Here is a 283,156-nt window from a genome sequence, read left to right on the forward strand (position 1 = left end):
TGGAATTTTCAGGCCTGGGAGAGGAGTTGGTGATCTTCTAAGGCAACCAAGAAGTCGATCCAGTGGATGCCTAGCTCGCTTCCTCTCAAGTTGCTCAAGGCAAACATCTCACTACAAAAGCATCAGTTTTCTTCCAAAAAAAAAAAAAAGCAAAAATAAATAAATAAATAAAAACACAGTTTAACCTCCTGTGAGGAAGCCACCTCTGTTTATAGCTTGGCTTTGACTGACCCACATGTGAACCAATAATCCAGGACTTCGACAGGAAGCATGAGACTGTTTCCTGTTGCTGTTTAAATATAAAAGCCAGAACTTTAGTTCTTAACGGCCTAGGTGGAGAAAGACCCCACACCTTTCTGATAGGTGAAAATAGGGTCTTAATTCCTATACTTGAAGCTTTAAGGAGGAGAAAAGAATGAAAACTGTTGTTTTTAAACATGAAAAAGACTCTACCATAGTTTTGCTTTGGGATGAATCTCAGAAAAAATGACAGGATAATCTAAAATGATGATGATGATAGATAATAGTAATAATAATAATAATAAAGGGGAAGAACCAATCAGAAAATGATCTTTCGCCCACTACATCTTAAAATCCAAGATCTTACTCAAAATGACCTCAGCTGAATAAGAGATTGCCAAAGCCGTGATCAAGGAGGGAGGGGCCTTAAACGGGATGGTGTCCCCTTAATGGGTATAAGGAATCAAATCAGTGTGCTGGGGTGGGGTGGGGATCATTGAACAAACAAGTTGTTCCAGAATCACTGGCACACGTCGGTCCACAGGTTGTAACACCAAGATGTTTGTTACTGTGCTAACAGAAGATGGGCAAAGTTCCTCAAAGTTAGACATCTCAATACTCTCTAAAGAGTATGTGCAGATCAAGTAATTTGCATGTTGTTTGCATATTGTTTATAAATATTCTAAAGGGGGCCTTTCTTTCTGTTGTAATTTTAAAAAGGCAGCTTGAGAGAGAAAGATTACAGGGTTCAAGTGGAGGGACTTTTTATTAAGGGGAAAGGATTGTAAAAAGGGAAAGGGGATGGGGAGACCAGCCTCCAGGAACAGAGGATAGAGAGGCAGAGAGAGAGAGGGGGAACAGACAGACAGAAAGAGGGAGAGAAAGAAAGAGAGACGGGAGGTGGGCAGGGCCCTTTTGAAAAGGAACTTAGTGAATAGGCACAGGTGGTGCTCTTAGTGGCTGCAGCTGAGGGCTTATCCTGTCAGAACCCCACAGGCAGGCCAGTACAAATGCCTAAATGCTAACACATTCATCCAGCATTTACTGAGTACAGAACTCAAGAAAGACAAATACTAGACTTGGTAGATATCACTTAAATTTGGCTCACACTTTCCATCTTGAGCCCCACATCTCTAAGGCTGGTTCTGTCCTTTGAAGTGGCAATAATAAACCCACTTTCAAGGTGTTGCAATAATCAAAAACTGTAATGCGTTTAAAAGCCCTAGAGCCATACCAACATTAAACATATTTTATAATATTAACTAACATTATTGTTATTAAATTAATATAAATTGATATAATATAATTTAATTAATATAATTAAATATAATATAATTAATATAATAAATTAATATAATGTTATTAAATTAATACTATTATTTAAATATTCAATAGAAGTAAATCATTACTGACACATTCCAGGTGCCATCACAAATGTGTAAAACACAGACTAACTAAAAATGACAAATATACCTATCCCCAAGTGGCTCACAATATTATGGAAAAATACATATTAAAATCAGGTAAAGTTGGATCAAATATTTACAAACTTAAAAATTCCACAATAGAACATTTTACGTATTTTTTGTTCTGAAATATACAAACTTCCTAAGGTTGGAATTGGTCTAGCATTCACACACACACACACACACACACACACACACACACACACACACACCTTCAACAAAAGTTGCAACTTTCAGCAAACATTCCCAGGAAGGACTTTTCAGTTAAAACCCTGCTAAAGAATGATGTTTTCTTATGTTGTGAAAAAAGAGAGGAATTGCTTGTGAAGTGTAAGTCAGGCTAGCTGGCACATGTGCCAGAATCCAAGGATTCTTCTGTCTTCACTACCATCTCACTGCAGGAGAGCTGGGATTACACATCACACTCCCACCTCCAGCTTCATGGGGCTCTAGGGATTGAACTCAAGCCCATCTGTCTGTGCAGCATCTCCCGAGCTTCCCTGTAAGTCAATTCGTCTGTGAAATCCCAGCCACTGATGAGGTCATCTATGGTTGATATTTGATACATACCTAACATACATATGTGTGTATATACATTCAAACATTTTTGTGTATTTAAGCATAGCTCAAAGTTTACTACTTATGAAAACACTTCTTCAGTCTTTATGTTTCAAACTAAACTGGACATTTACAACAAAAGGTAACATGGATAATAAAGGCATATTTATAACTATTCCATTCTCACTTTGGCTCCATGAGAATGGTCTAACAATCCTCCATCTTTTACAGCTAGGGAAACTAAATCAAAGTGTTCAGTGACTTACCTGAAGCCATGCAACTGGTAGTAGGTAAAATTCAGCTTCAAGCCCAGAGAATCTGTAGTGCCAGAAGTCTTAACTATTTTGCTTTTACTGCCTGAACTTCTAAGAAATGCCCAGTAAGTGGGGTTGAAGAGATGGCTTAGTGGTGAAAAGCACTGACTGCTCTTGCAGAGGATCCAAATTCAGTTCCTAGCACCCACAGGGTGGCTCACAAGCATCTGTAACTCCAGTTCCAGAGGATATGATGCCTTCTTCTGGCCTCTGCAGGTACTGCACACATGTGCCTCACACATATTTAGGGAAAACAATCATACACCTAAAATAAAAAGTCTCAGGCTAGATTTCATTGCTGCCACTGATGCAGTCTGATCTCTGATCACAGTAGTTAACTCCCAAGAGCATCAAAAAGAATGTGGAAATCTCTGATAAAGACATGGTCCCACAAAGCAGGCCAGGATAACTCTTGTTTACTGGGAATGCTTCACTCCAAAGCCAGTGCTTAGACAAGTCAGCTTTTTTATTGCTCCTAGTTTCCCTTAGTAAGTAAGCCACAGTCTTTGGAGATGGTGAAGTAATGAATTTGTTCTTTAGTTGGAAGATGTTACTGTTTGTGGATAAATTGGGAGTATTTCTATATTCCCAAACTCCTCTTTGATACTGAAAGAAGCAGAACTCTCAACTCTTGATTGAATCAATTTATAACAAATACAGCTGCATCTGTGGTCGCCATGCTCCACAAAATACAGATGAGATTGTGTGAGTACTAGTCACACTTCAGGCTGTCCAGTGCCCTCCTCCATGGTTGCTCAACAGGCTAAGTGATGCCTTCTGGCTTCTACTGAACAAGAAGAATTACCATGTGGATCCTCACATCACTCTGCCCAACACATAAGCTCATACAGGTATTTCAGTGCTCTTTTATAATGGTCATATAACTCATTGTGTGCCTATTTTCTTTTCTGCCAAGTAAAACTTATACGACGAGATGGAAATGAGCCAAATGTCCTTACAGTAGAGGTCAGGGCATGGTCTAGTAGACTTCTGGGAAAGGGCTGGTTTCAGAATGTGAGTGTGTACCTTTGGCTATTTTTCTATCATCTAGGTTGCTTTACATCTCTTTAGAGTGTAGAAAACAGATTGTAGATGGAAGTTTCTGTCCCACAGCCATTCGGTACCAAATAAACACACAGAGGCTTATATTAATTACAAACTGTTTGACCTATTGCTCAGTCTTATTACTAACTAGCTCTTACAATCAAAATTAACCCATAATTCTTATCTATGTTTAGTCACTTGGCTAGGTACCCTTTCTCAGTAAGGCATTCTTGGTCTTTTTTTTTCCATTTTTTTATTTGAATTAGAAACAAGATTGTTTTACATGTCAATCCCAGTTCCCTCTCCCTCCCCTTCTTCCCTATCACCCCCCCCAACTAAAACCCTACCTATCACATATCCTTTCTGCTCCCCAGGGAGGGTGAGGCCTTACATATGGGATCTTCAGAGTCTGTTGTAACCTTTGGGATAGAACCTAGGCCCATCCTCTGTGTGTCTTGGCTCAGGGTATAGGGGATACTCATAGAGTATCCCTCTATGTGATATGGGCTCCCAAAGTCCACACCTATGCTAGGGATTAGTTCAGTAAGGCATTCTCATCTTGCTTCTTCTGCATCTGTCTGGTGACTGTGTTTCTGCTTTTTTCTCTTCCCAGAATTCTCCTAATCTGGTTGTCCGGCCAATACTTCCTGCCTGGCTACTGACCAATCAGCGTTTTATTAAACCAATATGACTGAGAAATCTTTCAGTGTGCAAGAGCATTATCCCACAGCAATAGATAGTAATATAGAGTCTTGTCCAATGCAACACAAAGGAATTTTGCCAGTAAAAACAAACTTCATTTTTTACCCTGTGAAAACACTGATAGTAAACATAAAATGCTACCAAATCACATCAGTTAGCAAATTAATTCATTTAAGTATTCTTGATTTAGTGGCTGTTTTTCAAATTCTCATTTGAACTGCTCTGAATACCATACAAATTCCTATATTCATTATTAAGTTACATAAAATATTTGACATGAGTTTATTTTATGTTTGCAAAAAGAGACATTGTTAACTTTAAAAATACTGTAATGTTCTGAACATTTGTAAGCTGGAGGATATTTATATTAAAGAACCACAGAAGTTTTTCTTTTCAAGGAAGGTTCTCACTATGTAGCCAAAATTGGCCTTCAACTTGTGACCCTCCTGCTGCAGTCTCCTACCACACATGCTTGCACACGTGTGCACGCACACACACGAACACACACATGCACAAACACACACACACACACACAAACACACACACACACACACACACACACACACATACACATGCACACAGACGCACAACACACACACAATTTTAATTATGTGTATGAGTCTCTTTGTGGGAGTAAGTGGACATGGGTGTAGGTGTTTACAGAGGTCAGAAGTGTCAGATAGCCTAGAACTGGAGTTGCAAGCAGTTGAACTGCCTGACATGAGTGTTAAGAACCAAACTTGGATCTTCTGGAAAATCACTGGGCCATTTATTCAGCCCCAAGATTTTTAAATGGGTATTAAACAGTCTCCTTAGATAACCATTTGTGTATTCTTACCATCTCAGACTTAACCTTAAGACTTAACCATGTTGTTGGGTTCTGTTGCCTCTTGTTGCTTTGCTCTCCCCTAGCCCTATGCAAAGTGCAGATAGATAGATGATACATACATACATAGAAACATAGGTATATAGATAATAAATAAATGATAAATAGATTACAGCTGGATGAATGGATGGATGGATAGACAGATGATAGATACACACATACATAGTACATACATACATACATACATACATACATACATACATATGTACATACATAGAAAGATAGATAGAAGATATATGAGAGATGATAGATAGATAGATAGATAGATAGATAGATAGATAGATAGATGGATGGATGGATAGATAGATAGATAGATAGATAGATAGATAGATAGACAGACAGACAGATGTTTGTATTTATGTATGTATCTTGCCTGATTGTCCATGGAAACTTATAAAATTATCTTCTAAATATTTTCCAAAATGAAGCTCATTTCCAAAATTAGTGGCTTAGGCCTCTAATCCTACAATCCTAGGTACTTGAGAAGTTTAGACAGATAATCATGAGTTCAAGACCAGCCTAGACTACAGAGTGAGACCCTGTCTCAATGAGAAACAGAGACAGAAAGAGAGGAAGTTTCCTCCCTAAAATGAATGAAAGAATTTAATGTCATCTTTGTTTCTCTTTGGTCTTGGTAAGGAAAACTATAGAAGATGAGAAAAGAAAACAAACCAGTGTATCAGCATGTTTTTTATTGATAAACTAAGACTTGGAAATAAGCTGTTTATACCCAACTACTTAGGTAATTCAATACATTATTAGAGATAATGTGCTTTTGTTTGTCATCCATGAGATTTAGGCTTTAACTAGAAAATTCAAATTAAGCATTAAAATTAAGTTGTTTCAGTCTCATTAAACCTTTTGTAATAAAATAATGAGAAAACTTTCATCAAATTAGGCACAAATTAAATATTGTGTCTATAATATTACTTGTATCAGTTATAAATTGGTTCTTTGGTAGTGGGAAACTGGTGGGATGTGCCTGGCACAAGAACATCTCAAGTTGAATGTCTACCTTGGCTGTGTACTGAGTTCTAGGCCAGGCTAGGCTACATAGTAGGAGTCTGTCTCCAAAGCAACCAAGCATCAAATAAAAGGAAGCTCTGAGGAAGTGTTTTCCTTGGAAAGAAGATGCTCATAAATGTGGTTAGTAAAAAATGTGTAACTTCAACTCCGAATTTACCATAAATAGTTAATGAAAACAATAATGCTAGAATACTATTGGGGGGGCTGTCTAAATGAGGATAAACTTTCAAAATTTGTCTGAAATATGTTCTCTTTTGAAAAGCAAAACGTGTTTTCGGGTTACTGAGGAAAATATGAACAGCGGCAAAGCTTTTAAAGGGACTTCTAGAAATTTCCAAAGGCTTTCAGAAATATGTGGAAGGGTAACATGGGTGTATTCAGGGTGCTATGGCCACAAATAACACAGAAGGAATATTGGGAATGCACAGCTAACTAAAATAAACACAATGATGGCAAAGCATGGAAATGACAATTGTCCATGCAATGCACGACTCTACCTGGCTTGTCCTCTTCCTTTTGACTTCAGTGAAGCCAGCTTAGACCATGAACATCCAAGCGGGTCTCAAATACATCTTGCTTCTTCTCTTTTATTTTTGCTGCTTACCCTCATATATCTGATATGGTCTCCTTTTTATTTTGTATTATCATATCTCTTATATTCCTCCAGAAGCAGATTATTTTTTTTCTTTTGGATCTGAGGATTGAACCCCAACCTTATACAGGCTAAGCACACACTCTATCACTAAGCTGCACTATATCCAAGGGACTTCTGTCTCTGTTTTCTGATATGCCCACATCACCTACATGACACAAAGCATATCTTCAAGAAATTATCTCAACACAATGAGCTTTGCATCCAAGAATGACAAAATAGGATTTTTTAGTTTAGTTCTGTTATTGTTTCTGTTGTTTGCTTGCTTTGTATTTCAGACACAGTCTTAGCCAGGTTGGCCCCCAACTCACAGTCCTCTTGTCCAGCCCCACCACATGCTAAGATTATAGAGGCATGCCATCACATTTGGCCAGAATGCAGTTTTTAAGCAGACATAATAATTATATAAAATGGATCATAAGCTAGGCCTCAAAAGATTTAAGTACCTCAAGTGTAATATTGAACACAGTAGAATTAAGTTTAAGATGGCTAATCAAAAGTTATGAGAGGAAGCACAGAGAGACAGAGACAGAGAGAGAGAGAGAGCTTGACTTTCTTCCTATGGACACAACTGTCTGAAGAAGAGGTGCATAGTGAAAGAGGGAGAAAAATAAAGACCTCAGACTGTACCTCTTCTTCCTCTCTAAGGCCTCCTCCCTTTCCTGACAGAATCCTCACTGGCTAAGCACAGTATGAGCCAATGGAGTCTAAGAGAAGCCACTTGTGTGGTAGTCACCATGCTGGGAGAAAAGGAGACTCCAGAGACTTGGACGTTTTCTAGCACAAACAGTGTCTTCAAACAAAGCAAAAGTCACACAAGAACACACAATACTTGGTGATAAATCATTGAAAGCTTTCCCTCTAAATCAGGAGTGAAACAAGAACCGAACTGTCATCATGTTTATTGGAAATTCTGTTTGAGATCTTTGCCAAGATAATACAATAAGGAAATGAAAAAGTAGTATAAAAGTCAAACATGAAGAACAATATTATTATTTATGGATGATATGCTATTTTGTCTCTGTAAAACTCAAATGAGTTACTGATTGACTATCAAAACTGAAAGAAACTACAGAGAAGTTGTACACATAAAAACAAACATTTTAAAATATATTGCATTTTTACATAACAAATCAACAGCAATATATTGAATCATAAATAAATTCAACAAGATGGAAAGATCTCTAAGAAAAATTATGGAACACATTAAGACATGTTGAAGTTCAGCCTAAATCAAATGGAAGGGGAGACCATTTCTCGGGGTAGGAAACTTTCTGTACTAAATAAATCATTTTTCACAAATTGATCAAGGACTTTGATGAAATTTTTATTAAAATTTCCAAAGGTTATTTTGAGGAAATAATTGAACTCATTCTAAAACTTTATATAGAAGTACTAAAAGGACCAAGACCAAAATATTACTGAGGCTCAGGGATCAATGTGAAAGAGGAGGCAGGAAGGTGACAAGAGCCAGAAGTGGTGGATGACTCAACTGAATTGACTATGTAAATAATTACACCCATAATATTGAAAACCCAGATAAGACCTGGTAAGAGAACTCAGCAAGTAAAGGTAGTCATTCACAAGACTAATGACTTAAGATTGATTTCCAGAACCCACATGGTATGAGAAAACCAACTTTTTCAAGTTGTTCTCTGACCTCCACATGCATCACACACACACACACACACACACACACACACACACACAGAGAGAGAGAGAGAGAGAGAGAGAGAGAGAGAGAGAGACAGACAGACAGACAGACAGACAGACAGACAGACAGACAGACAGAGTTCTGATGATGATGATGATATTTTAAAAAAGAAAACCCTGCAATCACCAAAAGGAACTAGGTAACGTATGTGACCATGAAATGATGTCTTCAGTGTTTTGTTAAAGTTTGACCAGTTTCATGTGTCGTTATACCATTTTTTAGCTTCCTTATTTTTAGCAACATAAATAGGCAAATATATAAAAAAATCCATACTGGATAACAAATATTAGATAAAACAGAGGCTCCTGTTTTCTACTTTATACATTTCCAAATTGTTTGAATTTTTGTTTTTAATGAACCTGTCCATTTTATAATTATATATTATGTACAAATTATAATTAACCTGTGCTTAATGTATTAGATGAGCTGGCAATATGAATTAATATAGTTCTTAATTTTAAATAGTCAGAAAATTAAATGGTAGCAGAAATCTTTAGTAATAACCATAACTATAATCACATTGGTAATGATTTTCCTAACATCCAAGAGCCAAGGCTAGTAGATAGAGGGTAAAGACACATGCCACCAAAGTTGAAGACCTGAGTTCTATTCCCAGGACCCACATGATGAAAGGAAAGAACTAATTCCCTCAAGTTGTCTTCTGACTGCCCACCTCCACACACACACACACACACACACACACACACACACACACACACACACTTGCACACATCAATCAATAGATGCAATGAAATGTTTTTAATGAGCCAGTCCTAGCCTATGAAGAAAGGGCTGTTCATCTTGCCAACTTTGTAAGCACTGACCTAAATATTTTCAAAATCAGAATGAAGGACACTACTTGCCATCTCAGCATTTTTTATTGGTGGATAATACCTAGTCCTGTCCTCTCACCCACACAGTGGCTCTTTTTACAGTATGTTGACTCATGAATGAACTCTAACTTGATTGGCTTGCTGCTTGTGCCTCTGGGTGAACTTAGATGCCTAGATAAAAAACAGTGTGATCTATTTCTATTTTTACCTTCAATTTATCCCATCTTCTACTACAACCTATTTGAATATAAAATGCAGCAAAACAGAAAATTTAAGGTATGACTTTTACCTTTATAAATAGGGCTATGGGAGTTAAAAGTTTCAAGTAAAACTGACTCTGTGAATATGCATGCTGTAGAGTTGAAACACGATGGGAGGGGTGGGGAAGGAAATAGAAAATTCCTGCAAGTAAAATATTTGACATCTGGCCCAGAAAACCAACTCAGTCAGGAGCGTGTTTAGAATTAGAAGTCTGACTTTCTCTCAAGCTCAGATTTCCCAAATTTAGTCTTGTGTTTTGTCTGTCCAAGACATCATCATGCCTCTTCTCTACTCTTTTGTGATTGAGGATTGAAAATTTAGATATTAGCTTGGAAGTCTGATGTTATGTTTCTAAATCTATGTAAGGACACATGCAAAGGATAGTCCATGTGTGTATGTGTGTGTGTGTGGTGGGAGGCAAGGGAGGTGATACCTAAAACAGCACTGTCCCTAACTCTAGGGAAGGCAAGGAAGACAGAAGACTGACATCAACTACAGTTGGATTAAAAACACCATTATAGATCCCTGCTAGAATTTTTCCACATTATGCAATAGCATTTCTTCTCTATGCAGTTTAGACAAACACAGTTCAGGAAACTGTGTAGTGTTTCCAACCTACTGAAAACTGTTCCTGGACTGTTGGTGTTCCTGGAGCTATAAGTAACAACCTCCTGGTTAAGAAGGTCACCATGTCTCCATCTATGCTTTGCTGGATAAGCACACTCTACCTGAGGTTGACCTGTGTCCTGCCCACACCTAAAAATCTATGCAAATTCATTCTCATAGATCATGCATGGCGTTAGAAAGACTAATAATTTAGTCTGCATAGTACCCATAGTCCTATTTACACATATCCTGTGACTATTGGGCTAGGATGTGATTTCAAAGAGCAGGAAGAAACTGGAGCAGAATGTTGATTTATCAAGACTGCAAGGAAGGTAAAACAGTGGCTTGGGGGTGTTACCACTTTATATTCTCATCTTCTCTAAGGAGCAGTAACCTAATCACACCCAAATCTTAGTAACAATGGCTGGAAACCGATGTACTAAGCTTCTGGGATAACATCAGCAAAGACTCTTAATCTCATGTGCTAGCCTAGGAAAGTGGCATAAAATAAATACACTCTAGAAATATTAATCAATATTCATTTCTGCTTGCAAATCAAATGGTGAGATATCTTTTATTCCAATGCAATGCTTAGAAGAAACTGCATCGCCATGACCTGTAACAAGATATACTTAGAAGATCTCAAATTTCTCCAGTTCTGTGTTCCCTGCTTAATTTTAACAGTTGCATTCATTTTTGATCAGCATTTTTTCTGGTTATAAAAGAGCAGGACAGACTTGTTTGATTGACAGCCATCCTTGGTGCAAGATTTCGTCTTGGCTGTTAAATATGCACCACACTACTTACAATGCATGGTTTTTCAAGTTTTCCGGGACACAGTGGTCAGAAAGCCAGAGATGACTTTCATCATTCGTCAATTGGAAGATTCAGCAGGATGTTAGAGAAGTTGATACTGCACTCAACTTTTTGAGAAAGTTTGAAGCATCACATAGTTGCTACACAGCTTGCATTAGAGTGTGTGGCACAAAGAATGCAATGTAGAGTGGACTCTAGTTCAACATCTGTAAGTTAAACCATAATTAAGCAACTTCTTTTGAATGTGTTATTAATGAAAATAAGACATGACTAAGTGTTTTTTCGTAAGGACAAATGCAAAATGATAAAAGCATTTTGTTGGTTATAGTGGATGGGGGAGTGGGAGGCAGAGATCAACGTCAGGTATCTTCCTATACTTCTCTCCACTTTATTTTTCAGTCAGGGTCTCTCAGTGAACCAGGTAATTACCATTTCACCTAGAATAGCTGGTCTTCAAGCTCAGGGATCTTCCTGTCTCTGCCAGAAGTCCCAGTGCAGGCATTGTAGAGGATCAGCTTGCCTGGCTTTTGTGTGGGTGGTTTCTCAGTCTTTGAAGCATTTTTATTGTATTGTTGTATATTTCTAAGATGTTGTGGCTTTGTCTAAACTCGGCTCTTCATGCTTATGCAGCAGGCACATGACTGACTAAGCCGTCTCCCTAATCCCTAAGAAACAACTTTTTAAAAATTTGCCAATAGACTTGCTTGACTACTATACAACTATTTCTTTTCTAATTAAGTGGAGGATTCATTAAACTTTTCAACAGAGTAAATCTCCCTTTTCTACACTGAAAAGACTCTGCCCAATTGTATCTGTTGAAATGTTCAACAATAGTACAAAGTGGTGTCTAATATGCATACCAAAAATTGGTTTTTTTATTTTCTAACCTCGATTCTCATATAGAACAGGTGTTGCATTTATCTTTATTTGGTTATGAAGGGACCAGCTCCCCATTTTGGCAGCCATAACAGCTGAACACATGTTTGTCTGACCTTGTCTTAGTCACTAAGAGGTCAGAAGCCTGCCTCGTGGCAAGGAACCAATCAGAAGTTAGCTGGTGGTGCTATGCTTTACGGCTCTGGGTGTGCTTTACGGACAAGTGCACAGCAATGACGTGCAGAGCATAACAACCACCCTGGGAGGGCCTATGGGCCATAACAACCAGTTGGCCAATCAACACAGGGAAAGCCCCCCAAGGCTGGAGGCACACCAATCCTGAGCTTGTGCATACCCCTAGACACTCCCCTTTAGCTGCCCTATAAGATCTCTATGCAGACTCTTCGAGCAGTCTTTTCTAGCCATCCGCCATGGTGGATGGATGAAAGACCCGAGCTAACATGGGGTTAGCTCGTAAAACAACAATAAAGCCTCGTGCAGTTTGCATCAAGCTTTTGACTCTGCATGGTGATTGGGGTGGCCTCGGTCCTGGGCGGAGATCCTGGAAGCCTGAGCTTTCCGGGGGTCTTACAGTTAAAATTAGGAAATGTTGAAGGGATTAGGTCAATGACATTGTCCATAATGTAGTTCACTATCTCTCTTAGTTGGCTGTAAGCATTGTTTAATCATTTCAATAGTATATATGTATGCTCATACAGGTATATAATATATATATATTCATTTATTTTTTCTTATATAAGTAACCTTTGTTGTATTTTCTTAAGTAGTTTTGAATTTAAGTTCAAACTACAAAGATTTCAAGATATTTATTTGTTGATGCAAGTAAGTACTTAAATTCATCATAGCCATGTGTTTGAATCCCACTGAAAGGCAATGGCATGCTTTAGAAAACAGTGAGACAGCTTCCTTTATGTAGGTTTCCCAACTGAAAAAAAATTCTTTTCCTTTTATTTTCTATTTTAATTAGAAAGAAGATTATTTTACATGTCAATCCCAGGTCCCTCTGCCTCCCATCCTCCCCTCCCCCAACTAACACCCTACCTATCCCATACCCTTTCTGCTCCCCAGGGAGGGTGAGGCCTTCCATAGGGGGGTCTTCAAAGTCTGTCATATCCTTTGGGATAGGGCCTAGGCCAACCCCCTTGTGTCTAGGCTCAGGGAGTATCCCTCTATGTGGGATGAGCTCCCAAAGTCCATTCCTATGCTAGGGATAAGTACTGATCCACTACAAGGGGCCCCATAGATTTCCAAGGTCTCCTCACTGACACCCACATTCAGGTGGTCTGGATCAGTCCCATGCTGGTTTCCCAGCTATCAGTCTGGGGACCAAGAGCTCTCCCTTGTTCAGGTCAGCTGTTTCTATGGGTTTCACCAGCCTGGTATGGACCCCTTTACTCATCAGTCCTCCTCTGCATCTGGATTTTAGTTCAGTTCAAGGTTTAGCTGTGGGTGTCTGCTTCTACTTCCACCAGCTGCTGGATGAAGGCTATACAACGGCATATGAATTAGTCTCATTATGAGGAGAGGGCATTTAAGGTAGCCTCTCCTCTGTTGCTTAGACTTTTCATTGGTGTCATCTTTGTAGTGCTCCAGACATTTCCCTAGTGCCTGATTTCTCTTTAAACCTATAATGTCTCCCTCTATTATAGTATCTCTTATCTTGCTCTCTTCTGTTCTTCCCCCCACTCAACCTCCCTGCCCCATCATGTCTTCCTCACCCCTCCTCTTCTCTCCTTCTCATTCTCCTAGCTCCCTCTCTCCTCCCGCCATGCTCCCAATTTGCTCAGGAGATCTTGTCCCTTTCCCCTTCTCCAGGGGACCATGTATGTCTCTCTTAGGGTTCTGCTTGTTTCCTAGCTTCTATGGCCGTGTGGATTGTAGGCTGGTAATCCTTTACTCTCCAACTGAAAATTCTTCAGAGCTTATTTATTTTTATAATTGATTTATTCTTTAAAATTTCATTTACATTCCACGACTGTTCTCCCTCCCACCACCACCCCTTGCCTCCCCCTAGCCCAGCCCCAGTCCACTCGTCCTCACGGGTAAGGGATCCCATAAGGAGTCAACAAAGTCTGGTTGGGGCCAGGCCAAGCACCTCTCCCATGCATTAAGGCTGAGCACAGCGTCCCACAATAAGGCTTGTTTCTATTACCCACATCAACTATGCCTGCCTAAGGGATTAGGGAGATACATTCATCCTCAATATAAAAATGAATAATAGTGGCTTGTAAGTTGACTCAGTAGGCAAAAGCATTTACTTCCAAGCCTGAAGACCTGAGTTGGATGCCAAGGTCCGACAGGGTGGAAGGTGAAAACTTGAAGAACTAGGCTGCCTCTATTTTAGGCTTAAAAGTCATCTCAGAGTAAAGACAAAGTAGATTCATTCCTGTGTATGATTAAACCTCTGTTTCTCAAGGCTTGGGCTGTGTCCCACCTGTAACCTTAACTATGAAAGGTTCTATCCTGCCTATTCCAGGAATGGCATTCATGTCTTTGTTTCAAAAAGTTAATAACCTCCAGGTGTTGGTGGCTTATGCCTTTAATCCCAGAACTAGGGAGGTAGAGGAAGGCAGATCTCTGTGAGTTCAAAGCTAGCCTGGTCTACAGAGAGAATTCCAGGACAACCTCCAAAGTGATACAGAGAAACCCTGTCTTGAAAAACCAAAAAAAAAAAGTTAATAACCATCTTTCAACCCTACCTTTGTTGTTTCAAAATGGTTATTATGGCTACCTTACTATGACTACCTGTTGTTATGACCACCTTCCAATTAGTTCTTGTTTCATGAGGTCATTATAACTAACTTGATATGATATGCTTGTGTTCTGCTTCTGTAACCCTGCCAATTCTGCCCACTAAATCCCCAATTTGGAAACCCCCTGAACTACAGAAACTCTGTCTTCCCCACATACAAAGCTGACCTCTCAAACTCCATCTTAGGGAGAGGTATCCTGTTTGCATGAATGAAAACAGCTTGCTTTTATTAACTGACTGCTTTAATTAATTTAGCCATGATATTGTGAGTCGGTGGTCTTTCTCCTCCCATCTTTGGGGGTTAACAAACTAGCACTCAAAAGTCATTCTCTGACCTCCACAAGAGCACTGTCATACACACATGCCCCCTGATACACACATATGCACACTAAAAGGTAACAAAAAAAACTTCAAATGATTAAAAATAAACAAACTGCTTCCTTATTACTTCTATTGCTGTTTGATTGGCACTGCTATTAAGCCTCTCTTACTTTTCTTTTTTTCCTCTCAATAGAGTTAAATCAATTTTGTCTTCAAGAACTTTGTTATTGCCCCAAAATAGTGTTTTGTATTAAAGTGATAGTGAGAATGGACAGCAGTCATCATTTTCTCACATCTTCTTTGGATATAAATCGAATTCAAGGTCTAGGAAACATGGTGAGGTCACCTTTCTCGTTCTTTGAAGTGTTTATTGTATTGTTGCCTGTTTCTAAGATCCTGTGGCTTTGTCTAAGCCTCCATATTGAAGCACACACAATCACCTTCACCTTCATGTTCCCTGCGATGTCTGGCATTGGAGCCCAACATCACAGATTCACCTCCATGCATGCTAATTGACTCTGGTCAACTCCTGGTGTAATACCACTGTGATAATTTCTAACATAAGAGGAAAACTCAACAATTCTAGCTTGCAGATGGAAGGTCACAAGTGACGTCTTTACTGATTCGCTTTTTAACCTCAAAAATTAAATTTCAAATTACATCACTGGCCATAGAGAAGTGCTGTTGCTAAGATCTAGAGCCATTCTGTCCACGACTTATAGGATACATCTCCTTAGGGATAAAGTAATGCATGGTATACAGCTCTGACAGTTCATGAATGTTTGTTAATTTCAAAAAAATTGATTGACAGAAAAACTGAAATAAAAAATGAGTAGCTTAGCTTCTGTGAGGTTTGCTTTGCCTGTGTGTATGAATTTACATGTTGGGGTGTGTGTGTGTGTGTGTGTGTGTGTGTGTGTGTGTGTGTGTGTGCACGAGCACACGCATTATATGTATGTGTCTTACTTTCCCTGAATCAATTGAAAGTAAATTGCAGCTTTATAACCCATCATCCCCAAATACTTCATCCTCTTGAGAACAGTCTATTGTCTTACATAATCAGAGGAGAAATAAGGATTCAGGAAACCTCGACATCATTCTAAGACAATTATCTAATGCATAGCTCGTATCCAAATCTAATCAGTTTTCTCAGTAATATCTTTTATAGAATTTTTCCCTTATGGATTCATGATACAGCTCAGTATCACATATCACATGGAGTCACCTGTTTGTTTAGTATGCTGTAATCTGAAACAGTGTTCAGCCTTCCTTTTTCTTTCATAACCCGAACTTTCATTTTGTTTTTAAAGAACAGCCCAATTAAATTGACTATTTACTCATAACTAAGTCCAGATTATCCACAGTTGGTAGAAATTCAATATAAACCATGTTGCATCCTTACAATTTATCTCATTCAGGGACACACATGGTATTTGTTCATCCTGTTACTAAAGACACTAACTTGCATCACTTGGTCAAGACAGCATCTCCTGAGTCCTGGTACTTACCTTTTGAAATTTGTAAACAGGCCTTCAGACCAAGACTCCAATCCCCTACTTAGAGATTAGTCTGTGAAATCTAGTCTGCTCTTTTATAGAACAAAGTCTTCACTCTGTAACAATCCTGACAGGAGCAGAGATATGTAAAAAGGAAACAATGGACCAGACCTGAAGGAATGAGAATTCTCCAGGAATCTCATACAGACAGAAAGAAAAGGCTAGGGCACTGATGCCATCCAGATGAGGTGATTATCTCCCTGAAAGAGACTTTTACAGGGTGGTGACAACTTGCAGGACATAATGGGAGATAGAGCCTGGGCAAAAAAGGTATGTCACTCATGCTCAGAACCACACATTGGCTATGCATGTCTCTTACCTCTATTTAGAACTAAGCCTTATACGAGGACCTCTAAGATGAGTTTGGGGGCAGGAGGGGTCCCCTCTTTCTTTTTATTTGTTCCTCTTCCCAATGTAACCATATTGAGTTGCTTTTCCTCTGCTTTTCACTATTACTTTTTTCTTCAATTGCAGTATTGAGGAAAGGTGGCCCATCCTACATTGTTAGTGATTTCCTGGGCTCAGGCTCTGACCCTAAACACTCTGGTAAAACCTCCAAGATGTCAATCCATTGATCCCTATAATATCAAGAAACAGAAACTGCTATCCACACTAGCAGGGGTCCTTCTAATTCTACTACTGATCTTTACTTGTGTGTGAGTGTGTGTGTGTGTGTGTGTGTGTGTGTGTGTGTGTGTGTGTGTGTGTGTGTTTGGTTGGTCAGTTGGTTTTGGTTTGGGGTTTTTTTTTGTTGGTGGTGGTTTTGTTTTTTTGTTTTGTTTTGTTTTGTTTTTTGTTTTGCCAGCTTGGAACAGCTTTCAACACTATTCATCATTCATTTATTCTAGAAAAAAATCTCTTTTGATGGCATCCTCCTTTTCCAACTAATCATTACTTATCTATAGAGGGTGTTAATGCTACTTGGTCACTGAATGTTGAAAGTCCCAAGTACCAATTGTAAAGTTTGCTTTTTCAAGTGTGTTTCAATCTGATTTTTCTTTGCTGGGATTGGAATAGTGTATGCTAAACACGCACATACTGATAATCAAACTTAGGGCATGCTACACCAAAAATATAGACACATTTTTATTTTTATGTGATGTCAGAAGTTATTGAACTGAAATCCAGATGCAGAGAAGGAAGACTGATGAGCAAAGGGGTCCAGACCAGGCTGGTGAAACCCAGAGAAACACCTGACCTGAACAAGGGGAAACTCTTGGTCCCCAGACTGATAGCTGGGAAACCAGCATGGGACTGATATAGACCCCCCTGAATGTGGGTGTCAGTTAGGAGACCTTGGAAATCTATGGGGCCTCTTGTAGTGGACCAGTATTTATTGCTACCATAGGAATGGACTTTAGGAGCCCATCCCACATGGAGGGATGCTCCCTGAGCCTAGACACAAGGGGGTTGGCCTAGGCCCTATCCCAAAGAATATGACGGACTTTGAACCCCCCCTATGGAAGGTCTCACCCTTCCTGGGGAGCAGAAAGGGTATAGGATGAGTAGGGTGTTAGTTGGGGGGCGCGACAGGGGGAAAAGGGGAGGGAGAGGGACCTGGGATGGACATGCAAAATAATTTTCTTTCTAAAAAAAAAAAAACAAAAAATAAAAAATGTTTTAAAAATTTACAAAAGAAGTTATTGAATAACAATAAACTCGTGTTGATTTCCTTGACTACAATTTACCCCGTAGCAATGATTTCACTTGATATCTGGCATTGACAGTTACATGTCCTTTTATTCCAATTTTTATTTGGAATAATATTAGCATATTAACTCTCAGATAATATGTTATACTTCACATGATACAGATAGGCTTCATGCAGCTCCACTTGTTAATTGCTGGAGCAGTGTCCTGTGCTACTGAGAGTTTGTCCTGTGCTACTTTGCAGAGAGTTCTTTCCTAACTTATTTTCTTGAAGTGTCTTTCTAAAGCAGAAGCCATCATCTTAAGTTTCATATCTGCAACCATGAATGGTGAATATCTCCTTTTGTTTATATTTTTAAATTTTCTTTTCCAGCCAGGCGGTGGTGGCACATGCCTTTAATCCCAGCACTTGGGAGGCAGAAGCAGGTGGATCTCTGTGAGTTTGAGGTCAGCCTGGTCTATAGACCGAGTTCCAGGACAGGCTCCAAAACAATACAGAGAAACTCTGTCTCAAAAAACAAAATAATAATAATAATTGATAATAATAATAATAATAATAATAATAATAATTTCTTTTCCAAAGTTTTTAGCATATATCCATAGGTGTAAGATCTTGGAATAAAGTGATTCCCCTGGGCCTTACTTGACCATCAGCCACCATGGAACAGAGACTTTGGCCCAGTAGACAAGGAAACTCATGATCTTGAGAGGTATTGCAGTCTCTGAGAGCCAGAAGGTTGACTAAAAGTGAGACTCCAGGATGTAGTTTCCTTTCAGTCATCACTCATGTTGAGTGGAACTTTTCTTTTGATGTTTGCCATGTTCCTTAAGTAAGTTTGCATCTATGCCCCTCTATAAGCAAGCCCTTACCCAAGCTCCAGTAAGCAAGCCCTATGGGGAGATGGTGAAGTCTTGGTTAAAGGTGTGTTATTGACATGAGTGTGGTCATGTCAAGGACCCCAACTCTTTAGGCCCATGAGAATGGTAAGGCCTTCCCCTGGTCAATAAGGATGTTGACATTGTGTGCAGAAATCATCAACCACAAGCTTTCTTCTCAGGATGACTGCAGCCTAAGACTACTTTCCTATGGAGGCCTCCTAGTGAGATTAGCTCACCTGCCTCCTCCTCTAGCTGTATATAATATACCATCTCTTCATTCAGCGTATGTAATAAATGTGCTGACCTTCTAGGGTGCTAGTGAGTCTCCATCAGAGCCCGTCACCCAGCCAACCCCAGCTTCTTTGTGCATGTGTCTTTCATCACAGCCCATGACCTACACAACCACAGCTTTTCTATACACTTCTGTCCTTTCTTCAATACCCAAGACAAGTCAATCCCAAAACTGTACAGGTCATAGCAAAAGCCCTCAGCCATGTTCCTGTAAGCAAGTCCCACCACACCTTTAAACTCATAAACTTACTGGTTCACCAAGATAAATTTTGGTGGAAATCATAGTCTGGTTTGTTCCCATTTCCCAATCTTGGGTGAACAGACACATGTTCATGTCACAAGAAAAGCAACCCAACATAGGACTATTCAACCTTTCTATTTCTTCTCAGGTCCATTTTGGAAATGACCATTCTTTTTAAAGGAACATTCTTATGTTGAAGATAATTTGATCCTATAAAAATCTTCCAGATATCAAGATGTATAATGATAAATATACTTTGATAACACTTTGTTATAATAGTACAAACTGACAGGGATATAATAAATATCTGTTAGGTACTCGCTACTTTATTTGCTGTAATTTACAGGGAAACTAGCATATAAATCTCAGAGACCAGAGTGACATGAGGTACTTAACCGTTTACCAAGTCGACATTTTAAGCCACCATTTCTTCAAGTTTTAGAGTGGAAGTCTATTCAACTGTCAGTAACAAGCAGGAATGACTTTCATATCTATTCTTGTCCAGCTTTTAAAAACTAAATAGAATCATATTCGTTTCCTACAAAGGCGTTATCTCAGCGTGGAAAGAAAGTGACAGGCTGTGACTGAAAATGTTTTATTTATTTAAGTAAATGTTGCCCTGTTGTTAGCTATTTTAGATGACTTCAGCAGAAGTGACTTTAAGAGAGGCAATATCCACAGGCTGATATCCATACAACTAAGCAATGCAAAGTATTAAGTCAAAGATCAATGTGTGATTAGTAGAGAAGTCTGATCCTAAAAGAAATCATCTATTTTTCTCTTTCAGAAAGGCATATGTCTGCATCATCGTTAATTTATTGGAGTATTATTCTGATTTTAACTCTTTCCTGAGGGAGGAGTTAATTCAATTGTTATTAAAGCATATTATTAAAGCATAAAGTCATTAAGTTTGTGAATTGATTGCTGATACCGTTAAAACCATGACTGGCCTCAGTATAAACTTGAAATCTGAAGAAATGATTTTCTTAAATACATTACCTTTAACAAGAATAAGCAAGGCTGAGCCTGTTGACATGGCCTGTAATGCCAGCTATTCCTATTGAGGTGAAAAGATCTCAAGTTCTAAGCCAGCCTGGGGAAAGTGTGAGTTCAGGCAGGCTTGACATTGGTGAAACTCTGTCAAAACAAATGTTTTGAAAGGATGGGTGCCGAGTTCAGTGTTAAAGCAAAGGTCCCGAGTTCAATCTCCAGCACTGCAGAAACACACAGCAAACACAGTTGTTTCCCTGCTAGTAACTGTTTTTCTTTCATATCCCTCTCTGTTATTCTTGACATATACTAATGCTATGGCAAAGGCATGGAGGGAAGTACAGTATTGTATTTGAGCCATATTTACATTGGAGGAAGTACAAAGAAATTGCTAAAGGACAGAGTGTTGCTCTCTTACCTTAAACACAAAAGTAAGGCATTCCCGTGGGGGAATGAGAGCTAGCGATGAGGTAATGTGCGAGGTCTTGGCATAGTAAATAGGGCATGAACAGTTGTGCAATGGCCAGCATAAACTCCAGAGATTTAATTTACTTTATTGAAATTTTCAACTGTAATTGCAGATGGATAACAGAAGTTAGGGCTGGGGCGGTGGCTCAGTCAGTAAACTGGTTGTCTTGGAATCAATCCCAAGGACCTGAGTTCAGTCTCCAGAATCCACATAAAAGAAGGGTTGGGTGTAGTGGCTCACATCCATAATTCCAGCGGAGATGGTGGACCCCTGAAACTCACTGGCCAGTCAGTCTAGCTTATGTGGCAGATTCCAGCAAGAGACTTTGTCTCAAAAGAAAGGTAAACAGTGCCCCCAAGGAATGACATCTGAGGTTGTCGTCTGGGTTACACACACACACACACACACACACACACACACACACACACACACATTTATGAAATTAGATTTAAGTGGATGGAGTAGGAAGTGGGGAGTTTAAATTATCTCTGAAGAAATGAGATGTAAATGTACAACAGAATATTTAAAAACAAACACTAAGAAAAATGCTTATGATACAAGATAAGACCAATGAGCAGAGAACTTCCCATGCCTGCTTCTCTTGGGATACTCATCAGTCCTATTTTGGTATCACTTGTTTACAGGTTAGTTTTCCAAGGTGACTTTGAACTTCTTAAGGTCATGAAACTTGCATTCATTTTTGTTTTTCTAGTCATTGACAGAAGGTAAAGGGCTTTTAAAGAATGCTTTCAAACAAATAAAAAGTTATGCAGACACGGATTTTTTATTATAACTATTATATTATATATTATTATTATTATAAAAACAATCAGGATATGAAAATATGATGAATGTGACTATTGTTGTTTGAGAAATGCAAATCAAAACCACAGTACAGTATCATCTCATGGTGACAGCTTTAAAAAAACAAGCAAGGTCTGGGGAGATAGCTCAGTTGTATGAGAAGCTGAGCTTGGGACCCAGCACCCATATATAAAGCCAGGCCCATTGTGCTCCAGTACTAAAGACTTCTCCCTAAAACACATGGGGCACTCAGCCTAGACATTTGATGAGAGATCCTATCTCAAAATATAATGTGGAGAACAATGGAGAAAGATGCTTGACATTGACCTCATGTGTGTACTCACATGTGTAGGGGCAGCTGTAGCCATGCCTACTTAGGGGCTGGGTACAGGTGTGCCTGACCACGCTTGTGAGGGCATGGTCGGGGTGACGTAGAGTGAGACTTGAAGGGGACTGCGTCTCTCTTTCAGTTTCATTTTGGTACTTGTTGGACAGACTGCTGCCACACCGTCTGGCTAGGTCACTCTGTAAGTAAGGCTTTTCCCTATTAAATACCCTTATATTTCTACCTGACTCCGTTTTGGTAATTTCCCACTATACACATGTGCACATGCCCCTGCACACACATGTACACATACCCTCATGAACATATGCATACCCAACACACACAAACACATGCACACATACACACACACACACACACACACACACACACACACACACACACACACATATACACAAAGAAAAGCAACAAAAATTAGTGAGTGGAGATGTGGAGACATTGGATGCACTGTTGGAATTGTAAAATGTAAAGCTGGTATGGTGACATATACATTCTGTAGTATTGCTGAGTCCTCAAAAATTAGAATTGATCGAGCAATTCTACTTCTATGTTTGCATCCAAAAAGAATCGAAAACATCGGCAAGATGGAACTTACCTGTAATCCCAGGACTTGGGAGACGAAGGCAAGAACAGGCTTTCTAGATAATTCCCAGCTATAGAGCAAGTGTGAAGCTAGCCTGGAATACATGGAACCGTGCCCTATAAAATGAATGACAAAAATGAAAGCAGGATCGTGAAAAAGCATCTGCAAACTCAGGCTCATAGTATCACTACCAGGCTGCAATATATTCAGTAAGCCCTAGGTGCCAAGCTCAGTAACACACACACACACACACACACACACACACACACACACACACACACACACACACACACACCACAATAGTCAAAAGCCGAAAGCAAAAAAAGAGGAGTGTTCATTAAAAGCAAAATGGATAGACAAAAATATAACCTATGCGTGAAGTAGAGTATTATTAAATTACAGAAAGAAAAGAGATTTTGACACAAGTTATTACATGGACGAACATTGTGCTAAGTGAAACGGGTCAGTCGCAGTTAGGCAAATGCCATATGTTCCACTCATCTAAAGAACATGAAGCAATTGATTCATGGAAACACACAGTAGAAAGATAGTGTCCACAGGCTAGTGAAATAGGAAACAGAGATTTATTGCATGTGATAGATTTTCAGTTTCGAAAGATGAGTAATCAATGGAGATTAGCTATACAGTAGTATAAATAGTTAACATTGCAGAACTGTATACTTAAAACAAGTATAAGAATAAATTCCATGTTATGCATTTCACATGTGATAACATAGTAAAATCTTTAATAAATGAGTAGCTAAATGAATACTGGGATAAATAAATTAATTAGCAAATAAGCAACATAAGGAAAATAGAACATTTGGTAAATTATGATATATCATGCTTTGAAAAGTAATTAAAATCTATAGTGCTGTCCTGTAAAATATTTGCAGGGAAGGGCATGCTGTGAGTACGTAGATGCCATGGGCACTTGGTATTTGTTAAGCTCTGCAGAATATAGTATTGTATTTGGACTTGACAGTTCTAAGAACTGTGAACAAAAGAGAAAAAAACTACTGAAAAGTAAGAAGACCAAACATAAAAGAAAGCATGTAAGGAATTAATTATTTCAAAGATGAGGAGGCCAAGTGTCTTTGAATAATAAGTTCCATATTCAGGAAGGGTTATTACAGCTCACAAATTCTAATTTCACAAGTGAGGTGAGTTTACATTGCAACAAAAGAGAGCTAAGGAAAAAAAACACAAAAGATACCAATGAATTTCTAGATGTTCTACAGATTGAAGAATAGAACCCAAAAGATTTAATGACATTTTAAGATAAACATAACTTTGAATTAATATGAAACATTGTTCAAAATTTGGAAGTGAGGCAAAGGATGCTTCATGGCCTTGAAATGTAACATGGACCAGTGAATAGCAGATCAAATATTATTCAAATCTGTAGGAAGCATGATTTGGTGGCATCTGCCTTTAATCTCAGGACTGGCGAGGCAGGCAGATCTCTGTGAGTTTGAGGCCAGCCTCTACATAATGATATAGGCCAACTAGAGCTACACAATGAGACCCTGTCTCAAAAACAAAATAATCTCTAGGAAATGTACATTTGTTTAATATCTTGTCTTCTAATAGAAAATAGCCAGTCTTGGAGAGTCTTTCTTATGTGGCCTTGGGCATACAGAAACAACTGGAATAGGCATACAAACCAAACATTTACTAATAATCAAGTATAAAGAAACTTATTTTAAAGCAATTATTTGCCATACAAAATAACTTTACCGCTACTACAAAATGAAAGCAAATCTGCATACTAGTGAGATGTATGTGTTCAGTTATTCATACATAAAGACTAACTTTTGGCTGAATATTTGATACTGTCAGGCATATAGCATCTTCAGCACTTTTCAGAGTTGACTTATATTTGACTTTATAATCCACAATACAGAAAACAAACACTGCTGTATAAATACAAAGGACAAAATAGCAGGACGACACTTCAGACCAGTTCAGGAAGTGTTGGAAAGCTGGTCCTAATCCTAGACCAAAATTAATTTAATGATTTCTTATGGAACTGATGTCCACACTCAAATGTCAATTTTAAAACCAAATATAATAACACAGCAAAGTCCAAAAGTATATACTAATTTGAATGCTGAGTAGTGAAGGTAGGAAAATATTACAGCGCTTAATTTTCCATAATTAAGACACTATAGCTCTATAAGAGCAGAAAATTTTGTATCTACAATAAAACAATGTAATTTATAACATACAGTCATCTCTAATATGAGCAAAAGTGTCTCCATTGTGTTGCTTGGTGCTATATGGTATGACTGAATGTACAAGGTAAAGCATGAATGCTGTGTGCTCAGAACCAAGGGTAAAGTTAAAGCAACACAGACAGATTCATTCATCATTTGTCCCTGAATTAATATTTAGCTGCTGCCCACTCAGAAGTTTTTGTTATTGTTGTTGTTTGATTGCTTTTTGGGTTTTTTTGGTTTTTTTATTTTGATTTTTGGTTTTTTGAGATGGGGTTTCTCTGTGCAGCTTTGGGGGCTGTCCTGGAGCTAACTCTTGGAGACCAGGCTGGCCTTAAACACGCAGAGATCCTCCTGCCTTTGCCTCCCAAGTGCTGGGATTAAAGATGTGCACCACCACTGCCTAGCATCAGAGCCATCTGGAAAGAAAATCTTAATGAGTAATGGTCTGGATCTGGTTGGCCTGATGTCATTAACTGATTGTTCATTGATGTGGAAAGACAAAGTCCACTGTGGGCAGCACCATTCCCTAGGTAAAGGTTCCTGCACAGTATAAGAAGGGAGAAAGCTAGTCCACAACAAGCAAGCAAGTCTGCAGGCATTTGTTTCTCTCTGCTCTTGACTGTGGATGAACTGTAAGTAGATGCTTGTGTCCCTACCTTGACTCCCCTACAACAATGGACTGTGAACAGGATAGTGAGCCAAATAAGCCTTTTCTCCCACAAGTTGCCTTTTGTGAGGATGTTTTATCACAGCAACATGAAGGAAACTAGAATATTAATTTTAAAAATCGTTCACTGTTGACAAATTTCGTGGACCCACCCCACAAAATTTACAGGATCCCATATGGGGCTTGTACCCCAATTTAGGAAGGGAACCCTCATTTGAAAGAAAGTAATAAAGTAAGGAAGGGACAATCTCAGGATAAAGAAGAATATTGCAAGATTTGGTTCATTGCTTTCTAAGTAGATTAGGGGAATGTTTATTTTGAGTGTGCACACTGGCAGGTCTGACAAGAATCCTAAGTTACGAAAGGAATTTGTAAATGTATTCACTGCATGATGAATTTTCTTTATAGCTCCAGAAGAAATGAGAAATTGCTCAGGGGCTTAAGAAAACACAAGTAATTGTATCTTTAAAGAGGTGATTGAGACAATTAGCATCAAATAAGTCACAAAAAAGCCCACATAATAAAGGCTAGGCATTGGTGGCACATGCTTTTAATCCCAACACTCGGGAGGCAGAGGCAGGTGGCTCTCTCTGTGAGTTCAAGGCCAACCTAATCTACAGAGCAAGTTCCAGGACAGGCTCCAAAGTAATACAGAAACACCCTGTCTCAATAAACAAAACAAAGCCAAAATCCTGCAAAATAATAATAAAAAAATTACAGAGTAGCACTGTACAAAGGAACAATATGGAGCATGTCTTTATCAAGGAAAGTTCATGAATTGTAAAATAAATTATACCATTAGCTTCTCCACTCGACTATGAGTTCCTTGTGGGGAAAGGAATGGTCTGTTGGAATTGAATAAAGCACAATATGTGCATATACAAAGAAGGAAGGGCAGCAGGACAATGAGCTAAGATGCAATACATTCTCTGACCACTGATACTCAATAATCTCACACATGCATAACATTCAGTATGATGCTTACTGGATGTCCACAGACTTTATCTAAAAACATCACAGCTAGGTATAGTGCCATACACCTGTAATCCCAGCACTTAGGAGGCTGAGGCATGAGGTTTATAGTCTGAGGCCAGTCTGGGCAACATTGAGAGTTTCAGGCCAACCTGGTCTATGTAGAAAGATGCTCTTAAGAAATAAGAGTAGAAATGAAGCATGAAGGTGAATAACATAAGATATTGTACTCAGCTCTTAAATGGTTAACTAACAACCAAGAAAATATGTTACTGTTTTATTGTTCTATTTCAAACAGAAACCTCAAACTACTGGTCAATATAATTGCCAGAAATCCAATAGTCTGGGAGCTGATATAGCCATGGGAGAGGTTGTTCAGTAGTTAAAAGTTGTATTGCGATTGCAGAGGACCTGAGTTTGGTTCCAGCACCTTCACTGAACAACTCATAGCTGCAACTCCAGCTCCAGGGAATCTGGCACTCTCTTCCAGCCTTTAGAGGCTCCTGCACGTATATGTATATAGCTTCACACAGACACATACACACATGCATATAATTAAAAATAAATTAAGATCTTTCTTTAATGGATTCAGGAAGGGTGGTACACACCTTTAATTGCAGCACTCAAGAGTTAGAAACAAGAAGAGCTCTCTTTGAGGCAAGCCTGGTCTACATCTCGAGTTCCATGATAGCTAGGACTACGTAGAGATATTCTCAATGTAAAATAAAATAAAATGGAAAATTAAATTAAATTAAAAGGACAATGGGGAGTATATGGATTCCCTTGTCTGATCGTTATGGGATGTGTACATTTTTATTTAGTATAAAATTTGAACTCTGGTCAAAAAATATTATGCAGCTGTATATAGTAATCTCAACAATAGATTGGTAGGTGAGAATATAAACAATTGACAGGTATGAGACATTAAACATGCATAAATGTAATACTCGATGTTGACTTCCTAAAACAAGTAAATTCTCTGTAAAAAAAAATTGTAAGGATGCAAATAATTTTCCTTTACACTTCTTGAGTGGTTAAAGAGATAAACTGTCTGGAAGGGTAATGAAAATATTTAGGATGTTTTCTCAAATCATCTTCAAATAGTATTGGTGAGGCCTCAACCCTGCTAATATGCATTATGAGACCCTCTCTGAGGAGTGCTGCCACAGACACTGCTGTGCTGTACACATGCTTTTCAAAACAAACAAACAATATGTCTTTTAGGTTATCTATGAATCATCAAGACCACTCAGGGGAAAATAATAACAATACAGCACAAAGTGACTCTTAAATCACAAGGATGAATAATAAAGACGAATGTCACAGACTTAAAAAAAAAAAAGTCCTGAAAATCTATTTGAAGAGAAGATACACAGGCCACCTCATTATGTCTATAGACACAAAATGCCAATCATGAAGACTAACCACAAGACTTGCATGCTTGAGCTACTGTTTTTTCATAGTAAAATATTTTTCTAAGTGCAACTGGTTTTGGAAACATTAAGGAAAAGAGTCTCTTAATGGCAACTTCAGCAAGGAAAAGCATTTTGATGGATGTACTCCTTTCACATAAGATTCTGGAATTTCCTTGCAGCTGACAGGTGACAATATCAGCTCAAGTTCTGAAGTGTATTGGCAAGTCCCTGCATCTTAAGTGGCTTCCATACTTGGAAACTGAGAGATGAAGAGCAGGAGACATCATAAGACTAGGAAACCTGAGACAAGAAGTAAGCACTTGTCCATCACAGTAGAAGCTCCCTCCCCAGATCTGAAACACTGTCCCCACCTGACAAGGATGAAGGACTTCAGCAGCAGAAGACTAGCTAGTACTTACACTTTCATTCGGGCTATGTGTGAAACTTATAAATTATTCAACATGGCCTGCTTGAAGCCTTGAAGCTCTCTCTCTTCTTCAACCCAAACTGACAAAAGCAACGACTTAAATCTATAGGCAGTCGATTCTTATAACAGAGAGTGAGCTTGATCGGAAATGAAAGGAAAATTTTGCTGAGATGCCAAAATGCAATACCTCTGGTCAATCCACTAATCAAACAAAAGTTACTCTCACCCATGAAGTTCCATCTTTTATCAAAGGGCATGTTCTTGTTTGAAAATACCATGTTCATTTGATTTTAAAATATAAACACAATGTACACTAATTCTAAGTAAAGAATTGCCTAATTATCAGATCTCTGTGAGTTCGAGACCAGCCTGGTCTACAAGAGCTAGTTCCAGGACAGCCTCCAAAGCCACAGAGAAACCCTGTCTTGAAAAACCAAAAAAAAAAAAAAAGGAATTGCCTCATTATGATATTGATTATTGATGTTTTCTTTGTCTAATTGGGTAGGTCAAGGCACTAATTTGATTCATAGCTGTAGCATGTTTTTATAGACTTTGGTGAAATTTAATTGCCTATAAATATTGGTTTATAAGACCTTGAGTCTTCGCTGGAATCCTGCTTGGTTCCATATGCTTTTAAACTTGACAATATATTGCCCATTTCCTGAGATTCTTTCATTCTCAATGGCCCTGGAGGTAAGAGAGAAAGAAATAATACAGATGGCTCCCTTAGCTAGAACCCATTAAAATTTTTGCTGTTGACAGCAACTAATGAGTTATTGTCAGGAAAAAATATTGTCGATGAGCCCTTTCATCCTTAATAGTAAAACTGAAATACAAAGACAGCACAACTTAATGCCCCCATAGTCTGATTGGAAACATTAGATTACACTTAAATGGTGATCTTGATTCTACAGCCAGCCCTACAATGAATGCAAATAGAATGATGAGAGGCAGTGTGGAGTAGAGAGGCAAGGGCTGGTGAAGTCTCCAGGATGTAATAACAGAAGACCAAATTGGCCTCAGGCAGAGCCTGGCCACAGCCTTGTAACTAGGCAACCACTCACAGAACCATGTTCTGCACTCCCAGTGTGTGCAAATGGAAGCTGTCACCTCCACTGCTTCTGCGTATCCCCCAGATGAGTGATGTTCACCCACAGTGGCTCAGGAGTAACAGAACCAGGCCTGTGTTGCTGAGATATTTTCTGGAAGCCATCATCACTCCTCACCCCAGTTCCATCAAATTCCCCAAAAGATAGGTTGCCCTGAAAGCAAAACAGATTCCCTCTCCCACTCTGGGTGGGGCAACCCACTGAGCCTTTCTCCGAATCTTTCAGGGCAACCTGTCTTTGGTTACTACATAGAAATGAATACAGGCCATTAAAATACTGACAGCATCGAGAAAACAGATGACCAAGACTGGGAGAAGACTGGCAATAGCAATGGGCAGAACAGTGCAATCCATAGTAGGGAATCACCTTTTTCCTTCCAAGCCAAATTTCACAACACAAGGCCATGACAGTTTTCTGCCTGGGAAAGAGCATGAAGGTCGTAGTGCTTTGCAATGGGAAACAGTGGGCAAATGAAGCATCTTTGACCTCTTCCCTGCTATTCCTTCCCCAGGATACTTGGCAGGTGAGTGTCCTGCTATCCCAGCTTGCCTTTCTTTGCTGATCTTTTCCTGGTGCCTCTGCTCAAGCCTGTCCTGGTCATACTGACTTGCTGAGACACAGGCAGCCAATGATGTCAGATCTCTCTCCTTTATCACTGAGAACTCCTGCCCAGCTTCTCTCCTGCATCCCCAACTCCCACATCACACTGATGACTTAGTTTCTTCACTGTAATCCCAAAGAACCCCTAAAGTCAATGCATTCAAACACAACTCCTGAATATGAACCATGGATGCAACACATTACTGTGCTGCCAGCCTGCCCCTCTTTGTCCTCACTGATGGCCACTCTGTCTAGCCCCAGACTGTGGGAGCTAATGCTTGCCTCCTCTCTACACAGAACATTGAATTCATCAAGAAATCAAGCTGAGTTGAAGCATGATAAAAATTCTTGCCTAGCATGTGTGAGCCTGAGTTTGATGCATTGTTTTGAAAAATAAGTAAGTAAATGCAGTGGGCTATATCAGGAAATCACACACACACACACACACACACACACACACACACACACACACACACACAAATAGATAGATAGACAGACAGATAGATAGATAGATAGATAGATAGATAGATAGATAGATAGATAGATAGATGGTCTTCTTTTGTGACAGAGTCTCATTGCTCATTGTGTAGCCCTGGTTGACTTAGACCTCACAATGTAGACCAGGCTGTCCTCAACTCACAGAGATCCGCCTGCCTCTGTCTCTCCCGAGTGCTAGAATTAAAGGTGTGCGCCACCACACTCAACCGTAAATAAATCTCTTAAAAAAATATTTTAAAGCAAATAACTAAAGCTTCAGAAGAAGAAAACATGAAACAAAATTAAGAAAGTTAATTAACCAATAGAGCGTCCTTTAAAGACTTCCTACTATGGTGGACAGCACCAAAAACAGGTTCTCTGCCCATTCCCTGAACTTTTGCCTCTGCTCCTGCTTACTGCCTCAAGGCAGGCCACGAAAAGTAGGACTTCACCTCCTCAAGGTGGGTCACAGAAACTAGAACCTCTTTAACTCCAAAGCAAGCAACAAAGCCTTGAAACATTAATGATATGCTGTGTTTCTCTCTTGGAGGAGATCACTTAAAAAAAAAAAATCCTCTGGTCTTTCTTGCTGCCACATACACGGAAAGAAGGAAGACCACACAAAGAGCAAACCGACTTGCAAAATTTCCTTCCTGATCTGTCTGTCACCAGTCAATCGAGTCTTTTTTGTCTGATCACATTCCTAAACGGTGGCCCTTGCTTTATCAGGCCTATAACTAAAAATGGGCAGTTTGTATCATATGAGCTAATCATACCATTCCTGGAATTCTACCCGAGGGACTCTAAGTCAACACACAACACAGATCTGTGCACACCTGTGTTTACTATTCACAACAGCCAAATTATGGGATCAGTTTAGGTGTTCACCAACAGATGTATAGATAAAGAGTACGTGGCCTGTGTACACCGTGGGAGACTGCTCAACCACTAAACAAAATCTGGTCATTTACAGGATATTGGATTGAGCCAGAGATCACAGATTGAGCCAGAGATCACCATATTAAGCAAAGCAACCCAGCTCAGAGAGACAAATAATACATATTTTCTCCCATATGTGAGTCCAGATTTCTTTTTAAGACATGAATGTAAAACAGTGACTGTTTGAGAAGAGCAAGAGACCCAGTGAGAGGGAGAGAGTGGGAAAGACAAGTCGATGGGGAGGGACACGAGAAGCAAAGCACATTACATACATGTGCAAGAATGTCAGAACCCCACTCTTTTGTACAATTAACATAAAGCATTCTCACACACTTAATTTGCTTTGGCTCTTCTGTCTTGGAAGGCTCCCCATGTTGGACCAAATTTACTCAAATTTCTTTTTTTTCCTCCTGTTCATCTATCTTGGTACAGAATGTCCACTATGACCCTTTGTTGTACGCAGGAAGGAGTTCACAGACTCCACAACATCAAAAAGAAATTTATTCAAAATGTGTAAAGGAAATAGTAGACAAGGGAGCATAAAAAGCCTCATATAATTATAATAATAATAATAATAATAATAATAATAATAATAATGAAGAAGAAGAAGAAGAAGAAGAAGAAGAAGAAGAAGAAGAAGAAGAAGAAGAAGAAGAAGAAGAAGAAGAAGTCAAAATCAGAAAACCCCAGAGAGGCCTCCAGTCTCCTTCTTACTAACACCATCCCCAGGGATAGGCAGTGTAAGGGCAGTCCAGTGTGTATGCTGCAGAATCACGGGCTTGCCAATACACGGCTAAGAAAAACTACATGTGAATTGTGTATATCCAGGGATTATTGTCAGGCTTCGAGGAAAATCGATTCTTCCTTCTTTAGTAGCCAGCCATAGACACAGGCAAGCAGGGGGATGATGGAAAAGGTCTTGTGAAGTACCTGCTTTCCGCTGGACGCTCAACTTTCCAGACACAAAAGATCTTCACTGATGTGGAATATGCCCGAAGAGTGAATGCAGACCACAGTTACTTAATCAACGACAGGGGGATTTCAGACTTAAATGAAACGTCGTCTATGTCAACTCCGAAATAAATTATTTTTATTAATAAAGGAATCAACTAACTGATACCTTAAAATTTCCATGACTAGAAAAGTAGCCAGAATCCAACAGCAGTGTGCCTCCTTAAATACCCCTTTCCGGATTGCTTTGCTTATGCTTGGTGAAATGGGTAGCATTAAAGCCTGAGCGTGAAAGTTTTGAAACATTAGAAGCTCCACGCAAGAATCCGTAAACAGAAATAAACAAATATGAGAAATAAACAAAGCGGTTCCTCCAACGTTGTAGAATATATATGTCTTCCAAAACAAAGCTGCCTTCTCGTGTTTTTAGTTGTGGTAGTGCCCTCTAGCGTTGAGAATCGTATCTACAGATTTACGATCATCAACCAATCTCCCTCCAATGAGAAACCCAACTAACTAAAGTATTGCAATTCTGAGTCCGACGAGAAGACCACACAGAAGGAGCTAGAGAATGAATCGTGAATTGTGATTAGAAAAGACGGTTTACTGATACTTTTCTCTTGGTAAAGCACCTTGGTGTGGGATTACCAGCTGTGACCTTTTATATGGGGGGGGGGGTAATAACCCTTTTTGTACCCCTACAACATTAAAAATAAATTCATTCAAAGCAAATAAAGAAAGCAACAGACACGTCCGCTCAAAAATGGAATTGGGGATTTGATAAAAACGCTACGGACCTTTTTTTCTGAATAAAAATGTGCACGCACCTGTAACTTCAGGGGTTCACATCTACAGAAAGGCTGAGTAGCCCAAGCGAAACCTTTATCTAGCAGCACCCCAGGTTGTACCTGCCTGGAATTCTGAATTTAAAGTTGAAGCTATGGAATGATATGGAGGTGTACAAAATGAGACTGGAGTTTCTACATAAGCATAGTGACATACGCAAATCACAGAATGAGGAACACTAAATTCATTTCCTCCAAGGGGAGGAGAGGAAGTAGATGGGATAGGGTGAAAACAGAGACAGCTTCCCTGACACGTCTATGCCATCGCCTGTTTCCTCAGCAACTGCTCATGTGTAGCTGGCATAACATCATTTTAATTCAGCTTAATAGTATATGCAAAAAGATCATTGATTTTCATGTTTTAAATTTTCCATTCTTGTCTATATGTTTGACATACTTATTTCCCCTTTTTAAAAAATCTATAAAACGCTAAATTTTTACATTTAAATGATACATGATATGCTTTCATTAGCATTGTAAAAGGTGTTACTTTTCCAAAACATGCAAGTATAGTTTCTGAATAGAATCTTTAATTCTATATTGTATAAACTCATCCAGCCAATAATTGGAATGAGTTTAAAATATTAATCTGGAACAGAGCATTGTTCTTGTCACAGAGTCCTTAAGGAGAAAACTTTTGTTTTTGCAGTTATAATTTGATTTCACGATAGAGAAAGAAGAAAAAAGGGAAATTCTTCTGAAACTAATGTTATCTTAGAACAAAATTTATTATTGATCCATAGTCATTGTACTATACAATATAATGAAAGTTTAGATATGGAATTATTCTCTTTGGGGATCTCATATATAACAAAGTCAGCGTGAAGCCAACTATGTCATTGCCTGAGAGCCTGAACCGAATAGCTGCTTAATTGATTCCCTCTTGTGGCGGCTGCTGCAGAGCCTCCCAGAGCATTCTGGGGCTGCCTCTCAGCCCAGCCCATCACAATGCAAAGCAGCAGGGATGAAATTGAACCCTAGGGAAATGGGGCAGCCCAGGTGCAGTGGAAGGAAGACTGAGAGGGAAAGAGAAGCTTCCAGCTCCCCTGGGGGAGGCGTGGGGGGGGGTTAGGGACCAGGACCAGGAAGTCCATAATGACCTCAGCATTACTCCACCGTGGAACCTGCTTCATTCTTGGTTCCCGAGGTCCCTGCCTGGGCTCTGCTCTCCAGGAGAGATGTTAACTTGTTTGTTTGTTTATGGAGTGTGTGTGTGTGTGTGTGTGTGTGTGTGTGTGTGTGTGTATGGTGGTACTTCTATTCTCTCCCACTACAAGGGGTTTCAGGGATGAGGGACCAAACTCATCATTCGACTTGGAGGCAAGAGCCTTTATGTGCTGAGCCACGTCCTCCACCTTAGTTAGAGAGGAAGATAGTTGCCTTTTCACCATCAGAGTAAGAAAATCTAAGGGCAATTTTCTTTGTTAGGCTGGTGACAAAGAAATACCTAGGAGGTGTTCTAACTCTGACAAGTGTCCAGGTCTAGAAGCCCCAACTCAAATCACAATAAGCAGGAGGCATAGGGTTGATCATCAGCACAGTGTGGGAACTGTGGGCAAGTTTATAGGTGAGGTTTGGCCCACACCAGTGACAAATTAATAATTGTGTGACCATGAGTCCTGGCCTGACATCAACTCTTAGAGCAGTGTAATAAAATGAATTTGGGCATGGTCTGCATGTAATTCCCATCCGACATGTATATAACAGTCAGGATACACCTGTTACCTGTTACAGCCGAATATTTCAATATTATGCCTTCCTTCTAAGCTACCTTCCTTTTTTTTTTTCCTTGTTGAACAATGTCTCATGTATCCCAGGCTGGCCTCAGACTGTGAGCATAACCGGCAATGACCTTGAACTCCTGCTGATTCCCCTCCCTCCACCCTCCATGCCCAAAGCGGTAATATTACAGGAGTGAGACACCATTCCTGTTTATTCTCAGGGCTTTGCACATGCTAAGAGACAAACCAAGCTACATCTCCAGCCCTGCAAAGCAAACAACCCTGATTTAAAACTGTCACAGTCTACTGTTGGGAGATGCCAGGGCAGGAAGTCCAGGCCAGGCTGGAATAGAAGTAACTGAAGCAGAAATCATGGACAAACAGTGTTTATTGGCTTACTCTCCCTCGATTGCTCAGCCTGCTCTCTTATACAACCTAGGCCCACCTGCCCAGGGGTAATACCACCCGCAATAGACTGGACTCTCCCATGTCAATCATTAATCAAGAAAGTGCTTCCACATACATGCCCACGAGCCAATCTGATGTAGGTAATTGGTGGTTAATAAAAACTACCAACACAAAAAGCAAATGAGTCTGTATTAATTAATCTATTTATTTTTGTGGTGATGGGGATTAAACCCAGGACCTAGTACATAGCCAGGCAAACACTCTCCCCCTGAGCAGCTTCCCAAACCCCATCTCACCTGTCCTAAGAATTCACCTTAGAGTTTCTTCTCAAGGGGCAAAGCTTGACATTTTAACAGTTCACGTGGTTTGTACTCAAAAGTAAAGGGATATACTATAATTGAAAGGTGATTTCTAGTTAGAAATGAATGTAGCAACACTGAAGCCAATAATTCCCTTCTTCATCTCTTTGGAACACAGCAGGTGGCTGTCAACTGGTAGATCATTAGTAGCCAAGTAAGGGCACAGGGACAGTGTGGCATCTGCCTGTCTTAATTACTTGTCTATTGTTCTAGAAGACACCATGGTCAAGACAACTTATAGAAGAAAGAGTTCATTTGGGGCTTACAGTTTCAGAGGGTCAGGGTCCACGGCCATAATGGCAGGAAGGCATTCACAGGAGCAGTAGCTGAAAGCTCACATCTTGAGACACAACCACAAGGCACGGGGAGCTAACTGGTCACCTATTCTAGAGGCTTTAGTTCCTAATGGAGTGGGGGGGGGGCGGGTACTCCTGCAAGGAGACACAACAAACATTCCATTTAACTGGAAACTGAGTCCCCACCCCCACCCTGCCCCTGGGCCACTTGGGCTTCTGGTTTGATCAAGCCAACAGACTAAGAAAAGAATAACCTTGTTAAGAAGGGGACTGATCCAGATTACCAAAGGGAAATTGGATTGCTTCCCTACAGCTAGGGAGGCTAGGGAAATTCTGTCTGGAGTACAGGAGATTGATCCTTTAAAACAACTCTTGCTACCATGTACTGTGATTAAAGTCAAGGGAAAACTACAACAACCAACACAAGACCCTAACCCGAATTAATGATTTCTAGAATTCTGCTTACAGAAACTCAATGTAGCACCAAACTTAGTGGAATGAAACATTATGGGAGCGGGGAGGGGATCTTAATGGGTTCCATTGCTCTAAATGCAGGCAAATTTGCATTGGAATCCCAACTTAATTAGAGCCCGCCTGGCACCTAGCAGTCATTCAACAAAAATCAGTTTCCTTTGAAACAACTCTAGATGAGGTTCCTGTTGTGGCTAAAAGAAATTACTTTAAGCTTTGTGACATAAAAACAAGCAAACTTGTTATCTTTGTAATTCTACTGGCCAGGTGTCCTGAAATCGGGATACCACAAGATTTGTGTTTCTCATGGATGCTCTAAAGGAGATGTAGCTTCTCTCAAAAGGCCATTGCTCCACTATTATGGTGTATTGGACACCAGGAAATACAAAGAAAATTACACTAAGGTTCTTGTGATCAAATCCTCAGCTCTGTGAACCTCCACAAAATGAACTTGACCATATAAACAGCATCAGAATGAATAAATGGAATGGCACCTGCACTCATGCCCCACCCCCAGAATGGCACCTGCACTCATGCCCCACCCCCAGAATGGCACCTGCACTTCATTTCCCACACCCAGAATGGCACCTGCACTCATGCCCCAACCCCAGAATGGCACCTGCACCTCATGTCCTACCCCCAGAATGGCACCTGCACTTCTTGCCCCACCTCCCAGGGGTAACAACTATCCTTATTTCCAGACATTGCACATTAGTTTCATCAGATATAGATTTCAGAGATGCTTCCAAGTTTCCTGGCGGGAATAGTAGCCAGGATATTTAGGGAATGTAAAAGATGCTGAGGAGTGACTTGGAATTGAAATTATGGCCACATTGTCCCCTCCCTTCCCTGTGAAGAGCAGCTGAAGTGGGTTGAGGTGGTGCCCCAAGGTTTTCAGGGGTGGTTACCATGTTCTGAAGTATCAGGGCCTGTACCTACAGAGCCTGGTGTGTTAGTGATGTATCTGAACTCCCTGTGCCTGGAGGTGTCAATACACCCTGGCCAGTTGAGACCTCAACTAGACTTCAGTGGTTCGCCAAACTCTGGGAGTGTCAGAATGAAATCTTTCACCATAAATGGTGGGGAGGGCTGTGTGTCAAACAGGTAGCATTGGGATCTGTTGAAGGCCACCTTTTAGTAGCCAGCTTCTTTTCAGGCCAACTGTACCACAAAAAGAGACAACCCTAGTTCAAGCCATCAATCTCACCTTGGTGCATCCCAGTTCACTGGTTCACAAAGGATAGCCCATAAGCAAAATATGGAAGTAAATCCATTTCATCTCAGCCCTGTTCTTTGCCCATTCCATGAAAACACAGCCCATGTTCATGCCCAGGTGATCTAGGAGGAACCCTCCCCCACCTTCCCAAATCCTCACCCAACATCTCATCCAGAGTTCACTCCCCTTTCCTTGGGTTTCCTAGAAGCTGCAGCCTTGTGAGAAGGGATCACTTACTTCCCAGCCTTTGTAAAGGGAGTGTTAATAGACAGGAAAAGAGGCAAGGGACAAGACTCAACCTACAAAGTTAGACGACCAGGAATTCAAGTTCCCAATGGCCGCTGGAATAAAGAGTAATTAACACTGAGACCCTCAACTGGTCAATCAATAAGCAGAAGATATGAGACCATGGCATCTTGGCCCTTAATAAGATGTACCTATTACACACATCTCCCTCCAAGGCTCTGAGAACTTGGCTGAAGAGGGAAGAGAAAGACTGTAAAGGCCCAAGGTGGTGGGTGATGTCAAGGAAGCAGTGTTTTCTGAACACAACGGGGCGCATATGAACTCACAGTAATTGTAACTGCATGCACAAGACCTCCTCAAGCTCAAACCAGACAAAATCCAAGCATGGAGTTGGAGAGATGGGCACAAACTTCCAACAGCAGCTGAAGAGCTATTGGTATTTGGTAGCTTAGAGAAGAGGGAGAATGTGTTTTCTTTAACAATGTGACCCCTGTTAACGTGGCCACACTCCAGGGCAGGGCCCACTCCCAATAGCAGTCGGGCAACACAAACTGGACTTGGTGGGAGGGAGAAGAAAACTGAGTTGGGTGAGTGGGGGAGTGAAAGTAAAGAGAGATAAAATGGAAGTGGTTAGAGGATAAATATGATCAAAACACTTAATATGAAATTCTCAAGTCATTAATAAAAATATTAATTTTTTAGAAGAGTAGGATTTAGCCGGAGATAAGAGCATTGCCCATTAGGAAACTCCCAGCAGGGGAGGGGAGGGAAAGGAAGAAGGGATTGCCATGTGAAACAAGCTTGTCCCTAATTTGAATTAATAAAAAAGAAAGAAAATAAAAAAAAACCTCAGGATAATTAAACTCACAGCTTTAATGTTGCAGGAGTAAATATTTAAGTTTAATTTACTATTGTATGTACTATGGGACAGATTACTTTCCCCCAACATGTTGGTCTTTGATATAATTTCCTTTTCTTGTGAGTTAAATTTACTTGATTATCAATGTTTTGCAAATGGAAGTTCCAAATAAGTTTGTGTGATTTTTTTTTGTCTAATATAAAGAACTTTCAACAACAACAACAAAAAAGAAACTCCCAGCAGCTCTCATGCTAAAGGGACAAACTGGAAACCCTAGCACACACGATAGGCTACGGCCTTCTAGGGGTATCTATCAGCTGGAAGATGAGGCTAGAGAAACAGCAACTGGAGAGATGGCAGCTATCTATCACCTGAAGCACCTCCCACACTGACTATGTCCAGTGCAGCCTGGCAGCTCGTGTTGCCCGCCACTGCTAGCAAAGACCCAGAAGTGAAACCCTATCCCTGTCCCAAATCCTGGCTGCAGACTGCGTCCATTCAGTCATTGGAATAAACCAGTGAGAAATAGTTTCCAGATGGAGTGGGAATAAATGTCACATGAATCCCAAATCTGAACTAACCTGAAGGAGTACTGTCTGAAGCTGTGAGAAATTAAAATGAATAAGATTAAGTTGTCCGCTCCAGCCATAAAAGTTATCCGATGTAACAGGGGCAGCTAAATCCTGAAAACTGTTTGAGACATTACTGTTGTGTCCATGAACACCTCACAGGGTGCCAGAGTGCCACTGCAAATGGTGCCACACTGTCTCATCCACAACCTCGAAAAACACATGAGCTTTTCCTCAACTGGGGATACTCTCTTCATGAGATTCCCCTGTCATTCATCCACTAGAGTAATCATGTAACACCAAGGCCAACTGAACTCTGGGGACACATGCTTCTGTGTTTTTAAACAGGGTGGTTGCGTCAGGAAACCACAGGCAGATCTTTCCTACACAGGTATAATTATACAGACCTCTCCAAGGTGTGGATGAGGTCAGTGAACTCAGTCTCATCCCACTCCATAATTAGATTGGATAATCAGGTCAAACAGCAGCAGAACCCAAAGGAAGAGGAATCCACACCAGCACTGTGCAAAGAGGGCCAACACATGGGCTTCGGTCTGAGAATGATTTATTAGTTGTTCAGGGAAAGAGAAACATTGGAATCTGAGCATGGTGATGGAGGTCTGTAATCCCAGATTAAGAGACTGAGGCAGGAGGATCACAAGTTCAAGACCTGCTTGAGACTGTGAGTGAGTTCAAGGCCAGTCTGAGAAACTCAATGCAACACCGTCTCAAAGCAAAATACCCAAAATGCCTGGGAACCCATATCTCAATGGTAGGGCACTTACCTCGCATTTGCAAGACCCTATATTCAATTCTTGGGGAAGGGGTACATGAAGCGACAAGATGTTAATAAGATTAATCTGCAGTGTTTACAAAACTTTGACAACAGTTATACATCTGTCAAAAGCAATATTTTTTAAAGTTTGTTTTCTAGGTCTTCTTTTCATTTGTCTTACCACTTTAGTGTAAGTTTTACTGTATTCCATAAAAATGTTGGACAGCAACAAATTGAGAAGCAAGTCCATCACCAAGATCCATTTGTAAAGAGTTGATCCAAATAGTTTACCATCTAGATGGCTCTTAGGTCTGCTGATTGAAATATGACAACTATTTTCTTTTAGATAAAAAATATCAATACTGAATCAATATCATCCTTAAGGAACTTTTCCTTTAATTTTATCTCTTTTAGTAAAGCTCTAGCATCCAAACAGAATGCCAACATTCAAATTTGACAACTTTGGGACCAACTAACCAGTTAGGCAGTCACTATATTCCTCACACGGAATGCTGTGCAGCAATATCTCCTTTTGCCTGGTTCATGGGTTTCTAGGCTTCTGGGAAGCAACATCTTTTAATCAAGTACTAACCACACAGGAGCTTCCTGCAATGCTGCATCCAACTGACAGTAATAAAAATCCTCCCAAAGGTCACAAAAGATAGAACTGGAGCCATGAAACAGCAGTTAAAAGAACTTGCTGCTCTTCCAGAGGACCAGAATTCTGTTCCCCGCACCCACATTAGATGACTCACAACTCCAGTTTCAGACAATCTGACCTTTTCTGCTCATTCTGAGCATCCACACACAAGAGCCATACACTCACACAGATATACACACAAGCACATAAATTTGTTTTTTTTTAATTAAATCTTTTTAAAGGGTCACAAAGGATTTTTGTGTACATATATGAAATAAAGTTTATTAAGAACACAAATAAGACATTTTTTAAATTATGTGTATTGGTGTTTTGACTGCAATTATGTCAGTGCTGCTTGCAAGCAAGACAGGGGTTTTATTTGGCGGTGGGGCATGTTTTTGTTTTTTAAGATAAGGTTTTTTGAGTAATTTTCCTTCATGTTTGTTGTATCCTTATGTAAAGTTCTAGGAAAAATTTTATCATCCAGTACAGATCTCATAGTATTATTATTGAAACTCAAAACTGCCTGTTTACAAGTGTTTATCTCGCCAGCAGATAAACATTAAGGTGCCCTATAATAGGTTTTTGTTTTGAGTTTATCCATTGATTTGCAAAATTCAGAGTGAGTAGATCCCCAGTGTTAGGCTCTTAAATCAGAAAGCACCAGAGTTCAATCAATTCCAATTGTTGGCGTGGGACCGACATCGTAGGTGAAAGAAAACATTGCTTGATAACACCTTTTATCTTCTTTAAGCTGAGAAAAGCAGTGGTCTCATTCAAATGCCAACCTCCCAATGAGAAACACACTTTCCACTTTATCTCCAACATACAGCAGATAAAGAAAGAGAATTCAGCAAGCAGGAGAATATGACTTTGTACATGAACATCTGATAGCCAGGCACCTCAGAAACAGATCACAAATGGAATTCTCTGCTCTGTGTTAATGGGTATAGCAATGATTAAATGGACTAATTCTTTTTATCACAAAAACCAAGTTTTCGTACTTTCTCTCTTATAAGTGTTAAAGATTTTTGTCACCTTTTTCCTGGGTACAAAAGCAATGCATATTAGTTAGAGAAATTATACCACAGGAAAGTGACAATTGATAGTCAAACCATATTTAGAATGAGAAGTACTCGTATTTGTCTATACTACTTCCATTTTTTTACTCTGAGTATTCTGATGGTTAATCTGAATTGTGAAATTTCTGAGATCTAGGACCACCTGTGAAAAAAGCATCTGGGCATGCCTGGAGAAGCTGATCTTGATTAAGCTAATTGTCAGTAGGAAAACCCAGACCACAATGGGTGGCACCATGCCACATGCTGCCTCAAACCCCTGCTGCCATGATTTCCCCACCATGATGGAATGTGGTCCGGAACCATGAGTCCAAACAAACCCGTTCTCACTTAAGTTGCTTTTGTCAAGGTATTTTGTCACAGAAGCAGGAAGAGTAAATAATACAGGCATTCATATATATTTGCTTATCTACATAGCTGAGGGTATGATATATGTACACTTGTATACACCTCACGCTTTTATTTCCTGTCAAAACAGAAATAAAGCTCCGCCCTCTGCCTGCCACCTGAGGTGAGTCTGGGTGATGCTCTGCCCCCAACTTCCCTATCACACCCTCCTCCCTTCTTCCTGAGCCTGTCCCTTGAGTAGAGTGGACCCGCCCAGACTGGAAGGCCCAATCTGAGGCTGGACATACCTCACTCTTGGTTCTCCCTCTGCCTCTGCTTGAGGAGACTAGAAGAGAGGGAGAGACCCCACCTGCACCCACTGGAAGACAGGATGGGAAGACGACAAAATAAAATACACTCAACAACAGAAAGACAAATATGATACCACCAGAATCTAGGGACTCCACACCAGCAAAAAATGAAAAGCACAATGAAGAGGATGAAGAAGAGATAGACATTAAAAATTATGAAGATGATAGAGACCATTAAAGAGGAAACAAGAAAATCCCTTAAAGAAATAGAAGAAAAAATGAGCAAAAAGTTACATGAAATGGAGGAAAAAACAAACCAAAAAATTCAAGAAATTAACAAATCTCTTAAAGAATCTAAAGATGGCCAAGAAAAAACAACCAAACAAGTGAAGGAAACAATTCAAAGAGTTCACAGTTTGAGAGCAGCATTAGAAACAATAAAGAGAACACAGAATGAGCGGATGCTGGAAATACAAAAGCTGGGTAAATGATCAGAAACCATTGATGTAGATATAATGAATGGAATACAAGAGATGAAAGAGAGAATCTCAGGTGTTGACGACTCATTAGAGGATATACAGTTATCGACCAAAGAAAATCGCAAGACCAACAAATCCCTAACACAAAATATCTAGGAAATATGGGACACTGTGAAAAGACCAAACCAAAGAATAATAGGTATAGAAGAAGGTGAAGAATACAGCTCAAAGGTACAGAAAACATATTCAACAAAATCATAGAAGAAAACTTCCCCAACCTAAAGAAGGATATGCCTATGAAAGTACAAGAAGCTTACAGAACACCAAATAGATTGGACCACAAAAAGAAGTCCCCTCGACACATAATAATCAAAACATCAAACTTACAGAATAAAGAAAAAATATTAAGAGCAGCAAAACAAAAGGACCAAGTAACATATAAAGGCAGACCTAACAGAATTACACCCAACTTCTCAATGGAAACTTTGAAAGCCGGAAGATCCTGGATAGATGTTCTACAAACACTAAGGGAACATGGATGCCAGCCCAGACTACTGTATCCAGGAGAGCTTTCAATCACTATAGATGGAGAAAACAAGATATTCCATGATAAAACCAGATTTAAGCAATACATACCCACAAATCCAGCCCTACAGAAATTACTGGGAGGAAAACTCCAATCCAACAAAGATAACTACGCTCAAAAAACCATAGGCAATACCCACTTAACCAAACACCAAAAGAAAAAAGGAGGGAAATCCACATATAACAACAACAACAAATCCAAAACAAACAAGAATCAACAATCAATGGTCATTAATATCCCTCAATGTCAGTGGTCCTAACTTGCCTATAAAAAGATACAGGCTAACAGAATGGATATGAAGACAGAATCCATCCTTCTGCTGCATAAAAGAAAAACATCTCAATGTCAAAGACAGACATTCCCTCACAACAAAGGGTTGGGAAAAGACTTTCCAATCAAATGGACCAAAGAAACCATTAGGTATAGCAATCCTAATATCTAACAAATTAGACTTCAAACTAAAATCAATCAAAAGAGATGAAGAAGGGCATTTCATACTCATCACAGGAAAAGTCCATCAAGATGAAGTTTCAATCCTGAACATCTATGCCCCAAACACAAAGGCACCCACATTCGTAAAAGAAACATTACTAAAGTTCAAATCACACATAAAACCTCACATACTTAGAGTAGGAGACTTCAACACCCTGCTTTCAGGACTAGCACCAGTAGCACAAACATTGAGATCAACAATTAATAAATGGGACCTCCTGAAACTAAGAAGCTTCTGCAAGGCAAAGAACACAGTCAGCAAGACAAAAATGCCAGCCCACAGAATGGGAAAAGATATTCACCAATCCCACATCTGACAGAGGGCTGATCACCAAAATATACAATGAACTCAAGAAGCTAGCCAACAAAGCAACTAAAAAGTAGAGTGCAGAACTAAATAGAGAATTCTCAGCAGAGGAATCTGAAATGGCTGAAAGACACTTAAGAAAGCGCTCAACATCCTTAGCCATCCGGGAAATGCAACTCAAAACCATTCTGAGATACCATCTTACTCCTGTAAGAATGGCTAAATTCAATAACACCAGTGACAGTCTATGCTGGAGAGGATGTGGAGAAAGAGGAACACTCTTCCATTGCTGGTGGGAATGCCAACTTGTACAACCACCTTGGAAATCATTATGGTGATTTCACAGGAATATGGGAATCAGTCTATCTCAAGATCCAGCAATTCCTCTCTCAGGCATATACCCAAAGAATGCACATTCATACAATAAGGACATATGTTCAACTATGTTCATAGCAGCATTATTTGTAATAGCCAGAACCTGGAAGCAACCTAGATGCCCCTCAACTGAAGAATGGACAGAGAAAATGTGGTACATTTACACAATGGAGTACTCCTCAGCAGAAAAAAAACAATGGAATCTTGAAACTTGCAGGCAAATGTATGGAACTAGAAAAAACCATCCTGAGTGAGGGTAACCCAGTCACAAAAAGACAAACATGAGCTTTTATCCAGTAGCTGTTTGAAGCAGAAACAGGCTCCCACAGCTAAGCACTGAACCATACTCCTGGAATCCAGTTGTGGAGAGGGAGGAGGGATGAGCAAAGGAGCCAAGACAGTGCTGGAGAAACCCACAGAAACAGTTGACCTGACCTACCTAGTCATAAAGCTGGGAAACAGCACTGGACTAAACCAAGTCCTATGAATGTGGGTGCCAGCTAGGAGGCCAAGACAGTCTATGAGACCTCTAACAGTGGAGCCAGTGTTTATCCCCAGAGCACAAATGGACTTTTGGAGCCCATTCCCTATGAAGGGATACTATTGCATCCCAGATACAGAAAGGAGGGCCTAGGCCATCCCCCAAATGATATGATGGACTTTGAAGGTCCCCCGTGGAGGACCTCACTGTGCCTGGGGAGGAGTTGGGGGATGTGTTTGGGGTTTGGGAGGGAACATGGGAGGGTGGGAGGGGATGGGAATGGGGGGGGGATGGATAGGTAAATATGAATAGTAATTAAAGAATTTTTAAAAACCAGAAATAAAATGTATCTGGGAACATAAGGGTTAATGGCTACGTAACACTGCATGGTATTGAAGTCACAATACATCTGTGCTTTCTCCTGCTGTCAAGTTGTTTCTTGGTGAAAAGGTAAAGATGTTCTTAATAATCTATCAGACTTGATTCACTTCCTAGATGGCTTGGTCACTATTAGCTATAGGACCTTAGACAAGTTACACAGTACTTCTGATCTGAAATTTTATGATTTAGAAAAAGTGGAATAAGAATACAAGTTTCTCCAAAAGGTTTGGACTGTAAACAAAATGATGGATACAAAACAGTGTATCAAGGTCTTTGGCTCTTCACGCTACAGGTTAATTCTTTTGATATAGTGATGTGTATTTCAGGTCATAAAGTCTTGATCCAATTTTGCTGTTATTATTAAACTTAGACAAATGCCAAGGGAAGATTATAAATGGGCACAGAAGACTATTTAAAAGAGTGCGTACCACCCAGACATAGTGGTGCAAACCTGTAATCTCAGAACTCAAAAGGTGGAGGCAGGAGGATCATGAGTCCAAAGCCAGACTGGACAAAGAAAGAGATCTTATTTCAAAAAACAAAAAACAAAACAAAAACAAAACCCAAATCAAGTTATCATTTCTAGCTTGAAGAACAACTAAGAGAAAAAAATTAAAGCACACTAGACTGTTACGTTGGAAAGAATCAAACTTATAAGACAACATAAAGTTAATTAGCCTGGCAGTGGTGGCACACACCTTTTATTCCAGCACCCAGGAGGCAGAGGCAGGTATATCTCTGGTCTACAGAGTGAATTCCAGGACAGCCAGGGATACACAGAGAAACACCATCTTTGAAAAAAATTAATGAACTTAAACCATGAAAAATAAGTGTTTTATGAATATGTACTTCATTTAGAATTGTTTATGAATTTCCCAGGCAAGTGCTAAAAGTAGGAATGTGACAATTATATCTGCTTTGCACAATAAAAACTTTGTGGATGAATAGAGTAATAGACTGGCAAAGACTTAGATGATTGATTGATGGATGAATAGAGAGATGGATGGGTAGATGGATGATAGATGGATGGATGGGTGGATAAATGATAGGTAAGATATATGGATGATAGATCGTGATAGGTAGATACGTAACACTCCCTGCGTATCTTCTGAGAAATGGGCCCTGCTGGGCGTTGGTGGCACACATCTTTAATCCCAGCACTTGGGAGCAGAGGCAGGAGAATCTCTGTGAGTTTGAGGCCAGCCTGGTCTCCAGAGTGAGTACCAGGATAGGCTCCAAAGCTATACAAAGAAACCCTGTCTCGAAAAACCAAAAAAAAAAAAAAAAAAAAAAAAAAAAAAAAAAAAAAAAAAAAAAAAAGAAAGAAAGAAAAGAAAAGAAATTGGCCCTTATAACACACAACACCCAGGCCAACCTGGCTTTCTATCCATTTTTCCTCCTTCCCTTTCATTCACCCCCACCCTAACTAACCTAGATAATAGTCACTGATCCCTGGACTTTATTCATGTACACAAAATCTGTTACCCCTCATATTATCAACTACGAGACACAGAAAGAAGAGAAGAAATAAAATAAAAGCCTAAGACACATTCATATGTACTGTACTGCATTGTCTTGTCCCCTTGAAATTCCTGTTTTAAAGTCCTAATCCCAATCTGTATTTAGAGAGTGAACTTTGGGAAAGTAATGAAGTTAAAGGGGAGGGATCCTCAGCCTCTCACATTGATGGCTTTACAAAAGGACACTATTACTCTCCTGTGTTCTGAAAGCCAGAGTGCTCTTCAGGACTGAGCCACGGGGAAGTTGCTGTCAGACCCCAGCCTTCAGAACCGTAGAAAATAAATTAGCTATTTATAACTCCCAATATTTCTATCTCTTTGCCATTTTATTATGGCAACCTAAGCAGACTTAAACAATGCACACCTCTTTATGGTCTTTGAATGTATGACTTCTACAGTTTTGATACAAATTCTCAAGTGTGTACACAAAAGGTATCCCCACACAGGAAGAACAAAAGAATAAAAATTTCCCATGTTCATTTACCCTCTGAAACACTGGTAATATGTGGAAGTTAGTTGCCCTAAAATCAACTCACTACTTTTGCCATAAGGATACTTAAATATTGGGCCAACGAGATGGTTTAGCAGGTAAAGGCACTTGCCACAAGCTTTGTGTCCTAGCTGGATTCTTAGAACCCAAGTACAGGTGAAAGAGAGAACTGACTCCACACAGTGTTCTGAGCTCCATATGTGTGTCATGGCATTCTGCTCACCACCAGCACAAACACATCTACCAGAATATCTAAAATAGAATGGAGGTGCTCATTAAGATGTAAAGCCTCCGGAGTACCTGTATACTGTGGAGGATGGTGTAGCATCAACTTATAAATGGTTTTACCATGCAATAAGTACTGCACTTGACATTACACATGCCATATAACCTAACTGTTCTTCTACTAATGAAACAGAGATGAGTGCTTACATAAAAATGATTATCCCCAAACAGGTCCAAGAAGATCTACAGCTCCACACAGACATCAAGTCACATGTTCAACAGACGTAGATAAACTTGGACATGGTCCATCAGGGAAGGGGGAAAATGCAGCATTGAGGCTGGAGAAATGGCCCAGTGCTTGTGAGAATTTGCTGTGGAACTGTGAAGATCTGAGTTTGGATCCTAGAATCCTGATAGCAAGCCAGGAGTGGCCTCACATGCACCTGAAACCCCAGCGCTGTGGAGGTGGAGATGGGAGGATCACTGAAGCTTGCCAGCTGCCTAGCAGAAAAGCATCAGCTCCAGGTCCAAAGAGAGACCCTGCTTGGAGAGGGATAGAGCAGGATAGACAGCATCCTCGCCTGGCCCCTGTTAGCACATTCACATCTGCACACAGAAGTGCACATATGCCATGCACACCTACATCACACACACACACACACACACACACACACACACACACACACACACACACACACACGCACGTTATACAACAAGAAAAATAAATAAATTACAATGATAATGGATCTCACATACATAATATTGAGTAAAAAAAAAAAATGCCAGGCTTTATTTCAAACACAAGAGTCCATACTACATAATTCTCTTTCAATAAAGTTCAAAAGCAGGCAAAAGCAATTTGGGGTGATAGAAGTCAAGGTAATAATTACCTCTGAGGAGGAGGAAGTGAGTGGGATGGGGTAAAGGGTGGGGCGCTCACAGTCACTGATAATGACCTATTTCCTGAACCATTGTTGGCTAAGAAGGTATGCCTACCTGGCAGAAATTCCTTAGGCAGTGCACTTACTATATTATGCATGCACTCTGTGTGTGTGTGTGTGTGTGTGTGTGTGTGTGTGTGTGTGTGTGTGTGTATTGTGTGTGTGTGTTATTCTCACAGAAAAAACTTACTAAAAAATACAATGGAATGGGGATTATACCTCAGTTGTAGACTACTTCAAGCAAATCATAAAACTATATCAACCCTAAATTCCCTTGATTCTATGGTCTGGGGGGAGCAGAAAATATAATGCATAAAATGTAACATACTTAAATACAATATGTAATATACATAGAATATATATACATATAAAGTAATGAAATATAATCTATACAAAACACAAAATTTTATAAAGTGAAATATATGTATATAAAATGTATTGAAATAAAGCCAATAATGAAAAATATGGTTCTAAAAATAAAAAAGTAAAAATTGGGGACTTTGGGTAATAGATGTGAGAGTTCATTATGATCCTCTTGTTTTGTTTTTTCAAGTCCTAGCGATTGTGCATACTAGACAAGTGCTCTACCATGGAGCTACATCCTCGGGTATCCTCATCATTTTTCTATAAAGTTGAGCCTATTCTGAAATAAAAGGTTAAACTTCTTTTTAAGTCTAACTATACTGATGTGGACAAAATGAGCAACTTCTCTGTTTCCCCAGGCTCTGCCCTTAGGTAGGGATATTAATACCTAGCATTTAAGGCAATTGTAAAGATTTGAGAAAATCGTAGACTTATAGGGTGGTAGTCTGGCAATGTGTCCTGGGTCACATGCCCTGAACTCTGGTCTAGATTTTACATCCAGGAATCTGTACTCTAGAATATATGTTCTAGTACGATGCACAAGTCAGTCAATCAAAAGAAACAACAAATGTCATAAGACAGATGTCATAAATAGTGCCTGAGAGGATAGTGGCAATGTTGTAACAAAATATTACCAATTGGGTGGCTTGAAACAACAGACTTTTATTTCTTCACAGTGCTGGAAGCTGGAAATCAAAAATCCAGGTGCTGGCAGATGTGTGCTTCCTCCCAGGCATCTGAGGGAGGATCAATCCTTCTTTGTCTCTTCTGCCTTTGTAGTCTCAGGTAGTCCTTGGCTTGACGGCAACTTAATTCCATTCTCTGCCTCCATGTTCAGAGGGCCACCTGTGTGTCACTCACATCCTAGCACCCACGCATGTATATACATCCTTGCAATTATGAGTGTAATTGTGTTTCTTCCCCTCTTCCTAAATAAGGACACCACTTACGTTGGAATGGAGTCCTCCCTAATTCAGTACCACTTCTTCATAAATTAATTACATTTACTTTGTATGTCCTTATAAAGTCATAGCGATAATACTGGGAATTGGGATCCCAGTACATCTTTGTGGTGTCCACAATTGAACTCACAGTTCTCTACCATTGTTTAGCCAAATTCTCACCAAACACAGTATGTTTAACTAGAAGAATTCCCTCCGTGATTTCTTGGAGAAAAGAACTGACACTTGAGAATAAAAAAAACAAAGTCTTCCGTGCGTCTTCCTTCTGTGTAAAACCCGTGAACTAGGATCCTTCCCATTTTCTCTCAGAAGTGTGATTATTTCAAAGTTTACTGAATTCCTTCAGCATCATAGGGGCTTGGAAAGGGGAAAATAGCTCAAGAGTATTTGAGAGAGGCATAATTTAGAATAACAGAAGGGAAACAATCACAGATCAAGTAATAAACATGCTACATACATGAGAGCAGAAACCCAGAAAATATTTTACATTTAGGTAAAAGTTTACCTTCTTCCATCCTTTAGAAAATACATTGCCTTTGACTGTTACAGGGATGCTGTTTGGTGGGGGGATTGTTATTTTAATAGATTAGGCATGAGATATGGAATTGTGAAGAAGTTTGTTTTAAGAGTTCAGTGTTCATGACATGGTGTCAAGTTGATGCACCCCAGAAAAAACAGACAAACATACATAACTCAGTTTCAGAAATGCCATGACAGGGATTATTGGACCTATAGACAGAACAATAGAAAATGATTTTGTATCCCCTATGAACAGGAAAGTGGTTTCCAGAGAAGGCATTTACCAGTTCTTCCAGGGTAGGTGTGAATGGGAGCAATGCTGAGAGGCATGGGAGTGAGGGCAGGAGATCAGAGAGGAAGCCGAGCTGTGTCCACAAAGGAAACCTTCACAAAGGGTCTACTCTTTGGGGCCTCTTCTTAGGAATGGGGGAGGGTGGATAATGTTACAAGCAACATATTCCTCAACATTCTCCTCTACATCAAAATTCTATCAACTTCCAAAATTATGTGTTGTTCAAATACATTTGCACAGTGAGCATGGCTAAAGGATAGAATTAAACAATGGAATAGCCAAGGGAAACCTAATCAGAATTCAGTCATGAGTGGTGCACTCAGATACACACACACACATACACACACACACACACACACACACACACACACACACAGAGAGAGAGAGAGAGACTGTGATGACACATATAAAAGCTTGTCTAAATAAACATAACCTTCTATCTCATATTACTAAATGCTCACATTTTATAACCCACATAAAGAAAACTATGAGAAAACGGAGAAGCAAAAGTGTGTGTGTGTGTGTGTGTGTGTGTGTGTGTGTGTGTGTGTGTCTGTGTCTGTGTCTGTGTCTGTGTGTGTGTCTGTGTCTGTGTCTGTGTCTGTGTATCTGTGTACATATTAAGGCATCTTGCTCTATCATTCTCCACCTTAAACTGTGAGATCAGGTCTCTCACTGAATCTGGAGCTTAGGTCACAGTTTCATCTAGGCAGGGCTGTCCAGTACACTCCCAGGAACAACACATGATAGCCCCACCAGAGCTAGGGCTACATATTCACACCAGCACACCCACCTTTCATGAAAGTGGGGATCCAAACAGACCCTCATAGTGTCTGATGAATAAGTCATCTCCTTGGCTTCAATTCTGCTATTTTTTTAAATATCTTGTAAACCAGTCTACTTCACATCCATCTGCAGTAGAACTTATGCACTGGTAACTGTCACTTAGGGCCTCTGAAGTTAGCTATTTAAATTGCACAGACTAGTGACTACAAATAATCTCTGACAGGAAGAGGAGCTAGCTCTGCAAGTCTGGAGTCTATTACCATGTAGAGGCACTTGCCAGATTTGCATATGATTTAGCAATCTAATTTCAGGTTTTATTTATTGTTTTACTGTCTTTATTTTTATTATTTATTGTTATTTATTGTATTTTATTATTTATTGTTTTACAGACTGTCATATATGTCAGTCTGATATTCTCATTTACATTGTCTCTGCTCACCTTCTGATTAAATAAAACGTGATCCATGTTATCAACTTGTAGGATATATATATATATATATATATATATATATACATATATATATACATACATATATATGTATTGAAACAATACATTCGTACCTGCTGCAATAACTTGTAGATAATCATATCAAAAGACGTAACATTTGCGATTTTGTGTCTGTTTGGCTAGAGATAGAAAAGGACAAAGGAATAGGAAAGGGGGGAAGCAAAATTAACATCATAGTTTAAAATGAGACTTCATAAATTTATCTCAGCATGTCCAAATATGCAGTTGATAGTAATAATTTTAAGTAAGTACATGTATAGAGAACAGTAAGCCACGCCTGTTAGAGGCTGGCTACAGGTGTGCCTGACCACGCCTGTCAGGGCGTGGTCAAGGTGAGGTCAGGATGACTCGTGATGGGTTCTTAAGGGGCAGCAAAGCACATGCGAACTCCTTCTCCCTGGCCTGGCTGCCTTGCTGCCCTGGCATGCTCTGGCTTGCGTTTGGCTGGTGTTTATCTGAATAAAGATATCTTAACCAAACAGACTACAGATTGGTTCTCAATATATACATGTACTGGCTAGTTTTATGTAAACTTGACACAAGCAAGAGTCATCTGAGAGGAGGGAGCCTCAATTGAGAAAATGCCTCCATAAGATTGGGCTGTAAGACATTTTTTTAAATAGTGATGAATGGAGGAGGGTCCAGTCCATGGTGGGTGGTGCCATCCCTGGACTGAAAGTCCTGGGTTCTACAAGAAATCAGGCTGAGCAAGCCAGTAAGCAGCATTCCTCCATGGACTCTGCATCAGCTCCAGCCTCCAGGATCCTGCCCTGTTTGAGTTCCTGTCCTGACTTCCTTTGGTGATGAACAGCAATGTGGAAGTTTAAGCCAAATAAACCCTTTACTCCCCAAGTTGCTTTTGTTCCTGGTGTTTCGTCACAGCAGTAGTAATCCTCCATGACAATTGTATGTTTATTTTAAAAGGCATGGCAGTTGCAAACAATTCCTCTCAGAAATTGTGTAGGATATAAACCTCACTCCTAAAAGTATGATGTGCCCTTTTGTTTACTTTTCTCGTTTTTTCTAAATCTCAGATAAACCAAAAATGTATATTTGCCAGAAATATACTGTAAACTTCTATCTTCGGGTGTTTCATAAATGGCTGCCATATTAATCATAAATTAATTCCGTTTGTGAGCTCCTGGGTAAGGTCAAGGCCTTGCCTCTGACTCCCACGGGATCAGTCTGGTCTTGCAGAATCATGCTGTGTTGTTAGTCAAAGGGAACTAATGGGAATCTAGATAAAGCAGCACGAACCCATCATCTTCATGACCCCAAGTGACCTGGAATGACCTTGATTGCACACTCCAAAGCCCAGGGGGTTGTTAGCTCCCATAATTGGATGAGACCTACAGAAGCAAGTCAAACCTAACACTAACTATAGGCAATGACTGGTCTTTTGCATTTTTTAAGCTAATGAAACAAGAATGTTCATCATGAAACGCCATTGAAAGCTTTAGTTTTAATAACCCATCCACCATACTATTAAAAGATAGCTTCTGCAGAAAGGATATATGATAGGTAGGGTTTTAGTTGGGGGGCGGTGGTAGGAGAGGACAGGAGGGACAGGGAACTAGGATTGTCATGTAAAACAATCTTGTTTCTAATTCAAATTAAAAATGTAAAAAAAAAAAGATAGCTTCTGGTACAAAAAAATGTTTTTCTCTATCCATCAGTTATTATAAATAGGAGCTTCATCTGAACCCAGCACATCCTCGGGCTTCTACTCATTCAGTATTACAGGGATTGTGGGGTCCCACAATGTAAACAGTCCTAAAGGGTGCTAAAACCACTGAAGATAGCCCTTATTACTTTTCTGTAGATTTTAGGGTCTGCAATTCAATTCTCCTCTGCTCTCCTCCCCTCTCCTCCTCTCCCTAAAGACCCAATCCCATCTTCCTTGGTATCTTTATGAGAAAGAATTGAGAGTTAAATCCTTTCTTAAATATACATTTTCTTTCTATCAATCATATTCATTTATTAATTTACAAAACTGTATCCAACAAAAGAACTCCATTCATAAAGCAGTAGGGTTTCTTACATTTACTTGACTTTTTGTTATTTAGAAGAACACTAAAGTAATGCTACTTCTAACATCACTCTGGCTTTTTATCAAAGTCTGTTCTCAGTGAGGTATGGGAGTTTTGTTGTGTTGGTATTGTTGGTGCTTTTTTGGTTGGATTTGGTTTGGGTAACACTAGGGATTGAACCCTGGACCTCATGCCTGCCAGGTAAGTGCTCTGCCACTGAACCACAGTCCCATCTGGAGATAGTTTCTTGGACAACCTCTTACACATTCAGACAAAAAAAAAAAAAAAAAAAAAAAGATTTGCCATGTATCAGGCAGTTTTCTCAATCATGGCCTGCACTTCTGTCTGGTACATGAAGCCAAACACTGTTATTCCTTTTGTTTATTTTTTTTCCTTTCGTAATACTCCAGCTTTTTTACTTCTGAGGTCATGTTACATATTTTTGTAGTTTGTTCTCCTCAAAAAGATTTTTCTTAGGTCTAAGATCTGTAATTTCTTCAGACAGAAAATAGGAATACTGACCTTTTAAAATATTTGTTAAATTTTCTGCTTCCCACACCCACAGTGATTATTATGGTCAACAACTTCCTGGGAGAACTGTGCTTGCTCCTCAGAAATTCAGTGATCTATGATGCAATGGAATCACACCAGGTGCAGGTTTCCCTGATTTCTACTGAACAGGGCACCTGTCCCAGCACTCTCTCCACAAGGCTATAAAGGACCCTGTGCAGCAGACCCGTGCAGCACACTGCCCATCCATCTCATTTCCAAATGCATGCCTTCTTTTTTTCAGTTAGAGCCAGGAAGCCCAAACCCTGACAGAAAAGACAAATGAGGGACCACTCAGCAGGAACAGCTTTGGTAGCTGTTGCCTATTGACCCCTAGAAACTATCCATTGATTGACTTAGATTTGGAAAGCAAGAGCTTCCACAGGAAGCATAGCATCTAGAGATAGGTCCTATCTTAGGTCTCTCACCAGCATGATTTTCCCGTTTAAGTTCATGTCTGAGCTTAATTCCAATCTTTTTACTTCTTCAAGAAATATCATGACTGTGAGAGCTGTAGTTGAGGCCACAGATCAAAAGCCATTGTCTGGTCTCTCCCTGATAATCTCAAACAGAAAGAGTGGAAGATGCATGGGAGAACTTGACCTGAGAACTAGTCTGTGCCCACACCACCACCACTAGAACTCAGCAACTTAACTATGCATGTCAAATATCACTCTTCACTTAGATGACTGGATTCTAGACTGGAAATTCTAGTCCAGTGGCGGGGGTGGAGGGAGGACTCTAAGTAAAAGCAAAAGAGCCCAGAGTTCTAGTGCAGTAGAATAACTATGGTTGACCATGAGTTGAGTAGTTCAAGATAGCTCTTTGAAAGAATGCTCAATTTTCACCACACAAAGAAATAATCAGTGTCTGCAATGATAGATGTGCTCATTGCCCTGATCTGGTCAACGTGTACTGTACACAAACTGCAGAGTTATACCCCACCCCCACAGTGTGCTTAAGTGTCCATTAGAAACAGGAATACTGGGGCTGGAAAGACGGCTCCATTGTTAAAAAGTAGTTGCTGAGGATCTAACTTCAGTTCCCCTTGGAACTCAGAGTAGAAGTGTATTCTGAGTACATCCAATTTTTAAAGGATAACTTCCTGGCTCCTCTGTAGAATGAAGGATGCAAGAACAGAGATAGAGAGTCCAGTGGGATAGGAATAAACAATCCAAGAGAAAGGACAAAGACTCAGGCATGGCTGATGGTAACACATTTTAAATTTAATATTTATTACTACTTTTTGTTTATTATTTTATTTTTATTGGCAGGATTTGTTGCCACATTAAGTATGAGATGTTATTAAGTTTGAAAGGAAGAAGATAAGGGAACTTCAAGGTGTTTGGGTGAATGTCGGGAAGCATTCGTGGGGGTTGGAAATAACATGTTGGGGATCAATAGTTGCCAAATTCTCTCTCTCTCTCTCTCTCTCTCTCTCTCTCTCTCTCTCTCTCTCTCTTCTCTCTCACACACACACACACACACACACACACACACACACACACACACACCACCACTACCACCACCAACTCTGTGAGCATTCTGCAAAGATTAGTATTAAATTTTAGACCCCATGTTAAGTCATCCTCTTGACTTTGTAACAGCTGTCTCTATAGATTTCTACATGTTTCCTTGTTCGCCAAGACTGGCACCATTAAATAGTCTCTACAGTAAATCATACTTAGAGCCTAAATGACTCCTTGTAAATCCTTCTAGCAAGATACCATGCAAAACTGGACTTCTATATACAATCACAGATATCCTTTAGCTGGGCATGGTGGAATTTCTGCAATCAGAGAGAATAGGGCAGAAGGTCTGCCCAGGCTACATAGAGAGACCCTGTTTCAATTTTTTTCTCTAATTTTTATTCAAATTAGAAACAAGATTGTTTTGCATGTCAATCCCAGTTCCCTCTCCCTCCCCTCCTTCCCTGCCCCCCCCCACTAACTCCCTATCCCATACCCTTTCTGTTCCCCAGGAAGGGTGAGGCCTTCCATGGGGGGGGGTCTCCAGAGTCTATCATATCATTTGGAGCAGGGCCTAGGCCCTCCCCCGTGTGTCTAGACTGAGAGAGTATCCCTCTATGTGGAATAGGCTCCCAAAGTCCATTCATATGCTAGGGACAAATACTGATTTACTACCAGAGGCCCCATAGATTTCCGAGGCCTCCTCCCTGACACCTACGTTCAGAGGGTCTGAATCAGTCCTAAGCTGGTTTCCCAGCTATCAGTCTGGGGACCATGGGCTCCCCCTTCTTCAGGTCAGCTGTTTCTGTGGGTTTCACCAGCCTGGTCTTGACCCCTTTGCTCTCTGCGACTGGATTCCTGTTCAATTCAGTGTTTAGCTCTGTTTCATTTGTTTTAAAAAAAGTCATTGGCTGTAATAAGCACTATTCCTTTTTATCAGTATTGAAAAGAAAATGTAGTCATTTGACATATGAATAATGCTTCTTATGCTTATCCATAAATTACTCAGACATAATTACACATGCATAAAAGGGGAAAGATAAATAAACAGTGAAGTATTCTTAAAATGATGTTCTTTTACTAAGTTATTACCTGTATAATTCATTGCTGTAAACCCTCACTTATGCAATTAAATAGGACATTATGCCCCTACTTACTATTTTCCTCAATAGTTTTTAAAATTATAGGAGAAAATTTAGGATTAGAGAAATTAGAAAATAGTCTAGTAGTTAAGAACAGAAAAGTAAAGGGCAGCTTCCCCTGCCCCACTACCAAGTTAGATGTATTCCCAACATCCATTGTGAATTAAATAAAACTGGTTAGACCACACCCAGCCTGTGTTGATTATAAATAAACCGTGCATAATTCTAAGAATGCCTGTGGGCCCTGAAACTTCTGTATGTTTCTAGCCTGATATCATTTCAAACTTGTAATAGCTGTGTGACGAGGAACTTCCAAATTTAGAAGTGTAAAACAACAAATGTTTATTACCTCAGTTTTTAGGAGTGTCAAGCCCAAAAGAAGTTTAACTATGGACCTGGTTCAAGGAATCTCCTGAGGTTGTAGTGAGAACTGTCCTCAGAGGCTTTGGTCACCTAAAGGACAGCTTAGTAGACAGTGGTTCCCATCCTGATACAGGTTGTATAACCCACTTGTGGAGGGATGTGAAAACTTTGGGCAATAGTGAGAGATTTCTGGCCATGCAACATCAGAAACTAGCTCAAGATCAAATGTGCAATGACTTTTGGGTGTTTCTGTCATTGCTGTCCTGTGTTGCATCACACAACTGCACTCCAGCCCCAATTTTGAATATTCCACATATGCACCTTGCACTGGGCATGCCTTCATGCCATGCAATGCTAATGGATGTGACCTGGGTACATGGGCTCAGACTCAAGCCTATTGTGTAGTGTGAGTGACAGTGCTCTTTTTGTACGCATTCAGTTTTCTAGTATTGTAGAAACATAGTGGTTTAATTATGGGAGGCAAGACTTGTAATAGTTTCCTACTGTCATTTCTCACCATGTGAGAATCAAATTAGTCTATCTTTGGGTTGGGTTGCGTTAAAATTGTCCATTTTTAAAACTGCTATTTGAGTTGATGACTTGAATTTCTCTCAAAATTTTGTGGAATTAAGTTTGGCTGGAGATTAAAGCAGAATTTCCCACCATTTCTCAAATGACCTAAGATGTACTTCTGACAGTTTGTGCTATGTTTTTATGTAAAATGAAATTTTCAGCATTGGCAACTATAAGATCACACTACTGACAAACCCAGAAAGACATTGAAGATGTTCTACATCCATTTTGTGTAATGTTGGACTGTCTTTATTTTATAAATATCCTTGGAAAGGATTTTCTTATTTTGCGTTATTCTTTGCACACCCTGTAATATCAAATATTCAGCCAATATGCAAAAACAAAAAAATGCATTCTTCTGATTGGTATTTTTTTTACCTTTAACAGATTACTCATATACCAACTAATTGTTTTAATTGGTTGGTTATTGGTAAATGTTTGCTATGTACAGTTATTTTCTATGCCTATATACCCAGGGTTACATAAGAATTTTTCAGGCAAAAAGAGATCACAAATGGAAAAAGTCTTAGATGCCCTTATCTAAGGGACTGAATAAGAGTGGAGTATGTTTTGGAGCTTGCCTTCATGGCTGTTGACCGGAAACCAGTTCCTTGTCACTTGGACCTCCTGTAGACCTGTTCACATAATGGTATACGGCACTTCTTGAACTACTGATCCAAAAGAGAGGGAAAGTAAGTGAGAGCCCAATACCAAAGCCACCTCATCATATTTGCAGTACATCACTAGTTGTCAATATAACTGTAACTTTGTTACAGTGTGAGACAGAACTACACAAATCTAGATACTACTGCACAGTGACCACCACTTGGAACTATTTGGGGTTGCTCACACACACACACACACACACACACACACACACACACACACACACACACAGGATTATTGATTTCCATGATTTTCTGAACAATAAATAGTTTCATATCTATCAAGTGAATAGGTAATGCAACATTTGTTTTTTTAAAAAAATGTCTTCCCATGGTATCCTTCTATAAGGAAGCCAGAAGAAAATGTTTTCTGGCAAGCACCTGATACCATTTGCATAATGTTGACTATGTCTTTAGGAAGGGTTTTCTTATTTTACTTAGCTTAGTTTTTTTCCTCAACTCTATCCCCTTATCTTAATATTTTCAGAAGCAATTTAACGTAAGATACATAGTAGATGTCCTATAAATGCTTGTTGAATGAATAAACCTCTTAGATCCAATCCATTTCCTTCATTATAATATTAGTTCATCATTTCTCAGCCCTTCAGAAATGCTGGTCACAGCAGTCATATTCCTCCTTGCCGGATACTGCGTGGTCATCATTGGCAGCTGGAAATAAACACAAGGCACGGAAGAGCAACTTCATTATGAGAGAAGAGCATGCATCCGCTCCACAGAATTACTGAGAAAAGATCCGATTACCACTATTATCTGACCGAAAATTGAACTTGGCCCTCCTTTTAAAAGAAAAGAATATTCTAACTCTTTTGAAGAAGAGAGGAGACTTCTGCGTGCTACTCTAGCTTTGCTAATGTATTGAAAACTTATGCGGTAACCTTCACTCTGAAATTTCAACTGAGTACTGACTGGCCTTGAGGAAACGAGCTAAGAGTAAATTTCAATATGGGGGAAGAAGGGGAATATTTAGAAATACACACAGTCAAGTGTGCACTCATGTAGACCCCCTGTCCACTCTGCTACCTTGTCTATGAGATTGTGCATGTCTGAACATGTACACACACACACACACACACACACACACACACACACACACAGCAAGACTATTTGAATTATTAATATACATTATCTTATTGAACTTTCAAAACACTCTTTTTGTACTTTAATTTTCTAAAGTTAGAAGCAACTTAAATTCATGTGTTTTATTGCACTTCTTCCCCACAAGAACAACAAAAATCATTTCTCAACAATAAAGAAACTAAAACCAAAAAAAAAGCCATAAAAATCAATGTTGCATACTACAGTTAAGGTGTCACTAGATATTTCTTCATGCTTGAAGGCTCTGAGCTGGTTTCTCATCCCCATGAGCTCTCTGCTCCTAATTACCCAACACAAACGTTAGCACCAGGAAGGACAGTGTCAGCTCTAGCCCCGCAGCATAGTTACCTGGAGCTTCATGGAGACTCTTTCTGCATCTGAACAGCAGGCTAGGAGCAGACTGCCTCTCCTGGGCTCATAATGAGAGAGTGAGAAGAGAGCTCTTCAGTAGGCGGGAAAGTGGGGTTGGCTCACCTTCAGCTGTGAAATCCTAACCCGCTGATGCCACAAGGAACAACCTTTGCTGCACCCTAGTGGCGGTGTGTTCTGAACTCACACCTCCAGCAACCAAGTCTTTTACTAACTAGCCTTCCAGAAGATGATTACGACTTTTGTAGAACAACTTCATGAGCTCATTCTGGGAAGAATGCGCAGAGTATAATCTGTGTGTGACTGGACCTTCTTAAACATCATCTCTCTATCCTAGAGAGAGGTTTAATGGCCCAGCAGTCGGCCTTTTATCCGTCCCCACTGTCTTCCCTTTCATAGCTTTGCAAGCATGAAATTTTGGTGAGGCAGAACCTGACCATAAATGAATTTGTATCATAGGCATTTGCCAACTCACACCTACACTCTGTCGACTGTAGGTTCTCTGTCCCCTTCCTAGCTTGTACAGTTAAAAAAAAGAATAAAATAAAATATTATTTAAATATAGCTCTTTCTGGGTTTCCATAGAGGTTCCCTACCCCTTAAGGGAGAAAGTATGCTAGTTGCTTATTACTTTAGGGCCCTAGTGCTTGTCCTAGTAGCAAACTGTTCATTTTCATGTTGAACCAATACAACCAGCAAATAAGACTATTTTAATTTAAAGACTCTCACTGTGTAGTTGAGGCCAGCTTTGAACTCATGATCTTTCTGTCTCAGTCTTCTGAATTCTGGGATCACAGACCATGACACCAAGATGCATTCTTACTTGCTGGTTGAAAATTTAGTATTCCAGCTGTTCATGGTAGCTCGTGCCAACAATTTCCTGTATTTGGAAGGTAGAGGATCAGGTCATTAGCAGCACAGACAGTTCAAAGTCAGCCAGAGCTACAGTGGACCATTTTCAGAAAACAAATAACAGCAAAACAAAAACAAAACACCTACCATTAAAGAGTCTAAGAAAAGTGTCATGCATGTGGCACATGCCTTTAATTCCAACATTCCGGAGGCTGGGGCAAGTGAATCTCTGTGAGTTCCAGGTCATCTACAGCTACACAGTGAGACTCTGTCTCAAAAAATAAAACAAAGAAACAAAAAAGAATCTAAGCAAATTATATTATATTTTAAATTTATATTTATATATGTTTCATGTCCTTCAACATTTTATAATGGAAAACATAGTAACAAACTATAATGATGCTATTCTAAAACTATAGTTTTACTTGAACCATCTTTTGGCATCCAAGTTCAATAATAAGTATATGCAGCGTATGATCTCCTGGATCTTATTACATTAATTTGAAGTGTCCTCCTCTCTCCAAAGGGTTCCCATATTGAAGGCATGGTCTCCAGCTGGTCTGAATATTGAGAGGTGATTGAATCATGAAAGTACTAACTTCATCACTGATCAATCACTTGGCCAGTTCATAGCTAAATGGACAATTAGTAGGTCAGGCCTAGTTGACTCTCTCTCCCCTCAGTCCCTTCCTTTCTCCCCTGTGTCCCCCCTCTCTTTCCTGGCTACGATAAAGGGAGCATTTCTGTTGACCCCATCCTCTACCATGATGCTCTATCTCACCACATGCCCAGACACAGTGGAGCTAAACGACAGTGAACTGAAACCCCTGAAAACATGAGCTGAAGTAAACTGTCTCTTGTATAAGTTTCAGGTATTCACTGGTGAGAAATTGCCTAGCCCAGGTCTGACAGTTAATCTTAACTCTCAAGTAGACTCTGTAGGGGGAAAGGAGACATGACAGATGACAACTGGCATTTCTTTGTAAATTGAGCATATGGAATTTTCTTTTTTCTGTTCCTGAGCATTGATGTGGTTTCTGATGCAAGAAAAACATCCAAGCATTTTATTATGCTCATATTGTTTCAAGTGGTCTGGAATATTTTTCTTTTGCTACTGATTTTTACCTGTAATTTTCCCAGATGTTAAATTGAAGATTTTAGTTTAACCTCACACACTAAACTTTCCTTTCCAAATACTTAAAAAGCTGGTTTCAAGTTTTTGGACCTGTGTTGTATATTAACTATCTGATTTTTATGAATTCTGAGAAAATGTATCAATTCAATGAGTAAAGTGTAGGAAGCATTTCGTGGCAGATGATAAGTGCAACATTCTTAGCCTTGTGTCTATAATGGTGCAAGAGCATTGCTATAACTATACATTTGTGACAAGCATCTCTACACCTCTCGATAACAGTACATCATTTTCTTGAATGAAGTTGTATGAAAGTAATTAAGTCTTCCTCACTCTGAATCAGCTCACTCCTAAATTTATAGCCAATGTAAGGTGGATGTAAACATGTTATGTTTTCCTTCCACCAAATAAGAAGTATAAAAATGCCCTTCTTCTGGTCTGGTGGTCTTATTTCACTCACTGAAATGTAACCTTGCCACTTGAAGCTGCAGGACAGCCCATAAACCCATCCGTGTCTTGCTAGTATTTGTAAGATTGATTGGTTGGTTGTTGGTTGGTTGTCTGGCTGGTTGGCTTGGGTTGGTTTGTTTCAGAGCGACTCCCTTCATCTCAAGAGTTATAGTTTAATAGCATCTACATTGAAAAACAACATGAGAACTATATGTTCTATCTTGGAACTAATTCATTGTGGTGAAAACATAGGAAACAGATTTCTGAGGTCTATGCAACAAATTCCAGCTACCGAAGATGATGGTGATCGTGGTGGTCAGCCCGGTGTGGGCTATGACACACGCTGGAACTGAGCAGTAGTCTCTAACTGCATCAGAACAGATGACTGACACACTGAACAAGATAAGCTCTAACAGTTGAGTGTGGCTGTAACAGTTGTGTGTGACTGTAACAGTTGAGTGTGGCTGGCTGAGAGAAGCAGACAATAGAAAATACTTGAAATCAGGCAGTCCATGCCTTAGACCAGTAGGATAGAGAGGATGGCAAAGAATAGTTGAATTCCCAATCCCAGCTGAGGACTTTCAGTGATGAATGGTGGATGGTTGAAAAAGAAGTTCAGATTAGAAACTCAAACTGAAGACATTAAAAAAAAAAAAAAAATCCTTGCCGGTAATGTCCATTCTCCAAAGGAGCACAGCTCGGCAGGTGACATCTCAGATACAAGAATCATGGTAAACCAGAGATAATTTGGTTTTGTTTTAAACTCTTTAAATACCTAAAGGAACCAAAGTGACAACCAAAAGGAAAAGGATACCCCAAAATCTTAAACATAATACCAGTACCCAGACAGAAACCATGGCAATTACCTTTGAGAAACTCCTAGTTTATATGTTACTAACATTGACATTTCATGTTATGTCGTATTATTCATGAAATTACTATCAACAGAAGTCCCATTTGAACTATACAGCTGTTGTTCAGTAGGGACTTTTGGAAAGTAGAAGTTGATCCTATTAGCAGAGCATAAGAAGCAAGCACTAACAGAGTCCTGGGCACACAGAGTCTCTACTCCCTCTCCTCAGCTTCCTAGGGCTGTACTCCCAATATCAACACTCCAAACTGCTCTGCCCCCAAACCTACTGTGTGCAACCATGCTCCTACAACCCACAATTGTCCTTATCCTCCCCGTTGATTGACAGCCTCCCTTTTGTCTTTGCTTTCTCCCTATCCTGCTTAGCTTCCATGGACCATCAAGGCCATACATCACACTTGCCAAAATCCTTGACTCCTTTTTTTTGCCCATACCCTTCTGGCAAAATCCCAGTCCTGGATGAATGGAGCCATCTGCCTTTTTTGTGTGTGCCTGTGCAAGGACTGTTGAGATACTAGAGTTAAATTACACATCTCCATGGTCTATAAATTCACAGTCATCAACTTCAAATGGATCTGAATACTGTCTGGCACTCTTCCTCCAGACTGGCTTCTGCTGACACCACTCTACCAAAACGTCTCAGCCAGTGTCACCGGTGATTTTGATGACATTGCTCATTCCAAGCCACTCTTTGGTTTTCAAATGATCTTCCCAAATTGTTAAAAAAAAAAAATGGTTGATTGTATTTTCAACACCCTTCAATTGGCTTTCACACTATCCAGGTACTTTCTCCTGGAATTTTGTCTTACAACTTTCTTCTCACCCTGAAGCTTCTCTTGCCTAATCATTATAACCGGGGAGATTTCACTGTCACAGATGTATTGAGGAGCTCACTCACACAACTCCAGTTAGATTTATTGACTCTTTTTAAAACAAAGTCTCATTCTGTAGCCTATTTAGATTGGCTTAAGTATCCCAAGTACCTGGATTGTAGGTGTGAGCCCCAAAGCCCAAATCCACAACGGCTTTTCTGAGTATGTACACTAATGAGTTTCACAGAGACCTCTGATACTGTGAGTCCCAAAGAGGAGTCTTTATCTCCCTCCATCACCTGCCCCTCCATGGTGTTTTCAAGTCAGGAGAGGAACTGCCTCCAAAAGAGAGAATCCAGCTTTCAAGCCTTCTTCATCGCCTATGCTCAGCACATCCTGTCACTCACTGATGGTGTTGAGTCTACTTTTAAATATTTACCTGACTCCTCACACTGTTTTTCACACCCCATTTTAATCTCTACTAGCGTCAGTTTCTCTAGCAATCATCTTCTACATTCCTCTCTGCTGCCTTCCAAATACAGAAAGTTTGGTGATTTGTTGATTTTCTTTTTGTTCTCTAGAACAAATCTGGACGGTCATTCCCGAAACTAAAACTTTATTGGTTTATCGTGTTCTTAGAATTGTGACTGAAATCCACAGTAGCCTATCTGAATAGACACATTTCAATACACTAGCTGAATGGATTCTCTTACTCTTTAGCAACATGCACAGCTGCTCCTATAGATCTTAGTTCTAGTCTTTTGGGCCTTGACACACACTGACTTCTCTTCCTCAATCTCTCCCTCCCACTTCTTATTCCAACAATTCTGTTGTTGTTGTTGTTGAGGTGTTATGATGCTGGAGATTAAACATAGGTCCTCAGACATGCTACCCCTAAGCTATACCCATGGCTTCTATTTATTTGTTTTTAAATTTTTCTCATGTAGTTTTGAAAGATACTGGGTTCAAAAATTGTTTCCCTCATGAAGGTTCTCTACCCTGTCCATGTTATTGAGGAGAAGCCCCAGTCTCAGCAAGCACTCGGAATCAACCCACATGTCACACAGTCTGTCAGAGCAGAGTCATGGTATTAGCAGCCATGGGACACAGGCCAGAGACACAGCTGCAGATGTCACCTGTGGCAGCCTGAGGACTTCTTTCAGAGACTTCTGCTTACATGAAGCCAGGATTCTTGACATCACCAGAGAAGAAACAGTTGACCTGACCTAATGAGGGCATGGAGACCCTAGTCATAAAACTGGGGAAACAGCATTAGACCGACCAAGCCCTCTGAATGTGGGTGCCAGCTAGGAGGTCAAGACAGTCTATGGGACCTCTAACAGTGGATCCAGTCTTTAACCCTAGAGCACAAATGGACTTTGGGAGCCCATTCCCTATGGAGGGATACTATTGCAGCCCAGATACAGCAAGGAGGGCCTAGGCCCTCCCCCAAGTGATATGACAGACTTTGAAGGTCCCTGTTGGAGGGCCTCACAATCTCTGGGGAGGAGTTGGGGGGGTGTTGGGGGGTGGTAGGAACATGGGAGGATGGGAGGGTAAGGGAGTGGGGGGATGGATATGTAAATATGAGTAGTAATTTAAGAATTTAAATAAAAAATAAAATAAAATTGGTGAGAAAGACATCTGGGGAAGAAGTATATGATAGATCTCTCAAAAGGGTGAAGGATGTGAAGATACTTGCCTCCCACAAAAATGCTCATTAAAGGGTAAATTCAGCAGAGGAAGAGTTCGATAATCAAGTCATCAAGTGTGTAGGATGACCTATCCTGTGGACAGTCAGCTTCTTTCCCTTTCCTGTCATTGCCAATGGACCCATGAACCAAGTGGCCATGCTGGTGGACATGGAGGTTATACATGGGCTTGACAACATCAACTTCCACTCACCAAGGCTGACCTGGTTATAGCTGCTGCTGAGTGCCAGATCTGCCAGCAGCAGAGACCAACACTGAGCCCCAGATATGGCTTCATTCCCCACATACTTCACGAGTGTGACAGTGGATGTATGAACATGGAATCTTTCCCACCATCCTGAAGCAGCTGGCCTGATAGGTAGAATGGCCTTTTGAAGAAACAATGCCAGTGCCAATTGGGTGTCAGAAGCTTGGAGAGCTGAATCAGGACTCCCCAGATGGTGGTATATGCTTTGAATCCAATATATGGTACAGTTTCTCCCTCAGCCAGATCCAGGAATCAAACGGGTAGAAAATGGAATGATTCCACTCACTATCACCCCAAGTGACCCATGAGGAAAAGTTTTTTGCTTCCTGATCCCACACCCTTAAGTTCTGCTGGCCTAGAAGTTTTGGTTCCAGAGTAAGGAGTGCTCCTGCCAGAAGATACAACAAATATTCCAATGAACTGGAAGCTCAGACTTCCCCTGGCCACTTTGGGCTTCTGATGCCCTTTAGTCAACAGACTAAGAGAAGAATAGCACTGGCAGGAGGGGTGATTGCTTCACATTACCAAGAGAAAATTGGATTGCTTCTCCTTGATGAAGAAAGATTATGTCTGGAGTGCCGGGAATCCTTTAGGGCATCTCTTGGTGCTACCATATCCTGTGATGCAAAGTCAATAGGAAATGACAACTAGCCAATCCAGGCAGATGACAAAGGGCACAGACCCTTCAAGAATGAAGGTTTGTGTCATTCCTCCAGTAAAAGAACCAAGACATGATGAAGTGCTTGCTCCTCTAGGTGGAGGATCCATAGAATGGGTCGTAGAGGAATGTGGTTATAAATACCAGCTAAGGCCATGTGACTAGTTGCAGAAACGAAGGCTATACTTGACATGAGTGTTTCCAATGTGTTTGAACAGATATTTGTGTTTTCGTCCCCCAATTTCTTTATCATGTAATGTAACACCAACTAAGAGAATATTAGTGGTTATCATATTTGTTTTGAAATACCAGAAGAATATCTCTCAGGGGGACATTGCCACCAATTCTAAATATATAGTGGGTTTGGAAATGTATATGGGATAGTTAAATCATGTCAGGCACATTTTTTTTGGGGGGGGGCTTGAGACAGGGTTTCTCTGTGGCTTTGGAGACTGTCCTGGAACTAGCTCTTGTAGACCAGGCTAATCTCAAACTCACAGAGATCTGCCTGCCTCTGCCTCCCGATTGCTGGGATTAAAAGTGTATGCCATCATGCCTGGCTCTGGTTATTGTTTTCATTTGGAAATTAAGCATGGCATACATTGATTGTGTGTCAAGATGACAAAGTGTGAACTTGGGATGTCTATTCTTGATTGTCAAATTTTTCTAAATTAACTCATTTGAAGTGGAAGACCCACTTTTAATCTGGGTCTCTCGAGGTGAGAAGATCCACCTTTCTCCTGGCCCCCACCTTCTGCTGGCAGCCTATATAAAGAACATAGAAGAAGAAAGCTTTTGCTCTGTGTCTGCTTGTTCTTGACGTTGCTGTTATGTCCATTCCATCACTGGCATTAGATCGTACTTCTTCGGATTGTGGCATGTACTGAAGACCAGCTGATACATCCAGCCTTGTAGACTGATCAGCTACAGGATTCTTGGACCTTCCATTGGTAGACAGCCATCGTTGGACTATCTTGACCACAGCCTATAAGCCATGCTAATAAATTTGGAAATTAAACATGACACAACGCTATATGTATGAGTGTAAAATGATATATAGATATAGGTTTAGATATAGATTGTTCTATCAGTTCTGTCTCTCCAGAGAAACCTGACCAATACATGTGTATATGTGTGTCTCTACAGTTGTGAAGTAGTTGGTGTAATTTCTGGGACCTCATGTCCTCTGGAAGAGCAGCAAGTGCTCTTAATCACTGAGCCATCCAGCCCAGAACTGGAGTTATTAAGAAGAGGTCATGAAGAAGATTCAAGCCTGGGGTTCATAGAAAGAAAAGTAGTTAAGGAAAGGATAGTACATACCTGAGCACCAGTGTAGGCTTCCTAAGAGAGATGCCCTTGAGTACCCACCTCTACAGTAACTATAGGCATCATTCTGGTGGCTTCTGCAGTTACATCTCAAATGGTTGCTAAGGAACTTAAATGTGGTTCTTTGGATGCATTGGACGATAAAATCCAAGTCACAAAGGTTGCACAAGGCAATCAAGATATGTTTTTACTATAAATGAAGTTGATAGTCTTGTTTGTGAGAGTCCCAGAAGACAGCAGGGTTATATCTGGGAAAGAAGGAAGATATTTGAACATCATGTACTCCTATGCCTTGAACATGGTGCATTGTTAAACTCTTGTTTAAAAGCTTTCTGTATAAAGAGAATATTATTTCTTTGTGCCAAATGTTGCTAATTGTTCAGGAATTTTTGACTATCAGCTGAAGCTATGTGTAGGCCAGACTCAGGGGGAGGAGCTCTTTCCCCCTTCTGTATCCCCACAGTTTTCCTTGTGTTTTTCACTTGTGTCACTAATTACTTTATAAAACATCTCTATCCCTTCATGTTACTGAGGGTTAAAAAAAAAGTCTAAGTATACCATCTAACTTCACTAGCTTTCAGGTGACTTAAACATGACTAAATCTGAAGGTTACACAGCTGGGGTGATGCAGTATTAGTTTCCCAGTGACTTTGCTGAAGATAATACCTCTATCACATGGGTTGTGGTAACAGCTGTCCAGTTAACCTTTCAGGGTCACAAAGGCCTCTTTTGATAGAAACACTGATTCTTCAGTGGGGCTTGCAGGTCCAGTGGGTGGCTGGAACAAGCTGAGGAGGCTTGCCATCTCTTTGCTACAAGGCTTCTAGCCCCTTTGTTACCTTGTTCTAGCGGGCAGATTCTTCTTCAGGCTCTGCATGTAGACTTGTAACTGTGTGAGAAGTATTTTGCCCAGAACCATACCGTGGGGATTAACTTGACCTACACTTGCCTTGTTTCGCTTTTCTCACCAACATGATCGGAAGCATCAGAACGTGAAAGGAGGGAAGGGGGAGCACATGGGTTGTGAAGGGTCCCTAGCTGTACCCAGAGCAGAGGTGCATATCCTCCTTCTCATTAGTCTACCCACTGCAGAAGCTCTGAGCCGCACCACGCTCTTCCCCTGGTGTACACTACAAGTCTCCTGGGATTCCCCTACCTCTTTCTCCTTTGCTCTCCACAAATAGAGTAACCCAGCCAAGATTACCCTTCACTCCTGCCCAAAGTTTCCTTCTCATTTAGAATAAAAGCCCAGTTCTTTACAATGGCTCATGGTGTCTTAGTCCACTTGTCACTCTGCCTCCTCTTTCTGGTCTCTGTGTTGCAACCATTCTTCCTTCAGGTTCTTCCCAAAACACTACCAGCACACTCCCTATGAAGGGCCTTTGTGTTTGCTGTTTTCTCTCAGGCTGGAACATTCTCCCTAAAGTTTCCTGTCGCTTGCTATCCCCCACTCAGTATTCAGCTCTTTTATTCAACTGTGATCAGGGACGTTTTCTCTGACAAGCCTGCTTAAAACTGTAGTTCCTTCATACCCTTTTCTGAAGGGAAATGGAGGTGGAGTAGATCTGGGGAAGAGGAGAAGAAGGGGAGTGACTGGGAGGAGAATACGGAAGGGGAAACTGCTGTCCAGGGTGTAATATATGAGAGAATTTAAAAAACATTGCAACTTTCTGTCTTGAACATGGTGAGGCAGACCTGTAAACCAAGGCAGCTCTCTTCTGGGCCCCACTATTGTCTTCTATAATGGTGACATGTCTTCATCTAACACCCTATAACAATTTATTAATTCCTTTTTTTAACTTTTTTCTTTTCTGAGACTGACAATTTCTTTTTTAATCCAAGATTCTTTTCATACAATATATTCTAATTACAGATTCCCCTCTCCCAACTCCTCCCAGACTTACCATCTACCCAAATCCAAACTTTTCTCTCTTTCTTTAGAAAACAAACAGGAAAGGAAACAAGCAGGCATGCGCACATGCATGCACATGCACGTGCACGCGCGCACACACACACGCGCGCGCACACACACACACACACACACACACACACACACACACTCTCGCATACACAGAAAATGCATAAAAACTAAATCAGAAACCATAGCGTATAAACAAAAGATCTGTAAGGTAAAGCAAAACAAAATAAAACAAGAAAAACAAAGCACTATGACACTAAAAATTCCATTGAGTTCCTTTTTTGTTGGTCATCTAACTGCTGGTCATGGGCACCTCCTTAAATGTGGTTTGTATACCCAATGAGACTCCATTGGAGAAACCTAACTTTTCCTTTGTGAACAGTTATCAACTGGAGATAGCTTCTGGGTTAGGGACGGGGACTCGAGTCCGCTTACCCTCTCAGTGCTGGAACCCCCTGTAGAGTAAACCTCAGCAGGTCCTGTACATGCTGCCACAGTCTCCGTGAATTTATATGTGCTTCAGTCCTTATTTCCTAGGTGTCTTCCATCCCTACTTGCTCTTACACTCTTTCTTCCTCCTCTTCTTCCAGAGTTCCCTGAACACTGAAGGCAAGATTTGATGGAGATATCTCATTTAGAACTGAATGTTCCAAGGTTTGTTGCTCTCCGCACATTGCATGGCTGTGGGTCTCTGTATTTGTTCCCATCTACTGCAGAAGAAAGCTTCTCTGATGATGACTGAGCAAGATATGTGTACGGCAGAATGCTGTAAGGAGTCATTTTATTGTTACATTCACTTAGAGGAACAGAATTTGATTTCCCCCTAAGGTCTATGTCCTATCTAATCTCACGTTTGTGGCCACCCAGGCATTGTCAGGCATGTGTTCCATGGAGTGGTCCTTAATTCCAATCAAATAGAGCTTTGTTACACCCAAAACTTTTGTGTCACTATTGCACCAGCGTATCTTGCAGGTAGGTAATTATTGTAGGTCAAGACTAACAACTCTTTGAGATCAGGAATTTCCCTCTTAACCATTGCCTTTCACCACCGCCATACCCTGGTGTTAACTACCTTTCTGTTTGCTGTGATAAAACAACATAACCAAGGCAACTTAGAAAAGAAAGAGTTTATTTGGGCTTATGGATCCAGAGGGATGAGTCCACAGTGGGAGGTGCAGGAAGCTAAGAGCTCACATCTTGAACTGTACGTAGAAGATAGAGAGAGAGTGAAATAGAAATGGCGCTAGTCCTTTACTCTCAAAGCCCACACCCTCAGGGCTTTACTTACTCCAACAAGACCACTCCCAAGCCTGCCCAAATAGTGCCACCAACTGAAGACCAAGCATTCAAATGCCAAAGACTACAGGTGGTATTTCTCATGCAGACAATAAACAGCTCTCAAAAAAAGATTATTTTTGTTTATTTGGTGCTTGGTTTTGTTTATTTATTTATTTATTGTCTCACTATATTACCCAGGCTGGCCTCAGGCTTCACAATCTTCCTCCCCCTCTCCCGCCAAGTGCTAGGATTACAAGTATGCGCCATGATACCTAACACTTTGTATATATGCATACAAGTAAATGTGCAGCATTGTCAATAAACACTTATAATAAGAAAAGCACTTGTTTTAATATCATCATGAACATATGGTATGAATTCTAAGGCTTGAACTCTACTGGTTATACCCACACGTGCTCCTAGAGTATTTAACAGTTGTTTGAATACATTACTGCTTTTGGACTGCCTTCTTGCTCAGTCTGTTTGCTAAACCTAATGAAGCACTCTTATCTTCTTCTAGGCTTATCAACTTCTAGGCCTTCAATGTCATTAACTTTCCAAATTTGTTTACCTTTAGTTTCTCTCTTCCATTGCTAATTTGCATTCATAATTTCAACACCCTCTGTGCTGACTAGATTTATGTCAACTTGATATAAACCATAGTCATCTGAGAGTAGGGAACCTTGACTGAGAAAATGTCTCCATAACACTAGACTGTGGATCAGCCTGTAGAGCACTTTCTAAATTAGTGGCCAATGGGGGAGGGCCCAGGCCATTGTAGGTGGTCCCACCCCTTGGTCCTGGATTCTAAAAGAAAGCAGGCTGAGTAAGCCATATGGAGCAAGCCAGTAAGCAGTACCCCTCCATGGCCTCTGCATCAGCTCTGCCCTCCAGGTTTCTGCTCTATTTGAATTCCTGTTTTGGCTTCCTTCAGTGATGATCTACAATGTGGGCCTGTAAACCAAATAAACCCTTTCCTTCCCAACTTGCTTTTTGATCATGGTGTTTTGTGGCAGCAGCAGAAACCCTAAAACACCCTCCCATATGATTTTAAACTGTGTCTGTCAGTTATCTGTACTTCAAAATCAGCATTTAGAAATTCAAATAATTTGCATAACTATTCACTGACTTCTCACAAAATATACATATACCCAAACTATACTTTCTTGTTTGCGTAGGTATATAATCATGTAAAGGTTGCCTGCCTCATTATATAGTCCTATAACCAAAGTAGAAATGATGGATTTCTCATACCCTGTAGATCTCTTTGTCCTCCTATTCTTTATCTCTGATTTGGTTTTTCATGGACCATGTTCTTTTTTCCTCACTCATTCATTCACTGTCTCATTTCTGCAGTGTTGTGGATTGAGCCCAATGCTTTGCACATGCTAAAAAGCACTCTCCCACTTAGCCACTTCCCCAGCCCTCATACAGATTCCTTCTTTTCCATGGCTTCAAATCTTTGGTTAAGAGTAGGTGTGGTAGTGAGATAAAATAATGACTCTGCCTTAAAGGAATAAGAAAGTGTTTATTCTAAACCAAACAAGAGTGATGCTGACTTGGAAGCTCAGATTCAAGACACCTTGAAAGACCTGCTGTTCTAAGGCAGAGAAACAAGGAAGGCCGTATTTTTTTGTGGGCATCGTGTAGGCTGGCTGCAGAAAAGGAGGATGGTTTCAGAGGTTATCTTGTTGTTTTGAACCTTAGGGCTAGTGAAGGCTGGAGGTCTATTAAAGAGATATTCCAAGAGGTAACAAGTAAGTTAGGTCAGATGGAAAGATTTAAAGAAATGGCCTTTAAAACAAAACAAAACAAAACAAAAAACAAACAAAAAAACCCTTTTTTATTTATTCTTTGTGTCTTTCAAAACATGCATCTTGATCCTATTCATTTCCCTCCCCTATCTATCCACACTCTGGCCTTGCAGCCCCCGCCCCCCCCACAACAAAATTTAAGAGAAAAAAGAAAAGGGGGGAAAATCTCATCCTGGAAACTATAGTGTGGCATAGTAAGTCACACAGTAAACCCTTTTGTCCATTTATCTTTACTTGCAAGTGTTCATTGCAAAGAGTCCATGGTCTGACTTGAGGCCTCTGGTTTCTGCTACACTATTGATCCTGGGCTCTTACTAGAACTCCTCATGGTTATCCTGCTGTTTCCCTGTGTTGTCGAAATCCTTCGACTTTGGGTCTGCAGGACTGGTTCCTTTACATACTCCAGCAGATCACAGGTGGGGTAGATATTGGGGTGGGCCAACCTGGGTAGTTGCAGGGTTGGTTAGCCTGCCAGCTCTCTCTTGTCCTCACCGCCAGGGTGTGGAGGTCACCCCTTGCAGTGATGACTGAGCAAGGGGCCGGGACAGTTCTGCTGCTTTCATGTCCTCAGGGTTGGATTTCCCACACCTATACCTTCAGGACCTGCTCTTCTGTGTTACTCAGGCCTAGGGTAGAGGTCACTCTCCTGAGTGCTGTAGCAGATGAGGGACACGGCTACAGGGATAGCTCTCCCCTCTCTTGTTTTTGTTTGTTTGTTTGTTTGTTTGTTTTTGTTCTTTGTTTTTCCGGACAAGGTTTCTCTGTGTAGCTTTGGAGCCTGTCCTGTAACTTGCTCTGTAACTAGGCGGGCCTCTAACTCAGAGATCTGCTTGCCTCTCTCTCCTGAGTGCTAGAATTAAAGGCGTGTGCCACCACCACTGGCTAGATCTCCCTCTCTTATGACCGCAGGACCAGCTTTCCCACCTGCCTCAGGCCTTGATGGGGTGATCTCTCTCCTGCCCATGCCACCACATGACAAATGAGTAATGGGAATAGCTCTTCCATGCTAAAAATCTTCAGGGCTGGCTCACCCACAACTCCACCAACAGGATTGGCTGTATTGTGTTGCTCAGGTGAGGGGCAGGGCCTGCTCTCCAGAGTGTTGCAGCTGGTGGCAGGTAGGGGCAGCTCTCCTGCCCTTATGACCTCAGGGCCAATTCTCCCACCACCTCAGGTGTTGATTGGGGGCGGGGCAGGGGGGCATCTCTGGCCTGCCCAGCAATGGCTATTTTTATAAAGAGTATCTAGTAACATTTCTCTCCATAATAGTGATGTTTGCAGAATCTTTAATGCCGATGCAGCTTCTTCTAGTTTACAGTGGTGTAGTTCTAGAATCTTTCAAACTGCTTTCTTGTTCTAACTCAATTGCCGACTTTCTGTTTCCAAATAGTTCCCAGACCTCAAGGAAAATCCTTGCATTTCTTAATAAGTATTAGTAGGCTAACCTTCTCAACTCACTTTTTCTACCAAAAGTGGTTTTGTGAAAAAAATACTTAGTGAATTACTTCTTATAACAGATGTTCCCACTGGGGTGCACAAACCCTTAATTGTAGTGAGCCCAACGTGAATCAGCTTCAGTAGTCTTTAGTAGCCATCAGAAAAGCCTAGATTTGGGATGGGACAGAAACCAATTATACATTCAAGATTGGAAAAACATATATAGGACACTTTCCAGATGTGTTAATGTAACTTTAGGATCCTCAAGCTTCCTTTGGGTGGGGTATGAAATAAAAATATATGAATGTATAATCATTATGGAATTTACCTATTTTTATTGTCAGTCTGGAATAGCAGCAGTAGTGATTGATTAGCTCTTCATGGGTGATGGATTTCTCACTTTCAAGATGCTAGCTTGCTTTCAGTTGGCAGCTCAGAAACATATCCAAGTGGTCACTATGTCAAGAGAATGAATGGAGGAGGTACACTTGTGCATTATTGTATCTGCCAGTCACTTCACAATTTGTTTGTTCAGCATTACAAGAAAGGCAAGGTAGATCCCCTCCCTGAAAGAAGTGACTTTGTCCAAGGTGATGAAACAACTAAGAACAAAACTCACCCTTTTTTTTTCCTGCTACTAACAAATGAAACAATCAGCAAGCCTGTATTCTAAAACTATGAGAGAATAAAATTAATCATAGTAAATAGCTTTAAATAAAAGGAATGTCTTACTCTGTTACCAGGGGTCTGAGTTAATCTAATTTAATACATTGTTTTCTTTTTTTCACTGCTCCAGGGTATGTGTCTGTGCTTTCTTCCCATCTTGAGCTCCTAGGCAGCCAATCATGTCATAGTTTTTTGTCTTCATGTCAGGCAGATAGGGCTCAATAAATATTTACCAAATTGTGTGTGTATGCGTGTGTGTGTGTGTGTGTGTGTGTGTGTGTGTGTGTGTGTGTGTGTATTGAGAAAAATGTCTAATTTCTAAGGATTATGTATTTCCTTTTATTGTTTACTGCTTTCTAACCTCTATAGAAATCTAATGTGATTGACCAGGGCAGTTTCCTGTACCACTGCCCTTGAACCTCAACATTTAAAGTTGTAAACACATCTTGAAGACACTGTGATGATTCTAACATATCTTTCTTAGAAATGTGAGAAGTGTTCAGAGGTCAGAAAAACAAAATTCTTGATTCTGGGAAATAGATGTTTGAAGGAGTTGTTGTGCCCAGATTCTGAACCCCGAAATCACCAAAATGTCTTTTATCTTTTAAGGAGTTAGCTTGGTTCCTTTGTCCAACACAGACAAAGGGGTGGGGCAAGAAGGACAGGGAAGGACCAAGAGGCAGGGAATTTATTGGGGTGAACAAGGGGAGTATCTGGGGGGGTTCCCAATAGTCTCAGGATTGGTGCAATTCTGGGCTTCAACGACCTGTCTTGTGTTGGTTGGTCAACTAGTTGCTATGGCCTATAGGCCCTCTCGGGGTGGTTGCTATAGTCATCCAGTGTTATCATAAAGCACATCCAAAACCTGCCAGCTAACTTCTGATTGGTTTCTTGTCATGGAGGGTATCTGACTTCCTAGTGACTAAGGGGCCAGGCAAAGGAGGGAACTCAGCACATGTTGCCGAGTCAGGGGCCTTTGTCTTGCTGGGTCTTTTCTGCAGGGGGCTAGGTGAGGGTCTGGTTCCTTCAGAGTAAAAAGAGATTGAACTTTTAGAGAGGGAAAGGTGAGAAACAGAAATAAATAGCATCCAGGTAACAGGAAACGGGACTTTGCACAGATGGGAAGCCTAGACTGGAAATAAAAAGCTAGTCTTTTAATAAATTGTAGCATTTGGGGTTCTTTTTATAGAATTGTAGGTTCTTTTGTTGAATTGTATTAAAGAAGATTAAAAATTAATAGTATTAAAGCATTAACATTAAAAAATAGGGCTGTGTACACAGCAAGATGCGTTTATTTTGTGCCAAAGGTGTCACTTAAAAAGAAGCTTATGTGTTCAACTTTGCTACTCCTGTTTTTAATAAATGAAGTCTTGCTGCAACCTTTTAATTATTACCACTCTTCTCACCCATGCTTGAAGGAAAAGATCATTTTACAGATTTGCAAGATGGTGATCTTCATGTAGACTTCAGGCCATTTTATGACATGGTATGAAAACCTCAAGTGATGGTCAATTTCACTTCTTTTGGCCTCTCAACGGTACTGTGGAGTCAATGACTTCATCTGTAGGTCTCACGCTTGTGCCTCCAAACCTGTAAAAGAGGGGGGCATGGTAGAAGGCTGCACAAATTCTGACTTCGCCTCCAACTGGGGACTGTTTATTTCTCTGCCTAGTTTCCCCGAATCGGTGCTCGGGCCTCGGCCACACCCACCCCTCCCCCCCAAAAAAACCCGCGAAGCACAGGCGTCCACGCCCAGATCTGAGTTCTGAGCCGGAAGCCGGCGGGTGCAAATTCCCGGCTCAGAATCAGCTGCAGCCCCGCCCAGCGGCGCCTCGGGCACCAGGCTTCAGCTTCGCGGGGCGGGGCAGGGTGGGGCGGGGCCTCGGGTTACGTGGGGTCAGCACGCCCCGCCTACCGCTTCCTGATCCCTGGTGTCCGGACTCCCTGCGTACGCACGTGGCCTGTCCGGCTTCCTTCTCCGAGACCCTGCACTGCAACCATGGCTCCCGGCCAGCTCGGTGAGGCCCTCGCGGAGCATGGCCGGCTCCTGCCTGCCCCAGCCCCGCCACCCCCTGTGCAGCACGCTCTGGCCGAGCTGGGAAGGCCCCCTGGCCGGGCCTGCAGACTGTGTGCACCAGTGCTGGGCCTGCAGTCGCATGCTCCTCCCCGGATCCGGGAGAACGCAGTGCAAAAGCCCGCGAATAATGAGAAATGTCTTCTGTTTCAGCTCTGTTCAGTGTGTCTGACAAAACTGGCCTAGTGGAATTTGCCAGAAACCTCGCATCTCTTGGTTTGAGTCTAGTCGCTTCCGGAGGCACGGCAAAAGCGCTCAGGGATGCTGGCCTGGCAGTCAGGTAAGGCAGTAGGTATAGTGTTAAAGGTAAGTCCATGGAGAAAAAATGTTGTGACCGCATTAAACCGGAAGAGATGTAATCCAGGCACTGTAAGAAAAGTAACTTTCTACTCCCAGTCTACCTACTCATTTGTGTAACAGAAAACTCCCAGGTAACAGCATAACAAAAGGGCTGGAAGTTGGGTCAGAACTTGAGAGACTTGACTTTTAGAACCCTAGCACTCAGCCACTGTTTTCAAACATTAATTTAGGAGGGCCATCTGTTATGCAGAACAAACACATTTCTCGGTTTCCAAGGCCTGGCTTTAACAACATGAAAATGTACATCTGCCTCTTCCATTAGCATCTCCTAACCCTGTGAAAGCACAAGTCATTGGCTCACTCACAAGCTGCTCATCACCCGAGCAGTGGGAAGGGACTGATTGACGAGACATGCCTATACTTATTAAATAGATGTTTTCATTAGAATCGTGTTGCCCTTGTGACTCTCATGAGAATCAGTATCAAGGACAGCAGACAGTTAGGCTCTGTGAGGTGCAGTTGAGGTCTGTGGGCCAACTTGGTTTCCACCATTGTTGCTGTTGCATTTCAAACGAAGTATAAGGAGTTCTTACATCGAGTATCACCTAGAAGTGTTTATCAGATGGCTGTTCATATTTCCATGCCACTGCCCACTCCCTGCCTGCCCCCATTATACTAGTAGCCTTTTGATTCTAATTTGAGGGTTGGCCCCAGTGTCTTGCCCAGTCAGCTACTGAGCCATATCCCTAGCCCATCTTTTAATTTTTTCCTGAGACAAGAGTTCCTCTGTAACTTTTTGGAGTCTATTTTGGAACTGCTCTGTAGACCAGGTTGTAGATAGAGTCTCTCCTCTGCCTGTGGCGTGCTGGGACTAAAGGTGTGCACCGCCACTGCCCAGCTTAATTTAAAAACTTTAGATTTAGAATCAGATTTAAATTTAGGGCCTTGAACTTGTGATTCTCCCGCTTCAGCCTCCTTGAGTGGGTGTTGGATTGTAGATATCTTTTAAAACTTGAGAACAAAAGTGTTGTTTCCTCCAAAGAGTGAGTGAGTCTGTATGGCCTAAGTGGTTTATTTAGAGCCTGGCTTAGTCAAGTTCACTGAGTGGAATGTGGACAAGTAAGAGGCTTGTTCCGTTATTAGTTCACACAGTTGTTTTAACAACTTTTTTTGATGGTCCGTGTTGGATAAGTGCATATTTGAAACAGAGACACCAAGAAGTGGCTTGTCCAAGGCCATGGTACAGTTACCTAAGAGGTCAAGATTTTCTCCAGGGAAGTTGACCATTGCCTTGTGCAGCAAACCAATGAGATCATCATTAGTGAGGTGCAAGAGTAAGCAAATTGCATATTCTACATACAGATTTCAAAGCAAGGTTTTGTATTTTATTCTATTTTTAGTGACTTACTACTGTTCATTCAGGCAGTCAGGGGAGAAGACAACTTGCAGAAGTTGGTTCTCTCCTACCTCATGGAGCCCAGGGATTGAATTTAGATTGTCAGGCTCTGAGGCAGGTGCATGTACCTTTTTCAGAGTCTCTTAATGAACTGGCTCACAGTGTAGCCCCGACTGACCTAGCAGTCCAGGTCCTGTGACTTCAGCCACCTGAGGGCTAGGATTTCTGTTGTGTGGCCAAGCAGGGTGAAGAAGATCTTCCATCCCATAGCCACTAAATTCCCCACCCCCTGTGCATAGTACTGAGAATTAAATAGAGGTCCCACATAGCCAAGACAAATGCTGCACAACCAAGTAATATTCCCAGCTCTTATAAATTGAGTTTTTCTTCTTTCTGGTTTCTGGTTGGTTTTGTTTATACAGTTCCTTGTGCATTCGAAGCAAACTCTACACTGAGCTATACTTCTAGTCCAAAGATAGATAGATAGATACATAGATACATAGATAGCTGCTGTTGTTAAATTCTCTATAAATGATTCTCAGTTGATTTTTTTTGTTGTTGTTCTCTTTTGTTTTTTTGAGGTGGGGTTTCTCTATGTTACAGCCCTGGAACTAGCTTAATGACTTACGTCTCTAGAAATTGTAAAGTCACTGCTTTAACACCTAATTGATTCTTTCAAACATTTCATTCAGAAAACAAAACACTTTTTTGTAAAATAAATTAAAATTTGCAAGTCCAGCATAGTGAAAAAAATGTAAAGGTTTGATCTACTTGGTGTAAGTTGGACTTGAAAAATAAATCTGTTGAACTGAATCTAGTAGGCTTGGTGGGAGATGATTGGAGTAGTGGAAACCAAGTAATGGCTTTATTACTCTGTTTTCAGAGATGTGTCTGAGCTAACAGGTTTTCCTGAAATGTTAGGGGGGCGTGTGAAAACCTTGCATCCTGCTGTCCATGCTGGTAAGTGATTGTCACCTTCAGTTCATAACAGATATTTTAGTTAATGGCTTCGAAAGACATAGGAATAAGAAGCTAAGTCATACGCTCAAAACCAGATTTTTATAAAGTGTACTTCTGTGTTGGTTTTGTTACCTTTGCCATCTGATTTCTTAATCCATTAGAATCCCCTCTGAGTATAACTGGCCTCACTACAGGACAAGTTGCTGTTGACCTAATAATAGTTTAGCTGATCTGGATTGCAGTGTTTCCATGTTACCATCTGATTGTACATTTCTGTAGTACAGTGTTACACTGTAACTGACTCCCAAAAGAATGTGACTTTTGTTCACTTGTCTAGCACTGCCAGCCCTCTAAGCAGTAAGAGGAGCAGGAAGTATATTTCTGCCTTGCGAGCTACACTCAAACCTGTAAAAGGAGGCCAGAGAGGTAGCGCTAGAGGGAAGGCTTGGCCTCAGCAGTAGAGAGCACTGGCTGATCTTGCAGAGGACCCAGGATCAGTTCTTGGCACCAACAGGGCAGCTCAGAACCCCATGTAACTTCAGTGTCAGGGGTTCCAGTTCTTTCTTTTGACCCCCTTGGGTACCAGGCATGAGTGGTGCACATACAGATAATACAGGCCAAACAATCATGCACATAAAGTAAATAGAAAAGAAAACAGGAAAAGAAAGAGAAAAGGCTGAAAAGCTAAGGATTATCAGTCATGAGCTATTACTTATGAATCTGTAGCTTGAAAGACTGGCGGAGGTTGTGTAAAACTAACTTACATTTTTCTGGGTTTGGGGATGCGTTTTGCATAAGAAAAAGGCATTAGATTTATTTAGGTTTTTGAGACAGTCTCAGTTTGAGGCAAGACTAGCTTAAACTCCTATCTGTAGTCCCTACTGGACTGGGTCTTATCTCAGTGCTGGGATCACAGGCCTGATAAGATACAAGTATTGAAGGGAAAGGTGTTCTGTTTGGTTTGTTTCAATGAAATACCGTCTTGCTGTGTAGACCATGCTTGCTGTCGAACCTGCTGTCCTCCTGCTTAGAGCATAGGCCTGTATGTCTGTGTCTGTTGTTAAAACTCAATTTTTTTGTTTCAGAACTCTTCAACTGTGTCAATGTTCTTTAAGAGTAGTAGGTGTTTAGTACATTTGCATAGGCCTGTAACCCTAATACTAAGAAGGCTGATGGGAGGGCCATTTGAAATCAAGAGTTTAAGACCATCCAGGGCAATAATGTGAGGCCCTGCATTTAGTGTAGTGGTGCCTGCCTTTGGGAGAGGCAGAGGCAAGTAATCTCTGAGTTTGAGGCTAGCCTTATCTACAGACTGAGACCCTGTCTTAGGAAAAAATAAGAATACTAGGTTTACCTTGTGACTGATAGGTTTGCTACACAGTATAGACTATCTTTCTTTTGTTTGTTGTTTGTTTGTTTTGGAGAGATAGGGTTTCTCTCTGTAGCTTTGGAACTCCTCTGTAGACCAGGCTGGCCTTGAACTCAACTGAGATCAGCCTGCCTCTGCCTCCCAAGTACTGGGATTAAAGGTATGTGCCACCACCTCCTGGCCTATCCGAGTTTTTGACCTTATTATGTATCTCCTCTCCATTTGTCACAATAGGGATCTTGGCACGAAATATTCCAGAAGATAATGCTGACATGGCCAGACTTGATTTCAACCTTATAAGGTAAAAAGTTTGAAGCTGAATTTTGAGTGAGTTAAAAGACCAAAGATAAGTAGTGCTAACCCTGTTGTCTCCTGTCTTCAGTATATAAGCCCTTTTCTGCTTCTCCTATGTGATAGGTAACCATGTGTGAGCATTTTAATTTTGCCAAGTTAATGTTTCCAAACCATGTCATTTAAGTTTGCTTTGTTGTTATCATGCATTTGGAACAAACACCCCACCACTGAATTAAGCCCTTAGCCCCAGTCTTTGTTTTTCAAAAGTTAAGATTCGAATTTCGCTGCATAAAACAAACGAAGCTACTGCTTTCTTTAAAAATCCACAGTGGCTTTATTGAGGTGTGGTTTGCCCGTTTGACAATTCAGCCTATTAAAAAGATGCAACTTGATGGTCTTAAGTATATTCAAAAGAAGTTGTAAAACCACCAAATTCATTGTTAGAGCATTCTTGTCTCCCATCCACATCCGTACACCCCCTGTACTTGGTAGTGTTCAGCCTTCACTCCGTTACTGATTTTTAGTGGATCTCCCTCTCCCGTTCTGTGGCTTGTTTCTCGATCAGTGGTGTCATTTGACCGTCACAGGTTTCGATTATTTTGATGATGTCCAATTTCTTTCTTTTGTAGCTTTTGCTTTTGCAGTCATACCCAAGGCTCCTCATTACGTTGATGAAGATATTTTTGCTTATTATGATTTTGTGGTTCTAGGGTTTTGCTTGTTTGTATTTAGACAGAATCTCACCTGTGTGGTTGAGACCAGCCTCTTGAGTCCCCACCTTCCTGACTGTGCCATTTTGTGCCCAGTTCTGTTAATTGAGCTCATTTTTATATACACAGAGGTGTGAGGCAGAGATGTAATTTGAAACATTTGTGTTCCATTGTCCCAGCATCATGTATTGAAGGCTCCTCAGACATCCTTGGTCTCTGTGGTTATGCCAGTGCACATTACTACTGTAGATCTGCAGGAAAATTTGAAGTGGGCAGCCATGGGTCCTCTTGCTCTGTTTGAACTATTCAGGGACCCTGGCATTCTCACTTGAACTTAGGATTGCTGTGCAACACTTGTAGGAAAGGCAGGGAGACTTTTATAGCATCTGTGGATGGATGTGGGGATTATTGTGCTGATACAGCAAAAAGACTTCTAGCTCCTGAATGTGAAGTTTCTTTCCTTTTTGAGAAACATTAGCTTTCTTTAGTTCCTTTCAACATCGTTTTATATTTTTCAGTGTGTCCATCTGACGCTTCTGCAATTTTATTCTTCAGTATTTGATTTGCTTTAGTGTTGTTGTTACAGCATTGTTTTCTTCATTTCCTGTCCCGATTGTTGTTTGCTAACGTGTATTATTACAATTGACTTCTGTATATTGATCATAAGCCCTGCAGCCTTGCTGTACTCATTTATTAAGGCTGATAGGTTTTCTTCTTAACAGCTTAGGGGTTTCTCTGTGTATGAGTATCATCTCATTGGATCCAATCCTGATGCCTTCCCGTTAATTTTTTTTTATGCATTTTTTTGGTTAAAACTTGGCAACATACTGAATAGAAATGGTTAAGAGTGATTATTCCTATTTCTGAGGAAAATATTGGTTCTAAGATAATAACCATGATGTTAGATTTTTATTACATTTTATCACATTGAGGTAGTTCTACAATCCTGAATTTATTGATGTCTTCTTTTTTAAAAAATTATGGATAGATGCTGAATTTTTTCACACTTTTCCTGCATTGAAGTAATCTTGTGGCTTTTGTCTTCTGTTAACCTTACATTAATTTCTTTTTTAAAGATCTTAATTTATTTGTGGGGCGCACATGCTGTAGTGGCTTGTGGTAGTCAGAAGATAACCCACAGGAGTTGGTTCTCTCCTTGTACCATGTGGGCTCCAGGTATCAAACTCAGTCATCATTCTTGGCCTCAAGCACCCTAACCTACTGAACTGTCTTACCGGCCCCTAGTTAATTTTTTGGTACTAAGGTAACCCAGCCTTGCTGGGATGCTGTCCTGGTTGGCCACAGTGTGTCATTCTTATTTTTGTGTTGGGATGACAGGTTAGCTTTTGTGTTCGCTTTCATTAGAAGTAGTAGCCTGACAGTTTTCTTCTGATGGGGATCTGGATGACAGGCCTGCTCTGGTGAACTGGGAAGTCCTCCCCCTTCCATCGAACTGGTTTTCACCAGCAGGGCTCATACTGTGGTCCTGGGGTGGACCACAGTGTGTTTGACCTTCATGTTATACCATACTTATGACATCCCTGAAGGCAAAAACAAGTATTTTACCCTTTGGATGCAAAACAAGTATTTTACCCATCATGAACAAAATCTGTAGAGAAAATAGTATAAATGTGAATGTCCTAGGTAAAAATCACAGTCTAAAATGAGACTTTTCTTTTTTATGTTTGTTTTGTGTTTCGAGACGGGGTTTTTCTGTGTAACAGTCCCAACTGTCCTGGAACTCACTTTGTAGACAAGGCTGGCCTAGAATTCACTGAGATCGGCCTGCCTCTGCCTCCCAAGCAGGGATTAAAGGTGTGCACCACTGCCACTCAGCAAAATGAGATTTTTCTATACTCCTATAATTTTGATTTCTTAAAATATTTTGTTTTTGAAGTTTAGCTATATAGCCCAGGTTGACCTGAAACTCTTTTGTTATCTTCTGAATGTTAGGATTATTCTCACTCTCACTCCCAGCAAAAAAAAAAAAAAAATGAAATTTGAATGGTTTAAAGAAATAGTTAGCTAAGGTTAGGCAAGCATCAGGCTTGCAGGATGGTCTGGGGAAGGATGATGTGTGCCGTGTCCAGAGTGTGTGCTGATTCTATGCTCTGCAAGTGTAGCTCCTTCAGACCTCTTTTCTATATAACTTCTAACAGTTTCAAGGTGTTGGGGCTGGACGGGTGGCTCAGTGGTTAAGAGCACTTGCTGTTCTTGTAGAGGTCCCAGGTTAGGGTTCCAGCACCCACGTGGCCCCTCACTTCAGTTTGTGACTAGTTCTTGGGAATCTGATGTCCTCTTTTGGCCTCCACGAACACTACACTTATGAGTGCATGCACACATGTGGGCAAACCTTGTAAACAAGGTCAGTCGTTAAGAAAAGAATTTGACAGTGACAGCTACTTCTCCTTGGTTGTCAGAGTCGTTGCCTGTAACCTCTACCCCTTCGTGAAGACCGTGGCCTCTCCAGATGTGACTGTTGAGGCAGCTGTTGAGCAAATTGATATTGGTAAGTTGAATAAACATCTCAGAACTGACAGGGGTGGAGATTAAATTCCCTTTGCTGTTGTTTTTGTTTTCCTTATTGAGTATTTGTGGTATTATTTCGTGTTGTGACAGGGATTTGCTACATTGCACAGGCTGATCCTCCTGCCCCAGTCTCCAAAGTGCATAAATTCTGATGGTGTGTCACCACATCCGGCTTAGAAAATATTTTATAAACTATGTAGAAAATCTTAAAGTGAACTATAAACTAAATATTTTGTGTATTATGGGGGCTCATGTGAACTATTTTCCCTTATTTTTAAGTCCAAAATTAAAGTAGAAGTATTGTGCACAGTGACCAGAGAGCTCATTGACTGACAGCAAAATGCCGAAGAAAAATAATATATTTGATCTTTAAAGGCGGAGTGACCTTATTGAGAGCTGCGGCCAAAAACCATGCTCGGGTGACAGTCGTGTGTGAACCAGAGGACTATGTGACAGTGGCAGCAGAGATGCAAAACTCTGATAGTAAGGACACCTCCCTGGAGACCAGGCGCCACTTGGCTTTGAAGGTGGGGTGCACTTGTATAATTCTGTCTAGCAATGTCCAGGTACTCCATGTACTAGTTTAGGTCATATTCAGTTTTGCTAAATATATCAGCTTTCCACACTCTGCTTCGGGAGTCTGTCCTTTTGTTAAATGTGGAGAAATCAAATATTAGGAATATTCTGTCAAGAGTCAAAGGCAGAAATGTTAGTTGTGCTATTTAGGGTTATGGGGGTGGTGATGGTGGTGGTGGTATGACTATGTTCCTAAAAGCATCCTTGGGAAGTGTTCCTAATGCCTCATGAAATGCAACTTTTTGTAGGCATTTACTCATACTGCACAATATGATGAAGCGATTTCAGATTACTTCAGAAAGCAGTACAGTAAGGGGATTTCCCAGATGCCCTTGCGGTATGGGATGAACCCCCATCAGACACCTGCCCAGCTGTATACCCTGAAGCCCAAGCTTCCTATCACAGGTAAGGTATAAGAAGTACATGCTGTGTCCAGACACCTGACTTTCTCTGGGCTGTATCTGAAGTTACTCCCATTCAGAATATAAACTAAATTACTTAATAGCTCTTACAATTGTCCAAAATCGAGGTGCCAGGTGGACTGGGCAAACCGAGTGTCAGAGGGCACATGTCTTGCACTGCTTGGCAAACCACAGGTCCTGGCTGATAAACAAAGCTCAAGTTGGAGATACAGTTTTTGGGACATTGTATTTTGCAAGACGAGATCAGGTGGGACTGTTGGGATTTCCACAAGATGACCCAGAACAATCCTGTGGCATGTCTGTAATTGGTAGCTGAAGCTGTGTGGAAGGCAGCACGGGAAAACCTGTGTATTTCAGTGGGTTGAGAGCTACTATATGTTTGGCAAATGTTACAAGAAGTGATTTCCTTGATGGCCTAAAAGGCCAAGTGTAGTGGGCCAGAATGGAAGTGTGGAGTTAAATAGTGTTGAGGGACCAGTGGTTGTTGAAGAGCAAAGGCAGTTGCTACACTAGGCTGGCAACTGGAGTTCAATCCAGGGTCAGAATTGTCCTCTGAGCAGGACACTCATGTCTGTACTTATCCCCACACATGCACATACAATATAATAATTTTTTTTAATTTAAAAAAGAAAGAAATGACAATGATGGATAATTCTCTGCACTGAATTAGAGCTGTGGGTTTGTAGTTGAAATGGGAACTTATACATATCTACTCCAGATAGGGACCAGTAACAGACCACAGATACCACCAAAGCCCAGTGTGGTGAACCCGTGCTTTTTATTGTGATTACTTACAAGAATATTGGAGAGGTTATGCAGGCAGCTAACAGGTTGGAGAGTGTTGGACTTTTACCTAGGGAGAAACTGCTACATGGCATTTTGTAGACTTATAGGGGGATTTTCAGTGTTTTGCCCTGTTTTGTTCCCACTGAGCGGAGGGAGGGTGGAAAGGGGTAGAGGAGAGCACTAGATGTAGAGCCCCAGCCCTACAGGCTGTCACAAGGTCAACACATGCTGAGAGCCAGGACAGCTTCATTAACACTCAAGGCAAATTGTACTAGTCCATGTTTTCCTCTTGGGAAGCAGCAGTTCCTCCTGTTGGCTTCTTGCTGTCATGGCCCAGGGAAGGATGGAGAGAGCAGGCAGGGTAGGAGGTTTCAAATGCTCTCAACTTCCCCCTCCCATCCAGGGAGCGATGGGTTCTATCACTGCTCTGCCACAGACACATCTTGTTCCTAATGATCCCCAAGTCCCTCAGTCACCCCAGAGTCTCCCAGACTGTGCCATCTACTTTGTCTCCTTCCTGGGCCTTTCAGTTCTGTAGAGCAGGAAGTCTTACTGGTGTGCATGCATCAGGTGATGCCTTCATTCCTGCTGACTCAGGTCTGCTTCCTGAGTTACCCCACCGCCCCTTTAGCTATGCTCCAGTGCAGCGCAGCCTCTACTCGAGGGTCTTGGTATTGACAGACCCCTGCACTCAGGCTTCCTCCCCTCTGCTCTTCATGGTCCTGGCTGCCTTTTTTTTCAGATCTCAGCACCTCAGACCAGAGTAGCTGGCCCTTCCCCCTTTGTCATCTCACCCAACTTAACTGGTTCTCCCATTAGGTTGACAGCCCCCGAAGCAGAAACCTGCATTGCATTTGGAGTCTTTGTGCATTTTTATAAGAATTTCTGGGGCCTGAGTGTCACCTGTATTCTGAGGAGCTCTGTGTTCCACTCTCAGCACAGAAAAATGGTCTTCATGTGTGCTGTGTTGAGTCTTCATTGTTCCTTATGTGTTTGTGTGGGTACTTCATTCTTCCAGAATGTACAACTATTATTTGTATTCATGGCGGGGTGGTGCCAGGCATGTAAACAGCAGTTTTTTGCAAGAGATTCATTCACAGATTTCTCCCAAACACATACTTATTTTTACAACAGAAAAAAAAAAGTAGTAGTTTGCCTTTTCATGTGGTTTGAATATTTGGCAGTGGTATAATTAAAATGTACATGCCAGTCTAGAACAAAGCTGAACAAAGAATAAAGATGGGGTTGTGTGTATATTTGATTTTTGTGGTTTGTTTTGGTTTTCTTGGGTTTTGAGACATCCTATTGTGTGTTCCTATTATCCTGGAACTCACCAGGCTGGCCTCAAGCTTGTGGTGCTCCTGCTTCTGCCTCCTGAGTGCTGTGGTTGTAGGCATGTAGTACAATGGCTGGCTTTGGTGTGACTGACTGCTTTCTTCCGGCTGGAATTGAGATAGTGCCTGTTTGTTTCATCTGTATAATAGATGAAGCAACTTGAAGCATTTCTCTGTAGAGCTCTCTGTTATGTCTAACCAGTTATTAGCACCTCTGAGACTATGGTGTGTGAAGGGGAACTAGTGTTCTGAGGAGTGTTTAGACGCATGCATACCCTCACTCACGTTCACAAGCTACCCCCAGAGGTAGGAGCTGGAGATGGGATCTGAGCTCACAGTCTCTTCTGCTTTGCTTGCTGTGCGCCTTCTTGTAAGGTATCTCATCTAACAGTTTATTGCTTAGGGATGACTTTGTTTCTTCCATGCCTGTTATCTAAGTTCCGTGAGGATATGGTGTTTTCTTTTGGTTGTGGAAACTTGTTTTGAGTCATGGTCTCAATATTTTTCCCCTCATCCCAGAGGGTGTTGGGATTGCAAGCATGTACCATTCGGCATTTACAGTCTGTCTTTTGGTATTTTCTGTGTTGTTGTGGAACTCTTTGTAGACCAGGCTTGGAGAGGTCTTCCTGCCTCTGCCTAGCGGATGCTGGGTTTAAAGGAAGGCGAGCACCACCATGTCCAGCCTGCAGCTTCTGTTGCATGGCTCTGAAAGATGAAAACACCAATGTTTCTGCCACTCTTCTGCATCCACAGCACTTTAACTTGTATCATAGTTATTGGTCTTTGGGGGGTTTTGTTTTTTAAACCTTTATGACTTGTGATATGTACAGTTGCTGTAATTTCCATAAATGCTTAATCTTATTCACAGGGATGTAGTAAATGGCTGCTTTTGTCATTGTTGCCCAGCCAGCCTCTCTCACTGTTGTATTTCTGGTCTGCAACTGCAGGGGTGGGATGAGGATGCATGTCTGAAGATGACCCAAGTGCAGTTGCTCTGCTGCTTTTGAAATCATTACTGCTGTTTATCGATATCTGTTTGCCTATTGTTTACATTTTCTTTTTGAGGGCTGGGGCTGGTTCTTCAGACAGGGTCCCACTATGGAACCCTGGCTATCCTGGAACTCACTATGTAGACCAGGCTGGCCTCAGACTCCCAGAGTTCCACCTTCCTCTGTCTCCACCCCCAGCCTTTGATTACCTTTTGTAAACTCTCAATTCTTAGCCTTTTGGCTGAAATCAGTTGTGTAGCCTAGACTTTTTTTTTTTTTTGAGGAATGTGCATATATGTAGCCTTATTGAACCTTCTTGTTAATGTGTATGTGTGTTTCTGTGTGCAGTTCTCAATGGAGCCCCTGGATTCATAAACCTGTGTGACGCTTTGAATGCCTGGCAGCTGGTGAAGGAGCTCAGGGAAGCAGTGGGCATCCCAGCTGCAGCCTCTTTCAAGCACGTCAGCCCAGCAGGTGAGGCACTGCTCCAGAGTGCCCTGGAGTGCTCAGGCTTTTGTTGTGTTTTGTTTTGTTCTCTCTCCAGTTTTCTCCATTATTAGTACATTCTGATGCCAGGTATATAATCTGGGACATCATGGGCCACTTTTGGCAACTCATGTTATATATAACTTAGTAGCATATGTATACACATAATATGACATTATTAGGAGACATTGCTCTGTTGGCTCTTGCAGTGTCATTCTGAAAGTTTAGAAGTGAAAATGAAGTGATATAATGTAATGAACCAGCTAACCGCTTTTCTGTGTGGGAAGTGTACCTTAGTAAACCATAGAGACCTCCCGTGTACCATTCCGCTCCTGTTTTTATTGAATGACATTTCTTTGCTTCTACCCGCAAGTCCTTAACTTTGCGATTTGGTTATCCATAATGTCACAAGGTCTGCCGGCGGTCTGGCACGTAATTGTTCCTTGTGTTAATTGGGTGTTAAAGTGAAACGAGTGAGGAAGAAATAAATGGTATGTGACTTTAAGCAGAGCAGAGTCAGAAATGCAGTGGTCTAGCTTCCTATCGTGCCAGTGTTTCAGGAAGCTTTGGGGCTCTGCTTTCAGAGGCCAAAGAGAAAGTACTCCTGCCCCCTGCACTCTAAGTTGGGTGTTAATTGCCTCACTGAGTAATTTTTGTTTAAGGTGGTACAAGTACTGGAAAATATACTGCATAGGTGTTTGAAAAATGCAGGCTAGGTCGTTGGGAAATGTGAATTTTTAAAATTTGTTTTGTTTTCTGGTTTTATTTTGTGGTTCTGGGAATTGAACCCCCGTCCTTGCAAGTGTTTTACCACTACGATATACATACCTCTGGCCCTTTTAAAAAAAATATTTTGATATCAATTTTGAAAAGTAGCAATTTGAGGCTTTAGGTTATTTTATGGCTTTTTAAAAAAATTGTCATTGCTTTACCTTGGTGGGGTGGGGGTTCCTGGTCATGCTTTCCCTACCTGCCGCCATTGCTGCCCTACTTTCTGCTTTCTTTGTCAGGTGCTGCTGTTGGGATCCCACTCAGTGAAGATGAGGCCAGGGTCTGCATGGTCTACGACCTCTATCCGACTCTCACACCTATGGCCACTGCATATGCCAGAGCAAGAGGTCAGAAGAGAGGTTTAGTCAGTTAAAGGAAAAGGAAGTAATAGAATAAAATAGTGTTACCTGTGGCTTACATTCTAGGATTTAAATTGTCTTTCATAGTTTTTAGTTAATGCTTGAGATGAGTATATGTACAAAAGTGCATGTTAGTATTTTAATGTAGTCAACAGAAACAGTGTGATTGGTGCATTTTATTTGCGAATAGCTCTTGAATACATTTTTATTAGAAAAAACATCCTGTGGTTACTCTAACCACTAAGTTTGCTTTGACTTGCATTTTATATACTCAGAAATACCAGATTCTTGGGTATTTTGAGAAACCTGCTATGATTTATCAGTTACAGCCAGAGGCAGCAACTGTAGCCTGGTGCTAAAGCCTCCGGCCTGCTGCTTCATGCTTCTGGAGACACAGTCTGTGAGGAAGGAGGCCTCTAGCCTCCTTCAGTAGCCGATGCTGACCTACAGCTAAGAGCTAATTTAGAAGGTAAAATTAATGACTACCTTCTCAGCGGTTATTTGGCTGATATATTAACTCTGGGTATGTATTAACCCCAGTATGTTTATGAAACCTGAAAGGGATCAGAGAGAAATACTGGATTTGATCACACGGATTTTTCTATGCAAGGAGACTTTATGGCTTAACTTCCACTTACAGGGGCCGATAGGATGTCTTCATTTGGTGACTTTATTGCATTATCTGATGTTTGTGATGTCCCAACTGCAAAAATTATCTCCAGAGAAGTGAGTAGAGGTTTGGAAATTTTGATCCAGATGTAACTGAATAACTTGTTTCTAGGCTTCATTGCTGTAGGACAGTGGTCGTTTGTGCCAGCTCCTTACCGTGTAGGACACTGAGTTTATATGTAAAACACAACTCCTTGACCTTTTGTTAATTTTGAGATTTGAGGTTTCAAGTGGATATTTGTCTAAGTGGAGGTTTCATTTTATGTTTAATTATTTTAAATGTTTAGTTTTTCCTGAGTTCGAGACAGGGTTTCTCTGTGTAACATTCCTGGCTGTCTGTAGACCAGGCTGCCCTTGAAATCACAGAGATCCATCTGCCTCTGCCTCCCATCTCCCGAGTGCTGGGATTAAAGGTGTGCACCACTGCCACCTGGCTGCTGGGTGTATCTGACTGGACCTTGCTATAAACCCATAGAGATCTGAATGACTAGGGCAGAGGAACTTAGAAGTTACTTGATGAACTAACCCTCATCACTTAGCACCAGGTATGCATCCCACCATTAGTGCTAAGAGGCAGAACCAGAAGAGGTAGCTCAGAGAGGAAATCACAGACAGTGGTCAGGAGGGGTGGGGGTGCCTGTATATACATGGCGGTGTTTAGTTACTTTAGGGAATCCTGTGGCCTTGAGCCAACCCAATCATGCTGGGCTGGCATGCCACTCACAGGTCATGCCTACCCTGAGACATTGTGTTTCTAGTTGCAAGATGACAAACCTCTGGGATCTTCTCACCTTGCTTTGTGCTCTCTTGAGCCAGGCTGGAGTGTGATTCCTCTAGTGCAGGCCTCAAGCCCACTTCACGCAGAGACTAGCATAAGAATGAGTTTTTCCGCCAGGCGGGGTGGTGCACACCTTTAATCCCAGCACTAGGGAGGCTGAGGCAGGCAGATCTTTGAGTTTGAGTCCAGCCTGGTCTATAGAGCAAGTTCCAGGACAGGCTCCATAGAAATCTTGTCTAAAAAAAAAAAATGAGTTTTTCTTCCTTGAGGCTCATGTATGTATTAAAGTGAATCATCCATTTGTGCTTAGTTAAAACTAACAGAAAATAGTATAGGATAGCTTGCAAAATATAGTCAGCCATAAAAATTTAATTCTGTTGATGGTACATTACTTAGGACAGCTAATTGTTGCTATATCTTATAGTTATTTTGTGATTTCTAAAAATAAGAATTACGTCTAATGTATTTTACAGGTGTCGGATGGCATTGTTGCCCCAGGATATGAAGAAGAAGCCTTGAAGATACTTTCTAAAAAGAAAAATGGAAACTACTGTGTTCTTCAGGTTAGAGCGGTTCCTACATTAGGTGGTAATTTAGTGTTCAGTTTCATTTTGTGCTCTTTTTCCCTGTGTACCTCTTTCTTCTTACAGAGACAGCTTTCAGATTTATCCCTCTTTAGTGTGCTTATCTCTACCCTTGTCTTTTTTCTTTCTGAGACAGGGTTGTGCTGTGTAGTTCACGATGGCCCAGACTCACAGCTCTCCAAGTGCTGGGATTAGGCACTTAGAGCAGCATCAGACTCCTCTATCATTATTGTTTGTTTATGAAACAGGGTCTCACCCTGTAGCTGGCTGAGAACTCAAGAGATACACCTGCCTCTGCCCCCCCCCCCAGTGCTACAATTAAAGGCATATGCCACCACACCCTACCAGACACCTTTATTCTTAATGTTATTATTTGTTTTATACAGGTGGTTTATGGGGTCTAAGATTGTTTGCTTCATTTTTTTCTAAGTTTTATTTACATGCCTTCTTGTTCACTGTTACGTGGTAGAAAGCCTCCAGCCTTGTCTTCCTCCACTGTTAAAGTGACTTCTCTGAATTTCTTCTTTGTCCTTCCAGAAGTAGAACACATCCCACCAGTGTTCTCATCTGCATGTCTTTTGTTTCTTACTCGTGTATCCTGCAGGGTATCTCTTGTCTTTATATGGTTTTCCTAGGTCCCAAGAAAAATAGAGCTGGGTCACAGGCTGTGTGTGTCAGAGACTTTGTGCTGCCCCTGTAGAAAGTAGACAGCAACCTTAATGTCCTTCTGGGCATGGTGTTTTTAAACTTTCCATCTTTGCAGGTAGATGAAAGTGGCTTCTCACATTCACAGAGTGACCCTTTTCACATGGGACCATTTTTCAAATGCAAGCCATAATTCTTGTTTTTTTCCCATTTCATGTTGTTTTTTTCGTTTATTTTTACTGTGCTGGGAATTGAGCTGGGGAAACTTGTGCATGTTAGACAGAAACTCTACCACTGAGCAACCCTCCCCTCCCTTTTTCTGTTACTTATCGTGAGACAAAGACTCACCGAGTTGCCCGGGCTAGACTTGAGCTAACTCACTTTGTAACCGAGACAGGCCTTGGACCTCTAGTTCTCCTAAGTCAGCCCTCCCAGGTAGCTAGAGTGTAGCCCACATGTGCCACTAGGCCAGAACCTATTTTTAACTTATAATTCAACTATTAGTTAAATTTCTGTAACAGATTTTTAGGAAGAAGGAAAAATAGGATGTAAATTTTGTGCCTCAGCCTGTTCTGGCCAGTGTGTTTTATATTCTGATCCAAGAAAGGAACTGAAAGGGTGGTAACTTGTGATTAACATAACAGTGTGCCCATGGTGATTTTAGTGCCTGGCCATTGTATTACGTCATTCTAAATGATGTCATCATGCATCTTCATGTTAGGAAATTGGGTGTAACTTAAGAGTAAAGTCTTTCTTTTGCTAGTGTTTGGTCCTGTTTTCTGAGACATGGTTTGGCAGTATAACTCAGGCTGGCCTGGAACTTACTGTGGCCCAGGCTAGTCTCTAACCTGTTGTCCTCCACCCAGGTACTGGGATTAGAGGCATGTACCACCATGCCCAGCAAGAATGAAAATTTTTATAGAAAATTTGAGACTATAGATATAATGCTTGTAACTTTTAAAATTTGTGTCGTAGATGGACCAGTCCTACAAACCGGATGAAAATGAAGTTCGAACACTCTTTGGTCTTCGTTTAAGCCAGAAGAGAAATAATGGTGTCATTGACAAGTCGCTATTTAGCAATATTGTCACCAAGAATAAAGATGTAAGTTTGAAAATAACTAAATGCTAATAAGGTATCCATATTTGAAATTGGTAGATGTGCAAGCAGCTATCTCATCTTTGAGTTGTCAGGTAAGCCTGACACATTAGAAGCTTATCTGTATATGCCCATACATAGAAATGTGTCTTCAGTCATAACTAATTGGGATTGTGTCATCTTCAGCTGCATGCATTAGGTTACAGATGTTTTTCTGTACTGATGAATGTTGTTTTGCACTAGTGAAGAGCCACGTGACAACCCAAGTGTAGAGATCTATGCCTTGATGGGTATTTAGGTTGTTTCCTTTTTCAGTGCTTGACAATTGTTTTTAATGTGAACAAGTTTGGTGGTCTGTTTTGTTTTGTTTATTTATTTATTTATTTATTTATTGTTACCCCATAGAAGAGGTCTATTCTTAGGATAATGATGACCTGGGAAGAATTGCTTACATGCAGTATTCCATTCAATCTCTACATTATTGGAGAGGACTTTTCTCTATATTGTAAAAATTATAGAATTGGGACAGAGAATAGTTAAATATGTCTAACTAGGGAAATGTGCAAGTGTGTAGCTTTTTCCCTGGATCTGTGCCCCTCAACATTAGCTTGTGGACTTGCTTCTCTCTGCTTCTGGAGGGAAACTGGTCTCTTCACCAACAAATCATTGTAGCAAGAGTGGAAGATAGAGGAGATCTGAGATGGAGTTGGTCTTGATGGCTGGGCAGGGGAAGCTGTACACAGGAAGTCTTATCCCTTCTTAGAAATAGTGCTTCATCTGGCTGAGTTTCCTTCCACCCCCACAGGCATTTCTCATATTCTTTGATCTAACTGGAAATGCCAGAGCTATATTTGAAGGTGACTTCTGAGAGTTTTCTGTGGAGTCCGATTATACTTGTTGACTCAAACAAAAGATGAAGGATATATTAATGTCTTAGAATAATAAGTTTTTTTTTAAATTCTTTAAAACTAAACTTCGAATTTTGAGATTTAAAAAGTATAGGTTCACATGCAGTTGTCATGTTCTCCTATACTCTATTCCATCCCTCTTTTACAGAGTAGAAGCTTAATTTGAATGAAGCTGATAACTTTTGGCTTTTAAAGGTTTAAATTTTCATTGCATGTATTAATTGCATATGACACTGTGTAACCTAAGGACTTTTCACACAGTGTGTATTGTATGTTGACCACATCCCCACACACACACATACTCGTCCCCTTTAGCCCTCCCACTCTACTTTGCTCTCCTTGTTCCCCAAACAGTTTTTCTTTCTTTCACATTGCATATACTGTACATGATTTTAAAGATCAATAAATCTAGGGACCACAAACAGAGTATTTGTTTCTGAGAATATGATTCTAATTGGTCTTAATAATAAAAACCTTTAGTCAGATATCGGTTGAAAGTGCCTCAGATAAATGTTGAAAGAGCAGAAGCAGAGTAGCCAGACACTAGAGTTCTTACCTCTATGAAATCCTCAGACAAAAAAAGGGGGGGGGGCGCTAAGTTCCTTTCTCCTCCCGCCTTATTCCTCTTTCCACCCATGTCACTTCCTGTCTCCAACTCCTTAGTGCTGGTATCAAACGCGTGAGCTCTGTTTCTCTTTTAGACTGGTTAAGTTTCATGTAGCCTAATGTGGCCTTGAACTCCTGATCTTCCTGCTTCCACCTCCCAAGTGCTAGGATTAAAGGTGTGTGCCACCACTGCCTGTCCTATATAGCTAAGTAGTAGCACTCTCCACCCTCTGATCTTCAGGCAAGCTTTATGCATTAGAGCACAAACAAAATATTACCACATTCCTCAGCTATATCTATTTTTCCATAAGCAACAAAACTTTATTCTTCTTTCTCTCGATTCACAGTCTACACTGTTTCTCCTTCATCAGCCTCTGGGCACTGATTGCTGGGGTTGCAGGCATCATGTGTCTTCTCTTTTGGTAGCCAGTACCCTTTATCTACTTAGCATGCACACATGGGTCATTGTCCTCTTTCCTAATTTGTATCAAAGGAAGGGCTATTTAGGGCTATTACAGACTTGTTGCTGAATGTTGGCTTAGAATTTGTAGAATATTTTTAAATAGCTTCTTAAACTGTTTTCAGCAAGGTGAAAAACTGGTACCATTTGACACAGTAGTGTATAACATGAAATTTAATCTCAGTATTATTTCTGATCCTGAGTCTTATATCCTCAGTTATTAAGGATATGCTGGTCAAAAAATAGTCTTTTTAAAATAAATGTAGTATTTCACATCTTGTTGCTGAACAGTTGCCATTAGTTTGAGGGTGACACAGGGGACTACATTAGTCACAGATATGCTAACGTGTTTCAGTCTTCAGTAAAGCGTGCAGCATGACTCGTTCATCTGGCTGTCATTAAGGGCCCTAACTGCGTCACAGGTCTGTCACACTGGTGTATCCATAGTTTAAAACTAATGGGATTTCAAAAGCCTGGTGAAACTTAAGCATTCTGTATGTTTCAGCTGCCGGAGTCTGCCCTCAGAGACCTCATTGTAGCCACTGTTGCTGTCAAGTACACTCAGTCCAACTCTGTGTGCTACGCCAAGGACGGACAGGTAACCAACCACACTCAGCCCACTTCATGGGCACTATTATTTTACAGTATTCAAAAACCCATCTGCCTCAAGCACAAGGCGCTTGAAAGTGAAGACTTGCCAAGTTTCTCTTCCTGGTTTGTCAGTGTTTACTCAGTACCCTGGTGGACGTAAAACTAATAAGAACGAAGTAAGCAGCCAAGTACTAAGCCAGAGGCAAGTATTAAGTTGCTTACGTTGACTCTTGCTTGGAGTGAGCTGGCTCATTTTGGATTCGTGGAACTGGTTTCTTCACTCAACCCCCACCCCCACTGCCGCCACCCCTTGCTGGTATTTCCATGGACATGGAACATGTTTCTTGTGTAGCCTGTTATTTAGTCTTTTGAAGCCTTTTGAGTGCACTAGGCATGTGTACTACACAGTTGCTCTACCACAGGCTGCACCCTCACCTCTTAGGTTGTGTTTTAAGAATTTGTTGAAAGGGCAGCAAGGCTAGGAGTCAACCTGAACTTGTTGTTGAGGTCTGTGGACTCCCAGAATTCTGCCTGCCTCTGCCTCTGCCTCTGCCTCTGCCTCTGCCTTGTTAGTGCTTGGGTTGTTAAAGAATAATTTGAACACAGTGGACCAGCTTTAAACGTACATATTTTACAAATTATCTGGTTGTGTGGCCACTGATGCAGGCAAGGTAGATCACTCCCAATTTTTAAAAAACCTATTTATTTTTATTTTGTGTATTGGTGTTTTGCCCGTATGTATGTCTGTGTGAGGGTGTTGGGTCTCCTGGAACTGGACTTAGAGTCACTTGTGAGCTGCCATGTGGATGCTGGGAATTGAACCCATGTCCTAAGCCAAGTCTCTAGCCCCTGCTTTTCAAGGTTTTCATATGTGCCAACTGTTAAGATTCTTGGTTCTTTCTAGTCACTAAATGCTGACAAGTTGTAGCCACTGGTCCTTGGGCAGGGTCTCTGAGGACTAGCAAAGCCACTCACGATCATCACTTCACTGCTGTCATCCTTTAAAAGGAAATGTCTGTGTTCCTAGGTTATTGGCATCGGAGCAGGACAGCAGTCTCGGATACACTGCACGCGCCTTGCAGGTGATAAGGCAAACTCGTGGTGGCTGCGACACCATCCACGAGTGCTTTCCATGAAGTTTAAAACCGGGGTGAAGAGAGCGGAAATCTCCAATGCCATTGATCAGTATGTGACGGACACCATTGGTGAGGTATGGGCCGATTGTGTTCCAGGTGGGCTGTGTTGATTCAGTCATTGTTTTGGGACAGACTTTCATGGTATTTCTACAGAGACTTTCTTGAAATCCTGAATTGTCTGAAGTCACTAAAATATCTTCTGATCCCTGTCACTTTCACTGTTGGACCCTTTCTGAAACCACAAGTCTCTGCTTCCTGGGTTATGAACATTGAATTAATTTTGTAGGCCCATACTTCCCCCTCGGGTTATAATACTGTCATTGTTAGGACTGTTTTTCACCCATCTCCTGGTGTCAGCAGAGGCTTGCTGTCTGGTAGTGTGTATTAGACTTGAACTGTAAATGACCTGGCTGGTCACCAGGGGCTCTCCTCTACCATACTTACAAAGGCCATCAGCAACTTGGTGTGGTTTTAGTACCTTTTCTGTTTTTCAACAAGAATGTTCTCAAGGCACGGTCTCCTCATGATAACTGCTTTGTTTATGTTTTGTTTGTTTAAGATGAGAGGTCTTTTATGTAGTGCATGCTGAGTGGAACTCAGCTCCCAGTGCTAGGATTACAGGCATGTTCTACTATGGCTTGCTGACAGCCTTGCTTCTTCATCCCATTGTACTGGAGATTAAGATTTCAGTGTAAACTTCAGAAGTAACACAAGCATCCAAGCAGTAGTAAGCACCATGAGTTTGTTTTGATTTGCATACAGCTGACTTTATACCTGGGACAGTTGTATATGTGTAGTTCATCTACACAAACATCAGTTATCATCTGCTTCCTAGATTGGACATGAAGAATTGTCTTCAATGTTTTCTCGAAGGTATAAAAACTTACAGACTTAGAGATTTGAGAACATGGTAGGTCTGGGATAAACTGAGTTACAAAAGTTAGATAAAATCTCTTTGGTACTCTAAGAATGACCTTTCCTTTAATGAAAATGTTCTTAAGCATCAAAGAGCTTCTGAAAATAGGAGCTTGGTGTGTCATTGTTTAGTGAACAGTCATAGGAAAAGCCCAAGTGATTTCTGGCATTGTGCTTTCCATTGGATAAAGCTATAGGTGATACTGAGCTCACCTTGCTCCCTGGCTCCCTAGGGAGAAGACCTGGTGAAGTGGAAGGCACTGTTCGAGGAAGTCCCTGAGTTACTCACTGAGGCAGAGAAGAAGGAATGGGTCGACAAATTGAGAGACGTTTCTGTCAGCTCCGATGCCTTCTTTCCTTTCAGAGATAACGTGGACCGAGCCAAAAGAGTGAGTGAGGGTCCATGTGCGTTGGGGACACGGAATTTTAGAAGCCAATTCAGGCACCCATCTGCCTTTGAGGCTGAGGATGCAGCATAGAGCACCTGACCTCAGGTCCAATCCCAGTACCACAGAAAAGACGTTAGTTGTGCTTTTAGATTACTTAGAGTTGCATAGTACAGCTGTGTTGATGGGAAACAAATGGAGAATTATTTCACTTTTCTATCTGATATAGGCATAACCTAAATTCTGTTGCCTGAATGTGTAATTGTATCCTTCTGTAAAAAGATGGGTTTTTTGTTTTGTTTTGTTTTTCAAGACAGGGTTTCTCTGTGGCTTTGGAGACTGTCCTGGAACTAGGTCTTTTAGACCAGGCTGGTTTCAAACTCACAGAGATCCTCCTGCCTCTGCCTCCCGAGTGCTGGGATTAAAGGTGTGTGCCACCACAGCCCGGCTGATGTATTTATTTTTATTTATGAACAAATTTTATCATATACAGTTGTGATTGTTTCTATATATGTGTGTACCTGCCTGGTGCCCAAGGAGGCCAGAAGAGGGTATCCAGAAGCCCCAGAGTGGAGTTACAGATGGTTGTGAGCTGCTGTGTGGGTGCTAGAAACCAAATTCCTGTTTTGCTTGGGGTTTCTTTTTTTGTTTTATTTTGGAAGAGTAGCTAGTGCTATGAACCACTGAGCCAACTCTTCTACCCCTGGTTTCTGCTTTTTAGAGGGAAATCTTGTTTTTTCTATATGTGCATGTCATTGTGTTTTGAAAGTCATTGGTCTTGGGATTTTCCTTTGCAGAGTGGTGTGGCCTACATTGTCGCTCCATCTGGATCCGCTGCAGACAAGGTTGTGATTGAGGCGTGCGATGAACTAGGGATCATCCTGGCTCACACGGATCTCCGGCTCTTCCACCACTGATCTTAGCTTCCATCATTTCCCAGTTTGCTTATGTGCAGTGAATAGTCATGTGTGGGCTTTTAAAAGTAACTCTTTTAAAAACTGAGTCGTTGCATCTTCCTAATTGGGTCTATGGTTTTAGGTAGTTGGGTCTTACTTATCTGAAAGGTATAGACTCCTAGCCCAAGTTACCACACGCAGAGGTTTATGTATACAGAACCTAAAAGTATCTCTCTCTCTTGGAGCTCAGCTTTCGAGACAGTGCCTGTAAGACACCTAAAGGGGCAAGTTGGCCGGAGAAGTCAAGCTGCCTTATGATGACACCATCCCAACCAGGGATTGCTCTCCGCAGGGTTCTTTTCATCACACCTTTGAGAAGCTTGATTGTTAGCTTCCTTGACGAACAGCCAGTTATCCCTTGGGAAATGGATCCTTAGCAGTGTCTGGATAATGCTGATATTGCTCTTCCTTCCTTAGGTGAAGTTGTCTGTATTTCAGCACCCATGATCTTCCCTCCTGAACTGTTTGAAACCTGTATTAACTATTGAGTAGCTTGTTTGGTACCTACAAATAGACCTAGTGTTCTTAGAGCTTTTATCCAAAGTGAGCATATGTGGGGGTAGGGATGTCAGTGCCTCCCTGTGTCAAGCAGGATATAACTGGATATGGGTCCCCCTGCCTTTGTGGTCCTGACTGCTCACAGGGAGGATGCCTATGGTCAGCTGTAACCTCAGGTCAGTTAGCCTCAGTCCTGCCTTCTTTCCACTTCTTCTCTAAATAAAAAATGCAGAAGGTTTTTGTTTTGTTTTGGTGGTGGTTATTTTGTTTTTCAAGACAAGGTTTCTTTAGTTCTAACTGCTCTGGAACTTGCTCTGTAAACCAGGCTGTTGTCAAAATCAGAAATCTGCCTGCGTCTGCCTCCAAGTACTGAGATTAAAGGATACATCACCACTTCCATCACAGCAATTTTTATAAATAGTCATCTTTATGAGTCATTTATATGCTGACTGATCTTCCAGCTCTTGGAATAGCCCATTAAACAAAGCAGACTTAAGTAATCATTAAAATACTGTGGCTTCTGTTAGGTCACAGGGCAGGGATCCCTCAGGAGTAAGTAAACTGTCTTGCTTATACTACTGCCAGCCTTGCGGATGAGATGCCCTAGAAATGGATCTTTCTGCTTTAATCTCTACCAGCATTGGGCTTTCACCTCTTGAAAGGCATCTGGGTCTTATCTATCCCAAGGAGCTCTGTTGATGATGTGTTGTCGTATTAGGGATCAGAATCCAGGGCCTTCATGCTAAGCAAGCATTCTACCACTAAGCTGTAATCTTAGCCTCTCAGGAACTCCTTAATTCCCAATTCACAGACCCAGATACATACTGTTGGCCACAGCGTTTTTTAATTCATTTTTTTGGTAGTAATAAATAGTGAGTACAGAATTTGGCTCATAAATTATTAAATGTGCTGTCTCCCTCGAGTTATTTAGCTTGACTGAAAGTGAACATTAAAGTGGAATTGGAACCATTTGTCTGCTTAACCCTATACTGCCTCATTAAGCTTACACATGTAATTCTAACCATGACCCTTTTGAGTATTTAAACTATTGTGTCCACACACCTGGGAAGGGATGCTGGGATTCCAGCTTTCACATCATCTTACTGCAAATTCAAATAGTGCTAGGAGAATGGATTGGTTTAATATTTTTAATAACGATGTTTTGTAGAACCATTTTTTAGCAGTTTATAAGCATGGTTGGCCAGTAGAAAACCTGCCTGCCATGATGTCATAGGCCACAAATGCCAGCCCTTGGAAGCTAGGACAGGGGATGGGCAGGTTGATGTCCATCTGGACCATGTTATCAATGCTTCAAAAAAGATTAAAGAGAATCCCCAGCTTCTCAGTAGACTCCACAGAGTTCTTTGACTTGAGAGTGGTGTGTTCAATTTTAAGTTGTGATTTTTTTTTTCCCTTGCCAGTGATGTTCAGTATATCACTCAGGTCAGACAGCAGCAAAAACAACTCCCAGGAGAATGCTTAGGTGTGGACAGTGAATGCCCCCACAGTGTACTGTTGGTAAGCCAAGATGTTCAGTAGGTCATCTTCCATGTATGCTATTCCCAGCTTCTGATAGAATTATGAGAGCTCAGCTCTGTCACAACTTGAGCATGTGTATTCTGAGCAGGTGCTTTCATGACTTCCTACATCACCTCCTGTCCCATCTATGGGTACCCTCGTATCAGGAATTACCAGTGCAAGGCTTAACATCCCTGCTGCTGTTGGAGTTTGTATTCCGGCATATTTTCAAATTCTGGTGTTTTGCTCCTGCACACCCTTGCCCACAATCACGCAGAGCTTGAGGCAGGATAGGTGATGTGTCCTCCCTTCAGGAACAAGAGTTTTGAGTAAACCCACGGCAGTGGCCCCATGCTACAATGTCTGTTGGTCAGTTCCTCACAAAATATCTTAAGTTTAGGGCTGTCATCAGGTCCCTTTTCTGCTTATCTTTCCACCACCCTGCCAAACAGGCCAGAGCATCCCTCCTCTCAAGCCCATGTCCCTGATGCCTCCTTGAGTCTGTGACTTAGTTTCCTTTTTGTACTTGGAGTAACCTGGTGGAGGTAGCCAGGTCAAGAAAAGAAGTTCATCACTGTGGGAAAGTCTTGACAGTGAACCAACTAAGTCTTTCCTAAAGCGACCAGAGAATTCATAACTATACATGTGTGATGACTGCCTGCAATAAATAGAGATGGACCCTTTAAATTTAGAGGCAGGATAACTTCTGGCTCAAGTCTCACCAGTGGTACTCACAAGCTGTGTGATATTGCTGATTCCTGTAGCCTCGTGCTCAACTGTATGTTGTAGTAATGATGGTAATTTATTTTTCTGAGGAATCAGTGAGATAAAATTATAAAGGACACGCTGAGTGTACTACCTGTCACAGCTTCAGCACTGTTTAGGAAATGATGCTAGTTATTTTCACATTTTTGTGCATGTGGAAGTATGGGAGCCAGTGGGAGAAAACGATGGATGGAAATGACCATGAAAAATATTAAGTGCATACCTATGAAAGGCTTTTGTGCCCGGAAGTGGTGCACGCCTTTAATCCCAGCACTTGGGAGGCAGAGGCAGGTGGATCTCAGTGAGTTCTAGGCCAGCCTGGTGTGCAAAGGGAGTTTCAGGGGTGGAGGGATGGGGCAAGACTGGAGCATTTGGGAGGATTTGTGGGTTTTTAGGCCACTAACCTGGGCAGAAAATGGTAGCTTCAATGGAAGAAGGCCAAGAATGGCAGAGAACACCAGACAACCTCTGGTTTTGTATGTGTGATACATAGATACGGGCACCCCCTGTGTGATACATAGACAGACACATGCACCCCCCCAACACACATGCAATTATACATAAGAACATACCATGCACAAAATTCACCAAAGCACTGATGCCAAGTGCTCACTGGTAGAACCCTTGGCCTTCTGGACACTTGACCTGATGGAACTTGCATGGTGTGCAGGCTGCAGACCCAGGCCCATCCAAGCCAGTGCTGAGTGCTGACAGTAACCCCAGACTGCCTGCTTGTGAGACCTCCCACCCAGAGGCGCACAAGAGCTAGTTTAGAGGTAGATTTGGCTCCCAGGGTTGTTAAAACCTCTGTCTCTGAAGAGTAAGTAGAAGTTTAAGGAAATGTAAAACATGCCTTCATGTCTCCTACCTGACTCTACTGAGAAATGTTCAGAGAAATTTCCCAGTTGGTGATTTTAGCTGGAGAAGTTTCTCTGTTCTTTCATTTCTTAAACAGTATTCTCTTCATTTGTAATTTATGGAGGTTTTTTTTCCAGTTCAAATAGAATCTTTTAATGAAAATAGAGTAGGATGGAGCAGATAATGTTTTAAATGAAAGTGCCAAAGAATCCTGTGTGTGTGCTAGTGCGTGCAAGCGTGCATGTGTGTGTGTGTGTGTGTGTGTGTGTGTGTGTGTGTGTGTGTGTGTGTGTGTGTGTGTGTGTGTAAAGCATGCATGTGGAGGTCAGAGGACCCCTGCAAGAGTCACTTCTCTCCTCCACCATGTGGGTCCCAAAGACTGAACTCGGGTCATCAGACTTGAGTCATCAAACAGCACCTTTTCTCACTGAGTGAGATCTAGACTCTTCCAAGAACTTGCTTAGTCTGTGCAAGGTTGTCTTCCTGCTACTTCTGCTTTGCCAGCCTGTGGTAATCTTTAGATCTTCCTTGCCAAACACCAGAAGTCCCAACAATGCTTTTATTTTTCAACAGTTGCATTACATCCCTGAGAGTGAGACTTTTAAAAAAATGTAGCCTGCCACTTTCCCTACTGCGGTAATGGGAACTTACTGAATAGGGGCAATTGCAGCACTTAAATGTGCTGATGTGATGTTTCTTAATCACCTTAATGAGTTTCATATGAATAGAAATGCAATAGAATTTTCCATGGAAGAGCCATTTCCTATACTTGGTGATTTCTACCTCCTCATTTCTTCATTCACCTCCCTAGAAAGTGTGCCTTACAGGCTTAGAGCGACATTATTATAGGCTAATTTACATAATTCATTCAGGTCATTAGAGCTGAAAACAATATAAATACAGAACAACATAATTCATTACAAATCAACTTTGGCCAGGCAGAGTAAAATTTCAAAACTGTTACTTTCTCTTAAAAGTCTAATATTTACTAGTTTTAACTGAATTGTCTTGAATTCCCTACCTCTAGCCTAATCCAACCAAGTTTTTTAATTAGGCCTTGGCAATCTGGCTTGTTCAAGGCACTTCTTGGGGGACTTGGCAACGTGAGTCAGTGAAGACTGCAAAGGTCTGGGGAGATACTAAGTGGCTGTCCTATAGAGAAAAGACCAGTGGGAAAGAGCTTTACCTTTCTTGCAATATGCTGCCCAAACAGGGAAGGCCCTTTAAAGTTGCTTCATGTATTCCAAGATGAGCTGTAAGTTCAATGAGGTGCTTTGACTATCTAGCAGAATGTTAGGCCTAATGGCCATTGCCGCTCACCCTAGCCCCTGAGAAGCTGAGAGAGGGTTATAACAAGTTTGAGGTGAAGCTGGGCTGCACAGGGAGAGTCTGTCCTAAAAGTCAGAAGAAGAAAAAGCAATAGGAGTACCACAGGAAAGACCAAGCTGCTGTTGTTGAGCTTTTTTGATTTATTTATTTACTTATTTACTTATTTTTAGGATCTGGAGAAATGGTTCAGTGGTTAAGAGCACTGCTGCTCCTGCAGAGGACCAGGGTTTGGTTGGTTCCCAGCACTCACATGTGTGTCTGTATGAGGCTTTGGATCCCCAGGAGCTGGAGTTACAGGCAGTTGTAAGCAACTGGATATGAGTGCTAGAACTGGACTCTGCAGTAGTGATGAGCCCTAAACAGTTGAGCCATCTCTCCAACCCCCTGTTGATATGTTTTCATCTTAACCACTAAGCTTCCACACAAAAGTCAATTAAATCAGTCCAATTAGCCGTGTTTTGGGGACTCTCTGCTTTGGCTTGTAGTTTGGCAGACTGTCTGGAGCATAGCATCAGCCAGAACCTGCTCTTTGCATGTGCTTGCCTTTTATGCCGGGTCTTGCTGTGGGAATCTTCCTGGCTCTCCCTCCCCAGTGCTGGGTTTGCAGGTATGAGCTTCTATCCCCTGCTGATCTTTGTTTTTTAACTACAAAGACCTTTGAGCAAAGTCAAGCTGAAGGCTTTCTTGTGGCTCACTCCCCAGTGCCTTCAGGGAGCTTCAGATGAATACTGGTGTGAGCCAATTTCTCCTCAGTGAAATAACAGCCCATCCATGTCAGACGGCCACTATAAGCACCTGGTTCCACTTCCTAGGACTTTTGAGTGCTAGTGGGGGAAAACAGGGTCTCCTGTAACCCAGGGCAGCCTCCAGCTCCCCATGTAATTCATGATGACCTTGAACTTCTGATCCTTCTGCCTCACCTCCTTAGTGCTAGGATTGCAAACATGCCACCGTACCATTTTATGCAGTGATGACTGAGCACAGGGCTTCATACATATAGACAAGTGCTCACCCCTAGCTCCCTCTCCAGTCCTATTGTTTTTTCTAAGACCAGGTCTTAGAAAAAACATGGTCTTCCATGGAGCCTAGTTTGGTCATGTAGTCCAAGTCCAGGCTGGGACATTCTCCTGTCTCCACTTCCTAAGTTCTGAGATTTCAATTGTGTGCCATGACACTGAGTATCCTGTGGTTGTTGTCTTTTGTTCTTTTGTTTTAAAGCAGGGTCCTGCCTGTCAAAGCCCAACCTTAGCCTAGAACTTCTGTGTAGTCCAGATTCATGACAATATTCCTGCTTCAGTCTCCTAAACAGTGTGATTGGAGGAGTAAGCTAGACAGGCCTACCTCTTCTCTTGTTTTGATGGAATCACTCACTGCAGCTGGCTTGTAGACTCTTGGATTAGAAAAGCCGAATTAGTAATCTTAAGCAAAAGCTCAGAGGCTGGGCTTCTGGTTTGTAAGAAAAATCATCCGAGCTGGGTTCTCTGCAAAATTAAGCCTTGAAACCTCCCCCCAAATGAGAAGTAAATGTCAAGGCATTTTGCAAACTGCATATCAATTCAAAAGTGACCCTCGTATGTCTTCTAGCAAATGAACCAAGAAGACATCTTTATGAATTGTTTCTTTGCCAGGTGTTTACTGAAGTACTCTTTTTATTGAATAATGAGGTAATAGTATTTTCTGAATCTTGTACTAATTAATATTTGTAATGGTTTGAATGAGAATGGTCCCCATAAGCTCCTATATTTGTATATTTAGGTCCCACTTGGTGAACTGTTTGGGAAGCATTAGGCGCCTTTGTTGGAGGAGGTGTGCCCCTGGGTTTGGGCTGTGAGGTCTCAAAAGCCTACAATAGGCCCCATATCTCCATCTCTGCACCTGCAGGTCAGGATGTAGAACTCTCAGCTACTTCTCCAGCACCATGCCTGCCTGCTTGCCTGCCACCACATTCTCTAGGATCATGGACTCATCCTCTGAAACTGTAGGCAAGCCTCCCAATTAAATACTTCCTTTGTAAGAGTTACAGTGGTCATGGTGTCTCTTCACAGCAATAGAACACTAAGACAATAATGAACTTTTTACAGTTTTTCTATGCTACTCTTTCCTAGTCCAAATGTCAGATTTTGGGGGTGGGATGGATGTAAGATGTTAGGTGGTGAACCTAAAGCCCCCCACATTCTAGGTAAGCACTCTGCCATTGAGCCTCGTGCCTCATTCTCAAAATGGAAATTCAAAAATCCCTAAATCTTGTTTTTCCAGGTTGAAATTGTAAAGGAAATGACTTTTGCAGACCAAGTGTAGGCGATCTGTAACCTGGGAGTTCATCAACTCACACTCATAAAGTGGCAGTTGACCCGTAGTCAAGACAGGCTAGACTGAGATCACAGCCCAGAGTTTCCTAAGGAGAAATCTCCATATTATGCCATTCAAGCAATTGTCATAGCTCAGCCATCCTGTTTTCCTTGCAAGTGATCTCCTTGAATAGGTGTTTATTCAGTGAAGAAGCAAAGGCCTATGAAAGGTAAAAAAGAACTACAAGGCTTGGAGAGACCACAAACGTTCAGCTCAGTCATGAGTTCAAATCTCAGTGCCTCACACACACACTTGTATCCAGCTCCAAGCAACCCAGCATCCCCTTTGGGCCTCCTGATTTTCATGGGCATCTGCACATACGTGTATGTACACACACACACACACACACACACACACACACACACACAACACACACACGCTCGCGCGCGCCCGCGCACACACACACACACACACACACACACACACACACACACACAAAATCTTTAAAAAAAAAACTGAAGGTTACTTCATTTATACTTCTGAAGTACTAGCTAGCAAGGCTAACAAATATTTGAATCCATTTAACTCTGTTAAGGCAGAATCACATCCAAGGACATAGATGACAAAAATTCTATCTGTGCTTCTGTAGGGCCAGGCAGATGTCCATGAACAGAAGTAGTCCCAGCCCAGCACCACTGTGGCTTTTCAAATGTTACTTGGACTGAAAAGGACATTCACGAAGATTGTGATTTTTCTCCCCAAACACCTCATGTTAAAAAAGAAAGTGACCTCCACATGATGGAATGTAAATCTTTTTATTAAAACACTTGTCTTTCCACAGTAGTAAAGCGTTGGCATGTACAGTATAAAAATAATCACCAACCATAATTATACTGAATTCCTCTCATCAACCGCATACTAAGTGTCTTCAATACAATTTTTTCCGTATAAAAATACTGGGAAAAATTGATAAATAACAGGTAAGAGAAGGATATTTCTAGGCAATTAGAATTGTTGGGACAGAGTGAGTACTGTGAGGTGTTTGAACACAGCTACAGGACATGCCTCCTGAGAACACTGCAGGCCATATGCTTATAGAAAGAAAGCAGAAGTGTCTGGGGGACTTCCCGACTCCAGGTTTGGGGTTCTACCATTCAAGACATGTTTGATCTTGGTCGACTATCGGTGTTTCCCTGTGGACCCCAGACTAAATCACAAAGATCTTTGATTCTCTTAAACAATACTGGGTGGTACCAACTAAGTGCACGCAGAACAAGGTAACCATCTGCAACCAAACATTTGTGAGAGAAGTCTCAAAACATCCCCCAGGGTGATGATGCTTAGAGAAGCTGTGAGAAGAGCTGAAGCTGAGAACTTGACTCCAGAGCAGAAGACTTAAGGGAGAAATGAACACTCAAAGATGGAGAGACTGCTAACATCACTCTGGTGTGGATTGACCTCGGCAGAGACACTTCTTCTGGGTTGGAAATGTTACTCTCTGGAGTCGTCTCTGTCAGCTTGCACGTCTAATGGCATGAAGCACTCAATTGGGCAATTAACATTCTGCCAAAATAGAAGAAAAACATCAATAACAAATACTCTGAAAAACCAAAGTGTGGAGGGGAGATTTGTCTCAAATGACTTAACAATAGCGTGCTGAGCAGCAGGGCGGTGGTGGCGCATGCCTTTAATCCCAGCACTCGGGAGGCAGAGGCAGGTGGATCTCTGTGAGTTTGAGGCCAGCCTGGTTTACAGAGTGAGTGCCAGGATAGGTCCCAAAACTACACAGAGAAACCCTGTAATTTATAACAAGTTATAATTCTGTTCTTGAGTACAGAATTCTATGTCATTCATAAGACTCTCTCTCTCTCTCTCTCTCTCTCTCTCTCTCTCTCTCTCTCTCTCTCTCTGTGTGTGTGTGTGTGTGTGTGTGTGTGTGTGTGTGTGTGTGTAACCTTTGGTGACATGCAGATGTTGCCTCCATTTGATTTTTGAGACAGGGTCTCATGAGCCTGAAGCTCACTAGGCTAGGCTGGCTGATCCCATGGACCCTCCCATTTCTATCTCCCCAATGAAGGGATTATGAGAGATTACAAGCACTTAACAACAGTGCCAGCTTTCTTACATGGGTTCTGGGGACTGAATTTTCGCCTTTAGCACTGAGTTATCTCCCCAGCCACAAAAGACTTCTTTCCAAATTATATATAGAGTGAGTTCCAGGACAGCCAGAGCTGTTATGAAGAGAAACCCTGTTTTCCCTCAAAAACAAAATGAAACAAAACAATATCTATACACCGACTCCCTACCAAGCAACTAACTGCATTCAGGGAGAGGCTCTGGGATTGTGTCCACTTACAGTGTTTGTTCTCTGGTGGTATCTCTGAGTATACTGGTTGTAGGTGTGGCCGGTGGTGCCGTCAGGACTGGGTTCACCCCCAGGTCTGCGGCAGTTGTCACAGCGCCAGCCCTGAGAAGAGAGACATGAAGTTAAATGGAGTTTGTGATAACCTGAGGACATCATAATTTAGTGCTTGAGTTAAAGAATTTCAGTTTACGCATTGGTAACAGAAGCTGTTAATCAAACAGGAAGCTCCAATGATGCCTTCGTGCATTTACAACTCTTAGAATGTTACCATATCTTTCACTTACATCTTTCTACATATGCTTTTCTTTCTTCTGAAATATCCTCAATTCTTTTCCTGTGCAAACCCTACTTATCTCGCTCCCACTTTCCTCCTCAGTAAGCTTTCTGCTCTAGGTGGAGGATTTCTCCCAGCCCTTTATGGCTCCAAACAGTGAGTTAAGAACATGTAGACAAAATTCACCACTTTCCAGTGAAGGAGACAGACCTAGAGGAGAGCAATGACTTAGGAGGAGCCAGAAAGGACACAGTGGGCCTCAGGAAGAATTGGATGACTGGCCACTTTCTCTTTCTGGTCCCTTCTAAAACCTCCCTAGTCTGTACATTGCAGCCTCAGCTCTGGCCAGAGATGGGATGGGATACAGGAAGATACCACAATGGGCCTATGCTTCTTCCTGAGTTTTGCTGGAAATAGATTCACTTTCTCATTGTTCTTGAGCTAGGAGGAGGGAAAGGTAGAGCTGACGGGGTGAAGATGTTACGATTAGCAGGACCTTAGGGGAAAGAGAAGTAGACACTAAGGAAGACATGAAGAGAGGTGCAGAGGCTTCCACTGCTCAAGTAGCCTTTGAAGCTCACAGACTGAGGGGCTTCTTCAGTTTGGTAGCCATCTTTTGTCTAACTTGAATGAGACTTTCATTTTATAATTCAAAAAAATTAAGAAATAAGGCCAGCACTCAGGAGGCAGAGGCAGGCAGATTGCTGGGAGTTGAGGTCAGCCCAGTTTACATAGTGAGTACACAACAGAGAGGGAGCCCTGCCTCAAAAATAAATGAATAAATACTACAATCAATTTTGTTTGTTTTGTTTTTTTGTTTTTCAAAACAGGGTTTCTTGGAGTAACAGCTCTGGCTGTCTTGGAACTTGCTTTGTAGTCCAGGGTGGCCTTGAACTCACAGAGATCTGCCTGCCTCTGCCTTCCAGGTGCTGGGATTAAAGGTGTGTGCCACCACACCTGGCTCTATGTCTAAGACTTTTAAATTATAAGCCATTTTGAAATTTCAGTTGTTAAAAGATGGAATATAAGTTGTTACATAGAAGAAGGGCACACACTAGAAACAGCTGAGAAGGACAGGCTGAAGTAATGGACTTCCCAGCCCTCCATAATTCACTTCCTCCTCAAATCTAATTTCTCAACAAGAGATACCAGGGGAGCACTGGCTAACTGGAACCCACCTGCTCTCCCTAGGCTAGGGGTGTGCTCACTCACATCTCTGCTTTCCTCCCTCCCTACTTAATGTTAGCATCCGACACCCCAGGCGGTTTGTGTTTCTCTTTTCTGTGAAGCCTTCTTGCTGATACCAGCCCATCTAGAGCTGTATTAGTCAGAATTAGTGATTAGCTTGGCTTGGCAGGGTATGCTAATTTAATGTCTCCAAGTATGTCATTAAAAGCCAGAGCCACTTCTTATTCCCTGTTTGCCCATTATTACATTGGAGTGATAAGAGATCTATTTTTAGATTGAGCAAGGGCACAAAAAACTGGCATTTCTTAGATCAAGGTATTATTAAAAATATGAAATGCTAGTCCATCAGCCCAGAGCTGGAGGCTTAGTATCACAGTTCAGATGAGGACAAACAGGGCAGTCTGAGAAATTTAGTCATGGGTGGGGATGCTGACAGAAGAGGCGAGGCACGCCTATGCACACAGTACATCCATGTTGGAGCCTCTTCCGTGCTTTATATCTAAACAGCACCAGTCTTACCCGCTGGCCTCCGAAACATGTGCAGGAGCAAATGGCTCCAAGATACTCTTTCTGCCATTGTTCTCCTACGTGGTAGGTCTTCCCGTCGTCATAGCACGTTGCTTCATCTACACATGGGCACAAATCAGAAACAGTTGTAAGACCAAGAACAATCAATCATGCAGGTTCAAGTTGATTCACCTGCCATAGACTTGTCTGAGCACAGGCCCAATCTCATCAACTTAGGTGAGTCATAAAGAGATGTTTCAAAGCCTCAGTGTAGTAGGCCTGACAGGAGGATGGAATTCATATTTCAAAAGCTGAGTCTGCTTATCACACTTCACTGCAGGTGATCAAAGTGCTCAGGTTGTGAAGGCACCAAAGTGCTTGGACATAAGATTCGGTCCATGACTCACTTGGGAAGCATGCTAGTGATTTCCCAACCACAAGACTGACAAGCCCATCCTGTAAATGAGTGTTTTGGCTCCGTTAGGAAAGTGAGAGTACTCAAGTGTCTAGAAACCATTAGGATGACGTACGGGGGTCACACTTGAATTCTCCCTTTCCATTCCCAAGACACGTGCAGCTCATCCGCTGGCCATTCTCTCCTTGGCGATCCCACTTCTCTCCAATCTTGTAGTTCACACCATTGTCATGGCACCATTCTGTAAGGCGGGGACATCACAGGCAGAGAGTTACTTGTGTTTTGACACACATGGCAGGCAGAACACTGGGACATGACATGAATCCGTAGAGTGGAAAGTCCAAGATCACATTGCCCATGATGAACCATTCATGATAACATTTAATATTTAATATTTCCCAAGCCAGTGCTAAGACACTATTACCAAAATCATTTCATAGATTCATTTGACTCTTTTTAAACCTTACAATTATGGAAAACTAAAATGGGATTGGAGAATTTAAAAAAGTATTTTGTGGTTTGCAAAGATCCTAGATACAAAATAGTTTAATTAAACATTAAAGAGAAATCAGCTGGTGTCTATCTGCTACCACCTGATTCATATAAATGAAGAGAAGGAATGTAACAACAAACAAAATGATGACAAGTCAATGAATTAGGCTTGAACAAATAGATGAGTACTAAGACATATCTAGTCACCATTAACTGTGTTTAATATCATATGTAAAATGCTCTTTTAATCTCTAAGATTGATACTCAACAGAATCCACTTAAGACACTTATAAAATACAATGTTTCTTCCACTTTATCAATAATTCAGCCTTTCTTAAATTATAAGCAAAAGTATTATGACATTTCGGCAAAGAATGTTGAGCCAAAGGCTCACATGTAAAATTACTGGAGCACATCTGCAATCAAGTACTGCCTCATTAACAACATTCAAACATCAATGTAGTTCCATTCCAGAACACAAAAACCACCTAGTCAACGCCAAATATTATCCCTCCCAGCTCCAGCATGGGTGGACAGCCCACTGTGCTGCATCCAAGTTCAGAAGTCTACATATACTGAAACCACTTCTTGACTTTATAATTTCAGTCTGGATTTAGCTATTTCATGAAAAGTGAAGGAAAATGTTTCACAAACAATTTTAGAGCCTGCTAAGTATCATTCCATGGAATATGGATATGGTTGCTATAATTATCCATAGGATTGTACTTAAGACAAAATGACTACCCCATTAAAAAAAAAAAACTCTTTCACGAGTGCGCACGCGCACACGCACGCGCACACACACACAAACTGCCAATAATAATTATACTTCCAAAAACAAAGAATAAATGAATGGTTATACACTCTAATACTAAATTTCTAGACACAGTAGATAATTCTTAGAATCATTTCCACCAATAATTTGAAAAAAAAAAAGAGCCTCTTTAAAATTTGAAAATCAAATATTTTCCAGCCAAAGTTGACTTTGAAAGTCTTACTACATGTATTTTCATGTGTATGTACATGTATAGGTGTACATATGTAAATTCATGTCCTACAGTTCATATATAGAGGTCAAAAGACAACTTGTGGGAGCTGATACCATGTAGGTTCCAGAGATGAAACTTGGGTCATCAGGCACGCCATCACCTATCTCACCAGTCCTGAACCTGACTCTTAAATGTTAAATGTTTTACCTGGATATTTTTCCTTATATTACTACCAACATTTGGGATATCTGGCTGTGCGGTGTGAGTGTGTGTGTGTGTGTGTGTGTGTGTGTGTGTGTGACAGAGAGAGAGGTGTGCATGTATTACAATACATGTATGTCTTATTATGTTGAGAAAGATAGTGTTTGTGAGTGTGTTCTCCTCTGTCAAACACTAAAGATTGAAAGGAATTTGGTGAGTTTTTAACTTCATCAAGTTAGATATAACTAAACATTTCAAAAAGCATATCACTACTACAAACACATTTTAATGAATAGTGGATTAGCACACCAGTCTTGAAATGCAGTAATATTCAACAAGTAAAATTTCCCATCATTCTTCTATGATGCAAAATGTTACTTTGAGTCAAACAGTATACTTTGTTTGCATCATGTTTGGAAGAGCCTGCATCTGCCAAACATGCTCCCGTGGCCAGCTACTGCAAATGCATGAGACTAGAAGAGATGGAGGAATAAGTCGATGGACAAAGCAAGCTACTCACTAGATGAATCACATCTGAAATGACCACTGCCAAAGCCCAAGCACTGGCATGTGAGCTTAAAGCCAGAGTCAGACAATCGCTCCCATTCCTCTCCAATGGCATAATGGGAAACTGTGTAAGGGTCAAAGCATGAGTCATCCGTAGGTTGGTTCAGGCCTTCATTGACTATGAAGAAAGGGAAGATAAGGGGGAGAAAAAGAAAAAAGACATCTTATTGATGGTTTTAGACCATACACAGAAACAGATGTACTGTGTACAATGACCTAATCTAGTAGCACTAACAATAATCAGCAATGCCTTGATGTAAGAAGGGTAAAAGAAACCCATCTTCCTTCATTCCCCCTTCAGTTTCAAAATGTGATCTTTTCCAGGAAATCTACTTCACATAAGCTAAACAGATCTTCAGACAATTTAAACCAGCTACAAATGTGGACAGAGATACTACTCCAAGGTACCAGATTTCTTTGAGATAATTAACATTTCTCTGCCTCTCTTTCCTCATCCTCCTTAGGATGTTGTAGAAGAAACCAAAAATCCTTTCATCAGTATATGGAAATTTCTCACCAACAATTATTGTTAACAAGTAATGAACAATTATTGCTGGACACCATTCTTTGCTTACATTAAAAACATCTTTGACATTTTTATGTAACACTAGAATACAATCTTCACTTATTATAGCATTTTTTTTTTGCAAAATGGTTTTGAAAGCCTAGATTTTTACAGTTATTATAAAACTGGATAAAATCAGATTTTCCAAATAAGGGGAAATCACTATGATGCAGATAACTTAGGAGTAAGTAAAAATCTCAGTGGTCCTCCCATCTGTCCCTCTGTCTCAGAAATTTTTATTTTAAAAATTATGAAAAAAAAATCTGTGTAGGGGCTGGAGAGGTGGCTGGGTTAGTGGTGGTTAAGAGCACCATCTGTTCTTCCAGAGGACCTGGCTTAGGTTCCCAGCACCCACTCGGCGACTCAAAGCTGTCTCTAACCCTAGTCTCTCAGGGAATGTGATACGTCTTCTGTGTCCCATGGCCACCAAACATGCACAGTGTGCAAAAGACATACAAACAATTTAAACATCAATACTCCTTTCTAATGAATAAATAAATATAATATGTATAAATACAGCACACCTCAAGTTATTCTCTTAAATAAGCTAACTTACTATGACCTTTAAATCCCCCACGTGGATACTTCTTTTTAATTGTATAAAAATCAAAAGAACAAATGCAATTAATATTTGAAATGCCTAATATTTCAAAAGCCGTCATCCTATAAGAACTAAAAGAATCTAAAATATTTTAAAACCAAGAGAACCCGGTAAGTGAGAACACTGAGGGAATAAGGAGTTGGATAGAAAATGAAGGGACTAAAAGTCTTAAATGGAGATTCACTATTTTAAAAATACCCAGGAGTTAAATTCTGCTCTAGCATTATGAAGCCTGAGCTACAGAGCAGGTTTCAGTCCAACACAGACTATATAGTAAGATTCTGTCTGAAACACACCCCACCTTCAAGAAAACAATGTGGGAAACCACGAAAACCCCACGCATGCTTTTGAGAATGCTTGTCATGTGGCATTTTACCAGGGAAACCACAAAAGGCAAATACTCATTCCTGTGGATGTCATACAAACTATCTGGCCACTTCTGCACTGCCAGAAGGCAGTGCTTAATTTACGAGGGAAATAGTGTCTTCTCAGAGGAAGGAGAAGTCCTGCTACCTGGAAGAAGTTCCTTACAGTGTAAGAAGACTTGGGTTTCACAATTTCTGCTACTTCCTAGCTCGTGTTCCTTGGCCTGTCTTCAGCTACTGCAACTTGGAAAGCCAAATGGCACATTACTGCTTCAAAAGACTTTTCAGGGGGATACACAGAAGATCCAAGGGTCATTCAACCTTTATTAAGATGTTGCATGGGGTCATTCAACCTTTATTAAGATGTTGCATAGGGGGGTCATTTAACCTTTATTAAGATGTTGCATGGTTGTCATTTAACCTTTGTTAAGATGTTGCATGTGGTCATTTAATCTTTATTAAGTTTGTATGATGACCATTTAACCTTTATTAAGATCTTGCATGTATGCAACATGAAGTTAATATATATATAGGTATTAAAACACATATAAAGGGACTGGAGAGATGGATCAGTAGTTAAGAGCACTGGCTGCTTTCCCAGAGGACCTGGCATAGGTTCTAGCACCCACATGGTGACTAACAACCTTCTGTAACCAGTTCCAGAGGATCTGGCGCCTCCTTCTGGCCTCTGGGGGTGCTGCATGATGTTACACACAGACATACATACATGCAGGCAAAACACCCATAGACATAAAATTAAAATAAGTATATCCAAAAAGAAGAAAACAAAGATGTATATAAAATTGAAATTTGGAATAGGGAGCTCTTTGGAAAGAAAGGAGAAATGTTGGTAACATTTTAGATTAGGAACAAAATCTAAGCCATCACTTAATGTGACCAAGGAAGACTATTTATAGGTATTCTGTTTCAGGTAGAAACATTTAAGAGGACCATAGTATAGCACAAGAAAATAGTAAAGGGTATCCAGAGACCATTGCCTCTATCAACTAGATACTCAGTAGGAAGGACAAAGAGTATTGGACAGGCCTGTCATCCTGTCACTGAAAGCCTGTCAGTCATACATATGAGTTAGTGAACACCCTAGGATTACACAAGGGGAAATTATCTGCTATTGTGCAGTCATAACTTTCCCAAATTCAAAGATAACTAGGAACAAGAGACAAAGCCTTCTCTCGGTTGATCCAGCAAGAAGCATGTGCCTGCCATTCCACATAGAGGAATACTCCCTGAGCCAAGACACACAGGGTGGGTCTAGGCCCTATCCCAAAGGATACGAGAGACTCTGACGACACCCTATGGAAGGCCTCACCATCCAGGGGGAGCAGAAAGGATATGTGATAGATAGGGTTTTAATTGGGGGGTGGTGGTGGTAGGGGTGGACAGGAGGGAGAAGGGAACTAGGATTGTCATGTAAAACAATCTTGTTTCTAATTCAAATTAAAAAATTCTGAGAAAAAAAGAAAAAGCATGTGCCTGCCCATGACAGCAGTGTACCTACCAGCATTGCCCACGGTGACAACCTCTTCCCGAACCTTGTGCCTCCTCTGGTTTTGCAGCGCCTCAACTATGATGTTGTAGGTGACCCCTCTGGTAAGGCCGGTCAGAGTGGCGCTAGTAGAAGTTCCAGGAACTTGGAACTGTACATCCAAAGTTGGGAGAGAAAGCATGACAGTGACAAACAGGCATAAGTTCCCCTATTCTACTAGTAACCCTCCCTGCTTAAAAAAGAATAAAGGGAGAGCAAGGTGGGGAGGTATATAGGATTCTCCCCCAGTCAAGACAAGATGTTAAATGAGGTTCTGCTAGATTTTTCTACCTAGGTGGTCCACAATTACCAGAAACCCTCAGCTATACCAGCCTCCCCTGAATCCTGTGGCTCCCTCGAGCTCCTAGCAAAACCCCCTTCATAACATGGACACCACAGGAGGTAAGTGCATGCCATGCCAGGTGCCATCACACCAGAACCTGGATTTTCCTAAAACACTGGCATATCCCCAGGGTGAAGTTTCTAAGCTCACAAATGTCCCCCGTAAAGTCAGTTTTTAAATTTCTGCCACTTTCTAAAAATACCACAACAAAATTGCTCCTAGCACCTATGGGACAAATTAAAGAATAGAGTTTTGGAGACTCAGTCTCTCATAAAAGCTAGTACCCAAAGGTTCACCTAATCATCCTAGACACATCATAGATGATGTGACTCTTCAAGGACAGGGTGGCATTTCAGCTTTCATATAAAAGTAGAATATTTCTCCTTCTTTTCCATGATCATTTTTAATCCATCTCACTAAGTAGCCTCCGGTGTATGACAATAATAAAAACAATTTCATTCTCTCTATGGAGTCAAACTCAGTGATGCTCTCTGGCTTATCCTCCATAGCCACAATGAGATAAGAAAAAAAAAACAAAACAAAAACAAACAAAAAAAACCCCACAACTCTGAGAGTTGTGACATCTTTCTAAGAATCCTGGGAGAGTAGACATCTGACAGGACAACTTTGAGCGCTTCTGGTTGACTCCTTTCTGGGGACAAAGTTACAAATAGAAAAAGTGAGTTACCTGTAAGGGCTCCTCGTCGGTGCCAACAGGATGGCATGAAATGATGTACTCAGAACTCTCCTGGAATGGCGTCCAAGAGATGGTTGTCTGAGAAAGAGCTTCTTGTCCTGTAGAGGCATTTGGATTGAGTCCCGGAACGTGAGGGTAGAGGTGGTAGTCTACGTCTCCCCTGGGAACATGACCGATTTGGACCTCCTCATCTACATTCGGCAGGTATGGTCTTGGCCTAAGCCTGACGGGGGTGGCAGCGGTGGGTGGTGTGGTCCGCCTAAAGCCATGTTCCTCAAAGATCATTTGTTGCCCAACACTGGGTTGTTGGTGGGTTGTGCCAGGAAGCTGTATACCATTTTCGGTGTCATACCCAGGGTTGGTGATGAAGGGGGTCTTTTGAACTGTGGAGGGAACATCCAGGATCTCTGGTCCATGAAGATTGGGGTGTGGAAGGGTAACCAGTTGGGGAAGCTCATCTAGCCAAGAGAGGTTAGAGCCAAAAAAGCAAAGCGAGTTAAGCTCAAGGAAGAAGCAACAATCACCATCAATCCAGGCAACAATCTCCATCAATCCAGGCGACAACAGTTTGTCAACCCAATCAAGGCTCCGAGACAGTCAGCAGTTCTCAAATCACAAACCACTTTCTAGAAAGAAATCTTGATTTTCCTCACAGATTTCTTTATAGTTCAGACAGGAAAAAAAAAATGTTAGTACAAACTTCTCATACAGACAAAGCTTTGAACCGCTGAGCCCCACAGAAAGCCACCTCTGCTCCAATTAAGCTTTGAAATTTCAGAAACCAAGTAATAAATCAAGACAAACAGGGAAGCTTTTACTTCCACCATTATAAAGTTTTTCCTCCAATTCAAACCATCTAGTTTGAATTTCAGAAAGGTGAATAAGGGTTTCGGTCGTAGAGAAATAAATATGCCATACTGCTAGAAAAAAATAATCCATGAAAAACATGTCATAATGTAGAGAACATCACCCTGCAAACTGACCATTGGTTATCAGTCTTTACCTGTCTTTTTTCTTCCAATCAGAGGCTCGCTCTTCTGGTTGTTCTTCAGGGCAATGACGTAGATGGTGTACTCGGTTCCTGGCTCCAGACCTGATAAGAAACACAGCCATTTCATTACAATGGCAGACTCAGTCAAGCAGGAGTCATCGATTGGCAGAGGCTAGGGGGAGCAAGCATTCCTTCCCACTGTCTCTTGAGTCTTAAAAGGTAACATCAGCTTCTCTCCTCTCTACACTCAAGAGACTCTGCACACAAAGGCCACTCGGCCAGCTAATCATCTTCCCATCACAGCTGACACTTGAAAAAGCAGTTCACGGTAATCTCACTGGAATAGTCTTTCTGTATGGATAGTATTGATTGACAGTATTGATAGCAGATAACCTATCAACACTGTGTGCCACTGGTAGAATATACATCTGGGAGAGAGCATCATGGACTCCAGGCTTCTATTTTGGCCTAGTCACTGGCAGCCTTCAATAACAGTGCAAAAACCTAGCTCAAGTCTTCTCATACCAGATTCTATTTTCTTGTTCCGCAAATATAGCAAAGAAGCTGTGATTCCTGATTTCTGTCAGTTCTATAGGGATTTCAACACCTATGATTTATCTTATTTGGGGGAGCAAAAATAATGAAGAAATAGATGAATTTACATCAAAGAGCAATACATCTACCAATACCATAACATGCTTAGACACTCATACCTTTTGAGATCATTGCTGTCCCTAAGAAAAAGAATGCCTTCTAGAGTGCCAGGGAGTATTATGGGTGAGGGGTAATTGTGACTAAGGGGAAAAACAAATCACAGCATGGAAACAATACCAGTAATGGTGGCCTCTGTGACACCAGGGCGGGGTCGAGGGACCACTTCTCTGGGAGGGGATCCAGGCTTCTCATACTTGATAATGTAGCCAGTAATCCTGGCACGGGGCGCCTGCCATGATACCAGCAAGGAGTTGGGTGTGGTGGCCAGGAACCGCAGGTTGGATGGTGCATCAATGGCTGAAGGAAAACAAAACGATGTCTTAGAAAATGAATGGCCCATGAAACTATTCACACTTGCGCCCAGCCCTAGCAAATCGAGTAGGGAGAACTTGAGGGTCCTGGGAGCTATGGCATGGAAATTCCAGCTTCCCAATTAGTTCTAAAGTTTACGTGGCTGATTACAATGTGTATCAGCTGACATTTCCTTAATAAAAAAAGTATAGTTACCAGTGGAGGCATCGATGATGACAGGGGAGCTCCGGGCATTGTCATTCAGAGTGTACACGTGGATCTTGTAGTCAGTGCCTGGTTGTAAACCTGGAATTTAAAAAGACACACCTTTTTACCTGTTCTTATTTTTTTGTAGAGTTCTTATGCTTGCCTGCCATTTCCTTGACTCCCATATTTTTGTAGGCTACTGAATCGCTCCACAGAGGAACAGTAAAGTGTATCACAGTGTGGACACTAACTGTTAATGAGGAAACCCATCTGAAAAGATAGCCATTTATGTCCCTGATACTGGCCTCCAATTATTAATCTGTGGTTATACTTTTACCTTTATTATATGTAGTGCTGTGTGCTGTTTGGTTTTTGGTTTTGGGTTTTTTCTCTCTCTCTTTTTTTTTTTTTTTTTTGGTTTTTTGAAAGAGGTTTTCTCTGTGTAGTCCTGGCCTTCCAGGAACTTGCTCTGTAGACTATGTTGGCCTCAAACTCAGATCTATCTGCCCTCTGCCTCCCAAGTTCTGGTATTAAAGGAGTGTGTGACCACCACTAGGTGTGTAGTGCTGTTTGTAATTATAAATTTCATTATACTTTTAAAAAATCTAGTCATGCTAATGCTAAGAGAGCTATACACTACTATTTTGTATCTTTTTGATTTTTGAATTAACTTAAAGAACAAAACTAGGGTTTCATTATGTCTGGTTTCAAATTCACATCCTCCTGCCCCAGACTCCTGCCTGTGACTACAGGTGTGCATTTTCTTTAAACAATAATTTTTTGTGAAAAAAATGGTGACTTTATAGGTCAAATGAAAGCCAGGAAGTAAAATATCATGTGATGGCAATCACATTTTCAAACTGTGTTCTCATAAAACACTGGTCTTGGAATAACTAACCAGCCAGTTTATGCTGTAGGGACACAGTCAGACCGCTGGGCACACTGACCTGTGATGGTATAGGTTCTGATGTCTGGGCTGATGGTCCTCTGAACAGGGGGCTGGCCATTGGCTGGGATGGCATCAACTTGGAAGCCAGTGATTGTCTCGGTCTTTGTTCGCCAGCTAATAGTGATGGTGGTCTCTGTAGCATCTGTGACACGGGCCCTTCTTGGAGGACTGACATCTGTGGAGAAGCATAGCTAAAGATTAATGCATGTAATGTTTTGATGTTTTGAAACACTTCCTCATTATGCAAATACATTCACTTCAGGAGATACACTGATTAATAATGTGTAGGTTACCGACACTGGGCATTCAGAAAGAAAGGTTAACGGTATTTAGGAAATATGGAAATATTCTCTACTCATGTCTTTCCTTTGAAGGAACTGAAAAAGCTTTATCAATACTGCCAGTGGTTCTCAGGGCTGAGTCTAGAGTATCCAGAAATATTTCAAACAAGTGGTACAATGATTAATTCACTGTATTGTAAAACTGTGTGGTGGGAACCATAACATAGCTTATTAGTAATAACACAAGCATTGCTAGAAGTCCTCTGTCATTTCTAAAAGGCTTCACAACTTCTCCCTTCATCATTCCACAGATGATCAAACTGACACTGTACATGACTGCTGAAAGAATGGTCATTGGGTTATTGATAAAGCAGAGAACTAGACATGGACCTAAGTTAGCCCCATCTGTCCTGCATCGAAGCCAGTTCATCCTCCCCAGACCGATCTCTATGAAAACAAATCCTCACAGAGTATAAACCAGCTGTGGGTTTTAACCCACCAGAGTGAAGGGCTTCCATTTTGTTTTAGCAGGCCAATTTCTGGATGGCATGCAAAGTAGATTATCAAAAAGATCAGCTATTATATCAGTCTCCAGATTCTATCGTTAAATGTGTAGTCTAAGAGATCACTTACTGACCTTCCATTTTTACTTACACTGAAGTATTGCCAATATTAGAATGTTTGATTACTTACTCTCTAGAGTTGTGATGACTCCCTGAGCTGGTCTGCTTGTCAGTGTGTCCTTGAGAGCATAGACACTGACTTCATATTTGGTGGCCACCTAGGAATAAGGTCATGAGAAGCATAAATGGTATTGCATAAAGCCTAGAGAGTTCTGCTGAAGCACTGGAGAAATGCAGACATTATAAAAGACAATCTGCAAAACCCACAACACTTCAAATTCTCAGATTAACTTCACTTTTACCCATGATTGCTAACAGATTTAAACTGGATGAATTTTAAAATGTTCTCAGGGGTTAAGTCCAAGCAATCTACAAATTACATATTTATACTAAAGTGATAGTAAAAAAAAATTAGAAAAATCAGTATTAGGAGTTTTTTGTTGTTTGCTTGTTTCGTTTTCCTTTATGGGAACCAGAGTTCCAATCTCCAACATGCACATAACAATGCCAGGTATAGTGAGGCCTTTAATCCCAGCACTTGGTGGGCAAAGGTGCTTAGATCTCTGTGAACTTAAGGCCAGCCTGGTCTACCAGTTATGATTGTACATCTATAATCCCAGTGCATCAGGAGACAAAGGAGTCATTGGAGGTGGCTGACAGGTATAAACCATGACTATCTTTCCAGTTATTTTCTGATCGCAAAGAGGCAAGAAAGAGTTTCTATTCTGTCTCTGGGCTCTCTTCTACTGCTTCCCCTAGAATTGGTCTTGGGTCAAGATGTGCATCCACTCCTTAGGATCCTCATTAATTTTCTGCACATCTAGAAAGAGTTTGAAATGGTGTTTGTTGTCTGTATCTCTGGCTGTCCTGGAAGTCATCCTGTAGATCAGACTGGCCTCGAACTCAGAGATTTACCTGCTTCTGCCTTCTTAGTGCTGGGATTCGAGGCATGTGCTACCACACCCAGCTAATTTTTAAATGTTTTAATGAGGGTAGTGTCAAGTTAGGTTGTTAGTAACTGAAGAATGCTACTATAAAAGCCATAAATTCAACCAGTGGATATATAAATTGATCTCTATGGAATACAACCTTTTAAAATAAGCAGAATACTCATTAATATCTGTATAAGAATTGTACAAAATTCACCGGCATTGGTGGCACACGCCTTTAATCCCAGGACTCGGGAGGCAAACTCACTCAAATTTCAGTGAGTTTGAGGCCAGCCTGGTCTACAGAGCGAGTGCCAGGATAGGCTGCAAAGCTACACAGAGAAACCCTATCTCAAAATACAAAACAAAAAATAAGAATTTTGCACAAAATTCAATGCTACTTTTACCATCATAATCCAGTAGTCACCTAGAAAACCTTGGCTCAACATAAAAGGATTCTATTGTATACATTTATAATGGTATTTGATTTATTGAGATTACATTTCTACTCTCTGATGCAACGAAATGACCTATTTCCTATTACAGGGATGGAAGCTCACATCTTACCATGAGCCCAGATACAACCACTGATGAGCTGTCTGGAGAAAGGTTGATTTCCTTCATTGGTCCTGTCTTCTCCTTCGGGGTCACCCGCACTCGATAGCCAGTGAGCTGAACATTGGGTGCCACCCACTGGGCACTGAAGCTGGTGGGTGTCACCTGAGTGAACTTCAGGTTGGTTGGAGCAGGAATGGCTGTCAGGATGGTCATTGGTTAAAAGATTATCTTATAGGGAATGGGGAAAGGGGAAAATAAAGTGAATTTTAAGTAGAATGGGTTGTTCTTGTATGGGCTGGGGGACTCCCTGGCCCAGCAGAGATTCAGCACAAACAGGTAATAAGAAGGAATACACCAGAGGGAAGTGTATTTTATACAGCAATTCTCAGAGTCTCTGGAAACACCTGGGTAAATGTCAGGACTCTAATAGACTTTGGGTTTTAAAATGTTTTATCTCCCTACCCCTGCAAAAACCACGAATTGAATTGTCGTATTGGTCATTACAATTGATTTTTTTCTTTTGTATGAAAAAAAGATGAGCAATGGCCCCTTCTTTATATAAATTTATCTTTGTATGGTAAACCATTTCACAGAGTATTCCATCTAAGAGATGGAATTATGTTTTTATTGTCTCCTTTATATTTGGACCCCATGGCAAATATCGCTGCTAAATTTGAAGTATTCTCTGCGGTGCGGCATAAGAAGAAAATTGGTTGACAATAGAGGCAGGAAAGAGAAGCAAAGAGCAGCAACACAGACTGTCACCTCTACACGCTTTGAGCATTCCAACCCTGATTCAGGAGTAAAGCACAAGAGGACAAAGGATTGGAGGAAGCACTTGCCCTAGCGACTCTATCCTGTGTGTGTTTGTATCAGAACCCTTTAAGCAAATGACACACCAGCACAGGCTGTCTGGGCAGGGAAGAGCTTACCCATGCCTTCTTAGATCACACTGCAAGGAAATGCCTGGTTTAGGGTCATTCCTCAGAGTAAGCTCAATGATTCTAGACTTCTTTCCTCTAGAGGGAGGGTAACTACAGAGGTGTGTCACTTAGGAAACAATCCACAGTTTAGTATCATCTTCAGATGTCTTGCTTTATGGTCTTCAAATATACAGATACTTAGTATATTTGCATACATATGCTAAGCTACTTCAAATGTCTTTTTACTAGACTTAGGTAAGGAAACATCACCTAACTTTTATTGTGTGTTACCATTCCTCAGTAAAGAGGGCCTTTCCTAAGAGTTTGAGGGCATTTCCCTACTCTCCCTAACATGGGAATCAATAGCTCAGTGAAGTACAATGTCAGCAAGGCTTAAAGCCGCTGCTCCCATGAGCACCCAGGTGGTGCAGTTAACGATATACCTGTGGACTGGATTCCAATCAGGGGCTGGCTCTCCATATCATCGTGCAAGGCAACCACACTGACTGTGTACTCAGAACCCGGCCTGAGGCCTTGTAGCTCTGCAGTGTCTTCTTCACCATCAGGTGCAGGGAAAAGCTCATGGATTCCATCCTCAGGGCTTGAGTAGGTCACCCTGTACCTGGAAACTTGCCCCTGTGGGCTTTCCCAAGCAATTTTGATGGAATCGACATCCACATCAGTGAATGCCAGTCCTTTAGGGCGATCAATGTCTGTTAGGCAAATTAATGGTAAGAGGTTATGTGAAAAGCCAAGTTGTGAAACAAGCATATTTTTATACCGTGCAAAGCAGTTCTGCAGATACCATTTTCTTTGATGAATTAAACTCCAATTATCACACTATTAAAATAGACAGTTATTTGACATTTGCTTAAGAGCCTTTGGTGGGGGGAGGTTGGAATATTTAGTGTCACCTTTCTTATTAAAACATAGGTGTGCATGAGGTGTGTAGACACCCACAAAAGGTCCCCACAAAGGAAATTTTTATTAATTTCAAGATATTCTATCAAGATTTGATTTTGCAATGTGATGTTAGTCTCATAGACCTGGATTTTCTATATCTTGGAAATGGTAAAGTTGATTTTCAATGTTCAATTTAGACTATGATAATCTTTCTCAAAGGCTTCTCTCTTTTTTGCTCTCTCTCTATTAAGTATTTATGGGAAAATGCTGGTCCAGCTCAAAGTCCTCCAAACACAACGGCTTCATGGGGTACTTCCGTCAACTTTACCACCCAGTCATAGAAAAAAATCAGTCCTAGAGAAATATTCCATAGATTTGCTGAAGGCAAATAAGATTTTGCTGAGGCTGTTTGAGCAAAGGAAATTGAAAGCACAGCAGCTGTTGTTGGCAACACTAACAATGGTTTTCCCTGAAAACTCACTGTATGGCAAGAAGGAAAAAAACTATTCACTAAGGGCTCATCTCAAGATATGAACCAGCCAGCATGTTGCCTTTCCCTGTATATAATGGCAAAAGACATGCAGGAGGCATCCAGACACGCCCCCCCTCCAAATGAAATGACTTTGGAAGTAGAAACCAAGTATTGGTTACGTACTGGTTACTGCAGTTTGAACGAGGGGCTGGCTTTCTCCATTCTGATTCTGAGCATAGACACTAACCACATATTCCACTGTGGGTTGCAAGCCTTCAATAGTCATTTCTGTTTGATCTGCAAAGGAAGGAGAGGCAATTGCAGGTTTAGAAAGCTACCCAAGCCACTTCCGAGATAGTGTAATGAAAAGCAGATGTGTACAACAGTCACGAAGCACCTATCCCTCTTGGGAAAGTCAGATACCCATTTCCTCCTGGGAAAACCTGTGCACTGGTCACAGGAGTTTAACATACTAGGGCTGAGAAATGTAGCTGAATTGGTAGAGTGTTGTCTTCGTATGAACAAACCCAGGCTTTGAAACCCAGGACCACAGTAAATTGTATGCCCATAGTACTAGCACTTAGGAGATACAGACAAAGGACTCAGAAATTTAAGGTCATCCTTGGCTACACAGTGCATTCAAGGACAGCACAGACTTCATGAGACCCTGTCTTAAAAAAAAAAAAAGTTTATCATACTTTAGCAAGATCATATTCAAGAATAAACTTTACGATTTAACATGATGCCCCCAAAATTAATGAGGCTATTCTTGAAGGAAAAAAAAATGAAAGAAATTAAATTGACCTTAAGAAATTGCCTTGAGATCATAATTTTGGAAGTAGTTTTGTCTTAATAAAAACATCAGATCTAGAAGGTTCTACAATGTCAGTCCATCCTTCTCTTCCTGGTGACTTAAGGATTTGAGGAGTGTCCACATGACTATACAAAACTGGATAAAAAACAAAACCAGAAATATATGGACACTAAAACTTGCCCTGTGAAATGAGCTGGCAGCAGTCTATGAGTGAGAACACAACACATACCACATAGAACACTTAAAATGAAACCTTCAGGGGCTGGGCAGTGGTAGCACTCACCTTTAATTCCAACATTCAGGAGGCAGAGGCAGAAGCAGAGGCAGAGGCAGAGAGGCAGAGAGGCAGAGAGGCAGAGAGGCAGAGAGAGAGGCAGAGAGGCAGAGAGGCAGAGAGGCAGAGAGGCAGAGAGGCAGAGAGGCAGAGAGGCAGAGGCAGAGGCAGAGGCAGAGGCAGAGGCAGAGGCAGAGGCAGAGGCAGAGGGATCTCTGTTAGTTCAATGCCAGCCTCATCTGTAGAATGAGTGCTAGGACAGGCTCTAAAGCCACACAGGGAAACCCTGTCTTAAAAAACAAAAACAAAACAAAAAAAACCTTCTGGGCTCTTACTGGGTTTATCCTGCTAGATTTGACACACTGGCTTTTCTTACCTGGACCAGCAGTTTTAGTTTTTGATGGTCCCGGGCCATTTTTGGGAGTGGTGGTCACTCTGTAACCCGTCACAGGAGAACTTGAAGGCAGCCACCTGACACTAATGCTGTTGTCCTGAACATCGGTCACTTGCATCTGAGATGGCTTGTCGATTTCTGTAAGCAAAAAAAGAAACCAGGGAGATCCCAGTATTTGAGGGCAGGACTGGACAAGGTCCTGTCTTTAGCTCTAGTGTGTATATAAATGATCTTTCACTTCTATTAATGTATTGTAGATGTTTCTGTTGACAAAAGTAAGATTAGCTTGAAGACAGAAAGACACATATCCAGACACTATTACAACTATTTTCAACATGATTATTTCATTCCACAAACAAAACACTATATCTCAGGTTGGGCTTGGTCCTCTACCTTCTATGGGTATTTATGAATACACTCTCTGTCTTATGTCTATTGCTGATACATGGAGTGTAGCAGTTAAAAACACAAGACAAAGATGTCTGCTCTTATTTTGTACATTTGCCACAAAATTCTGTCACTTATAGGTGTTGCTAGCTACAGGCTTATTAAGAAAATTAATCAGGTTTGAAGGTGTAGTTCAGTGAGAGAGTGCTTGTTTAGCATATATAAGATGCTGGGTTTGGTCCCCAGCACCACACAAAACTACAGGAAAATCAATTTTGTGATGAAGAAAATACCTCGGGAAGAATACTGTGATACCATCTTCATGAATAACCCTGTGTCATCCCAGACAAGAAGCTTGTACCTGTTCGATAATTGATGGAAATCGGCTTGCTGCTAGCTGGACTGTCCCCACGGCCAGTGATAGCATACAGGGTGATGGTATAATCTGTTCCAGTTTTAATGTTGTTGATGGTGGCTGTAGACTTGCTCCCAGGCACAGTGAACTCCTGGACAGGGCTATTTCCACCTGTGTGAAAGGGGTCAGTGGGAACTTTGAGTAGCCCAGGAGTCACTCCAATATTATTAACACACTGAAAGCATTATGTAAATCACTGCTACTTACAACTTGCCTTTTGAGAAGTGCTGCTCTAACATAGCCTGAACTGACAAGTATATTTATGCATATAGTAAGCCCTGCTAAGTATATAAAAATCGGGAGAACTCTAGAGCATGCTAATGTCATTTTAACATCCCTGGGTTAAAATGTCACTGAGTTGTAGATTAACAGGCAAAAGGTGAAGAAATTCCCAGGAATGAACTCCCTAGTTGATTATAAAATACCAAGTAGTATCATGTATACATAAGCAACACTACACAGACTCAGTAGGTTGTATTTATACATTCTTGTGGGAGTGCATGGGCATTCCGTGTGTGTGTGTGTGTGTGTGTGTGTGTGTGTGTGTGTGTGTGTGTGTGTGTGTGTGAAAATAAGAAAAAAGAGGCTAAGAAATTGAAAGGGAGTGGTGGGAAAAGGGCATGGGAGGGTTTGAGAGAGGAAAAGGGAAGGAGGAAGCATTGTAATTATATTTTTAATTAATTTTTAAATGGAAAAGGGGGGCAAGACTGTGGCCTACTCAACCTTAAACTGAATGAATTGCATTCTTTTCAAAACCGCTAACAAAAGATTCGTTAAATTTAGAGAACAGAGAAGAAAATATAAGAATTACCAATGATAATTTTTGTGAATGTATAAACTTTCCCCCTCAGCTCTGTAGTGTATAGGCAACTCCTCAACCTCATTTGACAATCGATTATACATAGTTCCCATATATTTTTGGACAGGAAAAAAACAAGAAGTTTTCTAAATGGACCTGCTTGCATTTAATCCCAAACCCACTGCCAGGTTTCCAAGTTAACTTCCCAGACTCTGATCCCTTCAGCGTGGAACTGCACTAAATGAACACACCTGTCTCTCCATAGGTGACCCTGTAATAGCGCACGGAGACAGCAGGCGGTTCCCAGCTGATTAGCAGGCTGGTAGGAGTGGAGGCGATGACTTCCAGGTCCCTTGGAACGTCAGAAACTAGAAAAATCATAGGAAAATATTTTACGTCTATAACTTCCAAGAAGGCTCAGACTCACTCTCTGTTCTTTTCCAGGATATAACTGTTACATTTCCTTCATATAAAGATATAGACACTAAATTAGCAGAATTAAAAACTACGAAGAAGGAAAGAGGATTAAGGAGACTGTCCAAATTGTGATAAAATTGTGGATTCTTTTTCCTCAACATTCTCTTTGGAAAATAATTTAAATCACAGAAAAGTTATAAAAACTTAACAGTGGTACTAGACCATGCACTCTTAACTATGTACTACTTGGAAGTAGTAATCAGACATATCTATTGGTAACTAAGATATAATTATAATGATAATAGGCCTCCCAATCATTGTCACTGAAAACAAATCTATATGCATACAGACATCTGCATAATCTAGGGCTTGACTCGAGCCAGACAAAGTACTCTACCAATACCCTACAGCCAGAGAACCTCTTTTAAAAACTTTTAATTCTGAGACAAGGCCTCACTGAATTGCACAGGCTAACTTTGAACTCACAGCAGCCCAGAATGGCCTTGCCCTATCTATCTTCCTGCCCCAGCCTCCTGAGTATCTAGGATTACAGCTCTGTGCTGCCAAGCCCAACTGAAAATCAGGTTTACAGTAACTTTGGGATCATAATATGTTTTTGAATGAAACTTTACTAAAAGCTAACAAATATCCAAGCTGGGAGCAGTAGCTTGTGCCTGTAACTCCAGCACTCATAAGTTCAGGTAGGGGTATCTTACTTAGATAAGCCTGGGCTACAGAGTCAGTTCTGGGTCAATCTGGGCTATGAAACTGTCTCAAAACACTATAAAAAACTGACCAGCAAAAACTCCAAAACATAGATAAGTGAATCCAGTAAAAATTTCTCAGGGTAGAAAAAAAAAATCTTTTAAAATGTATTCTAAGAGGGAGATATAGTTGCCACAGATTCTGTCACCACCTCCTTCCCCTTTTTATTGAGAGGATGCTCTGTAGCCCAAGTTGACCTCCAACTCAGAGATCCTCCTGCCTCTGCCTCCCAAGTGCTGGGATCAAAAACATGCATCACAATGCCTGGCTCTGTCACTGCCCTTTCTGTGTCGATGCCAGCTAAGGTGACAGGAAGCTTTTTTACAGGCTACACCAAACCATACAAAGTCCATACAAAGGAATTTCTTTGCAGATCGAAAAAACCAAAATTACCTGTTGATTGCTGGCCAATCAATGGGGCGCTCTCCTCTCTGCCATTAACAGCAATGATGCTGACAATGTACTCGGTACCAGGGTTGAGGTTGGAGAGGGTGATAGAATTCCGAGAGGGAGGCACTCGGTCTTGTCTAGGTCTTCCAACAGACTGCTCAGCATGATGGCGAATTATGTAGCCGGTGATGGGAGCGCGAGGGGCCACCCAGTGGACAGTGAACGAGTTGGCAGTGATATCAGAAGAATCAAAACCAGTTGGGGAATCAAGACCTGTTTTTTTTCCCAACCAAGGAGGGGAACAAAAGACAACATCTTTCTTTATGTCTGAACTGGTATATTCATTTATATTTTTTCTTCTTCAAAGTAATTGAAATATGTGCAATTATAGTAGATTTCTGTATCATACGTGAGTAGTTATATTTTCAAGGGCAGAGGCAGGTGGATATCTGAGTTTGAGGCCAGCCTGGTTCTAGGACAGCCAGAGTTCAGAGAAACCTTGCCTTGAAAAACCAAGAAAAAAAAAAAGAAAGGGAGAAGAAAAGGAAAGAATGAAGGAAGAAGAAAATTTGATACATATACACAAAGGAATATTATTAATACATAATGAGAAATTAAATTTACAGGAAAATGGATGGGACCAGAAATTATTATGTTAAGCAAAGTAATCCACTGTTAAAAAGACAAATAACATGTTTTCTGTTATGTGGATCCATAAATTTGAATTATCTTTTTGGGTTTTTTGTTTGTTTGTTTGTTTGTTTCTTTTCTTTCTTTCTTTCTTCCCTTGTTTTTCAAGACAAGGTTTCTCTGTAGCTTTGGAGGTTGTCCTGACAATAGACCAGGCTGGCCTGGAAACTCACAGACATCCGTTTGCCTCTGTCTCCTGAGTGCCAGAATAAAGGCGTTCACCACCACTGCTGGGCTTTAATTTTCTTCTATGTATATATGCACGTGTGTGAGGAGCATAGGGCATGAAACTAGAGAAGGGAGTGTAGAAGAGAAATGGATGCCTTAATAGGGAAGGGTGAAAAGGAGTCATAGAATAGAAGTGACAAGGTGACATGAGAGCAAAAGGGGGCAGTACATTACCACAGGGAAGGTGGGGACCAGGAGGAGTGGCATGGGGAACAGGGAAGAGGAGGGTTAACAGATCATGTAAAGATACCACAGTGAAACCCATTACTTTATGATAACTCAAAAAAAAAAAAAGATTTTAAGTAATGTACCAACACCATAAAAGGTGGAGATGTATTTTTAGACTCAGTGTATCATTTTGTTTTTTAAAATTGGTAGGTGAGAACTACTTGATAAGCATGTTGCCAACAGGACTCACCTGTTTTCTGTCTTCCTCGAAGAGGGGTACTCTCGTGTTGTTCGTAAACACTGGAGACACTGACTAAATATTCCGTCCCAGGCAGGAGATCTAAAGAGGCAAGCGGGACTTGCTTTAAACTTGAAAGCATGAGAAACCACAGCACTCCCTGGACTATTCCATCTGATGAAATAGCCAAGCATTCGCTCCCATAGGCTACTTGTAGCTAAGTGAGCGTCTACGCCTGGAAACATCTGTAGTTAAGGGCCACCTTTCCCTGTGCCTCGTAAGCCCCTCAGTTCCACCTGTATAAATGTAATTCAGTCAAGTGTAGATATGGTGCATTATTATCTCTTTCATCCATTTAAAGTGCATCTACTAAGTAAGGGAAACAGATGAAATTTTTTGAGAGACTGTGCATTAACATTTACCCATCATAACAACATTATAAGGGAGGTCTGCGACTTCCATGTTGTACAATGTTGCATACATTTAAATGCACCGTTAGAAGAAATTGGATGCGTGTCCTTGTGGGGCCATCACTGTAATCAAGACAATCAACATATCCAGTACCCCTGGGCTCACTACACTGAACCAAGTTGCTTAACATTTAAAACAGGACAATAATGACTTATCTAAGAGGGAGAGAGTCACTTTAAGGTCATATTGCATTAGGACTCTTAAAATACACAATTAATATGTGACAGAGTTTGGCTAGAGTGGAGCCAACATGTCATTCAGGGTCTAGTATACTGGGTAATGGTGGTACCTAGTAACAGAGACAGCATTATGGCCATAGTCAATCAAGCACGTATCTGGATGCTCTGGCTCTCAGTCAGAAAGCAAGCTATGTCTGCCTGGCTGCCTTTTTGTGTTTCATTCTCTGGGATACATCTGAACGAGAAAGGATGTTTTCTGGCCACTACTAAGAAATAGACTTAAATGTCACTATTTTCCTTTCATGTGGAACCTTACACAAATTGCAACATGTGTATTCCAAGCACAACAACATGTTGCAACCTCTTGCTTTCTTTAATACAAAATCTCTTCCTAAATGGTAGGGAATGGGAAATGACAATTTCTATAAATTATCTATTTAAGGGGCTGGAGAGATAGATGGGCTCAGCAGTTAAGAGCACCGACTACTCTTCCAGAAGACCTGGGTTCAAGTCCCAGCACCCACATGGCAGCTCACAACTGTCTGTTACTCCAGTTTCAGGGGGCCTAAAACTTCCCATGGCAAAACACTAGTGCACATTTTTAAAAATTGTCTATTTAATGTCAGTTGTTTTCTGAACTCTAAACCTTCTGGGAAATTCTGAAAACAGACGTTTTCTGAATTACGAACTAAACTTCTGCCTCTTTCCATAGAAAATCCTGTCCTAACTCCCTCCCTTGCCCAAGTAACCAGTCACTGTTTCTAAGATCACCTGCTGATGATGCTATCACACAAGAAAGCACAATAAAATAGACTTGCCGACACCACCTTTCGTACTCTTTCCTTAGTTACAGAATTCGTTTGCTATTTACTTTTTTGTGTGTATTTATGTGGGAGTAGAATGTGTTGGAAGCCTTGGGACTCCACTGACAGTGTTTTCCACTATGATTTTGTAGAGATCAAATGTTTGTCACACCAGCAGAAACACTACAGCTTTCATAATTTACAGGGCTGCCTATTAAACCAGGATAGTGTGTCAATCTGTTACAGCCCTCCTTGTCTTAGATGCTCCTCCTAGAGAATTCAGAAGCCATTTGTTCTGCTGCAGGTAAGTATATACCAAATGTGAAGGCTTGAGCGCTTACTTGTTAGAACCACTGCGTTGTCTGAAGGTGAAATCGACAGCTCTGCTACATCTTCCTCATTCTTCACAGGGGAGTAGCGTACTAACAGGTTGGTTAGCTCGATGGATGGAGGTGGGGCCCAAGTGACACGCATAGTGTCTGGACCAATATTGGTGAATCGCAGATCAGTGGGGGGAGGGACAGCTGATTTCAAATAGGAAGGAAGATTGAGTTAATGTACTTTTAAAGTTAAAGCTAACAAAATAGCTGAAAGGTAAAAACCAGAATTTCATGCACAAAAGAAAACAGTCAATATCATGCAAATAGTCTAATCTAAATCTAATCTAAATCATGATACACTAATGTTAAAAAAACAAAACACTATACAGAATACTGTTAGGCCCCTTTAACCTTTCTGCCATCGCTGGTGCATTTTAAAGAATATTTATAATTTTAACTTATTTTCAAATAGGTTTGTTTGTTTGTTTTAGTGCATTAATACCACTCAGAATTTTTATGCCAGGCTGAAGAGGCTTAAGTTGCCACACAGCAAAGAGACATAGCAGTACTTTCCAAAGAAACACATGCACACAGACAAAAAAGACAAGGGGCCCTCAATCTCCCGGAATGAGATGTCTACAAACTACTGCATTGCCACAAATCCAGGCAGTGAACTCTACTTACAAGTGAGGGGACTCATGCACAGTGGTTCTCAGCATGTTTCTTACCATGCAGGCCAGAGAACCTTTACGATGTTGCATGCTGGTCTCCAGACTCTAGTTAAAGGAGTTTCCTTGCCTTGCATAGCAGCACAATCTAGAAGGTCTTATGGTTTATATCTTCCTACCTCTGAAACCCTCCTTCCGTTCCACCCTAATTTTTGATGGGTGTTTTATTAGCTATGAGACAGCTTATCAAAAGGTAAGAGGAGACACCCATTCACACATTTTGGAGGTGTCTCTTAGTATTAACCAGTGCTCACCATAGAGCTTGGTATTCATACTTTAAAAAAACAACACACGGTCTGCAAATTTTTCTACTTTGTACTTCATAGATCAGCTATCCAGATTTCCCTAGCTTTATATCTGTGGTTTGAATGAAAGTGCATGAGGCTACTAATGTATGCTTTCATTCAACTAGGTTAAAGTATTCTTTTTCTCTGAAACAGCCCCATCTCCATCTCTGAGGCCAATCTGGCTTCTCACTAGAAACATCCAGATTTAACCAGAGTGACTGAGCAGCATGCAACACCATCCATGTCTCAAACACAGAAGATTTCAAGATTCACCCGTTTGCTGTGTCAGTGTAGTAGGGGCACTCTCTCCGCCATTAATGAGAGTGATAACGCTGATGTCATAGTCAATGCCGGGTTCCAGCCCTGTAACTGTGTAGTATCCTACTGAGGAGTCCACAAAATCTTCAAAAATAGGGATACCTTCTCCTGTTGCAACTACTGTGATGCGGTACCCAATAATGGTGGAAGAGTTTAGCGGGGTCCACCTCAGGCCGATGGTTGAATCGGTTATATCAACAAAGCTTAGGTCAGTGAGCTGGGGCACCTCTATTGAGTTACAAAGCAAAGAGGAGGCAAAAGGAAAGTAGAGGCAAAAAATAAAGCAGTGTACATCAGGTGACCAGTAGTAAAATTGACAGAATGGTAAAGCAATGATGGTAATATGCAATGTGTCCCAAATCATTTGAAAAGACTTCCCAAGCATCATGAAGAATTTGCTTCCCTGGGAGAATAAGGCAGGTTACCACGTTCTTTTAGGGACTTTCTTGCATTTAGGAAATGTCCCTGAATGGTACAGTTTTAATTTAAGTTCTAAAAACAAAATCAAACACATTTACAATGTCAAAACCATTCTCAGAACTTAGACAAAATATCTGCAAGAGATACCAGGCAATGTTGAGAGAAAAGAATCCAAAATCTTTCAAAAGAAAATAAAATCTTACAAAGTAGAAGGTTTAAAAAAAAAAACTGTCTGCTTAATTGATGTATTTTACACGTTCAATACTCATGACAGCATAGTGGCCATCATATTAACATTATGTTTGAATGTGTCACTCAAAAGCCTGGTCAGGCCAAGGCCAGCCAGCCCTGAGCCCATGGCTCTGCCAACATTTTAATTCATGTAATTTAATTAGTATTCATAAATGCATACCAAAATACTGCAGAGGGGAATAGAATGCGCTCAGTGCTTTCATTCTATCAAAGACTTGGGGCAAACAATGAACCTATCCCTAGATAGGCCTTTGTGATGGTGTTTTTCAAAGAAAGAAAGCCCTGTAGAACTGGCCTTTACTTCTTCCTTTGTCTTTTTAACCCCACTTCCAATTTTAAAAAGGATTTGAAGCTGCAAGGTGAAGAATTGAATTGTCAACCAAGTGTATTTCTTTTTTCTAGATAACTGTTGGAGGTGGATATGAACTATAAAATCAGGCACAAATGTCCCAATGGGACGCATTTACCACATTACTTTTCGCCTGTCAGCACTGGGTACAGACACACGACACTGTTTAGTAATCTTTCCATGTGAGCAAACAGTACAGAGTTAATGCCGTGGCTGCACTTGTCACATACCCATGGCAACAAACAGCATCCCAGGGAAGCACAGACAGTGAAGCAGAGGCAACAGCAAAGCCTTCGTCCAAACAGTTGCTTTGGCTTCATGGTTTTGGAGCGTGCACTGGGAGTTGGCATTAAATCCCAACTATATCTGACACACTCAGCTATCTGGGATTAAGATGCTAATACCCACTGCTACTGAAACTGCCACTCTGAGGATAACAGCTTATTTTTCTATTACCTGGGATGATGGTATCAGAGATAGGGGCACTTTCCTTGTCATCTTTGACAGTGTAAACACTGACATTGTACTCCAGGCCAGGATTCAGGTTTTCAAAAGTGCAAGAGCTCTGGTCGGCATGAACCACTTCTTCCAGAGAGCTTCCCTGCTGCCCATTCGTGGGGGTTGTGGTTATTCTGTAGCCAGTAATATCTGGAGCAGATAGGGAGAAGTTACCATAGAGAACATTTATGACCCAGAGTATATCAAACTATACACCAATGATACACCCATAGAGGAACAGGTGGGAGAAAGAGATGGGGCAATAGCTTGTACCAACAGTCAGAAAGGAGGAATTTAGTTTTAATGTTCTCCATTTCTGCAGAGTGAAGACTAGTCCATAACAATTTATGATGTATTTCAAGATATCTAGGTAAGTCTGAGGGTCTCCAGCTCATAGAAATCAATGTTTGAGATGGAAATACTAAACTTGATCATTCTACATTGTGTCCACTGGATGATCTTACAGTACTCCTACACATATAAATGCGTTATTATAATAAGAAATTATGGGACCTTTAACAAAGATAAAGCAATATCAGAAATAAGTGATGACCCAAGACTTTCCTGTCTGCAAATTCTAGTCTCTTTCCACACTCTATTCTGCATTTCCTTAATGGGTGACCTGCAGCAAAGCTGAGGAGTTGTCTACTTCTGCTAGCTACTATGGGATTGATTTCCACCTAAGAACATTTCCCAAGATTATAAAGGTTTGGACCTATGGGACTTCCAGGAAGAGAACTGGGAGAGGTGGGGGATTGGAAAACAGAAGTATAGATGCTCATCCTTGAAAAGGAATATTAATCATAGTTGACCTCAGAATTATGAAAATGGGGCATTGAAAGTGCTGAAGGGAAGGAGATATCAGTAAATCTAGCTGTGGCCAGAACTCTGCAGGTCCAGGTTGGAAGAAAACATGACAATGTTGACTCTGTAAGGACAAGGAAATGAAGGTATATTCTGTAGGTGGGGAAAAGGTGAACACTGAAGTGGTATGTGCTGGGAAGCCCAATGGGAAATCAGTAACATTTAGGGCATTTCCGTTACTATTGACCATCTGAATGGGCAGGCCAGTGAGACTAGAGATTAATGAGCCAGCTGCCCAGAAGCAAGGAACTTGTCAGCTTCAGGTTTCCAAGCCCAAGTAACTTATCTGGAAACAGTGTAGCTGTCACATCATACAATGCATTGCCACAGAGAAGGAAACTTCCTGTGAAATTCAGTCCCTTTCAAAGGGAGATTTAAAGGAGCACTTTAAGCTAGTTTCATTTTGTGTGACTGTAAAACACACACATTTATAGATAATCACTTGACACATCTACCCAAACAAAAGTAAAAACCGTGTAAGAAATATTATTTCTACAAATGACAGACTGAAAATTTGGTTCAGTGGGTAAGATGTTTGCTGTATAATCATGGGGACCCGAGTTCATATTCCCAGAATCCACGTAAAGCCAGACACCATAGCACGTGTCTGCAATCCATTGCTGCTATAGAGAGCTAGGAAGTGGAGACAGGAGAATCCCCCAAAGCCATCACTCCTCCCACCCCACCCATCCACCCTCCTACCCCTACCCCCTCATCTCAAACAAGATGGAAGGCAGTCATGTAGACTGAAGGTCATCCTCTGATGCCACCTGAGCTTACACAGATGAAAATGTATGCACACATGCATACATCATAAAAGGTACTTTAAAATTGTATATACATATGTATGTGTGTATATAATATATATATACATAGATACAGAGGCAGTTTTGTCTTGTTTTTGTTGAGACAGGGCTTGGCCCAGCATTAAGACTCGCTATAGCCTTGAACTCATGTGAAGGCAGCCTCAGCCTTAGTGTTGGTGCAATGGCTTCACTTTTATAAAAATGTTATCAATACCAGTAAAATTAAAAAGCGTTAAATAATAAACTAAATATATTTCTCCAATAGCTCTGATTAGTTTGCTCTAATTGAGAATGTTCTCAATAATGAGCATCATGTTGTCTCAGCAACTGTCTCACCCATGCTCATTATTTAATCATAGAATTATATGTAAGTTAATATTCTTTTTTCATGTACACAGTTTTCTGTCTGCATGTATCCTTGCAAGCCAGAAGAGGGCACCAGATCTCATCACAGATGGTTTGTGAGCCACCATGTGGTTGCTGGGAATTGAACTCAGGACCTCTGGAAGAGCAACCAGTGCTCTTAACTTCTGAGCTGTCTCTCCAGCCCTAAGTTAACATTCTTGTGGTGCATTATGCTCCCTGAATAATGTTATACTTTATAATCTTATAATTTTGTAAATACTTTTTGTTACTATCAATTCTGTTTATTTTTGTTACAATTATTTAGTCTGTGTGTGCATGCGCCCGGGCATGCTGTACATCCCCATGGCATTTGTCTGGCAGTTCTCTAGTTCTACTTCATGGGCCCCAGGGATTGACCTCAGTAAGGCTTGGAAACAAGCCACTGACCCTGATGAGTTCTATCTGACCCCCTCCCCTTTACAAAATGACATTTATCTATGTAGAGTGTGTACATGAATCATTGCATTTGTTTTGTGTGCCTGTGCACTGGCGTACATGTGCAATGACCTGCCTGTGTAGGTCACAGGACAACTTTCAGGAGTCATTTCCTCCCTTCTATCACGTGTGTCCTAGGGATCAACTCAGACTTGGCAACCAGAACCTTTACCCACTAAACCGTCTCACCAGCCCTAAATACATTTCAGTGTGTGTGAACCCACTTGCAGCTTCATTTGCTATCCCTCTCTCCACCTTATTCCATTGAGTCAGGGTCTCTCACTGAACCTGGAGCCAGGCTGGCAGTCAGCAAACCCCAGTAATCTTCTTGCTTACTACTCCTCTCCTTTCCCCACAACAAAGGGACTGCAGGTACTCATGCAGCCATGCCCAGCTTTCTATGTAGGTGCTTGGGATGAACTCGTGTCCTCATGCTTGCACAGCAAGTGCTACTGCACACCTGAGTCTTCTCTCCAGCCCGCCTCTCTCACATTTTGTAGTGCAGTTAATCACATATCCATAGGTTACACATTTGTGTACGGAACTGGCATGGATAAAAACATCTGAAAATAATTTGGGTCTGTGCTGTGCATACACTTTTTTGTTATTGTTCCCTAAATAATCCAATAGGACAACTACTTCCACAGCACTGGCAGCATATTAGGCTATAAGTAGTACAGGAACAATGTTTAGGTTATATGCAAGCAAAATGCCATTTTATGTAATAGGCTGAGCAGCTGCAAATTTCAAAATACTGGGAATCCTGGAGCCAGCCTCATCCAGATACCAAGGGATTTGTCAAACTCCAGCGAATAGTCTATGATTTATGTTAACTCACACCAGAGAAATTATGTGCTATGTATGATTTTAGTCATTTGTTTGGTTTCTTTTTAATTACTTATTTTTTGTGCATTAGTGTTTTCCCTACATGTATGTCTGTGTGAGGGTGTCAGATCTCCTGGAACTGGAATTACAGACAGTTGTGAGCTGCCATGTGGGTGCTGGGAATTGAACCCAGGAGCCAGTGCTCCCAACCGCTGAGCCATCTCTCCAACCTGTAATGCGTTGCACAAAATCTTGGTTCCATCCAGTCCTCATAATTCTCTGCAGTGTAAACATTTGTCTTTTCTCCCACAGCCTAGCACTTGATTGCTCTCATTTCTGTGACTTAAGAAAATATGTGAGCATGTTTCACATGTCGTGAGCACCCTGTGTTTCATGAGCTGCTGTATCACTCATGGAGAGCTGAGAAGCTGGTTTCTCTTTTTCTCTGAATGGAATCTGTCTTAGAGAGTTCATATGCCTGTGCCCTCAGATCCCCTAGACGCTCACCTGGGGTGACGCTCCTCTCCCAGGAGACTGTAAGCACTCCAGTGTCAGGGTTTGTCTCCAGGTGTAAGTTTGTTGGTGGAGACAAGGCTACATAGAGAAGAAAATTTAAAAGTTAAAGTGAATACAAAGCATTTGGTTTGTGAAATGTTTCTTTTAATGCCCTCTCTTGCTCCTTCTCTCCTTCATTTTTTTCCCTCTCTTTTATCCCTTCCCTTTAGTAACATTACAAATTTAGAAAGTACAGTATAAAACCACAGTCATCCGTGACCCTCTGATACAAGACTGTTTTTTAAGATTAATACTATAATACCACTACTGAAATTGCTTCATTTTGCCTGTTCAGAAGACTTTGGAAATGGAAGGGACACTTCCAATGCTGTGGACTACATGACACCAGCTAAACTGGCTACATCAAATTCCAAAGACACTCATGATTTAAATAGGGGATGCACACTTCCCCTTGTTCTGTTCAAATAAGCAAGCTCCGACACTAGTATTAGAAGAATTAGAGGAATTTGTTTCCTTTGTTTGACACAGGCCCTCACTGTGAAGCCCTGGTTGGCCTACAACTTGCTATATAGACCAGGCTAGCCTCAAACTCTCTGATTTCTGCCTCTTTCTGCCTCCCAAACTGCTGGGATTAGAGGTGTGTATTATGACAACCAGCTCTTTGGCCTTCAACTTTTGGTGTGGATGAGGCTGGCCTTGAACTCTTGATCCTCCTTCTTCACCTCCCAAGCACCAGGATTAAAGGCATGCCTGGGTTTGCTAGTCTTTTTAAATAGTTTCAAAATTAGAAGAAAAAGGAAAGCTCTTCTTACGTGTCACTACTCTGTTGACAATTGGTGCATCCTTCTCTTGGCCATCTCTCAGGACCTGGATGGTGTAAGTATATTCTACGCCTGGAGTCAAGCCAGACACAACGATGCTTCCGGACTCTGAAGTCACTTCTCGGGGTGCTTCGCCTCCCTGGCTTGGTCGTACACCCAGCTAGATGGAGGAAAGCAAAATCAACATGAAGGATGAATATTGCAGAACTTCCAAGAGGTTGCATATACATGAACAAAGTGAGAACTCCTTTAAAAATCCACACTGTGCTTTTTACTGGATGGGTAATATGTTGGGGGCTCACTTCAGTTATTCTGCAATTAACTGGAGAGTGTCTTCCTTTGGCACTAGGATCATTTATAATAGGAAGTTCCAAAGAGATGTCATTACAGCTGTTTGACAAAGAACCTTCTGGTACATACCAGCAGTACGCAAGGAAGAAATCCCCTAGGCTCTGTCTTTAATGAGTTACTCACACTCAGTTAACTTTCTAGTTACCACCAGCCACTCTGACACTTGGAAATGAAAAACACACTCCCATGAAGTGTGTTCATAACTTCAAAAGCCCAGGTAATATTATCAAACAGTATTCAACTCAAGAGAAATTCTTCATGGTCTCTGTGGCTTCTAAAATGCTGAGTGACATTATTAAGGGGAACTAAGAAGGAGCATTGGCAGTCTTCGTAAAGAGCTCCTCTGTTTGAGTAGTGCAGTCATCAATATGGCTATTTGCATACTAAAAAATGAAGTGACCTTTGATCTGCTTTTTTTCCCTTCCTTTTAAACTATCAGGCTTTGATTCCCAGGCATAATAAACATTTATTTTTTCATCCTTTGAATGCCAAAGGATGGGATTCTTTAAAACATATTCATTTGTATTCATCACTTCCCTGATATCATTACTTTAAAGAACATGACTCCAGATAGCTAAGACGAAGACCTCAATTTTAACTCCTATTAAGAAATTCACCCATGGGGCTTTGAACATGTTGAAAGGAAACTGATTGGATAAAAATGTGATTTTGAAGTGACTCTTTTAATTGGTCTCCTCAAATTGGCTTTCGTAAGCTTCTTGATACCCATTTAGAGCAACACATCAAATGAAGTTTTCTATATTTTTATTTTTAAAATGGAGTTCCCTGGGGGAAAGGACAGAAAACAAAACATAACAACAAGCACTACAGTTCCATGCTAATGGCTTTCTTCCTTTGCAAAACAGACAAATAACCCCCCAAAACAAAAAAACCTCTTTGCGGCCAGGCTTTGCTCTCACAAGGCCCTGGAGTATAATCATAGGGCTTAAGAAAACCCAAATCTCCAGAATGTGGCTGTGGCTGTTTTCCCATAGGCAGTAGCATGGAAAGGTATCTTGGGCTATCTCATGACATCTGTGACTCACCTTGAAGCCAATTCTTGGAGCGGGGGTCCAGGTGATCACGATGGTAGTCTCCGTCACCTCGGTATTGTAAGGTGGAATGGAGCTCATGGGCTGCACTGTAACATAACCAACATGAGGTTCAAAACCATAGGCTCATAGGTGTTGGCCAGGGCTGTAGATTAACAAGCATTTTAACCAGCTTTGGTCTAACCAGCAAGTAGACAGAGAATGTGGCCCGGGTTCCTTCATTAACTGAGATGGTTAACATCATTGCTTCATAATCACTAACGTGTGGCACCAAGCCACCCAGGACCTGGTGACAAAGGAGTGGTGATTCTGCAGGTCCAACATCGGGCTGGGGCTTGAATTTCTGGCAAGGACCTGTCATTCACACGTGAGTAAAACAAGGGGCAAGGTGACCTCAAAGTAAGTCCCTTTCCATTTCTTGGTTTTTAAGATCTCCTGTCTTTTCATCAGCATCAAATCCCTTATAAAATATGCAACTGCTCACTGCAAACTAGTAGTCATTTTCTTTCTTTATCCTTACGAACAAAGATGAAATGACAGGTGTAATCTAAGGGTAGCTTCGTGCTGAATTATTTCACAATAGTAGAAAATCACTTTTAGATGCAATTAGAAATCCTGACACTATTTAGACACACTACAACTTCTAAAGATCCATCCCTCAAACATGTGTTGGATCATTCAGAATAATAATCTACAGGCATTTGGTATCTAACAACCAGAAGCAGGAATTATAATGAAAGTATGTTTGGTATTCTCTTAGTATCCCAACAACACCATCAATTTCTTAGTGACAATACTAACTTTTTAGAATGCCTGGGCAGGAGATAAGGTTTTACCCAAACGCACCCCCCCATTTATACATTATTTTGTTTTTGTTGAGACAAGAGTTTCTCTTTATAGCCCTGGTCGTCCTGGAAGTCTCTCTGTAGACCAGGCTAGTCTCAAACACACAAAGATCTGCATGCACCTGCCTCTTGATTAAAAATGAGCACCACGAAGGCCCAGCTATTTTAAAAAATAATAACTTAAGAGAAGTGTGTACACAGAATTAAGATAAACATTCCCAATCCCTTTCAGGTTTGATTATAAATTTGGATATCTGAGTTGTTAAATTCAAAGGTATTCGTTAAGTGTTTTAATATCTCCTTTTACTCTTTCTTCGTTTTTTTTTTTTTCCAGGCAAATTCTTTTCCTACTGGAATAAACCCCACAGAATGCATTTACATATTACGAATGGCTGGTTATACAAACAAGGATTAATTTCTTCTTTCTTCCTTTCTTTCTTCCTTTCTTTCTCTTTGTTTAGTCAGGGTCTCATGTAGCTCAGGCTAGCCTCAAACTTTGTATGCAGTGGTGGGTGACCCCTTCCTCCCCCGACTTACCTGTAATCTGGGTTGTGCACCACACTGCGTGTAAGTAAGTGCTGGAGATGAAACCCAGGAAGGCAAGTACCCTTCCAACTCTACTGCACGCCCAGCCCCAAACATGATGGGACTGTTTTCAGCTTTCACTCTACTCTGCTCTATATTTTTTGTATGTCATGAGAATTCAGGTCCAATATTATAATTCTTCCATGTTTATCTTCTCAGTTTGGATTTATTTTCTCATTTTCAATTTTTTTTTTTTACTTTTTAAATTTTTTTTTAAAGATTTATGTATTTATTTATCATGTATACAGTGCATGCCAGAAGAGGGCACAAGATCACATTACAGATGGTTGTGAGCCACCATGTGGTTGCTGGGAATTGAACTCAGAACCTCTGGAAGAACAGTCAGTGCTCTTAACCCCGGAGCCGTCTCTCCAGCCCTCATTTTTAATTTTTATTTTATAAAGATGTAATGTGGACGTAAAAGTCAAATGTGTATGCACCGACTTACGGAGAGACCGCTGTAGTGATTGAACTGGATATTGCGCTTAATACCTACTGTGATAGTAGGTGGCTCAAAGTACGTTATTTTGATGGCATTTGTGGTCATTTGAGTTGGTGACCTGAAATCATACACTGATTGCCTGCTGCCAACTTTTCAAAAAAGCCAGAGCCAGTCCTGGGTGACCATTTGTAACTGCCCACAAGAAACAATATAGAATGAATAATCCCTCCCCAGCACTCCGGAAGCAAAGGCAGACAGACAGATCTCTGAGTTCAAGGCCAGCCTGGTCTACAAAGCAAGTTCCAAAACAGCCAGGACTATACAGAGAAACCCTGTCTGGAAAAACAAAAAAGCAAACCAAAGAAAACAAACAAAATCAATTCAGCAGTCAATTTCTTTCACCTGAACTAGGTATTTTCTATTGCTAGAGCCAGGCAGCTAAATCTTCCCAGGTTTGAGATGATACTCTCTTGCCCAAGCAGATCATTATAGGAAAACCACTAAACCACAAACCCACAAACTGATGTAAAACAAAGGATGAGCCTGTAAGTATGAATTACGGGTTTTGGCAGGGATTGTCAGGTGAGGAACAATCTGGCCCTTGAAAAATAAAAATATGCCCTAAATACAGGAGAAGGCTGGGTTATTCTCCCCAGAAATAGCTTATTCTCCCCACTTGTCTCATGATTGTTCTTAAGAATTTAACATATTTCCCTGCAAAGTTCAAGATTCCATTGTTTTTCTCTGCTGAGTAGTACTCCATTGTGTAAATGTATCACATTTTCTCTATTTATATTCAGAATTCAGAAAAGTTGTTTCCAAAATTCAGATTTACTAAAATTCATAGGCCCTGCTGAACCTAGGTGAGCTGGGATTTTGTTTGTTTGTTTGTTTGTTTTTTGTACCATCTATCATTCAATTACTTATTTACTCAGGAGTTTTGGGAAAGTACATTGTGTTAAGTACATTAATTAAGTATGTTAATTAATCTTCAGCAAATACAAACTTCACTATTATTACACCCAGAAGCCATCTTTTGAGAGGCTATGTGCACTGACACCTCCAGACTGATTCACATGAAGGACATCTTTTTAAAAAATGGGTATTTGCAAGAAAACCAGACATTAACTTCATGAGAGTAGACCTTAGACTGACTGTCTCAAAACCGGGCAGCATAAAATAGCAACAATTTAAAATGAATTCTCTAGAAAACTATAAGCAGAATTCATTTGCCTGTCAAAGGAAAAAAGTCATAGGAAAAAGCCTTCACACCAATATACACGCAAGCCAGTTTGTGGTAAACTATAGATTTCTGTGGGGGACAGTTGATGGAATCTTTTTTGAGAAATTCCAGAGTAATTTACAAACTAACTTTTTCTTGTTTATTTATTTATTTATTTATTTATTTATTTATTTATTTATTTATTTGGGTCAGGGTCTCTTTACATAGTCCTGACTTTTCTGGATCTCGCTAATGTAGACCAGGCTGGTCTTGAACTCACAGAGATCCTCCTGCATCTACTTACTGAATGCTGGGGTTAAAGGTGTGTGCCACCACGCCTGGCTTAGATTACATCTTAATGCTTTTGAAAAGCCATGTTTTAAAACCAAAGAAGACTTGTTGAAAGCTCCTGGGAAGCTGAGAACTAGGGGTCCACAGCAATAAAGGCCAAAAGCATGCTTGTGTGAGGTGCTCCCATAACTCAAAATGTCAAGTAGAAAATAACAAGCAAGTGTTTAGAAAGAAACGGCCTCATAATTCTTTGTCATGTAAATGAGGTATATTTAGTAGAAAAACAGCTTGTGAATACAGGCCTTTATTGGGATGTGGCTAAATAAGAGACTTAAGGCCATTTCCTCTAAAATGTTGAGTAAAAGGATAGCCAGGGCCAAAAATTCTTATATTTTTTTCCTCTCTGTGGAATTAACAGTTTAGGGAAGAGGAAGAAAGCCGGGTCTCAGCTCTGTGAAGTTCTGCAGCCTGCAGCAGTCCAGAATCTCAAAAAAAAAGATTTGCTTAACCTCTCATTCTATTTGCTGATGTTCGTTCAATCCCTGGGTATTTTTGTTTACATCCATGACTATCATTTGATATTCAGAATAACACAATGATTATACCCTGATTACATTCTGTCTGCTAGTATTTAGTCAGTATTTTCTTTTTTGTGTGTATGCATGTATGTGTGGTCTACATGTCCATGAAGTCTGTGAGGATGTCACAGGTCAGCATCAAGAAACTTACTCTCTCAGTCTCTACCGTGTATGCGTGTGTGTGTGTGTGTGTGTGTGTGTGTGTGTGTGTGTTTAACACAGCGTCTCTCTACGAAGTCCTGACTGTCGTGGAACTCGGTATGTACACCAGGTTGCTTGGAACTCACAGAGATCAACCTGCCTTTGCATCCCAAGTGCTCAGATGTAAGGCATGTGCCACCACACCTGGTTTCCACTGTGTAGATTTTGAGACCCTGGAGTTACCTACTAGCAAGACTGTCTGTACACCTCTCCAGGTCCTCTTCTCTCTGTTTCCCATTGCTAGGATTGCAAATATGCACCACTGAACCTGGCTTTTTACGTCTATGCTGGGGAACCAAACTGAGGTCCTCACATGTAAGCAGCTTGCACTTTATCCACGGAGCCATAAACCTGCAAATTCACACACTGCTTCCTTCAGCAAGAAAATCTTGCTTCAAAAACCTTTATCAGGCCGGGTGTTGGTGGCACACGCCTTTAATCCCAGCACTCAGGAGGCAGAGGCAGGTGGGATCTCTGTGAGTTCGAGGCCAGCCTGGTCTCCAGAGCGAGTGCCAGGATAGGCTCCAAAGTACACAGAGAAACCCTGTCTCGAAAAACCAAAAAAAAAAAAAAAAAAAAAAAAAAAAAAAAAAAATCAGCCAGAGCAAAGGCTTATTCTGACAAAGCTGTGTACTTTATAGCAGACTGGGGTACACTTTCAGTGGCACTGCTATAAATGATGCTATAAATGATGCACTATGCTTTTTAAACGAACTTTTAAAGAGTGGAAGGATGGAAAAAGTCAATATAGTTAAGAACATGCAGCTTCACCAAAGAAAGGCATTTGAATTTCAACTTACGGGTAGTAAAGACTCCAGTGGCTTTGGGGCTCTGTTGATTGCCTTTCACAGCCACCAGGGTCACTGTGTACTCAGACCCAGGCTGCAGATTTCTTAGGGGATACTTGGAGGCTGAGGGTCCCACATTGTACTGCTTGGGCTGGCCTCCGCGAGTCAGACCCACTGTCAGTCGGTAACCTGCTATCCGGGCCCGAGGTGGGATCCAGGTCACCAGAACCGTTCTGTCACTTTCATTGACAAACTGGAGGTTGGTGGGTGCATCGAGTTCTGGAAAAACAAAACAAAACAAACAAACAAACAAAAAAACAAGAAATGTGTCAAGAAATGTTTAGATAATAATTATCATGCTGAAATCTTTATTAAATATTCCATGTTTTCACTTCTCAAGGTTGACACTGGAGTCAGAGTCACATCCCTGGAAACTGAGGCTCTTGGGAACTCAGGGGTGATGTGGAATTTTGCCAAAACTCTGTCAGTTATGAGAATTTGTTGACCTTTTTCACTGGTCTGACATCTTCGGAAAGGCTATTTTCCCCAGCAAGATTTACTCACCACCCTTGGAAATTATAGCTACACTATAGTGACAGTTTTTGTTTTGTTTTGTTTTAAAGCAAAACAAACACTTTGCAAACCCCACAATTTGCTTTGCACCAGAAAGTTTAAGGGAGGGTGAGTCCAACAGACTCCAAGTTTGGTACCTACTGTAGGCAATACGCTAATCCTCTGCCAGAGAAATAAAAACCCTCTCAGTGACCTGATTGCAACAACTAAAACAGATATGCAGGACCCCAGTCTCAGGGTGGGACGGTGGGGCACTTTTACCACCAGAAAGAATCACATGGATTGTCACTTTTCTTTTGGAGGATGGTAACTGGGTTTCCCATGGGAAGTTAAAACATCTTTTAGGAACTTTCCAGGGACAGTTGAGTGTAATACCAGAGCAAGAGCTTTGGAATCCAAAAGGCAGTTTAGAGACACTTTTGTCACTTCCTAGACACAGGGCTGAAAATGACCTTAAGTTTCTTCCCATAGCCAAGAGAAGTGACATTTTCCTTTACACATTTCAACAAAGGCTTAAGACCTAATAAGATTTGGCTGGTGAAGAACCTGAGCAGATAACTTGGTGCCCACTATCAGGACATGCTTAGGATTTATTATTTAAGTCATCAACTCACTTCAGTACTAGAGATAGATCCCAGGGCCTCACACACGCCAGGCACACATTATACCACCGAGCCACACCCCTGCCTGGCAACTGCTCTTCTCAAATTCCCACCCCTGCCTGGCAACTGCTCTTCTCAAATTCCCAAAGTGTTCAGAGGCTTCACTTTAACTTTGATATTGAGTTATCTAATTACACAACCAAAATAAAAATGCACTTAAGGGCTAGGGGTGTACTACAGTGGTGAACACTTTTGATTCCCAGCACCAAGGAAAAAAGAGACACGGGGGAGGAAGAACAGGAAGAAGGGAGGAAGAGAGGGAAAGGAAGGAAGGAGAGAGGGAAGGGAGAGAAGAAGGAAGACGGAGAGACACTGAAATTGCACTTCCATGTCTCCATTAGCAAAGAAAACCTTTCCTAACTCTCGTAAATGCTCTCCTTCATACATTCCAGCTGTATGTGCTTGGGAAGTGGTGTGAATATGGGAAGTGGTGTGCACTTGGGAGGTGGTGTGAATACAGGAAGTGGTGTGCATGTGGGAAGTGGTGTGCATGTGGGAAGTGGTGTGAATATGGCAAGTGGGAAGTGGTGTGAATATGGGAAGTGGTGTGAATACGGCAAGTGGGAAGTGGTGTACATGTGGGAAGTGGTGTGAATATGGGAAGTGGTGTGAATACAGGAAGTGGTGTGCCTGTTAGATGTGGCATGCATGTTGGATGTGGCAGGCATAGGAAGTAGAATGCATGTTGGAGTTAGCATCCCCAGGACCCTAGTTTCATTCCTTCCAGCTGGACATTTCATTACTGCTAAGCTGTGAACCTGGGAGTGAGTAGCATGTTGTAACCGGGGAGTGAGTAGCATGTTGTAGAGTTTCACAGTAGAACTGAGGGTGTAGAGCTTGGAGGTGGGGAAAAAAGACAGACAGGAAGGAACAGGACGTACTGGTGGTCTGCTGCGCAGTCAGAGGCTTGCTTTCCCGGCCTTGGTTCACAGCATAGACATTGAAGTGGTATGTGACCCCGGGGGTCAGCCCGGTGATTTCGGCGAAGGTGTTCCTGTTGACAGGCAGCCTCTGCCCGTGTTCCCCAGGCAGGTTGACAGGGAGGACATCAACACGGTAGCCAGTCACTGGACTATCAGGAGGTGTCCACATGATGGTGACTTTCACATCCGTCACTTCCACGAACTGGAGGTCCTTGGGAGGGGGAACTTTATCTAGTAGACAAGAGAGATAAATGTGTCATTCAAAATTCTCACTGTCAGTTGTTGCTGAAAGTCAATGCCATGAACAACTGAGGCATTTCTTACATCCGTTCATTCCTGGCCAATCCTGGGTTTGTCCTCTTAATCAAAAAACAGACTTATTTTGTGTGTTGATATTCATGATTAGTCTAGCTGCTGTTAGAATCTTTATCTAGTGTCTATAGATAGGCATTAGTTTACAGCATAAAAGCAAGAAGTTGAAATAAATACACAAAAATAAAAATGCCTTCACTTTAAGACACCTAAAGAAAAATCAGTGTTTAATTGGCTCACTTTATGGTAGTTAAGAGAACAGATTAAGAAGAGTTCTTAGGTGTCTTAGGAAACATAAGTTGAGGCGTTGCCAGTTTTTAACCAGAAAACTTAACAGTTGTCTTTGATAAGTTCCTTCCTCGTGTTGACATTTCAGTATTTAGGTCAGTGGTACTCAACCAGTAGGTAGCGACCGACCCCTTTGAGGTGGAGCAACCCTTTCACAGGGTCACCTAAGACCACCAGAAAACACAAATATTTATGATTCATAACAGCAGCAAAATTAGTTATGAAATAGCAACGACAAGAATTTTATGTTGGGGGTCACCACAACATGAGTAACTGTCTTAAAGGGTCACAGCTGTAGGAAGGTTGAGAACTGCTGATTAAGGTGATGGGAAAACTGCTGCCAGAGAACACATGGGACCTGTCACTCATGTGACTTGCACCTCAGTCCTCCCTGGTGTGGGGGACCCATGATGTGGGGTCCCAGGTTCTGGCTGTCAGCACTGGCCAGCCCACTATTGTATTGTTAATTAACACCAGGCTGTAACTTTACCTGGCCTGAGGGTAATATGCCTCTTATTTTACATCTGTATAGGCCTCACCTACAGTTGTGTGAGGAATGGATGAGGGCAGAAGGAGAGGAATGAAGTGGGCGAGGGCCAGAGGGAGACAGGAGGACAAAGAGAGAAATGGTCGCCTCGTGGTACTACCATGGTGGTTAAGGACACCAGAAAAGATGATTAATAAACAAATAGCTCCAGTTCCACAACATGGGAACTGAGAGCTCTCTGAAGATGACAAGATGCCTGTGTTTGGGCTTTATCGCGGTTGGGTTACTGGAAGCTTCCAAGTCCACACACCCCCACTCAGGTAGAACCTCACCCTGGAGGCTAAGGGAATGAATGTAATCCCCTGGAAGGTTAGAGCTGCTGTCCTAAAAGGTTAGACAGCAGGAGAGGTGGGGTTTTGAAGTTACCAGATCGTGGGGTGCCAGTAGTCTCTTGCTGGATGAACACAGGCGCGCTCTCTTGGTTATCCTCCACAGCATAGATGGTGATGTTGTACTGCACACCGGGCTGTAGGTCACTGAGGGTGACGGAGTTGGCGGTTTCAGGAAGGTTGAGTTCTGTGCTACTGCCTTCTACTGATGGTGAATAGACGATTCTGTACCCTGCAGGGTTAGGACAGAAGTTTCTAGATACATGATCTCCTGAAGCCACAGCTTAACAATACGTCTCTCCTTTGTAATGGCCCTCTGCACGATTCTTTCAGGGTTATCATTCCCTAAGACAGTGACTGATGAGCAGAGATAAGAACAGTGATACAAATTCTTTAACAATAAATATCCTTGAAGACAGAGATGCTTAATAAATGCCAATTAGTGAAGCCACAAGGTGAGATAGCACACCGATTTCTCTTCTTGGAGCTGTGGAAGGGGAGGCAACTAATGACCCAGCCTGAGCACCGGCTGCACCTTTTGGGACCTTCACTGATGAAGGCAAAGCAGCAACTCAGCAGTGAACACGACGTTTGCAGAACAGTCTACCTCTTCAAGCCTTGGAAACTGCTTCAGTGAGCCACAGGGCTGGCTTCACCGGTCATATGGGTATGTGTTGGGGGTTTGAGGGAAAACAGTTCATAATGAAGTAACCCTGGAAGATTTGAAGTTTTGTGCTACTGCCTTCTACTGATGGTGAATACACGATTCTGTACCCTGCAGGGTTAGGACAGAAATTTCTAGATACATAATCTCCTGATGTACACACACACACACACACACACACACGCACACACGCACACACAAACACTTCTAACCACGTAAATGGGAGATTTAAAGGTGATGCCGATGGAGTCAGAATTTTCTCCTTCCACCATCTATATATCGGAGTAAACACGGAAGCCAAAGATGACCTGTGATGGGTGCCTGGGGCCTGCTCCAGCGAACGACAATCGAAGTGTCATCAACCTGGTCCACAGTAGGGTCCGGAGGGGCATCAGGTGCTGACAGAAAAAGAATTCAGTCAGTATTGCTATAAGCCCATGCTTTATAGAAAAAAAAAAACTTTAAAAAGTTGTTTTTAGTGTCCTGTAATGTACACTAGCCTGGAACAGCCTCAGCCTCCCAAACCTGGGATTACACATGTATCATATCACCCACCATACCCCACACCAAAAGAGTCTTTGACATGGTTTAGTGCACACATACCTGTCGTCTGGGATGTAGACAGGATCAAGCTCTGCTTTCCCTCTTCGGATATCTGATAGACATTGACGATGTACTTCCTGCCTGGGAGCAGGTCAGGGATGTTCACAGAAGTGGCTGTGCTTGGAAGATCTTTGAAATAAAGGGAGGGGTTAGTGGCCAGAGCAAACCCACCTTCTGTGGCTTTTAAGAACTCTATATTCATAGGGTGAAAGACTAGGAGGTATACGTGCAGTTTCCAATGCATGTTCTTTCGTTTTCTATTTCTCCCCCTAAAGATGTATAATTTTTAATAACCTCCCTGATCACTGGGATATTTTAAAAGCATACAAGATGGTAACTATGCCTTGGCAACATTGCTAGCTGCAGGTCTCATTCTGGTCCCTTATGAGGACAAATGAAGAATAAATAGCACCAGAGACAAGTGAGGTGCTCAGGGAATCCTGACCTGGTCAGAGAGGACCACGCCCTACTTGCTTTAATGTTGGGGAGTGTCCTCAGTTTGAACTGTGGAGTAGTTCCAGAGACCAAAATTCTCCCCAGCCAAGTATCTATCAACCTGTACTGAGTCAGTCACACATTCTACTCACCAAGGTACTGTGGCTTGCCTCCCTCTTCGCTCAGCTCATACTCCACGAGGAATCCCGACAGAGTGTCGGAAGCTGAGACCCACGAGACCACAAAGCTGCTGGCTGTGATTTCAGTTATAGACTCAGAAGTGGCCACAACGGGAGAAAAGGGCGCAGTCTCTCCTGTCACCGTGTTGCCTAGGGAAAGGGGAATGCAAGCCAGTTTGATTATCTAGAATGCTTACCCTCTCTGGGCTCGGAGGATGTTAAAAGGGAAATGTAGGTGCTATAAAAGGATGCAGCTGAGCAAGAGAGAACTTTCTGTGCTGAGTTCCTGCCTGAACAATGGACACAGCCCCAAGGATGGCACAGCCCCAATGATATTGAATACATACTGGTCACAGGTGTGCCGGCACTGGTGGTGAAGTCAAAGCGTGTCACTTCTCTGTGCCCGTACTGCTGGATGCTGATGAGCTGACCCTCATAGACCACACCTGGGGTCAGGCCTTTGATGGTATAGGAATTGAGGTGGCCTGGAATGGTGGCTTCCTTCCAGCGGCCCACAGAGGTTTTCTGACAATTTAAAAAGAACAGATGGCACAAGTGTGGGCGATGATAAACATTCCCAGCTAGTGGTCAGTAACCTTTAAAGAAGGTTATAGCTTGGAGCCCCATTTTGGAAGAAAATGGTGGGAAACACAATTCAGAGGGGCCTCTGCTGAGTTTGTGATGTTAATTAATTACTAGGCCAAGTAGCTTATTATGCGGCCAGGGTGTTTTGCTTGTTTCTCCCACTAATCTTCATCTCCCTGACAGAAGTGATCAGCATCACTGCTCCCACTTTACAGGTGGAGAAACAGTTAAATAATGTTGTTCAGAGTTCCTTGGTTGAGGTGCTGAATACCTTCCCAATGGTCAATTATTGGATTAATTTAATCCCAGCATCCTCAATTCAGCCTCTCACAACTTTCCCAGTAAGCTGAGACCCATTTCTCTCTGAAGTAAGAAAAGGCCACACACTCTATCTTTCAACTTGGTGGGATACAGTTCAAGTTTCTTGTTTTACAGACACTGGGAAGCATAATATTGCCTTGACTCAGATCCTGGGGCCATCACAAACAAGATTCAACGTGTCTGGTTGTGTGACTCATCCTTAGAAATGAACAATCCATCAAGAGCGGTTAGCCAACTTTGGGAAAGACTGCAGAAGGATATAATTCAGTTTATTTAATCTTTCCCTCCGGTTTACATTCTTATATCCTGTCCAGATTCATTAATATGTCATGGACCGCAAAACTCATTGCAATAGATTGTGTGGAGAAAAAAAAAACACCCGGACTTCAAACAAGAAGGCCTTTTAAGTGTAAATATTCTAAAGCGGTTTAAATATCAAATACATGTTTAATGCCCAGAGATTTTTTTTAAAAATGCAATCCAATCAAGTTTGGATATACTTCAAATGTTCTAGTGCCAATTTATGTTTTGAAGATAAATGAAAGTGATCCAAGTACTCTTTAAATTTAAGTTTCAGCTCAAATATGATGAAAGAAATGGAATTAGCCATTATGTTAGTTTAAAAATTAGCAAAAAACTTTTATACAGTGTAAGCGTTCTTGGCCATAAGAAGAAAATATCAGAAATGTGAACTCTCAGACTGCCGACATAAAAACAAAACAAAACAACAGGAATTCTTTGTTAAAGTTTCAAAGAGACCCATGGGTGTGGCTCAGTTGATAGAGTGCTTGCCTGTTATGGTCAAAGGCCCGAGTTCAACCTCTAGCACCACATAAAGAGAGGAAAATGAACCACACCAAGCACTTCACAGGTAGAAGCAGTTCAAGACCTTCAGCTATATAAGGAATATGAAACAACTCTTGGCCTTCTGAGACATGTCTCAAAAGAAAACACAGCAAAACCCAAACAAAAAAAATACTCAAAGACTTGAATCAAATGTGAAGATGTTTCAACACAATATGTATTTCGTACCTATCTGTAAATGTCCCTTTTATAGTGGTTTTGCAAAACACTTCAGAGTTAAGTTCAAAATAAATAAAAATGAGATAAAGTAAAAAGAAGAGAGATTCTGAAGAAGAAAAAAAAAGTCACTGATTGATTGACATTGCCAGATGTTAAGTTGGTGGCTGACTACCCAAAACTATGAGCACCACACTGCAAGTGAAGAAAAAGAATGACCTCAACAGCATGGATTGTCCCAAACAGTTTAAATTCAACTGCATGAGTTAATGTCATAAGTCAAATGGTTTTTGTTGTCTTGGATTATTGACACTTGGACAGATTTGATTTTAGAAAGCATATTTTTCTCCTTTCTAAAATAGTGTTTTTCAAATTATGTCAGGAACTTTGGAGAGGGCATGTCTGAGAGGAAAAGAGACATCAAAGTTTAATAGACTAATAACCTCCTTAGTATGGTTTTGGCATCTAGATGGCTAGAAAACTCTAGGGTTCATTTCCTTTCAGAAAACAATTCCAATCCCTTCCCTGCACCTTCTTTCTCTCATTGCTTCATTCCCTTCTGTCTAATAACTTCAGAGGACCAAAATCCAGTTGACTTGAGTCAAAAGAATGACATTCATTCAGCTGGTTTTCAAACTCTGGGAATAATTTGAAAATGCAATCTTAACCTTTAATGGCGTTACAAAGCATACCAAAATCTCAAATTTTCTTTCCACGTTGGATGAGAATAGTTGTAAGCATTATGACTTCTAAGATGTTTCTAACACAAAGACCTAATTTCTCCCGGACATCAAAAAGAACCTGAAATTGACACGCTGATTTGACTGACCACAGATTTGCTAGACACCAAGAAAATATAAATACAATCTGACCAGGGATCAGATATGTTGACTCAGAAGCAGAAACAAACCCACAGAGCACCACATCCTAATCATGAAAGGTCAGGAGTCCCAGAGCCTGAGGCTTCTGAGCTAATACTCACAGGTCTCCACCTGAGAATGTACTTGGTGATATGAGATGGCTCCGGTGCATTCCACTGGATGGGGTGGGAATTGGGCTGGCTGGGTGTCTCTGTGATAATTACTTGGACAGGACCTGTTGTGCCTGAAATGAAAACATGTGGTTTCTTTATCTTGTATATTCTTAAAGTTTCCTATACATGGAAACTTTACAGTCCTATACAGTCCATCCTAAAGACTGTTGGCTTCTCAGGAAATATGGGCGTAATGAAAATGATTGTGTTCAGCTAATTTACATATTGACATTAGAAACAGGTCTGATTTTACCTGGTAATTATTGACTTTTCCATAAGAAATACAATTAGCTTTTTTCTCTAATAAATAAAACAAAAACACTCCAATGTCTCCCAGCTTGCTTTCAAATAAGAATTGAGAAACAATTGTGAAATTTTCGTAGCATGAATAATTTAGTTCTGAATGCAGATGTCATATATGCTGATTTTACTCAGGCTCTTTTAAAACAAACTGAATCCTTGAGGCTTTTAGCACAGATGGATCTACTAAGAAGGAAGCAACATTCCCAAGGCCATATGACATGATGGAAAACAAACATTTCTAAATGGGGTTGAATCCTGGACAAACAGACAAAGGTAATAATTAAAGACCAGGGTTCATTTCCCCACCCAGCTAAGCCTTCTATCCATTTGGAAAAAAAAGATCTAGTTTTCCTTTTACTTAAGAACTATATGTACTCTAAGATCACTGTGGATTAAATTGTTAAGAGATCAAGTTTTTTGTTTTGTTTTTTTAAAGCAATTACCAAGTGAAATAACATTTGGAAACATATCTTGAAAATTCAGTATTTTCACATCTTGATATGACTGCTACTAACAAATTTTAGGATAGATTCAGTTCTTTGGTATAAAAAAAGGCAAAACAAGAGAAGGGAATCAATTTTTAATATAGTAGATTCCATTCAGGATAATAATGAAATTTTGTTGAAAAATGTTTACAAAATAGAAATTTAACTTCTCTATTCTCTGTTCTTTATCAGTCAAAGATCATCTGTACAAACTCCTTATAAAAATTTAATGTAAGAATTTCTCACTGATGTTCTGTGAAACAGAATGAAGTTCTACATGCTAATAAAGTACTCCATGCTATTAGTAGTTTTCTGAATGCTCTTGGGAAATAATATATTGACTTTCAAATTTAATTATGACCTTAGCTTCTAAATTATTTGAAAACAAAATTTTCGTTAGCAGGACCAATATGTAACTTACGTTCTTGTGTGAACTCCAAAACTTAAAATAACCTACTCACTTCTACACTGGGAATAATTCAGTTTGTTGAAAACTAACAAATATTCATTGACTCTTAATTTTACTTAATGCCACAGGTGAATGTCAAAATTCACATGTAAAATTCTCAGCTTTGCATCCTAAAGAGGCATAGGTTCCACATACTACACAAGTTGGTCATTCGTTCAAATTAATAAAAGTCATTTCCATGGCCTTCTGGAATCATCCCTTCCATGCATGAAGAGCCTCGCAAATATATTAAAAAACAAATTTTCAAACACTGTTTAGACAGGTTCCATAGAGATCAGTAAAAAGAAATGTTTGACCACATATATGTGAATTGTGGCAATCTGCATAAGGTTGTTAAATACTGATCTTGTAGAGTAATCCCACTATAATCTCTCAGGTAAGAGAGACATTTATTCAGTGCATCAACAGGGGATTTGAAGTGGAAAATAGGTGATGGTTAAGTCTCCCAGATAAGTAAGTCTATTGAGACAATGCAAATGACATTTACTGCCCACTGAAATCATATTCCTATGTACCAGGATGACGGGAGGAATTTGAGAAAGGGAGGAAAGAAAGATAGTTGCCATGGCTAACCCAAGTGAAACAAAACTACTGAAGCTTCATTTCCTTTCTCAGATTCCCAGCACAGGTCTGGAATTCTAGTATTTTTAATTTTAATCTAATTTCAAAATGCCCTTGTGGGCAAGGTATATGTATGTGAATACAGGTGCAGGCAGAGGACAGAAAAGTGAGAACCTTTGGACAGGAGTTATAGGCAATTGTACAGGGTGAGCGCTGGTAATCAAACTGATCTGCACCAAGAGTTATGTACTCATTTTTTTTTGTTTGTTTTTGTTTTTGTTTTTGTTTTTCAAAACAGGGTTTCTCTGTGTAGCTTTGGAGCCTATCCTGGCACTCGCTCTGGAGACCAGGCTGGCCTCGAACTCACAGAGATCTGCCTGCCTCTGCCTACTGAGTGCTGGGATTAAAGGCGTGTGCCACCAATGCCCGGCGAGGTATGTACTCTTAACCACTGAGCTATCCTGCTCTCCAGCCCCGTAAACTCATGACATGGGCCACCTTAAAGGGACTGCCCTAAACAGCAAAGGGGATTCAGAGCATTTTTTGAGCAGGAATGAAAAAAAAAATGTCTTGAGTTATTTTTTTTAGGTCAATTAAATTCCAGCTCATCCCTACACTGTACACTACCACATACAATTTAGAGACAGGAAAGTTAAGAGCCTGGCTATCATTTACACTATGTAGATTGAAATGTTTTTGTAATCCTTCTGATACTGGTAAGTTGGTGTGATTTTTTTTTTCCAATAAACTTTTCTGGCATCTACGAACAATTCCCACTGTGAAATCTTCAGTTGTAGGATGACATGTTATGCACTTTCAAAATCAGTTGAAAATAAGGTCAGAATGAGTGATTTCCGATAATGGTGACCCTGGAGAAGTTAAACATTCATGATTTTTTTTTTTTTTACTGGAACCGTTTTTCTCTACTTAATTTGCTGAGAGCTGTGCTTTTGTAGTTGCTTATTGACAAACCAAATTCCTGTTATCTTTTGTTAGTTTGAACAACTCTACCCACTCAGTAGGAAGAGCAAACAGGGCAAGGCTCAGGCACAATCTTTCGGCCATCTGTGTGTGTGTGTGTGTGTGTGTGTGTGTGTGTGTGTGTGTGTGTGTTTCTAAGTGTGTGTGTTTCTAATGATTCCTACACTCTCGGAGCCTCACTGGCCAGGCATGAACCACTGAGCAAAGCTGACATGGAGATAAGCGCCACATGGTGTCTGAGGTCAAGCACTCTGAAATCTCTTCTGTGTTCAATGGGCTTTTGATGTTGCCCCTTTTAGAGACCAGGAACAAAGTCAGCAGGTCTAACTCCAACGAGGTGACTCTTTCCCATCCAACTGGGCTACCTCAATGCTGGCGGGAAGACAACGTGGGTGGCCTTATTTTAAAAGAAAAGGTCTTAAAAGAAAACAAATTCCAAAAATTTGCCCCGCCAAAACCAACTGGAAACACCAAATTAAGCTATTCTTGGCTTGTGTCATTTAAACATTCAACCCTCCTAAGTATGTATTTTCTGAATTTATAGCATATTTGTAATCAGATTTTATGCTGTATTAAATTGACCAGGTACATAGTACAGCACGCCTGTAATCCCAGCATTTAGGAGACCGGAGAATCAGAATGTCAAGATTCTCATTGGCTACATAATAAGTTTGCAGCAACCCTGGGCTGGATGAGACTCAAAAAGCAAAACAAAGCAATGATATTAAATTTTTTAAAAATGTTAAGTGACTCAAACCTAAATCCAACAAGAAATACATGTTAAGAGACAGGTCATTTTGAGCCACAAACCTGTGAAAGCAATCACCTACCCTCGGTCTGACAATGGCTAAGGGCTGGGCAGAGGAGGATGTTCCCAGCTCATAAAAACAAAGCATGAGTGCTGGAGTATCCTTCGGGATAGCTTCCTGAGTAAGCTAGTCTTCCTTTGCAGATGAGAAGAAAGAATGAAGGTAACTAGTGTCTCTCACAGCACAGTCAGAGCTAGGACGAAAAGCTTGCTCACGGGTTAGCTAGCATTGCCTTTGGCTCCCATAGATAGTGACTCTCTAATGCAGATTAATTTAACCTTAATTTTTAGTCTTAACTCTTATGGAGCTAACTTATTATAATTTCTTTGACATGCAGATTGCTATTTCACTCCAAATCTTTTTCTTTCTGAATACAGGCCATGTTTCATGTCTAAAATCAGTGCCAGCAAGATGGCTCAGTTTAAGGCGCTGCCACACACCAGCCTGGAGACCTGAGTCTGATTCCCAGAACCCATGTAAAGAAAGGTGAGGAGAGACCTTCACAAAGTTGCCTCTGACCTTCTCCTGTGTGCCATGGCACACTGCCTTTGCCACACATACTCAGAGGAGAATAATATATTAAAATAAATGAATATCTCCTAGTGGATATCTAGGAGACTTTGCTGAAATGGTCAATATCATAAATTCAATGTCTCATTATAGTCACTCAATGATTTTTTTAAATATGTTTTCCCCAAAATGAATAAACACCTACATCTGGGCATGACAACAAAACAGCAATAAGTATTTTGGGGTACTTGAACTGTGTGGGTGGAGTTGACAAAGTTACTCAACTCTTGACTCCAGATACTTGGCTCCACATTGCATCTCATAAACAAATGAAATTGAACACAAAGAAGGGTTAAAGATGGCAGGGAACGAATTTATAGCTCAGACTATACTTCCTAGCCTCTGTTTATGTGACTTCACCTTAAGAAACTAAATGTAAAAGCCCTTTTTACTTCCAGAGCACTTTATGGTTTCTATTTTCACACACACACACACACACACACACACACACACACACACACACACACACACACACACACACACACACACAGAGGGATGAAGGGATGAAATAAAATTAACTGCAATGTTTTCACAGATGGTATGTCCAACAGTGTAAATGATAGCATACACCTTTTCATAGCCTCTGGTGTTTTTTTTTTTTTTTTTTTTTTTTTCTTTTACATGATGAAGGGTGAAGAAAGGAAAATAAGTAAAAAAAAAAAAATTAAAGAGAAAATGAAAAGGATGGTATAGAGAAAGTCCCCCAATTTGGGCTTCTGAATATCATCAAAGACTGTTGCTGTCATGCTATCATGACCACAGGTCATGTCAGTCTCAGACCTGCTTACCTGGGTAGGTCTGCAGAGGTTGACAATGCCACTCCCCAATGCCACGACCATAGCAGTAGCACTGGTATCTGACACCATGCACAAACTTCTCCCAGGAATCACCAATCTGGTAAAATGTCCGGGTCTCTGAATCTTGGCACTGGTCTAGAATATATGCAAGGAAAAGATTAAAACAGCCTTAGCACGATAGAATATATTCTTAAAATATGAATAAAAACTTGCAATTCTTCTTATAAATGCAGTTAAAATAATAGTTGTGCATGTATGAGTGCATGTGGTGTTGGGTATGTGTGTGATGTGTGCACGTGTGCATGTGATTGTGCGAGCATGTGTGTGTGGAGCCATTTCCTCAGCCCCAAAATAATATCTTGTACAAAGAATTTACTTTATAGGACAACTAGTAGTAAAACCTAAAATGTATGTATTGAAAAGGATGGATATTTACCTTCCTAAAAAGGAAACATTGCTAAATTTCAGTATATATTCATAATCTGAATATTAATTTAAAAATTAGATATCAATTAAAAATTTTAAATTAGATACCATTTGAATGGCAAGAAAGAACTTTGCAATGATTTCATTTTATATACTTCTTCAAAATTCAGGAGCTAGTTTTGCAATAATGCGCTAAGTTTTAAGCATGAGCAGCTTCTAAGCAAACCTCTTGGGATCTCTCAGCTTTGCAATCTCAGGCCAGACATACTGCTGGGATCAATTTGTTGTCTCAGTAAGCAACCTGCCTCCTTCAGTAAAGGAATATGAATTGATTATCTTAAACTTTGGATTTTTGGAATAGGGCTATTTCTAAGGTTGAACCTTCACCGTTAGCACAGTCCTATCTATTATCCAGGCAGCCAAAAGAGAGAGTATTTTGAAGGGAGGTATTTACCGGCTTAGCCCTTTACTCACGTTTCCGCAGACAGTAAAAGAAAGTTCCTTTTTATAATTCAGAACCAAAAAGCTAACTTCACTCAACCAAAGAAAAACTACACTTGTCACCAAACAGAGCAACAACAACAAAAAGATGAGTGGCAAGACAGACTGCACTAGGGCTCATGATGAGAACACACTTGGCTAAGCTCTGCAGGCCAGTGAGTTGGGTGCAGAGTGAATCTGGTAACATCAAATTGCTGTCCTTACCCACAACTGGATAACCGTGCTCTGTGGTGAAAACTATCCGGTCATAGGCAGCCACTTACCAATAGGATCACACTTCCATCTGCCCCGGCCCTGACCAAAGCAGGTACAGTTCAGCATATGTCCCTCCTCGTGACGCTTGTGGAATGTGTCATTCACATTGTAAGTGATGTCATCGACGATGCACTGGTCTGTTCAGGGAGCAGTTAAGATAGGTGGTGAACTTTAATGAAATAGAAGAAATCGTAATTTTTCAAAGCACTAGGTTAATCATCTGGATTAACCTGCTAGAGCATCTTTTCTACTGGCATAGAATACGCTTTTTTAAAGTTTAAGGACATAATTTTTACTCCCGTCTTATTTCATCTAATAGACTTATTATAATTGTCATGGATTACAGTCCATTAAACTAAAAGCCCTTGTAAACTATAGCTTCCTGTGAAGAAACTAGTTTTTCAACAAATACATGCCTTAGTTCCTCTAACATTCTCATTTAGTTTATGATTCTACTTAAATTTTTGATTGTTTTCATAAGATGAGTAGAGAAATTTGTACATCATGCACTATAATGTGGTGTGACTTCTGGAATGGAGAGGAGGGTGTGCTGGTTGGTTTTTGCCAACTTGACACAAACCTAGACGTATCTGGGATAAGAGAATCTCAAATGAGAAAATGCCTCCATAAGACTGGCCTATAGGCTGCCAGGTAGTGGGGGGGGGGTGCACATTTTTAATTCCAACACTTTCGAGGCAGAGGCAGGTGGATCTCTGTGAGCAAGTACCAGGACAGCCAGGGCTACACAGAGAAACCCTATCCTCCCCGACAAAAGAAGAAAAAAAGGAAAAAAAAAATGATCTCATCTTCTCTAGATATAAACACAGGCATAACCTAGAGCTAAAAGGATCAAATGCTGACTCTCTCCCTTAGGAACTCACCCTTTTGGCTCAACGTAAGTGCTTACATTCTGGGACTGTTTCCAGAGCCCTAGAACTAACTCAACTCTCTTGCCAACTTTTCTCCACCGGCTGCTGGAAACAAGAAACTTCTCCAGCACAGTAAGTGAATGAAAAGTCTGGCACTACATGCTTCCTTCTCTACTTTTGGTGGTAGGTACAAATTTTCACCCAGTCTCTCTGTGCCCTTGCTCACCAATCCACCAGCGTACCTCGAAGCTGAGAGTAGGGGATGCAGGACCATTCTCCACGACCGTTACCAACACATGTGCACCTCATCATGTGGCCCAAATCATGCTGCTTATCCCACTGATCCCCAATGCGATACATGACCCCTTCGTTGGTTGTGCAGATCTCCTCGTGGGCTGTTTGGAAATGGATCAAGAAATGCTTGATAAATGATCACGTGATACAAATGGGTAGGCATAGGAAGTTATTGGTCTTGTTTGATGATTCTAAGGATTCTCATTTGGGAAGAATACATGTATGCACGCTGCTGGGTGAAGGCGGAGAGTTTTGAACTCTCCAGGAACTAACTAGTCCCAAGGGGACTGGAGAGAAACACCGGAAGGACTGGAGAATTTTAGACTAGGAAAATCTTGTACAATCATTCAATTGACTCTCTTTGTCTAGAAGGCTGGATTTTATACAGTCTTGTGACTTCAATGCCTATTTTAGCTCACTCTAGTTCAAAGCAAAACTGAACATAAATAAAATCCGACAGAAAAGTGACTTTCCCTCTTAAACCCTACGTCATCTTTTCCTGAAATGAGAAAAAACGAAGTGTCAATCGTTTCCTTGCCTCCAACCACACATACTACATCAGGTTCCTGGTTCTACAACTGGGAAACCAAATGTCTTTTACAGGACTCTCAAAACTTAAAAGCAAAATAGCCAATACTCAAATTCTCTTTCTTTATTGAGGGCCATTGTATATTTGTCAGGAAATAATCTGACTTGCTTTGATTCTTAGTAACTATGGTGTCAGTCCAACCAGCCATGTATCAATAACTATTAGTTTGTGACAATGAGTCAGATTGCTTTAAAGATACATTTTTTGTGAATCTATGTTTGAAGACTTATAAAATTTTAAAAGTATTTGGTATTGTGTTTAGTTCTTGACATTTAATCTTGTCAATGAGATTTTAAAAGCATATCAATAATCATTGCTATTGATAGTTTTCTCAACTTGCAAACATAAAATATATATGTGCATCATACTCTTCCAAATTGTCTTAGGGAGAAATGGAGGAATCAGCATCAACAGACTGCTAAGGATCACATGCATAACTCACAGGCCTTCTTCATCTTACCAGCCATAGGGCAGAATCCAAACTTCTGGTCAGCATCATAGTTTTGGGTTGTTCCGCACCATTTCATGTTGTCCCTCCTTCCCTCAGAAGTACAGTCGGTGTAATTGCGGTTGTTGTATAGGAAGGGGAAGTGACACAAGGCACCATTGGAATTTCCGCCTCGAGTCTGAACCAAAACTGCCGGGGACAACACACAAACGGGAAAATTACAGCTGAGCTGTGGTGTGTACAGCAAGGATAGACTGCCAAAGGCTTAGACAGAGCCAGGTTCTGGCTGCTAATTCCCAGAGGGCCTATCACAGAAGAAAAAATATCTGATAATATAGTCCTAAGCTCCTTAGTGGATTTTCATCTTCACTTCCAAAATAGATTTAAATCTCATGTTCTCTCGTTTTCCCAGCCAAGAAGGAAAAGAGATTAAATGATAGCTTTGTGTAAAATATGGCTCTAAACAGAAGATAAGTAGAGGCACCCTTGACATTTATCCTGTGTGTTCATCGGCTCTGTGGGATCATTCACTGATTTCTACACTTGAGTGTCTTTAATCACATCATAATCCCTATGTGTCAAAACAATCAAACCATAGGACTTTTTGTCTTGGTGTCATTCCCCCAGTGGTGCTAAGGGACATGGAAAAGGGCCTCTGCTGTGGAATTAGCTGTGTCTCTGGGTCCAAACAGATCAAAGCGCTGTTTCTTGTGCAGCCTCACAATTAATGATTGACTGCTGGCAAACAGAAGGGCTTCTCCTGCCTGCTCTGGTTTCTCCCAGGACACTCACCGGTATGGTCTGTACAGAAAGAATACTTCTGGTCTTGCTCGTAATTTGAAGTTGTGCTGCACCACAGGTGTCCATCCTGCCGTCCTTCCGCGGTGCAGGAGTAGAAGGTCCTACCATTGTAGGTGAATGGGAGGACACAGGGCTCCCCGTTTGAATTGCCACCATAAGTCTGGGTCACAGCTACAAACATTAACCAAGAGTCTTGGTCAGTACAGTTGTTCCCCACCTCCACCCTACCCCACCCGAGTGGTGGCAAATTTCTAATTTAAATGGAGGCTGAGCTTGTGCCACTAGGGAGAAAGGGAACAAAGGGGGAGTCATCTGATACATGGCAATCAAAACGTATTATTATTTAGGATAGATCCTCTGTTAATGTCCCTGGGGGCCACCTTTGCTGCCATGACTTAGTTTCTCCATTTGTAAAGTTTTATTAATTATGGTTCAAAGATGACAGAGAGAGATTTATGGTTATATTCGTGTCAGAAGAAATAGTATACAAGGCTATTCTGGGGGAAATTAAAAGATAGATGCTTTTGTAACCCAGAAGAGGCCGTGAGTTGTTGAAAGACATATATAATTCCAAATTCAAAACTAAAGTACAGATCATTAGCTATTCAGAAAACCAGTGCTCTTACAGCATCACTTCTGGCAAATATAGATAACACAAAGCAGTTTGATCCTCACGATAGGGAAAAATACACAAAGTAAAAAGACTAGAAGAAAATGTCAACCAAAGTCATTTTTATCCTGGTTTTATTGTTTTACATTTTTTACAAGCAAAGATATTGTACAAGCTAAACATAAGTTCATTGTTGTTACTGTATGGAGATGGTACCTACCTGTCTCCTGGCAGCTGACTCCATTGCCCAGGCAAGTGCACAGCATCTGCTTGTTTCCCTGTGACTTCAGCCACTGCATCCCCACTGAGTAGACCACACCGCTGTCAGTGACACAGTGGCCATATGGAGCGGGCTGCAGGTGAGTCTGGGGTTGGTAAACTGCTGTCCGGACATCTGTGAGGGAGCCAGATCCTAAGAGCAAGAGAAAGAAAATTTACAAAACTCAAAGAGAGAAATCAAAGAGTCCAGAGTCAGCCAGATGGTGGTGGCAGTGCCTTTAATCCCAGCACTCGGGAGGCAGAGCAAGGTGGATCTCTGTGAGTTCGAGGCCAACCTGGTCTACAGAGCGAGTTCCAGGACAGCTAGAGCTAAACAGAGAAAGAAAAAAAAAAGAGTCTAGATCCTTGGTCTGATCTGGAACTCGGATGAAATTATTCTGCCACACAGCCGTCAGTCATGTCAGAAAGCACCTCATCTGTGAACTCCACACTCCCCCTCATCTGTGAACTCCACACTCCCCCTCATCTGTGAACTCCACACTCCCCCTCATCTGTGAACTCCACACTCCCCCTCATCTGTGAACCCCACACTCCTCCATAGCTCCCCTCCTGCCTGGCTGCTAGCCATTCCCTTCCTGGCTCTAAATTTCCACCCACTGACCTGTTCATTATTCCTAGATGCCATCCACGCCCCTGCCCTCCCTTCACCTCAAATGATCTGCCCCCTGCTTCCTCCCTCACAGCTGTCAGTGTCTGGGCCTTCCTCTTCCCGAGAGACTGCCAATTCACAGTCGACTTCCTGCCCTGTCTGAAACTGTGCTGCTCATAGGGGGGTACCCTGAATAGCCATGGGTTTCCTGTTAGCCCCAATTCCTGGTTGTTACTCAGGGGGCGGGTGTGTATTTTCCTAAAACCAATAGGTCCTCACAAGTTTTCTCGGATAGTAACAGGACAGAATGTGCTTTCTTCTCTTGGAACTTTAAGAAATCTGTCCTCTGAGGCCAGAGCCCAAAGCAACAACAGAGTGGGTGGGGGAATAACTACTAGAGTGAAGCAAGCATGTCCCTCAGTGTGGCTGAACACTAGGACCCAAAGATACCTTAGACAGAGGATGCCAATAGTGCCAATGACCACCATATAGAACACTAAGGCCCTCGAAGAACAGGTTGTTTTGTTAACAGTTGCTCTCAAACCTTTTAATAATGAAATACCTCAGTATAATTTAATAATGTCATAAAAATAGTTAACATGTATTATTTATCCCAGTTAACTCCCAGCTAATCCTTAATATAGTTCAGTGGACTGACATTTGTAACTGTTCTGTCTTTGGCCAATAGCTATTTTATTGATGATAATTAGATAATGTAGAGATCACCAAATCTAATCTTGTTTGCTTTCACAAGAATTAATTAGGTCAAGATAAACTCATCAAAAGGAAAAAAATCTAATTACTATTAGCTAAATGATTGATTGCTAAGTGGCTAAGTAACAAGGCTAGGATATCACATAGTTAAAAACTAGATGAAAATACAAAGCACAGTAACGGGAAGGCACACCTCAAAAACTGTACTTATTGCTTTCTTCAGATTTGTGTGTGTGTATGTGTCAGAGAGAGAGAAAGACACACACACACACACACACACACACACACACACACACACACAGAGAGAGAGAGAGAGAGAGAGAGGCAAGAACATCTTATATTGAACAGGTTTGACTAGAACTCACTAAGCAACCAAGGATGACCTTGAACTTCTGATCTTCCTACCTCCACTTCCTGATCCCTGGAATCATAGGCACCACCACCCCCATGACATTTGGTGATAGAGATCAAACCCAGGGCTTCATGCACGGTTGACAAGTACTCTACACAAACACTCTCAACCCTTCGTCAAACTCTTACAAAACACCCGTGATACAAATATCTTCATTCTTTGTCATTTTAAATTCTATACAAGAACTGTTGTTTGTTTGTGTGCTGGGAATTGAACCCAGGGCTGTGAGGATTCAAAGTGCATATTACACACTCATTCACTATTTATTCATGCGTGTGAATGAGAGGGTTCATGTGCGTATGTATGTGCACATGTGTGTGGGGAGCAGCTGTGTGTGGAAGCCCAGAGCCAATCATCTTGTTCTCTAAGACCACATCTCTTGCGATCCTGGAACCCCTGCCATGTAGGCTGAATAACTAGTGACCCTATCCTCCAGCTTCCATCTACTTGATGCAGACATAACACCACCACACCTGGATTTGTATGTTGGTTCTGGGCGCTGAACTCTATTTTTCATGCACAAAGCACTGTACTGATAGAGCCGTTACCTGAGTCTCACTATGTTTTCAAACCTCTGTTATACCTTGTAGTGCTAAAACAATTTCTCAACCTCCAAGACCCATTTTCACTCCATTCAAAATCTAGAATGACTAATCAGTTTTAAGCAAAATTATGTAAATGATCTCAGCTTCTTAGCTGGAACGCTATAAATCATTTTCAAATGGTGTGTCAAGCTGGTCCCCCGTCCCAGCGCCTCACCAGCTGAAGTGCTCTGGAGAGCATGCCGCTCACACTTCCATTCCCCTCTGCCGTTGCCTGTGCACACACACTGGAGCAGGTTTCCTCGGTTGTCCTTCTTGGTCCATGTGTCTCCGATTCTATAGGATGTCCGGGTGTCCTGATCATTGCAACGGTCTATTTCAGAAAAGAAGCAAGTATTGAATGTAGAATTGAAGGTAGTGACTGACAAGCACGAAGTCACTCAAACAAAAACAGCAATGCTGTATTGAATGCTTGTAAGTGGTTGTTGGTGTAACATGTCCATACCCAGATATTAAAATTCAGATACGTTTGTTACAGTGTGGTCCCACCTCTTAAATTTGCCAAAAAACTTGTTTGGTGGTCTTTCATTGATCTAAATTTTGTTTGTTTTTCGAGACAGGATTTCCCTATGTAGCTTTGGAGCCTGTCTTGGAACTTGCTCTGTAGGCCAGGCTGGCTTTGAACTTACAGAGAGAGATCTGCCTGCCTCTGCCTCCTGAGTTCTGGGATTAAAAAAAAATGTTTTTGAAGACATTTTTACATTGCTTCTTGGACCCAGTTCAATCTCTGGCATTCTGCTAGTCTTTCACTCCTCAGTGTCTTCCAGACTCTCTCCTGGTAATTATTGCATATGGCCATCCTTCCAATAGCCAACTATCCACACAGCTCTAGAAACATTAGGGAGGCAGGTCATTCTCAAAGGGCCTTGTCCAGCTGCCCCAGGGAAGCCAGGAAGTGATTAAAGCATCCCTTCCTCCACTTGTTATGTAAAGGACTTTCTGTGGAACAACACTTTCTTTGGCTAGAAGGTTCTCTTTTCCTGCCCAATTCTAAAATACCTGCTTTAGAAGTCACAAAGTCACCATCTTTCTAACCCAGCACCTGGGGGGTAGAGACAGGAGGGTTAAGAGTTCAAGGTCTTTCTTAACATAGGAAGTTCTAGGCCAGCCAGGGCTTCAGAAGAATTTGTCTCATCATCATCATCATCATCATCAAAATATAAAAATCACCAACAAAAATGGCTCTTTATCCCATGGTTAAAAGATCTGCTCTGAAGTTAAGGATGCAGTCCCTTATTACTGCTATTAAAAAAAAAAAAAAAAAAAAAACACAAAAAACTGGCCTCAGGCATCCTTATTGTCCCTTTTAAGATGGTGCTGAAGTCTTAATTACTGCCTCTGTGTTCAAAGTTCCATCAGTAGAATTTCAAACTAACAAAAGCCTTGGATTTTGCTGAAGCATAGTTTTAAAATGAATGTAAAATCAAATCTAAATATCTTAAATGTGTTTTATTTATTTAGCTTAAAATAGTTATTAAGAATACCACTCAAGATCAAATTTGCTAAACAAAAATAGATCATGGAAAATGATCAAATATTTCCTCCAAACTTATTGGTTCATTAGATCTTTAGCATTTAAAAATGTTTTTTTGTTTATTTATTTATTTTTTTCGAGACAGGGTTTCTCTGTGTAGCTTTGGAGCCTATCCTGGCACTCGCTCTGGAGACCAGGCTGGCCTTGAACTCACAGAGATCCACCTGCCTCTGCCTCCCGAGTGCTGGGACTAAAGTCATGCGCCACCAACGCCCGGCGCATTTAAAAATGTGAAGATCTTCAGTCTTCCGACAAATTAGACGTCCAATTCTGGGCCACTGTAATGGCTCAGTGGGTAAAGGGACTTGACAAACCTGACAACCTGAGCTCATTGGACCCTGCTTGGTGGAGAGAATCAATTCTTCTAAATTGTCCTTTGACCTCTCCATGAACACAGTGGCATGTGTGCCTTCTATGTCTACACACAAAATAAGCAAATTTAGAAAGAAATCTATTTCAAACTTTTATTTACCACTTAAAACTCTTCTGATAGAAAGCTAAGAAGTTTCTCAAAGAAAAATAAGTTGTTCAATGAAATTTTATAAGCACTCACTTTGTATAAAGGGGCAGAGGGAGGGAAATATTAATTGGACAATAAATAGCCCAGCCTCCAGAGAACTCCAGAGATGGTCAAAGTTTGTTGATACTCAGTCATTTACAAAGCACAGCATTAGGAGTGTCAACAAAGACACTGAAAATAGTATTGGGAAGGTACAGGTGTGACAATATTGTTAGCTGGGGTCTTGACAGAAAGCACCAACCAGCAAAGCCCTTCCTTTGACCTCTGTTCTTGTGTGTGGATGTATTTACCTGTTTACCTATGGTTGTTGGTTTTTTTTTTTCTAACTCAGCATTTACAGCAATATCTACTTTACAGAGAAGTGAGACCCTTAATAGTCATATTGTAGCTCAATATGTGAACACACAGAAATTGATTGCACTTTCCTATTAGAAGGGTAATACTGAACACTTCTCATTTTTCACTAAGCTTTTGTTTTATAAATAAACCTTACTTAAACTTCAAACATAGAAGGAAATCTGAACTTTTAGAGCCTTTTATTTCCATGTCAATAGCTCCCCCATGTCAAAGGATTTATTTTCATGCTACTTTAGGGATTTAACTGTCCTTAGTACTAGGGAAATACCTCAGTGATAATCTCCAGGTCTAAGATGACACATTCAGCATTTGAATAAACACTAAGGCTCATTTTACTAGCTGACTGCCTAAGATAGCATTGAATGGAGAGTTGCTTTTTCTACTTAGTGTTCTCCGAAGAAGAAAAATGTGTTGGTTTTACAATTTTTCTGGATATCTTAAAGCTGCCAAAGCATGTTGTGTGTTGGGTCTCTTCCAAGTGACACAGCACTACAACTCTCTCTAGGAATCCAGAAGCCAACAGCAGGCCGAATTTTCAACCAAAAAGAGCTAAAACCTACTTCTGGAGGTACAGGTGATTCGCCCACTGCCTTCGCCCAGACAAGTACAGTCCACCATCATCCAGCCTTGGTAGGGCTTTTCCCAGGTCTCGCCCACAACGTAGGAAGTTCCAGCAGCATGATCAAAACATTTCTCAGCTGCAGAAGAAATCGGAAAACAGAAAGAGTGAGAGAGGGAGGGGGAAAGAAAAAAGCTATTTAAAATTATAGCATCTCCCTGTAATTCTAAGTGTAGTGTGTAAGCAAAAATCCAGCCACATTTTTTTTTTTTTAAGTAGCACTCTGTTCAGAAAAGAAGGCACACCCTGAAGCTAAGCACATAGCATGTAGCCAAAGCAAAAGGAAGCCCAGGGCCAGTTGGCAGGCAAACTCTGTTCCCCTAATGAGTACACAGACTATTTGCTGCCAGTTCCCAAGCTTCTCACTAGCATTTCAAGTGGAAAGAATCAATGTATGTACCCCATGGGAGATGATGCTGTGCAAACTCCCAATTTTTTTTTTAAATCTTTAATTCATTAATGTGGTACTGGGGATTGAACCCAGGACCTTCCTTATGTTTGCTTCAGCAAGTGCTCTATCACTAAACCGTGTCCCTAAACCAAATCCCAATCTGAATCACGAATGACTTAAATAGAATGAGAAGAAAGCTATTTCAATTTTCGACTTCTATAAAAATCAAAGACGAAACAAATTTGAAATACCACAACTATGATTTAAAGAACAAGGAAACAGAATAAAAAACTTTTGGATTCACAGAGTACAAATGAGGCTGAGACAAAAAGAAAATGTTTTGTTTTTAAAGGAATTACCAAGGTGTGACCAGAGTCACACGCCATGTTGTGTTTTAGTCCACTGTGTTGCAACAAGAAATGTGTCAAAAGTGTCCCTTTTTCTCCTTTAAATAACAAGTCTTCACCAAGGAGACAGCATCAGAGATAAAAGAAATTACGTCTTCCTAAATATTTTAATTCGATCTCAGGCTTTTGAAACAAAATTAAGATTTCTCCATGGTTTGTACTTCAAGATCTAATTTTGTTAAGACTGGGAATCCCATAACATTTCACTGATCTTTCCATTGTAATTCAGATATCTTGCCCAGTGATTTGGTATCCACACATTACAGCTCTGCTTCCCACCCCACCCTGCCCTTTGCCCACAACCATCCCTACAAGCAGCTTACCTATAGGTTTACAGGTCCACTCTCCTTTTCCATTTCCCATACACAAACACTCTAACATGTAACCACCAGTTTCATGTGGCCTCCTCCACTTGTCACCAATCTTGTAGGACTGACCCCCTTCATGGCATCGATCTGTTCCAGAAAAAAAGCAAATGTTAGGATAAAGTGATACATACAGAGAATTAAGGAGGGTGGTGATCTCGTGTTCCACCTGAGAGAAGTACTTATGTGGGCCCACATGAGACTCCCTCAACCTGAGAACAGCTTTCCTGTCACAGGCAGGAGATAGGCTAACAACATAGCTGCTTACTTTGGGTCAATTGTTAAAGCACAAAGGGAAGCCACAGATAAATCTGAATGGCAGAGGGGTCAAAAATAATAGTTCCCCCAGAGAGATTACAGCCAATTTGTTCCCAAGATAGAAAAGGACTGGAAAGAATAGCCGCTTCTTATATAGTAAATATGCTATATGGTGTAGCATTCCAATTTCCTGGGGCAGGGATAGACTGCATTTTACTCTAGAAGTAAATACCACTATGGTGGAAAGCAAACACACATACTCACAAGTGTGATATTTTCTCAGGCTTTTGAGTCCAATGGCTGGATTGTCTACAGAATTCTAAACACTGTGTGCTATTGACTCTTGGGTTTTGCCAAGAAACTTGGAAAAACCCTAACATTAAGTGTTGAGAATATTGGTTGGGTATATGATTGGTTCTTTTGGACATAGGACTTATATTTAAAAACTATTTTTTTAAAGTGCTTTATTAATAGAAGTACTGGCAACCCAGTGAGTCATACTGGAAAGATTGCCTTAGCTACAGAGTTCTTGAAGCCCAGCACCAAAGTTCCTTGGAAATACACTGTGCTCATCATCTATGTTCTATTTGAGAACAGAAAGATCAGCTCCCTAGGTCTAGCCTCTTCATCATAGAGAACCAGCCTGCATGACGAAGAACAAAAGTGTGGCTGGTTCATCACTGCAGATGATCAAATGATCAATCTGACTTGAAGATGCCCGGGAATGTAAAATAAGTAGATCTTCTGTGGATACCTTATTGAAAAGAACCAAGAGATCTACCTGGTTCCACGGTATACACGCATGCTCATGCTCTCTCTCGTGTGCACATGTGCACTGGCACGCGCGCACATACACACACACACACACACACACACACACACACACACCCCTCTATTAGACCCTTCTTCCTCAGCTTAGGTACAAGAAGTAGGTGGGTGACCACGTGGGTAGGGTCACAGGGGTAAATCCCAAAGTAAGAAATATTCTGTCACAGGCAATAGAAAACGGCAGGGACAGGATGGAGAAATACATGTTTATGGGCCCTCCACCACATTACAGAGCGCCTTTCTTACTTGCAATGGTACAGCTGATCCTCCCTCGCCCAGCCCCGATGCAGGTACAGTCCCAGATCATGGAATCTTTAGGGCGCTCGTAAGTGTCACCCACTTTGTAAGTGTTCCCAGTGTATTTGTCAAAGCAAGTCTCTTCAGCTGTGGAGAAGAAGAAGCCCACGTGAGCCTCACACACATAAAAGCTTGTCTATCCCTCCCATCCATCTGAGGGAGATGCCCCTCTTCTGGGTCACAAGTAGCAACACTACAAGTAACTGAGATGAGACTTCAAAAAATTTCAAGTTATGATTTAATGAAACCATAGTTCTTGGCCTTTGGCAAGCTCTGCAATTTGTTCTCTCTTTACAATGTAAAGAATTCTCAGGAAGAAGCCACACCCTATGACCAGCTGAGTTGCAAAGAAAAGGTTTCAAATTCCAGCCTCAAACTGGGGAAATCAATTCAAGGGCCACGTGGGAGGCACACAGTTTGAAGGTTGCCTTCCTCTCAGCAGGCACTGGCCTTTGTCAGCCTGACTGACATGTTTCCCCTGTAGCCTGAGCAGTTTCTCTGGAGGGACCGCTGTGATTCACAAGAAACATATCAAGGGCCTTCAAAGTCTCAGAAGTGGTGGTGGTTTCTCATTGAACTGCAGCTAACAAATCACTTTACAACACAGGAGCTTCAAAGCATTTCTTGGCCCATAATGTGAGAGCCAAAGATCTGAGATAACTTTCTAATAAATTAAACTTTTATAAGCAAACTTTTGTAAGTTTTCTTTTTGAAGAAAGACAGGCAAAACCTTTCATTTTCTAATCAAATTCTTTGAGAATAAAATGAAGGTTTTGGAAGCTAGTTTGGAATACATTTGTTTTAGGGGTAAGAGGAGCATGTGAAAAGCCAATACCAGAGGTTTGACAAAGAGGGAATTAGCGGCAGTTCTACAGGGGTGGAGTGGGGGGGGCAAATTATTTTTATTGAAAGTTAACTTTAATAAGTCAGCATCATTTTTGCCAGCGACCAGACTGCATTCCACTTACGTTCAGGTTTACTCTCACAGTTAAAACCTCGGCTTCCTCCATAGCAGGTACAAACCAAGGCATTGCCTAGATAGGTGCGTTCCCACTGTTGGTTTATCTGATAGTGTTTTCCATTGTCAAAACAACCAGCTGTGAAGAATTGAAGGGAAAGGTAATTACAATTTCATCCCTCCTCTTTTATTCCCCGAACAAAATTTTGTCAACAGAATTGGCAAGACTGAACGAACACAAAAATCTCATAAAAACAATATTCCACTAAAATAAGGAAGTGGAAACTAGCTGTCCAAAGACTTAAGCATTATTTATGTAGGTGGGTATTTACATATTTTTTCTTATCTTTTAACTTGGCTAAAAGTTATATAATGATGTCATGTCCATCTGACCAGGAGAACTACATCAGCAATGTGGAAACATTATGATACACAAATAATAGAAATCACCTTTAAAATCACTTCAATAGTCTTAGAAAAAAAAAAAAAAAAGACAAGAAAACGCTAAGTTGGGTGTGCTGTTGACCATGCCTGTAACCCCAGCTCTGTGGAAACTGAGACAGGAGAATTGCTCCAAGTTTAACACGAGCCTAGGCTACACAGGAAGAGTAATGGGGCTAGCTTAGGCTACAGTGTGAGACTAACTCAAAAATAAAAAAATGAGGAGGGGGAACTTTTAAATTTTCCTCTAGCCCCAAGTAAAAGAAGGGTGTGTCTCTAAAAAACTCCAAGAGAAATTGCAATCCTTGCTGTTGGTGAGGTAGCCCAACGGCAGCACCGAGCCAACTCTTTCAAGTTGGTCAGAGACTATTTAGATATCCTTTCCTCATGCCCATTTGGAAAATATTTAACCAATTATTTAGTAATAAAGAAAATAAGGAGCAGAGGGGATCACGCTAATCTCAGACGTAAAATGTCTAAATTTGTGTCACTTTTCTCTTTCACCACAAGTTTTGGCTCCGGGCAGGGCAATCTGAAGGTGTAGAATTGGTTAGCGCACTGTGGGGGCGGGGGGGGGGGCGGACCATACGGTCCCCGCCGCAACTGCAGGATCTTCTCCAGAGCCCTCCACCCCCAACCAGCCTGTTCAAACCTAAGCCTTTTGTGTCCACAGCTGGTTTCTTTCAGTGAAGCGCGCACTCACACACGCTCGCCCAGCCACGCACGCGCGCAAAACTTTCGCTACAACTTCAGCGGGCGCTGAGGACTGACCCATCCCTGCAGCCGGCCGCTTGGTTTCAGCCAGACTGTCGGTACTCACGCTTGCTTTGACTGACAGCCACCGGGGACTGAGGCTGCACGATTTGCTGAGGCTGCACGATTTGCTGAGTCTGCCTCTTGCTCTTCCCGGCTTCGGTACAGCGCACCGCTGTCCCCAGGCACAGGACGGCCAGCAGCAGCCCGGGTCCCGGACCCCTGAGCATCTTGAGTGGATGGGAGGAGAGTCGCCCTCCCCAGGCGGCAAGTGGCCCCGAAGTGTGGGTCCCTTCGCAGTCTGCGGGGGAAAGTCCTGAGGTGCGGACGCCTGTAAGAAGATGGGGAACAGAGGCTGGAAAGAAGGCGGGAGAGGACCAGAAGTTGTGGCCGCAGGTCCCGCTCAAGCCCGGGGCTCCCTCTCCTCCCCTAGTGCAGCGCAGCGGGTGCGGGCGGCTATGCCCCAAGAGCCGGGGCTTATATGGGACAGTCCCCTCCCGCCCCCCACGAGGCCCTGCGGGCTGGGGAGGAGGGACCGGCCCCACTCCCCCCACCCCTCCTGCCGCCGCAGCCGCCGCCGACCGCGCACCGATTGGCCCGGAGTGCGAGTGACGTCACGGGGGACGGTGGGTTCGCCCCGAACAAAAGAGATGCTGATCTCCCGCCAGGTCTGGGGCTAGAAAACTTTTTTTTTCCCCTTTTGGTTTCCTTTGCGGTCGTCAAACTTTTTGGAGGAGGATTGGGGGTAGGGATGGGAAACGACTGTAAAGTGAGATAGACCCGGAGGGAAGGGAGGGAGGAGCTGGAGCTACATGAAGCCTGGGATGACAAGGCTTGCCCCCCTCTTTTTCCTCTTTTTTTTTTTTTTCCTTTTTTTAAATTGGTGGCTGTGGTGGTGTTTGAGAACATTGCGTCACCTCTGAGAAAAGTCTGTCCTCACCGGAGTGTATTTTGTGGGGAGCGAGAAAGTCATAAAGTGGCCACCACCTTGTGGCTGTAGGAATCCAGACTTCACTTTTGCAGCCCCGGGGTGGGGCGGCTGCTTCTGGGTGCTTTTCCTGGGTCTCCTGTGCGCCGCCTAGGGTCCCCCTTTGCTTTACACTGTTGGGCTCAGACCCCAGCTCCTCCAAGCAATACCTACATGATTTCGAACAAGAGCCGGCTGGGAGAGAGTGAACGCGTGGCAAAGGTGACCCTTGCCCTGGGGGCTCTCCGTGGAGCTCGGCAGACGGCAGGCAAACTCACACGACCAAGTTTCTCTGCAAAGATGAAGCAACAGTTTCTTTTCTGAGTCCTGAAGCAAAGTTTTCCTCTCCTGGGAATGGAGTGCCCGTTTCCTTTAGAAGGAGAGTGAACAGTTTGAGAAGAGGAGTAGTTGAACTGGCTGATGAAGGAGGGAAAAACCTTCCGGTCCATGCCATGTTCACTAGGCCATTTGCATCCAGAGAAGAGGTGGCCTCTGTAAAAGAGCGGGCATGGGCAGAAAAGCCTTTAGGTCTTGACTTCCTCCAGCTTTCCCCCAATCCCTTCGCGTGGTCACTTTCTTTTTTGTAGACTTCACTGTCATGGAAGAATTCCTCTATCCACCCCTCCTCCTCCGCCGCCAGATTTTTCTTTTTTTATATTTCAATTGTTATTTGCTCCAAGAATGTATAAAGTTCCACTGAAAATTCTCCGGACATTCTACACTCCTGAGGTTGTAAAGGGGACCGGAGATACCCCCCCCCCCCGCAGTCAGCAGTTCTAAACACTGGTTCTCTCTCTCTCTCTTTTTTTCCAGACACACACAGGCACAGTTGCTTTTGAAGGGCTTCAAAAACGAGAAGCCCACAGCTTTCAAAGCAGCAGATCCTCACCCCAAACTTGGCTTTCTCCTTCGGTTAGGCACGAGGTCTCGTTTGCTTTGAGAACATATTAAAGCTACCAGCAAAATATGTTATTTCTACCAGGTTCTTGTTTTCGCCAAAAGTTCCGCCTTCGGGAACTGCCGTGAGGATAATTTGAACTGTATGTTCTATAAAATCTTCATCACATTAAAGACACAAAACTAACATTTATTTTTTTATTGATGTAAAGAACTAAAAACAAAAAACCACAGCGAATACCAATTTCTTATAAGTGGTGTAAAAAACTCTTGAGGATCTTTCTGACCAACACTCGGAGTTGAAGGAGTGCCATAGATTGCCCCAAATTTAGAATCCCATCTGGGTTAGTTTTATTTTTTTTTAATTTCTCATCATCCCTTGACAAAATAGTTTTCTCTTTCAAATATAAAAGGACTCCTTGTAAAACAGTGAACTTCTGGGAAGTGTTCCCTGGGGGTGTGGGGGGATACCTGGAAATCAGGATGCTTGCAAGATAAACCTGTAGGAAAGTCTCTCTGTAAATACGGAGATTCTGGAGGAATGAAATGAGCGGTTAGAAAAGAATTTTGTCACAAAAATATGATAGTTTGGTGTATTTACTGTACTCAAAATACTTTAAAATAATATACCTATGAGAGCCTTGCTGGGAACCCTGTCTACATTTCAGAAGAGAGTTTTCTCTCTCAGTTCCATAGAAATATCTCTAGTGGCCTCCAAGCAAAAACAGAATAATATTTGACTGAACTTTATAGGAATTCTTAGGACTTCACCCTTTTACTTGAAAGTTGTGTTTTGTTTTTAATTTGGGAGGTGGAGACGTTTTCTTTGTTAAGATTAAATCTGCCTTGCCACAGTATCCATCCTCTATCAAAATTATCTTCAATTTAGAGATAGTTAAATCTTAGAGACTACACTTGGGGTGCTGAACTGTAGATACAGCTTCAGCACTGACTGCTCTTCTAGAGGACCCAGGTTCCATTTCCAACACCTACATGACCACGGACGACACCCATATTACCGTGACTATTCACAACCATCTAGGGAATCTCTCTCTTCTCAGAATTAGGCAAATGATGTCTCAGTAAAGTTGGGAGTTTTGTTTGTTTGTTTTAGGACTATTTCTGTGTTTGTAGTACCTTTAGCATTTCCTTGATCCTAGGTTACAACAGCATCCACAAAGAGGCCTCATTTCTTAGTTTTTCTAGAAGGAGGTTGGCCTTCAGTATAGAGGTGGCTTTCCTTCCCCATCAGTAGCTTGTTAGGGAGCTAGCTGTCTGTGTATGTGATTCCTGGGTGTGGCCGAGAGACACAACCAACCACGAAGGACTGTGCCTTGCTTCCTCCTGTAATCGCCCTGGTAACAGGATTTTCCCAGTGTTTCTGACAACTTAAAATTTCACCATAGAAAAGGGAGCGTGTACATCTGTGTTTTGCTGTTGGAAGGAGATGAATAGGAGCATGTGTGGGAGAGAACTGAAGGAGATTGAGTTCTTTCCAAGTTGAAAATTGGAGATAAAGCTTGGTGAAGAGCAAAGATAATTTATCAGATACATTCATTCAGGATTGAAATTAAAAACAATTTACACAATAAGTTGAGGGTAAGTTTTTACTTTCCAAGTGAAAACGCCAGTTTGTTTAAGACTAATAAACATTATAGGCAGTATCCCTACTGACCAAATTGCTTGCCTATTGGGGGAGGGGAATCCCTGATAAGAACATTTGGACTTCAAAAGATACAGTTGGGTGACAGTGGCTGTTTTTTTCTGAAAATCTTTGCCCTTTATCCTGCTGTTAGTCGCTCAGTCCTGCCTGGGGAAGCCTTTGTCTGGGTCACCTTGAAACTCAACCTCCAGATCTTGTAGCATGTTCATAAATTTCCTCATTTTCTATAGGTAGGTTGGATGGCCATAAATTACAGTCATTTTTGTTCATTTTGAGTTTTGGGGGTTTGTGTATGTGTGTGTGTGTGTGTGTGTGTGTGTGTGTGTGTGTGTGTGTGTTTCTGTCTGTGTGTGTCTGTGTGCTGCCTTTGTGTGTCTGTCTGTCTGTCTCTGTATGAGTGTCTGTATGCTGCCTTTGTGTGTCTGTCTGTCTGTCTCTGAATGAGTGTCTGTATACTACCTTTGTGTGTGTGTGTGTGTGTGTGTGTGTGTGTGTGTGTAGTTTTGTTGTTGTTTTATTTTTGTTTTTGCATGAAATAGCTCCTTATTTTTTTTCCTGAAAACAGCCATGGCAGCAAAAATGCTGCTCATTAAGCCCAGGTGCAGGAGAAGCATAAACTGTCCCGTGGGCAGCCTGAGTGAAGAGCGTCTGAGCAGTTTGTCCAGAATTGACAGGCAGCCTGCAACCAGGGAGAAAGTATTTGATAATGGTTTTAAATTAAGCCATGAAAGCTAGCTAGTTTTAACTTAATAAGCATTTTGTTTATATTTAAAGTTACTTCTTTTTTTTTAAATCAGCACTTTAAAAAGCCTTAATCTACACCTTTTGCATTCCTTAATGGGAATACACCCTTCTCATTAGAATGATGTAACTCCCAAAGGCTTTGCAAAGGAGTCCACTTTAAAATGGAAAGAGGTATTGTGCAGCTGGACCACTTCAACAGCCCGGCTCTACTTCCCCAAGATAGGCAGCATGTGGTTGAGGAATTTTCATTTGTATGAATTGTTGATTCTTTTTCCAGTTTGGCTTTATCTTATGTTGGCAACATGATTTTATGCCCAATTTTGTTTTATGTTGGCAATTTGTTCTGGGAGAGTGACATTAAAAAAAATAACCTGAAAGATTTTTCATATTTAAATTATTTTCAGCTTTTTGCAAGTCGTATTTCAAATTTCTCATATGCAATTGGCCAGGAAGGCAGAATCAGATGCATAAAATAACCACAAATATTATAATTTAAGTAAAAATGTATACCAATAGACTATTGTGATGGAGGTGGCACTAGTCATTCATTGTATCTAGTTAGTGGTAACAAATTAAGGACATATCCAGCTGAATTATAAAAATGAAGACAAATTCACATCTCTCAAAATTTATAGTGAATCATGCCTACATTAATTCAATATATCCTTTTATTATCTATGAAAGGTTTACCAGCATGGAATGGACATTTAAAACCACCATTTTTGAACATGAAAAAGGAATGACATGGATCCGTGCATAGAATCCTAGCATTTCAATACCTTAATAGAAAAAAATTGAGTAAGTAGATTTTTACTAAATAAAGATCTAAGCCAAATGATTTGCTAACAAACAACATACTTGGTTTCTCACTTGCTATCAACAGTTGTCTTGTTTTGCAGAGTTGAGAAAGGAACACAGAGCCTGGAGTATGCTAACCAAGTGCTCTGCCACTAAGCTATGGCACCAGCCCCCATCAAGAACTTACAGCTAAGTCCCATCGTCTTCTTATCCTGACAAATGAGAACCTATGGCTCAGAAAAATCTCTAGAATGACATTCTCAAAGTCACCAGACTTGTAGAAATGATGTGTCACTTCATAATCTCACTCTTGCAGCAAAAACACAGGCAAAGCAATTGACTACAAGATTTGGGAGGATGTCATCTTCAAAGTGAGGTCAATTCATCTAAGAGAGGTCACTTGTAAAGTTACTCAGTGTTGTACTGCTGGTTTCTGCTTGTTGGATAAGGGCTGTTCAATCATGGAGCAGTCCAAAAAAAGACTACTACTTTTTGACTGGGAAGGCAGTGGTGGGGGTGGGGTTTAACCCAGGGCTTTGAACATGACAAGCATAGTCTACTGAGTCACAAGCCCCTAGCTCCCTAGTTTCGTCATTTTGCTTCAAATGTGAAAGATGGTCCCTAAGGACTTTCTTCATGCCTGAAAGTTTGATGGGGACAGTCTGTTTTATAATTGGCATCTAGAGGCCCAGCACTGTCCTCACTGTGCCCTGGGAGTAAGTATTTGGTAAATGTACAGTAAATGAAGAAAAAAAAAATTCTTACATGATGTCCTGGTGGTAGTGGCTCATGCCATTGATCCCAGCACTTGAGAGCCAGAGGTAGGCGGATCTCTGTGAGTTCAAGCCAGACTGGTTGACAAGCCTGTTACACAAGGAACCCCTGTATCAAAAAACAAACAAACAAAAAACCTCCAAAAAACAAACAAAAAAAATTAAAAGGTAAAAATAAAAATCTAAGATGATGAGCGCTTTCCTGTTCGAATGGAGACAACAGCCGGGAACTTCAGTATTTTGCATGTGTTATTTAACTTTTGGTCCTCAAAGCAACTGCCAGAAATAGATATTAACAGCCTCGTTTTTTACTCTGAGGCTCAGGGTTTAAAGGTGAGAGAGACAGGGCTGGAATTTAAATTAAGGTCCCTGACCTAAACTTCATGTTCTTAAGCAAGACATTCATGGCTTTCCCTGAAGTCATGCCCCATGTAAGTTACAAGAAATGTGGCGAACTCTCTGGCATTACCTTTTAATCTTCCTCCAGATCCTCTTGCTTTGCTCTGGGCCCAGGGCCCGGCCTTCTGGACTGTTCAGCTAGCCATCTGCTTACAGAAGTACAGGAGGGAGGCGATCAGGAAACTTCTTCCCGACCCCCACCCCACTGCCATTCTGACAGCGGCCCCCTGCTTCTAGAACCTGTGTTTTCGGGGGGGGGGCAGTATTTCCCCATGATGATGAAGATTGGTTCTGGGATCTGGGTAGGGCAAGGAGGTGGGGTGAGGGAATATGTAATGAACTTTTCTAAGACAATCTTTAGTTGCTCATTTATTACCCTTTAGAGTTCTAATCAAATTTAATTTCTCTCCAGGGATAGGGTGGGTCAGAGATAATAAATAAGAAGAGAGACAGAGATGGGGAACTCTAATTCACATTAGATTTCCATCAGGATATTCTCTTAGGAGGCTCCAGTCCTCAAGAGCTCCGTCCTACTCATGGTGGCCTAGAGTGACAACATTTTTCTATATTTCCTTTCTAAAGATTGAAAATCCTGTATATTTTGTGAGCATGGGGTAAATACATGCATGAGAGTGCTGACACCCGAGGCAGAAGAAATCCCTTGAGCTGGAGTTACTGGTGATTGTGAGCTGCTGGGCTTGGGCCATTGGGTATTGGGAACTGAACTCTGACTCTCTGGAAGAGCAGTACGTACTCTTCATTGCAGAACTATCTCTCCAGCTCCAGCTGTGACAAAATTTCTCAGGTGCTAATTGTTGGAGGCTTGGAGCATCGATGATTTATCCACTGCCGGAACCTTGGTAATATACCTGTCCTCAAAGTCTTTCCATGAAAACATATTGAGTTCTGTTTTCTGAGGAAACGCTCACAACCCAAATTCTAACACACTCTAATCTTGATGGTAGCATATGGCTTAATCTTATGTGGCAGCAATATATCTAAGGCACGTGCATTCTTTTCCAAACTGAACAATTAGTATCTGGGTGTAGGTTTCCCCTTGAAGCTCTCATATCTGCTATGGTATGCCCTCTAACGCTACAGTTTTCCCTCCCAGAGTAGAATGCTCTAATCTGGTGAGGATACAACTACAGAACATAAACCGTGATGTGTCCACCAAGTCATTTGGTTCATGCAAAGAAGAAATTAACAGGTGGGTGTGGTGGTACATGACTTTCTTTAATCCTAGCACTCGGGAGGTAAGAGACAGGAGGCAGATCTCTGTGTTTGAGGCCAGCCTGGTCTACAGAGAGAGTTCCAGGACAGCCAGAGCTACACGGAGAAACCCTGTCTCAGAAAATGAAAATAAAAATAAAAAGTGCTTCATAAATCTACAGATATCATGCACATAAAAGTGAAGGATGTTTTTGCTTGTACCATGCAATAGTGACAACACAATGTGATGTTTAGGAACATAGCTTTTCTTCAGTACTTTGAAACTTCTCACAGTGTCCTGGAGACCTTTCAACTCTATTACTTATCTACTGAAATCTGCTTAGTTGGGGGTTAGATTGGAATCCAACAGCAGCTGCAGTGTCTTAGTTACGTATGAGCAGTAATTCCCTGCCGTCCATTCAAAGACATTTGATAATGTATCTTCTATCGCAAAGCAGTCCTGTTTCTGTCAGTGTTCTGCAAGATTCCCGAGACATCACCAACTGACACAGTTTCTGCCTATTTTCTTCTCCTTCCACCCATCAAACTTTCAAGTAGAATAATGCAAGTGTTGAGGACCCAAATGATTAACCTACTGCAGCTTTAGCAAAGCAAAGTAAACAGTATGGAATCTTGGGTGGCACACCAGTTCTATTCTGATTTTGTCCTAAGTGACTGAGTTTTGTTGTTGTTTTTGTTTGTTTTGGTTTTTTTTGCAGGCCAGCAATATCATAAATGGAAAGGTAATTTTCTCCAGTAAATGCACATCTTTGTTTTAACTGTTGTTTCTCCAAGCGTGGCTTGCATTTATTTATTTATTTATTTATTTATTTATTTATTTATTTATTCATTTATTTATTTATTTTGAGTTAGGAGTGGTTTTTATTTTAAGCTTGAACTAATTAAAAGTGCTTAGATAAAGTTACCACTTAATCCACTCAGATAGTTCAGCAAATTGTGATTCTGGATGCTCAAGAGGAGTGAGAGGCACCATAATGTGAGCATTAGGACATTTTAAAAGATGGTTTGTTGTTTTCTCTAACATATTCCCTTCATATGTCAACTGCATTTGAGACATAAACTTTGATAAGGGTACTCCACAAAGTGGGTCACAACTGATAAGACCATAGCCAAGTACTCTGGTCCTCGGAGTAATCTTCCCCTCCCTTCCCTCATGAGTCAGTTTCCTGTCACTCTGGGGTAGTTGGCATTTTTCTAGAGTTTTAAATATCCACTGTGTCTGGCTCTTTCACTGAGGATAATTATTTTGAGATTCATCTCTGTTTATTGTATAAATAAATCATTCTTTGTATGTATGGGTTTTTATTTCTTGGGTAAATATCTAGTGACGAAATTGTTCAAATCATTTCCTAGGTGTTTTTTTTTTTTTTTTTGTATTTTAAGATGATAGCCATTGTCCTCGCTTTGTTATATTGTGCTGCCTGTCACCATCAGTGTGTGTGACACCCCAGCTCCTTAACATATTGCCACACAGCATGGTTGTGACACAGCAATTTATTCCCTCTTCTTGTGAGCAGTTACTGAGGGGCTTCTGTGTTTTCAACAGCTTAAGTACACTAATCAACAACTAGAAAAAAATGATCCTTTCTGGCACCATATTTCAGTTATAATTTGGAATTGTATTATGTATTTTTTTTTAATTTTAACATTTGTTGGGTGTACATGCATGTGGGTGACAGGGAGTGCATACACGCATACATGCATACATGCCTCTGGAGATCAGAGGACAACCCACAAAAGTTACCTCTCTCCTACTAAGTGGGTCCCAGGGGTCCAACTCATGTTACCAGGTTTAGCTATAGGTGCTATATCCATTGGTCTATCTAGACAGCCCATGGATTATGTGATTTTAGAACGTCTATTTTGGGGCTTAGAGATGACTCCAATGGTTAAGAGCATTAGCTGCTCTTCCAGAGGACCCAGGTTCAATTCCCAGAACTCACATGGCAGCTCACAACTGTCTGTAATTCAAGTTCTAGTGGATCCAACTCCCTCACAAAGGCATGCAGGTCAAATACCAATGCATATACAAATAAAAATAAAAATAAAGAAAGAAAGTCTATTCTGAGCCGAATAAAATGTGTTACTTTTGGCAGCTTTTTGGTACATAAGTCTTTACTATTACTTTAATATTGCCTCTTTGCTTATCCAATATTATATAATTTCCTACCAGTCTACTATTTGAAAACAAATTCTATTTCTCTTGAAGCATGATGTCAAAGATTGAAATTGGAAGAAACTTTAATCAAAAGCCAATGAGCTTTTGACACTGCAGGACATAAGTATTATAATCATGACTTTGTTAGGTGCTAAATTTAATGATTATTAAGCTAATTGATAGATAATGATAGGGTCTATTATTGTTTAATATAATTAGTATGTAAATAAGATGATGTCAGTTAGTTTCTATGTGAAGTTGTTACTCATGGCTCTAATATTTTGTCTTCTTCATTGTGGTCCCAATTCAACATTTCTCTGTAGAGACCAATATCTTATCGTAGTTCTTGAAATTTTCACTGATGCTTTTCTCCTAAACAGTACTGTCATCTCTTTAATGGAGGACACTAGCTTCATTCTTACTAGGAAATCTTTTTCCTCACATTGCAGATTTTTAAGGGGGAATGGTGGGGACGGCCAGATGTCTACACAAGAGCATTCCCTTCTAGGTTAGTTTTCTCACAGTAGACTGCATTTACAGCCTGCCTCCCTCGTGGCAGACATTGTCCTCACCAGTGGAATGTGAGAAGTGACATGTTTCAGATCTGGGGTGAGAATATCATTCAGCAGCATGCCTCCTCCCGTTCATTCCCACCAGCATTTACCGTAAAGATGATGAAAATGTTTTGGAAAGTTTTTGGCTCTGAAACACTCTGATGAACAGAACTTGACCAGTGAGTGACCTGGGTCATTCAGTTTGGGACTGCTGTCCGAGACAGAAATACACTTTTTATTCATGCAGTCCCCATGTTACTAGGCACATCTGTCCCAGAGCCATGCTTTTACAGAAGGCTTTTGGTTGACTTTTGTAGCCACCCTCCTTTTGAGAATGTCCTTTTCATTTGCTAGCTTTGCCTTGATATTGACAAGTCTGTACCACAGCCTTCTCTCTTTCTGGCTTTCCATAGACACACATAGAATTAACGTTTCTATGCCAAACTCCCCTAATGTTTTGCTATTTACTGCTGAATGGTAAATTTAGATTACCCATTGAATATTTTAGTACCTGCTAAGTGCACTGGTATAAGCCAAAAGGTTTTCCTCCCCTCAGCTCCACCCATTGAAATCTCTCACTGGGACCTTAATGGAAGACAGAGTCTCTAAAGAAGTAATTTAGGCACAAGTTCATGAAGGTGAGCCCTGACTCTACTTGACTGTTGTCCTTATGAAAAAGGCAGAAATGGCAGGGAGCAGTCTGACACCTACGACTTGGTGGTGACTGGAGCTGCTACCCAAGTCTCCACAGCAACCACCACCAAAGCACCTGGTGACTTAGTCATGCCACTTGTGATGAAATCAAACACTGAGGTTTGACAAAGGAGAAAGAATGTCTGGCTAAAGGAAAGTCTGGGATTTGGGGTTGGGAGGGGCGATGGGTTTACAGTAGGAAATAGTAACACAAACTCGGGGAAGACATATTTCAAATCGAATAGGATAGCAGTGAGTAACATGCAGAGGTACAGGCCGACTTTGAAAGAAGGAATCAATGTTTCCACAGATGACTAAGAGGTCAAGGCTTGTCTTAGAGCCTGGAGGAGGCCATAATACTTGCTTTTTGATACGGAATCTGACTATTTAGTCATGGTGGGTCTGGAATTCACTGTGTAAGCCCTGGCTGGCCTGGAACTCAGAAAAGAGACCCACCCACCTGTCTCCCGGCTTCCTGGTCTTAAGATTAAAGGCATTCACAACCATACCCAGCTTCCATAATACTGTTTAGAGAGGACTCTGCTGAAAAGGTGGGGAATCAATGGTAAATATTGATTACTTCAAAGAAAAATCAAACCAAACCAAACCAAACCAAAGCAAAACAAAGAATAATATCATGAGAAATCTAATAAGTCCAAAGAAGAGTATCTGTACTGGTACCAAACAGGAGGAACCAAACAGTGCGAAGGTGGCTTGATGTAGATTGATTGTCATTCCCTGCACTTGGAAGATGCCAGTCTCCATAAGGAGGTCCCTGAAACAGCTAGGTCCTCTCAGATGCCAGAACTAGACATATTTCTCTGGTTTTTGAGTAATTTCTAAAGTCAAATTGACAATGATGAGCCTCTGTTCTGTTGTCACTGTAGTCCCAAATCCAAAATGTTGAGCGCAGTTTGGTGGATTGGATTTTGTGCTGTCTGTTTTGTTTCATTGACAACATCTCTACAGGCTTTGAGGTCATAACGCAAGTGTAGGTGCCCCTGTCTAATCCCCAAGTCTACTGTCACATTAGATCAAAAAGGTGTTACCCTTGCCACTTGTGCTAATGATGGTTCTGTGATTCTTTTGAGTCTTGAGAGTGGTGAACCAGTGGCAGATAGTGAAGGCCAAACCGTGTGAGGTCCAAGCAATGTGGCATTCATCAGGGTGTTCCCTAAGTACCGCCTGCAATGGCTGTACATTCATGGCACTTATGGGATTTTGCAGCTTAAGAGGAAGGCCAGAGCATGAGTACACATGGCATTGCCTTTTATCAAGATGATTCTTTGTGAGGATGTAGTTGGATGACTTTGGAGGCTGCACACAGGATTTTGTAGTAAGATCCTAGAAAGCCACTTGAAGAAACCTTGTGGAATAAATTTCTCCCCTGATGGCTACCACATTGCAAAATGACAGTGGTGGCAACGTCAGCAAAAGATGGGACCTTTGATCATGACGCTGCATTCATACCACTCCTGCCCATTAGAATTCAGAGACTTGTGCCCAGTTTGAGCTTATCAAGATAGTACCTGAGATAACATATCTAAGATATGGACCAATCTAGGCTGGTAACCACTGAAGATTCCCCCTAGTTATGAGAACAAAGTGATGGACATTTCTTCTGATGAGCAACTCATAGCCACTTGTTCATGGATACACTTTCAAGCGCTGCATGACTGAGTAGTGAAGACCATGGAAGAAGAACTCTAACCTCAAGCTCATTTTTAGTATTCATATCCTCAAAAGAAAATAATTGATGCATTTTGTTCTATTGTGTTTTCTGCCAATTACTGTTCATGGAAGTGACTTTTCATGTCAGCCCCACTCATGAATAGGTGACCAAGTCTCTTGATGATGGCAAACTCCTTTCATGGTTAAAACTTAATTCTCACCTTCAAGTTCTTCTGTGAACTGTGTAGATGTTTTTATTAATCTTTTTGAATGCCCTCTCACCTTACTTAGCATTCAAGATTATGCATGTTCTTTTTAAATTTCTGAATCTTGAAACTCAGCCTTTTATTCCATGGTGGATGTTCTAGGACTGCATGTAATTTAACAAACAAGATGGCTGGACTATAATCCAGAAACTTTCAGGTTAAAAGGAACATGTTACCATAAGCTGAACTAACAGTGCTTGTCAGTGAGCCCCTTCCCTCTCCCCCAGGAATGACCACTGAAGCAGTGGTCTGCAGTTCTTCTGGTGTTTATGCAATAAAGATGAATGGGCTGGGCATTGGTGGCGCACACTTTTAATCCCAGCACTTGGAAGGCAGAGGCAGGCAGATCTCTGTGAGTTCAAGGCCAGCCTCGTCTACAGAGCAAGTGCCAGAATAGGCTCCAAAGCTACACAGAGAATCACTATCTCAGAAAAAAAAGAAAGAAAGAAAAAGAAAAAAGAAAAGATGATTGGACTTCTTCCTGTAGAGTTCAGGTGGAATCCTGATTGCAGCAGGACACTCACCACTGAGCACAACAAGCCTTGTCTGAAGAATGTCTGTCATTTGGCTTTGAGTTCTGCATTCTTCAAAATATCTTAAAGTAAAGCCATTGTGTCAGGATTCAAAGGAATTTTAAGAAAGCAAACATGATGCCTATACCATACAACTGCTTTTCTCTTTGTTATTTTGAAGATGTATATCTTGTATTAAAAGGTATTTCATTCTAAGTAACAGGAAGGAATTTTGTGGTCATTCCTAAATATAAAACACAAACTTTTTTCTTTACCATGCACTTGATAAAAGTCAAATCTAAGAACCAAAATAATGAGAAACAAGAATTACTGAGACAATTGATTTAAACTGAATGTTTTTAATTATTCTCCAACTAAGATTGTGATTTTGTGATTTCCCCCCTTTTTGGTACATCTCTGAGTTAAAAGGGACAATGAGAGGCCAGGACAGATGAGAAAATTGTGCTACCAAAATGTGTCAAGCAGTCATGCAAACAATAATTGTTTACTTCCTTGAAAAAGAGAAAATAAACAAGACTTATTCCTCAATGTTCAAATATCCTGATGTGTTCCAGTGGTGGGAGAATTTAAGCAATAAAGAAACTATGGTTACTAGGTCAGAAATGAGAAGTGATAGCTAATGGTTGTTTCTACAAGGTGTTGATGTCATATATATATACATTAAAATGTTCGAGACTGTGGGAAGACATTTGTTCTAGATTGAATGTGTTTCACCATCTTCTCAATTTTATATATTCAAGCCTGATCCTCAATGTGGTCATTTTTGGAGAGAGAAGGTGGGAGTTTCGTGAAGTCCGTTTTATTGCCAACTTGATTGGACTGAGAAGCATTTGCAGTCCGGGTACAGCACAACTCTGGCTGGGCAGGTGGAAGGAAAGCCACTTATTTTTACGACAGATTCAGTAAGAGAAGAAAACTCATCCTGACTGTGAGCAGGACCATCCAATAGATTGGGATTCTGCATGGAACAAAATAGGGGAAAGGAAAGAGCAGGCTATGGTGTTCACTCTCTCTCTGCTTCCTGCATGGCACTATGATGTACATGGCCCTGCCGTGCCCTCCCATCTGAAAACTATGAACTTGTCAGCCAAAGCAAGGGTTCCTTCCCTTAAGTTGTCCCTCTCAGGGATTTGCTTGGTCACAGCACCTAGAAATAGGGACTAAACGACAATTGTTTGCAGGTGAGTAGGGTCATTCAAAAGCCTTAGAACAGGTTTTTGGGAGAAACTGAAGAAATTTTCAGGATGTGGGCTAGAAGCCTTAGCATCTGTAAGCAGAGACTGATAATAGGTAGTTTTGGTGGGAGCTTAGCAGTACTGACTGTACTCATGAGGCTTCATGCTACACTGTGACAGGTGGCTTTCTGAGGCTTCGTGAGAGAGGCTGAGTTAAATGATGTCTTGGAAATTTCAAGACAGTCCAGAACTCACACTGTAGCATGGATAGTGCTGGCTGCTTTTAGCCAGCTGTAGATTAAGCAATTAAAGTGGAAAAACAGAACAGAAGTATTTGGAAAGATAAAAATAAATGTGACTCCCCCTCTCCCCCAAAAAGAAACATGTTGAAAACTACAGGTGAGGAAAAGGTGGTAGTAAAGAGAATGAGACTGTTTACACAGCGTAGGTACACCGGGACAACAGGAGTGATGCCTTGAAGGCATCTCAGGATTTAGCTTTTTTTTTTTTTTTTTTTTGAAAGACTTGCTTCTCAGAAGGAAACATCTCTGGGGTGTCTAGATTATCCAGGGATGTCTAGGAAGTTCACCAGGATTTGTTCATCAAACTCAGCCATGAAGCGCTCAGATACTAATGCCACTGTGGTCCAGAGGGACCTTTACCATGTGAGATTGTGAGAAGCATTAATGTAAGTCTTATGAGTTAATTTTATAAGTGTGAAAAAGACCAAGAGTTACGGAATTACAGAAGTTAGCTTTGAGATGTCAAAGGAAGGTGAGGGAAACCAGGAAACATTAAAAGAGTCAGATTCCCTGCAAACAGCCTTGAGAAGGTGAAGCATGAAGCTTTGAGGGTAGAGTCTGTGGTTGGTTTGAAGGAAAATGGCCCCCAAAGGTAGTGGCACTATTAGGTGGTGTGGTCTTGTTAGAGGAAGTGTGTCACTGAAGGGGTGGGTTTGAGGTCTCTTTTGTTCAAGCTTCCCACAGTGTTGTTTTCAGTCTACTTCCTGCTGCCTGCAAGATGTAGGACTCTCAACTACACTAGCACCATGTCTGCCTGCATGCCACCATGCTCCCCACCCTGACAATAATGTACTAAACTTATGAAACTGTAAATGAGCCACCCCAATTAAAATGTTTTCATTTATTAGAGTTGAGTGGTCATGGTGTCTCTTCATAGCAATAAAACCCTAAGATAGAACCCAAGCTGCAATAGAGACTTTAAGGTGTTGGAATGCCAGGAGAATGAATATGCTGAAAGAAGCTGAAATAAAGAGTGGGCCAGCACAGTAGAGATATTGGGTGGTTTATAAACTACAAGGCGATAAAATAAGACTACCCAAACCCATTGGAACTCATATCATGGCACCATGTGACCAGATTCTGGTGATTGAATGCCAGGATTTAGTGTTTGAGTCTTGCTTTGGTCCTACCTTTCCATGTTATTTTCCAATTGCTCTCATTTACAGTGGGACTGTTTACTATATGTTATTGTATATCACAGATATGTAATGTGTGTGTGTGTGTGTGTGTGTGTGTGTGTGTGTATCTCCAGTTCATAGATTTTAGATTTTTTTTTCATTCATCTCATGTATCTCAGGCTGGTCTTGATCTTGCTATGTAGCTGAGGATAACCTTGAACTTTTAGTCTTTCTGCCTCCACTTCCTAAATCCTGGGATTAAAGGTAAACACCACCACTCTTGGTTTATACAATATTGGGGATTGTGTTAGTTAATTGTCTATTGCTGTGATGAAACACTATGACTAAGGAAATTTATAGAAGACAGAGTTTATTTGGGCTCACAGTTTCAGAGGTTTAGAGTCCAGAGTTGGGGAATGAAGGCATGGCTGAAGCTGAGGGCTCATGGCTTCAACATCAAACATGAAGCAGAAAGAGTACACTGGTGATGGCAAGAGGCTTTGACACTCTCAAAGCCCACTTCCAGTTACATAATTCTTCCTAAAAAGACCATACCTCCTAGTTCTCTCTAAATAGCTCTATCAACTGGGAATCAAACATTCAGGTGTTAGAACCTATCAGGGAACATTCTCATACAAACCTTTACAGGGGTCAAACCTGGGGCTTTGTGCATGCTATGTAAGTATTCTTCCAACTGTGCAACAAATCCAGCCCTTTTTAGATCTTTTAATTTTTTATTTGAATTAGAAACAAGATTGTTTTACATGACAATCCCAGTTCCCTCTCCCTCCCCTCCTCTTCTGCCACCCCCGAACTAAAACCCTACCTATCACATATCCTTTCTGCTCCTCAGGAGGGTGAGGCCTTCCAGAGGGGTCATCAGAGTCTATCATATCCTTTGGGATGGGGCCTAGGCCCACCCCTGTGTGTCTTGGCTCAGGAAGAATCCCTCCATGTTGAATGGTCTCCCAAAGTCCACACCTATGCTAGGGATAAGTACTGAACTACTACAGGAGGTCCTGCAGATTTCTGAGGTCTCCTCACTGAAACCCATGTTCCTGGGATCTGGATCAGTCTCATGCTGGTATCCCAGCTATCAGTCTGGGGACCAAGAGCTCCCCGTTGTTCAGGTCAGCTGTTTCTTCAGGTTTCACCAGCCTGGTCTGGACCCCTTTGCTCCTCACTCGTCCTTCTCTGCAACTGGATTCCAATTTAATTCAGTGATTAGTTGTGGGTGTCTGCTTCTACTTCCACCAGCTGCTGGATGAAGGCTATAGAATGACATATAAGTCAGTTATCAATCTCATTATCAGAGGAGGGCGTTTAAGGTAGCCTCTCCTCTGTTGCGTAGATTGTTAGATGGTGTCATCTTTGTAGATCTTTTAAATCATTGAAAAAATAAGGAATAGCACTTTATTACGTGAGAAGATTGTATGACACTCAAATTTCAGTGTTCATAAATGTAGGTTTTGTTTTGGAGTGTCTGCAGTGTGTGTGTGTGTGTGTGTGCGTGTGTGTGTGTGTGTGTAGGTGTGCATGCATGGGTGCCTACATGGATGTAGAGACCCGAGACTGATGTTGGGAGTCTTTCTCAATTACTCTATACCTTGTTCATTGAGGCAGGGTCTCTTGACTGAACCCAAAGCTCACTGATATGTTTAGTCTAGCTTACCAGTTTGTCCTGGGGATCACCTGACTTCACCTTCTGAGTGCTGAAACTATAAGCAGGCTACCACCCAGCCCTCACATCTGTGTGGAAAGTGCTTTACCCAAAGAGTCATCACCCTACCTCCTATAAATGAACACCGGCTTCTCTTTCTCTTTTTTTCCCCTCCTCCTGTTCCCAGGGTTTCTACTAGACCAGGATGACCTCAAACTTGCTCTCCTCTTGCTTCAGTCTCTTGAGTGTAAAGTCTGCATGCATGCATGTTGTTAATATTTTATTTAAAGGCTCTTGTGCTTTCATGGCACAGTTGAGAGTTGTGACAGAATCCATGTTGACATATTGGTCAAGAATCTGAAAATATTTACTATGTCCATTTAGAAACAGTTGTTGGCCTTTGGTGTAGAACACCAAGGTGAAATGTCCTTTCAAATTTGGGTAGGATTTTTTTTCCTGTTTGATATTTGCCTTGCCAAGACATGATTCAACAGTAATATTTTAAGTGTCACAGTTTTACTATTTTCCTAAAGAAATTCAAACCGAGTTTCACATAAAATACTCATTTTCACACTTCTTTTTCAAAGGTTCAAAAATATTGACCTGAGTTACATAATTAAAATTAAGTACAATTAGGATAGACACATTGGTACTTCATAATTGACTTCTGATGAACATATCACTCAGCTCTGGAACAGGCAGGTACCACTGGCTCGCCATGTTTGGGGCCCTCACTAGGCATCATCAATCCACTTCAGAGAGAGACAGAGACAGAGAGAGAGACAGAGACAGAGTTCGGGTTATTGTGGCAAATGAGGCAGTGGTGGTTGTTGAAGAGATCGGATGTTGTGCTTGTAGTCTGATTGCTTCAGATTCTCGGTTTAGTCTCATCCATTAAACAGATCCCTGGAGGTAGGGCTCGACATTCCATTTCTTTCGTGTTTGTCTTCCAAGCATGGAATACTGGGTTGAACACATGACCAAAGTATTCAACAAACTTCTCTTTTGAGAGCGGATGCTTCTGCTGCTTCAGAAAGCCAGAGGTGGCAATTCCCAAGGCTCCAGCCACACACAAGGATTTCCTCAGTCCTAGATGCCAGACCCCTTCTGCTTTGATTTGGGATGCTCAGTTTTGTTTTGTTTTTAACATGCTCCCAAATGACACGTCAGCTTTCATGATTCATTTTTATGTGTTCTCACCTACTGCTGCATTCTTAGACTTTTTGCCTGGGCAGCAAAATTCAAAGGAACCTTTCAGAGGTGCCAACGTGAAAGAAGGCTGTAAGGGTCAAAGGTCCTCTTAGCACATAATGCAATGTGAACAGAAATGACAAATACTATTTATCTTTGAGACAAAGATGAAGTTGTGAGCAGATTGGGCTCCATTTTTGATGAGATGCAAGTGCTTTGCTGAATGTCAGTGGGGCCCAGAAGATGGCTCAGTGGGTAAAGGTGCTTTAGCTGTCAAGTCTGAAGACTGGAGTTCAATCCCTGGGACCCACATGGTGGAAAGAGAGCACAGATTTCCAAAAGTAGTCCTCTGACCCCCACATGAGCATCATGGCATATGCCTTCTCCCTTTGCCTGCCCACTACTCCACACTCCCTCACACATAAAATAAACAAAGGTTAAAACATGTGTCATGCACAGAAATATGTGGCACTCCCTGAAGCTTAGAAGAATACTGGCAGTAAAAGGGACTGTCGTAGGAAGTCCATTGTTGCACATACTTGTATAATTTTCACCTTATTCTCATTTTTAGCTACCCAAAAGTTGTACAGTTAAATCTAAATTACCTTGTTATTCTAAGAGGAAAATGTTAGGGGGCTGAAATTTAACCCAGTGTTTGAGAACATTTTGGGCTGTAATTGCCATCAAATGCTGAGGGTGTGTGATCTGTAGGAAGACCTGGCAGGAAGCACTTTGCTTATTAGTCTTCTTGGTTTGCCTTGTAACTATAGTAAAAGTCCTTCTTGAAAACTTGGCCACTTGCTTTGGTCAAAGCTGGATGGAATTACATTACCTACACCAGTAGGACACTACAGAGATGCTAAATGGCACTGTGGTTTTGGATTAGATGACATTCATCCATTGATTTTCTTATATAATTGGCACTCTGGTTCCATATGCTACTGGGATATGTCAATGTTTACTTGGTTATGTTTAAATTTTTGTGCTTCCATCTTTTTTATTTATAATCCAAATGTGATAAATTACATTATTTCTTATTTCTTGGCCTGAAAAATTACACAACTTAATAAGGACTCAGGAGAGCTTTTAGGTGGCACACACCTATAAATACAGTACTCAAGAGGTAGAGACAGGCTGAACTCTTCGAGATAGAGGCCAACCTGGTCTGCATAGTGAGTTCCAGAATAGCCAGGACTGGCTATGTAGAGACCCTATCTCAAAAAAACCAAAAGTCCAGAACCAACACACCCACCCTGACTCTTGTCCATTATAATTCCTATCTTTGTTTTTAATAAAAGATATTCAAAAATAGAGTATAGGTACATTTATTCTTGCTAAACACTCATGTGCACATTTTACACATAACTAAAATGTTGGAGCACATACCTTAGCAAGGAATATGGTTTATATCTTAAATTTACTTTTGTTTCTAGCTGAAATTTTATCTTTAGCAAGAAGAACGGTCTTTGATTTCCCCCATCCTACCACACACCTTTGTAAATGAAAAATATTTTCATTGTTTTCCCACTTTGGAATCCATGGAGTGGAAGGATATACCACCTAAAGTATCAAGTACTGAGCTGAGTTCCAAATGAAGGAAGGGAGGGACTCGAGGGACTCCATGAGGGAATAAAGCAAGTCAGATTGATGGACATGGCCAAGGGAGGTCCATCTCTCTGTTGCATGTCTTATTGAGCAGTCGTAGCCCCACTGAGCATGTGGCCATTCTAGCAAGGCCAACTTCACAGATGAACAGAAAGGCATCAAATATCCCAGTGAACAGCCCCCCCTACCTAGGTAGAAAGAGACAGCATAACTGAAAAGTCTTGTTTGATAGTTCTTTCTAGATTTATAAATCTAGTAAATTCCTTCACTTTCCCAGAGAACAGATAATGTGAGAAAATGAGCCAGGAGAAGTACAAGACCATGCTCACAGAAAATCATCAGAAGCAAGGGAAAGAGGAGGAGTCTAACTGTACAGTCATAACTACTGCTAGCCGTGCTCTCCAGAAATACATTTTTGCAAATTAAAAAAGGAAAATGCCAAGACTCGTCATGTAAAGTGATTTAACTTTTCAAGTAGATTCTTTTTGTAACAAAACCACTCTTGGTCTTACATCTGCAAGTGCTCTTTGCAAAGACGTGTGTGCATGTGTTTAACATTTACCTGCAGTATTACTGTGCTAATATTACTGTTGCTTACTCTGACATTTTAGTTTTAACATTTATATTTGGAGGAATAAAAAAATACTTCCAAAAGAGTGTAACTCATTTCTGTAATCGGAGTCCATGTGAATTGCTTTAGAAGGAATGTTAGAAGCAACTGGGTTATTTATTTGTCTCATTGCTGTGACATAATACCCGGACAATGGCAACTGAAGGAAGGATTTCTTTTTTGTCTCACAGTTTCAGGGTGTTGTCTGTCAGGGAGGACAAGTCATGGCAACGGGAGCTTTTGGCAGCTGTTCACAGTGCATCTGCAGTCAGGAAGCAAGAGAAGATGAATGCTTGCATTTTCTTTTTATGCTGTCTGGGACTCCAGTCTGGGGGATGGTGTTACTCATGTACAGGGCGAGCCTTCCTGTAAGGAGCCTTTTTCTGTCCCAAGAGTTCCCAAATAATGACACGGAGACTTCTTATTAATTAGGAAAGCTGAGCCTATAGCTTAGGCTTGTTCCTAACAAGGTTTGTTTTTGTTTTGTTTTGTTTTGTTTTTCAAGACAGGGTTTCTCTGTGTAGCTTTGGAGTCTGTCCTGGCAGCCATCTACCTCTGCCTCCTGAGTGCTGGGATTAAAGGCATGCACCACCATCGCCAGTCCCTAACTAGCATTTATATCTTAAATTAACCCACATTTTAAAATCTGCATTATATCTCATGGCTTTTTACCTTTCTATTATTCTGTACCTCTGACTTGTTCTTTGTCTCCTGGCGTCTCCTGGCTGCACCTGGACTCATCCCAGTTCCTCTCTTTACCTGGAAGTCCCACCTATTCTCCTTGCCTAGCTATTGGTCATCTAGCTTTTTATTAGACTAATTGGAGTGACACATCTTTACACAGTATAATCAAATACCTCGAGACACCTTCCCACCTCAAATAACTCAATTTAGGTAATCTCTCACAGGCACCCTTGGGCTCATCTCCTACATAATTCTAGATCCTGTCAAGTTGACCATCCATGTTAACCTTCACTACAGCTTTGAAGCTACTGAGCCCATTTGGGAATGAAAATCCTGCCTGTAGGGATTGCTTCTGTGGACATCCAACCTGATGAGCAATGCAGAATGCAACTGTATAGAATGAGAAGCCTCAGTGAGAATTTTCAGTGACTAAAGACCTATAACAAAATAATAACTGGCAAGATAAGAATAAAGTAGCTACTGTGCTCTTCAGTTTGACTTCCATGACAGTAGATGGCAATTGTAGAAATGTATATTTTATTTCAATGTAAGGTTGAAGTTTCTAATGGGAAGAGCTCTTCACAGCGCTGTGTACTATCAAGGTTAAACAAAAGCCATAAAAGAAATGTTGCCAGAAGGGAGCACACTCATGCTTTGGTTATACTGGGTGACTTCTATGTCACTTCCAAATCTAATATTCTGTAACAGGAACCGAATCTTCTAATAAAAAGAATCTTTTTGAAAATATTTTCTTTGTCATCTTAGTTAATAGAATAAACTAAAACTATGCAGCATGGGTCTGCTTATGATAGAAAGAAACAAAGACCCTTTAAGATATATTAGAAAGGAAGAGAAACACTTGGGATAAGTTGTTACAAAGTAAAGTATTGACAACTATCTGTTTTCTATATGCATTTCTAAAAGATTCTGGTGTGTATTCTGAATATCATGTTAGTACTCCTTTGCGAGTTACTCTTTAAACAGTACCACATATGGTTGAAATTTAGTTGGTTAAAAGATTTGGGTGATTCTAAAACTTATTGAAAGAAACCTGTGAACAAAAATTGCTCTAAGAATAAAACTCTAATATTAATAAAGACAGATGATCGTGAGTATCTGCTAAGTTGATGGGGCATAGTGAACTGGCCATAATTTATAAACCAACCACAGCTTCTGGTTATCTGTATGGATGGAGAGACCTTCATGCACAGTCCGTTGGGCAACAGTTATCAGAACATGTGATTGGCTCTTAACATATTTCTGTTAGGCTCACAGAAAGTCTTGATTTGATAATGTCATTCCCTCCATGACAACTAGGAGGAGCTGTTTGGTATTGACTGCCTCAAAGTCTTATCCATGGGATCAAAATAAGCACCTACTAGTATTGAGCTCATCCTTTGTAGCTTTTGATCTTCATTGTAAAGGTTAAATTAATACAAACATTTTTTAAAAAAGTTTTGTAAAGAAAACACAAGCATAAATTCTGGGTTCTTGCATAACTAAGAGTTTATGTGAATAAGAATTGTTGACCATATGGGCTTAACTGGTGTGAAATTTGCTAAGTAAACCAGGCTGGCCTTGAATTCAGAGATCTGCCTGTCTCTGCCTTCCAGGTGGTAGGATTGACGCACCTTCCAGGTGCATCACCATGGCCAGGTTCTTTGTTTGAAAGAGGTTTAGAGTGAGCTGTTTTTGAAAAGATGGCTTGAATTCCCACCTCGTCAACTAAGTCGTGTTACTTTGCATGAGAATTTTTTTTGATACTTCTGAACTACTCATTCATTTTCTTTCTTCTTTCTTTCTCTCTCTCTTCCTTCCTTCTTTCCTTCCAACTGTCCTTTTAGTTTGACAATAAAGAAATTTAAAATCCTGATCTTCAGTTTAAACTGAGAAATACCTTTTTTCTTAGTGGTCATACTAAAACACAATCAAACATAAGATTTTATATGACTACATATTAACCTTATACACTCCAAGGACTAACAATATAATATTATTGTTTAATATTAATATTTACTTTTTTATTTTTTTGGTTTTTCAAGACAGGGTTTCTCTGTGTAACTTTGGAGCCTATCCTGGCACCCGCTCTGGAGACTAGGCTGGCCTGGAACTCACAGAGATCCGCCTGCCTCTGCCTCCTAAGTGCTGGAATTAAAGACGTGTGCCACCAATGCCTGGCTAATATTTACTTATTACTGTTAAAAAAATACTGTACTGATGCTTCTGACCTTAGACACCATCAAATCACCCTTGGGCACAGACCAAACCATAATAGGCAACAGGATCAGGAGTAAAGGACACTCCCTCTGCTGTGTGATGGATGAACTGTCAGCACAGTTTTTGGTGTGTACATTCTTGGGAGTAAAGGACAATGAATTGAGCAGTCTACAGACATGTCCAGCGTCTTCCTAAGATGTCAAGTCTATGAGAATGCACTAAGCAAACTATATTATATTGGACACTCCCTGATAATATTAGATGGAACCTAAAGAAGTAATTACGGTGGACATTAGCCATTTCCTGTGGCTTATCCTAGACTCAACAATCAATGTTCTATTGCTGTACGACAAATTGCTACACATTTAACAACAAACACAGTACTCTTTTTTTCTTTTTTCTTTTTTAAACCTTACAGTTCAGTAGGTCAGAAATCCGAGTAGACCTGACTGAGTTTTCTGATTAGGGTCATGGAAGGCTGACGTCCAGGTAGGCTTGGTCTCCAGTGAAGTTTCTGACTCTTAGCTCTTTCAGATTGTAGGCAGAGCCAGCTTCTTCTGCTTGTTGTCCAAGTTTGTTCAGAGAAGCTAGAAGCTGCTCTCAGGCCTTTGCATGTGGTGCCTTCCATCTTCAAGCCAGAAAAGGAATGCTCAACCTTTGTGCTTTGAATATTTTTGACTTTTCTTTTCCGACACCAACTTTAGGAAGGTTTTTATTTAAAGGGATCATGCAATGATATTGCCTTAGCTATACATCAGCTTTGTAAGGAACTCAAAGTCATAGCATTAGTTACATCCACAAAAGTCCCTTTTTTACATACTAAAGCATAATCAAAACTGCCAGAGAGACTGTGTACCAAGATGGCCAAGGGCAAGGGCTCAACAGTCACAGTGAGTTCAAAGCCACACTTATTTATTAGTTATATGACGGTGGATGAAGTTTCTTAAAGCAGCACCTTTAATGGCCTGACTTGATAAGTTCAATGACTAAAATAATTCATGCAAATATTTAACACAGTGGGTACATAGTAATGACTCAATACATGAAATCATATTTCTGGAGAAAAACAAAGGACATGAGAGGGAGGAAATGGAAGCAGTTGGTAACAAGCAACTTGGTACTTGGTACTGAGTTAAACCCTTGGTAATGAGGCAAGGATTTAAAAGAAGGTGGGCCTTCAATTGGATCAAGTCAAATTGATTTTTATAAGCAGAGAATCCCAGAGTACTTATCCTAAATGAAATCACATTCAACAATAAAAGACTTTCATTTTATTTATTGAAATGAAATGCCTATTGTACCTGTTCATTTATTTAAATAGAGAATGACAATTCATGTGTTCTTCCCTTTGGCAAACACTGAGTTTGTACAGTTTTATCTTTTCAAAGACAACAAGCCATGCTGCAGCAACAGCTGTGGTGGATGAACAGACAAGCAGGCTTGTTCCTAAAGCCTGAGGCTCACTCCAGGAATCTGATAGGCATCGTTTTTGAACATTTATAGAGAGTAAGAAGGACCCTTGCATATACTTCCTGTATGAATTAGCTTATCTTCATTGTGCCCCAAATACCTGATTTAAATAACTTATGGGAGAAATAGTTCATCTGGGTTCACATCTTCTCAGGATCCAGTTCATCAGAGTCAAGGGAAGACGTGTTGGATCAAAGCCGTTCACTTTATGGTACTTATGGAGTAGGGAAAGACATAGCCCAAGAGAACGCCTACCTTATGGCCTACCTTCTCCAGCAATGCCAATCTATGACTCTTCCTGTCCCCATGAGTCCATTCTGCTACTGTCTTTTGTTTTGTGAATTCCTTCTATAATGAGAACTATCCAAGGGCTGGCCTTAGATAGGAGATTCATTAACAAATAATAGGCTAGGGATATAACTAAGTGGTAGAATGCTTGCCTAGCACGCACAAAGTCTGGGTTCAATCCCTGCAAAAAGAAAAAAAAAAAACTAAAAAAAAAATGTAGTTGACTACTAACAAATTAGCTATCACCTCACCTTCTAATCTATGGTCTGTTACGGAGCAGGAATATCATAAATTCCTGGTAGAGAACCGTTCATTCTTCTCTTTCAGTACATGAACTCAGACATCCTTGACCTAAGGAAGGGTGGGATTTTGATTCAGGCTGGGCCATCAGAGCATTGTAGTTCTTGTCATTAGATCACACATGGGCTCAAATCCAAGCTAAGCCAGTGAAAATATTTCCTGGGGCTTTTTCTGAAATTTAAAAAATAAGGTGATTCCCACGTGGGGTTGCTTAAATGAAACAATATTGGGGCAGGCTACTGGGAGATACCTTGCCTCTGCGTGAAAAGGGCCTAGCATAAGATTGAAATAGTTAGACAAAATCTGCTGGAAACTAGAGATTCTCAAGTCTGAATATATCCTCTGAGTTCTGTGCCCGGCCAGTTGGAAACATCATTCTCTGGACTTCTAACTTAATGACTTAACAAATTATTATATTTTGTTCAAGCACAATTGAGTTTGCATTTCTGTTGTTGTCAACCAAGAGAGTGCTAATGAAGTCAGTCTACAGAGCCTCTGGTTTAATCTCACTTTAGCCATCAGATTAATTGATTTTTATGCAAGCTGTAGAGCCATGCAAGAATCATCCCCCTGATTCAAACAACTATATTTAGCATCAGGGGCTCATAAAGTGTAGTGTGCCTATTGCTGGGTTCCCATGGTGAGTGGGCAAGGAGGAGCTAGGGGTGCAGACTGAGAGTCACTTGCATCAAATTTCTCAATGTATTTGACTTTCAGCATCAGGGAATAAGTGCATTTATCTTTAAAAGGAAGAAACAGTTACTCTTGTAAAATTCAGTGGTTTCCAAAAGATTTCTTTGTTTTTCAAACAACTTTAGTTAACATTGAATAATGGAAATCCAGGCAACAAAAATATTTACTGTAAGTCATTTGAAACAACAGAGAATGGTGCTGGGGTGGTATAGAGAGCCAAAAGCATCTTCCCAGATTCAGAACACTCCAGCCAAATTCCTTCAATCAGTCCCAAATCTGTTCTCAGTTTCTAACTCTTCCCCAAGGTACACTTTTCCAGGGAAAAGTCACTAAGTGGGCCTTACAGATTGCTTAAATTAGCTTTCATCTGACACAAGTTTCCAAAAAGCCATGAATAGTGAAATACAAAAAGGGCGGGACCTAATTTTAGCAGAACTCCACAAAACAACTCGATATTGCAGGCACTTATCAATCTTTGCTCTGACTGTGGTCAAGCTCTCTGACTCACAGAGTATTGGCAAGTAGAACTTTGCCTTTAGAAATAAGTGGCCAAGTTGACCTCAGTAATTATAGGCTGGCAGGGGTCTGGGAAGTTATTCAACCCAAAGCTGTTATTGTATAGAACAGTGAACTCAGACTCGGAAAATGGCACACAGCAGGGTCCACAAAGATAAGGCGTAATATTCTATTGAGGAAAAATAGCTTGAACAGAAACACTGAGTTATGAAAAGATAAACTCAAGGATAAAGTCTGGATGTGACTTAGAGTGTTTGTAAGGTTGACATAAAGTTAGAAGGCAAATTATTAAGTCCAAATGACATGGCCTTTCCTCTACTCTTTTCAGAGCAGGATGTCATCTTGTGAGCCCAGCCATCCCTCTTCTTGAGATGCTTCAGCCTTCTGCATGACAGGAGTACAGGTAAGCACCACCAGCTGCAAATGTTACTGGAATTTTATTTATTTCAGTTGTTATTTATTCTTTGGAAATGTCATACATGTATGCAGTGTACCTTGATCATATCCACCCCTCACCCCCCTCTCCAGCCAACCCCCAGAACTCCCATACATTTCCCTCCCAACTTTATACCCTCCTTGTACTGATTGATTGATTTTATTTTTTTAACCCACTGAATCCAATTAGTGCTGCCTCTTTGCATATAGGCATGGTATTAAAGCAGATTTTACGTGTTAAAGGGTTATTTCGTTTTCTTAGCGTTGTAAAACACACAGAAAGCAGAGAGAAAAAATCAATAATCTTCTGTAGCTATTACTTTTCTCATATGATGATCAACACATGTCCAGTATTCTTCCATCTATGCCACCCTCTTTCCATCCTCACCTCCCCATCCCAGCCTCCAGTTTATTTGAAAGCAAATCTGCCTGTAATATCATTGGGCTGATTATATCACTCAGTGGTAGACCCTTGCCTAGTAGGATCGTGTCTTTTTATTTTATTTTATTAGTTCATATTAGGAACAAGCTTGCTTCAAATGTTAATCCGTTCTCCATCCCCCAACATTCCACCTGCCCCTAGCCATCCCCCCTCCACTCCCCAGGCAGGGTAAGGCCCTCAAAAGGGGCTCCCCAAAGTCTACCACATCACAGGATCATGTCTTTGATCCCCAGCACTGCAAGAAAAACAACAGAACAAAACTCCACACCATGTATGTGTGTGTGTGTCAATTCACTGATGAACACTTGAGCATTTATCTCCCAAAATAAGCACTGAGAGGTGCTCGCTTCAGCAGCACACATACTAAAATAAACACTGAGAGGCTTTAATTATGTAATGGATAAGAGAAAGGCTTGCAGACTTTTGTTAGCCTGGAGAATATGCTCAAGCCTGAAGAAGGATATCCCAGCACTCACTGGGACATGGGCTGGGGATTGGGGGGGAGGGGAGAAATGGCAGTGTAAATCCTTCCTATTCCACATTGCCACTATCACGTGAGCTATTTGAAATGGCTTCCTACTTTACATCTCTAAAATACATACATTGGTTTCCCCTGCTAGTATATAGGTTAGAAATAATTCCTGAGTTTTGGGTGAGTGGGAGTATCCCCTGTTAGAGCTTTTGCTGTCTTTCCATTTCAGCTCATTAAGGTCTAGGCAAATAGTGTGTGTATATCTTTCTACTTATACATTAACTATCTATATTTTATTTACTGTACTGTTCCTAAAGACATTCTGAGGGCTGGCTTAATATTTATGGAAGAAGAGAAGCTCTCTGAACTAAAAAAAAAGAAAATGGATTTTTAAGTTCCTCCTCTCAATAACTAGCAAAATATACCACATAAATTATTCAGGCAATAGGAAAAGAAAATAAATACATTTCAAGTGCTATCTGAGAGATTGCTTCTATGTGTACCGAGTCCTTTTTCATATAGGCCCTGCAAAACCATGAAAGATTGAAATATTTTCTGAATAAGAAAACTTTCAACATGATGTACCATTGAGGGTACTGCAAACAGACACTAAAATAAACCCTGTCTGGCCTCAGGGTTTGAGCTGCATATTTAGAGACGTGAATACTCATTTCAGGGTACATTTTTCTTTAACCCAGTCATCACAGACTGTAAGAACAGCACAAGAGAATTGATAAGGATGTCGGGCTGGCCGACCGAATAAGCTGCCCTTCACACTACAGGCTGATTTACAGAGTGTGGCCAAGGCTCTTAGATCTTGAAACCATAAAGCACACTCTCTGCTTTTAATTTATGCTTTGAAGATTTACACAAAATAGACCAAATGGTTCACTCTCCAGTCAGGGCCTCACAGTTTCCACCCAGCACATGGCTACCAAGAGCATGTCTGCATTACATAATGGGGAAGTTTTCATACCAAGGCTTGCCTGCCATTGGTTTATAATCAGACATGTCACATGATGCCTAGAATAGAAATTGGAATTACACAGGCTGATACATTTGCCTCCTCCTGTTTCTTAACAGAGGCGATTCCCTTCTCTTTAGTTACATCTGTAAATTGTGTGGAGTTGTTGTAGAAAAAACCCCAGGAAGAGAGCTGGACATTTCAAAAAAATTGCAATAAAAATAATTCTTTTGTTACCCTGGCATATTTTTAGAACTCTTCCTTTTGTCATCCTTGTTACAATTTTACATCAAGGCACAGAATAGATACATGACAAATAATAAAAAAGCTTCATGGCTACAGCTCCCCTACTATCAGCAGGCCTTGATGTAAGTGTGTGGGGACCACAGCAGTGGGCCAGGTCAGCACTGAACGCCACCTCAAAGTCTGCCTTTGATGTAGCTGTTCTGAGAGTTTTCTGGGGAAAAAAATCCTACTCTCCCTACAGAACACAAACCTTATTAAGAGGAAAGGTCAGGAAGTGAGTCAGTCTGACTCCTGTCTGTCTCTGTCCCTATCTCTGTCTGTATCTCTGTCTCTGTCTCTGTCTCTGTCACTCTTTCCCTCTCCCTCTCCGATCTCAAACTATTGATCCTCCTGCCTCAGCCTCTTCATTGCTGGATTTACAGCAATGAATTGTTAGTAACAATCCCTTTGTGATCTGAGCCATTTTTTTTTTCTGAATTGTGGATTTTTGTTTTCAGTGTTTCACTTTATTTCCAAATAAGAAGGGGTTTTACTTACTTTTTAAAAAACGAGCACATACATATAATAATTATTGCTATTTTATTTATCTAAATTTGAGGATTCACAATTGCCAAGAATTACTCAACCACAAAAATGTGCTAAATATTTTTTATATGCTAGCATTGTTCTCACCACTGGAGACTTAGGAGTGAGGCAGATTGAGAAGCTTCTCCACTTGGTATGTAGAGGAGCATGTGGGTATATACCATGGAGAATGATCAGAAAGTCCACAGATAAACCAAATAGGGGAGGTCACAGGAGACTTCTTTGATTCTAGGACCTAGAAGAACTGGTGAAGATTTGAGTCTCAGCCAGTAAGCAGGATAAGAGCTGAGAAGGAAATTCTAGGAAGTCTAGGTATCTTGACTGAAAGGCCAGGAGTAGAGGAGAGGCTGAAAGCTTTGCAGGTCAGCATGACAAGAACAGCACTCCTTCATACATCTGTTGGCATTGCTAGCTTGGTGACTCGTTGTACCTCTACCCATCCCAAAGGTCTTGGTGCTTTGACAAGCTAGTTAGAAAACTCTAGCTCACTGTTCAAGAGAGCACTTGGCATGGGGGGCAGGGGGTGCTGACGAGGTAGGGAGGAGTAAGACTAGAAAAGATTGAGTGATAGTGGTGGGTGGGAAGGAAAAAGTTGGTGTAAGGGACATATTCAAGGTCATCCAAGGTCAAAGATGCTTTGTTGAATTGACTTGACTATGCTAAAGTCAACAGGTAGTCATGGTAGGTTTCAAGCAGGAGATACATTTGCATGGGAGAAGGGAGGGACCCCGGCACTCTTCTGGTTTCTGTTACTGACTTCCATCATGTAGGTCCCAAGATGGATTTCAGATGATCAGCCTTGGTAGCAAGAGCCTCTACCGGCTGAGGCATCTTACTTGCCCTTGTCTCACTTGAATAGTCAACAAAAATTTTTTTCTGTGTCTGCTAGTGTGGTAGCTAATCTTGACGGTCAACTTGATACATGTAGAAAGAGCGAGCCTCAGATGAAAAATTGCCTCCATCAGATTGGTTTGTGACCGTGCCTATGGGACATTTTCTTGACTGATAATTGATCTAGTGGGAACAGCCAACCATAGGCAATACATTCCTAGGCAGGTGGCCTGGTCTGTATCTAAAAGTTTGCAGAAAAAGCCAGTAAGCAGCACTTGTTATGGTCTGGGCTTCAGTTCCTGCCTCCAGGTTCCTGTATGAGCTCCTCTAGCTTCCCTTAGAGATAGATGGACCTGTAAGCTGACTCTCTCCCTCAAGTTGCTTTTGGCCAGCATGCTTTCTCTTAACAGCAGAAAAATAATTAATTCAGGAAGGAATTTAAATCTTAAAATGAAAACCTAAAGCTTTGCATTCGATAGGCATGGGTCAAGCATGAACTAGCTATACTCTTTCCGGGGAGCAAATGGTGTCTTCTTATTTGGCTCCTTTCTATTTTAGCTGGGTGTGCCTTGCCCCCTGTGACTTTGATAAGGAGTAAAGATGAGTTTCTTCTCAGCTTGTATTACTTTAGCTGATTAACTTCTCATTTCCTCTTCTTTGAGACTGAGACGGCAATGACCCGGTGAAAGGACTCCATCTGCACATCCGTGCCTGGAAGAAGACTGTGAAAAGCTGTGTCTAAAATCAGTAAAAGGATGCCATTTAGTTAGACAGGGACTTTCGGAGCTGTCTCAGCACTGGGATAAACATCCCAAAGAACCCACTGGACTTTAAAAAACCAAAACAAGTAAACCAACAAAAGCAAATAAAGAAATATGGACTCAGTCATCTAATTTACACTTGGATTCTTATCCTAAACCCAGACATGAGTGGCTTGTTTCTATGATATTTTGTAAATTGTCGCTGTCCCTATGCATGATTGCCTATGGACTTTGTCTAGATATCCCAGCCATTAAGCAGCCAATTTCACAGATAAGCAAGTCATCTGTGTTTATGCTTCCTGTTGCTCTCTTAATGCTTGTCTTCTTCCCTTGTGAGGGCCACATCGTGTACACAGTGGCATTCTATTTCAGGGATGGGGGCTGGTGGCTCTGATCTCTGTGAAAAGAAGTCTTAGAATTCCCACTCTCCCTGCCAGTCAGCATGACTCTTTTACCCTATAGGACTTGTTGCAGTGTTTCAATTGAGTCTTGATGAGAGGGAATCTTTGGGAAATTATTCAGCAATGCCAGGTATGCTTGGGGTCCGCCCAGTGCTAATGAGACAAATGTGAAATAAGTTTTGCTTTCCTTTTTATTATTTTTTCATTTATTTTACATCTGGACCACAGCTTCCCCCTCCCTCCTCTCCTCCTGTTCTCCTCCACACCTCCCATCTGCACCAGCATCCACTTCTCTGTTTCTGTTCAGAAAGGGGTAGGGCTCCCGTGAGTGTCAACAGAGCATGGAATATTGAGTTGAGTTAGGACTTAGCTTCTCCCTTTGTATTAAGACTGTGTGAGGCAACCCAGTATGAAGAACAGGTTTCCAAAAGTCAACCCAAGAGTTAGGGACAGGCCCTGATCCCGTTGCTAGGAGTACCACAAATAGACCAAGCTACACAATTGTCACACATATGTAGAAGGCCTAGATAGGTCCCATGCAGGCTCCCTACCTGTTGGTCCAGAGTCTGTGAGCTTCTGTGAGCCCAGGTTAGTTGTTTCTGTGGGTTCTGTTGTGATGACCTTGACTCCCCCAATTGCCCCCCAATTCCTAATGCTGCAAACAATTCCTATTCTTCCTCTTCCTCCTTCTCCTTTTCCTGCTCCATTTTCTACCTTTCCTAGTGATCATGAGCAGGGCCATAAACACTCGGCCAATGTGTCTGTAAGTTCTATTGAACACAGCTTTGCTTCTAATACCTCTTTCAAGGATCCAGACTTAATTGTTTCAAAATAATTCTTCCCATTCCACCCAGAGATAAATAAATGTTAAAACCTTTAAAAAGATTTTAAGTCAAATATACCTTCAAACATGAAGAAAACCGGTGTGTTACTCTTTTTGTTTAAATGTGTCCACCAAGGTTTAAGTATTGGAAACCTAACTCTAACATTACAGACAAGCAGGGCCCAGTGGGAGGTGTCTAGGTTTTCATGACTCTATCCCTAAGAGGTAGATTAATGCCTGATTGTTAAGGGTGATTGTTAAGGGTGAGGTTGATTGTTAAGGGTGAGGGTTAGATATAGAATAACTTTAGCATTTTCTGTTACACTATTTTTGGTCTTTCTTCCATGGGCTGGTACAGCCAGAAAATATCCTTGGCTGTTTGCACTTGATCTTGGGTTCCCCAGCCTTTAGAGTAGTAAGATATACATCTGTTAATTACTCAGTCTGTGTTTTGATAGTATAAACCAAGATACTATCAAAAGCTCAGTGGGGGTGGGTGGGGATGTGGAGTGGGCAATATAATATAGTTATTACCAAATCACCCTTCCATTATTTGGAAAAGTAACATTCTGTCCCTAAGCCACACCAACACCTTGTCCCCCCAGTTTATAGCAGGAAAATCTCTGAAAACACTAGAGCCAGAAAGAGCTATCAAGTTTTCCAGACCAATGTTACTAACTTTTTTTTTTCAACATAGGATTTCTTTGTGTAGTCCAGACTGTGCTGGAATTGACTCTGTAGCCTCAAACTCAAGAGATCCACCTGCCTCTGCCTCTGTCTCTAATTGCTGGGATTAAAAGTATGCACCACCACTGCCTCAAAACTAACTTATAACCTTATGTTAATGTCTTGCAACTTTCCTTTTGTTTTTTTTGCAAATAAGATACAAATGTTAAAAGTAGCAGTTTCCAAGACTGAGATTCAAGAGAAACAGCTCACCCCTGAACAACATTGGTCAGATGTCTTTTTGTTGGCAAATCTCTTAAGTCTAACTCTAGATCACATGAGTGAAAGAGGGAATGTGATGGGGCTGGAAAGATCGCTCTGTGGTTAGAGAGGACTTGCTGAGAACCCAGTCAGGCAGCTCAAAACTGCCTGGAACTCCAGCTCCAGAGAACCTGACACCTTTTGGGTTCTGAGGTCACCTGCACTCACACATATGAATAACCACACACACACACACACACACACACACACACACACACACACACACACAAACACACACAAACACACACACATACTGAAGAATTAAATAAATCTCTCCTTAAGAAGGGGATGTGTCATTTCCTGTAACTGAAAAGCTCATGGAAGTCAAACACATCTGGATACAGATGTTGGATAGGGTAACTCCTGGCACCGCCTTCTTTGCATTGGGCTTGTTTTCAGACAGCACTCCTTTCCTAGAAGATATACAGAGTGAAAAACATGTCTGCCTGCTGTTCCAGCTGCTCTGCTAATGTAGATGCTTCAGTAGGGAAAACCCTGTTTTCCCTGTTGATATACTGCATAAATAGTAACAGTATTCTCTATGTAGATTCTGAGCCACTTGAGAACTAGGAAAAACAACCACTGGTTCAAATACTACCTTCGAGACTGATACAAACTGCCATTTGTCATAGGCAACAGTTGGCCCCACATGGGTTTCCCAGCATGAACCATAGAAGCAGGCAGATTTTCTGCTCACTCAGGGACCCAGGTAGTTCTATACTGGATTAAGCCTCTAAAGGGGTATGTTCCAGCAATGTGGCTAAGTGAAGGTGCCCAAGTTATTGTCCTTGAATTTACCAATTAGATAAGTCACTCTTGCCAGAGGACTGGGTAGAGGGTGAAAAAAAGGCAGAGCTGTCACATCTGTTGAAGCTACAAGTGACATGGGTGTAAGTTTCTACTAAGGGTGTCTTTGTTTGACATTCCTTAACACACTGGATTAACCCTCTCATCTTTGAAACCATGGGCAGCTAGGGATCAGGGCCCCTCCCTTCAAGGACAGTTCACTCCTTCCTTTTCAAGGCCACCTACACCAGCCACCACCCCACTGAGGATCCTTGTGAACCTCCAGTGAACACTGCACTTGGTTCCTAGAAAGCTCTGAGGTAGTTCAACCACTTTCAATGTGTTTGTGTCCAGGATTTGAACACTCACTTCCTACTCTATTTCCTAACTCACAAGATGACCACAGTTACACAGTGTCATCTTTCTGAGGCCACAGAATGGCACAAATGGTAAGATCTATAGAAATTCCCAGCTAAACACATACTCCTAAGCAAATACCTTGCATGTAAAACCTCCCAGGGCTCTGAATTACCCAAGACTCAATTGCCTGGCGGTTTATAGGACTAACATTCTCCTCCAGTGTTCTGAAGCACCTAAAGATGCTCTTTTCTCTCAGCTGGTCCTCGGGTGACCTGTATCTATGTAGGAAAAGACCCCAACCAAGCAAGATAGGAGCTTAGGCCTGGTGTGAGTTTGACTAAAAAGGAATAAAGAAATAGTCAATTCTTGATCGGCAAGATAGGAACTTAGGCCTGGTGTGAGTTTAACTAAAGAGGAATAAATACTCAATTCTTGACAGCCGGTGAAGCAGACACCTTTAATCCCAGCACTTGGAGTCAGGGGCAGGTAGATCTGCATAGTGAGTTCCAGGACAGCTAGTACTATTATACAGAGAAACCCTGTCTCGAGAAAAGAAAAGAAAAGAAAAGAAAAGAAAAGAAAAGAAGAGAAGAGAAAAAGTCAATTCTCTTTCATATCTCCATCAGTGGGTTGAGTCAGGATTCTTTAGGTATGGAGCCAAGGGATGGAGAGTTAGGTAAAAGGAGAGATGAGGCAGAGGTTAGGGCTGATGACTGGCTTTCTGGCTGCACCTGGAGGGGAGGTGCAGAGTCAGAGAAGCCTGGCTATCCCCCCTGCTCCTCTCAGCACTGCTCCTCTACCACCACAAGACCCGGGGCCCCCATGGCTCATCTCGCTCCATCCTGTCTCACTCGGCCTTTCTTCACTGCCAGACTCTTTTTTGTCATCTCCCTTCTGGAGTCCCAAGGTCCCCAAGCCAGGGTGCTGGCTCCATTCTTCATGAAGCTCTTTCCCACCTACAATAGATCAATGGCTTAGTCACTTGATGAAATTTAAAAATGGAAGTGAGATGTTGTCACTTCTCCACAGCCCATTCCAAATAAACCTCAAAAACCTCATCATCCATTGCCTCTGCTTCTAGTCCCTGCACCTGTCTGTTTTTTCCCCAGGTTTTCTCCCTAATTGTGACCTCTTCCTTGGTCTTCAACTTGCCAGCCTTCTTTTGCTTTAGATTTTTTAGAGGTCAAAGTCCCTGAAGCTATCACACTCTTCTCCAGATACTCCCACCCCTCTCTCTATTGTTTATTTTTATTTTTATTTATTTTTTTATTTTTTGAGACAGGGTTTCTCTGCATAACAGCCTTGGCTGTCCTGGAACTTGGTTTGTAGACCAGGCTAGCTTGAACTCACAGAGATCCACCTGCCTATGCCTACCAAGTGCTGGGATTAAGATGTGCCTCCTAAGTGCTGGGATTAAGGTATGCGCCACCACCACCCAACTCCAGAAGTCCTCTTGATTGGCCTGACTTCTTTGGTCTTTGCTCAGATGTTATCATTTTGGTGAGCCCACCTTTGATCACAAAATTGCAGTTGCCCCTGGTGGTAGACAGAATAATTCGTCTCCAAAGATGCTCATATCCTAACCCCCCAAATCTGGGAATATGTCATGCTACATTACAAAAAATGAGGAGATAAGTCTGGAAAACTTAATCACACCCAAGAGAGTCATGGCAAAGTTTCTCATAGAAGGAAGGTGAAGGTCAGAGAAGGACACATAACAGAAACAGAAGTGGCATGAGGCCATGCATCAAGAAATGTAGGCAGCCTCTCGAAGCTGCAAAGGGCAGGGAAATATAGTTGCCCCCTCCCACCCCAGAGCCTTCCAGAAGAATGCATCCTGTAGATACATTGTCTGCAACCCAGTGAGACCCATTTTATATGTACAACCTGAAGACATGTAAGAAGATAAATTAAGTGAAGTTTATGAAAATTGTAAAAAAATTGTAAACCAATACGAATGCAAACTAAGACAGAAACTAATGCAATCCCTACCTCTGTCCCCCAACCCTCTGGCCTGGTTACTTTCCTTGGTGATACCTGACCTCAGATGACACATCCATTATTTTACCCATCCATTCCTTTAACTTTCTGCCTCTACCCAGTAAAAGGTCAACTCCATAAGAACAGGAAGCATTTTATTTGTCATTAGACCTCCAACATTAGAACATCTTACAGGATGCTAGATTCGAAAAAAGTATTTGCCTAATGGCAGTTGTATTTGCGTTCCATCAACAGCAATATATCATTGTTAGGGCTCTCCTTAATTTTATGAAATGTTTTAAAGGTTTTGAGGCTTATGCATGGTGGCACACACCTGTGATCCCAGCACTGGGAAGACTGAGGAAGGGAGATAGGGAGTGTGAGGATGGGCGACATTGCAAGTCTTATGATGGCCTTAGCTTCCTAAGACTCTGTCTCAAAAATGAATAAATAATAAAAAATGAGGAAAAAAGACTTGTTCTTCCTAATATTAAGGGATTTCTTCTGCACTTTCAGCACTTTTACATGTAAGAGTGTTGGCAGTGTTCTATATCTTTTTGTACAAGGTTGATACAGATGAATTAGAAGTTTCACACACACACACACACAAAAACCCACTCCCATGTTTTAAAATGTCTTCAAATGAGAAAGGAAAAGTATTTCACATTTTAGATATTCAAAAGCTACTAGCATTCCAAAAGCATTAGTAAATTCAAACATTATGGCATTACCTAATAAAGAAAGCAATCTTTAAATTCCTGGCTAAGCAGCAACTTCCTGAAGTCACATAGCTTTGAACACAAGGACCAGAATTCTTCTGGTGAGAATTCAAAAGTATGTTTCTTATAGATTGAGGGGATGTAACTCCTTTCAGAATAGTCCCCCCTTCGTCTTGCTCTCTGTTACCACAAGTCTCCTCTCTTCAAACTGAGAGTATGATAAAACGTACCATTTACTGGTTTTTATGAATTGGCCATGAGGTGTTTTCTCATCGTGACCAGCAACCCAGGTTGGGCTTCTGGTACTCCACTTGCTTTCTGGAGCATACAGTGTATCACTCTTTCCTCCCACCTGAGACATTAGCATCACTCCAGGTGGTCCTTCTGCTCTAGCTCCTAAGGTTGTTTTGGATTCTGCCTGCTGTTCAGTGCTAAAGAAGCAGCTATTGCCATAGATATTCCTTCAGGCAACTTTAGAAAATGTATTTACTTTTTGTTGTTGTTGCTGAGTTAATTCTTTGACAGTTTCATACATACATACATACACACATACATACATACGTATATATTACATTCTGGTTATTCTTTCATCCTACTCTCTCCTACCTCCTGACCCCTATCCTTCTCCCCTACTTGTTCCTCTCCCAGATTCACAAGTTTTGATTTAGTTTAATCAGGGCCATCTGTGTAACCACTGGACTGGGACTCTTCATTGGAACCTGCTGTTGTTATCAGTAGGTATACAACAGAAGGCAGTAACTCCTCCATTTTCATAGTCTGTTTGAAGGAAATAGTTCAACAGTGAGGGCTAGGACCCATGAGCTTCTCCTGAATCTTTGCCTGGCTATTGATTGTTCCATTCTTTTGGTTTTGTTTTTCGAGACAGGGTTTCTCTGTAGCTTTGGAGCCTGTCCCGGAACTTGCTCTGTAGACTAGGCTGGCCTCAAACTCAGATATCCACTGGCCTCTGCCTCCCAAGTGCTGGGATTAAAGGTGGGTGCTAAGATTGTCCGACTTGATGGCTCCATTCTTGTGCAGACCCAGTGCAATTATCCAGATTTGCTGAGAGTTCGTGTTTTTAGTGACTGAGTATTACCTAAAAGATGGCATTTTGCAGATGTATACCCAGGGGTGTAAAGACAATCTCTGACTATCTTGTGCTTTTAGTCTAGTAAATATCTTCTCTTCAGCTTTCATGGTACCAAATGTCAGACATTGGATACTTTACCTAGTTCTCCAAAACATTTGGGAGTGCTCTGGATCATTGGGAGACCAGGAAATGAGTTCATCCACCTGTCAAACCCAACAGAGGTCATGAGAGGCATTGAACAGAGGGACTGGGTTGAGTGGTAGATAAATGACTGGCAGTTTATTGAAGAGACAGAAGGTGGACAGACAGGCAGATGAGGAATACCACCAGAACCCTTTGTCCCAGAGGGTAGCAGGTGAAGGATTGAGAGGACTCTGGGAGGTCTTAAAGGTGGATATACCCGAGATAGTAGTCAATGGCTCACACAGTGTGTTCCCTCCTGTGGCTTTTCAAGTATTTGACCTCATACATGGTATAGGTAGAAAAGAGCCAGGATTTCCTTAGCTGGGCCCTAACGTGATGGTTGCTTTGGATGGTTAGCTGGCTGCCACAATGAAGGAGAAAAAGAATTTTCCCAACTAGAAGTGAGCTATTATGAACAGGAAAGAACTTTTATGTGGACACAGATAATGACTGAGCCACCAGTCTGGTCTTTTTTTCACATTTGCTGTTGGCACAGTCAAAATTGATCAGATGCACTTGTGATTTCCTTTCTTCTATTTTCTTCTTCCCTCCTTTCTTTCCTTTCCCTCTTTCTGTATTCTTTAGACAGAGTCTTGCTCTGAGGCCCAGACCAGTCCCAAACTCCAGATCTTTCTGCTTCAGCCTCCTAAGTAGCTCAGTTTACTTCAAATTTCTGTTTCAAGCATTTTAACCACATTGGGTAGGCTCCTACCTCATTAAGCAAGGATAATCAGTGAGCCATAGGTCCCAGGGAAGAGAAGAAAGTGCAGGCTTCAAGAGCAAGGGGACATCTCAAAGCAAGACATCTGTGATTATAAATAGTATGATGATTCTCCGTAACTGATTAAACAAAACTACATATAACTACAATAAAATGTGTTGTTCATTGAAAGATGATATTGGAAACATGAAAAAATTCAAGATAGATTACTAAGTTTGAGCAAAGAGAAAACAGGAGAAATGAAGGGAAAGGGGTGGAGAGGGAAATGTGAGTGCATGCACGCACGTGCGAGCGCACACACACACACACACACACACACACACACACACACAGAACCAAAAGTGCACTCTGTGTTGGGGAGTCTGGAGTGAGGGTTTGCAACGACAGATACACTTGGAAAATCACCACGCAAATGCCTAATAGGCCATAAGCTAACACACACTGTCCAATGTGGTAATGACATGATTTCATAACCTTTATGGTGGTGTATTTTTAAGTTTTTCCATAAATATGCATAAATGGATATGTTTTTCTCATATAATTATTAAAATAAATATTTTTCCTCAGAGAACTTAATTTTTAAAAAGGAAAAGAAGAGAAAAAGAAAAGAGAATGCACAGAGTCAAAACAGTTTCATGGATGAGTTCTTGACACTCTATGAAGAGACGAATAATTTTCATTTTACTTAAGATGTTTACAGAGCAGGAAAAGATGCAAAGCATCCCACCTCACTTTAAGAACTGACACATCCATGCATGTCAAAGCTTAACAAAGAGAGCTGGGTAAAAAACCACAAGCCAATTTCACTTTAAACATGATGCAAAAGTTGAATAATAGTAGCTTTCATTTAGTATTGTGTTAAATAGCAATGCTCCACAACAAGTACAACATCTTCTAAAATGCAAACATATGCCAATAATAGCAAATTCTTAATAAAAAATTTCAGCAAATAAAAAGAATGAACTCTTTGATACTAAGATGTCAATGGAGTTTGGAAAGTGCATTTGATGATGGTAAATATACAATTCATTCAAAAAAAATGGGAAGACTGAGGCTCCTAACAATATTGGAAAGGCACTTCCTAGCCAGGAGCTGGGATTCAGGCCTTTAATTCCTGCAACTTGGGAAGCAGAGGCAGATAGATTTCTGTGAGTTCAAGGCCATCTTGTTCTACATAACAAGTTCCAGGCCAGTCAGGGATGCATAGTGAGACCGTCTTTAAAAAAGAAAGAGGAAGAAAAAGAAAGACACTTCCTAAATATGGTAGAAAATGTTTATTTTAAATAATTGTCTTGCATTACACAGAACAATGGGTAAAAGGAAGGCATTTTTATACTACTAAATTTTCAAAAGCCAATATAGCTTGAATGTGATTCATTTCTCAAGTTTCATGTGTAGGAAGTATGATTCTTACTGTGTGGTAGGTACTTTAAAAGCCAGGGCCTGGTGAGAGCTAATTAGGTCACAGGGTGCTACCTACATGAATGGCCCAATATTGTCCTGGGATCTGTAGTAGCTCAGACTCCCTGTGACTGGATTATTTCTTGTTAGCATAGGTTATTATAAAGTGAGGCACACAGGTCCCAAGAGGTGTCTCAGTAAATCTATAAAAAAAAAGAAAACAACAAAAAAAGACAGAAAAGTGTGTGTGTGTGTGTGTGTGTGTGTGAGAGAGAGAGAGAGAGAGAGAGAAGAGAGAGAGAGACAGAGAAGAGAGAGGTAGAGAGGAGAGAGGGAGAGGGAGAGGGAGAGGGAGAGGGAGAGGGAGGGAGAGAGGAGGGAGAGGGAGAGGGAGAGGGAGAGGGAGAGGGAGAGGGAGGTAGCTTAGCAGTCAAGAGCACTGGTAGCTTTTCTAGAGGGCCAGAGTTCAATACCCAGCACTCACGTCAAACAAACCACAACCATCTGTCACTCCAGCTCCAGGGGATCTGACACTTTCTTGCCATTACTGTCAGCACATGCACACATGACACACATATACACACACCACACGCCACACCACACACCACACACAAATAAAAATAAAACAAATCTTCATTTTCAAAAAAGTAGATTGTATCTGAATTAATTGTATAATTATACTTGGGCATTTTAAATGTTTAAAACTATGCTTATCTGGTTTATTGTGTCTCTGAGATATACAACTCTCTTAACACAGTTATTTTGTTAAATTAGGGTAGTCAGCATCCTCAAGCTTGCAGGGGCAGGAGCTGGAAGCAAACTCGAATGCTTAGAAAAATATTTATCAGTCAAGCTAAGTCTCAGAGATGTCACTCTTGTGAGTGATGAAAGGGTTTGCATTCAGTGAAGAAAGAGGGCTCTTCCACCGCCAAGGACAATGGAGTCAGATAAGGAATGAGAGGGATGCCACCATTACCAAAGAGTAGACACTTCAGCTCAGAATGATGCTTCCGGACGTGGTGGATCCTTTCCATTTCCATAGGAGGTGGGTCCTCTAAAGCAATTAAATAAAACACCAGGACACCTAGGTTTTCCCCTGCTGCTCCCTCCCATCTGACGGCTTGTGTCAGGATTCACAAACTCTAAGAAAACAGTGCAAGAGACAAGATGTTAGAAAATGAATGATTCCTTCTGTGTCCCCCATTTGTGAGGACATTTGATTTAGATCAGGGTTAGGAAACTGTGTCATATTAAAAATGTGATGGAAGTAATGAATAACAGATTTAAGAATCAGGAATAAAATCAAGGAATTAGAAAACAACTCAAGGAATTCTGCCAGGACTGAGAGTAAAGACTGAAGGAAACATGATGAGTTGAGTTGAGACAAAGTAGACATGGGGGTTTAGGACAGTTCAGTGAGTGATGAAGACTTTCAGAGAGTTGACAGAAATACACACACCTGAATCTACAAAAGTTTGGTCTTGAGAAATGGCTCAGTTGGTGAAGTGCTTGCTTTGCCAGCTCAAGGAGCTGAGTTTGATCCTCAGAACCCATATAAAAATAGTGATCTTAGGGCATACTTGCAACCCCAGTGTTGGGGTTCAGGGAGGTGGAGGGAGATCCTTGGAGTTCCCTGGGCAGCCAGCCTTGCATTCTTGGTGAATTCCTGAGAGACAACATGAGAGGTTGACCTCTGACCTCCACAGGCATGCAGGCACATACATAAACCATCACACATAGAACACACATATAAACAAACAACAACAAAAACCTTGGTCTTCATGGCAATCAAGGACAAAATGCCTGGCTGGTGAGTCAGCCAGCCTCTCACTGAGCCATAGTTATAAACAGGATTTCTGCACAGAAAAGATAAAGGGAATTCTTTAACTGAGGCAGATGTTCCCCTGCTCTGAGAAGGACCCTACCCTGAAGGTTGTGAAGACAACGTGTACAAAGTTGAGTGACGTACACCATGTGAGTGATGTACAATGTGAGAGATGTGCAGATACGAAGTGGGTCTAATGAACGCTTCAAATATTCCACAATATAGACAAAAGCTACAAAGCCTTATCCCCAAGTTGGGCAAATAGCTAAAATAAGTTACTGTACTCAGATAAAAACTAATTTAGGTAATAATAAGAATTTTGAAACTGTGAAAAGGCTGTAGAAATTAATCTCACTCCTCTATGTACAGAAGCTTATGTTATGAAATTGTCATATAGACAGGTGGTTGAAGGATATGCAGCAAAATCTTTTGAAAATTATGGCTGGCAGAGCCGTAGCCTGTATGAAGTCTTAGGTTTTATCCCCAGCCCTGCAAAAACACAAAACAAACAAAATCAAAATCAAGAGTATGTATTACAGGAGTTCATTAGGCAATTAACTGATGTAATTACTGTTATTTTTTCAGAATTTTGTGGCTTTTGTAGTATTTTTTGTATTTTAAGATTTTAAAATCTGCTATTCTTCATTCTAAACAAGAATTCATGCTCATATCTAATTTTTGGTCAAGGTATAACATACACTCAACAAAATGAGCAACCATATATATGTACATGGATATTTTGGTTTTTCAAGACAGGGTCTTTCTGTGTGTCCTTGGCAGTCCTAGAACTCACTCTGTAGACCAGGCTGGCCATGAACTCAGATCCACTAGCCTCTGCTCCTAAGTGCTGGGTAAAGGTGTGAGTCACTGAGCCCAGCTGATTAAATTTTTATGACCTGTGACCAAGGTGTGTATATACCCAGTTTTTTTTTTTTTTAAACATGGATGCTTTGCTCACATTCTCATGCTTGTGTAACGTGTACTTTCAATTGACCCACATCCCCAGTAACCCTTAAGTTATATTAACTTACAAACCCACCCAAAACAACCACCCTTCTTGTATTTATTCTTCTAGTTGATAAACATCAACATAAGGCTATAAAAATCTTAAAGAGGGAAGAAATAAGAACTCAATAGAACTGGAAAAATATATCTAAGTAATTATTAACATATTTATAAGAACCCAGTGTAAATGTAAAAAAAATCACTGAAAAAGAAAAATTAGTTAAAAATTGCCTTTTCTAAATAAAAATATCAGATGGTTTCTATAAAATGTAGTATGAATGGGAAGATGTATTTTAAGAGAGTTTTTATTTATCTTCCATAACTTATCTATGTCTACCTATATATAATATCATTATGATAGCCTGTTTTGCTATTTAATGCAAATCATGAATGTTTAATGATTACTGTTTTATGATCACTTGTAATCAGAGTGGACATCAGCTGTTCCCACCCCTAGAGTCCTCTTGTCACACATAGAAGAAATTCTGTCTTGGTTATAGCCGAGAGCCTTGTTAGAAAAAGCAGAATGTGCAATTCATTCAACATTTAAAAAAAAATGAATGCCTTCAGTTAACATCTAATTATTATACAGTGACAATACTGAATTTAAGAAAACATTAACTATCCAAGGGCTAGTCCAGTTCCTAACTTTGCCTTGCCATCATTAAGCCTAGCCAAATTTAAGTATGGGGACTCATTAGCTCCAACACTGTGCTGTTAGAGCATCGGCTCTCAAAGCATAACAGCCACAAATCTCCTGGTACCTTCATCACTGGCTTCAAAGACAGCAGTCGCAGTGATTCTCTGTGAACTTCCAACATCCCATTGCACAGAAGCATCCTTCTCTTTTCTTCGGTCAAAGAATGAAAGCAAGCCTTTCTGGGGGAAAAAAAATCACACTCATCATCTATCATAGCTTTGACTTTGTTCTTTCCATTATAAGTTCATTGCTTTACAAAAATAAATAAATAAAACTGTCGGCTCAAAGACACAAAGCTCTGAGTAAAACAGCAATAATGATGATGATAATAATAACAATAATAATAACAATAACCTCCAACAAACCCTAGTCCTCAACCCACAGCAAACAGCACTATTTCCTAGAAAATATCATCTAATTTATTCCTTTGTTGTATGGAACGTGTTGAAATTTTGATTAGAAAGTGGGGAAACAGAGTTGGAGTTTTGAAACCGTTATTACCTGAGTGTGGTGGTTTGAGTGAGAGTGGCCTTCATAGGCTCATTTTATTTTATTATTTTATTTTTATTATTAAATTAATTTATTTATTTTACATACCAAGCACAGTTTCCCCTCCTTCCTCTCCTCCTGTTACTTCCCCTACCTCCTTCCTACACTCCCCTATCCACTCCTCAGAAAGGGTAAGGCCTGCCATACCCTTGAACAAAGCATAGTAGTATATCAAGTTGAATCAGGACCAAGCTCCTCCCTGCAGCACCAATGCTGAGTAAGGCATCCCACCATAAAGGATAGGTTCCAAGAAGGCAGTTCATGCACCCCATAGGCTCATATATTTGAATGTTTGGTCACCTGGGAGTAAGAATTAGAAGAATTAGGAAGTAAGGCCTTGTTGGGGAAGTGTCACTGGGGTAGCCTTTGAGGTGTCAAAAGCCCATGCCAGCCACCCCCTCCCTCTCACTCTGTGATTCAGTCAGGATATAGTTCTGAACTACTTCTCCATCACCAAACCTGCCTGCACACTGCCATGCTCCTCACCATGGTGTTAATGGGCTAACCCTCTGAAGCTGTAAGCCAGTCCCCAATTAAATGGTTTCTCTTACAGGAGAAACCAAGCTGTATGATCCTCTTAAACCCTACCCACAAGTTTTTAAAACATAGTTTTAATGAAACTCATTTCAAATTTCCAGGGTAAGTGTGTCTTTGCTGTTGTTGTTTTATGGTATTGTTCATTTGTTTGTTTGTTTTAGATGAGCTCTCAGGGAAGGCAGTGATTTAAAGTCAAAAGAGGCATTTTGGCCCATCTTAATAGTGAGTGAGAGAGACTGAAGTACCAGAGAACACTAGTGAGATTTCTGTAGCTCTTTCCCCCAACTCTTATCCTCATCTTCCTTATGGTCTTCAGTTTCCTCATGACTGACCAGTGCCTCTTCTTTCTATTGTCCACTCTCCATTCTATCTCTTATGCTTCATTCTCAAATAGCACTAATGTCAATGATTAAACAGAAAAGTAAGTTGGTGCATTATTCTAAGTTAAGGTCCATGTGTCTAATAATGTTCACCTGTAGACTCCCTGTGTAGTACCAGATTCTAAAGACGAAAATTGACTTCTCCCATATTATGTATAATGAGAAAGATGTGACTCTCCAATGGTGAGAATATCATTTGCAAAGACAGGGAAATTTCCCTAGGAAAAATGCTTTCCTGAAATAACAATAGTTTTTCAGTTCTGTTTAGTTGTAAGGATGTGTTAAAAAAAAAGTAGAGTGTTAGGTTTAATATTAAAGATTATGTCAAATGGAGATTGTTTTCCTTCCTAGTAATGGAAGAAATGGAAAAATTGAAAATGGAAATGGATATTAGATGTTCTGAATAAGAAATGAGAAGTTATTATAATAATTATTTCTTAATCCAAGTAAGCCCTATTCAGATGGGGTCTGGACACAAATTAAAGGGTCAAGACTCACACAGAAATCTGAGAAGTATAGAATTTTATGGATAATAGATAAAGTTTCAATATCTATTTGGGGCATTTTCAGAACTGTGTTTCTTTTTATTCCTCTGGCATGGAGAGTTTAGAGTATCATTAGTCCCCATTGCCCAGTGTTTTGTGTTTCTGTACAGCTATGTATTTGCTGCCAATACTTTAGCAGTCTGATGTGTTTTGTGCATCTGTCTCTGAAGAGCTTCCCTCTGTATTGATGTTCATCTAATTAAAGCCCCAAAAGGAATAAATAAGTCTTACTTTGCTATATTTACTTTAATAAGTGAGATATGAACCTCCATGTGGAGCTTAGGATACAGGAGAGTGTGACCAAGACAGGGGGAACTTTCAAAAGAGAGCTTGAAAGGCACTTCCCCACCCCCCGCAATGCACACATAAACCCACCCTGAACTAGCTCCTCTAAATCTTCCCCAAAGGCTTCACATGTTTACGATGGTTTCTTTGGATGTTTATATTGCTTCTTAACAATACCAGTCACTCATACGTAGAAATGAATCTCAAAGCCTGGGTGGTCCAAATTGAGATGCTTTGTATTTAAGGTGTGTTCTGAGAAATGCATTGATGGGTGATTGCATTATTTTGCAAACAACACAGAATACCTGCACTCAAATCTGCATAGTATATTTCACTGTACATTTAAGCTGTGAGGTGTGTGTGTAGTAGCAGGAGGAGGAGGAGAAGAAGAAGCAGCAGCATGGCATATTTTTCCTTTAGGACCATAATAAGCAATGTAATACAAGCTTAAATCAAATACAAGAGAAAACAATGCAATCCAGTTATCTTAGTCATTGTTCTATTGCAGTGAAGAGATACCATGATCAAACAACTCTTATAAAGGAAAGCATTTAATTGGGGGCTGGTTTACAGTTTCAGAGGCTTAGTCCATTATCATCATGGCAGGAAAGCATGGTGACAGGCAGGGGTGGTGCTAGAAAAATAGCTAAAAGCTACATCCTGATCTGTAGGCTGAGAGAGAGAGAGAGGAGAGAGAGAGAGAGAGAGAGAGAGAGAGAGAGAGAGAGAGAGAGGTGAGTCTAGCATGGGCTTTGAAACCTCAAAGCCCAACCCCAGTGACACACTTCCTTCAACAAGGTCACATCTACTCCCACAAGGCCATGCCTTCTAACCCTTCTAATCCTATCAAAGAGTTCCAGAAGCTCCCTGGTGACCAAGCATCCAAATATGCCTATGGGGGCATTCTTATTCAAACCACCACACAAGTGATGTAAGAAAGAATCAAAGGTTGGCATACAACTCTACAGCAAGCTAAATTTTAAAAGCGAGAACATTTAAATGCATAAAAAGTATAGTATGGTAAATAAATAAACCGACAACATAGTCATTTGTTATCATTACCTGGTTTGTATGTGTGTGCCATACATGATTGCATGTGTTGGCTTTAACACAACTGGCATGAGATTAGGTTTGTTGACTTCAGCATCCCTATAAAGAGGTGAGTACAATGTATCATGGAGTGCTACGAAGTCTGTCACATTACCAGGTGACTGGGATTTTTCAGCTACAGTATAATCTCATGGGATCATCACTAGATAGGTGGGCCATCATTGATCAAATTTTGTTACAAGGTGCACGCATGTATTTAAAACATATAGTCCTGAAATTATTGTGCTGTGGCCTCTCATTCTCCCCACCTTTCTATCCTCCTTATACAGTGGTGAGAGAATGAAAATGACTACAATGACAGACATCTTAGTGCTACTATATGCAAGCATGCACTTGGGTCCTGTCTATTCCAATTTTGTTATTTGTTTTATACTAAACCTTGAATAATAGAGTCCAACACTTATTCATTATTTCTCCATTTCTAGCTAATTCGGACATTCATTTAGGAAATTTATCCTGATTCACTAATGATTTTGGCTTTGCTGAAAGTTTTTATTATTAGTCAAACACTTCGATTCACAGCTTCTAATTATAAACATGGCCATATTCAAATCATTTTTACACTTTCCCAAGTGATTTGCATCAAATCTACTTAGTTCAAACAGTAGTCATTCTAATTCAGTTACTGGTGGTGTGTGTGTGTGGGGGGGTGATTTTTAAAAGTACAGACACTACAAAGTCAAAACCAAGCTGAATAACCTCCAGAAAACACAACCCCTTTGGTTTCTGTACACAGTAGTCTGAGTCTGTCTCATTTAAGACAAGTTTTCAGTCATTTTTCACCTAAAATAAGCATACTTGATTTCTCCTTTTGTTTCTTTCTTCATAAAATTGTCAACTTAAAAGATATCATGAACTTTACTAGCTGGAAGTTATACAGAATTTTGTTTATAAGCCCAAAGTGGCTCTGCTTTTGCTCATTTTTTAGGACACCTTGATTGGGTCCTAGAATCAACACCCCTCTCTTTCTTTGACAGAATTTTTTTTCCATCCAATAAGTCCATTCTGAATTAAAGGTGGGACAATCAATTTCTTCAGCTGTCTTCATTACCTTAATCACAGAGATGGGAATGCTTTAAAGTAATTCCATGATTTCCCATTTTACTTCAGAATATGTGACAGAATGTGCTAGCACAGTTAGCAAAATGGAGGCCACAGAATGTTTACAAAGGCACAAAAGTTTCATAATCTCTGCACTGCATGTGGAGCCCACATGACCGAAGGCAACCACCACCTGCTGTTCTCTGTCCATGCATATGTTGTGTGTCCCCCCAAAATAAATTCACAACTTTACAGCAAGCTAAATCTTAAAAGCGAGAACATTTATAGACTTTATAAATTTATAGAGAACATGTATAGACTTTAGTCGGTTGTTGTCTACAAACCAGATAATTCTGTGCTAAAGATGGTTGAAACTTTCATTTATTTTATGCAGTTTTACCAACATTAGAATAATATAACCTTGTCTTGTTAGAAGCCAGCATTTCTAACACTATTGTAGAAGGTAATATTCTCTGAATTCTGAGCGAAGCAAGCAAAATAGTTTTATGGGGTTCCACAAGGGAACAGTGACCATAAGGCAGGCGCCCCTGACAGTGGCAATGCTCTGTTAGGGCAAAGGAAAAGATTGTGTATGGTGTTGTGATATTTGTTTGTGTTCTGAAACATAAGCTTGCCTGGAGATCAGAGGGTTGAGCTAGCCACTAGTTAACCATAGAGGTCGGGAGGACTGTACATACAGGAGACAGGAAATGATAAGGCCGGTCAGAGTCAGCATCTCGGCTGGTTCAGTCAGAGGATTCCTAGAGGTAAGAATTCTGCTCTATTTCTCTGATCTTTCAGCTTTCACACACGCCCCCCCCCACACATCTGACTCTAGGTTTTTGTTTTTGTTTTGTTTTGTTTTTTATTAAGACTAATTAGGATCACACTTCAGTATGGGACATGCAGGCCATTGGGGCTGCCTATGTTTCACAAAGATGCCAGTGTTACCTTCTTCTTCTCCTGCATGCTCTTTCTACACTGTTGCAGTAGCAGGCCTCTACAAAGAGTGGGGATTATTTCCACCCCCTTGAACTTGGGTGGATCTCTGTAACTGTCTCAGGCAACAGAGCAGTATCCATGTGACTTTGGAACCTGGGACATAAAGGCTATTCAATTCTTCCTGTCTCTTTGTTCATAGCTCAGGGTATTTTTTTCCTTTGGAAGCAGCTACAATGTTGTGAGAAGACCATGAAGAGCCCATATGCAGGTACTGTCTAAAAGTCTGCTAACAGCAAGGTGATAGAACATCCAACATCGTTTTTTGTGATTACAAGTGCCTGCAGATGATTCTTCCTGCGTACTGTTGAACCATGCTGACCTTCAGTGCTTTCCTCTTAAGTGGTAGATTCATGATCAAATGAACTGTTATTATAGCTGAATGCTTCTAAATTTTGAAGTTAAGTTTTTGTGTTGCTATAGACAATAAGATAAGTCTTTAGTCCTGAAAAATTACATTTTGCATGTGCTCTGAATGTATTTTTTCTTTTCTCTCCTCTTTCTTTTCCTTCCTTCCTCCTTTCCTCCCTGTCTCCCTCCTTGCCTCCCTCCTTCCTTTCTTTGTTTTGGAGTTGTACCCAGGGCCTCACATGCTAGACCAGAGTTCTACCACTGAGCTGCATACCTGCCACCCACCCCCACAACTCAGTGAACTTCGATTAACAGTGACCCTCAGTGTGACTTTCATTGAATACAAGCTTCACTTTTAGCGATTGCTATCTGAGCCAATGGCAGTTCACTAGACTAAGTTTCAGGTGGAACCTTCCATGCACATGCTCTCTGAAAGTGCCTCGATGAGGTGCCCACACCATTTCCTAGAATAAAAAGGCAGGAAGCAGAGAACTCAATAATATGGGTCTGGAGTCCACCTTCTTGGGTTCAGATTGCACCTTTGACTCTGTGATCCCGTGCCAACATATCACAACATATATTTTGTCTTGCCTCAGTTCCCTTATTTCTGAAATGAAATGGTATAGTTGTCAGGGATAAAGTCCACACATACACACAGTGTATACAACAGGGCTTACTATACTATAAGTGCTTAGTAACGGCTAGCTGTAACTTGTTTTGTGAACTGTCGACTACCCCAAGCCATTTGAGAATCTCTCCTCATCTAACCTTATCAAGTATTTTGAGGTTCTGGGCAGAGAATCACCCAACTTGTTGAGATAAAGATATTGTCAAGCACATTTTTTGGGGGTGTGTGGGGGGTTCGAGACAGGGTTTCTCTGTGTAGCTTTGGAGCCTATCCTGGCCCTCGCTCTGGAGACCAGGCTGTCCTCGAACTCACAGAGATCCTTCTGCCTCTGCCTCCCGAGTGCTGGGATTAAAGGCATGCGCCACCAATGCCCAGCTAGCACATTTTTAAATAGCAACATTTTTTCCCTTGGGAGTAGCATTACCTCTCTGGGGATCCTCCGAAGTAGCCCGTCTGAGCATTGCCAGCCAAGGCTGTTGTTTTAATTACACTCTAGGGACTGGAGGACATATCCACCCACTGAGACTGTGGCTGCAGTGCTACAGGGACGTAACTAATGATCCTATCATCCAAGCAGAGGTTCAAACAAAGCTCATGTTGGTGAAAGCTGAGAAAGCAACCGGGGAACTTCTGGCTTCCAGAGGAATGTGTGCTGTAGGTGATACTCTGGGAAGGACTAAATGTCTCAGAACCAGCTGCTATGACGTTTCTTCCTATGCTCCCTCCCCAGAGTCGTAAGGTTCAACAGTAACACATTGTGGTTTATTGTCAACGTCAGAAACTCATTCTGCCTGGAAAGCGGAATGACCAAAACACATCCTAGAAAGTGATACGATGCTGACAGCAGCTGCCTAAAATGTCTTTTCCAGGAAGATATGAGGTGACCCAACAAAGCCAGACTTTTGAGGAAGAAAAACAGTACAAAGTGAGAAGTCCCAGGAAAATTTAGTTTCTCTGGCTTTAGCTCACATCTGGCATTGTTTGTGCTTATCTCCATTGGCCTCATACAGACAACAGGCTAGAGACACCTAAGAAGGTGCCTGCTGATGCCCTCAGTCAAAGCTGCCCATCATTTGAGCTCCCACTGTCTGTTTCATGAGACGGTCAGCATTTTTCCTCTCTTGAAAAGACATTAGCATTTTACTATTATCAGCACTTATGGGAAACTTTGTAAAGATGCTTTCTTCATTTCCGCACAATTCTGTTTTTTTTTTTTTCTGTAAATCTAGCTCTTTGTGTGTGTGTGTCATGATTATTAACATACTGCTAAAGTATGAGCACCTTCTTTCATCCATTTCTGTGTTGCTCATATCTATATTGGGGAGCTGCACTTCTGGGTTCCCTTATATTCGGTTTTTTGGATAGGTTTGTTCTGTAGGCGGCACAGATGAGACACTTGAAGGCAAGGCTGAGGAAGAAAAATGTATTACTGGCTATCTCTGCTTTGGGCAATGTCATTTTTTAAAATTTTTATTTGTTTATTTTTTCTCAATAAGATTGAGACAAGATTGTTTTACGTGTCATACCCAGTTCCCTCTCCCTCCCCTCCTCCCCTGCCCCCCACTAATACCCTATATATCTCATACCCTTTCTGCTCCCCAGGGAGGGTGAGGCCTTCCATGAGGGGTAAGGTCTTCAGAGTCTGTCATATCCTTTGGGATAGGGCCTGGGCAATGGCTTTAACATGCTGTATCTGCTGGTGGCTCCAATGCAGGGACGTCCACCATGGTCCCCTCTGCACTGGGCCTTAACTTTGGAACTTCTGCAATATTAGTTTACCACGGGGTTTTTATTTGTTTTTGTTTTGTTTTTCATATTTTTTCATATTAAGCTCTCCCTGTTAAAAAAACATTGAAAGCAGGAGCTGAAGCAATCAATGACTAAGCAGTTAGGAGTGTTTATACCTCTTGAAGAGGACCCAGGTTTGGTTCCCAGCATCCAATGTTGTCTCACAATCATCTGTAACTCCAGTTCCAGGGGATCTGATGTCTACTTGTGGCCTCCTTGGGCTCCTGCACACATGTGCACATAAACTTAGACACACATAAACATTAAAAAAATAGTAAATAAAACAAAATGTATAAAGCAACATCTGGTTTTACTGGTCTTAAACTGACATACATTTGCAAAACTCTTACAAGACTATTCAAAGGGAATAATAAAATATTATAGAAAATTCCAGGACCTCAAGAGTAACAGAAATTTTAAGTACTCTGAAACTATTTTTGCATCATTTGTAATTTTTCAGGTATCCACAATCATGCCGCTAATAAGCAAAGCCAAGACAAGTTTCAGCAAAGACCATACACTCAGTAAGGAGGATTGTGTATTATCTTTACATATGGGGCATTTTTGCAGAATCTTTATGTGGTCTCTGTAGAGTTTAACATAAAATATTACTAACAGTTATAATTGATTTAGTCCTTAGCATGCATAACTTATTTTGTGGCACCTTAACTAATTAAAAGCTCAAACATCTATATAATTTTAGTTAGAGTGAAAAGTTAATTTCTGTCTTAGAATGAATGCCTGCCATGGCTAGATAAAGATTGAATGATGTATGGGTATTTTTTTAAACAATTTGTGTATATATAACAATTAAGTAGAAAAAACAGAAAATTTCCACACACCACTCAATGTATCTCTCCATTCCATAGCCTCCCTATTGTTAAAAGTTATGAGTTAATGTGATACATGTTTTACCAAACATGAACCAATATTGATACATTATTGACCAAAGTCTATAGTTTACATTAGGGTTCTCTCTTTATGTTGTCTTGTATGTTCTACAGGTTTTGACAAATACTTAATGTCATATATCCATTATCACAGTATATTGTACGTAACAGTTTTATGGCCCCCGAAAGTCTCTTGTACTTCACTTTCTCATCCCAATGAAGTCCTAAAAACACTTACCTGATGTCTGGATAGTGTTTTCATCTCCAAAATGTCATACAGCATGAACCATAATATGTGACCTTCTTATACTGGTGCCCTTCATTTTGAAATATGTATTTAAGATTCCTCCTGGTATTTCTAAATATTGATAGCCGAGTTCTATGGTATTCTATAGTAGGGGTATACCTAACAGATTTATCTTTTTACTTAATAGACATCTTGATCGTGTCTGTGTTTTGGCAATTGCAAAAAAAACCAGCCATAAGTACATGTATATGATTTTGTGTGGCCCTAAGTTTGGATTGCTTATATGAAGAGTATGCCAAATTGTTTTCTAACATGACGGGTATCACTGTATTCCTGCAGGCAATGAATAGGACTCCCATTTCTTCACATACTGGCCAGCATTTAATGATTGCCAATGTTATGGATTTAAAGTATTTTTTATTAATTTATTTTTTCTTTTTTATTAGAAAGAGAATTATTTTACATGTCAATCCAAGGTCCCCCTCCCTTCCCTTTTCCCTTCCCCCCCAACTAAGGCCCTACCTATCCCATACCCTTTCTGCTCCCCAGGGAGGGTGAGGCCTTCCATGGGGGGGGGTCTTCAAAGTCTGTCATAGTCTTTGGGATAGGGCCTAGGCCAACCCCCTTGTGTCTAGGCTCAGGGAGTATCCCTCCATGTGGGATGGGCTCCTAAAGTCCATTCCTATAGTAGAGGTAAGTACTGATCCATTACAAGAGGCCCCATAGATTTCCAAGGTCTCATCACTGACACCCACATTCAGGGGGTCTGGATCAGTCCCATGCTGGTTTCCCAGCTATCAGTCTGGAGACCAAGAGTTTTCCCTTGTTCAGGTCAGCTATCTCTGTGGGTTTCACCAGCCTGGTATGGACCTCTTTGCTCATCACTCCTCCTTCTCTGCAACTGTATTTCAGTTCAGTTCAAGGTTTAGCTGTGGGTGTCTGCTTCTACTCCCACCAGCTGCTGAATGAAGGCTGTATGATGGCATATAAATTAGTCATCGATCTCATTATCAGGAGAGGGCATTTAAGGTAGCCTCTCCTCTGTTGCTTAGATTGTTAGTTGATGTCATCTTTGTAGTTCTCCAGACATTTCCCTAGTGTCTGATTTCTCTTTAAAATTATAATGTCTCCCTTTATTATATTATCTCTTATTTTTCTTCTGTTCTTTCCCCAACTCAACCTCCCTGTCCCATCATGTCTTCCTCACCCCTCCTCTTCTCCCCTTCTCATTCTCCTAGTTCCCTCCCCCCTTCCCCATGCTCCCAATTTGCTCAGGAGATCTTGTCCCTTTCCCTTCCTCCAGGGGACCATGTATGTCTCTCTTAGGGTCATCCTTGTTTACCAGCCTCTCCGGCAGCCTGGGCTGCAGGCTGACAATCCTTTACTCTATGTCTAAAATCCACACATGAGTAAGTACATACAATGCTTGTCTTTTTGTGACTGGGTTACCTCACTCAGAATGGTTTCTTCTAGTTCCATCCATTTGCCTGCGAATTTCAAAATTCCATTGCATTTTTCCCCCCCGCTGGGTAGTACTCCATTGTGTAAATGTACCTCATTTTCCCCATTCATTCTTCAGTTGAGGGGCATCTAGGTTGCTTCCAGGTTCTGGCTATTACAAATAATGCTGCTATGAACATAGTTGAACAAATGTCCTTGTGTAGGAATGTGCTTCTTTTGGGTATATGCCTAAGAGTGGAATTGCTGGATCTAGTGGTAGACTGATTCCCATTTTCCTGAGGAATTGCCATACAGAGTTCCAAAGTGGCTGTACAAGTTGGCACTCACACCAGCAGTGGAAGAGTGTTCCCCTTTCTCCACAACCTCTCCAGCATAAACTGTCATTGGTGTTTTTGATTTTAGCCATTCTGACAGGTGTAAGATGGTATCTCAGAGTTGTTTTGATTTGCATTTCCCTGATGGCTAAGAACATTGATTTATTTTTACATTCCAATCCCAGTTCCCCTTCTTTCCTCTCCTCTGGTTCCCCTACTTCCCCTTTCACCTCCCATCTGCTCCTCAGAGAGCGTAAGGCCTCCCCTAGGAAGTCTACTAAATTTGTCCCATCATCTCGTTGAGGCAGGACCAAGGCACCTCTCCACCCTCCACACCCCTCTGTCTAGATTGAACAAGGTATCTCTCCATATAGAATGGGCTCCACTAAGTCAGTTTGTGCAATTAGAGTTAGATCTTAAACCCATGAGGCCAGTGACCTCATATATTGTCCCAGCTGCACCATTGTTACCTATGTTAAGGGAGTCTAGTTTGGTCTTAGGAAGGTTCCGCCTTTGTTAGACCAGAGTCAAAGATCTGTCACTAGCTCTGGTTAGCTGATACTGTGGGTTTCCCCATCATGGTCTTGACGCCTTTGTTCATATTATCACTCCTACCTCACTTCAATTGTACTACAGGAGCTCTGCCCAATGATTAGTTGTGAATTTCTGCGTCTGCTTCCATCTGTTTCTGGAAGAGGATTCTAGCTTCTCTGGGGTTGTGGATCAAAGACCCTGATATCAACCCACACACCAATGAACACCTAAGTTTTGACAAAGAAGCTAAAAATATAAAATGGAAAAAAAGAAAACATATTCAACAAATGGTGCTGTCATAACTAACTGCTGTCAACAGGTAGAAGAATGCAAATAGATCTCTATCTATCGCCATGTACTAAACTCAAGTCAAAATGGATCAAAGGCCTCAATATAAATCCAGCCACACTGAGCCTCATAGAAGAGAGGCTGGGAAATACACTTGGACACATAGGCACAGGAGACCACTTCCTAAGTAAAATACCAGTAGCACAGAAACTGAGAGCAACAATTAGTATATGGGACCTCCTGAAACTGAGAAGCTTCTGTAAAGCAAAGAACACAGCCAACAAGACAAAATGTCTCCCTACAGCAATGGTCTGACAGGGGGCTGATTTCCAAAATATACATAGAACTCAAGAAACTAGACATTAATCTACAAAATAATCCCATTATAAATGGAGTATAGATCTAAACAGAGAATTCTCAACAGGACAAACTTAAATGGTGGAAAGACACTTAAGGAAATGTTCAACATCCTTAGTCATCAAGGAAATGCAAATCAAAACTACTCTGAGATTCCATCTTACACCGATCAGAATGGCTAAGATCAAAAACACTAATGACAGCTTATGTTGGAGAGGTTGTGGAGAAAAGAACAGTCCTCCATTGCTGCTGACAGTGCAAACTTGTACAGCCACTGTGGAAGTCAGTATGGTGATTTCTCAGAAAATCAGGATCAACCTACCTCTAAACCCTGCAATACCACTGTTGGGCATATACCCAAAGGAGGCACAATCATGCCACAAGAACATTTGCTTAACTATGTTCATAGCAACATTATCCATAATATCCAGATCTTGGAAACAACCTAGATGCCCCTCAACCAAAGAATGGATTGAGAGTATTTTAATATGTGCACCATGGTACCATACTGTTATTGTAATGTGTAATTCCCTAATGATTTATAATGTTGAATATTTTTCATATTCTTATTTGTCACCTGTATATCTTCTTTGAAGAGGTACCTATTCATGTATTTTACCCAGTGTGGTGGTTTGAAACAAAATAGCCCTCAAAGGGAGTGGCACCATTGGGAGGTGTGGCTTTGTTGGATTAGGTATGGCCTTGTTGGAGGAAATGGCTCACTGTGGAGGCAGACTTTGAGGTCTCATATATGCGCAAGCTTCGATCAGTGTGATACACAGTCTACTTCAATTGCCTGCATATCAGCATGTAGCAGCTATCTCTCCAGCACCATGCCTGCCTGCACACCACCATGTCCCACCATGATGATAATGGACGGAACCTCTGGACTGTAAGTGAGCCGGCACAACCGAACATTTTCTTTGTTAGAGTTGCTGTGGTCATGGTGTCTCTTCACTGCAACAGAAACCCTAAGACACCAGTTTTTAAATTGAGATGTTTATATTCTCATGATTGCATTTTAAGTTCTCTTTATCAGATATGTGCTTCACAAGTATGTTCTCTTAGTCTGTGACTTTGTTTTTTTATTTATTTTCTTTACAAGAATACATTTGCTTTATTTAATTTTTAAGTAAGTGCGTGTGTGTGTGTGTGTGTGTGTGTGTGTGTGTGTGTGTGTGTGTGTGTGTGTGTATGTGTGTGTTTAGTGTATGTGCACTTGTGACTGTAAGTGCCCATGGAATCCAGAGGACATTGAATCCCCCGGAACTTGGGTCCTCTGCAGGAATTGTCTAAACCAGTGCTCTTAACCACTGAGTCATTTTTCTAACCCCACAAGAGTTCATTTTAGGGGAATTTTTCATGATGTTTTGAGTAATCTCTTTCTACCTTGTTAAAGCAAGGGTTTTTCTGTGCTTGTAAACATCTTGGAAATAAATTCCTGTGGATTTAGTACAGCTTCTCCCCATATGTATTTGAGACAGGGTTTCCCAGTTGCTATGGAGCCAGTCCTGGAACTCAATCTGTAAACCAGGCTGGCCTTGAACTCAACAGAGATCTGCCTGCCTCTGCCACCTGAGCACTGTGATGAAGGTATGCACCACTGCCTAGCTCCCTCTATGATATTTTTATGACAAGTGTTAACATTATTATAGCCCACCAAGTAGATTCTAACTCCTAGTAATATGAATGGTATTATCATAGTCATATGGAGAATTATGGTAAGTGGACATAATGGTAACACGGAAGGCTTGGAAGACATATCACAGAGATGCTCTCAACCATACTTTTAGACCATCTCTGTCATAACAGTTCTTGTTTCCTTTATGTCACTGCGGTCTGGCTCCCACTCCTCAACTACTATCTGGTTTTCCACCAGTACCTAAAATGTTAAGTATAGTCCTCTTTGAATGTCTCTTTACTTACAGTAGTCTTGGCTTTTGCAATACTACCTATTCTAAAGTTTGTTGGTTGTTTCCTTCCTTCATCCCTTTCTTCTTTCCTTCCTTTCTTTCTTCCTCCTTCTCTTCCTCCCCCACCCCAAGTTTGGTAGTACCCTGCAAAGGTGTCTTATTATCTCGTTTTCCCCCACAATATATCCTTCACACTGTCACAGCACAGAAGACAGCATGCCACAATGAGAAGATGATAGACTTTGAGTTCAGAAAGGCCTTCTTTCTAACTTCTTTTTAAACTTCAATGACACAGTGCAGATACTTAGGCTTTACATGATATCTCTTAAATGTGAATAATATGGTTTACCTTGCAGTTGTATGTCTTAAGTTGTTTTTAGAATCAAATATAATAGTACCTATAAAGTGGTTGGACATGGTACAAAGTCGTTTCGGGTTTTTAAGCCAGCTCAGTTATGAGCATGTCTCTCTTTTTATTAGTTGCAAGATAAATTCTAACTCTCATTCTGGCATGTCTGGCCCCTCAGAGTCTCTTGATTCCTTTCTCTCAGTTTCTGCACCATCTCATGCTCTGAAAACACATGTGGGCTTGTTTCTCCACTCATGGGCCTGCCATTTATGTTTATATGTATTTGCTTATAGACGACTCCATCTGGAATGCCCTTTGCCTTTCTGTCTGAATGTCAGGCTATCAATTTGTTCTTCTGGATCCTATTCTGATATTACCTTCCACTCCTTTGTCCTCATTCTTATAGATTTAACTCCTTATGATATTAAAATAGTTTTCTGCACTGGAAGAGAATGCCCTTCACTACTGAAATTTGCCTATACAGTGAGTCTGGGATCAATTTCTTGAAAAGATTATGTGTAGAGCCAAAAGAGCATATGGAGAAATTATTTTTTTGTGGTTTGTTCACTATGCTGTCAGGTATTATCTTTTAATGTTTAAAATATAAATTTTAGTTAAAACTGATTGTTATAATAATTTCTGATTAGGGTAAAGATTTGATTGGTACTCTTATATCATTTGACAAAGGAAATGCAAGCTTTGTTGCCTTTGAGGAAGGCAGTTTCTCTATCTCATATACATAAATATATGATATAAATAAATTATATATAATGATATATATAGATAATAATATATAATTAGATAATAAATAAATATTTCTAAGCCAATACTAAATATATATATTGTTTATATTCTTTTACCCAGTGATTCTATTTCTAAAAATCTAGTCAAGAAAATGCAAAAGGGTTTACAAAAGTTTATACATAAACATGCTGATAATATGATCACAGTGGAAAGCAAATAGAACCAGGATTTTAGTTATATGGAACATAATATATTCATATTCATGAGGTTCAATATATAATTAACTAAGGTGTAACTAAAATGACAGAGCTAGAGAGAGGACTCAGCGGTTAAGAGCAATGCTTTGTTCTTTCAGAGGACCTGTGTTCAGTTCCTAACATCCACATTAGGTAGCTCACTGTAACCCATGCTTCAGGAGGAGCCAACAACTCCGGCCTCAGCAAGAACTTGTGCTCTCATGCATATACACACATACAGGTGCGCGCACGCGCGCGCGCGCGCGCACACACACACACACACACACACACACAATTAAAAATCATGAAAATAAACCTTTAAAATTATATTCATAGAGGTTTACAATGCATAGAAAATATTTATGTAATATCAAATAAAACACAATAATACAAAGAGATACTTTTCATATGCCCACAACTACATTGAATGTATACATTGAAAAACGACTAGAAAGAAAAATACTAAAGGGTTAGTGAGTACCCTTGTGTGGGTGAGTATGAGCAATGTAAGTCTTGACGGCTTTACATCCAGTGCTTACTTTACTTCTGTATCAGAGTCCAGTGCAGACTGGGGAGGTTGTTCTTCTTGGTACATTTGTTTGGGAACCCAGCCTTTCCTACATTAGTAAGTGAAAAAAGTGAAGTGTGAGTTGAGATGCATCACTCCCATTTGTACATTATTGGCCAAAATAAAGTTACATGGCCCCACTTAACTTCAAGGTCCTGGGAATGGCATTCTCACCAAAAAGAAAAGGACCCTGGATTCTGGTGGAGTAAGCCTTGTTATTGCCATTTTTAGATTAGAAAACTGAACAAATAATTCTTGGTGATTTATATTTCTTTGTATTTTTCTACATTCTCAAATTTCTCCATTAATCATATATTACAAGTGAATTTTTTTTTTTTTTTGGTTTTTGGACACAGGGTTTCTCTGTGTAGCTTTGGAGCCAATCCTGGCACTCGATCTGGAGACCAGGCTGGCCTCGAACTCACAGAGATCCGCCTGCCTCTGCCTCCCGAGTGCTGGGATTAAAGGCGTGTGCCACCAACGCCCCGCACAAGTGAAAATTTTGTACTTAAGAGCCCTACATATTTTATCATTTAGATGATTTGTTTTTATTATTTTAAGGTGTGTGTGTGTGTGTGTGTGTGTGTGTGTGTGTGTGTGTGTGTGTGTACATGCACCTATTAGTGCATGTGTCCTTGAAGTCAGAGTCATCAGATCCTCCTGGAGATGAAGTTACAGATAGTAGTTAGCCACCTGATATGGAGAGTATGAACCAAAGTCACGTCCCCTGAATGAGCAGTGAGCACTTAGTCTCTGAGTCATCTCTCCAGCCCTTGTCCTACATGCTTAATTTTGTTTTGAGACAATGTAGCACTGGCTACTATAGAGACCAGACTGGCCTTGAACTCACAGGTATCCACATGCCTCTGTCTCTCAGATGCTGAGACGAAAGGCATGTACCACCATACCTGGCCCTCTACATATTTTAAAAGAAAGCACTCCATTACATTCTGTAACATGAATGTATAACGTATAAATAATTTCCTTGGAAATCGAATGTGGTGGTGCACACCCTTGATCCCAGCACCCCAAGTGGATCTCTGAGTTCCAGGCCAGCCTATTCTACAGAGCAAGTTCTAGGACAGCCAGGGCTGCATAGAGAAATTCTGTCTTGAACTCCCCCCCCCACACACACACACGATTTTCTTGGATATCAAAGGGCTAAATTTGGTTACGGTAAGAGAAGCTATTGCAAGATTACATAACTAAAACCATATAAAGAAACCCATGCAATGTATGCAGTTCTTTAAATCAGCTGATCAATCATCCCACAAATTCATTGAATATTGTTTACTAAACAAGAATGTCGCCTAATTCCTGGTTTTAGTAGAAAGAAGTGGAGAAGTGGAGAAATGGAGACTCAAATTCCTGAACCCCCTTTCATGTCAGCACTGATTCTGTGTAGCAGCTCTGTTTCCTAGCCCTCCTATGTTTGACCCACCCCCCACTAGCTCTCCTCTTACTTGAGGGAAGAACAGTATGAAGGAGACATTGGAGGCTGGGCATGGTAGTTCAGGTCTTCATTCCCAGCACTCAAGAGGCAAAAAGCAGGCTGACCTCTCTGAGTTCCGGGCCATCCAGGGTTACCTAGTAGAACCCTGTTAGAAAAAAAGAAAATCAGTGCTGAGAAATATAATGGCTACTTCCTCCAACCCCTCCTTTCAATGTCTAAAGGGCAGTGTTTGTTCTGGGTAGTGTTGAAACATTCAGAATATCATTCATCCACTCATCCATTCATCCATCCATCCTTTGTATCTAGCTGCCTATCATAAAGCAACATGGAGACTCTGTAGGGACCACATCATGAATGAGGATCTTTCTCCAAAGGCAGAGGAGAGAGCTGTCCCACAGGTAGAAATTCTTGTCATTTGTTCTATAACGGCCACTTCAAAAGTGGATCTGCTTGGCTCCCAAACAAGAGTCACACCAGTTTATGTCACTTGAGCCTAGCTCTACACAGCCCTCTGGTCATTTTGGTCTTCCCACTGTCTGCCCCCATTTGCCTTAAACCTCTTTTTTTTTCCCCTCTTGAGAAGTTCTATGAGCCATTGATTTTGCCATTTGCTAGTGGGATATTAACACAGGGAAGCTTTAGTTCTGGTGCTGCCACCAAGGAAAAGCTGGTCTGGTCATCAGGCTAACCCAGACATGTTTTGTTCACTCAGTAGATTCTGCCTTTAAGCCAGTTCATGGTTACCTTTTCATTTACCAGTTGCTAACCACTTCTATAATCGAAGTCATAAGAAGACACCAGACTAGCAACTCATTTCACTCCATAACTGTCTGGTTAAAATAAGAAAAGTCACATTTTTTGACCTTCTCAGTTTATCAGATTGTGAAACACAAGTTGTTATTATATAACATGCCTGGGATCCTTTGCAATTGCTCACATTTCATTACCCTTTCTGAGTACTGAAATGTTTCTACACCCCGATAAGCCTCTCCACTGATGTAGCAATCCAAATCAGACCAAATCAAACATAATTAGAAAAATCTCACATTTAATGGATACAGTGCTCCTAGATTGCCTTTCAGCCCCTGCACCCTGCCGCCCCAGAAAGGAGATGGGAAAGAGAGCCTGGAAAACCACATGTCTGTTTTGGGGGGGTGGCAGTTTAAATATCCTATGGGAGTGGTCTTGAGTATCTCTGGGGGAGGGCCATCATTTGGTGGGCTTTCTGAGATGCAGCAGGGTTTGGAGGGAGACAGGGGAAGGGGGGGTGGGTGGAACTTTCACCATAGCATTCCAGACTCTTTGTGTATATAGGTGCCAGGGGCTGGGGTGAAGCTTCCACTGTAACAAGTACAAAATGTGGAATATTTAGGAACCTTGCCTAAGATGCAATAGAAGATGCAAAATATTAACTTTTTGAAGGTAAAAGAGAAGGGGAAATATCTTGTTAGTTTCTAATTAGGATTTTAAACTCATGATTGAATGCTGAAGTCAATCTTGCTTAAGTGAATGGAGTTTGCCTTCTGTCCACCCATCTCCAGTCTTTTGTGTCTCTCATTTGCGTTCAAACTTTTGCACAATAAGTTGTATCTCTAGAGCCAGATGAATTGGGATGGAGGCATTTACTACATGTGTTTGGGATTATTGCATAACTTCTTATTATACTAAGGCAGAGAACATTGGGTTTTCTAAATTGTCTAGTAAAGTAAATCAAGTTTCCCAAGTATTTTGATCAATCTTTTTTTTTCTAATAGTCTCTGGGATTAGCTCACCATATAGTTATGTAAATGTCTTTCATGTATTCACACAGTAAGTTATACACTTTATTAAAAAGTCACTTTCAATTTAGTCTCTGGCCAGCAGGCTCACAGCCTTTATTTAGCAATGACACTTAAAAGCAAACAGACATAATTGCATTTTGGGTAAGATATAATTGCTATTGTATGCTAGAAAGAAAATTAAGATGTTTTTCTTTTTAGTCAGCATTTTTGATGGTCATAATTTTGGCCATGTAGTAAGAGAAATAAAGGGTTCCTATTTTACAAAAGTGCTCTTATAATACACCTAAGTTCATTTTAAATGAGGAAGTGTGTTTGGTACTAGAATGAACCATATAATATTTGAGGCAAATATGAGTGCCTGCTATTTGCATAGTGCTTCTCACAGAGATTCATGCTAGGAGGGAGACCAATGTCTGCCAATCATTTACACCTCATTGTTCTAATAACAATGGATGAATTGTGTATATACACTGCTCAGGAAGATTAGTATTAATTCTTGCTGGATCTTAGAGATTATACTACATATATGATAGACAGACAGACAGACAGAGATAGTATCTGGGGGGAGGGGAGTGTGTGTATGCTTGTTTATGCGCGCGCGCGCACACACACACACACACACACACACACACACACACACACACACACACGCATGTGGAGATTGGCAGACAACCTCACATAATGTTCCTCTGATTCTGTCACCTTGTTTTTTTGTTTTTTTAAGATAGTGTTTCTCAATGGCCTGGAGCTTTGCCATCGGGCTAGCTGGGCAGCCAGTGAGTCCCAGGGATCTGCCGCTGCCATTCCAGTGCTTCAGATTACAGGTGTGCACTGCCCCATCTGGCTTTTTAATGTGAATTCTACATATTGAAATTCGGACTTCACGCTTGCAAGGCAGACATTTATATGAGCCATGCCCCCATGGCCCATGACTGGCATTTTCTGGAAATAGTTTGGATTAAAAGGAAATTTTAATGATTTTTAAGAATATTATATAATTTTTAGTGTCTTCTTATCTTCTTGGGATGAGAAGAAAGGTCATTAGAAGGTATACAGTCCCTTTTTCTTTTTTTTTTCACCCTAAGTTTAAAAAGAAGCACCCCCAGTTCTCAGAACAAGCAGGCTTACTTTGGCTTATGTTTTTATTTGCGCTTGTCTCCCCAGCCTTCTTTGTGCCTGTTTTTCCCTTTCCGGCCCTTTTGAGTCATATGTTGACATAACTCAGTGCGAAGCCTTGAGTTGGAAGAGACGTGGACACCGAGTCCAGGTACACAGAGATTCTTGTCTGATAACACCGCAAACACTCCGCCTGCAGACTTCCTACATTTGAGACATAATATTTCCAAACACTAATTTGCCAAGCAGGTTGGCGGTGACTCTGCCTGCCTGCTGCTGCTTGTCTGAGTTAGGGAGGCTCTGTCTCCCGCTCTGACTCGGGGTTTAATTCTCAGGTAGACACTAATAAAGAGATCTTTTTGAAGCAGGGAGTCTAGGGTTTTTTTGTTTTTGTTTTTTTTCTTCCCTAAGTTATAGAGACAATTTTGAAAATGGACCCCTTTATTCCAAACTTTATTTTTGATGAAATATAACTCACAGCTCATCTCAGAAAGAAAAAGTTCTCAGATTTTGCACTGCTGAAAGTTTGAGTCCAAGGTGATGTGTCTTTTATTTTTGATCATTCGATGACTTTTTTTCCTTTCTTCTCTACTGCTTCACAACTTGGAGGTTACATCACCTAAAGTCATTGTTCCTATTTGATGTTTTCATCTGTGGCCTGGTTATTATACTCGATACCTAAAAGAGAAACAATAGGCAACACAGAGGTACAAAAGGAAGGGACAAAGTAACTAAGCAGAACTGAGAACCCTAGAGTGAGATTTAGAGATGGGGAGAGTCTTCAAACAGTACCTTGGTTATATTACTATGCGGGGAGTTTTGTAGGTCTGATTAGACAAGCCACATTCTTTTGTGAAAGAAAATAAGCAAAAACATAAGATTTAATGAAGAAATTGTGCACATTTAAAACTGGAAAAGAAGGGTCTGAGAAGATGGCTCAGTTAGTAAGGTGCTCCCCATCACATGTGAGGTCCTGAGTTTGGGACCCCCAAACCCAACATGCTCTGTAATCCAGTGCTCCTATAGTGAGGGAAGAAATGGAGACAGAAAACTCCTCAGTGCTCGTGGACCACCTGGAGTACATAGCAGAAAGCAGGACATCCTGTCTCAAGGCCGATGATGAGGACCAACACCTGAGGTTGTCATTTGATCGCCTCACACTTGTGCACACAATACATACTCATACATCATCACACAGATTACTTTTTAAGATTAGCAAAAGATGTGTGTATAAATGTCTCACATGAATACACCACACATACACACACACACACACACACACACACACACACACACAGAGAGAGAGAGAGAGAGAGAGAGAGAGAGAGAGAGAGAGAGAGAGAGAGGCAGGACTTGATAATCAGCCTACAAAAAGGCAAGAACAGATTTTGGAGATGATGGCTTAGTTATATGAGCTATACTTTGTCTTTGACTGAGACCAGACATTGCCCGTTACTTAGCATTCGAACCATTTCCCACCTTAAGAACTCTTTTACTGCTGAAGTCATGACCTTGTGACAAACCCAGACTTGGTTTGTGCTCTTTGAAATCCATTCAACTTACACCCAATCTCTTTGGTATATGGTGGGAGATGCTCCAAGATCACTTAGCCAATGAGTGCATGGACAAATAGGTGGTACTTTTCTGACTCAGTACTAGTCAGATTTTAACAAGAAAATGCTTCCCAATTTGGAGCTCCACAACTTGAGAGAAGTCCCAAATTGTGGAGGATTCAGAAGAGACTGTGAACAGTGATGAGAGAGTTGGCAAACTGAACTGAAATGAAAGTTAAAGAGATTGGGAGCGTTTATATTAGAAAAGAGAAGAAAGGTAACCTAAGATGAGCCATCTAGCTTTTGAAGATATGTTACATCCATGACGGTTACCAGCTGTCCTCCTTGTCCATCACAGAGAAGCAGAGGCTGAGTTCTCTCACTGCATCAGTCAAATATGGAGGGAAAAGTTTCTTGTTGGAGGGAATGGTTGTGCTAAAATACAAATTGTTGACTCTGCAAAAACTTTTCTGCAGTTGTTTAAATGTTGGATTATTTGGGGACCTCACATTTTCTGAGTGTTTGAACATAATGCTGACATCACAGGTAGCATCGTGATTTATAAGCCTGTAAGGAGAGAACCATATTTTAAGAGAATGAGCATGAATAATGGCCCAAGAGTTATAGAATCTAAAATTTGCTTTCACAAAATAAATGAAATCAAAACCAAAGCTGATTTCGATAGGGAGTTTCCATGTTGAGATTGATGTGATGTTCTGCGTTAACAACAACAACAACAACAAAATGCTACATTTGACAGAGGGAAACCCAAAATCAAGTGTGTGTGTGTGTGTGTGTGTGTGTGTGTGTGTGTGTGTGTGTGTGTGTGTAGCCAATTATATAGGCACTAATAATCTCAGAATTATGTTAACAACAAAAAACTACAAGACTTTTCTCTTTTCTACTTCCTCCTTTTTTGTGTAGATAATGATAATTCCTTAAAGAAGAGCATGATTGCTAGGCAGTGGTATGCACACATTTAATTCCAGCACTCAGGAGGCAGAGGCAGGTGGATATCTGTGAGTTCGAGGCCAGCCTGGTCTGCAAAGTGAGTTCCAGGACAGCCAAGCTGTTATACAGAGAAACCCTGTCTTGAAAAACAAAACAGAAAACAAACAACAACAAAAAAAAAAACAAAAAAGAAAGAGAGAAAGGAAGGAAGGAAGGGAGGGAGGGAGGGAGGTTGGAGGGAGGGAGGGAGGGAGGAAAAGAACATTGTCAATCAAGCAAGTAGGATAGAGAACATTGAAGGTTAGAACCTCAATGCACCCCACTTTCTTTTCTTTATTTTTCTGTTCTAACTGGCTAAGCTGATTTTCCTAGTGGAGTCCTAAAATGATATGCTTCCGTGTAAAAATCTCAGTGTGGAATTAAGTATGTGGACCCAACTCAGAAAGTCAGTGTTCAATTCAGTAACAACAAAATTAAGATGTCTACAGTGACTAAGCTTTATTGATCATTTGGTTATCTTGGCAAAGAATTAAGACTCAACTAACTCTTTAGGAAATTTCTATTCCATTGTGTGTTCAAAACATAAAAATAGAGTCTCAATGTTTGCTTTAAATTTTTATTTGTTTATTTTTTATGTGTTTGGGTGTTTTGCCTACATGTATGTCTATGTGCATGTCTGGTGCCCACAAAGGGATCAGATCCCCTGGAACTGGAATTACAGATGGTCTTTAGCTACTATGTGGGTGCTGGAAATCCAACCTGGGTCCTCTAGAAGAGTAGACGCTGCTCTTAATTACCGAGTAATCGTTCCAGCTCCACTGTCTTTTTTCTAAACACTTTTAGAAGGCATCACAGAATTTAGGATAGTGAATTCCCCCATAGTATGAAGAAAATTAAAGTAGAATTAAATGTCCACTTACTCCAAACAGTGCTGTATTTGTACTCTACTTTTTAAAAATCACCTAAATGCATTATGTGAAGGCTATTCTGGCCTCATGCATCACTAAGAAGGCTTCTCTGTGCTGAGCAGAACCACGAGTGCTCACATAATTCTCCATGAGTAGGCACAGAGAGCCTTTCTTTTCGAACCTAGACAGAAGACACATCATCTGCTCTGAAGATGTGGCATTAATATTCTCCAGTGGAAATACACCAATACCAAAGGCTTTCTTGGCCAATCTTACGAGGGAAGGCTTAGCTGTTTGCCTTTCAAATTTCATTATAGAAGAAGACACGCTGGTGTTAGTTTAACATAACCAGGGCTTTGCTTGAGGGTGTCTGTGGAAAGGTTTTAATTTGGGAGAGTATAAATAGTTCAAACCTCATTGTGCACATTTGTAAGACATAAAAAAAAAAGAAACAAAAAATCCTAGGATGATATAATGAACTGCTAGTGCCTAGAATCCAGCAATTGTCAATGGTCTGCATTTTTGTTTCATGTACTTCCTTCCTTCTTCTTCTTTGCCTAGTTTTTTGAGACAAGGGATCACTGTATAGTCCTGGCTGACCTGGAACTCACTATGTAGAGCAGGCTGGCTTGGAATTTGCTACATAGATTGGCCTTGAACTCAGAGATATTTGCCTGTCTTTGCTGGTATTAACAACATACACCACTATGCCCGGCCTCTATTTCCTTTAATAAACAAAGCAAAACAAAACACACCTCAGAGTTTAACTGTATTAGAACTTCCTTTGGGCACCAGCATGATTTTTATGAATATCTAAAATATACTTATCCTTATCAGTCAGTTGGCCCATATTTTCTACTGATTCACAGGGCAAAATACTTAGTAGGTTCTTATGCTTGATATAACAAAAGACCATAAACTTGCTGGCTTACAATAACATAGGAACAAAATTCAATATCCTAAAGTTCAGGGCTTCTAAGTCTGAATGGTTTCTCACTGAGCTTAAAACAAGGTAGTGACAAGACTGTTCCTTCGAGCAGCTGTCAGGAAAAGTTCTTTTCTTGCCTTGCCAGGCTTTTATGGTTTGCCTGTACTCAGCACAGGAAACTCACTCTATTTTCCAAACCAGCAATTGCGGTGTTTTTCTCAGTTATATCATTTTGACCCTCTTTCCTCTGCATCAGTTTTTAACATATAAATGCTCTTGTGACTATTCTGTTTCAGGGTTAAGTGGTTAACAACCTTAATTCCACCTATAACTATCATTTTCTTTTTCCATGTCGCCTAACGCCCTCAGGTTCTGGGCATTAAGATGAAGATATCAATGGATGTTGGTGGCGCACACCTTTAATCCAGCACTTGGGAGGCAGAGGCATGTGGATCTTTGTGAGTTTGAGGCCAGCCTGGTGTTCAGAACAAGTTCCAGGACAGCCAGAGCTGTTCCTCTGTCTGAAACCCTGAAACTCTGTCTTGAAAAAAACAAAACAAAACCAAAAAACAACAAAAAATAGGATATCATGTGGGCCAGGATCTTTCATGTTAAATAGGTAATGAGAATTTAGGAGTTATGGAGAAAAAGCAAAGAGACATTTTTGCCCAATCCTATAAGTTAGGTCTGCGTCTAATTCTGGGACCTGATTATTCTTTAACTCATTGTTCAACTTGAACAAACATAATGGGATAATGGGATTTATCACCTCACATGTTCAAAGAGAGCAGAAAAATCCTGATGGTGGTAGTGAACAGGTCAGTTTACAGACAGACGATGGATGGCCATTAACGTGCAACCATAACATGGTAACAGAAATGTGTTTATCTTAGACTACATCCCAAGCTCTGTTTCCTAGGATACCTCTGAACCATCTGATCCCTTGGAACTGGAGTTATTCATGCCCTTTAGCCACCGTGTGGGTGCTGGAAACCAAACCTGGGTCCCCTGAAACGTTCGGTACTTTGTCTCGGGATTATCAGGCCTCCACGCTATGCCCAAATCTCCCTTCCCGCCCTTCCGTTCCCTAACATCAGGCCCAGTGGGACGGCCTCTTAGATTCACCTTACAGGGGGAGAAAGATCATGTGATTTCATCATTGCCACCAGACATGAAGTTGTAGACAGACTACAGATGTGGAGCAGATGTGTGCAATGATCGTTTCAAAATGCCGAGGAGACCCCTCTTAAAAAAGTGACGGTGAGACATGTGTGTGTTGCCATTTATCACTTAAACACAATCACTAATTTATATTTTACAATCTACCTCGGATCTTGCTCTTAAGGCAATTTATTACCTACATTATTTCTCTTGAATTCGGGAAGAAGGCAGTTTGTTTTCCTTCCAGACCCTGAATGAGGTTTTCTGCCTTCTGCAGTTGTTGTTCTAGATGGAGCTGATCCAGAGGGTGGGGAAGCGCTCCTAAGGACGAGCATCCCACGGCAGCCTGAGCGTGAGAACCGGGTGAGATCTCAGTTCAGTGCCGTGAGTCGTTCCATTTTTCTGAGTTTTTCTTGTGCAAAAATGAGACTGACACCATGATTTGAAAGATTGATAGGACAAAAGCTGGGATCCTGAATGGAAAGCATACAGCGCATCTTTTTCCCATTCCTTCCTGTGAAAGAGAAGGCCAGGCTACCAAAGAAACACTTAGGTCCACGTACTAATGTTCTAAAGCAAACTCTTTTTTTTTCCCGCTTGGTATTTATCCTGAAAATCCTTACACAGATTTTCACAAAATTCAGTGGGTATGCTCTGGGGAGGTCTGACTCAGGACCGGGCAGTATCCTAAAGATCACTTTAGCATGCTGAGAAACTTATAACAAGCAAGTGAAGTAGGGTCGGAGGAGGTGTTTGAACATCATGTAGAGGGAGCCTGTCTTGTGTGGGAGTATACCATAGATGGGAAACAACGAATCTTTGCTTTCAAACAAATCAGTCTATAGGGGAAAATGTTAGCCACACCCTCATGGGGGCTGACAAGGTGACGCAGACCGCTCACACTAGAACGTGGTCAGAGTGATGTAGCAAGACCTTTAAATATGAGGGTTGCATTCAGGGGGTTCTCTCTGCTCCATGGTTCGCCTGGATGTAGGGGACTGACTCCGTCGCGTGAGTACTCTCCTATTAAAACATCTGTTCATCAAACTTGCTCTGACTCCTTTGCAGTACGTAGTAATTGTGCCCCCACTATATCACTCAAAAGAAAGCCCCAGAAGCAGGTGTCCAGCACACTGTCACTTTGGGACTAAAGTGCCTCTCCTACTGGCGGCTCTGTAGACATCCTTCTGAACAGATGTACTGCAGAAATCTAGGTTTTAAAAATTAACATTGAGATATGGGGAAGTTTAAACAACCCAAAACAGCCAGTGTGGTGGGCAGAAGTGTACTTACTCTTCCTACACATTCTCTGTCAGTCACGGGCTCTTCCACATGGGCCACCACAAGGGCCTTCCTCTACAGAGAGGAAGAACTATAGACTGCTGAAGCCTTCTGGGGGAAAAGGAGCTACAAAACCAGAAACTACCCAAGAAAAATACCCCAACTAACCCAGAAGACAGGCAGGAAGCATTGTCTGACAAGGAAAAGGCCAATAACTTGGGGCAAAAAACGCACCAGCAATTAATAGTTGTTCCCAAGGGCCAGGACAGATGGACACTGTACGTGAATGGAAATGGCGGTGTGAAATTTATTACCATGGACTTGAGTTTGCTGGTTATTTGTGTTTGCAGTAAAGCACTCAGAGTCCTTGTTTACTGCCAGAAGGTTTAATAAATCAACATTCTCCATTTTCTATCTCATTCATAGACAATATCTTTTAAAATATGATACTAGACTGCATGCATGAAGTTAAGCAAAGGTGGAGAGGGGAACTCTTACTAAAATAAATCTTGGTGTGTAACTCACAGGAACTTCAGGAAGCTTCCATAGTAGCAGAGATGAGTATTTAAAGTGAGGTGTAGAGATCCATATTTTTGTGGCTGGAAATAAGCATTTGTGCAGGAACAAAGTCCACCAGAGCACAGTTGCCCAGGTTGGATTGGTACTGAGAGGGAGAAAGATAGGAGGCTGACGGGATTAAAAAAAAAAATTATGAATGTAATTAGGAAGTCTTAGAGTAGCATGAAGATGTGAAGCCAGGGTGGCTCTGGACCTGACTTAGACAAAATGCAGAGGAGGGAAGAGGATTCTTTTGTTTTTATGCATAGTTACAAGCCGGTGTGTGAAGTGATTTCAAAAGCAAAGGTTTTGAGAGGATATAAGAAAGGAAGTTGCAGGAACAGAAGAGGAAGTGATTAAAGCATTTCACAAGAACCGAAGAAGAACCAGGGTCAAAACACAGCTTTGTGATCAGGCAGTCACAGTCTGGTGGAAAGAAGAAGACGGAAAGATAACATGGTGGGAGTCTTGTACAAGGTCCGCCTTGCACTTCTGCTGAGTTAGCAATCATTTCTTCAGACCAAAGGCAAGAGGGAGACAGTGGCCCTTGATCACCACGGCTGTGTGAAAAAAAAGACTTTTCTTTTTCCGATGCCAAAGCTGGATTTTTGACAAACCTGAAGGCAGAGAATGCAGATAGGGAAAGAGAGAAAACATCAAGGAGTACTTTATCTTTTATTTAAAGCCTGTTATGGAAAGAAAAGCTGTCAGTACTTTAAAGTTGTCAAAACTTTCCACTCTTGTTATGTCTTGATCCAATTGTCACCCAGAGAGGTTCTAAGGGCGGTATCAACAATGTGATGTTAATAAGGACAAGACAGCATAACTCTACAGGCAATTAGGGTCACTGGCCCAAGGAGCAAAAATACCTCTATTTCCTGGTGGCACCCATAGTCAACTCCAAGCATACTCAGTTGTTGTTTTTTGTTTGTTTGTTTGTTTGTTTTTTGTTTTTGGAGATAGGGTTTCTCTGTGGCTTTTGAAGGCTGTCCTGGAACTAGCTCTTGTAGACCAGGCTGGTCTCTAACTCACAGAGATCCTCTGTCTCTGCCTCTCTGCCTCTCCTCTGCCTTTCTGCCTCTGCCTCTGCCTCTGCCTCCCGAGTGCTGGGATTAAAGGCATGCGCCACCAACGCCGGTCTAAGCATACTCAGTTTTACCACAAACTACTTACTGTGTGTTCAAGGACTAAGATCCAAAGGGCCCGACTCATCATGGTGTCAGTTGATCACCAGCCTTTGCCAGCCTTTGTTCTGTTTACTTCACGGTTCTTGGTGCCCCTCCCCTCCCCCAGCTCACTCCCCCATCTCTCCCCACCCTGCCTGCAACTGAGACTTTTTCTGAGGGCTTTCTTTTTGACCTGGCTTATCCAGAATTCTGCACATGTGGTCAAATGAACCAACCAGATTTATCCCAGCTCTTGACCTAAGGGCCCACTGCTGGGATGTAGAAATCACTGCTCTAAACATCTCCCTGAGGTTCCCAGCCTCTTCCCTAGTGCAGGAAGTTGTTACCCTACTTTTCAATAAAAACCTTGCCTGTGAGGCCTCCTATTGTCCCCACTTGTCATTTTTCCCCATCTTGCAACAGTGAACTCAACTCAGACCCATATCATGACAAAGCTAATATTCTTTTCCATCTATTCTCTTCTTCCTCCTCTTCTTCTCTTTCCTTTTCCTCTTCTTTTAAAAGTGAAAGTCTCCCTCTGTAGCCTAAGCTGCCCTGCAATTCACTATGTAGCCCAGGCTAAGTTCCAGGAAAGCCTGTTCGTACCTCAATTTCTCCATGCACTGGAATTATAGGCATGAGCCACCGTGATAGGCTAAGAGTGGATACTGTTATTGTTCTATGGAAATCCAGGCGGGTCCTTCTTCCCTTGTGGAGCAGGAATCTTATGTGCCTGAACTTGGAGAACGGAGTCAAAAGGGATGGGCTGGGGAATAATAGTGTCAGAGAAATAGTGACTGTTATCTGCATACAGACTCTACCTACAGAATAACCCCTGTTAGCTTGAATCCTACAATGAAATGATAAACGCCCCATTTACAACCCAGGAAAATTAGGCTTAGCAGTATCAAGTAATATCTTGCCATATAGTCAGTAGTGCTGAAGCCAGAATTCATGCTTAGTTCTACACAGTCCCAAATACTTATCTTCTAACTATATGCCCTTCCCATATTACATTTTCATCATCTTTGAAATCTTGCATACTATTGAATAAGTACTTCAACAAAATCAAATCTAAGACAAAATTGTATTTCAGCTTTACTTTTGCTTATCTATGTTTTTACTCTACCCATACCCTTGCCAACCCTTCCATCTGCAGAAGTAATGAAGTTGAGTATAAATCACAGTCCACACAGGTTTGCTATCTTGGATCTATTCTGTCAGTCTAGTGCCCTTTCATCAGGTCTGAAGAAGGTGAGGATTCAGGAAAATGACTTGCAGTGAGTCCCCCTTCCTTTTAAATTACTCTAAAAATGTATTTGCTCGTGTCTTGGAGTAAATGACAAAATACTCCCTTTCTGCTGATTCCTGGATAGGATATTAAAACCGAAGCATTCCATGATCAGCAGACTTGGGAAAATCAGAAGCATGAGTATTTTGAAAGTCAATAAAACCTCCAGGCTACTCACAGAGTGGTTCGGCTTTGTGTGTGTGGTTTAGGCTGACTTCAGTCCTTTCTCGAAAACTGCTTTGTTTTCTGACTTTGATCACATGGTGTCAGGGTCCCCATGCTTCACTTGGGAGTCATGTGTCAGCCTCTTCGTAGGGCGAGCCACACCTTGCATCCATCTGGCCAGTGGTAAAAGGTTTTAGCAATTTTATTCACAAGACCATGGGGATTTGAGAATGGGAGAAGAAAATTTTCCGTTATGTATTTTTACTCCTTTTTGCTTTAATTTTTTATTCTTCCTGGGCTTGTACTTATTAGGCAAGTATTCTACCACTGAGCTACACACACACACACACAAACACACACACACACACACACACACACACACAGAGAGAGAGAGAGAGAGAGAGAGAGAGAGAGAGTAAATAATAGATTAAATAATAAAAATGAAAATCCCTAGTCTCAAAAAGATGAGACTTTCTTGTATGTTAAAGGAGACTTGAGTTTCCTGACAGGACTATGGTTTAGGTTGCTTTCCTTTGCCGTAATAAAGCCATGGGCAAGAACAAAAAGAAAAAAATAAAAAAGAAAGAAAATCCCTAATCTCCTACTTTTACATTTTTTGTAATTAGAGCTTCCACAACCCATGCCTGTTGACATTGTCCTCCATGTTCAGCCACTGATTCCTGCCCCACAAGAGAAGTAGAATTGTTCCCCCTCCAGCCAGACATGGTTTTGCATGCCTGTAATCCCAGCACTTAGGGATACTAAGACAGCTAGAGGACCGCCTGGAGTTTAAGGCCAACTTGGGCTACATAATGAGGTCCAGTCAGCTTTCCATCAAGTGTTTAAAACACAGTTTGATGCATCACTTGAAACTAAGACTTGGAGAGGCAGAAGTCTGTTGGGAATCTATGCTCCATAGAAACAGGGTTAACTAGCTCCAGATAGAAAAAACAAGAACCTTGTGGTCAGCACTTTCACTCTCTCTCTTCATCAGTCCCTCCTGCCCACGGAGATTGCCTTCTGGGAGGCAGAGCCACACCTTTGGACTAGGCTGCTGGAATTGCAATTCTTTTAGAGGAAAACATCCCACACCACAGAATTTGATCTTGCTTTGCTCTGACAATACATAACTGTTCTGTTTTCTCAAGCCTTCCTTGAGTGCCTCCTCTGTTGAACTATTCAATCTGTGCAATTCATTGTAGAAAACCAGCAGTGAGTGATAGGGGCTTTGGGGGTTCCACTGGAACAGAAGCTGTTTGTTTGGGACATCTCCATTTCTTTTCTCAGATGAGCAAACAGATGTAGAAATGCCTGACCCACAGTTGACGTTTGGAGCCTGAACTTGAATCTGGACAATCTGATTCCATATACTGCCATTTTTGCCATCGCTTTCTTCAACTGTTGATCTCTCACTGAAATTCATCAAATGTTAATATTTTATCACACTCTCTTCCCACCTACAATCTCATAACCATATGCTATGTAATGCTATTTTCCCTTTTTTGTTTTTTGTGAGCTTTTTTTCACATACTTGTTCATTTAAAGGAATCAACTCAATGGATTTTCACATTCACAGTCATTACCACAGTGCATTCCAAACATTTCTACACCTTACTGCCTTCCGTATCACCCCAATCTACGACCATGTCTATTTGCTGTTTCAAAAGTAAAGCATTCCATCCCATGAACACGAAATACATTTTCATTTGTTTTTTTTTTCAGTGTAATGATATTTCAATGTCAGATTTACATGTAACATTGTTCTTTCATGTTTATATTGACTGGGAATATAGACATAGTCCATCTGAGCACATTGTGGCATTTGTGCTATGAGATTTTTCAATGTCATGTTTTCAAATATACCCATTGTTACTGTGACACACAGTTGTATATATGCGTGTACACATCTCTATATGTAATGTAAAAGAATTTGTGACTAAGTTTCAGACCAATGAATCACAGACTGACCTTCTGCAGAAGGTCAGTCTTTGCATTAGTCATGGTGTTTAATTCTTTTTTTGTTTTGTTTTGTTTTTATGTTTTTTGAAGCAGGGTCTCACTGTGTAGCCCTGGATGTCCTGGCACTCACTCTGTAGACCAGACTGGCCTCAAACTCATAGAGATCTGCCTGCCTCTGCCTCCCAAGTGCTAGGATTGAAGGCATGTGCCACTATGCCCAGCTGTGCTTAATTCTTGTAATCTACAGAAAGTGTCACCTGACTTTTTTTGTCTGTTGAGATCCTCCTTGATTCTTTTGGAAAAACTAAGGCAGTGTCTCCATAGGAGCTCATGGGACCTAAATTTTTCTGAGTGTTTCGTTTATCATTAGATTAAGCTTAAACATTTGTATCAAAACTACTGGTCAGGGGTCCAGTGTGAGAGGCAGAAGGAGGCAGGCCTCTGTGAATCCGGGGCCATCCTGATCACTATAGTGAATTCCAGGCCCGCCAGGGCTACATAGTAAAACAGAACTAAAAATGTTTCCATTGCTCAAAAGTCCTTCCCACACAGTTTTTCTTCCTCCTCGCCCTCTTCTTCTTCCTCTTTTGCATTCTCCTCCTTGGTTTTATTAAGACACAGTCCCACAATGTGGCCTAGGATAGCCTAGCCCTCATTACATAACCCAGAGTGGTTCAAATTTAAGAGTAACACTCCTGACTTGGCCTCCCCAATTCTGGAGTTACAGGTTGCTGCTGAATTGGTATCTTGGGTTCTATAATTACATGTTTGTCTATAGCCTGTATTCTCTACCACTACATTCATACATCTTTTGCATTGATACTGGATCAGTTCTAGGTACCAAAGTATAACAATGAAGTACAAAACAAGGTCTTTGTCCATCCAGGGAAGCTACATAGGAAACAAAGAAGATTTCAGTGGTTCATAGGTTCCATGGAGAAACTAAGAAGGGCAGTGAGATGGGGTGAATAACAGAGCCCTTAGAAGCAGCCTTTTTTCCTTGAATAGAGACCTTAGTTTAAAGAAGAAAACAACCATGCCTCTAGGTTCACAGAACAGCAGTACCTTGGGGCCATAACTAGGGAACCAAGAAGTGAGGGTTAGGACCTCCAGAGGAAGAGCAAAGGCCGGTAGGGACTTAAAACTTGATGCTAAGCCATGGGAAACCATAGGAGTGTTACTAGGAGAACATTGTAAGACTTGGATTCTAATTTCCAAAGACATCTTTAGTGGCTGTGTAGAGAGTGAGTGACAAACAACACAGGCAGAATCAGAAAGAGGCCTCTGAAACACTCAAGGGAGAGGTCTCCAGCTCAGCCAGAAGCAGCCACCAAAGACTGGGAGAGGGTGGGCGGCTTCAGGATATCTTGTTATCTAAGGGACCCCGAGTAATTATTACCAGAACCGTCTAGATACAGTAAAATGAAATTTCTTTTTACATTAAAATTTATGAGACCTATCTTTAACATTTTCTGACTTTGAGGGGACTAGAGAGATGGCTCAGAAATTAAGAGCCCTGGCTGCTCCTGCAGAGGACCCTTGTTCTGTTCCGAGCACCCACACGGGAGCTGACAATAACTCCAGTTCCAGGGGGGTCTGATGAGCTCTTCTGATATGTAGTTATCCTCTCCTCCTGCCTTTTGGTCCCCAGTGCCCTGAAACAAGTCAACCCTGTTATTTCAACGCCGACTTTGGCAGCCAAAAGTCAAGCCTCTGCTGTAGGATCTTCAGGACTACCCTTAACTGTGGGGGTCGTTTTCACCTTGCTCTCAGGTGCCAGCCTTCCAATCCTCTTAATTCTGCAGATATCCCTTAAAAGATATCACTTAAAAACTATGTTAGGCCCACCTTGTTACGATTATGCGAGAGGGACTTTGAAGGGTCCTATTGGCGAGTGAGGAGACAAACGGCAGGTGTGGGACAGACACAGACTTGCAATAACTTTTGTGAAAAGTTTATTGGGGGAAGGTAGGGGAGTAAGGGAAGAGAAGAGAAAAGAGAGAAAGAGACAGAGACAGAGAGACAGACAGACAGCCCCTCCTCAAAGAGAGAACGGAAGAGGGCGGAGTTCACTTCTTAATGGACCTTTGCACCTGCATACAGAGTCAGAGTACTGCTTGCCATGCCTAGAGGCGGCACAATTTGCCAGGTTCCCAAGGGGCCGTTCCAGGTTTGCCTGGATTACAAGGTACTCTTCTGACTCAGCCCAGGCTTTGATATCACAGTCAGGGCTTCATTCCCACGGGAATGCTCTGCTCACCACAATGCTTGGGATCTAAAAACCCATATGGGAGTGGAGCTTTTAACTTGCACAAGCATCTCTCCAGTACCCTATATATATAAACAAACAATTTGGGTACCACTGTGGAGGAAACACCGACACCTATTAATTTTATTAGCAATGAAATGAAATTTTGCTTTTAGGATTTAGATGGTTTTCTGTTCTTCTGTCAGTAGAAACACCACTGTCTCCCTTGCTGTGTTCTTTGAGTCCACACCAAACTTCTCAATGACAGAAAGGATTGCTTCTAACTGCACCAACACTTCAAGACCCAAATATAACAAGGTACACTTAAGAAAGGGACTTTTCCCTGATTCCAAAGTTTTCTTTCATCCTTGGAACTAGTAAGATTTGAACAATGACTAAGGTGTGAAACTAAAGACAGAATTAAAAAAAAAAAAGCAGCCAACAAAAAAAGCAAAAACCCTTAAATTTCTAAGACAGCACAGAACAGAGCTATACCAACAGTTATTACTTGTAAAATTCTTAAATTTTTTAAATTTTTTGAGATTTATTTATTTTTGTTATATGTGCGTGGGTCTTTTGCCTGCATGTGTGCTTATGTGCCATGTGTATGCCTTGTGCTCATGGAAGCCAGAAGAGGGTGTTACATCCCCTGGAGCTGGAGTTACAGACCACTGTGAGTCATTGTGTGGGTCTTGGGAATTGAACCCAAGTCCTCTGGAAGAGCAGTCAGTGCTCTTAACCACTGATCCTTTTCTCCAGCTCAGGAAAATTCTTGCTTAATTTTAAACTCATCTCTTTCAGGATTTTTAGTTTCTTAAGTTGAAATAAGAACCTTTCTATACAAAGAACATTATTACAGCTTTGATAAGATTCTGACTTAAGATTTGCATAAGCAGTATGAAGTGGAAAACCAGAAGTAATTTGAATAACTTAAAACAATTTTGTCTCAAAGGGAGTTGAAAATATAACAGAGAATGCTGAGTATGGTCAAAATGTATTATATGCATGTGTAAAATATCACAACAAAATCCATCATTTTATACATACAATCAATACACATAGATGAAATACTGAATCTACAAGAAATGAAAATCTACAATAGGAAAAGGGCATATCTGTCTAAGTTCTCTGTTATTTCTAGAGAATGCATTCAGATGACTAGATAATTACCTTAACCTTCACTTTGTGAGCAGGAGGAGGCTTTACTTTCTACAGCATTTCAGACATCCAAAGCTTTTAAAATACCTAGGGTCTTGGGACATCTGTGCAAGATCCTCAATGTCAAAATGGTGGAGAGTCTTTTACACCTATAAGCTCATACCTTCAGCAAACTGGCATCACTGTTCTTCAGTAATGAACTGAGCAATAGAAGGTTTTAATGAAGTATGAGTGAAGACAACAGGGTGGAAGGTTGTCTAAGGACAGCCTAGAAAAAAGCCCAAGCTTGAGATCTTTGTGCAATGACTAACTAAGGTCGTGATCTCCAGAGACATCTTTGAGGCAGATGGAGGATAAAGAAAGATGTGCTCACTACTTGTCATCATCATGACCACAGTACCTGACGGAAGTAACTTAAGGAAGAAAGGGTGTATGTTGGTTCATCATTTTAAAAGGTCTCAGTCCATCCCAGAGGGGAAAGCTTTGTGGTGGGGATGTATAGTGGGGTTTGTTTACATCTTTGTGGACCAGGAAGCAAAGAAAGCAACAGGAATCAGAGCCCTGGTTTAACCTTGGAAAACCCATGCCCTGTGAATTACTGTCACCAGTGAAGTCCCACTTCTGTAGCTTCCACAGTCTACCACAACAGTACTACTATCTGGAGGAAAAGCACACCAGATGCATACCTGTGACCAATACTTCTGATCCAATCTACAGCAGGAGACCAGCTCAGTGAGAATGTGTTCCAGGTTTACTCTTCTGATGTTGGAAGGAACTCTGGAGTGAGTTGCACTCCATAACTTGTCCTACTAACTTGAGACAAGAGAACAGAACATTTGTATTCCTGTGTCACTTAGGTGTTGGCTCTGAAATGTGCAGGATATAACTCCTATTATGTCTCAGGAAGTTGTCCCCATTACCTGTGGGCAAATTTCAGTGAAGTCAAATTTCAGAAAATTCAGATGTGAATCGTTGGTAGCAGCACCACGGTGTCATAGCATCATGGCATCCTTACAATATCATAGCATCACAGCATCCTCACAGCATCACAGCATCATCTCAGCATCCTCACAGCATCACAGCATCATCTCAGCATCCTCACAGCATCACAACATCATCATCGCATTAAAGCACCATCACTGCATCATCACAGCATCATCACAGCTCAGTGAACACCCCTGCAGAACCCATTCCAGGCCATCCTCTGTGCTGCCCTATTCCACTTCATTCTTCTCCAGTCTACCATAACTTTTCAGCATGTCTGGATTTCCAGAAAAAAAACTTACATGAAGGAGGTTTTTTGAATGGATTACAGCCATGTTTTTACATTTGGTTCTAGGATTATAAAATAGAGCAATGATCTCTCCTCTTTTGCACCCATTCTTGATTCCTTTCACTTCCAATCTGTTGACTGAGCTGTGTAGGGAGTCACCCTAGCCCCGCCCAATAGTCCTGGGGCAGGTACCAGGTGGACCCGGGGACTCACCCAGAGGGGCGTGGTGAAGGAAAGCCGGGGTGACGTAAGGGAGCTTCTTAAGGGGCTGCACGTGGGGACGCTGGCCCCTTTTGTTCTGGCCGCGCTGGCTGGGTTCTATAACCTAGCTCTGGCCTGTGTTTTACCTTGGTGTCTTCTGGAATAAAGAGACCTTAATCTTACAGAGCAGGCTTGAATGAGCACAGAAAAATTTTAATGGGGTGTCAAGAATGAGGACATCCCTTAAGATAGAAGCTTGTGCCAAGGCCATCTAAAACATGACCCTGAGATGAAGCCCCATGCAGCAGAACTTTGCATACAGAGAACTTAATTCTGAGGGTTCTGAGCCTATCAAATTTGCTATCAAATTTGATGTCCATGGTCATGGCAGTTGACCACAATATAATGTTTTCTGAAAAAGCCAAAAAATGGCCTAAGAGACTACCAAAGTGCCTCCCACTTGCCAATGCCATCTAGCAGTAATATTACCTCTAGTGATGGTTACTGTTGTCAACATGGCAGGATCTAGTGACCTAAGAAATGGGCCTCTGGACATGGTGCCTGGGGTTGTCTTGATTGTGTTAATTGAGACCAAAAGAGCCATCTTTGTTGTGGGCAGGGACCTTTTCCTGGCTGGGATCCTGAACTGTATACATGAAGGAAGGGAGCTGAGCAGCATACATGCATTCATCTCTCTTTCATTTATGACTCTGGATAAGATGTGAGTGATGCCCCAAGGTCACATTGCCTTACTTCCCCATCATGATGGGCTGTACCTCTTACTGTGAACTAAAGCAAACTTTTCTCCCTTAAGTTGCTTTTGTCAGAATATTTTATAACAGCAACAGGAAAAGAAAATAATTTACCTTCTCACAACCATCAAGGTCACAATAACCCACCAGGGTGCGAACTCCCCCTTTGCCAATGGATCTTCTGTCACAAGAAGTGACAGGTAGAAGCCAAAGCTATAGGTTTAGTGTGGCTCTCACAGTATCTCTCTGATGGATAACTCTCTCCTCTAGGAACCAGATGAAAAATTTTGAAGCTCACTGAAGTGATGATAAATGGGCTTGTTCTATTTTTATCTTTTGGGGACTAGACACCTATTGTAGAGGAAGCTGTAGCCATGCCTACTTAGGGGCTGGCTACAGGTGTGCCTGACCACGCTTGCAAGGGCGTGGTCAGGACGATGTAGAGTGACTGCGTTTTCTCTTTCGGTTTCACTGTGGTACTTGCTGGACAGACTGCTGCCACGCTAGCTGACTAGGTCGCTCTCTCCCTCCCACCACTGCCAAACGCCGCAGACTAACTGAACAACCTATAGTCTAGTTATTGAAGGCATAGAACTAATGTAATAGTCACTGGTTAAAATTATATGTTCTTTCCTCACTTACTATCATCATTATCATTTGAATGTGAAATATTCCTGCAAATTCATGGTGTCAACATTTGTTCCTCTGCTTTCGGTAGATGTTGAGTCTTTTGGAAGTGAAGTCTAGCTATAAGAAGTAGGTTTCTTGGGGCAGGGAGACCTTATTAGTTACAGCCTTGGCCTACACTCCTACTGCCACAGTTGGAAGTCTGTCTGGCTACCATGCCTTTCTTGCCATGGTGGACCATGTCCCCTGAATTGTGGACTATATAAATGCTTTTCCTGTATTATTTTGGTCACAGTGATGTAAAATTGCACAGTTGTCTTCAAGTTGGTGCCTAGGCTGTGGCTTCAAGAAATCATTCTACTACATTGTCATACCAGTGGCTTCAGTGTGGTACAACCAATAGAATTCATGGTCATATACCCAATGTTGTTTTTGTTTAACTATGCAAAGATATGTTGCCTTTGTTTAACTATGTAAAGATGTGTTTTATTTGTTTATGTTGTAGAATATTTGCTTAACTGTGTAAAGGTGTGTGTTGCATTTGTTTATGTTGTGGAATATTCATTTAGCTATGCAAAGATGTATTGCATTTGTATAGATGAATAGAAACAGGTTAAATTAAGTTAAAAGAGCTAGCAGGACAAGCCTAAGCTAAGGCTGAGCATTCATGATTAATAATAAGTCTCCATGTCTTTATTTGGGAGCTTGTTCGCAGCCCAAAGAAAATTCCGACTATATAATATTGCATCCTTTTGCCAAAAAGTGGGTCCCTCAATCCAGAGCAATATTACATAAGATACTGAGTCAGTAAATCTGACAGTGAGGCTAGCTGTGGGGAATAAAGGTCTAATATCCTTACAAGACCCATCTTGGTCTCCTGGATTGAGGCTTGCTCCTTCCAGCAAGGAGAGGGACATTTGGTAATATATTTCTGCTAAGCACTTCCAAGCAGTGACATCAACCAGTGCTCCAGGAAAGGCTGCAGTGGGGCCTTACCAGCAACATCTGCAACACACAATAAAAGGGATTTCCGAGCATCTGGGCTTTCAGCCTTTCATCCCATTGCATGAGGAACAGGGATGGTATTCGTAGATGGCCACAGTGACTAGCCTGGTAAAGCAATTGAGTGAATCATGCCAGAAGGAGCCATGCCCAATGTGAGAGTTACTGCCCAGTCTGAAAGGGAAGTGCCAACTTACTCTTCCAGGTGTTATTGCCAGATCGTGCACTTTTCCATGGGAACTTGAAAGTCTACATCTATTTTCATGCAGAAATATCTTGATTTTTAAAATATTGATGGTCATGTCATCAGTTTCTCTCATTTAAAACAGATGAGCTACCCAATGTAGTATAAACAGAAATGAGAGGATAGGATAGATCTTTAAGGACAAAATACCCAGCAGACCACTAATTCAGAGTTTAAAAAACAAAAACAAAAACAAACAAACAAACAAACAAACAAAAAAACCCCTACACTTCCATCCAAAGACATCTAGACATTATATTAGTCTGTTTTTGATGTCATTAAAAAAAAGAGAATGGGTGCTTAAAGAACACGATTTTATTTTTCTCACAGTTCTGTAGTCTGGAAGTCTAAGACTAAGGCATCAGCCTGGCCAGGATCTGGCAATGGCTCTATTGCTGGCTTTGTAGACAGCTACCATATTGCTATGCCCTCACTTGGTCTTGGCTCTAGCACATACAAACAGGGAGACTCAGTTCACTGACTTGACTTTTTATAAGGGTACCAATCCTGTAAGACCCCTCCCATATGACCTCCTTTGTCTTTAGTTACTTCCTTTGAGGTTGCATCACCAAATACAGCCATAGTGAGGGTAAGAGCTTCAACTCACAGATTCTGGAGTTGCAAAATATTCAGTCCATATCTAAAAAGAAAACAACCAAACACTAACAGAATTAAGAAAAATCCTGATGAAACCAAATAGGACTAAGCAAATCAAATATGTCCTCCAGCTACAACTGGAACACCATTGACCTTGACACAAGCAACAATGACATGTTCTCATATAAAGCTGGACCTTTGTAAATGTGCTTCATTTATGTGTCCCAAATGGTGAGTCCAACAGTATTTGGATCACAGTATTTGGTTTAGTGTCTAATTGATTATAGTTTTCACCTGTAAAAAAAGTAATAAGAAATTTGATAAATTTATAGAAGTTGAAAAATATATTCCCAAGCTTTTCATGATGCAAAGTGATCTAAAAAAGCCACTGACTATTGACCTGGGATTTTCTTGTTCTTTTTCTTACTTCAAACAGAGTTCTGCATTCCAAAGCAGTCTGAAAAAGGAAAAGAAGGAGAATAAGAATAAAAGAATAAGAATTAGAGGAGGAAGGGGATTGAGAAAAGAAACCAGGCACGTTGTCACTATTAGTGCCATAGTAAATCAAGGTGTCTCAAAACAGGGAGTTCAATCAGAAATCAAGACAGAGCTCAAGACTGTTCCTTTGATAACCAGTTGTGTAACTACAACAATATAAATGTGTGCACCACAAAGAACCCAGCATTGCTGGGGCCATGCAACAAGTGAAAACTTGGGGGCCCTACAGCAGACCCACTGTATCAGAGAGCTGGCTCTCCTGATGACTCTGGTGCACACTATAGCTTGAGAACTATCTTTACATACTCTATGTGGATGAAAAGTAATGGGCTCATTAGAGGAAGGGGTGCAAGATATTTCACAGAGCTTCTACAGTGTTCTGGTCACTTTCTTAACAAACCTATTCTATCCAGCCCCCAAGGCCAGGTGTTCATTCTGGCAATGTAGAGCTCTCCTAAAATATGTATGCAGCACAGCTGAGGATGTAGGTCAGATGATAGCTAGCTTGCATAATGTGAAGGAAATCCCTGGGTTTGATACCCCGCACCCTGTGTAATAGCCAGTGCTGGAGAAATGGTAGCATGGAATGGGAAGACCAGAAGGTCAAGGTTGGCAACATACTGAGTTCAAAGCCAGCCTGGGATACATGAGCTCTAGTTTCCATATAGTGTAAGGAACATATATAGTGTATGTATTACCTTGTTTCATCCCCATAGGATATTGAGACGTATGAGATATCATTTCTGTTTTATAGGTTCAGAAAAGCATGCTTGTAAAAGTTACACCACTTCCTTGTGTGTCATAACTTTAATGTGGCCTAGCCACAAGCCCATTTTCTCACCTTCTCTCCCTACACCATACTGTTTTCTTACCATTTCCTGCTTTCTGCCTCTGGTGGCCTACCCACTGCTAGTCTGTTTTCTGTGTTAGACATTTGATCTTTCTCGACTGGCATCCCTGTTCCGAACCACCGAACACAGGAAATGACTTCAATGATGACTTTCCCAACTCTCCCAAGAATGGTACTGAGTTGATGCCCAGACAGACGCCCAGCAGTGGAGGAGAGGGCTAATTCATCACACAAAATGGGAGCATTGGATCTTGGGGCTCACAGAACCTCCATGGAGAAAGTTCAGAAGATGTGGATACGCGTCTCACTAAACCATCTGGCAATTTGCTTTACTCTCTTTAGTCCAAGTTCCTCTTCAAAAATCTTCCTAAAGTAAGAAAACTTGCAAAGAGAAAATATACTGTCATTGAGAAAATACTGCAGGTGGTGGGGGCAGGGGGAGAATGAGTTTCAAATCCAAGCCCTTTTCTGGGTAGATGCGAGCTCTTGATACATTTTCATTCCTTGCCCTCTTTCTATACAGTAAATATGGATGGGTTAAAGAGTGTTGAGACCCACTCCACCCAACATTAACATTCTGCTGTTAATGAGAAAAAATTACCTTATCAGTTCGCCCTTCATTGCAAAAGTGACAAAAAAAGAAATTTATACATCTCATTGTTGTATTTATACCTTTATGTGGGGCTTGTTGAATAGTACAGATATGTGTTCCCTTTGGCAATGATGATTATTTCTTGGGAGGTATCTATACGTAATATACATATTTAGATATCCCTATAAATACATAGATATATTTAAACAAGGTCTTCTATGCAGCCCCAGCTGGCCTGGAAGTGGCTATCAAGGGCAGGCTGGTCTCAGACTCACAGATATCCTCCTGCCTCTATCACCTGAGTGTGGGGGTTGAAGGAATGTACAACCATGCCTGGCATTTTGGACATTTTGGGACAGACTTGTTTATGAAATATTTTCATTTAAGAGTCATGTTAGGACAAAGGTAAGGATTTTTGTTATCCTGTTAGCTCTTAAGAAGTCTCAATGATAGCCTTAGTCTATTTGTGACACTTAAATTTGATTCAACTCAATTCAAATTAAGCAGTTTTACCCTGTTGTATTTGATTTTATCATGTGTACAACTCATATAGGCCTTAGATTAACTAGAAAACCATGTAGGAATCATTTTCAGTAGAAAAGGTTAATACCACACTAAGCCTACTGACTGATAATTTTAGAAGGTATAATGGAATGTTCCTCCATTTTGGAGCAGTAGGATCTATTTTTATTATCATCATGAGAGATATGCATGCTTTTTACAATCACCCGTCATTTACGTCTACACACTCATCAAACAATAAAAAAAAATTGTTTATAAAGAAAAGTTGGGAGGGTGATAGGGTGCCCTGGGGTGGCAAAGAGTTGAAGGAGGGGGGTGGGGAGTTGATGTGATTATAATACAGCTTATTACATTATGAAATTGTCAAAGAACAAATAAAAATTAGTTTTGAAACAGAAATTTAAAAAATATGCTACTCAATCAAATCTAAGCAGATGTGTTACCAGAAATGAGATTAATAAAACTGAAGAGAGAATGTTCCAGATGTGAGTGGACTGGACTGTTTATAGATTCATCAGGACAAGGGAGGAGAGTCTCCTTAGTTAACTCCCTGCAGCTGCTGCCTTAGCCCTGGCCAATACAGCTTCGTCAGCAGCCTTTGTTCCATGCTGAGGCCACTCAGTGTACAGAGGATACAAGTGTACATGGTTGTTCCTCCTGGGACAACTGGGACCTAACTTACAATTTATGGAAAACAAATACTTAGAGAGCAGCAGCATGAGCAAGAATTGGTATTCAGAGTGAAATGAGTGCTCTTGTGACCATGCCTAGGCTAACCAGTCATAATATTTACATACTAAAAAAAATTCTGCTTAGGCATCTAATCTGTACAGATATCAGGTCAATAAAAATGTAAGCTTTTTGCTAACATTGTAAGTGTGCAGATTTGCCAAAACTGTCTAAAACCTTCCCAAATAAAATATTCACTCTTTCTCTCTGAATTGAGAGCCAATGAGCTTCCATCATGATTAAATAACTTTGAGAGCTAGACTATACAAATGTGAGTGTGCTATAGATATTTATGCCATGTATACATGCAGAATTCTGTTTTGATTAAATAAAATTTAAAACAAAGTTTATTTGGCATGTTGAAAATAAAATACAACCAGGATTTTGCTGAATGCCCAAATGATTGTTAGCACTAATTACTATTTTTTAGCATTTACTGTTTTTCTACATATAATCTATTGTATACCTTTGGTAGTCATTCATTCATTCATTCATTCATTCATTCATTCAGTGAATACTTGTTGAATACTCACCTCATACCATTGCAGAGTATTGACATCCCTGACCTTTGCATTTCACTGGGAAACAATAATAAACACATAAATTATTATGTGAAACTGGTAACTTGTAAATAGAGACTCAGCCATATGAACAGTCAAGAAAGGGTCTTTCAGAGAGCCAATAATGACAGAGGCTCATATGATTAGAGTTAGATGGGAAAGGAAATACAATGATAGGAGTTGATGGGTGGGGCTCAAGAAGTGGGGGAGGGCGGGCCCCGGTCTTGGGTCACTTTGTATGACAGACGGTTTGTAATTTACTCTGTATAATGGCAACTGTGATGTTTAAGCTCAGTTGTCAACTTGGCTATATCTGGAATCAACAAAAACCCAAGCCTCTGGGCACTCATGTGAGGGAGGCAGGAAGACCAAACCTAAATCTGAACTACATCTTCTGGTGGCTGTAGGGTTTGTTGTTGTTGTTGTTGTTGTTGTTGTTTTGTTTTGTTTTCTAACTCTTTGGGGGCCCACCACTCAGCTCCCAAATAAATACATGGAGACTTATTCTTACTTATAAATGTCTGGCCATAGCTTGGCTTATTTTTAGTCAGCTTTTCTAACTTAAATTATTCCATTTCTGTTTAACTACACTTAACTACATTTTGCCTCTGGGATTTTTACCTTTCTTTATTCTATATATCTTTCTTTCCTTCTTACTCATGTCTGGCCCCTGCTTTTTACCTTTCTTTATTCTATATATCTTTCTTTCCTTCTTACTCATGTCTGGCTCCTTGCATCCTCCTCTCCTTTACCTTTTCTTGCCACCCCCCACTTTCTTTCTTACCTAGATTTCTCTTCCTATTTATTTTTTCTGCCTGGCAGCCCTGCTGATCTCTCTCTCCTGCATAGCTGTTGGCCATTCAGGTCTTTATTAGACCAATCAGGTGTTTTAGTCAGGCAAAGTAACACAGCTTTAAAGAGTTAAACAACTGCAACATATCTTTGCATCATTAAACAAATATTCCACAACATAAGTAAATGTAACACATTCCACAATAGGAGGCAGCCCATATCAAAGGACACTGAAGAAGTTTGGGTTTTGCCTGCTTTCCCTCAGTCTCACTGGCAAGTTCATCTACCCTGTCTTGAGGCATTCCTCCACAGATATTGGAGCCAACTTCTCCAGGATTCCAACTGGCATGAAGAATAGCAGCAGCAGCTCTCTCAGAGACTCCAGCACCAGACTGGGACTGCTGAGACATCCAGGCTCATGAACTGAGCAGCTACTAGATTCTCAACCTTTCTGTCTTGAGACAATCATTGTTGGGCTGCCCAGAACATAGCCTGTAAGCCAGTCTAATAAATTCCAAGAAAGCCTCCACTAGATCCTGGAACCTTGTCTTTGGATTCATCAGCCTTTAGGGTTGTGAGGAAATAAAAGTTGTCTTCTTTACAAGCTACCCAGTCTCAGGAATTTTGTCAGAGCAATACACAACAGGAGAAGACAATCACTCTGCCAACTATATGGAGATTGGATCTGTGGTGATTTACATTTTTTACATTTATTTTATGTTATGCATATGAATGTTTTGCCTGTGTGCATGTATGTGCACCATATGTATACCTGTTGAAGTCAGCATTGGATCCCCTGATGCTGAGATTATGGATGGCTGTAAGTCACCACACAAATGCTGTGAATGAAAGCAGGGTCCTGTGCAAACATAACAGGTGCTCTTAACTGCTGATCCATATCTCTAGCCCCTAAAGAGACTCTCTTCATATCCGCATATTCTCAAAAACTGGAAGCCCCTGGTCACACACAAATAAAAGGCAGATGACCATTTCTCTCTACACAAGGACAGACCCATCTCACTTTACACACCAAGACCTGTATGCCCTTGCATAACACATTAGCAGAAATTAAATACCAGCTTCAGTCTACGCACACTTATAGCATTGTGGTGGTTTGAATAGGAATGTCTTGTTATTCTTTTGCTTAAATTAGAAATGAAGAAGAGGCAGGCAAGATGAGACACAAGATGAGACATGAGACTAAGAGACATATTAACAAGTTTATTATAGGCCCAGCAGAGTAGAGAGACTAAAACAGAAGAGGAACAGGGTTAATGGCTGACCACCATGGCTGGTCGCCGTAGAGAGGCAGAGAGAGTATAAGAGGAAAAGAGTAGAGAGCGCATAAGTGGGTAGGAGTCTGTCTTTTAAAGGGGTCATTTGCACCTTCGTGCAGACTTTGTTCCCATGGAACCCTGGGCTGACCAGGGTACTGCCTGAGTGGATTCCTCCAGGTAACAGAGGCAGGCCAGCATAAAGCCTGAACCTTTCAATGTCCTCATAGGCTCATATATTTAAATGTGTGGTCATTAGAGAGGGTGCTACTTGACAGGGATTAGGAGGAGGTGTGGCATTGTTGGAGGAAGTGTATCGCTGTGGGGTGGGCTTTGGGGTTTCTGAAACCCAAGCCAGGCACATCCTCTCTCTCCCCCTTCCTGTGGACCTGGATGTAGAACTTTCAACTTCTCCAGCGCCATGTATGCCTCCACAGCGTGCGCCATGTTCCCCCACCATGGTGATAACAGACTAAACCTCTGAAGCTGTCAGCAAGCCTCAATTACACGTGGTGTCTCTTCACACCAATAAACTAAGAAAAGCACAAACAAGAGATTTTCCACAGAAAGATACAGGAGCTTGAGGTGTGGTTGAGTGACAGAGTGACTGCTTAGCCTGTGTGAGGGTCTGTGTTCAAATCCCAGAAGGACACACACAGATACCCACTACTATCTCACATCATACTTAAGCAGAAAATTCCTATCTAGTACTATCTATACAAATGAGAAGACCAAAGAGGTAAAGAAGAAGGCTCAGGTGTTTGGTGATTTTTAATTGAAGAAATATGGCTACAGATCCAGTGAGCATTTTAGTAACTCAGGTGGAAAATTGGGAGCAAAAACCTATTTTGAAGGAAGACTCATGAGTTTCCCCTGGATGACTCCAGGTTTCTGGCTTTAGTACCTGCAAAGAAAATGATGGTACTGCTTCCTGAAATAGAAACTAAGAATCAAGATGGGGCCAATCGGTGTGGATCCGGGGGTCAGGAAAAGAATTCAGACAACCATAGCATCTAGGTATTCGAGTCTGGGGCTCAGAATAGGAGAGGGGAGACTTCGAACTGTTAGTGTAGAAATGGCACCCAAACTCATATGAACAGAAAAGATCTTTTTAGAATGAAAGCATAAGGGGAGAGGAGCCAGGAATGAGTCAGAATAACATTTGCAAGTTCAGGAAAGGAGGATGAACCAGGAAATTCATCAGAACAGAAGAGGGCTAGGAGAAAATAGTGTAATTTGGGAAGACAATGTTTTAGGAAGAATTTTTTCTTCAGGCGTAATGTGCTAGCCATCCTATTGTGGCAGGCACAGCGATGCTGAGACCAAATAAGAAACACAAGCCTTTTCTTCCCTTTCTCCATCACTCATGGTCAGTATTAATGTTAAGAGACTTCGCTATGTACAGTGTCACTCTTTCCTCTGGTTTGGACAGCAGCCTCACTGTCTGGAAACAGAGCAACCATGATAGAGGACACCTCTGTGATCAAGTTTATTTTCCTTCTGCCATGGAGAGAGGTGAAAGCTCATGGGGCTCAGAAGATAGTGAGATCTTCATGAGACCCGCTCAGAGATTCTATGAGAGGTAAATAGTTGACTGGGGGGGGTGAGGGTGGGACTTGTCTGTGGTGCAACTTCCCTTGAGCTTGACATTCCTGGGGTGGGACTTCCCATTGGTGTAGCTACCTTTGAACTGTCCATACTCCTGTAAGTGATCTCGGTAAATCCATTGGTTCATCCAGCTGGGCTCAGATAGAGGCCTCTCTTCGGTCTATTTGTTGTGTCACTATCTTGGGTGAATAGATGTTTCTTCAACTCTCTAAGGAAAGTCACCCAACATACACTAATTAATTAGTCACTTCTGCCTGTCACACTTACCTGTTTTCAGGTTCATGAGCTTCCTCTCCAGCTTTCCTCCAGGCAGCATACTGGAGGCATTAAATGAATGATAGACTTCAAGCATGTTACCTGAAACAGGAATCCAAAGCAAAGGCACCAAGAGATCCTGAGGTTCAAGGACAAATGATGACAACCAGAAACTATGAAGAACCGGAAGGACAATTTTTTCCTTTGTGACCCTAACTCCACAGAGGAAAACAAAGTGACTATAATGTCTGTACTGGAGACTTGATTAGTCCAAGACTGGAAACAATGATCTGTTGGCAGGATATCATGTACTCAACAACGGGATTCTTTCTTCAATGAGAAATGGACAATGACATCAACTATTTGGTTCATCTAGATACATTGCAGCAAGCTGAGCCTTTCCCTTGAAATCTTTCCCAAATCCTTTCAAACTAATTTGTATTGTATCAACAAACATTCTAACAATAGGCCAATTTAGTAAGGCAACATGAAAGCAAACAAATAAGAAAACACATTGGCCTTTTCATTAGCTACATAATTTTGTTGACATTCCTCTTGATTTTAGAAGACTGTTCATAATTTAGATATTAGCTCAAGTTAACAATGAACAAAGGACAAAAGAATGAAATAATGTCTCATGACAGTTTGGATTTCAAAGCAAGTACCCTAAACAATTGTGGGCCTAGATCATCTGAAAATCTTAATTATCGATTATTTTAAAATCATGTTCCATAGTATATGTGTGGTTGCTTATGTATGTGTGTATCACTATCTCTTTATATGTTGTGTGTGCACCCATGAGTGGGTGGAGAGAATTTAATTTCTTGTATATTTTGCTACATCTGCCAAAAATAGTATAAAAAGAAAATACCTTAAAAGTGTATGCTGATGTGTATATATACATATATATTTGTTTATAATACTTTCCCCTTTAATGGCTCTAAAGCCATGTAATCAGAGGATCTGGCTTTATTGTGAATGAATCATACATTTAGAATCAACACAGACTCAAAGTGAAATGACTGTGGAAGACTATTTTATTTTTTCATGTTGAACTTCATATTCCAGAAGTTCTGGGCTGATTCCAACTTAGTCTGACTCAAGCCGCATTTTCCTCCCACAGGATGTGAGGAGGTGGTGGGTCTGAGGGCATGAACATCCCTAATGCATTACTCCACGTAGGGTTCCAGGCCATAGACTACATTTTCCAGAATACAGAGCAAGGATTAGCCCTTGAATTCCCATAGTTCTTTCTGGTAGCTGAGATAAGAAAACCATAGAAGAGATGGACGTAATCATTATCTCGTGTACACAGTCATATCATCTTTAAGGGTCTACCGTCATGCCTATAGTTTCATCCATCCTATAGTTTACATCCATCTTTCCCCAATAAGGGCATTTCTAAACATTCGTGAACAGTGGGAAGCACGTTGGAATTCTACACACACATAGATTAGGAAGTTTATAGTCCTTGGAACATGTATCAGTCTGAACTAAAGAGAATCTATAACAGATCTGTATTATGACCTTACCAGATGGTGACTACAGCATGGCCCTCTCCTTGTGAACTTCATGTGTTGAAGCCTTAACACCCAGCCCTTCAAAATATCATATAATTGAGATAGGACTTTAAAGATGTAATTATGGCTAAATTAAGATTTATTGGTGGGCATTAACCCAATTTGACAAATGTGTGGGCGCGTGAGTACAGAGGAAAGACAATGTAAGGGTAGAGTGAGGGTCCATCTGTATACCAATCTGAGAAACTTCAGGTGAAACCTTGAGTTTCTAACCTCTAAAATGGAAAGACTGTAATTTTATTCATTTAAAGTACCTTGAGTACTGTTGTGTTTTGCTCTTCAGCCCTATCAAATTAACAAGTCTGGCTGTAATTTACAGGACCATAACCTTGAGGCAATTGTTCAGACTCTCTGAACTTCAGCCCCCTCATTTGTAGATTTGGAATAAAAGTAATTACCTGTCAGTTTTCTTGAGGAGCAAATTCATCTATGCAATCAGTGTCTGACATAAAGTAAGCCCTCAAGTCCTGCCCCTTATGTGATCTTGGATGTCTTTACCTAAAACTCCAAGCTACAGAGCCACAATATAGGCCACTTGGTTCATACCCAGGGTTTCATACACATTTGTTTTGGGGGAATTCTGATAGCAGATGTAGCTTCAGTTTTTCCTGATGGTCAAAGTTGTATATGGGCAGTCTTCTTTGTTGGGGGGGGCAATGAGAGGTGGGGAATCTAACAGAAGAATTGGGATGCCATTGTAATGTTTATTTTATGATTTGACTCCTTACCTGTTACCATGTGATGAGTAGATGGTCTTTCTGAAGGGAAGGACTATTGATAATTCTGACCTGGAAGTCTTGTAACCAAACCCCTGATTTAGGTATGGAAATGTGAGTGAAGATAATTCTGAATCACAGATTACATGTGCCCCTTTTCCCAAGCATCCAAGCATCAAAGTCACCAATAATCCAAAAAGGGTAACACATGTTTATAACCCCAGTAGCTCAAGCTCCTGTTGCTAGAACAGTTCTAGGGAACTACTATGCCTTATAGCCCAAGGATTCCAAAACGCTAGACTTGGAATGGCACTGTAGGAGCTGAGGGTTCCAACAGGTATGACCCATTCAGGAGCTGAATATTAGCAGGCACCTTCTCCCATTTCCTGTTGCTGCCATTGCCAAGGATTCCAATAGCTTCCAGGTGCGGTGGCTACTGGTGGTCAAAGCCTTAGAACACTTACCTTCCAACCTAAGTGTCCACAACCATAGACATGCAACATCTAAACCCTGGTCCCTACCTCTCAAGACTGGGAGATGCAAATTTCCAAGCCTGTTAGTCCAGTTCCTAAGCCTTCCACATTCATGGGCCAGGGTTACATCCATCCCCTCACTACTTAGGATTTGTATCTGGGTAGAACAGAAGGACCTTAGCCAGCTGATGGGCAACCATGGACCACAGTTCAAGAGAAATGAAGCAGTAGTTGAAGATAGCCCTCCTAGCCTCACCAACTGAAAAGAGAGCAACATAGAATTCAAGTGTTGAAAAATGATTGCAGCTGGGCTTAGTGTACTCAGGAGGCAGAAGCAGGGGGATAGCCACAAGCTCAAGACCAGTCTGGCCGAGGTTACATAGTGAGAACCTGTGTCAAAAATGCAAAAAGAAGGATTGAAGTTATAAACTGGTGTTTTGTTTCTTCTTTTGGAGTAAGATACATGCTATTAGGTATAGTAAATATCATGCTCGTTAGAAATAAGATGCTCATTGCCACTTCCCGCTCCATAAAACAAAAGTATCTTTCACAGAATCAAAGGCCCAGATAGGAAAACATGTCAGGCTCAGCAATTCAGCCCAGAAATATGAAAAAGGTGAGTCTGTTAAGCTGCTCCAGATTTTTTCCTTTCCCTGCTCCCAGATCCGTGAGTCACTGTTCTGTGTGAAAAATATTTAGAGAGTGAATTATTCCTTGGCAAGGCCCGCTATTAGACAAACTTCCCTATCGCTCAGAGAAACGACCCTTATCTCGTTTTTTTTTTTTTTTTTTTTCTGGAAGAATGTCTTGCAGGGGCATTTAATCTCGTCCAAAATAATTCCTTAAGCTTCCCAAGGGTTTACCACACTGCTCTCCAGCGACTGTGTAAACACTACAGCCTCATTTTGGAGAGAAGGGCTGCTGTTTATTTTCTTGCCTAAATGATGTTGGTAAGTCTCATCAGCTCGGTTTTATAATGAAATCTCTAAGTTGTGATTTTACTGTGAATACTGATTTACCATAATAGTCATTTTTCAAGAAGAAAAATGCTTACATTAGAATATTTAAAAGGTGAATAGATACCATGCCACTACATAAAGGGTATATTATCAGAATGTTGATGTTCAGTTTCAGAATATACAGAAGACTAAAATTCGATAACAACCAGATGGGAAAACAGGCAAAGGGCCTAAACAGGCATTTCTCTAAAGGTGATTCAGTAATGGCCAAAAATACCTGTAGAAGTCTTAACATCATTACTCAACAGGGAAATGCAAACCTAAAGGATCATGAAAAACAAAGGAACGTCAAGGGAACATAACCTCATACTCATTAGTTTGGCTTCCACAATGAAACAAAACCATGCCTGGCCTGGTGCAATGTTGCTGTCATTCCAGCTATTTGAGAGGTGGTGGTGGTGGCAACGGCAGCGGCGGTGGCGGCGGTGGTGGTGGAAGAGGAGGAGGAGGGTGGCTAGTTCAAGGTCAGCCTGGGCAAATCAGTGAGACTCTGACTCAAAGTGAAAAATAGAAAAAAAGATGAGGAATATAGCTTGGTGGTGGGAATACCTGCTAAGATGTGGAAAGCCCTAACTTCAGTCCCTAGTACTGCAAGTCAGCTAAACGAATGAAGGGGTGAATGAATGAATGTGCAAACAAGAAAAAAGAAAATTATTATGGAAATCTAGCTGAGGACTACAGTACGGTTGTTCCTCAAAAACTTAAAAAGGCCAATGTGTAATACAGCAGTCCCCTTCTGGGTGTAGACATCAAAGGATAAGGGCTCAAAGGCTATCAAGGAGAGGTCTGTATATTATAGCAGCATTAGTCGACAGTTAGAAGGTGTGCAACCTGCATTCAACCTCAAAATATATTGAAATCCTGTCCTACAGGGTTACACAGATAGACCCCCCAAAAAAAATAAGCCAACCACAAATAATTGCAAAAACCCTATGATTTCACTTATTATAATAAGTATATAGAGTAGACAAAATTAGAGAAAAGAAGGTATATTGGTGATGGCGAGAGTCGGGGCTGGGGAGAACGGGGAGTTGATATTTAGTGGGTACATATAGAGTTTCAGTTCAGTAAGGTGAAAAGAACCCTGGAGATGGAAGGTGGGGAAGCTGGCCAAACAAAGTGAGTCTACCTCAAGTCACTGAGTTGCCCACAGATAGTGGGAGCCATCAGAAAGCACATGTAAACGTTCTGAAAAATATTGGCATTGTAGTCTTTTTTCAAAGTACCCCCTTGCTTCTATTTCTCTCCATTTTTTTCTGCATGGTAACAGCTTTTATTTCTCATTTGGCCTGACTTATTCTGTAGACGTATTTTATAGCTGCCTTATATAATCTTCTAGCAACATATTTCTAAAGAAAATAATCAATTTCCATGATGCTTTCATAAGGTTGGATGATAAAATGTTTGTATGGGCCCATAGCGACCGTTACCACTGTCTTTGTTTGGTATGCTTGTGCCTCTCTCTAATTAGCTATGGCGACTAGTGAAGCAGATGAGGGAGGGTTAACGGTTTGCTGCCGCATGGTTGCCCGAGGAAGTGGCTGAAGGGTGGAGTGTGTATTTTGGTCAAGAAAACATTTTAGTGATGTTTTCTTTTCCATGTTGATTATAATTCAGTCATCCCAGAAATATAAATATATTTGAGTTTGAAAGTATTGTTGGCTGTGAAAACACTGGCTTTCTATTCATACATCTAATAAATTGTATAAGGTTCTTCTTTTCTATGAAAAAAATAAGCATTATGCCAACACACACACACACACACACACACACACACTGTCCCAGTTGGGACAGTTTATGAACTTAACTTTAGGAAAGAAGCTGGGTGTAGTGGCACAAACCTTTAATCCCAGCACTTGGGAAGCAGAGGCAAGCCTATGAGTTTGAGGCCAGTCAGGGCTACACAGAGAAACCCTGTTTCAAAAAACAAAAACAAAACCAAAAGTGAAAAAATAATTAGGAATTCAGATTTTGTTTTGTCATAGGACCAAGCCAGGCCCCCTGAACAGCCTTCATCCAGTAGCTGATAGAAGCAGAAGCAGGCACCCACAACTAAGCATTGAGCCATACTCCTGGAATCCAGTTGTAAAGAGGGAGAAGGGATTAGCAGATCAGTCAAGACCTTACTGGAGAAACCTACAGAACCAGCTGACCTGGCCTAGTGAGATCACAGCCACCCCGTTGTAAAACTGGGGAACCAGCATTGGACTGAACCAAACCCTCTGAATGTGGGTGCCAGTTAGGAGGCCTGGGCAGCCTATGGGACCTCTAACAGTGAAACCAGTATTTATCCCTAGTGCACAAATGGACTTTGGGAGCCCACTCACTATGGAGGGATCCTATTTCAGCCCAGATACATGGAGGAGGGCCTAGGTCCTCCCCCAAATGTTGTGACAGACTTGTCTGATACCCCATGGAAGGCCTCACCATTCTTGGGGAGCCTGTGGGTGTGGGGGGGTGGGGGGTGGTAGGGGGCATGGGAGGATGGGAGGCAGAGGGAATGGGGAGATTGATATGTAAAATGATTGTTTCTAAATTAAAAAAAGGAAATAAAAATATATTCTCAACTTTAAAAAAAAAGATTTTGTTTTGTGCAATAAAATCATTTTGTGTTTGGGGAATCACTTTTCACAGTATTTAATTTTCTAAACATATTGCCTCTAACTAGAAATGGATTATGAAAATAGCAATAATTATCATTCCATTTTCTTACTTTTGCTCATTGAAAACAAAATCAATCATGGAAAGCTATAGTCAAGCTTGAAAATGTAAAACTAGATGCAGGGCTGGGAGTGTAGCTGGGTAATAGAGCACTTGCTTAGCATGGATTTGGCCTCCAGTGTCACCAACAAACAAATCATAAACAAAGCAATGACACTAAGGGCTACAGGCAGGATGACTTTATTTCAGACATGACACTAGGCAGAAATCCACCTCTGCACTGGATCTCTGCTCCACAGGCAGGCTATAGAATGTCCCCAAGGCAGATAACCCAACCCTCAGTGATAGCCATTTCCTCACGTCCACCCTGTCATACAGCAGGGTGACAAACTGATTCCTATGTCTCAAACATGTGAAGAATTTTCAGGTGAGCTGCTGAAAAAGAGACCCATTGTAGGTGACACACAGGAAGGTGTCATGTGTTTTCTTTGAAGAGGAAAAAGCAGGCAGAGCCAGCTCTGTCTAAAAACTGTAGTAAGAGTACAAACATTCATAAACTCAAAAGCATTATAAATCTGTCGAGCGGAGCAAGCCATGAGGAGCAAGCCAGTAAGCAGCACCCTTCCGTGGCCTCTGCATCAGCTTCTGCCTCCAGGTTCCTGCCCTGACTTTCTTTGATGATGGACTGTGATTCAGAAGTGGAAGATGAAATAAACCCTTTCCTTCCTGATAAAAGAAAAAAGAAAAGAAAAGAAAAATCTGTGGAGCAGGAAATCAATCCCCACTTCTATTCAATTAACCCTATTTTCCAAAGATATATATATATATATATAATATATATATATATATATATATATATGTGTGTGTGTGTGTGTGTGTGTGTGTGTTCTTTTTATAGAATATATTCTATAAATATATATTCTTTTTATAGAAGTGGATTAAGGGTTTATACATTTTTTTTGGTCTTTGAGACTAGGTCTCACTATGTTCTCTGGCTGCCCTAGAATTCACCATGTAGACCAAGCTGGCCTCAAACTCACAGAGATCTCTTGAGTGCTGGGATTAAAATCATGCACTATCATGTCCAACTTATACTTTTATTTAATATATGCATATATATTTCTAACTGACTTGTTTAATTTCATACATGTACATAATGCATTTATCATATTTACCTTTCTGATTCTTCCATCTAACTCTCCCAGATCCACCCCACCTTCCAAGCTAATATTTTCTGTATGTTACTTTTCAATCATTTAACAATACATTATTGCAGCTTTATGTCATTATAGGGAACTCTATTTCATTTTTTTCACGTATGTGTAGTGTTTTATTTTAATGAATAATCTAGTTTGAATAAGAATGACCCTCATAGGTTCATATACTTGAATGCATGCATGGTCACCAGGGAGAGCAATTCATTGAAAGGATTATGAGGACTAGGAGGCGTGGCCTTGTTGGAGTAGGTGTGGCTTGTTGGAGGAATTGGGGGTGGGCTTTGAGTTTTCAAAACCCATAAAAGACCCAGTTCTCTCTCTGCCTGAGAATCAGGATGTAGCTCCCAGCTATTGCTCTGATGCCTGCCTGCATGCTACCATGCTCCCCACCATAATGGTATTGTGCTTCTGAAATTGGAAGCAAGTCCCCAATTAAATTGGAGCATTCTTTCATAGGAGTTGTCTTGGTCATGTTGCCTCTTCACAGAAACATAACAGTGACTAAGATATCACTGTTTCTTGAAGGATATTTGAATAAAGAATAATGTTTGTTTTTAATTTGTCTGGCCCAGGTTCCCTTCACTCTTACCCACAGCACTCCATGATCAAAGGTTGAACCTTAGCTTCTTACTCAAGGGGAAGTGATGGCAGAGGTCCTTCTGTGTATGTTCATCTTATTGGTTGTTGAATAAAGTACTGTTTGGCCAATGAGGCAGCAAGTTAGGCAGGACTAGGAGTCGAGGAAGATTCTGGGAAATGTAGTAAAAGGAAGTCTTGTGACACAGGCAGTAAGTGACATAGCAGGGAGACTCATATATAAGCAAGGACAAGAAGGAAATCTTTCCTTTTCTCTTGCTCTTCCTCCTGGTCTGTGTTCTGGAGTCACCACGTAATCCACCAGCAAGAGAGGGTGCCAGCAGAAGGCGTCCTTTGTAAGATAAGTCTTATAAAATATATAGATTTTTGATAACTAAGACTAAGCTAGCAGATGAGAAATCCTAGTCATTGGCCAAGCAGCATTTGTACCTAATATAAGTCTCTTTATGTTATTTGGGACCTTAACCTGGCAATGGGCAAAACTTGGGTGGCTGGCAGAAGGCGCCCACGTGGCATCAGGGCTCGGGTGGCTTTGGAATAAAGATTTATTGTTACAGGGAAGCATGGATGGTTTGGGGTGGATGCAAGGAGATCATGCTATTGCATACACCCTCTACTTCTCCTAGGAAGAGTGGTGTGACTTTCTGGAAGTTACACACCTCACCCCTCAATACAAGCTTCCTTTTCCTCCTTACCATCCCTCCACTGTGTTTTCCTTTGCCTAGAGCAGGAAATGGCATCCCACTGTTCCTAATCTACATGCTCTAATGCACCTCCACCCCATGACAGAGTTCTTTAACCAGTCATAGGCTTGTGTATATTTAGTGTTTTTAATTTCTATGGGTGCAACTCTTTCTGTAATGATGGATTTCAAGATTCCAATCCAAGTCACTCACTACAACAAACAAAAGAACTGCACACCTGGATACCACCCTGGTCTGCACTGCCACTTTCCTAAGTCTGTTGACTTACTAACTTGAACTACAGTAATGAATTCTGTTTTCTGTCAGAGCTCCACTGTAGGTGATTTCCTTTTCTTTTCTTCTTGATATTATAAAAAGCATGGCAGTAGTAAAAGGGTCCTTTTCTACAAGGCTTTGTGCCTATGGACAAGTATTGCTGGAATTGTAAGAACTGGGCCAAAGTTCTACCAACTCAATGTCTTCAATGTCTTCATAGATATAACCTAACTGCTTACTAAAAAGTTATACCAGTTTAAAGACTCTCAAGCAATTCCAATATGCAGTTCTGCAAAAACCCTAACATTAGATCTAAAGATGTTCTTAATCATTGCCAGTACATGAGTTAGGTTAAACCTTACTACATTCAACCATACACTATGGTTTGTGAAGCAAAAAGCATCTTATTATAATTTTATATATGTTGCCTTTTTTGTGAATTGGGAAACACAAAGTGGAGAATATATGAGTTTCTTTGGGAGTCTAGCAGACTTTTAGCTGCTTTAATATCTTGGGTTTTCACTGTCAAGAGTCAGGAGAGGTGGCCAACTGCACAAGTGTTCCCCATGGCTAAAAATGACTTCTGTCCTCATAAAACCTATGTGTCAAAGCCCTAATGCCATTGGCAGTTCATCAGGAGATTGGGTCGTTAGTGGGTATTTAATGACAATGAAATAGCCAGGGAAAGTCCTAATCCTATAGAAAGAAAGAACTCATTCTCAGCTGAATGAGGACACAGTGAACAGGGAGCTGTCTAGTTACCCAAGAACAGAGTTCTCATGGGAATCTGATTTTGCTGGCACTGCTCTCAGACATAGACCTTCTGTAACTGTGAAGACACACATTTGTGTTGTATAGACGATTTCCGTGCCAATATGTCACAGCAGCCCAAGCAGACTAGGGCACTCCCAGGAGAGGCTGAGCATGGACCTATTTGGATCAGACTCAAAAGACTCCTGGAGCTGATAGGCTGGACTACTAGGGATGCACAAGGAACTGCCAGCCCTGGGGTAGGAAGCCCCTCTGAAAAGAAGTGATGGAGTGCCCATGGAAGAGTCAAGTTCAAAACTCTGAAGACCACAGGGCTCCACGTTTCAGTCCATAGGAAAAACCTCCCTTACTAAATGTCTTCCACTAGGACGGTAGAAGATAACAGAAGTCAACACTTAAACTTTGTACTACAAATTTAAAGTCCTCAATTGTGACTCCCACATGTAATGCTGAGGACCTTGTGAATTCTTTTTTTTTTTTCTTTTTGGTTTTTTCGAGACAAGGTTTCTCTGTGTAGCTTTTGGAGCCTATCCTGGCACTCGCTCTGGAGACCAGGCTGGCCTCGAACTCACAGAGATCCTCCTGCCTCTGCCTCCCGAGTGCTGGGATTAAAGGCACGCACCACCAACGCTCTGCAACCTTGTGAATTCTTAAGCCGAATTTTTCAGGGCCAGGCTTTCCACCTGGCCTCTCTCCTCACTGTTCCAAAATTAACTTTCCCCTCCACCAAATTTCTCATCATAAAGCAAAAGAGAAAACCATTCTCTTGAATGGCTGCACGAGCTTAAGAATCAGAACCTCTGCTTCTTGCTTCTCACTGACGCCCCTCCCCGACCCAAATAAAAGCTCCTGAATACACTTTACACCCTACCACTTTCTGTCTTCTAGCCCTGTATCCCAGAGACCTTTACCTCCTGCCTAGTCTGTGACATTCATTTACTCACTAACCTTCCACATCTTCAATGGATCCTTCTAATTCTTCCTGTCATGCTGGAGCCCAGTGGATCATCAAACAATGATCAGGTCACGCACGACCCTTATTGTTCTAAAAATCTATGATCACAAAGTCCTTAATATCTTGTGCTGACCAAAGTCACTAACCTCACCCCTCCCATCTCCCCACTACTCACCATCTTTGACCCCACGGCTCTCAGCTGAAGTTTGATAGCTTTCTTGACCCTCCAATCAAACCATAGTCCTCTACTGTGTGCTCAGATAGTATATGCCCCCCCCCATTTACTGGCCCTTATTTAAATGTCATTTAAATAGATACTTAGGAAAATGATAATGTTAATTTAGCATTAGTTACTGCCACTCAGTTGTAAGCTCCATGAGGGTGGGAATATTTATTTTGTCCCCAATCTCTTCCCCAGCACCCAGTTGAGAACCTTGCACACAGAAAAAACTGAATCAATATTCTCTAAATGACGGGCTTAGAAAATTCTTCTCATATCCCAAAAAGATGCAAGGAAGAACATTCGTGGATCATGGCCATAAAAAGGGACTTCACCTCGTGTCTCCTGGGAAAACCAGTTTCTTGAAAGCCCTGAGGTCTTGTCCTATGGGTAGGAATCACATGTTAGTTGCATACTAAGCAGAGAGATAGCACTGTTTCTATCATTCAACTTGCTCTCAAAGTAGCTGCCTATTATTTCCATTCAAGATTCAGTGGAGATCTTGGGTCATTTCTAAGAGCATCAGTTAGGGGAGAACAACGTACAGCTTGTAGGACATCATTACTTTTTAAATTCCCCCCAAACAGAATTATGATTGCATGAATATTTAGCTTGTTTCTGTAATATACACTATCCATACATTGACTTCACTTTTTGTAGAAAAGAGCAAAGTGAAAAACAAGTCTGGGGGCATATGTTAGAACCACTCTGGTCTTTGCCCAAATATGGTGACATAACACTCGGGGGTGAGGAAACTAGCCTGGATTTATAGCTTGAAATCCAGACTGGGTGAAACAAAATCCCAGTGAGTCAACGTGTATGATTGTTCCAAAAGTTTGGATGGGTGCCAGTCATTCATAGCTTGCTATTTCCAGTGAGATTTCAAAACATGAAGACTTTTAGTTATCCTTAAAAACAAACAAGAAAATGTAAAATCACTGTAGGCTAGCTGAAGACGTCAAGCACACACCCAGACGGCTGAAGTGTCTTTTTCATATCATTTGTGTCTACCAGTATGTTTGGAATTGCAGAGTCTTATAAAATCTGACAAGATAGGAGTACAGAACAAAGTATTAATTGTCGGATATAGGATGTGGAGTCAAGGGAAAGTTGTCAACACACTCAGAATTAGAATTTGTATGGTCACAATTTATTTTGGAGCATTTTCTTGAATGCCAGGACAATATTTATAGAACCTGGGCTGAACTGAGTGGCAGCCAATTCTGTGTGGCATGCGGCTGCTTTAGATGGAGTTTCCTGGATAACCCCCCCCCCCACTCCTAACTCAAACCATCCTTTGTACCTGCAGAGTCTGGAATTTACCATTCTCCAATTTCCTAGGTGCAGAGGTCCTGCCTTCTTTGAAAATCCAGACACTCCTTGGAAAGGCAGTTGAGACACCAATCATGTCAACTTATTTAGAAATAAAACACACACACACACACCATCAATTCAATAAATTAACTCTTAGCTCCTCA

General features: G+C 41.1%; 2 protein-coding genes and 1 long non-coding RNA gene across 15 annotated transcripts; 2 read left to right on the plus strand and 1 right to left on the minus strand.

Annotated features, from left to right (window-relative positions):
* Positions 1 to 77,811: 77,811 nt before the first annotated feature.
* Atic (5-aminoimidazole-4-carboxamide ribonucleotide formyltransferase/IMP cyclohydrolase) lies at positions 77,812 to 101,776 on the plus strand. The gene is made up of 16 exons (XM_027397155.2): positions 77,812 to 77,969; positions 78,179 to 78,305; positions 80,605 to 80,681; positions 82,285 to 82,351; positions 85,475 to 85,563; positions 85,959 to 86,110; positions 86,408 to 86,564; positions 90,039 to 90,164; positions 91,187 to 91,294; positions 91,947 to 92,032; positions 93,227 to 93,316; positions 94,958 to 95,086; positions 97,560 to 97,652; positions 98,673 to 98,855; positions 99,930 to 100,085; positions 100,880 to 101,776. The coding sequence occupies exons 1-16, from the start codon at positions 77,951 to 77,953 to the stop codon at positions 100,997 to 100,999; spliced, it is 1,779 nt and encodes a 592-aa protein (XP_027252956.1). The 5' UTR covers positions 77,812 to 77,950; the 3' UTR covers positions 101,000 to 101,776.
* Positions 101,777 to 109,091: 7,315 nt separating this feature from the next.
* Positions 109,092 to 177,889, minus strand: Fn1 (fibronectin 1). 13 transcript variants are annotated; one of them, XM_027397162.2, is made up of 46 exons: positions 177,516 to 177,889; positions 176,265 to 176,393; positions 175,246 to 175,383; positions 173,872 to 174,003; positions 172,692 to 172,829; positions 169,878 to 170,033; positions 167,345 to 167,536; positions 166,506 to 166,685; positions 165,726 to 165,902; positions 164,625 to 164,777; positions 163,522 to 163,650; positions 162,323 to 162,466; positions 157,306 to 157,427; positions 154,745 to 154,922; positions 154,371 to 154,547; positions 153,784 to 153,912; positions 153,489 to 153,578; positions 152,554 to 152,748; positions 150,999 to 151,271; positions 148,895 to 149,161; positions 143,925 to 144,019; positions 142,519 to 142,687; positions 141,698 to 141,784; positions 137,814 to 138,005; positions 136,292 to 136,564; positions 135,025 to 135,207; positions 133,243 to 133,332; positions 131,910 to 132,179; positions 130,586 to 130,702; positions 129,482 to 129,646; positions 128,716 to 128,871; positions 127,435 to 127,548; positions 126,320 to 126,589; positions 124,963 to 125,150; positions 123,537 to 123,624; positions 122,561 to 122,737; positions 121,623 to 121,712; positions 121,233 to 121,412; positions 120,414 to 120,503; positions 119,402 to 119,508; positions 118,344 to 118,482; positions 115,247 to 115,411; positions 113,160 to 113,285; positions 112,642 to 112,748; positions 110,652 to 110,762; positions 109,092 to 109,858 (listed from the first exon to the last, which is right to left on the minus strand). In XM_027397162.2, the coding sequence occupies exons 1-46, from the start codon at positions 177,676 to 177,678 to the stop codon at positions 109,787 to 109,789; spliced, it is 7,083 nt and encodes a 2,360-aa protein (XP_027252963.1). In that variant the 5' UTR covers positions 177,679 to 177,889; the 3' UTR covers positions 109,092 to 109,786. The 13 variants fall into 13 exon arrangements, with proteins under 13 accessions (XP_027252963.1, XP_027252958.1, XP_027252957.1 ...); XM_027397157.2 differs by having other exon boundaries at positions 119,402 to 119,793; XM_027397156.2 differs by having other exon boundaries at positions 119,402 to 119,868; positions 177,516 to 177,844.
* An 89-nt stretch (positions 177,890 to 177,978) lies between these two features.
* Positions 177,979 to 183,484, plus strand: LOC107979147. The gene is made up of 3 exons (XR_003481523.2): positions 177,979 to 178,116; positions 182,404 to 182,517; positions 182,619 to 183,484. It is a non-coding gene; the product is annotated as an uncharacterized LOC107979147 (long non-coding RNA).
* The last annotated feature ends 99,672 nt before the right edge of the window (positions 183,485 to 283,156 follow it).

Source organism: Cricetulus griseus, chromosome 2 (assembly GCF_003668045.3).
Source record: "Cricetulus griseus strain 17A/GY chromosome 2, alternate assembly CriGri-PICRH-1.0, whole genome shotgun sequence".
Taxonomy (NCBI): domain Eukaryota; kingdom Metazoa; phylum Chordata; class Mammalia; order Rodentia; family Cricetidae; genus Cricetulus; species Cricetulus griseus.

Bases quoted from the DNA above. Each gene is read 5' to 3' on its own strand.
- Atic (XM_027397155.2), top strand. The intron at 85,564-85,958 runs GTAAGTTGAATA...TGATCTTTAAAG, and splicing joins TGTTGAGCAAATTGATATTG to GCGGAGTGACCTTATTGAGA. The intron at 93,317-94,957 runs GTTAGAGCGGTT...TTTGTGTCGTAG, and splicing joins GAAACTACTGTGTTCTTCAG to ATGGACCAGTCCTACAAACC.
- Fn1 (XM_027397156.2), bottom strand. From the start codon at position 177,678: ATGCTCAGGGGTCCGGGACCCGGGCTGCTGCTGGCCGTCCTGTGCCTG. The intron at 164,778-165,725 runs GTAAGATGAAGA...ATTTCCAAACAG, and splicing joins TGGATTCTGCCCTATGGCTG to CCCACGAGGAGATCTGCACA. The intron at 128,872-129,481 runs GTACAAGCTTCT...TTTTGCTTACAG, and splicing joins TTCCATCAATTATCGAACAG to AAATCGACAAGCCATCTCAG.